Source organism: Diospyros lotus, chromosome 7 (assembly GCF_014633365.1).
Source record: "Diospyros lotus cultivar Yz01 chromosome 7, ASM1463336v1, whole genome shotgun sequence".
NCBI lineage: Eukaryota > Viridiplantae > Streptophyta > Magnoliopsida > Ericales > Ebenaceae > Diospyros > Diospyros lotus.
The window spans coordinates 35,896,174-36,180,419 of record NC_068344.1 but is presented as its reverse complement, the minus strand read 5'-3'; the positions used below and the strand labels follow the sequence as shown (position 1 = coordinate 36,180,419).

The 284,246-nt window shown below is 34.0% G+C and overlaps 19 protein-coding genes and 1 pseudogene across 33 annotated transcripts; 11 read left to right on the top strand and 9 right to left on the bottom strand.

The window, feature by feature from the left end:
* Positions 1 to 7,481: 7,481 nt before the first annotated feature.
* Positions 7,482 to 33,767, bottom strand: LOC127806162 (uncharacterized). The gene is made up of 11 exons (XM_052343255.1): positions 32,912 to 33,767; positions 15,852 to 15,930; positions 15,304 to 15,745; positions 14,463 to 14,581; positions 13,088 to 13,291; positions 12,852 to 13,007; positions 12,189 to 12,593; positions 10,926 to 11,005; positions 10,303 to 10,663; positions 9,517 to 9,729; positions 7,482 to 8,170 (listed from the first exon to the last, which is right to left on the bottom strand). The coding sequence occupies exons 2-11, from the start codon at positions 15,894 to 15,896 to the stop codon at positions 7,841 to 7,843; spliced, it is 2,355 nt and encodes a 784-aa protein (XP_052199215.1). The 5' UTR covers positions 15,897 to 15,930; positions 32,912 to 33,767; the 3' UTR covers positions 7,482 to 7,840.
* Positions 33,768 to 49,446: 15,679 nt separating this feature from the next.
* LOC127807002 (transcription factor bHLH68-like) lies at positions 49,447 to 53,620 on the top strand. Of its 2 annotated transcripts, XM_052344657.1 has the most exons (9): positions 49,448 to 49,934; positions 50,504 to 50,813; positions 51,092 to 51,169; positions 51,572 to 51,637; positions 51,927 to 51,992; positions 52,224 to 52,280; positions 52,584 to 52,628; positions 52,898 to 52,945; positions 53,077 to 53,620. In XM_052344657.1, exons 1-9 carry the CDS (start codon positions 49,702 to 49,704, stop codon positions 53,212 to 53,214), a joined length of 1,041 nt encoding a protein of 346 aa, XP_052200617.1. In that variant the 5' UTR covers positions 49,448 to 49,701; the 3' UTR covers positions 53,215 to 53,620. The 2 variants fall into 2 exon arrangements, with proteins under 2 accessions (XP_052200619.1, XP_052200617.1); XM_052344659.1 differs by lacking the exon at positions 52,584 to 52,628 and having other exon boundaries at positions 49,447 to 49,934.
* A 9,940-nt stretch (positions 53,621 to 63,560) lies between these two features.
* Positions 63,561 to 65,839, top strand: LOC127805857 (bark storage protein A). The gene is made up of 5 exons (XM_052342666.1): positions 63,561 to 64,045; positions 64,268 to 64,335; positions 64,428 to 64,583; positions 64,673 to 64,927; positions 65,481 to 65,839. Exons 1-5 carry the CDS (start codon positions 63,817 to 63,819, stop codon positions 65,814 to 65,816), a joined length of 1,044 nt encoding a protein of 347 aa, XP_052198626.1. The 5' UTR covers positions 63,561 to 63,816; the 3' UTR covers positions 65,817 to 65,839.
* A 5,874-nt stretch (positions 65,840 to 71,713) lies between these two features.
* On the top strand, positions 71,714 to 80,879 carry LOC127806851 (putative E3 ubiquitin-protein ligase LIN-1). 3 transcript variants are annotated; one of them, XM_052344392.1, is made up of 15 exons: positions 71,714 to 72,600; positions 73,762 to 73,995; positions 74,083 to 74,159; positions 74,239 to 75,390; positions 75,492 to 75,633; positions 75,742 to 75,999; positions 76,211 to 76,523; positions 77,739 to 77,863; positions 77,945 to 78,061; positions 78,554 to 78,685; positions 78,764 to 78,886; positions 79,226 to 79,336; positions 79,466 to 79,612; positions 79,738 to 79,983; positions 80,619 to 80,879. In XM_052344392.1, exons 1-15 carry the CDS (start codon positions 71,749 to 71,751, stop codon positions 80,634 to 80,636), a joined length of 4,047 nt encoding a protein of 1,348 aa, XP_052200352.1. In that variant the 5' UTR covers positions 71,714 to 71,748; the 3' UTR covers positions 80,637 to 80,879. The 3 variants fall into 3 exon arrangements, with proteins under 3 accessions (XP_052200352.1, XP_052200353.1, XP_052200351.1); XM_052344393.1 differs by having other exon boundaries at positions 75,489 to 75,633; positions 76,217 to 76,523; XM_052344391.1 differs by having other exon boundaries at positions 75,489 to 75,633.
* Positions 80,880 to 85,189: 4,310 nt separating this feature from the next.
* On the top strand, positions 85,190 to 88,332 carry LOC127806852 (protein NRT1/ PTR FAMILY 1.2-like). Its single transcript, XM_052344394.1, has 5 exons — positions 85,190 to 85,554; positions 85,731 to 85,948; positions 86,154 to 86,707; positions 86,907 to 87,324; positions 87,524 to 88,332. The coding sequence occupies exons 1-5, from the start codon at positions 85,464 to 85,466 to the stop codon at positions 87,983 to 87,985; spliced, it is 1,743 nt and encodes a 580-aa protein (XP_052200354.1). The 5' UTR covers positions 85,190 to 85,463; the 3' UTR covers positions 87,986 to 88,332.
* A 9,578-nt stretch (positions 88,333 to 97,910) lies between these two features.
* LOC127805797 (rac-like GTP-binding protein ARAC7) lies at positions 97,911 to 101,314 on the top strand. The gene is made up of 8 exons (XM_052342581.1): positions 97,911 to 98,341; positions 98,796 to 98,883; positions 99,018 to 99,127; positions 99,368 to 99,431; positions 99,557 to 99,621; positions 99,730 to 99,795; positions 99,929 to 100,035; positions 100,984 to 101,314. The coding sequence occupies exons 1-8, from the start codon at positions 98,243 to 98,245 to the stop codon at positions 101,015 to 101,017; spliced, it is 633 nt and encodes a 210-aa protein (XP_052198541.1). The 5' UTR covers positions 97,911 to 98,242; the 3' UTR covers positions 101,018 to 101,314.
* A 1,048-nt stretch (positions 101,315 to 102,362) lies between these two features.
* On the top strand, positions 102,363 to 105,434 carry LOC127805775 (cyclin-dependent kinase F-1). Its single transcript, XM_052342545.1, has 2 exons — positions 102,363 to 102,942; positions 104,262 to 105,434. Exons 1-2 carry the CDS (start codon positions 102,451 to 102,453, stop codon positions 105,192 to 105,194), a joined length of 1,425 nt encoding a protein of 474 aa, XP_052198505.1. The 5' UTR covers positions 102,363 to 102,450; the 3' UTR covers positions 105,195 to 105,434.
* Positions 105,435 to 106,521: 1,087 nt separating this feature from the next.
* On the bottom strand, positions 106,522 to 117,279 carry LOC127806678 (probable plastidic glucose transporter 2). Of its 7 annotated transcripts, none has more exons than XM_052344110.1 (16): positions 117,172 to 117,279; positions 116,058 to 116,125; positions 115,477 to 115,536; positions 113,387 to 113,493; positions 112,662 to 112,773; positions 112,434 to 112,501; positions 112,126 to 112,258; positions 111,623 to 111,722; positions 111,402 to 111,514; positions 111,201 to 111,294; positions 110,579 to 110,732; positions 110,260 to 110,403; positions 110,089 to 110,162; positions 108,168 to 108,256; positions 107,367 to 107,481; positions 106,522 to 107,099 (listed from the first exon to the last, which is right to left on the bottom strand). In XM_052344110.1, the coding sequence occupies exons 4-16, from the start codon at positions 113,475 to 113,477 to the stop codon at positions 106,917 to 106,919; spliced, it is 1,470 nt and encodes a 489-aa protein (XP_052200070.1). In that variant the 5' UTR covers positions 113,478 to 113,493; positions 115,477 to 115,536; positions 116,058 to 116,125; positions 117,172 to 117,279; the 3' UTR covers positions 106,522 to 106,916. The 7 variants fall into 7 exon arrangements, with proteins under 7 accessions (XP_052200070.1, XP_052200073.1, XP_052200069.1 ...); XM_052344113.1 differs by having other exon boundaries at positions 112,662 to 112,762; XM_052344109.1 differs by lacking the exon at positions 115,477 to 115,536.
* A 1,446-nt stretch (positions 117,280 to 118,725) lies between these two features.
* Positions 118,726 to 131,403, top strand: LOC127806867 (protein tesmin/TSO1-like CXC 5). Of its 2 annotated transcripts, XM_052344423.1 has the most exons (9): positions 118,726 to 119,456; positions 120,773 to 120,880; positions 121,623 to 121,682; positions 125,218 to 125,395; positions 127,141 to 127,500; positions 127,805 to 127,908; positions 127,984 to 128,078; positions 129,573 to 129,989; positions 130,966 to 131,403. In XM_052344423.1, the coding sequence occupies exons 1-9, from the start codon at positions 119,152 to 119,154 to the stop codon at positions 131,211 to 131,213; spliced, it is 1,875 nt and encodes a 624-aa protein (XP_052200383.1). In that variant the 5' UTR covers positions 118,726 to 119,151; the 3' UTR covers positions 131,214 to 131,403. The 2 variants fall into 2 exon arrangements, with proteins under 2 accessions (XP_052200383.1, XP_052200384.1); XM_052344424.1 differs by lacking the exon at positions 121,623 to 121,682 and having other exon boundaries at positions 118,728 to 119,456.
* Positions 131,404 to 134,677: 3,274 nt separating this feature from the next.
* LOC127806503 (peroxisomal fatty acid beta-oxidation multifunctional protein AIM1) lies at positions 134,678 to 144,976 on the bottom strand. The gene is made up of 18 exons (XM_052343852.1): positions 144,768 to 144,976; positions 144,588 to 144,659; positions 142,641 to 142,703; positions 142,484 to 142,540; positions 142,248 to 142,315; positions 142,075 to 142,156; positions 141,898 to 141,953; positions 140,469 to 140,771; positions 140,135 to 140,221; positions 139,472 to 139,646; positions 138,597 to 138,718; positions 138,246 to 138,409; positions 137,406 to 137,660; positions 136,553 to 136,674; positions 136,339 to 136,460; positions 136,012 to 136,160; positions 135,263 to 135,401; positions 134,678 to 134,963 (listed from the first exon to the last, which is right to left on the bottom strand). Exons 1-18 carry the CDS (start codon positions 144,862 to 144,864, stop codon positions 134,919 to 134,921), a joined length of 2,178 nt encoding a protein of 725 aa, XP_052199812.1. The 5' UTR covers positions 144,865 to 144,976; the 3' UTR covers positions 134,678 to 134,918.
* Positions 144,977 to 146,448: 1,472 nt separating this feature from the next.
* Positions 146,449 to 146,961, top strand: LOC127805719 (LOB domain-containing protein 29-like). Its single transcript, XM_052342471.1, has one exon. The coding sequence runs from the start codon at positions 146,449 to 146,451 to the stop codon at positions 146,959 to 146,961; it is 513 nt and encodes a 170-aa protein (XP_052198431.1).
* Positions 146,962 to 150,063: 3,102 nt separating this feature from the next.
* Positions 150,064 to 154,177, top strand: LOC127805845 (protein NUCLEAR FUSION DEFECTIVE 6, mitochondrial). The gene is made up of 3 exons (XM_052342648.1): positions 150,064 to 150,249; positions 150,354 to 150,472; positions 153,759 to 154,177. The coding sequence occupies exons 1-3, from the start codon at positions 150,110 to 150,112 to the stop codon at positions 153,776 to 153,778; spliced, it is 279 nt and encodes a 92-aa protein (XP_052198608.1). The 5' UTR covers positions 150,064 to 150,109; the 3' UTR covers positions 153,779 to 154,177.
* Positions 154,178 to 156,656: 2,479 nt separating this feature from the next.
* On the top strand, positions 156,657 to 261,469 carry LOC127805906 (protein SRG1-like). 3 transcript variants are annotated; one of them, XM_052342752.1, is made up of 5 exons: positions 156,657 to 157,449; positions 157,548 to 157,703; positions 234,511 to 234,602; positions 234,898 to 235,069; positions 260,112 to 260,378. In XM_052342752.1, the coding sequence occupies exons 1-5, from the start codon at positions 157,192 to 157,194 to the stop codon at positions 260,361 to 260,363; spliced, it is 930 nt and encodes a 309-aa protein (XP_052198712.1). In that variant the 5' UTR covers positions 156,657 to 157,191; the 3' UTR covers positions 260,364 to 260,378. The 3 variants fall into 3 exon arrangements, with proteins under 3 accessions (XP_052198712.1, XP_052198711.1, XP_052198710.1); XM_052342751.1 differs by lacking the exon at positions 234,898 to 235,069 and adding an exon at positions 261,052 to 261,469 and having other exon boundaries at positions 156,660 to 157,449; positions 259,940 to 260,267; XM_052342750.1 differs by lacking the exons at positions 234,511 to 234,602; positions 234,898 to 235,069; positions 260,112 to 260,378 and adding exons at positions 158,085 to 158,412; positions 159,195 to 159,678 and having other exon boundaries at positions 156,683 to 157,449; positions 157,548 to 157,795.
* On the bottom strand, positions 161,735 to 243,712 carry LOC127805901 (receptor-like protein 56). 3 transcript variants are annotated; one of them, XM_052342744.1, is made up of 3 exons: positions 181,166 to 181,493; positions 164,085 to 164,234; positions 161,735 to 163,966 (listed from the first exon to the last, which is right to left on the bottom strand). In XM_052342744.1, the coding sequence occupies exons 1-3, from the start codon at positions 181,188 to 181,190 to the stop codon at positions 161,829 to 161,831; spliced, it is 2,313 nt and encodes a 770-aa protein (XP_052198704.1). In that variant the 5' UTR covers positions 181,191 to 181,493; the 3' UTR covers positions 161,735 to 161,828. The 3 variants fall into 3 exon arrangements, with proteins under 3 accessions (XP_052198704.1, XP_052198703.1, XP_052198705.1); XM_052342743.1 differs by lacking the exon at positions 181,166 to 181,493 and adding an exon at positions 164,617 to 164,751; XM_052342745.1 differs by lacking the exons at positions 164,085 to 164,234; positions 181,166 to 181,493 and adding an exon at positions 243,485 to 243,712.
* Positions 165,522 to 171,763, bottom strand: LOC127805910 (putative receptor-like protein 8). The gene is made up of 5 exons (XM_052342754.1): positions 171,356 to 171,763; positions 170,357 to 170,515; positions 169,388 to 169,546; positions 167,601 to 167,753; positions 165,522 to 165,727 (listed from the first exon to the last, which is right to left on the bottom strand). The coding sequence occupies exons 1-5, from the start codon at positions 171,732 to 171,734 to the stop codon at positions 165,555 to 165,557; spliced, it is 1,023 nt and encodes a 340-aa protein (XP_052198714.1). The 5' UTR covers positions 171,735 to 171,763; the 3' UTR covers positions 165,522 to 165,554.
* LOC127805908 (protein SRG1-like) lies at positions 197,558 to 200,057 on the top strand (annotated as a pseudogene).
* Positions 198,713 to 205,964, bottom strand: LOC127805913 (receptor-like protein 56). The gene is made up of 2 exons (XM_052342757.1): positions 205,280 to 205,964; positions 198,713 to 198,844 (listed from the first exon to the last, which is right to left on the bottom strand). Exons 1-2 carry the CDS (start codon positions 205,832 to 205,834, stop codon positions 198,776 to 198,778), a joined length of 624 nt encoding a protein of 207 aa, XP_052198717.1. The 5' UTR covers positions 205,835 to 205,964; the 3' UTR covers positions 198,713 to 198,775.
* On the bottom strand, positions 202,980 to 205,238 carry LOC127805902 (receptor-like protein 56). Its single transcript, XM_052342746.1, has one exon. It carries the CDS (start codon positions 204,982 to 204,984, stop codon positions 203,422 to 203,424), a length of 1,563 nt encoding a protein of 520 aa, XP_052198706.1. The 5' UTR covers positions 204,985 to 205,238; the 3' UTR covers positions 202,980 to 203,421.
* LOC127805912 (putative receptor-like protein 8) lies at positions 224,994 to 227,755 on the bottom strand. The gene is made up of 3 exons (XM_052342756.1): positions 227,344 to 227,755; positions 226,347 to 226,505; positions 224,994 to 225,585 (listed from the first exon to the last, which is right to left on the bottom strand). Exons 1-3 carry the CDS (start codon positions 227,720 to 227,722, stop codon positions 225,398 to 225,400), a joined length of 726 nt encoding a protein of 241 aa, XP_052198716.1. The 5' UTR covers positions 227,723 to 227,755; the 3' UTR covers positions 224,994 to 225,397.
* Positions 261,470 to 263,829: 2,360 nt separating the features above from the next.
* Positions 263,830 to 278,862, bottom strand: LOC127805718 (receptor-like protein 13). The gene is made up of 8 exons (XM_052342469.1): positions 278,653 to 278,862; positions 276,182 to 276,464; positions 275,208 to 275,366; positions 273,504 to 273,656; positions 268,837 to 268,995; positions 267,730 to 267,888; positions 266,776 to 266,931; positions 263,830 to 266,091 (listed from the first exon to the last, which is right to left on the bottom strand). The coding sequence occupies exons 1-8, from the start codon at positions 278,860 to 278,862 to the stop codon at positions 266,012 to 266,014; spliced, it is 1,359 nt and encodes a 452-aa protein (XP_052198429.1). The 3' UTR covers positions 263,830 to 266,011.
* Positions 278,863 to 284,246: the final 5,384 nt, after the last annotated feature.

Below are 284,246 nucleotides of genomic sequence, written 5' to 3'. Positions count from 1 at the left end.
AATACTCACCCTTAATTAAGAATCAAGTAATCGTATCTATATACACAAGTATTTTATTTTATTTTATTTTATTTTATTTTTTAAAATACTATTCGTAAAAGTAGTACCAGCAGCCCTACAGTTCCCAATGTTGAATTTAATAAAAAAGGTTGTTTTTTTATCTTGACCAAACTACTGAATTAGGACCCAACACAACACTGATTTGACTCGAGGGGCTCTTTCGTAATTTCGTATTTTCCGGCAACCCCACCGCCGACAAGATATAAAATAAAGAAATTCAGAGACGATAACGATCATGTCACCTTGTCATGGCTGCATGATTTTCCCAACTCCCATAATTTCCTCTCTCTCTCTCTCTCTCTGTTTATGTTTACTGTAATCTGTTTTTATTTAATTTAATGTTAAGTAAACTAAAATTAGTCAAATGAAAGCATGTCAAATTGCACTAAACATCGACAACGACACAGATAAACCCATGCCCACGAGTGGGCAGCTTGAAGAATAAGCAACCACACGCGTGACAGGAACCCAAATGCTCGTGACATGGCAGCCCTCACACGTGTGGATATGGCCTGTTTTGTAAGTAATGGTACATTTATTAGGGTACTTCCTGACTTTCTTAATCTAATCTTTGAAAATAAATAGTCTTGAAAGGTTCGTGAGGAGGCAAAATTCTTGTTCATGGTAGGTCCCCTGCATCCCATCGTCATGGACCCCTGTGTTTCACAATAATAATCCTCTAATTAAAATTTTTAAGGGACAACATTAATTCAATTCGATTATTGAATTGATTAAATTATTTAAATTAAACATGTGTCAAAAATTAAATTAAATAGATTTTCAAATCAAAAAAATAAAAAAATTGATAAAAATAACATCATTATTTCAATTTTTTTTTAATACGAAGATAAAATTGAATTGGAATAACTAAAAGAATTGATCTACAAATTAAATCAAAATATTGCTCACATCTAATTATAATATTTATAAAATCTAAATTTTTATAAAAATTTATTAAAATAATGAACACATTTCTCAATGATAGGAAGAAGTGTTTGTAATATTACATATCTAATAAATATCGTTATGAGAAATTTTGTGTTTTCTTTTTAGCAATGTGGGGTATTTGGACCTTCGACTATGTAAGTTGCCATATCCACACGAGACATGCAAAACTTCACTAACATGGTGGATGGAGCCTTGTAACAATCACAAAGGGTACATAATGTTTGCACATATCCCCATCACATAACTTGATAGATAGAACACTATATTAATCGTACACAACATGTAATATCGCACAAATTCCATCACATATCATGATAAAGGTAAGAAAATCTAGTTAAAAAATGTATTTTCACATGTTGAGAAGATTCAAACTTATATCAAACAACCCTAATATCAATACAATAATTGATTTAAACAATTCTGAAAAGGTGAGATTTTGTTTATTACATTTAGGTAGATTTTGGTAAGTTAAAAGACAGTCTAAGTAAGTTTCTATAATGTACAAATTAAATAGAAATATTGCTCACATCTAATTATAATATTTATAAAATCTAAATTTTTATAAAGATTTATTAAAATAATAAACACATTTCTCATTGGCAAGAAGAAGTGTTTGTAATATTACACATCTACCAAATATCGTTTTAAGAGATTTGGTGTTTTCTTTTTAGCAATGTGGGGCATTTGAACCTTCGGCCATGTAAATTGCTATATCCACACGAGACATACAAAGTTTCACTGACATGGTAGATGGAGCTTTGTAGCAGTCACAAAGAGTATGTAATATTTGCACATACCCCCACCACATAACATGATAGATAGGGCACCGTATCAACCGTACACGACATGTAATATCACACAAATTCCACCACATATCATGATAAACTTAAGAAAATCTAGTTAAAAAATGTCTTTTCACATGTTGTCGAAAAGTTTCAAACTTATACCAAACAACCCTATTATCAATACAAGAACTTATTTAAACAATTATGAAATGTGAGATTTTGTTTATTACATTTAGGTAGATTTTGGTAAGTTAAAAGACAGTCTAAGTAAGTTTCTATAATGTAACAATAAACTTGTAAAAAAAATATAAGGTTATTTATTTTGTTTTGTTAATAACAATACTCTCACTTTATTAAAAAAATAGAAAAACTAAAAAGGACCAAATTCATTATGAGAGGGAAAATAAAAGGGTTCAAACCTCTCATGATGTTTGTTACTCCCAACAAATTATAGAGGCCATGTGCCATTGCTATAGAAAAATGACAAAAAATTTAAAAGGTTGCCCCCAAATCTTGCTTTGGCAATTAGCCAAAACAAAGGGCTGCATTTACAAGGTATGGCCCAAAACAATTTTGTTGGGAAAATTATTTAAAAACTTATAAAATAAGGTCTTTCATTTGTTGAATCGATACTCTATTAAGACTTTTTTAGTTGTATCGTTAATCGCTCTCTTAAATTTATGAATCGTGTGTGATACGAAGAGATCATATTAATAATAATATATTAAGCCTTTTATCATATGATAGTAAATGGATGAGCTGCTTGCCAGGTGGAAGGGGGGGGGGACCATTGTGAACAAAGCGAGACTCAGCACACCTCAAATATGATGTCAATTAAATCAAGCAAGCAAGGAATTATTGGAACCAAACAAGGCCTTAAATTATGTCCACCATGTGGATATGTGGATGTCATTATCATGGCAAGGGCTTTGCATGATAGGGGGAGACAACATGAATCTTCAAACAGCATGGGCTGACCCCATTCAAGGATATTGATAAAACAAATAGGGAATCAAAGGCCCTTTAATTAGGCCAATTTGACAATCATGGCCTTATGTGGATAATCCCATGGATGCACATCAGACACACATGATGATACAATATTGCCATGGACCCCCACTACATGGGTTAGCAGCCAGTATAATAGAATTAGATGTTGTCATATTGTGAATATACGAAGTTGGGTATAAATACATGAAATATCTGTATATTTATACAGATTTCTTAGCATCCTCCTAATAAATAATGGAATTATCAATATGATTGTGAGCATCATGGTGGATCAAAATGCATAAAAAGGAATTGCAATCTTTACAGATGTCCCAAGTTTAAAGATAAAGATGAAAGTGAGGACTGTGGAAACATCCAATCAAATGATCAAATCCAAGCAAAAGCATAGCATGCTCCTCTAGTGGCTGTGACACAGAGCCATACATAAAGCAATTCACTGCAGCATTTCATCAAACACTTGATAGGCAGCCCCTAACCTTACTGTTACCCATGTGTTTTGTCAATTATTCTACAGGAGCTTGTCCATGTTTACTATCAAACTGACTTGACATAGTGAAACAAGAACTTGGTTATGTTATTATCCATAAGATTGAAACTTCAAACTTGGGCTGTAGAGGAGTTGAGTAATTTGTCACCAACAAAAGTCCACAAGGAATTCAGCAAATTGGTCAGTGAAAAGCCTTATCAAAACCTAATACAGTCTTAAAACAGCACCAAAATCTCCACACATTGATTAAGAAAATGAAGAAAATAAGCAAAAGTCAATCACTGAGAAGAGGAGGAAATATAAATATAAAAAGTCTCACCAACTGCCGCTTTTCTTTCCTTGTTATTTATATTTTTCTCTGTCTGACAATGAGAATCAGTGTGAGATAATGCAGACATCACCTTGAAGATTTTGCAGGTCCTTGCCTCACCCACACAACCTGATTTGCAGTTTTTTGTAGGATCTTGACAACCCATAATATATATATCTGAAAAATAAAGGAAAGTGATTTGGTTTTAGTACCTTACATCTATATAAATAGAATAAATTCTCCTTTTCTTCACAACTCTCACTTTTATATAACATTAGTTTTTGAATCGTGGTTACATGTTTTATAGACACACAATTCCAATAATTTGCTTATATTATTTTTTAAATTAATAAGGGGTGATTCAGTTGAAAACTTAGGTTATAAGAAAAAAAAAAAACGGATACAATGTAAAATGGATAAATAAGAAAATATAAGAATTTTTGTAAATACAATTTTAATATAAAAATTATAAAAATCTTTATTTAATCAAGAAATAAATATAAATTATATGATGCTTCAAACAAATATAAACAAGTTCTATCTGATTAAAGATAAATAAAGAATTTTTAAAAAATAATAAAACATAATATAATTAATAAATTTAAATTTTTATTTATTTTTAAAAATAAACAATAAATTTAAAATTTTCAAAGATGGAATTTTTTTTCCTTGTCTTGACCTCATTGTGAACGGAAAACATGTTTTTTTATATTTTTTTAATATTACAAAGTGGGCCCAAAATGTTTTTGAGATTACAAAAATTATCCAAAAATATTTTTTTGTGTTTCTTGTCGGTATAGAAAACATTTTGTAAACACCAAAACAACACTTTCAAGACGTTTTTGTGGATCATAGTTGAAAACTATACTAACTAGAAGGTTTATTTATACACAATTATTCTCATAAATTTTTTAATTCACACTTGAATAAATTTCTTATACATGCCTAAATTTGGTTTTTTTCAAAAATCCTAATCTTATCTAATTTGAGATATGAAAAACTATATATTAATACAAGTATTAACAAGGATAAATATGACTTAAAACTTATATAATATTAGACTCACAAAAAATAATATATATATATTACACTTAAAAGGTAATCGATTAACTGAATTAATCAAATCAGGAGATAAAATCGAATTGACCGATTAATTAAATTAAATAACCAAACTAATCGATAATCGAAAATAAATCGTATAAATCAAAAATCGAACTAATACAAAAAACTAAAAAAAAAAACCAAACTTTCTGATAAATCAATCACAGAGTTATAAATTTTAAGCACCAACTTAAGAAAATATTTAAAAAAAAAATAATATTATTTTATAGTTTGATTATTCTGAGAAGGAAAATCGAACTTCCTAAAAATAATATAACCAAACCAAATGATTAAAAAAAATAATTAAATCAAATCGATAAATTCAATTCAAAAGTTTAATTAAATCAAATTTCTCGTCTCTCCCGACACCCACTGCTAAACTAAGACCACACAAACATAAATATTGTAATGGATCTTGTTGTTCAAGTTTATGGATTTTGATCGCATGCATATATATGTGTGTATATATTTATATATAACTATATGATTTGGGTAAAAGGGAAAAGGATTTTGTGCACAGAGTAAGTGGCTTTCTGACACCAATTGAATGTATCATTGGGGATCCTCAAAGATTGAGTGGCTGCTTGTGAAGAAGACAAGGATTCCATCTCCTCCATTACAGTAGTGGCAGTTCTGAAACCCAACCAAAAAGAATATCGATAAATGAACCATAAAGTTCAGCCCAAATTATAATAACTTTTTGATATTTTACCCTTTCGTCCAACATTTTGGCTAAACTATCATTATCTAAAAAAAAAGAAACAAATGTCTTATCATCCCAACCCAATGTACTACCCTTCCATTAGATTTAAAGAAGCCTATATATATATATATATTATACATATATATATACGCAAATTAATTTTTTCAGGTCACAAAGTTGCATCTAACCTGACAAGTGTGAAAACCAGTGATTGTACATTACAGAGTTAAAAAGTTAAAGATGATTGTACCATAAAATATACCCTAAAAAAGTTATATTTGCCCAGAAAAAAAATTATATGTGTATATATATATATTTGATGAGCATTGCCTAGAAATATATATATATAATGTCATAGTTCTACATATATAGGGTTTTCTTCTATATATTTACAAAGCATCCAACTGGATCACACCACATTTCTTGTTAGTTACAACCAATCTGAGGTCTAACATCTTACATACAGATTAACAAAAAAAGAAAAAGACAATTAAAGTGAAGAAAAAACAGTAAAGTTGAGCGCTTGATGGTGCCATATGGGTTCATGAACAATTCCAAGGAGACAGTGGGATTGAGATCTGAAAGGACATATCCAGCACATCTTGCCACGAAGAAAACACTGTGACTTAACAGATGATCACATGAGAGGAACACAAGGTGCACCTCACATATATATATAAATGCACTGATGAAATGATGGGCGGCGATTGGTATATATGAAAAGCCCAAAACAGCTTACAGCTGCAAATTAGGAAAAGAAGCTTTAAGAATGGAGACATTTATGAGGGCCAGATTAAAATGCCATTTTAACTGATCAGTGAGGAGTTCTTCTCTGTGGTGGCATCTGCAGGTGGGTCCGAAAGAGACGGTGAATGTCTTTTCAATCATCTCCTCTCTTCTCTTCTCTGTTGATTGCTTGAGATCGGTACAAAAGTTGAAGAGACCGCAATGGTTTCATGATAATGTTATCATCAATCACAGAGGAAACAGTTTTGAGTCTCTTTATTTTATTTTTATATCTTTTACATTGGTGTTTGTTTTCTAGAACACTGCTATTTTTGTAAAGTTCGGACAGGGGCAATAAGGGGAATTCACCCAGTTAAATAAAATTACAAATTTGTTCATGATTATTGTATTATGTCTTATGTATATATCACTATTGTATGTTTAGTGAATCATATAATAAGATATAAATAATCTATTTAACAACTATAGAAAATACTATACATACACCCAAAGCAACAGTATTCCACATTTGGAGGCCAAAACTGATGAAGATTCCTTTCAGATGGGTCTTTCTCAAACCATCTCCTTGGCATCTCAGAAATAAGCCAGATATACATCAAAGAAGCCCTTTTCCTACAATTAGCTAAAAGGAACTCTGAGAGGCATATCAAACGAAACTTGGCAACCTTGGTGGAGGCCATTTGTTGGCATCTTTTGGCACCAAAAGTGAGATAGTGATGTGATTATTGCAGCCCCAATATTCAATCTCTCCATGATGTGCTTCTCAATAAGTCCACACATATTGCAAGCAAGTTGATCCATCTTCAAGATATCAGCTTCTTTGCAAAGTGCCTTGGTCATATTACTTCTCTCCACGTTTGTATAATATCTTTTTTCTTTATCAACGAGAGATTAGGATATTACTCTCTCAAATGTATGTTATTTGAACCCATCATATATATACAAAATCCCACATTATGCATGTGAAATAAATATATAAAAATTTAAATATAAACTCACAATAATGAAATTTAAACCTTAAGTGTAAAGAAAGTTGTCATAATCTCTTACGACAAGGTCGAGTCTTTTGAGTGTATTCAACTTATCTTTAGCTTACGAAGTTTAATATGATTAAACGAACCAACAAATGAAGTAAGATGGTATGGTGGCAATAAAAAAAAAAAAAAACAACACTTTACACGGTTACATACATGTGTGTGAATCATCAAAATAATGTATCAATGATATTTTTGTCCTTAGCAGCTACTTTAATCCATATCCCTAAAAGATGATAAAAACAGAGGCAAATATGATGAATATGCGACTGCAAAGCTGAGTTCTACAAAAAGCTTGGCACAAAAAGGGTAACATTTCCTTCCCAATTCTCTCTTTTATAACAAAGATTGTATTTTGCAACACGACAATCAATCACTTGATGATCCACCAATTTAATTTGTTCAGGTACAAGCAAAGAAATGGATCTTAGGCAGATAAAAACATAGCAATATACAACAAACACATTCTATCTCTAGCCATTGCAAAGAGTTGCCCGAGCTATCTTGGCAATTAGAACACCTATCCCTAACTATACAGCATTGTTTCAAGCCCGACTATATTCCAAACTTTTGTCAACAACTATATGAGGAGCTGATCTAAGTAATGCATGGGAACACCACCAATTTTGTGTCAATGTTATACGAATCAGATGTTCAATCAAGTTGTTTTGTCCAGTCAAACGGTTCCCAGTCTCGGGCAAAACTCGACACAGCTTGCTTCTGTGTCTCCAGTGAATCGCGTTTCCTACGGCTGAACATGTCCTCCTCTGGCAGGCGCAGCATGCCCCTTATAACATTGAGCCCAAAGTTGCTTTGGAACTGCTTTTCATCATCAATAACATGAACAAAACCCTTGTCCAGTCCAAATTCAACATGGAAATACGGAAAGTCCTTAGGAATGGAACCACGCAGCCCCTTTTCACTTGTGTTGATAAGTTTTTTCGCATTATGCTGGCTCCACTCATCTTCAGCTTCATCAATCGCCTGAGGCACGAGTCATTTAATTTTGAAGCATGTAAATAGGAAAATAATCAAACATAAAAGAATAACAAATATAGAGCTGAAATAGTATGCAAATTAAAGCTCATCAACACTTTGAGTTTTAAACTTATCGCTGACTTCAGCTAGCAGTAGTAACAATGCATTTTTTTCTCTAATATTTTTTCTCAAAACCAAAAACATAGCAAAATCAGGCATGTATAGTCGGGCCCCTAATGCACCACAATACAAGTTCACAGTTGCATTATACACAATTGATGGTAAAGTTATAAATATTAAAACCACATGCAATACTAAAACCGCAAAAAATGGAAAATTTGTTTGCTTTCAGAAAATGGAGGACGAGGGACTTTCACTTAGTCTACTCATATCTGAAGTCAGAATCAATCCCACTTGCACTGGAAGATGCGAAGGGTGCATCAGATGGAACCGTGGCCCAAAAAAATTGATTCAAGACCAATGCTAGGTACAATGAAACATTGCAAAAAAACAAATGTTTTCTCCCCCCCCAAACCCAAGCGGCAACTATCTTCTAAAGGCTTCTCAAGAACTTTCAAAAGCTCAAGGATCTCAAAACAAAGTGTTTTTGTGTTGCAGCAAGAAATGGTATGATATAAATAAAAGGCTCATGCAGGAATTGCAGAGTAAACTTTGGCGCAACCTTTTTCGTTATCATCTGACAGAATTGAAACAATCAATGTTTTGATTTTCTTCTTCACAATCACTTGAAAATGCATTCAACAAAAGTGCAGCTATTGCAACTGTAATAGACACACTGTTCTATATTCACCCAAGTGGGTGCTTGCCAGTTCTTAAAAATTATTAAAACTAAAAACTTTTTACTATATTACAAAATAGGACATAAAGGTAAACATTGACCTGTCCGGTGTCCCCCAAAAGACCTCTAATTTTATTTATTTATTTTGGGAGACACCGCCAATCCTTACTTGGTTAGGATAAGGTACAGTTAATGATACATATATATATATGTATATATTTGACAGAGAGAGGCAGTGCCATTTTTTTGGGTATCTAGGGAGCATACCCAATTAGTTATGTACAACTAAAGATTGCACAGCAGATAAATCGTGCTTCTAAGAGGGAATGGCCTTATGCTATTTACCCTAATGGCATCTTATTTTTTTTTTTTTTTTTCCATAAGAACAATGCGAGGAGAGAGGATTTACCAAACGCCCATGGAGTGCTCATGCTCATCATTGAAAAATCTTTTTAGTAGGAGATATACAGGACGTCCAAGGAATGTAAATCAATATCACCAAGCAATCAGAATATTAGCAAATAAATAGAAAATTGAATATAGAAATCTGAACCTTTTTGAAATATAGAGGTGCCTGTTTTGCAATGTCTTGAGGTAAAGGAATGCACTCAACCAAGCAATGTCGCCTTTGCTGCGCCAATCCCATCACTGTTTCAAGGAACACTAGATCTTTCTCTTGCTTTGCAAACATCATGATGAGGCATTTCTTGAAGTTGCGAATCTCATCCCACACATTATTGTCAACAGACCTTGTGGCTGATTCATGCTGTTTAGGCCCAAAAAAAAGAAAGAAAGAAAGCATTTAGCTTAAAACCTCTAATTCAGAAAACAACCATATAAACATTTAAGAAAGAGAGAGTAAATGGGCATCCTAGCAGAATGAAATAAGTTAATCTATTGCTCATAAAGCAACGAATTCAAACTAGTAAACACAAGTGAGAGGCCGTGACAAAACATCCTATGAGAATGAAAGTCATCCCTCAACAACTTTGATGGCAAAAAATCTCATTCAAGTAGTTAAATAGTTGGTACTTACCACTACTAGTACATGGCCCTATAGGACCCTTAAGTTTTAGGTACCATTGCCATTCTTCCTGTATCAATTGGAATGTGCAGAATTTTCTGCGGGGTCTGGTATTTAAAAAATCAACTGCTATGAAATGTTATTTAAAAAATCAACTCCCATGAAATGCAAACATACAAATCAATAAATAAAATTCTCTATCTAAAAGATGGGAAATGTTCATCAACAGATTATGGATCTAATGCCCAGCCCAAGACATCGTGGCCCTGTGACAGTAAAAGACAAGCATATACACGTTAACAAATTACAGCTCACCTGCAATGTCAAGATGCAGCAGTGACCCGGCACAATGCACTGCCAGTGTGGTAAACTGAGGTAGGTGAAATTACCTATAGCAACCACAAGATGGCTCGGTCTATTGGGATTCTCAAAGCAGAATTGACACCGCTCTTGCTGAGTCATGATGCGTTTTGGAAAATTAGTCTTCTCAGTTAACTTGTGGTCATTGCCTCCTTTCTTCCGAGTCTTTCTACTAGGACCATCATCAAAATCATATTCATCATCTGCCTGACCAGATATACTGAACTGTTTGTTTTGCACTATCTTCCGCACGAGTTGCATGTCAGTGTCATCCTCTTTTGTCCTCTGCCGTATAGATGTCTCATGTGATATATATCTTCAAAAGAGAGAAATAATTAGAGACAAGGTTTCCTCACAAAGAAATAGTAATAAGAGCACAGAGAAGACAGCAAATGTATACAGTCGTCAGTTAAGAGTAAAAAATTCACCAAAATCCATTTAGGCAAAACTGTAAAGCAAAATAAATCAAATCAGCACAGAAAATCATTTTATAATACATGATAATAAATAAGAACAAAATTGTCCCAACTCAGTGTCAACACCTGAATTGAATTAATAATTGTAAAATAAAAACTTACTTTCCTGGATTCCTCTCCTTCTGTGGTTTACTAGATTCATTTACCGCAACTTGCTTTTGTTTCATGTTCTCTGCTTCCTTCTGGCAAGAACAAAGAAAACACAGATTCACTGAATAATCCAAGTAAAAGAATGGCCTACCATACAATCATCCACCCACAATTGGTATTATAAATTTTTCCCTGGTTCCATTTCATGTTCTCCACTCCTCCAAGTCTCTGTTGCACTGAATTTCATTTTGTTTCTCCAAAAAACTTAGCCAGATATACATGTTTGTACGAACTCATGGCCTATTCCTTTTTCTAATTCCAGTCAAGAAAAGGAAACCGTTTCCTTGTCCATTTTTATCAATTCATACATCCAAGTTTAGATAGGTTTTGGGTTGTATTATTATTCTTTAAATCCTATTCCTATCTAAATTGGCAAACTTGTTTAGATGTCAAACTACCCAAATTGTGTTGGATTCTGGATCGTATAATTGCTTCTAAATTTGTAAGTGATTAATTATTGTTATTATTACTTTTTTTTGGGTGTGGTCTTTACAGATCTACTCATGGACAGGTAGAGACAATAGAAAACAAAGCCTTTTAGGTTTCATAGACCATATGACAGCTTCTAGATATTAAGATACAGTTCTTTTACAGGATCTCTTCCACTACAATCATATGACAGCTTCCTGATAATGATTCATCATCATCATTAACAATGCCTTATCCTAACTATGTTAGCATCAATGGCATGGTTCATAATGTCAATGCCTTCTAAAAGTCACATTGACAATACAAATACATGCAAAAAAACAATGTGGCAAAATTTTATACCATATGCCTTTTCTAATGCAACCTTTTAGCAAGGGAATGATGAGATAAAGTTCCAACACCATCTTTATATGAAAAAGTTTCATGAGATGGTGGTGAATGAAAATAATTGATATGTTCATGTTCTATCACATGGGTGATATCTTGAAATCAACATGTGCAACATGGAAACACCACACAGTCAGACCTGGCATTTAAATTTATCAATGATATGCATGTGAGACATAGAAGCAACCGTGTTAATAACCAACATTAGACAATCACACGGAGGTCTTGCTTTTGTACATCTAACCAAGACTCTATTAATTACATCCCCACTGGCCCAAAATCTATAAAATAAAACATATAGTGAATAAAAATTCCCTTGAGAAAACTGAAAGACAATGACACAAAAAACCTAAGACCAGGAGAATGAAAATAGTTAAAAAGATTAAAGATTCGTCTCACCATTAATTTTTCAGCTTCTTCATGCCTTCCTTTCAGACGAAGTTGCATGGCTTTGGCTGCCAACTGGTTTGCACTCAAACCCTGATTAACAAGTTCACCGGAGTCACTAGGTCTCTTCTCTTGTTCTATTGAACCCAAATCTGACTCTAATTTTCTCCCAAGTGTGTATTGAGATCCAACAGAACCACCATGACCATCATTCTGCCGATTACAAACTTCTTGCATAAAGCTTCCATCATTTGCAAACTTATTTAAGCTTGAAATTGCAGCAGAGATAAGGCCAGAATCTTTTGATGACGGGATTTGACTTTTCTGCTTGCCCCAAGACAAAGAATCATCAAGTTTAGGCACTTTCATCTCTGGATGATGGCGGGATACATCTCGCTGGGCTTCTCGGCCAATATTCTGATAAACAAAATTATAACATGCATGTGGTGTTATAAAGTAGTGTTTGTACGAAAAGTGCCAATTACTTTCAATTGAAGTTCAGATTAGATAGAATCTTTATTTCCTCATAATTCAAATAAAAGTTCAGAAGAATATAAATCCTAGAGTTTAACCACAAAGTTCAAAATAAACTTAAACAAAATGAGACATGTATTATGCAACTACTGCCATAGTTTAAAAATAACATTACTATTAACTAATTTCCATTTAAATCACCTTTTCTTTTTTATCAGCCCCCTGCGTTGGTTGTTCTTCTGTTAGCCCCTTCTGTCTGTGTTTAATGGCATGGAGGTGAGCACGAGATGGAGCCGCTCTCCGGGATGCCACAGAAACTGCCAGCTGACCCATGGATCCCCACCGGTCTTCAACAACCTATACATTTCCAGTACACTGCATCAAAATTAATAGTGGTGGAAGTTTCCCTATCTTTCATAAAAAAAAAAAGATATTACCTCGTCAAGTTTCCGTCCTTCACGAACTGCCTGCTCCTGAGCACGCTTCAGGGCTTTCATTCTCCAGCTTGCACCTCCATCTCCAACAACAGCAGAAGATTGGTGTTGGTTTCCTCCAGTCTTTGTCCCACCTGCAACTTCTGGATATCCAGTTCCATCGTTCCTCATATAGGGATTTAATTCTCTCGGATTTTCTTTCTTCATCTGACAAAACATTGCAAAAATTATTCAAGCCAAAAGAATAAACATGTACTCCTGAAGAAAACAGCAAAATGCATAAAAGATGACTAAACCATGAAACCAAAGGTGTTATGTTTCTCATTAACAAGAAAGAAACAGAAGAGTATACACAATCGTGAACAAAGCAACATCAGGTGATATTCTCCTACAAAATATAAACTTAATCTAGATCCAAAAGTTTTGCACTTCCTAAGAAAGGGGATTATGCTCCACAAAAGGTAAATAGTGCAATTATTCATATATAACAACAAACCTCTAGTAAAGGTGCATAATTTCCAAACTCACAAGACACAAACATAGAACCTCAATTCAAGCTTTTCATATCAATTTTTTAGATTGTTTTAACCATAGGAAGCAGCAGAATCCAGACAGCCAGAAAGGAAAGCTACAAGCAAAGTTCCATTTCAGTAGGTAGAAAGATCTCATAAAGCATAAACAAAATCCCTTGAGCAACTTTCTAAATTGGTCTCAAGAGTCCAGAGCTTTAAATTGCCAATTCTTGTAGACGTGACTAGGGTCACCCCATCCAAGCCAACACTTGGAAGTTCACTGATGTGTATAGGTTTAGCAACTTCCAAATTACCCTTAAACCCAAAGTAATTCAAATCTAAATAGGAAAGACAGTGTCTTATTTTTCTAAAAGTATCACACCCCACTTCAGGATCAGACTGGCCATGAGCTTCTAGCCTTGAACCAAGGATCACAAAAGCCTAATTCAATCCACAATGTAAACTACTCAATTTCAATTACTATTTAGATATGTATTTATGCATCCTAGGTTCTCCCAAATTAATCTACATAGAACAGAATCTACACTTTCTTGTTAAAATACTCAAATGTTTTTAATGAAATCTTAATCAGATAATAATAAATTTTTAAAATGGAAGTTGTTCTAGAACTCACACCCCACTTAGAGATCAGACTGGCCGTGGGCCTCGAGTCAATCCACAATGTAAGCTACTCAATTTCAATTACTATGAAGATATGAATTTATATATCCTAGGCTCTCCAAAATCCATCTACATTAATCAGAAGTGTATCAACAATGATCCCAGTTGCAGTACACAGCCCTCATATAGGTAAATTCAAAATTGAACAATTAGCTTTTTATACCAGGTTTACAGAGTGGACCTACCTCCTCAGCCCGAGGTTCCTCTAGCTGATCAGAAGTAGTTGCAGGATTTCTCTCCATGTTGTCTTTAGGTCTAAGCATCCACTCCAATCCTATTTCCTTTCTTGCCGTGCTGTTATTATCTAGAGAACAGGGATCCTTCGTCATCAACCACATAGTAATATCAAAACAACATATTTAAAGTAAGAAATAAGAAACAAGAATTCTACATGTGTTAAAAGTTGTCTTGAGTATGGGATAAGAAGATCAGTGAAAGTAGTGTATTTTGAGGGCCAATGAAGTATAAAATAGAAGTTTATTTCCCAATCATGTAGTTAGTAATAGTTGGGGAGTTATAAATAGAAGGCAAGGGGGTAGCCGAGAGAGGCAGATTTTCTCATTCTATTGTATCGAGTAGACATTCACAAGAGAGAAAGGCTAGTGAGCAAGACAACTTTGTACTCTTGGGAATGAGTGTTGGATGTACTCGGGAATAGGAGAAATTACTCAAGCTATTGTACTGATCATTCTTGGTAATAAAGAAGGCTGCACTTGGTGGGTGTTTGAAGGCTGGATATAGGGTTGCAATTACTGCAATCCAGACCAGGATAATCTGTTTGTTCTTCTTGTTGGTTTGTGTTTCTGTCCTGTTTTTCAATTCCGTTTTTCTAGTTTCTGTTTTATATAATTTTCTGTTGTGTGATTGGAAAATAAATCCGAGAGGGATTGTGAGGGTGAGAGAGGATTGTTCTTGCCTAAATATTCTCATCTAAATGTGACTTGATCAGTTTTCTTGTGGGATCTAGTGACTGCCAGTGTCCCTAGGTATAACAACATGTTTCATGAAAACAACTAAAATAAGTACCAGGCAAGTCATTTCCTACGTATTCCTTCTCAGCCCCTCTGTTACCCTTCTTCCGTTCATGCTTTCTACTTGCTCTTTGAAGTGTATCTTCTCCACTGGAGTAGCTGCCCTCATCTTCATACTCTTTATCAGACACAGAATGGCCTTGAGATGAATTATGTTTTCTCCCCCTTCCTGACTTCTTATATTTGGATTTACCTTTTTTTTTTTCCTTATTCCTATATTTCTTCACATCTTGGTCAGAACCGCTCTCACTAGTAGATGAAGACTCATCTGAAGAATACCACTTCTTTTTCTTTCTAGAAACATTTGTTATTCTTTGAAGGTCATCCTCATCTGAACTTTGATGTTGAGAGCTTCTCTTTTTTTTTCTGTCTCTGCCCTTCCTATTACTTGATTTCTTTCTCTCTCTTTTAGAGTCATCCAAGTCTTCTTCTTGCGCCTAAAGCAAATTCAGAAATTAACACAAAAGAAGTGGCCATGAATATATAACATTAAATTAGCTTGAAACTCAACAAGCGAAGGAACAAACTGAAGCAAGGCTTTACCTTGTCAATTTGGTCACGTGGTATGAACTTCAATCCTGAAAGCATCTTTGCTTATATTTTGACACAATATTTATGGGTCCTGAAGATCAAAATCAAAAACAACAAAACAAATATATAAAACAGTAAGTCCACACCGCCAGATACTGACATTTCTGCATTACAAAATACATAACCTTCCTGCATTACGTTAACAGGCAACCAGTCCATTGTAAATTCCTAGGTAACAGATTTCAAGAACTGGGGGCCTCTTCAGTGGACAAAATAACACTTCTAGTCATTAGAGGAACAGTGTTAAAGGTTGTCTCGAGTATATGGTATTAGAAGAAGATGATGACAGTAGCAGTGAATGATGTCAGTTTGCTAGAGTTCCTTTTGAAGATTTTAGATAGAAGTTGTAACCTAAATTGTAATTAGTTATAGTTTGGAGGTTAAACTGTAAATATCTATAATATTCATTGGGACATCCACCCACTATTATAAATAGAGGGCAAGGGGTAGCAAATGGAGAAAGTTCTCATTTTTTCTGTTTGTAACGAGTGCTGATTGTTTCTAAGAGAAAGGCTAAGGCTGTTAGCTTTGTAATCTTGGAGGAAAACAATTGGGGCGCTCGGGAATAGAAGGGAGAGAAGGGCCGCTACTGTACTGATCATTTTCTGGAAATAAAGAAATAAAGACTGCTCTCAGGAGGATCTTAGAGGCTGAATGTAGTACCATTCACATGGCATGAACCAGAATAATCTTGATGTTCTTGTGGATGTGTGGTTTGTGTTTCTTGTTTGGTTTAATTTTGTTTTCTATTTTATTTTCTGTTGATTCTATTAAATCTGTTCCTTAGATCAAATCCGTGAGTGTGTGAGAGTAAGTGTGGTAGAATTTCTATCCAAGAAATTAGTTCCAGCAACCCTAGATATAACAAATTGGTATCAGAGCCTATTTCTAGTATCAAGATTCATCAAGATTTCTTCTGTTTTGATTCTCGGTCATAGAATAGTGTCAAATAATGGCTGCCACAAGGTATGACACAGAGAAGTTTGATGGCCAGAATGATTTCGGCCTTTGGAAGATGAAGATGAGGGCTTTACTAGGAAATTTAGGGCTGGAAGAGGCCTTAGGCAGTGAGGAAAAACCACCAGAATCCCTTACAGATGTACAGAAAAAGGAAATCTGTGATAAGAGAAAAGAAATCAACAAGAAAGTGATTAAATGCTTTCATTGCCATGAAGAAGGGCATATGAAGAAGAATTGCCCAAATAGGAAGAAAGAATCCCAAGAAAGAACCAACCCCAAATGTTCAAACACCATGTGTGGTTTTGGCTATGAGAGTGCGGATGTCCTATAGTCTTTCTAGGTATGTAGTAAAAATAGCATAGGTCCTAGGGTTAGGGTGTAATTCTCATAGGAAAAGGGTATTTACCCATAGAGTCATGGTGGAGGGGGGAATGGTTTGTCTAGGCATCAAAGTAAGATTAGGGGAGTTGGAGATGGGAGAATAGGATGCATGGTGGAGCTATTCCAGATTATTAAGAAGCTGTAATATATATCCCTGTTGTTATAGAAAGCCTAATGTCCTTAGAAATAATTAGATAGTGAGAATTGAAGTCCTAAGAGTTGCTAGGATCTCTTAGAGAGATGGAAGCAACCCTCAAGAATAGAGGTTATGTGGTGCATGCTTGCAGGTTCTGTGGATAAGCTCCAGCCACTAAAGATAGCCTATGATAACTTAGGTTAGAGCATTGCTTGAGGATGGCTCACAATGGTGAGCAAGGACTAGGAAAGGTATCTAAGGCTAGGGATATTAGGAGAGGGGAAAATTTGCAGGTGTATAGGAATAGAAACCAGGTAGTTTGACTAGGTCTCCAAATGTAGAAGTCTCCAAAATCAGTAAATCCCATTAGAAATCAGTTTCTAAGATGTTTTGGGAACCTATCTAGGCCTTGTCTCATGGTGGAGCTAGGTGAGGTGAACCTAGTGGAGATGGTATGTCCCTAAGGAATTCCCAAGCGTATATGAGCTTGCTGGAATTAAAAATAAGCTTGCTGGAAATTGCTTCTGGTATGAAAGTTTAGGTGGAGAGTTGTGGAATAGGTATGCCTAGGTCTTCTAAAGCTAGGGTTCGTACCTATATGGGAAAACTCTACCAATAGGACATGAAATTAGCTGATGCTAAGGGCAAGGGATGAAATCTGGGATGCTGTGTAAAGAAAACAGCAAGGAGAAACCTTTGGGAATGTCCTAAACTAACCTATGAACCAAGGTATAGCAATAGAGAAATCTGAAAATTTTTTGGTCATATTCATTGTGTAATGTTACTGTTTTGCCTAAAGTAAAGCTGGATTTATTGAAGAAACCAGAAAGAATTGAAGATGATGTGGCAGCAGTTAGTTAATAGGACTTAAGTGTATCTAATTGCTTTAGTAAGGGTAGTTTAGACTTTATGTAAAGTTAGTTGTCTCCCTTAAATATTTCCGCCTCCCTTAGTCTATATATAGAAGGGTGTGGAGGCCGGTTTTCATCATCAATCAGTCATATTCTTTATTCATTGGGTTCGGGTACAGTGAGAGGCGTGAGAGAGAGCTGGTTGTTTCAAGTTCTTGTTAGCTTCGGTTGAGTATTGTATCCGAGAGTAAAGGAAGAGGGAAGAGGGGAATTCTTGTACTGGTTTCAGACTTGTTTCTAGTGGATTGTTTGCTTCTTGGATTGCTGGATGTAGTGCCATGTAAATGGCATGAACCAGGGTAAATTGTGTGTGCTGCAATCTGGTTTGATTTCTCCTTTTTACATTCTGTTTTTATGTTCTACTTTCAGTATTCATTGTTGTTATTGAATCGGTGAGTTTCTAGAGTGATTCTTGAGTGATTATAGTCTCGGTTTTTACAATTTGGTATCAGAGCTTTAGGTCTTTTAAATCAAGAAACATCAAGAAACCTTTAAAATCCTTAGAAACCTATAGAAGAGTTGTCTTCCATGGCTTCCGCAACCCCAACCGCTCGGTATGATATTGAAAAATTTGATGGCACAAATGATTTTGGACTTTGGAGGATTAAGATGAAAGCTTTGATGGGAAACTTAGGGTTAAAGGAAGCTTTAGTACCCCAAAAGCCTTTTCCAGAAACTGCTACTGCCGAACAAAGATTAGAAGCTAATAATCGTAGGCAAGAAATCAGTGAAAGAGCTTTCAACACCCTAATCTTGAGTTTAGGAGATAAAGTCCTAAGAGAAGTGTCTAAAATGGAAACTGCCGAGGATTTGTGGGCCAAGTTAGAAAGTCTATATATGACTAAATCCCTTTCAAGTAGGCTGTATCTGAAAGCAAAATTTTTTACTTTCAAAATGCAAGAAGGGCAGAAACTTCAAAATCATATTGATGAATTTAACAAATTGTGTCTTGATTTGGAAAACTTAAGTATATCATATGAAGAAGAAGATAAAGCCCTAATTCTGTTGCATTCATTGCCTAAGTCATATGAGCATTTTGTAGACATTCTAAAACATGGAAGAGATACCATATCTTTAGAAGATGTTATAGGTGCCCTAAACTCTAAAGATTTACAACAGAAAGTAGAATCCAAGAAAATAGTTGCCGATGCCCTGTCATCTAGGTATAGATCTGAAAAGAAAGACTTTAAGGCTAAAGGAAAATCAAGATCAAAATCCAGAAATGGCAAGAAAACATTTAAATGTTTTCATTGTCATGAGGAAGGACATATAAAGAAAAATTGTCCTAAAAGGAAGCAAGAATTTTCTGATAAAGGTAAATCTGAGTTTTCTAACTCAACTTGTGAATTAGGCTATGACAGTTCGGATGTTCTTGTAGTCTCAAAACATTCGGATGAAGTGGTATGGGTTTTAGATTCCGGATGCTCCTTCCATATGTCACCTCACATAGAATGGTTTCTGAATTATAGAGACAGGAGTGGAGGGAAGGTTCTTCTTGGTAATGATCAAGAATGTGGAATAAAGGGGATTAAGGATATTAAGCTAAAAATGTTTGATGGATCTATCAGAACTTTGGAAGCTGTTAGGTATGTCCCAGAACTTAAAAGAAATCTGATTTCCTTAGGAGAATTAGCTAAGAATGGCTACAGTTATAGTGGCTGTGGGGATATTCTTAAAGTAGCCAAAGGATCTCTTATATGTATAAAAGCAGTCCTTAAAAATGGGATATTTGTAATGATAGCCTCCACAGTATGTGGAGATGCAGCCATAGGGGAAGCCATTTTAGGGTGTTGAAAATCTGTGGCATTTTAGGATGGCTCATATAAGTTTCCAAGGGCTTAAGGAATTAGCTAATTAAGGGATCTTAGGTTCTAAAAAACTGACAGATTTAGATACTTGTGAAACTTGCATCTATGGAAAATCTGTGAAAACTAAATCCCCTAAGAAAGCATTGCATATCACTAAAGGTCCTTTAGAATATGTCCATTCGGATTTATGGGGCCCTAGTCAAACTCCAACTCATGGTGGAGCTAGGTATTTTCTTTCAATTATAGATGATTTTTCAAGAATGGTTTGGGTTTCTGTTTTAAAAACAAAAGATAACACTTTTGATGCTTTTAAAACTTGGAAAATCATGATTGAAAATCAAAAGGGTGAGAAATTAAAAGTCATTAGAACTGATAATGGCTTAGAATTTTGTAATAAAGACTTCACCCAATTGTGTAATGAAAATGGCATTTTAAGACATCTCACTGCCCCTGGAAATCCTAAGCAAAATGGCCTGGCCGAGCGCATGAATAGGACCCTCCTTGAGAGGGTAAGATGTATGTTATTTCATGCTAGGCTTTCAAAAGCATTTTGGGGAGAGGCTGTTGTTTCAGCAGCCTATTTAATAAACAGATCACCTTCTTCAGCTTTAGATTTTAAAACTCCTTATGAAATGTGGTATAATCATAAGCCAAACCTAGATCACCTTAGGGTTTTTGGGTGTATAGCTTATGCACATTTAAAACAAGGAAAATTAGAATCTAGGGAAAAGAAGTGTGTGTTTATTGGTTATCCTTCAGAAGTTAAGGGGTATAAGTTGTGGAATTTAGAAAAAGATATGCCTAGAACCATGATAAGTAGAGATGTAACCTTTAAAGAAAATTCATTTATTGATCTAAGAAGTGAAAATGAGGATAGGGAAGGAAAAGATAAAGCTGTAAATTTTGAACAGCAACAACAGAATGATATTGCTACTCAAAATGCCTCCCTAGAACCCTTCCAGGATCAGCAAAGTGCTGGTGAAGAATCCTCAAGCCAAAACAGTCTTGATAGATCTATAGAAGTTAGGGATTCATCAAGCTATGATGAAGAACAGCACATGGACAGTGCTGGTTCCTCTAGTACAATAGGAGAGCCTATTGGAGATAGATACAATGTAGGCAGGGATAGACAAAGGAGAATAAGTAGGCCACCAGTGAGATATGGATACTCAGATCTGGTAGCATATGCACTTCTAAGTGCAGAAGAGATTGCAGGAGAAGAACCACAAACCTATGAAGAAGCTGTAAGTTCTAAGGAAGCTCAGAAATGGCAGGAAGCCATGGAAGCTGAGATGGAATCCTTAAGAAAGAATGAAACATGGGTGTTAGTGGATAGACCTTTGGGAAAAAGAATTGTAGGCTGCAGGTGTCTGTTTAAGGTAAAAGAAGGAGCTGAAAATAGTCTTAAACCTAGGTATAAAGCTAGGTTAGTAGCTAGAGGCTTTACTCAAGTAGCAGGAATTGACTTTAATGAAGTGTTCTCACCAGTTGTTAGACACACTTTCATAAGAATACTGCTTGCAATAACAGCCCATCTTGACCTATATCTAAAGCAGTTGGATGTCACCACAGCATTCCTTCATGGTGAATTAGAGGAAGAAATTCTAATGGATCAGCCTAGAGGGTTTAAAGTTGGGGGAAAAGAAGACAAGGTCTGCTTGTTGAAGAAGTCCTTATATGGACTAAAGCAGTCCCCTAGGCAGTGGTACAAGAAATTAGATTCTTTTATGATAAGCCAAGGGTTTACAAGAAGTTCTTTTGATTGCTGTGTCTACCTTAAACATATTTCCACTAAAATAGCTATTTATCTCTTGCTTTATGTTGATGACATGCTCATAGCAAGCCAATCAACAGCTGAAATCCAAAGTTTAAAACTTAAACTCAAATCTGTTTTTGAGATGAAAGAACTTGGTGAAGCTAAGAGGATTTTAGGAATGGAAATATGTAGAGATAGGAAGAACAAAACTCTTCAGCTATCCCAGAAAAACTACATACAGAAAATTATGAGAAAATTTCATATGTTAGATGCAAAGGTAGTAAATATACCATTTGCTCAACATTTTAAACTTTCTCATGATCAGTCCCCAACCAATGAAAATGATTTATCAGAAATGAAGAGAATTCCCTACTCTAATGCTGTTGGCAGCATTATGTATGCAATGGTGTGTTCTAGGCCTGATTTAGCCCATGCCATGAGTGTAATAAGTAGATTTATGGCCAACCCAGGAAAAGAACACTGGACAGCAGTTAAATGGGTGTTTAGATATCTAAAAGGATCAATAGATAAAGTTTTGATTTATGGTGGAGCTGATGATTTTAAAATTTCAGACATTATAGGATACTCTGATGCTGATTATGCTTCAGACTTAGATAGGAGAAGATCTACAACCGGCTATGTATTTAAATTGTGGAAGTCTACAATTAGTTGGAAATCTAACCTTCAATCAGTTGTAGCTCTATCAACAACCGAATCAGAATATATAGCTGTAACAGAGGCTGTTAAGGAGTCTTTGTGGCTGAAAGGCTTGATTAGTGAACTCCTAGGATATAATGTGAGGATTATTTTAAAGTGTGATAGTCAAAGTGCCATACATTTGGCCAAAAATCAGAGTCATCATGAAAGAACAAAACATATTGATATTAGATATCATTTTATAAGAGAAGTCCTTGAGAAGAAGGAGGTAGAGCTTATAAAAGTTGCTGGAAGTGAAAATGCTGCAGATATTTTCACTAAGGCAGTCCCATTGTCCAAATTACTTCATTGCTTAATGTTGTTACAGTTTGATGTGTTTTGATTGATGTGTTTTCAGGATATCCAAGAAGTAAGCAGGGCTAGAAGGCTGAAATTCCAGGATTACTTAAAGCAAAATGGTGGAGAATTGTTACTGTTTTGCCTAAAGTAAAGCTGGATTTATTGAAGAAACCAGAAAGAATTGAAGATGATGTGGCAGCAGTTAGTTAATAGGACTTAAGTGTATCTAATTGCTTTAGTAAGGGTAGTTTAGACTTTATGTAAAGTTAGTTATCTCCTTTAAATATTTCCGCCTCCCTTAGTCTATATATAGAAGGGTGTGGAGGCCGGTTTTCATCATCAATCAGTCATATTCTTTATTCCTTGGGTTCGGGTACAGTGAGAGGCGTGAGAGAGAGCTGGTTGTTTCAAGTTCTTGTTAGCTTCGGTTGAGTATTGTATCCGAGAGTAAAGGAAGAGGGAAGAGGGGAATTCTTGTACTAGTTTCAGACATGTTTCTAGTGGATTGTTTGCTTCTTGGATTGCTGGATGTAGTGCCATGTAAATGGCATGAACCAGGGTAAATTGTGTGTGCTGCAATCTGGTTTGATTTCTCCTTTTTACATTCTGTTTTTATGTTCTACTTTCAGTATTCATTGTTGTTATTGAATCGGTGAGTTTCTAGAGTGATTCTTGAGTGATTATAGTCTCGGTTTTTACATGTAAGCTTGGGCTAGATTGTGAGAGGGAGGAAGCTAGTATAGCTTTGGCTCCTGCATTGAGGATCCTTGTGAACAGTGAGGGGAAAAGGGTGTGTGCAAGGGTTGTCTTGTATGGTGAAGCCCATGGTTGATCGAAATCTGGATTAAGCAATGAAAGGGAAGGAGAATCATCTTGTAGGTAATGAGCAAGGGAATAGAAGGTCTAGTGTTGCCTAGGATGGGTAAAAGATAGAACCTCAAGTAATCTACCAGTGAGGTATGGAATGTTGGGTTTGAAGGATGCTTAGGCTCAGGTTTTGAGTGCCAAGGAGCAGGCTGGTAAAATAGAACCTTTTGTATAAGAAGGGGTAATGCACTCTTGTCCAAATGAATGGCATGGAGCCATGTAAATTTGGGGAGAATGTTGGACTTAGATGAAAGACCCCTTAGGTTAAAGGGGTGGAGTGGAGTGAAGTGTCTATTTGAGAATTAAGAAAGGTGCTGGAAATGGGGAAAAGTCTGGGAAAAATTCTAGACAAATGGCCATTGATTAAAGCAGCACATGAAGGCTTAATTTGGATCAAATAGGTATCACTAACAGCCATTATCCATGTGGAAACTAAGAGAAAAGTGATCTTATAGTATAGCCAAGGAATAAGAGGCTAGAGAGAAAGGTAAGCAAGGATTGGTTGCTTAGAAGGTCTCTCTAGGTATGAGATATGATAGTAGTTCCTTAGGTAAGATATAAGATTGGAAGAGTCCAAAAGGGTTAAAATTGAGTGCATAGGGAAGCTGTGAATATTCCAGTGGTATGCTTAGTATATTGATGGGCAGCTTTATTGGTATTTTCTCCAAAATAGAACTCTCAAGGTGTAGCTGAGTGTTTAGATCAATGTTTAAGAGTGTGGGAGGAAGGATAAGTTGGGAAAGACTAAGGCATAGAGATTGGAATAGGGTTTGGACAGCTTAAGGCAGCCTAGGTTACCCTAATTGTAAGCATATCTTAGTAGACTGGTAGGTAGAGATGAGCAGTCCTGTTTGTTTGAAGCAAACATTAGAGAAAGGCAGTGATAAAGCCTAAAGGCCGATTTTGGGAGCTAGGAGGAAGTCTAGTAAAGTTAAGGCCAATCCAGGTGAGGTTCACTGTGTTGTGATGCTGTGTAAAAAGTTTGGACACTTTTGGATTAACGAGTATCATTGAGTATGGATTTGGTTTATGGTGGAGTGTACTTAGACACTATGGATAAACCAATCATATTGGTGTTAGGAATGTATCCATTAGGAAAATCCCTTGAGGAGGATAATATCTAATGAGAGTTGCAGGTTTAGTTATTGCAGCTAGAACTTTATCCAAAGGTGGTCCATTGTGTTTGAGTGATCAGGTGCAGCATGAAGAACCTATGAGAGCAGGTTCATTTCATCTATTGGAAGGCCAAAGCTTGGATGGATGAAGGTTGAAATATACTCAAGACAATGATGGAGAATTGTTAAAGGTTGTCTCGAGTGTATGGTATAAGAAGAAGATGATGGCAGTAGCAGTGAATGATGTCAGTTTGCTAGAGTTTCTTTTGAAGATTTTAGATAGAAGTTGTAACCTAAATTGTAATTAGTTATAATTTGGGGGTTAAACTGTAAATATCTATAATATTCATTGGGACATCCACCCACTATTATAAATAGAGGGCAAGGGGTAGCAAATGGAGAGAGAGTTCTCATTTTTTCTGTTTGTAACGAGTGCTGATTGTTTCTGAGAGAAAGGCTAGGGCTGTTAGCTTTGCAATCTTAGGGGAAAACAATTGGGGCGCTCGGGAATAGAAGGGAGAGAAGGGCCGCTACTGTACTGATCATTTTCTGGAAATAAAGAAATAAAGACTGCTCTCAGGAGGATCTTAGAGGCTGGATGTAGTGCCATTCACATGGCATGAACCAAGATAATCTTGATGTTCTTGTGGATGTGTGGTTTGTGTTTCTTGTTTGGTTTAATTCTGTTTTCTATTTTATTTTCTGTTGATTCTATTAAATCTGTTCCTTAGATCAAATCCGTGAGTGTGTGAGAGTAAGTGTGGTAGAATTTCTATCCAAGAAATTAGTTCCAGCAACCCTAAATATAACAAACAGGAATAGGAGACTTCAGTAGAGCATGAATTGAATTAAAAGGAGCATCAGGAAAAAACTTCCTGGATTCAATGGCTTAGAAGGAGACTCTAACCGAAGGAAAGCAACAACAGAAGACCCACAATGTATCATCAATAGTATGGGGACAAATGTGAATGTAGTCCTACCATCCTATATAGACAAATGATATATGAATCCATCTGATACTGGAAAATTTGTGTGAAAAACTTGGCCTTTGACACTGAAAAGTCTGTAATATGTAAATCTCAAATTGTAAGATGTAACAAGGGAGATTCAGAGAGCATTCAGACTGAGAAGCATAAAAAAAAATTAAGGGTCCATTCTCTTTGCATTTCAATTTTCAGTTTTGAGTTTTGAATTTAGTTTCAGTTTTTGATTTTGGTAGTTTGTTTTTAAAAAATTGAAAACACATTTGGTTTGTCATTTTGAAAAACTGTTTCTCAAAACAGAAAACTAAAAAACGCGTTCTATTTGAAATTTTGAGAATAATTTTTTTATGACATTTTATTCAATGAATTTGACTATTCAATAAATTAGAACTATTTAATGCTAATATATTATTAAGAAATATATACGTTTTAAACTTGGTGAATCTTGTAACATTTTTTTCCATTACCAGCGTTGTCCCAACCTTCTGCCTTAATCAAATACTCTACCCTCGAGAGAATCGGAATTACCCACACACCCAAAAGAAATAAGAAAACAGAATATGGAAACCAAAAATTAGAAGAACTGAAGAACATACACACGCAAAGACTCAAGATTTATCTTGGTTCAGTTTCCCTTATAAGAAACCTACATCTAGACTGTCTTTTGCGTTTTCTTCACTATCTTGAATCACATTAATGATTACATGTACTGAAACCAAATGATCTCTCTCTCTCAACCCAATACCCAAGCTATATAGAGATTAGAATAGATTACAAAGCTCTCAATTGCTTTCCTCTTACAAAGCACATACTCGCACAGAATTCCCAAGATAGCACAATAAAACTCGGTGATAACTAAAGGCCTCCAACCCCTTATTTATAGAACATAAGGGCAGACTACACAAGGCTTAATAAAATAATAGCTTGGACAGATATAAACTAACCAACTAACAACTAAATGAAATACCAAATACATCCTTGACATTAGTTGCTCACCTGAGACAATCAACTAATCTAATACAAATGATTTAACAAATTCTCCACCCATTTGAGTTTGATTAGGCTTCCTCTAGATTGCAACTTACACCCATCCTTACTACACTGTTTTTCCTTCTTGATTAGCATTTGGAATAACTTGCAGTATCTTCATGCAATGCTTTAGCTTTGCAAGAGGTACAACTTTAGTAAACATGTCAGTTGCATTCTCTTCACCTGAAACTTTGGTTAGAATAACATCTTGATTTTCAATTTTTTTCCCTGATGAAGTGGTGCCTAACATCTATATGCTTAGTTCTTTCATGATGTGTTTGATTTTTAGACAAATGAATGGCACTTTGACTGTCACACATCAAAGTTGCCTTGACATCTATCCATAGGAGCTCGCTAACTAGACCCTTAAGCCACAGAGCTTCCTTGATAGCTTTCGATACAGCTATGTATTCAACTTCTGTGATGTGGATAATGCTATCACATGTTGGAGGCTAGACTTCCAACTGATTGTAGAGTTCCACAACTTAAACACATAACCTGATATGGATCTCCTTCTATCTAAATCAATGGCATAATCTGCATCCGAGAACCCTAGGACACTAGCTTGATCTCCTATATTAGCTCCACCATAAGACCAAATATTCTTAGATGATCCCTTTAGGTATCTATATACCCACTTCACTACATTCCAGTGGGATTTTCCTAGATTTGCCATAAACCGACTTACTACACTCATTGCATGAGCTAAGTCGGGTCAAGTGCATACCGTGCTATACATTAAACTACCTATAGCACTCGAGTATGGAATATTTTCCATTTTTTTTCTACTTTCCTCATCCTTTGGAGATTGATCTGAGGACAACTTAAAATGAGAGGCAAATGGCACATTTACTACCTTAGAATTTGCTATTCCAAACCTAGATAACAGCTTTTCTAGATAGGATTTTTGTGATAGGCATATTTTTCTTTGCTGTTTACTTCTAGAGATTTCTATCCCTAGAATTTTCTTTGCTTCACCTAGATCCTTCATCTCAAATTCAGATTTTAGCTTCATCTTTAGTTGCTGAATCTCTTGATCGGATTGACTTGCTATGAGCATGTCATCCACATAGAGCAACAAGTAAATTGAGATGTTAAGTGAAATATGTTTAAAATAAACACAACAATCATAGGAACTTCTAAGATACCCTTGCTTTAACATAACAATATCAAATTTCTCATACCATTGTCTTAGAGACTGCTTAAGCCCATAGAGGGATTTCTTAAGCAGACACACCTTCTCTTTCTCTCCTCTAGACTCAAAGCCTTTAGGTTGATCCATTAAAATTCTCTTATCTAAGTCTCCATGAAGGAAATTTGTTGTGACATCCAATTGCTCTAATTTTAAGGTTTAAATGAGCAGTGATGGCCAGTAGCACTCTTATTGAGGTATGTCTCACTACATGTTAGAAAACCTCATTGAAATTGCTAAAGATTGTCTCGAGTTAGTGATAGGATTATGTGCGGTGTTTTGTATGCGGTTATGGGGTAGTTGACAGGCGGGTGGCACTCTTGTAATATTAGTTATTAGTGGAGGGCAAATCTGGTAATATCATAACCAACCCTAGGAAATATCACCCTATTTTCTATAAATAGGGCAGGGGGGCTGAGGGTCTAAGAATCGCATGTTCTCTTTCTGTTTTCACGAGAGTCAAGAGAGTGAGAAAACTATGAGTCAGAATAATATTGTACATTCTTGAGAAAACTTGTACCGTGGAAGAGAGAAAGAGGGAAAGTCCTGTACTGTTATCCATCAATAAAGAATGTTGTTTGGTGGTGGTTTCAAGGCTAGATGTAGTGTCATTCACATGGTATGAATCAGGATAAAATTTTGTCTCCTCATGTGGTTTGCGTGTTTCATTTCTTGTCATGTTCTTTATTATGTGTTTGTGTTGTGGTGTGTTGGCCGATGTGTGTTGAGTGGTGTTTGATTGGTTTCTTGGGTGTGTTTAAAGGTTGCTAATGGTCCCAATTTATAACAAAAATATATTCCTGATATTTGGGTAAAACCCTTTGCAACTAACCTAATCTTGTACCTAGGTTTAGGGTTGATTCCAGCACCTTCCTAGATTTTATATAGCCATTTACAGCCCACTATGCACTGTCTTTTAGGTTTTTCAACCAGATCCCACATATGGTTCTTCTTAAGGGATGCTATTTCTGACTTCATGGCTTCTATCCATTTTTCAGTCTCTAGAGGCCACTGTCTCTTCATAGGTGAGGGGTTCTTCTCCTACACTTTCTGATGCACTAATAAGGGCATATGCTACTAAGTCTCAGTAGCCAAATCGTTATGGAGGCCTTCAAGTCCCAGGTTGCCTATCCCTTGCTACACTATATCTAGTGTAGTCTGCATCACTTCCTCCTTCACTCTCCTTATATTGAGTGGAGTCCTGGTCCTGATCTCCTTCCAAGACCTGTTCATTCAAGTCCTGATCATTTCCAGATAGTTCTATGGAATTTTCAGTCCCTATTCCAGGGATTTCCACATCTATGGTCTATATCTTTTTTTCTAAATCATGCTGGGTTTTCTTAGTTCCTTGTTTCATGGTAGAAGATTCATCAAATATCACATCTCTACTAACTATGGTTCTAGGCCCTTCAGATTCAAGGTTCCATAGTTTATAGCCTTTTACACCAGTGGGATAAACAATAAACAAGCATTTCTTGGCTCCAGGTTCACGTTTGCCTTGCTTCACGTGAGCATAGGCTAAGCACCCAAACACTCTAGGGTGGTTTAGACTTGGTTTATGACCTGTCCACCTTTCATATGGAGTTTTAAAGTCAATGGTTTTTGATGGAGACCTATTTATCACATGGGCAGCCGTTGAGACTCCCTCTCCCCAAAAGGATTTTGGAAGATTTGCATGAAACAACATGCACCTAACCCTCTCTAATAGGGTCCTATTCATTCTTCATTCTTTTGACTAACCCATCTTTGTTTAGGGTTTCCAGGGGCAGTTAAGTGTCTTATAATCCCACTGTCCTTGCACATTTGGTTAAACTCCCTATTACAAAATTCGAGCCCATTATCAATTCTTATTGCCTTAATAGATATGCTCTTTTGGTTTTCTATCACTATTTTCCATGTCCTAAAGGCTTCAAAGGTATTATCTTTAGATTTTAGGACATAAACCCACAACATTATTGAGAAACCATCAATAATTGACAGGAAGTACCAAGAGTCTCCATGGGTTAGGGTTTGGGCTGGCCCCCACAAATTTGAGTGTATATAATCTAGGGGTGATTTAGATGAGTGTATAACTGTTTTATTAAACTTTATTTTGGCAGCTTTGCCATAAATACAGGATTCACACTTACTTAATTCAGTGACCTATCCTTGACCCAAAATTCCTTGTTTAGCAAGTTTTTTTTAACCCTTGCTTACTTATATGTGACATTCTTAAATGCCACAGCCTTGCCTGATTTTGGATGTTGTTGCTTACTATTACAGCTCCACCACTTAAGGTGGTTGCTTGCAGAAGGTATATACCATTCTGCAGCACAACCTTCATGCATACTAAAGATCCTTTGGATATTTTTAAGACTCCACCCTCACCCTTAAATTTCAGGTTGTTCCTATCCAACTCACCAAGGGAAATCAAATTTCTCGAGTTCCAGAACATACCTAACTTCAAAAAGGGTTCTATATGATCCATCATGCAATTTTAACCTTACATCACCCACTCCTAGAATTTTACACTCATGGTCATTGCCTAGAAAGACATTTCCCCCATTTATTACTTGATAATTTTGCAGCCAATACTTCTTAGGTGTCATATGGAATGAGCAGCCAGAATCCATGACACATTCATTACTGTCTACTCTTTCAGAAACTACCAATGCATCAGCATTGTCATACCCTAGTTCACATACATTTACACCCCCGTTAGCCTTCTCCTTATCAAGAACATCCTTCTTTTTGTTGGGGCAATTTCTCTTAATGTGGCCTTCTTCATGACAGAGGTAACATCTTATAGGATTCTTTCTTGTCATAGATTTTCCCTTACCTTTGGAATCTCTCTTAAGACTTCTAGATCTTACAGTTAAGGCATCTCCAAATGAAGATTTGCCATCCAATTTAAACCTCAATTCCTTTGAGTTGAGGCACCAATAACATCATCTAAGGACAACTTATCCCTACCATGTTGCAGAATATCTACAAAAGTCTCATAAGACCTAGGTAATGAGTGAAGTAAAACTAGGGCCTTACCCTCATCATCGTATTTTACATCTATATTCTCAAGATCTAGGCATAGTTTATTAAATTCATCTATGCGATCTTGAAGTTTATGATGATCTTGCATTTTAAATGTAAAGAACCTAGCTTGAAGGTAGAGACAGCCGAACAGAGTCTTCTTTAGGTATAGGTTGTCTAATTTCTTCCATATTTCTTCTATCGTCTTCATCTTAGATACTTCTGGAAAACTTTATCACCAAGACTCAATATTAGAGTATTGAAGGCCTTCTTAGTGATCTCCTAATTATGTTCTGTCGTGAGGGTCTTTGACATTTTTCCTTCTCTTCCTTCTCGAGGCCAAGATTGCCGAGGAGGGCTTCCATCTTAATTTTTTAGAGAGAGAGGTCATTGTTACCGTCAAATTTCTCTACATCGTACCTTGATGATGTTGACACCATTTCTTTCTTTTTGGGACTCGATTCCTCCTCTTGAGTTTCTTGATCGGCAGAGACACCCAGGCTTTGATACCAAGTTGTTGTCCTAACCTTTCGCCTTACTTAATCAGATACTCTACCCTCAAGATAATCGGAATTACCCACACATCGGAAAGAAATAAGAGAACAGAATATGAAAACAAAAAATTAGAAGAACATACACACAACAACTCGAAATTTATCCTAGTTCAATTTCCCTTGTAGGAAACCTACATCCAGACTGCCTTTAGCATTTTTTTCACTATCTTGAATCACATAAACAATTCCATGTACTAAAACCAAACGATCTCTCTCTCACAACCCAACACCCAGGCTACATAGAGATTAGAACATATTACAAAGCTCTCAATTGCTTTCCTCTTACACAGCACATACTTGCACGAAATCCCCAAGATAGCACAATAAAACCCGGTGATAACTAAATGCCTCCAACCCCTTATTTATAGAACATAAAGGTGGACTACACAAGGCTTAATAAAATAACAGCTTGAGCTGATATAAACTAACCAACTAACAACTAAATGAAATACCGAATACTTCCTTGACATTAACTGCTCACCCGAGACAATCACCTAATCTAATACAAATGATTTAACAACAGAATAAAATATGAATAAATAAATAAATTGACTTGGCAAAAAAATAGGAAGCACAAAAATAAAATTAAAGACTTGGAGTGATAATTACATAATGTGATTGTGAATGATAAGATTGCATCAAACAATTCAATAGCAAGTGGGAAATGATTACAAGCTTCAATACAAATACCAAAATTAAACATAGTTCAAAAATTAAAATAATAAAATAAATTTGTAGACTCATGTACAAGTCCTTGGGTATTCAAATACGATTACCGTTGTTTAGATGCAACAGTAAACTAAACAGTGTTTAGCTTACAGAGGGATTTTATTGATAGAATGATAAAAATAAAGTAGTTTTATAGAACATAAAAAAAATTACACTGAAGAACAGTGATGAAATTACAATAAGTATTCGTCCAATTTACATAGACCGATACAATCCCATCGTAACCCACAAACAGGGGCATACCTGAGATTTTGAGGCCCTAAGTATAAATGTAAAAATAGGCCCTAAATCGTAATGAACATTTAAATTTTATTTTTTATAATAAAACATCAAAAAATAAATAAATATTCATATCATATCAAAAAATAAAATAAAATAAAAAATTTAACAATTTTAGCATGGACAATTCAAATATTCAATCACAATTAACACATCTCAGCCACAGCAATTCCTAACTAAATGAAGTAGTCAAATAACAATTAGCAAAAAACCTAAATTCATAATTCCTAAACTCGTTGTAGGTGTTAAATTGGCCAAAATAAAATAGAAATACACATTAAATAGAACATAATCAAATAAATTAACTTACCTCTAGTCTTTTGGTCTCTAGAGTATGAAGGGATGCCCACTGGCCAGTGGTCACTGCCTGCCTGCCAAGAACAAGAACACAACACCAAAGATTGAACGAACAGATTTTTTTGTCACTGGTATTGAATTTGAACCCGAACAGAACACAACACCAAAGATAGAACCAAAGTGTCCCAATGGCAATGCAGAGAGGCGAGCGACCCAGTCACCCAGCGAGAGCAAGAGATAGAGAGCCAGATCCAGTAGCCACAGATGCGACCTCCCCAGCTACCGACCGAGAGGCGAGGTCGAGGCAGCGAGCGAGGGCGAGAGAGTCAGAGAGAGAGAGAAGGGTTTGCAGAAGGCACTGATTGGGGGTGAGCTTGGAAAAAATTGATGGCCACCCAAAATGACAAAATTTATGGGCCTGAGACAACCGCCTCATATATGTCCGGCCCTGCCCACAAACCAAAACTCAGTAATATTATAATTTTGAAAAAAAAAAAATTGGCTAAGAAGAAGAAAACGTCAACGCCGGCTGCGAGTGATGGCGCAGCAGTCGCGCTGGTAGGGGTTCGCGAGGCGGCCGCCAGAGCTGAAGATGCAGCGACGAGAGAGGCGAGAGATGCGAGGCGGCGGCAGAGATGGAGGATGCAAAGGCGGTCGTCGGCGAGAGGCGAGTCGACGGCCAGAGCGGTGAGAGAGGCGAGGCGACGCGTCGACGGAAGGCCTGGAAGCTGGAGAAGCGAGCTCTGAGAGAAGGACGATGAGCAGAGCGAATCGCACACGGGAATCGAGAGGGTCGCGCAGAGGAGAAGAGGATTTATTTACAGAAAAAAAAGAAAAAGAAATTGATTGATTGATTTTTCGATTCGGAACCTTAGGGTTTTTCTCTCTGCATTTCGGAAGGGTTTGATTCTATTAGATTTTTTTAATAATAATAATATTATTATTAAAAATTAATTAATTTCTAATAATATAAATATTAATATTCAATCCAAATCGGACGGAAGTCATTAATCTTTTTAATTTTGATAATTAAGTTTCAATTAATTTAATTTAATGTATTTTATTCATCGAATTACATGAAATGTATTCACGTTGACCTAATATGTTAAATAGTATATAATAATAATATTTATTAAATTATATATATATAAGAAAAAAATTATAACTTATTATACATAATTTATTTATTTTTATATATATATATTATTTACTTATGTGTACACGTGAATTTTACAAATATTATTATTATATGATACATAACATACTAAATCAATATAAACACACTCTCTTTAAAATAGAGTTTGTTAAAATGAATAAGATAACGTTGTATCAAAATAAAATTATCAAATTTTTTGTTAAATTATTTGGAATGTCTTGAAGGATATATGCGTTATTTTTTTCATATATAACGTCTAATATATGCTTATCTTTATGGTGGAAGAGATAAATATATTTAAAAAATGATAAATAATAAGTTATAGGACTATTTTTTTTTAATAGTTGTCATATAAGTTTAATAAACATATTGAAAATAATCAAATTTTTAAATACTTTTCATATTTTATATTTTTCAGTTTATATATTGATTAACAAACACTACTTAAATTGATTTTACATATTAGATAAAATTACACACAATTGAACTAAATTATACCTAATTGTTAAGATTAAAATGATTAGATAAAATTATAAATTCGCTAAAAAAATTAAATTATTTTTATGATTTAACTCTAAAAATAAAGGGAGAAGTTGGAAAATTTGATATCACAATATTCTAAATAGTCATATATATATATAACCCTATACATATTCAAGAGATTCTCACTATTTGAGTCAATCTATATTTACACTTTCTTTTTTTTAAATTTTCACGACTCATACTTCATTCATATCTTATCTCACTTAAGTAATAGAAGTAACGAAAAATTAGAGATGCCCTTAATAGTTCACTATATTCTATGTCTGTAAGTTAATTCTAATAAATGCAACAAAATTACAAAAGGTAAATATCGAGATTAAGTTAGTTACAATTTAAATTTAATAAATTTTATTAACTCGTATTCGCTAGTGACATCAAGTATTTAACAAGAGAAACTCATTCTTACGGGGAGTTTTTAATTTTTAATTTTTGATGATAGTAAATATGTTTTTATCATAGGGATTTATTTTGGAATATCTCAATAGGGCTTTATTTTTAACATGTTATTTACTTTGATACATAACATGTTAAATCAATATGAAAATACTCTCTCTAAAGTAGCATTTGTTAAAATGAGTAAAATAATATTGTATCAAGATAAAATTAAAATATTTTTTAGATCAAAATATGAAATGGTTAAAATAATGTTATGAAGTATTCTAATATTTTTATCAAATTTTTTGTTAAAATTATTTAAAATATACTGAAAGACACATACGTCATTTTTTTTCATATGTAAAGTCAAAGATATGTTTATCTTTATGGGGAGAAAAGATAAACATATTTGAAAAACAGGGGCGGATGCATGCGTGAGCTGCCCTCGACTTTAGCCAAGGGCAGCTCACAATTAAAAATATTTTACTAATGTAAGAAATAATAAATTTTATTAATAATTTAGTTAAAAAAAATTTCAGCCCACCCCAAAATTTATGATGTGTAATTTTATACCTCAAAACAAATTTAGCCTCCCTCTATATAGATTTTTGGATCCGCTCCTATTGAAAAGACAATCGCAGCCTCATTATAGGTCCGCCCTTCCCATAAACCAAAACTTAGTAATCTAATAATTCTAAAAAAAAAAAAAAGTTGGATAAGAAAAAAAAAAAACTCGACAACGAGTGATGGCGTTGCAGCCGTGCTGGTAGGGGTTCGCGAGGCAGCAATCAAAGTGGTGGATGCAACCGCAAGGGATATGAGGCGACGACAAAGATGGAGAATGCAATATATACAAGGAAACCCTACACATGTTCAAGAGATTCTTGTCTATATTTGACTTGATCTACATTTACACTTTCTTTTTCTAATTTTTCATGGCTCATAATTCATTGATATCTTGTCTCGCTTAAGATTAGGTAAGCTAGAGATGTCCTTAATAGTTCCCTCTATTCTATATCTCAAGCTAATTGAAACAAATTCAACAAAATTATTAAACGTATTTATTGAGATTAAGCTAGTTATAATTTAAATTCGATAAATTTTATTAACGTAAATCCGAGAGCGACGTCAAATATTTAAGAAGAGAAACTCATTCTTATGAGGGGTTTTTAATTTTTGATGGTAGTAAATAAGTTATTATTGTAGGGATTTATTTTGGAATACCTTAATGCTCAACTCAATGTTTCCACTAAAATATGAGTGGCAATCACCTGACTTTAATTAATAATAATTGTAAGATGAAAACTTAGGACATGGGCTGGGCCAGTCCACGGCCGAATGGCCCTATTTGTTTTGGCAAAAAAGTTTGATCTTGGGCCAAATGGGTTGGGCCCATCCCAAATGAAAATCAGTTTTCTTCCCTCCTTTATATATATATATATATATATAAAACAATTTTTCATCTTTTACACTTAAAATAAAGGGACATTTCCGCTCTACAAATATAAAAACATTTTTTAAAAAATAAACTATCTAAACAAGTGTTATTGCTAAAATACAACAATCTATTTTTAATTGAGGAGAGACGCAAGAGCCTTGGGGGTTGTGCCTTCACTGATGAGAATTTTGACAAGTAACTGGATCTGATAGAGGTCCAAATCTGGTGATCTTACAGAGTGGAGGGTTTGATAGATCTGATGGTCTGGTCGATCTGGTAGATTTGGTGGGCTGATGATCAGGTAGCTCAAGATGAACGAGTGATCTGAGGATGACGAGTGACCTGAGGGCGACGAGTGGACGTGACCGAGTGACCTGAGGGCGATGATTGGCTTTGATGACGAGTGCCCTTGATGATCGAGTGGCCTTGATGACCGAGTGGCCTGAGGGCGACGAGTGGTCGTGACCGAGTGACCTGAGGGCGACGAGTGGCCTTACTGACCGAGTGGCCTACAAAACGAGAGCACCGTTAGGACGCGGGTGGGGATCTCCGCGCAAACCCTCCGATGTTTGAATCAGATTTCGAGAGAAAATGAGAAAAGTATGCTTCGATTACTCAAAATTGCGTACCTTGAAATGAAGGTGATGTCTCATATTTATAGTGGAGGAGAGAGAGAAGCCTCGCGGTTTTCTCGGCGGAAATCTCGTGGCCCATTACGAAAATTTCGCAATGCTGATCGATTGGCGAGAGGGGGGGATTCGACTGGATTGACAATCCCGAAAGGTCACTCGGTCATGCCGAGTGACCTCCACTCAGTTAGCCGAGTTTGGGGGAAGGACTACTCGGCATGACCGAGTGACACTCCACTCGGTTGGGCCGAGTAGGGGGGGAAAACCACTCGGCCCAACCGAGTGGTCTTAGCCACTCGGTTGTGCCGAGTGGGTCTTCTTTGACCCTCGACTTTGATTCATCTCCTATTGAGGCCCACACTTGATCATAGATCAATTTCACCTTCCCGGGTACATCAACAAGAATACAAAACTCAACTTGTACCTCTAAAAAATTAATTTTATACTTAATAAATTCAATCCTTCATCCAAAACTATCTAAGCATGGAATATAAAAGGGGTTTTTCGTCCAAACTCACACTCATATTATATAGTCGACTCATCAATTAATTATATATTAATTATACTATTATTGCATCATTCTAATGACTCACTTAAAGAGTTAGAGAGTTCATCCATAGATCAAACATTACCTTTATTTTATAAGCAATGAAGTCAATATAAGTTTTAAGATGAAGAATTATTTGAAGTATCTCGAAATTAAAAAAAATATCGTTATAAATAAATAAAACAAAATGAAAAGAGCGATGGGTAGATGTCACGTGTCAATTTGCAAAGGACAGCCCATTATCGAGGGGGGACAAAAGGGGGGCCCACCGCCCCAGCCCACTACCATTAGCGTCCAAATTTTATTGTTCCTTTCACAATCCCACAAAATGCTGAAAATACTTTTTTTTAAAAGAAAAATATTAAATACTTTTGTACTCGTCAAAAAAGTGTCAGCCGACTTTTGTTTGATAGCAATAGACACGAGCAGTATTTTGATTAAGTCAAAATAATTAAATTAGACGATCAAATTATCGGTTCGATTTAATTAATAAGTTGATTTAGTTTTATTTTTTTTAAGTAAAATCACAGCATTCTCTCAAAAATTTTTCAACCCAATAACTTCCATAAATCACTCAAAACCTCCCAAAACACAATCGAGAAAAGAGAATGAACTAGAATAAAAAAATAATGAAAAACATAGGTGATTTATCCTGATTCAATCTCAAATTATGAGATCTACATTCGGACTACTATAGTCTCTCCCAATCCACTATCTTGAAAACAATTTTTAAGATAATTACAGAGATAATCTCGAATCCTCACTCAACCCATATACCCTGAAAGCTAATCGGATTCCTTTGAAATTACAAAAACTTATCTCTAACCTTACTTTCCGTCAGTCACTCAATCAATTCCAACCCACAAAATAGAAACAGAAAACTTCTTGAAATGAAACTATTTTCCTGCCTACCCACACGACTCCTAATTATAGACTATAGAAATATGAGTTACAACTGCTTAACCGGAAGTAACAAACAATTAACTCGATCAGTCGCCCTTCTGAAAACATACATGTTAGAAAAATACTTATTCTAACCTTAAAGTAGAAAAACATATAAATGCAGTAATACAAAATAACCGTCTACAAATAAAGTCATAATCTAATAAAAATGATATAACATTTTTTAAGTTTAACAAATTTAGTTATCTTAGTTTAGATTAGTTTTTATATTGAAAAAAATCGAAATAAGTGAACCAACCAAAATGTCAAAAAAAATGTTGTTATGCACTTTGTTATTTTTGATTATTTTAATTATTTTTTTCATATTTTCAATTTAAAAATCTATTTGATTGGTTCGGTTCAATTTTTGACAGATGACCTATTCAGTTTAAGGAATTCGATCTATTTGGTAATTAAATCGGACTAAATGCTCACCTCTGCATACAATATATTTTTTTTAGTTATTTTATAGTGTCTAAAGGAATAACATTTAGTTTTACGTCAAAATATAACAAATAAATTATTTTAAGACTTTGGACACGTCATTTATTAATTTGAGACCAATTTTTTTTTTTTAAAATAAAATGTTACTATTTTGATGAGAAATAGCATGCATACATATAAAACAATATTGAGTATTTTAGTATTTATTTTTTTTTTAAATGAATCGGTGCATCTAATGCCTTTTATTTTTAGCACAAAATACTTTTATTTTTTTATTTATCAAAATATATTAAATACACTTTAACGAATGCTTTATAGCACTCGTTAGTAAAACTCGTAAAAGATTATACAATAATAAAAAAGAAAAGGCCATAAAAAATAATAATGAAATATAATAAATTAAAAGAAAAGGGCCGGCCCAATGTGACCGGCCCATCTCATTTCAAATTCACTAGGATTTGTATGGGATTGTGGAAGAAGGCCCGTACCCGAATATGATCCCATCCCGATAATCTATTTAAGCGGGTCCTAATGTCATTATAGATATAATTAATAAATGATCTAAATATGAATATGTCAACACTTTAATAAAAGAAAACCTAAAAGGGTGAAATTATCAAATTATCCTTGAAAACAATGAATGACAACATGTCACATATGTCTCTATCCTAAATAATAGGCCTCGTCATGTATCTTTTTATTTAAATAGAATTTAAAAGAATAGTCAATAAAATTCAACTCTCGAGTCTTAATGTTAGAGACATGGCCAACCCATGAGAGTTGGGAGTCCTAGGCCATTTAAAATTTGGAGTCCTTTTAAAAAATAATGAAAAATTTGAAAATTTTATTTGGGCCCTTTTTAATACTAAAATATTTATTATTAGAAATTTATTGGGCCCTTTTGGATAAAAATATATTTTAAATATTAAAATATTAAAATATTTTTACCGTTGATCTTGGCAAAAAAAATTATTGGGGCTCCCCTTTTAAGGGGGCCCTAGGCATAGGCCTCACTGGCCTCTTTCTTAAGTCGGCATTACTTAAAGAATCCAACACTTATTTAAGAGATCTATTGTTATTTCATTTCAGTTTAACAAATTTTTCATTAGCCCAAAATAATAAAGTCTAAAAATCTAAGAAAAAACTTTGAATATCCCCTTTTGTTTCACTAAAACATCTAAGTCATTTTACGTATTACATATTTATTACTCAAATTCTCCACTAATTGGAGTGTCAAATATGAGAGGCCAAAGCAGAGAACAAGTTGAAGGAAATATCAGACAATATAATGTTGAGTGTGACAACGAACTGTGTTTGGATAAGATTGAGAGGATAAGGTGGACTTATGGTACTGTGGCCAAAGGCTTCATTAATTTTGTCGATGAATCCACAGGAAGTGTGATTAATTAAGCACTTGGATGATCAGATTATCAAGTTTGGAGATTGATTAATTAATGGATGCTTCCTAGACCAAACTAATTAAGGTTTAATTCGTGTCTGTAACAACTAGCTAGAAAGGTGATGGTCCAAATAGGTAATGATGGATTATAAAATTCAGTATATTATGGTGGAAGTTGGTTGTTAAAAGAGTTTTAATGCGTTCTTTAGGTATACATCAAAATAAACCAATGAATGTAGACAGTGCCTGACGCTATGCATTATATATGGTGGGGTTTGGATGATGAGATCTTTCTAATAGTAACTATATATGGTTCAAATCGTGCATTTCTTCATCTTTCATCGTCATATTTAGAGAGGATTATTATGTTGGTCGCACGCCTTTTCCTTTTCCTTTTACTTTTACTTAACCAAAGAATGAAATTTTAAGGTTAGATGTGAAAATTTTAGGTTGTCATTTTCAGTATTTTATGTGAGTTAATGGTGCCGCAATCATATGATAAATGAGTTTAACAAGGTAAAAACATACGATGTTAATTACTAATGAGCTCACCCATAACATGAGATTTTACCAATAGACGATCAGGTGAATGCTAATTACTAAAGAACCCATCTAAAAAAAACTTTTTTTTTATAATATAAAAAACTCGACAGATTCTTCAATCATAAACAATTTTCGGATTAGATCTATCTCATCATCTCGAAAATCTATGATTTGCTAATCCCACAACCCTAGTTGAATGGACAGGGTTATCACGAGTCAAAGCCCAACAACTTGACTATTCGAATAGACACAGACAATTACATAATCTCGCACGAAAATAAATTCGAACTCACAAATTTACAATATCTCAAACTCTCAATGTGTCTCAATGCGTGTGATGGACCGTTTGTGCTACCCGAAGTGGAAAAACAACTTGATTGCATATACATCTTCAAGTGATGGATATAATTTAATTTCTAGCTCCAATAATTAATTTGGGTACTCTTATGGGTTGCATCCATCACTCATCCTGATCAATGTTCAAAGTGGTAATCAAATCTGGCAGGATCAGTAACTTATAATAATCAACCATCAACTTGTAATTGTAATGATTTTTAATGTGAATATGGTTTTAGGGTTTCCATGCCAACCATGATTGCTTCTTACATATACTTGTGTTGTAAGCCCACCAAGTTTGTGAAGCTGAGGCATTCAATATAAATACCAAATCCCTTGAATAGAGCACATATGCATCATGTTAATGGACACTACTGTTACTGGCCATTCAATAAAATGTTGGTAATATTAAGTTGAAATTCATAAAATTATAAGAACCTTTTTTTACAAATGATCTATTTTTGAAAAATTATAAATATTATAAAAAAATATAAATGTTTTTTTTTTTTACTTTTTAAAAATTATAAACACTTTTTACATGTAGCAAAAAATAATTATAATTTTTGAAATGTAGTTAATAATTTAAAAAGAGGAGTTGTTAATATCTTGAAGAAGTATCGTGAATTCTTTGAATGTCAATTATAAACACGTTTAAGTGTTAGTTTGGTATTTTTATTTTTAATTATTGGATTGTCCGGGCTTAATTTCGGCCCTCTCCTTAGCTCCAATCTTGGTCCTCCCTCTGAACCCAGCCTTAGCCCAATGTCAGTCTGCCACGAAATCATTGCAATTCTTACTGGGTATCCGCACAACCGCCTTAGATCTTGTTCTCATTAATGGCAAATCCCATCCACATTAATAAGCGTCTCGTCGCCACCATGCTACCACTTGGGAACTTCCACCGGCGCTGGATAGTCTCATCACCTGCAAACGCATGACGCATGCATACAGAAAGATATCTCATTCTCTTATATTAACCATCTTTCTTCAAAGTCAATGTATGTTATAATCTCTAACTTACTGATACACTATTTCTCTTTACTCTTTTACTTATTGGAGCATCAGAGTACTTGCAGGTGCTAGCCGCCCCCTAGATGGATCTGTCGTCGGAGCCCGCACCCTGCTGCCGCAATCCTGCCTTCGATCATCTTCTTTGATCAAGAAGGTACAATTATAATTTTGAATTATAGAAAATGAGTTGATCTAATAGGTAAAATGCATTTAAAATGATTTAATTAAGTTTTTAGTCTAAACCCATCTTAACATTTAATTATGTATGATATGGAAATATATAAAAATCCCATAAACTATTGGGACGTTTAATGATTGCCCTGTTGATAACTTTCATATAGTTATTGGAGAAAAAAACGGAACATTTAGCCATGACACATGAATTTTTTCATATTAATTCAATCTATCGGTGGCTACCAACAATTAGCCTAAAGAAAATGTTCAGATGGCTACAGTCGGGTATTTTCTATAACCCTTTTTAATCATGTGTTACATTTTTAATATTAAATAATAAATTATATTTAACAAAAATTAACTAAGAAAAAATGTAAAAGAATTTATGCGTGTCACGTGACACACATAAATTCATAATCATTGATGGGTAATAATTAATGTTTGTAACCTATGCCTATTGCACTAGACATAAATTAAAAATTAAGATTATCAATTAGCAGAATGTTCATGCATGACATTGATACTCATAATTTAATAATCATATATATCATGTGGATCCAAACCAGTAGCCTTCACCATCGATTTCATAGGCCGGGAATTTTCTACTCTAAAGAAAACAAAACCTAAGATTCCCATGCTGATGACACTGCCATCACGACTGTGATTAATTTGCTAATTAAGCTGCCTTGAATATAATTAATTAACGTTCATCGTTCGGGACCCCTAAATTAACGAGAAGTTTACAGGACAAGCTCTAGAATTTTGGGGTACCCATTAGGGTGTCCCTTAATTCCGGTCTCCTAGTGTTTCCAACATCATTGCTGTCTTTTGATTTTTCAATTTATTTAGAAAATTAAGTTGCGTTCTTTTTGTTATTTTCAAATCATTTTTAGTTTTCAGTTTTTTAAAATAAAAACAACTCGTTCTCTTTATTATTTTTAAAAATACATTTTTAAAAACAAAAAAAAATTACAAAGAAAACTCAAAACAACAAAAAGTTGTTTTGAGTGTTTTCATCCAAAACAAACTCAAAACTCAAAATACATTTATTTATTTATATTTTATTATTATAATAGAAAAAAATATTATAAAATTCATTAACTTTAAAATGTATATATTTTTTAATAATATATTAACATTGAATATTTTTAATTTATTGAATAATTAAATTTATTAAATAAAATATTATTAAAAAAATATTTTCAAAAGTTTAAAGAGAACGCGTTTTCTAATTTTCTATTTTGAGAAATAGTTTTTCAAAATAACAAATAGAACGCGTTTTCAATTTTCTAAAAATAGACTATCAAAACAGAAAACTGAAAATAAATTCAAAACTCAAAATTGAAAATTGAAAAGCAAAGAGAACGTAACCTTATATTTTTAAATTAAATAATTATTTTAAAATTTTGAATATGACACGTCACATATACAAATAACAAGAAATTATTTCACGACTACAAATAACTAGTCACACATTTTATGAGAATTTTATTAATAATTTAGTTGTGACACACTTTAGACATATAATCATATGATCTAGTTAAATCATTTCATAGGTTAATATTGTTACGTCAATTAATAATTGAATTAAGAATATTTTTTTTAGTGTAATAATTTAGACTATACACAACCAAAATGACTTTTATTAGAGAAATTAAATTGAATTGGAAGAATTATCAAACATGAAAGGCATGTTCAGTTGTGGAAATATTTTTTAATTTTTAACTCTAATGTTATGATTAAAGATGCTCTATTATTTTAGAAGAAAGTCGGTAGGTATTCTTTAATTCTTTTTTTGCAAAAGAGTCCTTACTCTTTATCTATCTTTGCCAATTCTCCCCCTTTCTTTCACAAGTTGTTTGGCATTACTTTACCTCCTTTCCCTGCAATTTTTTAAGCTTTTCTTGAAAAATGAAAAAAATAATCAACATGAGTACTAATATCACTATAGACATGCTTGGAAGTTGTTAACTAATTTAAGTTGGACTTCACCAGAAATTTTTAAAATTGAACACTTATTATTATATCAAAAACTATAACGGTTAGTAGAGATGTACGTAACTCATTATCTTTATTCATATTGTGGCTTTACAATCTCATCCTCAAGTCTCAATAATCAGTCTCATGAAGTTGTTAGGTTATGACTATAGACCAATAGTCTCCCAACGTATCGAAAAAGACTCGAACCTATAACATTCTTTGACACTAGTTGAACCTTACCAGAAATTTTCAAGACTAAGTGTTTATACCACCGTGCCAAAAACTATAATTATTAGCAGAGACACAACTCATTATCTTTATCCATACTATGAGTTTGCAATACCATCTTTAAATCTAATCAGGCAATCTCACAGAACCGTTGAGACTATGGCTATGGACCACCAATTCATCCCCTAAATAATAACTTGAAAATTTAAAAATATCTCAACGTATGGTTTAAATCATTCACCAAATCATTTTAGACCCTAGATTTAATTTTTCAGAATAAATTGATATTTTTGAAACCCTAATCGTCTCATTCTAGTAGTCTCTTTCCTTTTCCATGTCACACACAACACGACTTCTTAAACTTAAAATTCCACACTTCTTAAACACGCCACTAATATATACCCTGTCCTTCAATAATTAATTATGGGATTAATTTAGAGAATCTCACACAACTTTTGTTAATGTAAGATTAAATATAAACCCCACATCTAATATGCATATTGTATATAACATATAATAAGGTGGAGGGGAATATGAAGGGAAGATGAGGACAAGGGGAAAGAGTTAGGCTCTTGGCATGAGATCGGGAAGAGAGACAAGAGAATAAAAATAAAGTAAAATATGCAAATAATTATTAAGGAGAATAAAACTAGGGTTTGGAGCAAGAACAAACAATGGCCACCCGACAAAGATTTGGCACTGGCAGTACAAACCAGACATCGCATTCCCAGCCTCAAAATCTCAGTCTCCCACCTCAAATCTAGTTTTTAATTAATTAATTAATCAACCACATCAGCTCGAGATTTAAGGGTTTCTTTGGTTGTTTCTTCCTACAAACATTTCTTTTTTTAAGGGAATTAGTGTGGAAGTTTTACACTAAACGAGGGGAATAATTCAATCATGTCATTCTATATTCAACAAGTAGCTAGGTTGTATTATATTTAGCTGGTAATTAATTAATTAAGTCCCGAGAAATCTGTATTTGTTGTGAAAAGACTAAAATACCCTCGTGAGCTTTATTTATTCAAGCAATTATAGAAATTTATTTGGGATTAAGTTATTCTTTTTTTCGTTTGTAAATAATAAGTGTATAAAATAAAAATCACAAAACTTCTACAGATTAGTAGGGCATATCCCGAGCCTCATGAAAAAATAAAAAGGCAAAACTAGCAAACAACAAAAATAAATCTAAATATTGAAAAGAGAGTAAATTAATTTTCAAAACCAGAGATTCACACTTATCATACAAAGAGGCTAGGCGATGAGAAAGGGGTTGGCGATTTGGCAACATCATTCTTTTTCGGCTGTTTCATATGATCTCGGGCATAATTGGCATCGACGAGATCGTCTCCAAAGGGTTATTTGCAATCTCAGGAAGTCTTTGTTGGCGTGTTTAAGTGCAAATCGAGGTCAAAATTGCAAAGTTCCAATCTTGGTTTGATTTTAATTGAGGTTTAACTAGATTGTTTCTTTTATTTTCGATCTAACTAATGCAGAGTACTCATATAAAATCTTAACTAGTTTTGTGAAAACAATTGATCATTTTCCAAAGATAGACAAAATTGTCGACAAAGATGAGTCTAAAAAATAAAATAAATTGTTCGTGGAGTTTTAAGTATTAAAAAATTAATTATGAAAGATGGTTTAATTAATTATGTGCTTAAACTTCATAATTAAATGATTGTAAATTTAATAAAAAGCAAATTAATAATGTAATGATCTCTTTATGCGCCATTTGGTCTTTACAGTTAGCACATTTCTAAGAGTATGAATTAAATTAATCAATTTATAAACCCCCTTGGTAATCGTAATCATTCTATTAATTAGGGGGGGTTAGGGTTTTCGAAACCCCAAAAATGTTCTTTCTTTCTTTCTCTTGCCTCTTCAACCGTGCCAGTACTGTCGGTCGACTTTTCTGTACCCCCACGGGTTAATCTCGCACGCATAACGTGACATTTAATCTGTTAATTAAGAGAAGATTACAAAAAGTTGATGCAGCAGCATTTGCTTTACATACACACAGTCAAATTAAAACCCTTTGTTTTATATGGATGCTGAAGATCGATTGCTAATCAGAGTAGAGACAATTAGTAAATAATTGTCTTAATCCTCATGATGTGATCATGATAGACATCACATGCGCATCATTAGTTTGATTTGTAAGCCTGTGTTTGTGCCTTTATCCATCGTTTTAATCTGGAGAATTATATCTCAATTAGTTTAATTAAAAGTAATTTTATTTAATATCTAAAATCAATTTATAAGGCTTGTGTTGTTGTTGACTTAATACATCACATATAAAAAATAAATAATAATATAAAAAATAAAATAATTAACTTAAAAGAGAGATCCCAATAACTCATTATCTCAAGTTAGTAATTTTATTTTTATATTATTTTTTATGTATATATGCGGATCCCACCCAATGACACGTAGCGTGTCACGTTAGTCATTAGCAATGACTCGCCATTTCATTTATTGGATAAAAATTGAACCCATTAAATTAATTAGAATATAATTGATAAAATCAAAATAATTAGATAAAGTTGTAGATTTGCGAAAAGATTTGAATTTTTTATTATTTGTCCTAATATATATGGGATTTTTTAGCAGGTGGGTCTGTAAAAATTATAATTATTAGTTTCTGAATTTTTTATTTTATAATAAATTAATTATTATGTTTTAATTTTTATCCTTATAGTTATTAATCTTAATTTTTGTTGGAATACAATCTTTGTTTTAATTTTTTAGCAAATTGTGTTAATGAAACTAATACAATATTGATATAAATCAATTTATTATGAATTTATGTTAACTTATATAACGCATTGATGATTGATCATAATTTACTAAGTTGGAAATGAAATATCTAACTCGATTATTGAAATTATGTGTCTAGAGTGTATATTGTCGCTAGATATGTAAGGTATGCGTGTGACTAGTTAATTGAAGTAGTGAGAATTGAAATAATTTTAATTGGTTTTGATTTAACAAAAATTATGTCTCGGAGAAGGTCTTCTATAGAATCGTGGACGTAGATAGAAGAATCAAAGTCACGTTAAGACTATGTCTAGTGCGGTCAAACAAAAAAAAAAGGAAGAACAATTTAATCATTTCTTCCTTTGAATGGTAGGAAGCCATTCCATTCGTGAGTGACCATTCCATCAAAAAGATTGAAAAATTTCCATCAAAAAATGAATAGAAAGCTAACATATTCCATGGAATGGGTAATGCAGTTACTTTTTTACCCTTAAAATTCTTTTAATTACAAAATATCACGTAATAAATCTCATAATATCAATTTTGAATATCTTATGTCACAATCCCTATGAAGAGTTTCTCCTTGCCACTGCCACCTACCTCCATCCGTTGCTGCCGTCCACCGCCGCTGCGAGGTCACCGAAAACCACCCACCCCGCAACCCAACCCCTTTGTCTTTTGTTGCCGACCACCTCGATTGTCCACTTCTTCCATGGCTGATGACAACACCGCAAGCCAGCCTTCTCTTTAATTTCCTCTGCCAAACAAAGGTCACTGGAAACCACCTAGCTATTTTACGACCTTTCATCTCCTCCGGCCATATATATGTTAGAAACCGACAGCTCCCAGCCCCTTGTCTTCCATCATCGGCCACTGCGACCGTCCGTCTCCTCCACTGCCACCAACACTGCAACCTAGCTAGCCTCTCTTCCTCCTCTGACCGTCCTCCTCTGTAGTTAATTATCCGGCCCTCCCCTACAGTCGACACCACCGCGAGCCGCCACCCTCTTCTCTTCCGTCAGCAACAAACGACACAAATCGTCCCTCCCTCTCTTCCATTGTCAAAGCCAGTTGTGGGGTTTCAATCCTCTTTACGTAATAATTTTTAAATAAAAAATGATAAAAATAATTATTTTTTATATATTCAATAATTATATGATTACTTAAAATTAAATAAACTTTTTTGGAATTTAAATAACTTTTTACTTAATTTTTATTGATTATTTATACATAAGGAAGTCTAGATATAGTTGTTTTCACATATATTTAATAATATATATGATTAATTATGTGAAATTAAATATAGTTTTTATAGGAATTTTTTACTTTTATAATATGAAAAGACATTTTTGTCGACGGATCATTGATTTATATCATTATATTCCATCAAAATGAATATAATAATAATAATAATAATAATAATAATAATAATAATAATAATAATAATAATAATAATAAGGATAGAATAAAGTTGTCGTTCTTCTATTCCTTTTCCTTTTTTGTTTTTTTTAGAATAAAAATAGTCTAAGTTTTTATGTTTTGTTTTTTCTTAATTAAGTGCGTCATATACACAATTTAATTAATTAAAGGGATAGAAAAATTCTATGGAAATGATCAAAACAATGTGACCATTCTTAATTATTCTATTACTTTAAAATAAATGAGTTATTAAAATGTTAATGCTTATGGTATAACTTAGATATAATATATAATTAGAAGAGGACATATTCCAAGTGAATTTTATCATGAAAAGCAAAGACTCATGCATACACGTGTTCGGTAAGATGGAACAATGGTGCACTGATTGATGACTCTAGTGGGATCTTTTATTTATCTATCTATTTATTTATTTAATTTTGTCTTTTATTAGTTGAGAGTTGCTACCTCCTTTCTTCTGCCCTACTTTGGAAAAAAGCAAAAGCTGAGAAGAGAAAAGGAAAGAAAGAAAAAGAAAATATAAAAAGCTATGGAGGAAGGAAGAACAAAGCTAAAATAATAAGTAAAGAAGAGAAATTAATTACTTAAGAAAGGAAACAGTGACAAAAGGCTCTCTCAAAGCCCCTATGATTCAAAACCTCTCTCTGTCTCTGTCTGTCTGTCTCTCTCTCTCTCTCTAAGACGGGTCTTTTTGAGAGCTTCTTCTACTTAATCCAGAGGGGTTAGACCTGCCAAGGTTTCTACAAGGACCCGTTTGGGAGCTTCATCAAGAGAGAAAAGTAAAAGAGAGAGAGAGAGCAAAGTCAGAGAGAGAGAGAAAGTGAATAGGAAAGCAAGGGAAAATTTGATATTCTTTGGGAGATGAATCGAGGTGTGTTGCAGAGCTCACCGCTGCAGCAAATGATGGCAGGAAGCCCGAACTGGTGGAGTCTCAACAGCATGAAGCAGCCGCCATCTCCACAACCTATTTCTCCTCTGTTGGCAGCTCCTCCAGTTCAGTTCTCACAGATACCACCCTCTTCTTCTTCACTTCCCCTTTCGTCCTCTTGGCATGGAAACCAGGACCTTCAAGAGTCATGGAGTCACCTACTCCTGTAACTCTCTCTCTCTCTCTCTCTATATATATATATATGTATATATATGTGTGTGTGTGTGTATTTTACATATTCAACATGTTCTCTTTCTTTCTCATACCTATATCTATTGAATAAGTATAATAATTTACAAATTACAAATATCGAAAAATACACAAATTTATGTATAAAGTTATTCTTTAAGAGATTTAAGTACCATTCTAGAGAAGATTGATATAGCTTCTTATCGCCAAACACTTACTTGATGGATTGATGCCCTTTCATAACTTTAACAGTTATGCCATGAGATCTAAAAATTTAAAAACTTTTAAAAGCATCTCTCTCTCCTTCTCAAGGACAAAGGGAAAGTTAAGCTTTTGATTTACAAGCTGGATTCACATGCTTATCTTTTTGGTTTTCACATCAAGAAATTATATATATATATATATTATATGTATAGATATATGTGTGCGTGCCAATTAATCACATCTACACGTATGTATAAGTTCATAATACAGTTGTATTAATTATTTCAGTTGATGAATAGAAAAGAACTGAGATGGGATTGTTTATAATGGATTTGTACGTAGGGGAGGACTGGCGACTGAGGAATATAATAAGTCAGGTCCAGGCCACCATAGTATTGAAACTGCTAAGAAGCTGGAGAATTGGGAAGAACAACTCCTGCACCAAAACCCACATCCTGCAGCTGCTGTGGATTATATAAAGCAGGAGAACTCTTCAAACAGCTATGTATACAATGCAGACTACCAACCATCAGCAAAACGTTCCTGGTCCCAGATGATGCCTGCTTCTTCTCCAACCTCTTGTGTCACTAGCTTAAACAATAACATGCTGGATTTCTCAAGCACCAAGGCAGCACCAGATTCTTCCTCAGAGGTATATTATATATATGTATGTATGACAAACATAGATAGATTGAATTCAGAGAGAGAGAGAGAGAGTTGCATTACATGAAGTTTAATTAAACTTAAAGGTCTTGATGAGGTTAATTAGACACAATGTTTATTAGTTGTTTTTTTTTTATGTCGGTTTGAGGCCATGAATCTTACTCATATGGAGATTATGATGTATCAGCTGATAGATTTAAGTATCTAAGGTGCATGGTGAATGGAGATGTCATGTTCTTCCTTTTTTCTTGTTTTTTCTTTCTGTAGTGCAATAGCACAGCTGCTGGTGGGGCAATCAAGAAAGCTAGGATTCATCCTCCTCCAACCCAACAGCCTACCTTCAAGGTACGTAACGATATATATGTTTAATTAACACCACCCAGTACACAGCTTTCCCTTCTATATCTACATCTATCCCTTTGTGTTTCATCTTGGATGATTGCTGTTGTCTTTCTTGATTGTCTACTTGCATAAGAATTATGATTCTTTAGCTAGCTAGCTCTTTCGTTTGTCGATAACATATGTTCGTTTCATCAAACGAGTCTTACGCTTGACTCAGCCACCTACCACGAACTTTCTCCTTTATACGGGCTTTGGAACAGACAGCCAATAGGACTTGACAGGTAAAATCAGAAAAGTAAAAGGAGAAGTAAAAAAAAAAAAAAAAGGTAAATGGATAGGGTACACAGCTATATAAGCTATTGAAGGCCGCAGAACTGATCTAATTCTTCACTCTTTGTAACACAGGTGAGGAAGGAGAAATTAGGAGATAGAATAACGGCCCTTCACCAGCTAGTCTCCCCATTCGGGAAGGTATGGTATTTTAAATTAATTCAAACAATACAATTAATAATTCAAGTAATAATAATATACATAAAGAAAATTCATAATTTCCATTTTTCTGTTAACTAATAACAGAAATTTCTAATTTTCAAATGCTAGCTAATACATCCCCGGGAGGGAAAATATCTTTTTATTTTTAATTAAATTCCCTAGCTACTAGCTGGGTAGACTTTGTCATAAAGCTATATATAAGAGAACAATTTTAAAGATGACTTTGGAGGGTCATTGTGTGTTTAATTTGATTATTCGTTTTTCGCAGACTGACACAGCTTCGGTCTTGTTAGAAGCAATTGGGTACATAAGATTCCTTCAGAGTCAAATTGAGGTGATGTTTCTTTCTTTCTTTCTATTCTTTTGGTTATACGAACTAGGTACCATGAATGAAGTGATGGCAATGCCCAGCCTTAGCTAGTATACTGTTAAAATCTCATTCTTTCAGTTATTGAAGTTTGTGTTTTTAGAACTATATATATATATATATATATTCCATGTCCTTTAGCTAATTATCTCCACCTCCCCCCCCCCCCCCCCAAAAAAAAAAAAAAAAAAAATGCAGGCCCTTAGCTTGCCGTACTTGGGCAGTGGATCAGGAAACACCAGGCAACAACAGTCTGTAAGATGCTATCTTATTTCACTTCCCAAATCAACACTGAATTAACGGGGTTTGCCTTCTTTTAAGTTAAAATTGGATCAAATTGAAACTAGCTTGAAAATAATACGATATAATTAAATGGGTTGATCATATCACTAATATAAATTTAACTCGCCTACACTATTGGTTCTGTCTAAGCCATGTATATAATTTTTCTTTTTACATAGCTCCTACTAAAAACAAAAAGAAAAGAGAAAAAACCCTAAATCTAAATAGTAAGATGACTTGCAGGATAAGCACTAATTGATTATTGATTCTTTTTAGGCTCAAGGGGAGAGAAATTGTTTATTTCCTGAAGACCCTGGTCAGGTATATATATATATATGTGTGTGTTTTTTATTGGGATCCCCATTACCTCCACAATGACATTCATTTTGAGGACATATATAGAGCCACCCATTAATTAATAGGTCTAGTTAGAAGCACAAGGTTGCCAGCTTTATACACTTTTAAGATTGATCACAAACTGATATTATAACAGGCAATTACCATTTTTAGTTGCATCTGTATTAATTACACATAATTAATTGCGCATACCCAGCCTAACGAAATGTCTTATTAATTAATGTCTTGAATAGCTGTTGAATGACATCGGCTTGAAGAGATCAAAAGGAGCTTCTCAGCAGGTACTTCTTACCCAATATATAGATATATATACACTTTATTTATAATTAATCACCAAATTAATTAATCTCTAGCTCTTGACAAAGTAATTGAAATAACCTAATCCTTTTCTGTTTTGGGAATATATTGTCAGGATTCTCAAGAGGAACCAAAAAACGACCTGAGGAGTAGAGGGCTGTGCTTAGTTCCGATATCCTGCACGCTGCAAGTAGGGAGCGTCAACGGCGCCGATTATTGGGCTCCGGCTGCCCTTGGCGGAGGCTTCCGATAGATCAAATTTTGGCCACGGCGGCGGCAGTACACTTTGAGTTGAGTTCACAAAATGCTATAACATCATGAGCAGTCACTCTGCTAATTAAACATTCAAGGCTGATTGCTCATGATGCTATACGTTTTGGGCTGGGACTATCAACTGAGCTGGCTGTGGCATAATTATATATATGATGATTAAGGCTTCCAAATCTAACTTGAGGTCATTAGCTCTTAATTAAGCATAATTATCGTCACCTTTCTTTGTTCTATCGGCTAGTACAATGGTTTCATGTATATGCCGTTTCATGTATTTGGTTCTTGATTAATGCAACATCAGGGCTTGAGAAGCTCCATAACCGAAATGTTTCAGATCTTAATTACTTATTAATTAGTAAAAAAACCCCTTCAATTCTTCTTGTTCTCAATCTGTGTTGACCATCTGAGTCGTTGTCCGTGAATTAAGGATATTTCTGTTAACTTTTTTTTATCAAGGATATTTGTCGTATCCTGGACAAAGTTCTCCCGGACTAGTATGGTCACTATGCCATTCAATGGGCTAATAAACTTGACTTGGAGGCTCGTAAGACTTGTCCGGCACAAGGTTCTAACACCTCGTGTGGGACAACGCCTTGTGCGAGGTAAGGGCCTTGTGGTCCGACACAAACATAGCCTTGTTGGTCCAGCACCAAGTGCAGAACCAAGACCTTCTTGGCCGGAACAAAGTGCCGGGTTGTGGTGCCATATTCTATTATAATGCCCTTAACAGGCAACTTCGCTTAACTTGGACTTATTCAAGTAGGCTGAATCCTAGCCACCTATTTTTTATCCCCTTTAGCTTGCGGTATAAATAGGAACCAACCCAGCCCAGCCCCCCCCCCCCCCCCCCCCCCCCACACACACACACACACATAATTCGAGACACAATTACCTCTTATATTTACCTCCTTAATTTTAATATGCTGGCTAACTTAAACACAGAAAGATCCATGTGAAACAACTCCTTACGTGCCTTTCTTATTGAGCTTTCGTCTTATAGAGCATTTGTTTGTTTAAATCCTTTCTCTCGAACATAGAAATTATTAGCTAGTCTGTCTTGAACAAAAATTAGTAATCTGCACAAAAAAATGAAGGGATATATCGCAACCGAGTCAGACGATCACACAAAAAACCAAGAAAAATAAGAGAGACACACGAGATTACCCAGGTTCATCCCAAGTTAGGGCTACGTCCTGCTAAGAGTTTTTTACTATATTTTTCGGTTACAGCAGATTCAACAACTTACAATTGAACAAAAGAAGCAAAAATATATATGCCTCAAAAAATGGGCCTAAAACCTAAAACAATATAAAAAACTCTTAAGTCCAACCATACGGGACAGCTTACGTAAAAGCCCAAACCCGTCAAGGGCGCTGCCCCCGAACCCCCGTATCCCGCGCGTAGGGGTCACATTTAGTTGGATAACACTTCAGTTCCCCTAAGCTCACGTGGGCGAACCCGGTGTGAGAAACAAGGGTCCCTGAAGTATTCGCCAACTCCAACAAAAAAGATGCTTCTTCGCACAAGAATGAGCCTGTTTGTTGCAGCTTAAAAGCTATAACTTTTAGCTTCTAACTTTAAAAAAGTGGGAATGTTGTTCTAATTTGTAGAATTCTAACTTATAACTTCTACTATCTTTTAGAAGGGGTAGAAGGTGGTTTTTTCAAAGCTGGGGTACCCTAACTTCTACAACTTCTGATTAAACGGTCACATTTTAATGACATTTTTGTGATAATTTTGCCTCTATTTTTAACAAAGAATTACTCTCCTGTCCACGCAATCAAGTGTCTCTCTTCTCCACCGCCATCTCTATTTTCAAATCTCTTATTCTCTCTCTCCATCCTGTACACTAATTACTCTCATGTACACTAATTAATTTTTAAATTATCATTCTATAACTACTGTATCAAACACCACAACTGCTTAATCATAACTGCTGAACTACAACTTTTGAGAAGTTGTAGCAAACATATTCACAACTTATTCTAAGTTTTAGAAACTATAATCTGAGAAGCTAGAAACTATAATTTCTCTAATTAAACTGCAACAAACAGGGCCAATATCAAGTGTCCCAACGAGTTGTGCCTCTTCAAGGTCTTGGGAGCCTATTATTTGAAGTCTCTATTCCTATTACACCTTTCAACAATTTTTTTTTTGAAGGTTATCACTCTTTTCTCTCGCACAATGTTGATCTTCTCGTAGTGCAACCATGCTTTATCTACCTCCACAAACTCTCGATTCCTCGAATATAAATTTAATTATTATATTTCAACAATAATAATATTAAAATTTAATCAATCATGAATTAATTAGTTAATTACTATAATCAATCACAAAAGCTCACACTACTCTACCATTCTAAATAAACAAAAAGTAGCTTATAAGTAACCACGAAAATTCTATTATTATGTTTTTTTTTTTTAATTTATTGCCAAGTCAAAGAGAGTAAATTATAAGAATATATATTTAATCTAGTGAAATTTTTTGTTGTTACAAGAAAAAGTAGGTCATCAAATGATCACGGGGTTTGTTCATATGTCTATTTATATGAAAATTTAATTTAAGTACATAATCGTCTATTTTTTTTAAGTAATATTTTTTAATAGTAGTATCGTAAATTTCTATCTAACCGTTTAACCCCATAATTACTTATGATTAGAACACTATTTGAACACAAAAACTAATAAAAAGTGGTATCCCAAACACTCAGGCCTTGAAAACTTAATCTACAAATGAAATCCCATGATTGCATTTGAAAGATTGGGTATATTTTGCTTCACATAATCTACAAAAATTGTTCATCTTCATATATATGTTTTATTTGTTCATCTTCATATCTATTGATATAAATATATAAGATATTAATGTAAAGAATGTGACGTCGCGAGAAATTCACTGAATTTTATCATTTAGAGAAAGGAGAAGTCGTAACAAGATTTCCGTAAATGAATCTGTAAAAGGATCATTGCCGAGTCCCGCAAAAGTAGAACGACCCGCGAACCAATTTAATCTCACGCCAGGAGGGGGCGGGCCTCCGTGGTGCCCCGCCCCTTCCCGTTGCTCGGGGGGCGTTTATAAATATTAAATTTAAATATTTAAATAATAATTTTGATAACTTTTCTTATTATATAACTTTGCTTTGCTATAAAGCCTCTGGGTGCCCCTTTTTCTTGAGAAGAATGCACCAAGGAACATGTTGATAGGACACATTGTTCGCATTCTATACAGATTCCAAGTATGGCATAAGGTAACTTTTGATTTTTGCATAAAAGCAAATTCAGGAATCATCATTAGGGCTAGGGGCTACCCTAACTTAGAGACCCCATTCTATTAGTCCACCCTAAAAATCATTTCTTTGTACCTTTTGGCAAAGAAAAAATCCTGATAAATGTTTCTGGGTAATTTATTCAACATGCTTAATAATTCACCTATTAAACGTTTTAATTAAATTTATAAAATTTTGGGATAAATAAAATATTGTTGGTCTTATTTTTTAATAAATTAGCTTTTATTTTAAATTATTTTATAATAACTATTAAAATTTTAATTCTCTTATAATTTAATATTTTTTATTAAAAATATTGTCAAAAAATTATAATGTGATAGATATATAAAATAAAAAAATTAAAAAAAAAAACTCAAAAGTAACAGTTAGAAGTGACCGGTGCTTCAGACCCAGTGGTGGAAGAACTTATGGTGGGTCAAAATTTTAATTTCTTGGAAAATTTTGGTCATTTTTTTTATTTTATATATCTACGAGGTGATAATTTTTGACAAAGTCTAATAAAATTTTTGAAGAGTGATTAAATTGTAACAAAACTAAAGTTTAATAATTATTATAAAACAAATTGAAGTACAATAATTGTTCTGTTATAGAACATAAAATCAAGAGACTAACTGTGTAATTTATCCTAAAAATTTATATATAAATTTGTTTTGAAGGAGGTTTAGACCTTAATTGTAAAGTAGATCACTACTTAAATATAATCTCTTATCACTAGACCTTAATTTTGATGCTCAAGGTATGTCTTAGTATTAGATATACATGTTTTGTATTTTTTTCTTTAATGAAATTTTTATTTATAGATCTTTTGTCTTTTATTTTTGTTTAAGTAAAATAGGAGAACGTCAATTTCAAATGATACTTTTGTTGATAGATCGAGCTAATTCTAAGTCAAGTGTGGGAGAGTGACTTATAAAACACACTAATTCTCCTTTGGCTAACTAACCTACCATAGAAGATTCATCTAAGAGATAAACAAATTCCATGTTAGACTTTGATAGGAGCAATTGTTCACTCATATTATGATGGTTATATCAATTAATTAAGCATTTGACATTAGTTACCCACTCATTAATCATTTCTTAAATCTTGCCATCGATTAAATCTTTAGAACAAGAAGCTAGGGCACAAGAATATTTGAGCATTAGCATGATGGCTAATTAAATAAATTGGTTATTTATTATTATCGCTCAAATGCAATAATAAATTTATTGATTGAAAACGTCATTGCTAAATTAGTTAGACTCTACAAAAAAATAACAATATAAGATATAGGAAAATTTTTACACAAACATTTTGATGCTTAATCAAATACTGAAAATCGTACTGAAACTAGTGTCAGAGACATATCTTTTTTGAAATGAAGATTTATTTATTTATAGAGAAGTATGAGGTTTTTCAAGATTTACTACAATTATGATTTTTATAAATAATATTTATTTTGACATTTTGATATCTATTAGAATTCTTATGAATAATGTCTATTCATTTCGCAAAACTCTTGAAGAGATTTTTAGATGTTGAAGACTCGAGATTATATTTTTTGCTCCTTGTGCTGGATCACCCTTCCTCAATTAAGGCCTAAATTGAGCCATGGATACAATCCCCGAGAGACCATTCTTTGGTTGCTAGGAGACCACAAGGTATCCTGGTTTACGTTTTTCAGGAGACCTTGGTCTCCCCATTTAGGACTTCTAGGAGACTGTTTTAAGGCTTTGGGGAGACCACAAGGTCTCTCTACTTATTTTTAAATTTTTTAGGAGATCGCAAGGCTATGGTCTCCCGGCATTCGATTTTTCGGACTTGGCCTTTTCTCATGATTTTTCAAGAAAGCTCAAGAATTGTTTTTGGGCCTTTTTGGGCTTTTTTTGTTCTTTTTGGTGGGAGCTGGGTTCTCAGCATCAAGAGGCCCAATCCACTTCTCTCTTTGGAGAATTGAGAGAAATAAAGGGCTGGGCCTTTGTACTTGGGCCGGCCCAATTGGTCCAATAATCTTCATAGTAGCTGATGGTTAGAACATAGAAATGATCACTATCTTTAAAAATTAAATATTTTTTCATAAAAAAATAATTAAAATTATAACTTCATGTTTTTTTTTTATAATTAATTATTTATTAAAAGAAAGTCTTAAGATGGGAGGCTGGGCACATCTCTGCATGCTCCTGACTCCTAAGCTATGAAGTTCCCATGTATGCTAATTGATAGATGGAAGGAAGCTGGATTTACATTGACTTTGGACCCATTCAAAATAAATCAATATGGTCCACAGATTTGATCTCAATTAATGTGGTTAAAGTTGTATTTAAAATCTTAGAACGTTGTACCGGTGATTGAGCACTTTAATTTTATGATAAAAAATACGAAAATACCTTTTCATCTAAAACTCTTTATGCACGAGATATTTTAGATTTAAGGCAAAATCAATGGATACCACGAATTCTAGGTCAAAAACTAAGATTTAACTTGCGGCATATCGGGCCATATAAAAGATTTGCCCCAAATGTCTATGCTGTGCAATGAAAAATAGGTTGAGAAAAAATAAAAATTTTTAAAGAAAAAATAAAAAAGTTTGCGACAGTGTGTCGCGAACCCTTTTTGCGGCAACGGCCTTGCGACAAGCCTTGTGGCAAGGCCTTGCAGTAATGTGCTGCGAGCCCCTTTTGCGGCAGCGACCTTGCAGTAGGGTGCCGTGAGCCCTCCTTTGCGGACTTAAAGTCTTGCAGCGAGACTTTGTGGAGAAGTTAAAACCTTGCGACAAGACTTTGTGGTAGAGGAAAAATCTTGCGGCTGGATCTTGTGGCGAAGGTAAAATCTTTATGGCGAGATCTTGTGGCGGAAGTAAAACCTTACAGCGAGACCCTGTGGCGAAGCAAAACCTTGCAGCGAGATCTTGTGACAGAGTGAAACCTTGCTGCGAGACTTTGTGGCAAAGACAAAACCTTGCGGCGAAGACAAATCATTGCGGCAGAGTTAAAGCCTTGCAGCAATTGTAACGCCCCGACCCCACTAACGGGTGCCACCATAACCTACATTACAACCCCAGCCTGCTCGAAGGACTATTATGCCCCTGTCAATATAAATCTTTAAAATAATATGGGCGCCCTGGGTGAGGTCCAGGCTTAGCCGTCTTCTACCGAACGAGAGCTCGGGAGTTAATTGCGAGGACAGCGGAAACTCACCCGAGCCTCGTACCTGATTAGACCCTTGGAGCATAAATCTAATTTCAAACAAATTATATCGACAAGCCCAATAAATTACTTCAACAATCAAACATAATTAAACATATCTCAATTTTTGGCTGTAGCCGACAGGTACAAGTTCCCTATCTTACTGGGTTTACTCATAGTGGGAGCCTTAACTTGGTTCCGATTTACTTCAGGTTAAGCCATATCCGACATTCATAGTTATCACACAGTAGTTATATTACATTATTAACATTTAGAATTAACTCACACCCCCACGATTAACAGTTGCTGCCAACTGACAGCTCATCTATCAGCACCAGCTTTCCTTTCTCGGATCCCGAGCCACCTGTTGGGTTAGTGAGAAAATACAGGGGTGAATCCCGGGGACTCAGTAAGGGTAATATGAGTTGCAGTAAATTAAAATGCATGACAATTATAGAATAATGTGAAGTGCATCATGCATGCAGGCCTGTCCACCTCACCCTAATTCGAATTTTGGTGGCCCCATTAATTTCATTTAGGACCCCATCTCGAGACTCACACGGCCCAAATCTACAGTCCCATGCCTAAACACTTCTCCCACAATCTAATAAAAGCCATGCCAAAATAAATTTACACGCAAACCATATTAAACCTTACCGCGCATTAATCTCGAGCTGCGCGTCGGTTACACGTTCCAATTTCCTATACAATTATAAATAAAATAATTCAGTTAAACGTGTAGTCAATTTTAATTATTGCTGATACATCGCTAATTAATTTAGCTAAACATGCGAGTGATTCATAAATAACACTATTAAATAAATTTAAAATATTTTTATACCTCGCGTACGCACACGGGTAGAGTTTTGGGGCGCTAAAAATTACAAAGCGTTCACAGCGGTGCAACACCACTATTTATAGGCGAAGAAGAGAACAATTCGGCCAGATGGGGAGGAAAAATTCGACAGATGAAGATGGGTTGGGCCCTAAGAAGGCCCCAGAAACTGCCACGTGGTAGCAAGGGAAGTGGGGTGGCTGGCACATGGCCACCCATGCGGCCCGCAGCTGGCTCACATGGGTGCCTCCTGGCGCCCAATTGTTACAGTCTCCACTCCTTATGAAATTTCGTTCTCGAAATTTTGTACACTTTATTTCATTAAACACATATCCTTAACATTAATTGTGATTATCAAATAGGTAAGGATATTTCTCATGCATTTCTTTTTCCATTTCTCAAGTCGTCTCCCGTTTCGAGTGTTGACACCACTGCACTTTTACCATTGACAGAGTTCTACGTCTCAATTGGCGGTCCTGGCGTTCCAGCACTCGTACAGGTTGCACCTTGAATGTCATATCAAGTAGAACTTCAACATCCTCAGCACGCACTTCCATATCTGGATTGTATATATGCTTTCGTAACTGGGAAACATGAAATACATCATGCAATCCGGTCAATGTCTTTGACAACTCCAGACAGTAGGCAAACGGTCCAACTCGACCCTTGATTCGGTATGGTCCCAAATACCGAGGTCCTAATTTTCCCTTTCGTTGATGTCTAAATGCTGGGCGTATTGGAGTAGCTCGAAGGTACACCAGATCTCCTTCCTCAAATTCCAAAGGTCGGGTTCGGCGATCTGCGTATTTTTTCTATCGATCTTGAGCCGCTTTCATGTTCTTACAAACTATCTCTATCTGCTGCGTTGTTTTCTCCATAAGATCCGTTTGGACAAGCTGTTTTTCCCCTACCTCAAGCCAGCACACCGGTGATCGACACTGTCATCCATACAACGCCTCATGGGAAGCCCATAAATAAAAAAAAAATATATGAGCATTTTTGTAAATAAAATTTTTAATATAAAAAATTATAAAAATAGTTATTCAATTTAAAAATAAACATAAATTTCATAATGCATTCAAACAAATTATAGAAACAAATTTAAAAAAAATAAAAATTTTGAGTTAGAAGCATAAATTTTTTTATCTCTATTCGTGGATGGAAATGCATGTCTACGTCAAAAAATTGAAAATGCATTTTTGATATTTTTCTAATATTGCAAAATAACAACAAAAAAATTCTAAAATTGAAAAAGTAGTTCAGAAACATTTCTTAACGTTTTAAAAATGTTAGCAGAAATGTTTCAAAACTGTTAAAACGACCATGTCAAGAAGTTTATGTGCATCATAACATGCCATGATCATAGTTATCTATTAGGCCTACACTTAATTATTCCCGTGACACAATCATGGTTGCTTATACTTTATAGGTTGAGTTCTTCTACATGACCAGATAAATTGACAAACAGGTTTACAGAATGGGGGATAAAAAACTAAAATGCCCTCGTGCCATATTGTATTGGAAAAAGTATAATATAATATGGACGAGGGTATTTTAGTCTTTTAATTTCTATTTTATAAGCTTGTCTGTCAATCTATCTGGCTCTTAAGAATTTTTCGTGTTTATATAAGGGCACAAATTTTAATAAAAGTTAAATATTTAATTAATTATATTATAATTAAATTATTATTATTATGCCACACTTTACTTGTGACTGATTTGATTTTGAAAGATATAATAAAAAATAATTTTTTTTTTTTGAATCATGCTAGATGTACATCTATTTTGTACATCTTGGACTACATAAGGGGGTATTATGACCAAAATACCTTGCGCCTTACATGCGCCTCACGCGCTTCTATGCATCTCATGTGGGGCTTTTTTGTCATAATACCCCCTATGTAGTTCAAGAAGTACAAAATAGATGTACCAATAGTATTTTTTTTTTTTTTTAATCTTATTAGTCAACGAGAGATGATTTATTAACTCTGTCAACGCGGGCTATGAGGGGGTGGGGGAAATTTACCAGCGTCTTGCAATATTAAGAGTTTCGATTATCCAATTGCCCTTGGCATGTGAGGCACGTGCTAATTTGCGTGAAGATCCTTCCTTCTGTCTAGACTATTATTTGCTCGTGAACCTGAGACTGACTGCCACTTGTCCGCTGACCACTGCCCCTTTGAATCATATCAATTTTTTATATTAATTCTTGGTGTTTTCAAAATTTATATTTTAATTTTAAGACTTTCCTAATAAATTACTAAAAAAATTTATAACAACTTAAATAAATTTATATTTTTATTCTTATACTCTCATTTTTTTATTTAATTATTTAATTTTTTATTATTTTAACTACATTTCTAAACTTACATCTTTAAGTCAATTTAACTCTTTATTTTAATTTTTTTATATGATAAGTTAATTTTTTTTATTATTTTACATGCTTATATATATTTTTAAGTTAATTTAATTTTTATATTTTAATATAAATAAAGTGTGTTGAATATTTTATTATTTTTTACATAAAAATATAAAAATTAAATTAACTTAAAAATACAAATTTAGGAGGATAATTAGAATAATAAAAGTTTAAATTATCATATAAAAAATAAAATAAAAGGGTTAAATTAACTTAAAAATTAAATTTTAAAATATAATTAAAATAAAAAAAATAATAAACATGAAGTTTTCCTAACAACTTATAAACTCTCAATAATTGTACCAATTTTATCACATTTTTTATATTGTATTTAAAAATTTTAAATTTTAAATATTAAATTTTCATTTTCTCTCCCCAACGAAATATCTCAATCATTATTATTAATGAGTGGTGGATATTAGCACAAGTCATAATCATTGTATGTCTTTGTTTATGTATTTTCTTCCACAAACCCCCCCGCCCCCCACACAGTCCATTATTGTACGTCTTTAGTTTGTCTTTGACTATCTCTTTTCTTCCCCCCTCCCCCACAAAAAAAAAAAAAAAAAATATTATTTAGACCTTAAAATTTAATATTTCCAGTAATATTCTAAAACATAAGTAACCCATTTTGCCATTTGTTCATAGTGGTAGCTTTGAGATCTAAGAATATAATTATCTTTGAAAAGCGGTGCATGCTTTTTTATTTGATCTACAAGTCGTTGTTAAGAATTAAAATCGATCCTTGAAGCAAATAATTCTAACTAAATTTCCCTCTAAAAGAGAAATTACGATCACATATATATATATATATATTTATATACGGTTTTCAATTCTTCACCAGTATGAGCGAGAGGTTTTGTGTTGATAGGTAGAGAGAGATGGGGATGATAATGTTTGTGGGATTTGTGGCTTTATTAATGGGTTTTGGTTGCAGATCATCATCAGCACATGGTGGAGTTTCTGAGAGTGAGATGAGAAAAATCATTGGGATAAACAGTGAGGGTCCATACTTGGGCATTGTGGCGCCTAATGCCTTTGAGTTGAACCCACTTCTCCAATCTCCAAGCTTTGTGCCCGATTCCCACCTTCCCTATTTGGATTTCGCAGGTATATATCTTCATCAATCATCATATATGTATAATATATATATATATGTGTGTGTGTGTGTGCGTGTGTGTGTGTCTGGTGTATGGTTTGCCCATCAAACTTCAACGGTTTTGTCTTGTGTTTAACTAACACTTCCGTGCAAGGCCACATATATAGTATTATAATGATTTGTCATAACCCAATATCATGTCGGCAGTTTACCCAACTTTTCTGAGCTTACAGGGAGGAGGTTCCGGCTGGGCCAGGTTGGAGAACAGAAGGTGATCGTAGTCATGACGGGACTGGGCATGGTTTGTCCGGCGACTCAACCTCCCCGTTAATTACCTTACTCTCTGAGATCTGCGAGTTTCCGTGATGGAAGAACAAAGCCCTGGTTTTGCAGGTTAATGCAGGCATAGCGACACAGTTGCTGATAAGCCTCTTCCAATTGAAAGCAGTTCTGCACTATGGAATCTCAGGAAACGCAAACCCAAATCTACAAATCGGCGACGTGACGATCGCCCGGTCCTGGGCTCACGCTGGCCTTTGGAACTGGCAGGTAGTTCTCTCAATTCTTTCCGATTGTTTTCATTTTGCTGCGACAATGGAGGAATACGATTATGGATTCTTCTTCTTCTTCTTCTTCAGAGATTTGGGGACGGGCCTAACGATGAACTGGCATTGGAATCGAGTGGAGACTACACGAGGAAGATTGGTTACCTTAAATTCTCCGACTACAACAATGGAACGGGAAAAGAGCAAGAGGATGTGGACAACCTTCTGAACAGTGTTTGGTTTCAGCCGGAAGAGATATTTCCGGTGAACGGAACCCCAGAAGTCAGGCAGCATGCCTTCTGGGTTCCTGCAGACCAGCATTACTTTTCACTTGCACAAGCACTCAAGGTGACCCTGTTAGATCTTTGATCAACACATTCAAGTCAAATCAATGAGATTTTAGATTTTTAAAACAATAGTAAAAGTTATATTCTTCAACCAACCAAAAAGTAAGTGAAAAATTCTCACAAAATAATGAAGTCATCTAGTAATTAGTTCAATATTATTTAGCAAGAGACTTAATTTTTTATAATTGTCACCCATAAATAGATCATATTTAGTGTAGTTGTTAAAAGATTACATTTCAAAAAAATAAGAAATTTCAAGTTATTCAAGTTGTGCATTAAGAGTATATATCACGACTCAATAATTAAAGTCATGCAAGGCTAACGGTTCATATGGAATTGTAAGAGTTATATTTTATCCTAGTAAAAATTGTCATGTGAGATTGTAAGATTTCCATTTAAAAACTACATCCTTATTATTCCATTATTGTGGGGGTACTTGTGTGGATGGTGGTCCAATGAGTTCAAACCGCGATAAGTTCTTGTGTTTTCTTGCTTTTGATTTCTATATGCAATGCATGCTCTCCAATCTTAACACTTGTTTCCTCTTTGTACAGGGCTTGGAATTGGAAAGTTGTGTCAACTCTACTTGCTTACCTAGAAAACCTATTGTAGAGAGGGTGAAGAGGGCAATGAGTGCTAATATCTTTGTTGACAATCAATCGTATCGAGATTTTTTGTACTCCAAATTCAACACCACTTCTGTCGACATGGAAAGCGCAGCCGTGGCTCTCATCTGTCGACAACAAGAGACACCTTTTCTCATAATCAGGGCTTTGTCTGATTTAGCTGGTGGTGGTTCTTCTGTGTCCAATGAAGCTTCCACTTTCACCACACTTGCATCTCAAAATTCAGTCACTGTTCTAATTAAGTTCATCAACTTATTGTCTTAATAAAGTCATGATTGTATGATCAAGGACATTATAGATTCAGATTAGTTTTCTGTTAAAAGAATACAAAGTTTTACTTTAAAAACTCTTTCACCTGAAGAGAAAAATTACATAGGATCTTTGGACAAAATATGTATTATAAATAGGGGTAGATATAAGTAATTTAGTCCTCACAAATGGTTTTATCAACAACTAATTTGATTCTGATGTACAAGCTTACCATATAAGATCTAGAACGATGAAATTAATTAAATTGAAATAATCTCATGTAGAATGGTCAAAAAACTAATGTATTGAGAAATCTTACGTGGAAACCTCTTATGTATAAATTCATTGTATCCATATAGGGATAATATAGATAATATATAGAAACAAAATATTATTTGGACCTTAAAATTTAATGGTTATAGTAATATTCCAAAACATAAGTATTCCTAGTTTGGTACATCTTTCATTAAATTTGAACCCAATTGGCCATTAATTTGTCAAGAGTGGTTGCTTTGAGATCTAAGAATATAATCATCTTTGAAATTAAGGAGATGTATGTTTTTTTATTTGATCTACAAGTCGTTGTTAAGAATTGAAATGCTCAAAGTAGAGAATTCTAACTAAATCTCCCTCTAAAACAGGATCAAGTTTCGTATACGTATATTTATATGTGGTTTTCAATTCTTCACCAGTATCTTCTGAGTGAGAGGTTTTGTGTTGATGGGTAGAGGGAGATGGAGAGGCAAATCGAGATGATAATGTCTGTGGGATTTGTGGCATTACTAATGGGTTTTTTGGGTTGCAAATCACCATTAGCATGGTGGAGTTTCTGAGACTGTGATGAGAAGAATCTTTGGGATAAACAGTCCATACTTGGGCATTGTGGTGCCTAATGCCACTGAGATCAACCCACTTCTCCAATCTTCAAGCTTTGTGCCTTATTCCAAGCTTCCTCAGGTATATATCAACATCATCATATCATCATCATTGTTATTTTCTATGAAGCATCAAATGATACCAAACGGTTGGGGTCACTTGGCAACCATGGGCTGTGATTTGGGTTCTCACTGAAGGGCCACTTTGGCAGCCACCTTTGGCCCAAGCCCAAGCCCTTTAACTTTGTCTGTTAATCTGCTATAGATCGTGTTGCACGATGGCATCTCAGCTGTTGCTATTGTCTTTACTCTTTGCCATCGCAGCCGTCCAGTTGTCTTATTTATTGCACGGCCTCGAGATTGGTGAAGGCAATTGAGAGACAAAGAAAAAGAGAGGGTGGGCGAGAGTTGTTCAGTTGTTAGGGTTTTATTCTCTCTCTCTGTAAATTTTTTGTACAGTCTTTGTCCCTCGTTTTCATTCTTATGTGTTTTCTGGTTTATTTAAGGTAAGCTCATAATTTGTATTAAGTGGTTTTAAGCGTTTTTAGATAACAAGGGTTGTTCCGTTTGATCTTGTTTGTATGGGTGTAATCGGATTTATTTATATAGTGGAACAAGCTCTTTTCACTGGAGTCCAAGTGAATGTAGCCTCTATTTGGGGTGAACCACTATAAATCTCGTGCCTCTTAATTGTTACGTTTGTTTTTTATATCTGTTGTGTTTGAGTTGTTTGGATTATACTCTCAGCTATATATGTTTATTCAGCGGTGTGTGATTTTGGCTTAGAAAAGGGTTTGCTATTTTTGTTTTATTTGTAACAATCATCATCATCGTTATATATATATATATATATATACACGCGTACGTATGTATCATCACCCATCAAACTTCAATGGTTTATTGGTTTTGTCTTGTGTTGGCAGTTACACCCTGCATTCACTTAATTGCATCAAGTCTTTCCAGTTTTGTTAAATTTCGATTCATTAATTAACAAGAGTAATCTTATCATTATTAATTCTTCTAAAAGTATTTTTCTATTGGTTTCTTTTAGAGGAATGCCATTTTCCATCAATACAGGCATGAATACAGTAAACTAAACTAAATGGAACCATGTTTATGCTTTAATATATATATATATATATCTAAATTAATATTAACAACCCTTCTTCTACTGCAAAGTTTCTTGATTATAAAGGACTTTTGGATATCTAAAATATAGTCACCGTTAACTAACACGTCCATGCAAGGCCACATATATATATATAGTTATATATATATATAGTATTATAATGATTTGTGATCATATATAACCCAATATCATGTCGGCAGTTTACCCAACTTTTCTGAGCTTACAGGGAGGAGGTTCCGCCTGGGCCAGGTTGGAGAACAGAAGGTGATCGTAGTCATGACGGGATTGGGCATGGTTTGTCCGGCGACTCAAACTCCCCGTTAATTACCTTACTCTCTGAGATCTGCGAGTTTCAGTGATGGAAGATCAAAGCGCTGTTTTTGCAGGTTAATGCAGGCATAACGATACAGTTCCTGATAAGCCTCTTCCGATTGAAAGCAATTCTGTACTCTGGAATCTCAGGAAACGCAAACCCAAATCTACAAATCGGCGGCTTGACGATCGCCCAATCCTGGGCTCACGCAGGCCTTTGGAACTGGCAGGTAGTTCTCTCAATTAATTCTTCGATCGTTTTCATTTTAATGCGACAATGGAGGAATACGATTATGGATCCTTCTTCTTCTTGTTCAGAGATTTGGGGACGGGCCCAACGATGAACTGGCATTGGAATCGAGTGGAGACTACACGAGGAAGCTTGGTTAATTACCTTAAATTCTCTGACTACAACAATGGAACGGGAAAAGCGCAAGAGGATGTGGACAACCTCCTGAACACTGCTTGGTTTCAGCCGGAAGAGATATTTCCGGTGAACGGAACCCCAGAAGTCCGGCAGCTTGCCTTCTGGGTTCCTGCAGACCAGCATTACTTTTCCCTTGCACAAGCACTCAAGGTAACCCTTTTGATCTTTGATCAACACATTCAAGTCAAATCTAGTCAAATCTATGATATTTTAGAGTTTTAAAACAGTAGTTAAAGTTATATTCTTCAACCAACCAAAAAGTAAGTGAAAAATTCTCACAAAATGATGAAGTCTTCTAGTAAGTTCAATATTAATTATTTGGTATGAGACTTTAATTTTTAGAAGTGAATAGATATTTAGCATAGTTGATAAGTGATCATATTTCAATAATATATGAGATTTCAAGTTATTTGTGTGTTAAGATCAAGTATATGTTACTACTTAATTAATAAGTATAATTATATAAAGTTGACCACTTATATGGAATTGTAAAAGTTATATTTTATCCTATTGAAAATTGTCATGTGAGGGTTTCTAGGATTTCCATTCTACATCTTTTTTGTTCTATTATGGTGGGGTATTTGTGGATAGTGGTCCAATCAGTCTGAACCACATTAAGTTCTTGTGTTTTTTTTGCTTTTGATTTCTATGTGTGGTGCATGTTTTTCCATCTTTAACACTTGTTTCCTCTTTCTATATGGCGTAGAATTAGAATGTTGTGTCAACTCCAGTTGTTTATTAAAAGGGTGTTTGTTAATCAAGATAAGAAGAAGAAAATATCGGATATGAGAAGCATTTTTGGTGTTTGGTCTTTCCAACGTATTTGTTAAACTTATTTGACCATTTTCGAAAAAGTTCTTACGTGACCTCTTATTTTCTCCTTTCAAGATAAGATTCAATTACTTATATGCCCCTTATAAGATAGTTAATGTCATTTAATGCATTTTAAAGATTTAAATTTATTAAAAAAATTATTTATTTAAATTTTATAATTAATATTATTTAATACATTTTTAAATTATTATATGTTTTGACAATTTTTAAATTTTAAATAACATTATTCATTTCATTGATTTTTAAAATTTAAATTTCTCTCTCTCTATATATATTTTATTAACTAATATAATTCCTTTCACCAATTTTTAAATTATTTTATTTAATTTTATATTTTATTACCTATTATGAAAATATGTTTTGGCCATTTTTAATTATCTAGGTGGAATTATTGTAATTCTAACAATAATTATTTCTACTTTTCAATTCTTTTTAAATTTATTTTTGAATATGAATTTAGAAAATAAAATATTATTTTTTATTTTAATTTTAATTTAAATTTTTTTGACAATTCATATTAATCATAAAATACTATTTTAATCATAAATTTGGTAATAAGGATATTTTGGTAAAAAAACTCTTATCTTGGTGTTTATCATATGCATTAACAAACATATAAAATGAAAAAATACAATTATCAGTGGATTTCAAAAAATTTAATAAACACTTTGATAGAAATCTTGAAATATTTTTCAGCCTTATCTTAATTATTTCATATCTTGATTCGGAATGTATTCTAAACTTATCTTGATATGTTTTATCTTACTTATTTTAACAAATGCCCCAAGAAAATCTATTATAAAGAGGGTGAAGAGGGCAATGAGTGCTAATGTCTTCGTTAGCAATCAATTATATATCGAGACGTTTTACATTTCAAATTCAACACCACTTTCGTCAACATAGAAAGTGCAACCGTGGCCCTCGTTTGTTAGCAACAAGCGACACCTTTTATCATAATCAGGGTTTAATTTGTTTAATTTAGCTAGTAGTGGTTATTCTTTGTCCAATAAAACTTCCATTTTCACATAAATTGCATCTCAAAATGTAGTCATTGTCGCAATTAACTTTCATCAACTTATTGTCTTAATAAAGTCATGATAGTAAGAGTAAGGACATTCTAGATTCAGATTGATTTTTTTTTGTTAATGTATAGTATTTGTTAATCAAAATATATGTTGAAAAAAGTGAAATATGGAAAGTATTACAAATAAAAGTATTTTTAATTTATCCTGTTCATTAAATTCTGCTAACTCTTGAAAAAAAAGTTACGTAATTTTTTATCTAAAATTATTTAAATAAATTAATCTTTCCTCCTTCTAAATAAATTTATCTTGAACCTTATAAATAAGAAAAAATGACTCATATGTTATTCAATGAATTTTAAAAAATTTAACAGACAGTCTGATAAAAATTTTACAATACTTATTAGTCTTATCTTAATCTTTTCATATCTTGTAGTTTAAAAAGTATTCCAACCTATCATAAGAATGCCAAATGAGTATATAAAATTGCAGCAAAAACATTGTGTTTCATTATTTGACACATTAATTATCTCAATATGCCAAAAGAAATAATCATTATAATCTTTAAAGAAATAATATATATATATATATATATAAACCGTCACAAACAAGATTAATCAATGTACGTGAAAACCCAAGTTAGAAAACAAATATGAATGCTAATTTTGGTGGAAATCAAGGATGACTAATTAAGAGGCTGCAACGTCCAATTGACAAAAGGAAGAAGCTGAGAAGGTTCACAAAGCTGTAACTCACAGCCTTTTGGAAGCAAGCAAGGTGTTTGTAGAAATTTCTGAATGAAGGATCCAGCCGGCTCTGGGCGGCAATGAGGCCCGGTTTACCTGTCTTCCACACCACTGAGTTTCAAATCCCTAAATTACATTTATAGCCCGCCCTTGTTGATTGAGAAAGGCGGGGAAATTAAGCCATGCTCGTCCAACTTTAAATTACTCAAATACCCTCGGCAAGACAACATTTGATAATGTTTTTATTAAATTCACGTATTAAATCTTACTCTCATTAATGTATAATAGAGGAAGAACATGCAATATGCAAATATTATATAATTAATGTATTTTTCTTATACAATTTTAGTATAAAAAATACCAATTAAAAGTTGTGTATTACAATATTATGACTCCTTTTATCTTTAAGTATATGGACGTTTTAGTAGACACCCACTTCACAAATAGAGAGACGAGAAAATATCATAAATAATGAATGGAATTTTACATGTAAATTAATATCATGAAAGGACAAAAATATATTGAAATACTAAAGGGGGGCTAAATCTGTCATTTGACAAGGCCGCCCGGTACGTTTGGCGCCAGCAGAAGGGGAACGGGTAATGCCGTTATTATCATCTCTTCGTGACCCATCGCTTGCCATTCTGGACCGAGCGGCGAGCGCCACCATGTCCACCGCCGCCACCTCCGCCCATATCATCCACCATGCCACCGCCCGCATCTCTGAAATTCTCTCCCAACCCGACCTCCGCCGCCGCCTCTTCTCCGCCTTCTGCAGCAAACTCCCTTCCTCTGATCAAATCATTCTCAAACCCCTCAAGCTCGCAGCTGAAACTGTCGAAAATGCAATGTCCATCTCTAACCCGTCCGTCCAATCCTCCTCCCTTCGCCTCGCAGAAAAGCTTCTCGTGTCTTTCCCCGAAAACCCTTTTTCTTCGTTCCTCCTCTCGTTGATTTACTCTCTCTGCCACTGCCCTGTTGATGCTGCAATTAGCCTCCTTGACTTGTTCTGCATTGACCCTCTTTTGGCACGATCAGAAATTGCACCCTCGGTGTTTGAAGAATTGTTTCTGATACATCTTCTTCCTGTTCTTCAGTGGTTCAATGACCATAGGTCAAAAATTTTGTCACCAAATACTGGCTATGATTTTGATGATAGGTCTATTTGTGATGACTCGGTGGTTATCTCGAGCACACGGTTGTTGTCACAGATGAGTGGCGATCAGGCTTCAGAGTTAACCGAGTTGGAGAGAGCGTATGAAGAGGTCCTTGATGCGAATTGCAGAGTTTTTGCTGAGTACTTCCAAGAGGTTTTGGCAAACACAGATGGAAAGTGTGTGATCTGCCTGCCACCTGTCATATTGGAAAAAATTGAAAGGGTTGATAAATTTGAAAATAGCCAAGATGAGAAGATCAAATCCGGAGAACCGGGATTTGAAAACGGACGGTATAATGTAATGCTTTTGTCTCTTTATTTTCAAATTTTATGTTTCTACATTACAAAGCCTCTCTCAGTGACCCAGTTTGTAATTTCAAATTTTTGCAAATATTATGGTGGATCACCATTAGTGATTTGTGGTCATTACTACTAGCATAATTGGAAATTTTAAACGAAAAAGATGGGATTTTCTGAAATGACATTATGGGTTTCTTCTTTAACTGATGATGAGGTTTGTTAATGTTGATTTTTAAATTAATGTTAGGTGGAAATGTTCTTTGTCCTCATTATGTGAGTTTCTTCCTCATTTTTCTTTAGACTATAAGGGTACGTAGAAACCGTGTTTTCTTTAAGAAAATGGGAACTTTACATTGTTTGCATGTGCCTAGCTCATTGAGAAATTCTCATTTGACTCTGTCAAGCATAAAAAAATATTTGAGAATGTCACTCACATTGTTAGTCTATTGGCAATGAAGACTATGAGTTCGACATAATTGCAATTCTTTTGGACTATTCCATAGGTGCAAGTCTTCATTGGGCCTACAGACAAATATTAATTGGTATAGGGTATTATGATTGCACAGAAAAGGTAGCTGAGACAAATGTCACATAAACTGCAATATATTGGGTCCATGCAGTTGTTGGGAAACATATGCAAGTGGTCCACTTGATGACCAAAAAAAATAAAGAAGAGGAAAACAATGGATTTGAATTTGTCCTCATTGCTGCAGCAAGCACAATCATCAAAATATATAAATTTTATTAATCCTTAGTTTCTTGTTTATAAAACACATTTCCTTTTTTTTATTTCCTAAGTATTTTACAGATAAAGAAAGTGAAGCAACTTTAAACATTCCTTATAATTGTTTAATCATCTATCCTTCTGTAAACCAAGATACTACTGTATTTACAGATTTCACTCAATTAAATAAAATTCCTTCTTGCTGGCAGGTTAATTACTTAATCTTCTATTTGGTTTTTCTTATCCTTGATATTTTTCTTTTTGAATTCTCTCTTTCATCCTCTCAAATCCAACATTGTACTGGTTGGCTTATCTAACATGTCTTGTGTATGCTAGAAACTGCGGCTTCCAGACTCAACCAACTTATTCGGTTTGAAAATTTCAGGCTTAATCTTGTGTGACATGAAATGTTGTTTTTCTTTCAATTTCCTGCAGCCAATGTGGGGTGAAGGAGAAAAGTCAGTTGAATTACAGAGTAGAAGTGGCAAAAGCTTGTCCAAGTTTCCATCCTTTTGTCCTGAAAGAGTCTCTCCAAAAGTCCTTATAAGCCAAAGATCGTTGGGGAAATCGAAAACATCACAAAGAAATGATTTTGATTCTGAACTCGACCCTTCTTCGGCTGACAATATGAGTGATCTGTCTTCATCAGATTCTGAAGCTGAAATAGAGGTAATAGATACTTACTAGGAACAGATAACTTCTATGGACTGGAAAACCCGAGCACATGGTTAAGTAAATTTCGCGTGTGGCTTATAGGTAAAGAACAAAACGCTGGCGTTGTTTGACTTTAGCCAGGCCCAAAGGCAAAAGCAGACTATTTCTGCGGAAACAAGGTAAGATAGATGATCCAAATTCAATAACAGTAATCTATCTCCTGCTCTATCTAATACCTGGATTTTTTATGTTCATCAGTTCTCCAGATCTTCTCATGGCCGAGATTGATAACCCACCTGGTGGAGGGAAACACACACCACCTAAGGACTTTGTCTGTCCTATAACTACTCACATATTTAATGATCCAGTGACTCTTGAGACAGGTCAGACTTACGAACGTAAAGCAATCCAAGAATGGCTAGGGAGGGGAAACTGCACATGTCCAATTACACGCCAAAAGCTGCAGAGTACTCAACTGCCTAAAACAAATTATGTACTTAAACGGCTCATAGCAAATTGGCGAGAACAGAACCCTAGTTCAAGTCCCAGCCAATCTGAGAACTCATTTCCAGAAAGTGATCCAGTTTTCAACTCAATGGTGCGGTCAACTTCTCCAAACAGTGTTATTGGTCAAGCTATCTTTGATGGCAATATTAGTGAGCTGCGACTAGCAATTACTAACCTTTGTATGTCAGAAATTTTAGAGGAGTCTGAAGTGGCAGTCATCCAAATTGAAAAGTTCTGGAGAGCCAATGTGGAACTTGAGATGCAAACTATGCTCTCAAAACCTGCAGTTGTTAACGGGTTTGTGGAGATCCTTTTCAACTCTGTTGATCCCAGAGTGTTGACTGCAACAGTTTTTCTCCTGTCTGAGCTGGGATCAAGAGACAGTGCTGTGATCCAGACGCTAACCAGAGTTGATTCTGATGTGGAGTGTATTGTTGCTCTCTTCAAGAAGGGATTGCTGGAAGCTGTGGTGTTGATTTACCTTTTAAGACCCTCTGCATTGAGCCTGATTGAGATGGATATTGTTGATACACTTTTAACAGTTACTAAAAAAAGACAGGATGAAATGTTTAAAATGTGTATGAAACCAAAGACAGCAGCATTGATCTTGATGGGGCAAATAATCGGAAGTTCTGAGGAGACTAGCATATTTGAAATCGTTACGAGGATGATTTCAGAAAAAGCAATTGAAGTTATTGTCACCAGCATGCAAGCTGATTTGGCAGAGGAAAGGATAGCAGCTGTTGGGATCTTGCGAAGATCCATGCAGTTGGAAGGCAAGTGTAGGAACATCATTGCTGAAAAGGCTGAATTGGCCCCTCTTTTGGAGAGTTTGATGGGGGCTAAGGATGGAGAGTGGTTTGAGATAGTTCACTTCCTCTCTGAATTAGTTAAGCTGAAAAGGTACTTCAATCTCCAGCATTTCCTTCTGTTCTTATTTGTACTGCTATCAATTTTACAGAATTAAAGGATTATGAATCTCCTATTGTGGCATTCTCCAGTAGGACATTTAATGAGCAAGTCCTCCATATTATAAAGGATGAGGGTACTTCTAGTACAATGCACACTCTCCTGGTATATCTACAGACAGCCCTGCAAGATCAATCTCCTATTGTAGCTGGTCTCCTTCTCCAGCTTGACCTTCTGGTATGAAATTTCCTCTCTCTCTCTCTCTCTCTCTCTCACACACACACACACACACACACACAACCGTGTATTTAGCAGTAATTTGATCAGTACCCTTTTATTTTGTAGGCAGAGCCAAGAAAGATGAGCATATACCGAGAAGAGGCAATAGATACTCTTATTGCATGTCTAAGAAATTCAGACTTCCCTGCTGTTCAAATAACAGCTTCTGAGACCATTTTGGCCCTTCAGGGGAGGTTCTCTTCTTCTGGAAAATCCCTTGCCCGGGCTTATCTTCTTAAACGGGCAGGACTAGACAAAAGATATAAAGCTCTAATGAAAAAGGAGCAGCTTAGCATCACATCTGGAGAGGTTCAAGAAAATTTGGTTTGTCTCAACTACATCTTTGCATTTGTTTACTTCTTGAAATCTCTGGATTTTTTTAGATATCAAAGTTATTACTTAGATTTCCTCATTTATTTTCCCCCTCGTTCCCTTATTCATTGCAGTTGTAACCTTATTGTTTATGTTTCCCAATTTAAGATGGGAAAGTTTGTCATCTTATTATCTTCTGTATAGTTACACCTTCAAGTTCCAGTTACAGGAGGAAGAGAAAGCTGCTGAGGATTGGGAAAGAAAAATGGCGTACGTTCTTGTTAGCCATGAATTTGGTTTACTGTTTGAGGCTTTAGCAGAAGGCTTAAAGAGTAGATATGAAGAGTTATGTTCAGCATGCTTTGTGTCAGCCACGTGGCTTGTACACATGCTCAATGTTCTTCCAGACACTGGTATACGAGGAGCTGCTCGTGTCTGCTTGTTGAAGCGCTTTGTTTCAATATTCAAGTCTGCAAAGGATACTGAAGATAGAGTTCTTTCCATGCTTGCTCTGAACAGCTTCATCTCTGATGCTGGTAAGTATCAATTTATGAAGTTAAAAATTCCTTCAAAATTATAGTCTGAGAATCATGAGATGCTTGAATATGTTCATCTAGAAGAATGAGGGGCACTTTATTAGAACTTTTCTGTCCTTCCTTTCAGTGGGGTGCATTGGGAATGATATGAATTTTGACCATATTTTTTGGTTGTCATGCCAAGCAACAGCTTAATAGAGTCGTTAGAGGAAATAGTTATTCAAAAATGTTAGTTATCACCTAAAATTCTGAGAAGAAACTTTGGAAGGTTCATTTGTAGAAAGGAAAAAAGCAGAAAAGATAAGAGGCCATGGTATAGGTGTAAAAAGGGCTGGCCCGGTCCGGCCCGAGTCGGCCCACGGGCTTTTTAAAAGGGCCGGGCCGGGCCCAGGCCCTTTTGCCATGGATAGGGCCCGGCCCACGGCCCCCCTACAAAGGGGCCAGGCGGGGCCGGGCCAGGCCAGCCCGTGGGCTAGAGGGCCGGGCCGGGCCCTTAGCCCACAAGGCCTAGCGGGCCGGGCCCAGTGGGCCCAGCCTTTTTTTTTCTTCTTTTTTTAAATAATTTTTTTAAAAATAATACATATAATATATACATATATAAATATCAAAATAATACATATATAAAAATTAATTTTTTTATTTTTAAAATATTTTCTATCTTAATTCTTAAGTTTTAAATATTATTTTATTATTTTATATTTCAAAATTCTATATGCCTTATAATTTTTTTTGTGAATTGATATGAAAAATAATGTACATATAAAAAGGATAATGTTTATTTATAATTTAAATATATAAAAAATTTAACTTAAAAATTTTAAATATGATGGTTATTATTTATATATATTGTGAAATTAAATTTTTTAGTATCCAATATCAATAATTACTAAAAAATAAAAAAATTAAAAAAAAAAATGAGTAAGGGCCTTACTGGCCCATAAGGGCCCAACGGGCCCCAGGCTGGGCAGTGGGCCTAATTTCTTTGGCCCAGCCCGTTTGAACAGTAACGGGCCGGGCGGCCCTTTTGACACCTCTAGGCCATGGTAATCATTGTTTTAGACTATCAAGGTTACATCTTCCTAATGTATGTATATATATATTTTTTGTGATAGGGTTTATCTGAGTTTGTGGAGATATTACATCTCGAACATTTTTTATTTGGAATTTCTATTTCAGCAAAAACAACACAGTTCTCACAATTTATATAACTTCCAGATGGGATGCGTGATGTAACTCCTTACATTAAGGATATCCTAAAAGGTCTGAGAGAGCTCAGGAAATCATCCACCCTGGCATTTGATATGCTGAAAGTTTTCTCAGAGGGGCATGACTCCAGTGCTGTAAGTTTCTTCTTCCTCATATCCTATTTCAAAATTGAAGAAATTATTTTGAGTGAATCCTCTGTTCTTCTTTGAAAGCAGGACCTGTGGAATCATAAAGAATTAGTTCAAGAAGATTGCAGTTCAAATGGAGAAGTGTTGTCAATATTTTGCTTCAAAGATAAGATATTTTCTGGTCATTCAGATGGAACCATAAAGGTAAATGAGCTAGCCTGCTGGCATTTCAAGGATCCGACCATCCACATTTTCAGCTTTTCTGTACTGTGCTTGTATCCATCATCCTAGAATCCTGGACAGATTGGATAACATTACTTCCCACCATAAAGAGAAACTATTTTATATCCTTCAGGTTAAAGGCACTGAATTAGAGTACATCAATATATAATGTGAATGAAAAAAAGAGAATGTGTATATATGAAATGAATTTCTTCTGGAAGACAGACTATTCAGGCAGCAATGTTTTTGCATCTGCTAATAGCTGAGCTGCACTTCTGGCATAGTTGTCTCGACAAATATATGTAACCTTCTGCTGATATATATTAACAAATAAGGTGTATTTTGACCTACATGTGCCTCTTTTTTATGTAGGATGATTTCTATTATTCTGATTAATTAGGAAAATTTGCATGAAGTGAAATAAATAGCAAGCCGGTGATTTGATCTGATAGCAACTTTTCCTAAATACTACAGGTGTGGACTGGCAGAGGTAGCATTCTGCATCTTGCCCAAGAAACACGAGAGCATACCAAAGCGGTTACTAGCTTGGCAATTCTGCACTCTGGAGATAAACTTTACAGCGGTTCACTTGATAGGACTGTGAGGGTAAACTGCAATCTTCTCTGTATCTCAGATTGCTTTTGTTCACAAGATCTAATGTTGTTTCCTATCTGCTGTTACTAGGTTTGGTCCATCAGCAGTGAAGTAATGAATTGCACACAAGTTCATGATATGAAGGATCCCATTAACAGTCTAGTAGTTTCCAATAGCATTTCCTGCTTCATTCCACAAGGGGCTGGCATTAAGGTATGGTTTACCGGCATCCATCCATTTGCTAACAAACATTTTATTTCTATTTATAAGCCTATTAATAAAAGTACAAGGATGTAATGGCATCATTTTCATAAATTTAAGGCAACTTTACTAGCTTCTGACCTTCTCAATCCTCAAATGTTGACTAAATCCTGATTATACCCAAGAAACCTCTGAAATTTATTCTTCTTATGAGCTTCTTGAAGTAGTGAAGTGCTAATGCTCTACACTGTTCCAAACTTGCACATGGTCTTCAAAAAATTCAACAAACATAGATCCTTGAGCTAAGGTGTATTTTCCAACTGAATTTTTTTCATTTGGTTCTCTTATCAGATGCACTCATGGGGTGGGGGATCGAAGTTGTTAAATCCAAATAAATACACAAAGTGCCTGGCCCTTTTTCATGGGAAATTATACTGTGGGTGCCAGGATAATAGTATTCAGGTAACAGAGCAGAGCTTCCTTGTATATGTATATATATCTTGGTTCATTATCTCCAACATTTACTTTCCTTCTTTTCTTCTCTTTTCTCACTGCTGTTCTTTCTTCCATTCAACTTCCTTGGTATTTCAGGAAGTTGATTTAGCAACTGGAACACTTGGTACAATTCAATCCGGCTCCAGGAAGTTACTCGGGAAGGCCAACCCCATCCACGCATTGCATGTTCACGATGGGCTAATATATGCAGCTAGCTCTCCCTTAGATGGGGCAGCAGTGAAGGTATGTATTGCTTATAATGGAACAGAAAATGCAGAGTAGAATTTGCTTATAAAACATCAAAGTGATCTGTTGATCAGTTTCTTGCTTGGATGATGAATAAAATTTGGCTTCTTTATGTGGCAAAGATATGGAGAGCTTCAAATTACAGCATGGTTGGATCATTACCATCAACATTGGAGGTGAGGGCCATGGCTGTAAGCTCTGACCTGATATATTTGGGCTGCAAGGGTGGGGCTGTTGAAGTTTGGTGCAGAAAGAAGTATAATAGAGTTGAAACAATACAAACAGGTTCAAATGCTAAAATTCTTTGCATGGCTCTTGATGCTGATGAAGATGTTCTCATCATTGGAAAATCTGATGGTAGAATTCAGGTAAATATCCATCTCATTTCAAAAAGCATTTAGTATTGCCTTAACCGTATTTCAATCTGACCCAAATAATCTTAAAATACTTTTCTAACCCGCCCTCACTTGATAGTGGTCTTAAATTAGCTTGACTACTTGCAACGTCACAAGTCATCGCATTAGCATGATAGCAAGAAGTGATTAGGTTCACGGGATTAAATAACATACTCAAGACCCTTTTGAATAAATTACTGATGATATGGAAATTGAGTTGTGACAATCAATATTTTGTTTCATTCTATATATCAGTTCATATTATCATATAAAAAAAGTGTTAACAATGATAATTAAATGGGTAATGCTAACCATTGCCCAAAGCCTCAATAACTATACTTTGTTTTTAGGTCAAATGCATTTTTTGCACCTTGTTTTCGGTTTCTAAATAATCTTATTAGTTAACTAAATATTTAAAACATGATAATTTATTATCAACTAATAAAATTATATAAAAACTAAAAATAATATATAATAAATGCACTTTATTTAAAAATAATATAGACTTGTTATAATTTAACCATTGCTCTAAACCCAATGATTAGCATTGCCCTTATTAAATTTCTCTTGGTAGAACTAACAAAACAAGCATTGTTCTTTGTGTCCAGGCATGGGGGCTGAGCTGAATGAGGATGACAATTACATTTCAAAAAGCATATTTGCCAGCTTTTAAACCATTGATTCATATTCTTTAGGTTTTAAATAAGCTTCTCAATTGAAGGGGCATTCTAAAGCAGTGTATAGTCCAAAGTGTGACAAAATTATCCTTCTTGTCAAACTAATATGCCTCTTTGTGTCATTGTACAGATGTTCTATATGCAATAAAAAGAAAGATCTTGGATCTATCTTCCATGATCTATCTTCCATCCCATGTTCCGTGTTAATTAAGGAAAATTACATTCTTTCTTGTCAATGAGGAGGTTCCACCAAAATTCTCCTCTTCCTCCATGTTCTTATTTATTTTCCTTTATTTAATCTAATTAAGTTTACTAAATTATAAAGAGCAGAGATTAAGGATGTACAATGGTTGATTTAGATGGTTTAAAAATCGTTTTTCAAACTAAACCATTAATAGCAATTTGACTACTTCTTAAATTATAACCAAATTATTATGTATTTCAAATCACCCAAATCATAACTTAGCGATTTAGACGATTTGAGGAATATCAGAAACATAGTTACTAAAATTCAAGAATTAGTGCACACCTAACAAGATTAAAGTAACCTCATGAAATACTAAAGACCACAAAAAACAAAGTTCAAAATTAAAAAAAATATGTCAATGCGTCCAACACACTTCATTTCAGAGATCCAAATTAAAACGTTATCCATGTTTTTTTCTTTTTTTGTTAAATATGGTGTTGGACTATACTGGTTACAGAGAGATTTTTTGAAATTCAATTAAAGAGTGGGCAGTCAATTTTACATACTGAGTTTGTCGAACTATAAAATCGAAATCAACCGCTCTTGATTTTTCTTAAAGTCCAAACCACCACCGACTACCTAAATCAAAAACTGCAATTTGACAATTTAGGTCAATTCGATTTGGACAATTTAAATTCTTTCTGCACACCCCTGCCATAAACCCTTGTGACACCTAGAATTTCAGAAGGTGAGAAAATGAAAAGAAGGAATTTAATTAGACAACTCACTTCATGCTTGTGAAGACCCTAAAACAAGATTTTGAAGAAAAAAGTTGTAAATTATATATATATATATATAGGTGTTAATGCTATTGAGATCATAAGTTAGAATGCGATTCAATCTAAACTTAAAATAACTCACTGTATTTCAAAACCAACAACATATCATTATCCATCTCTCAATTTCAAGTTAATATATGTTGCTTGAAAGAAATGGTTTTATGTCTTATTGCCACGCAAAATTCATACCAAAAGATACCAAGTTAATATGAAAAAATAATAAAAGAACACCTTGCTTTGTTATCATCTCATGGATACCCATGATATTATATACTATATATATATATATATGTAGGTATGTATCAAGAATGTTATATTATAATACTACTCAATCTAGCATGATTAACTTCTTCTAATTTTGATCATTGAAAACTATATAAGAAATATAGAATAACATGTTTCATCTAATTATGTTGTTCGATATTGATGTTGTACTGCCACATTAGGGCAACAAAAAAGAGGGGGTGGTGGGTGAAATTGGGGGGATTGGACAACAGTTATGTTGTCTGAGGCAGCCAACAGACCAAATTCGTTAAAATGAAAATAGAGAATATTAAAAATAATTGTTGTGTCTCATCCACTAAAAATAAATTATCTTAGAATGTGACGTGTACTAATCACTTAGCTTATGATTTTTTTATAATTAGAAAGAAAATATAACATTAGAATAAGAATAACTAACAACTCAAAACAAGTTAAAATTGCTAGGTGGTCAAGAACACATACCCAAAATTACAATTTATTTTTGGGCATGTATAATTGTTTAATTGAAGTAATAAAGGGGCAAACATTATTACTGTGCAAAATAGAAGAAGTTATTGTTCCAAGGGCATAGATTAAGTGGTTGGATCATGATAAGCTGAAATTCACATTAATAAGTCGTGGATTCAATTCTTTGTCTTGCACAGTGAGTGAAAGCATCCACTTGCGATTTATCTCTTCCGCTAAAATCAAGGATACGAGCGACGAGAGACCATATATACAAGAACGATAATCTTAAAATAGAATAGAACAAGCCATGTTACAAGAAAAATAATTAGAAGGCATAAATTGATATTTTCCCATCTTTGGCTTGCTCCCTGGGAACTTTGATTAGGTGACATCGGCAACGGAACTTTGCCCACAAAACTAGCAACCATTGGAGATCACGTAAAATTTTGTCGCATCTCTAGGAATCGAATGGGATATGATGAGTTTGCATGTCTCTCTAGCAACCAACCAAATGAAACTTGACAAGCATGAAATATCTCTCATCACAAAGAGAGAGAGAGAGAGCCATGACATGAAGTGACAAAATAAATACCACAAATGCACATGAAGTAGTAATAATTGAATGATAACCCGAGAGGAGGAAGCGGTAACGCAAAACGACCAAATTAATGCCAGGACGTACGTACGTACGTGGGACATTGGGTTGGGTTGACCTTATCTAACGAGCTGCTGCTGCTGCTGGACGTAAAATAAAAAGCTGGGGAACTCTGATCTGAAGCACCTCCCCAAGCCTCTTCGATCGCCTAGCCAACCTTCATTCACTTTTCATTTTCTCTCCTTCTCCAGCCAACTGCCAGCCAGATTTCTGGCGATTCAATGTCTGGACTGATGATCTGACAATCATTATTGGAGAACTCCCATGGCAAGGTACGTAAGCTGTTTTTGACCATTTTTTTTTTTTTTGGTGGTTTACAGCGGTTTTCATATGATATATATGTAAAATTTTGTTAGCTTTAAGAGAGGTGATGAATTAAGCTTTCACGCTTTAAAAAAAATTGAGAGAAACTTAAAGCTGAAAGCAAAAGACAAACTGAAAGATGCAGCACGTACATGATATATATTTTAGTGATAAAGTACAATAAAATTAATTAATGCTTTTGGGATCTTAATTAATTAGGCAGGTGACATCGGCAACGCAACTTTGCCCGTCGCTAAACGCCATCACCAATGAATTTTCAATATTTTTCCATCGCTAAACTCCATTTTTGCCGGTAGTACTGACTTTCCTTTTTCTTTTTCTTATCCTTTCTTTCTTCAATCTAATGGAACAACTAATTAAAGAAAAGCCAAGCCAAATTGATGTTCTCTTTTTTTTTATATATAATAATAATAATAATAATAATAATAATAATAATAATAATAATAGCGATTGTGCAATAATGATACAACTGTTATATGCGATTGTCACTTTAGAATAAAAAAAAAATCAAATCAAATCCTCTAATGGTATGCACTTAATAATGTGATTAATTACCCTTTTGTTCAGAAATTGCATGCATAAAGTCGTGGGAGAATAACAATTTTCAATTTGATGTTGCTGCAATATGTCATGATACATGATACCTAATACTGCAAGTCCGATACTTATATAAAGTGGCATCATATTGACAAACTCTAACTATGTTTTCAGGATATAGCTTAAATTGTTGGGTCATAATAAATTGAGATTTGTATCAGTAGATCATGAGTTCGACTCCTTATCTTGTGCAATGAAACAAATTCTCCACCTGTGATTTATCTCTTTTATCGAAATCGAAGACACGAGTAACGGGAGACCGCGCAAGAACAATAATCTCAAGAGGCATCATTGAAGAAAATTATCCAGTGAAACTTATGTTATTTTCACTATATTTTCATATTTTTTTTATATAGTTATTTAAATTTCTTATTATTTATATTATATATTTATATTTATATTTTAAAGTCAATTTAACTTTTATACTTTGATTTTTTTTATGTAATAAATCAAACTTTTTGTTATTTCGATTGCACTCTTGAACCTATATTTTTAAGTCCCAATTTAATTCCTAGATTAAATTGCCTCAAAACAACAAAAATGCATGAACACTTAATCCGATTCTAAGCCCTAATTGCAAGTAAAGTATATGAATTAAATTAACTTAAAAATATAAATACGGAAGCATAATTAAAATAATAAAAAGTTAAAATTGGCACACCATAAAAAGGTCAAAGTATAGATATATTAAATTAAGTTTAAAATATCAATATAATAGTATAATTGAAATAATAAATATTTTTAAATAATTACAAAAAAAATACAAGGCCAAATTCCATGTAAGCATATGTTTTTCTATTACTATTAGTTGTCCTCCACTCATCTTATAAAATGCTCTATAATTATCTTTGTAACCAAAAATGCAAAGCCCACTTTTATCCTTGCTTTAACGAAAGTTTAAGTGGGCCCACCCTTGTAAAAAGAAGGGCAAAATTGGGCTTTTGCTTAATTATTCCACATATATATTTCCTTAAGATTCTTTGTAAACATAACGTATACACATGATTTATGATAGTTAGTATATACATTTTTAGCCATATACGTACACTAATAAAGTCACCTTTTGAGCCATACAAGATGCTGATTGAGGTATGGGTACAAACACCAGAATTTAGTAGAATATAAGACAAAGGGAGCCTGAAATTCCCAGGGTGAGTGAAAGATCCAAGTGTATGTATACTAGTTGTTGAAGCCTCATATTGATCCTAGTTTTGAAGCTTTTTGCAAGTATTGGTGATGGTGATTTTTATATTTTCCGGGGAATATACTTGGCCTGCTGAGAAGTGACACTTTTTGCCGATATAATTACTGAAAAAAGCCACAACAAATATGCATCAGGAAAGCCGTATAAAATGAGCTGTTTGGCAACCTAGAGGCCAAACCAAACCCACATTCATGCCTTGATTAAAGTTGAAACATTGAGCTTACATCTCTCTCTCTCTCTCTCTCTGTGTTAGGCGATAATGGAGGTTTCTTCAGATGCAGTGAAGAAGACAACAGAAGAAGAGGTCCCAAAAACAAAAGGAGGCCTAAGGACCATGCCTTTTGTCATAGGTGAGATCATACACACACAAACACACACACACACACCGATATTCATGCCATGTTTGGTTACCTTTCGGCCTTTCCAAAGTATTCAAAGTTGGAATGGTAACGGTTTCGATCATGCAACTGCCGTTTCTGATCAGTTTTTGGTCTGCTTTCTAAATAATTAATTAACTTTGAGCCAGCAAACGAGGCATTGGAGAAGGTCGCTGCTGTGGGGCTCTTTGCAAACATGATTTTGTACCTGAGAAATGAGTATCACTTGAGCACCGTAACATCCATCAATATTTTGTTCGTCTGGAATGCTGTCTCGAGTTTCCTCCCAATCTTTGGGGCTTTCTTTTCTGATTCCTACTTGGGTCGGTTTAAGGTGATCGGGATCGGAACCATTATCACTCTGCTTGTAAGAACTCACAACCCGTACGTCGTCTGATTTTAATGCGATTCGCTCTCAACTATATCATGTTAATTATCAAAGATGATGATACAAAATTGAAACCCTGCTATATATGGATTACTCTCTCTCTCTCTCTCTCAGTGAGTGCTAGTTATCGTGTCTGGCACACGTACGGTATATATATGGATTACCGGTGTGGCCTGAACTGCAGGGATTGATCGTGTTGTTCCTGACGGCCATCCTGAAGTCAGCAAGGCCTCCGCACTGCGACAACATATTCCTGGACAAATGCGTGGTCGCAAATTCCAGCCATCTCGCCTTCCTCTTCTCAGCATTCGTGCTCATGTCCATCGGAGCCGGCGGCATAAGGCCGTGCTCTCTGGCGTTCGGCGCCGACCAGTTCGACAGGCCGGAAAACCCTAAGAACGAGAGGGTGTTGCAGAGCTTCTTCAACTGGTACTACGCTTCGGTGGGGATCTCGGTGATGATCTCGATCACAGTCATCATCTACATCCAGAACCAGTTCGGCTGGGTGGTCGGTTTCGGCGTTCCGGTGGGGCTCATGCTCTTCTCCACGGCTATGTTCTTCTTGGGATCTCCACTTTACTTTAAGGTCAAGGCCAAGAAGAGCCTGGTCACTGGCTTGGCCCAAGCTGCATGTGCGGCTGTGAAGAAGAGACGGCAGGCCTTGCAGGAAAAGGTTTCCGATGGAAGGTATCATCACGAGAAGGGGTCCAAGCTTGTAGAGCCGTCGGAGAAACTGAGGTAGAGTAGTAATATAATATTAAACATTCCTAATTAAGAAAGGAAATAAATCAAGGTTAATAATCAGAGACAATAACTTTCTGTACTTCGAATATGAAAAGAAAGACAAATGAAAGTCTTCAAGGATGAAGCCTGTGCTTTTGATTAGAAGGGTCTAATGAAAGTCTCTAAGGAAACCTTTGGCTTTGATGATGATCAGATGTTTGAACAAAGCTTGCATGATCGTGAGCCCAGAGAAAGACCTAAAACCAAACGGCAGAGCCATGGATCCATGGAGCCTCTGCACAGTAGAGCAAGTAGAAGAGCTGAAAGCATTGATCAGAGTGGTGCCCATATGGTCCACCGGAATCATGAACGCCGTCACCATCAGCCAGCAGTCCTTCCCGGTGCTCCAGGCCCTCAGCATGGACCGCCGCTTCATCAAGAACTTCAAGATCCCGCCGGGTTCCTTCGCCGTCTTCAGCCTCCTCACTCTCACCATCTGGGTCGCCATCTACGACACCCTCATCGTCCCATGGATCTCCGGGTACACCAAGAGGCCCAGGGGCCTCAGCCTCAAACAGCGCATGGGCATCGGCCTCTTCTTCTCCTGCATAGCCATGGCACTGTCCGCCGAGGTACTTACGTATCTTGATGCTAATTAATCCAAATTAATTAGTATTAATCTATCAAATGAATTGTTATTACGTACCCTAATTGATTAGATTTACCCGCCTAGTTTTGTCATTTCAATCTGTAGTAGCAATATTTATTTGTTTATGATGTTTGATGGGTTGGTAAATATGTATATTTTTTCGTACATTTTGTTGCTACAAGGTGGAGAGGATCCGGAGAGGTCGGGCGATCAGCGACGGCCTGGCGGCGCAGCCGTTGGCAGTGGTGAACATGTCGGCGATGTGGTTAGTGCCGCAGTACTGCGTGGGCGGGCTGGCGGAGGCCTTCAACATCATCGGGCAGATAGAGTTCTACTATTCCCAGTTCCCCAAGAAAATGGCCAGCGTCGGAGTGGCCCTCTTCTCGCTCGGAATGGGCGCCGGAAACTTAGTCGGAAGCCTCATCCTCACCGTCATCCACCGCGCTTCCAAACGCAATGGCGCCGTCAGTTGGGTTTCCAGCAACATCAACATGGGCCACTATGACTACTACTACTGGGTTCTGGCCACTCTGAGCGTCGCCAATCTCTTGTACTTTTTCTTCTGTTGCTGGCTTTATGGCTCTGAGGATCAAAGGTCTTGGGTCGATGATAAAATTAGTGAAGAAGGCGAGCAAGGTGCATGATCATGATGATGGTGGTGATCAGAAGGGGTCTTCTTTCTGATTAATTTGGATGAAATTGGAGTTTGCTTGAATCAATCAGTTTGCTTCGCACAAAAAGTGTCCTTGAGAAGGTTTAAGCGTCTCATAAACAACCAGAAGAGTTGCTCAAAGCCTGAGATTAGGCCAAATTCGAGAGAAGAATTCTAAATGAATTCGAAGTCTACTTTTGAGTTTTAGGGTAATTACAAGTGTTACTCCATAATTTAAAGTAATTACAATAACTATTCTTGATGTTTAGAAAAATATGATAGGTACTCTTTACGTTTAATATTATATTGTATTTTTTGAATTATCGTTAAACATTTAAAATTAACTAAAATACCTTTATATTTAGATATTATTTCTCATTTATCATTGTAATTTTTTTCTCTTTCGTTTTTCTCTTTCTTGGCCGACAATGATGATATTGACAATGACAATATAGCGATAACAATAACAATAATAATAATGATAAGTCTCTTCTTGTGTGAAACTTAACAATTTCACCAAATTAAGATATAGATTCATTTCAACCTTCAATCTAAGTTTGAGCAGCAGATGACCATTACATTTTTTAGTGAATGGGGCTGTTTGGACCCATAAAAGTTTGCATTTCTTTTTAATTTTTACTAATTATACAGTTTTCCTTTTTTAATTACCAATAATATATTAAATAACAAACAACCAGAATTTTATTCCTAAAATTCTAAAACCAATATTTATCTTTAATCTAAAAATAAAACTTAATTTTGGAAGGAATTTATCATAAGAAATAAAATTTAACTTAGAATGGAATTCTTAAAAAAAAATCAAATCAAAGATATCATATATATATTTTTTTATTTTAGGATTTATCTTTCGTAAACAACATTGTTGAGCCTTAAGCTTTAAACTTTGTACCAAATTTGTCCTTGTACTTTAATTTATTTCATAGCAACCATTAAACTTTTATTCTTGTTATAATTTAATTTCTTCATAAGTTCATCTTTATTTGATAAAATCTTTTAACTAGTAAAATAAATAATTTTTTAAATCAATATCATACCTTTACTTATATTCTTTCTGGCCCAAAATTTTTATCTTTCTTCTTTACTTTAAAAATAAAGATTAACTCATAGAATTTGAGATAATATCTTTTTAAAATATTATTTAAGTTAAGAAAAATTTTATATCTTTGAATGGGAAAATTTGTAACATACAACTCTTCCGAATACGTTATCGTCCTAAATTTTTTATTAAAAAAATAGATATTTAAATAAATTAGTTTTGAACTAATTAATGTTATACCGGAAAAAGGATCTAGCAATAATTTAGAAAATTATCTGGTCACAAGAGGAATTTGTGAGAACCAAATAGGAATTTCAAGAATTGGGCTTATGTGAAATTAATTAATAGAAAAGTTTAAACTTTGTTTATTAACACTTTTACCCCTAAAGTTTTGGATTATTGCACATAGGCTTGTTATTTTTAGTTTATTATACATATGTCCTTTAATTTTGCTCAAATTGAACCATCACCTTGAAATTTATGTTTTATTGTGCATGGGTCTATTTAATTGGCATAAATTACACTACATCATTGAAATTTATGCAATATGAAGTTTATGTTTATTGTATTAAAACTTTTTTTTTTTACAACCATGCATATATAGTCATATCATTGACTATCATGATTTGACAGATAAATAAAGGAATACATTGTTATGAAGAAGATGATTAGCATTTCTTTCCAAACCAAACGACATATGTTTTCTTAATAAACAACAAATGATAAATACCACAATATTTGTCATAATTGGATATTAATAATGTACACGTATCATGTAATTAATCATGTGCATGAAAATTGTGTCATTAAGTAGTTATCAATTAATTCGACATATTCAAATGAGTCAACAAAGTAAACTAAGCACAATTGACTAGACCCAACTTAAATATGTAATAATGTTACTTTAGTTATTACATGTCAATTAAATTCGATTTAAATTGTGCTCCATGCAAGATTCTGATTAGTTGTCTTAATTATAGTTAAAATAGTAAAAAAAAAAAATTCATGAAATAATATGGGTGATAAACTTCTTTGTTTGGTAATTATTTTAAAAATAGTTAAATAATTCAATAATTGAAATACGAAATATTGATATTTTTATACATTAAGGATCAGACACTATATGCTTTAATTATTAAGAGAGTACAACAAATCAGTGAATCTATTTAAATATTTATTGCAAATTGATTATTCACATAACGTGTCACTCGTGAAAACAAGTATGTTCATATACACGCTAACATTTTATCACACTCACAGTAAGGATTTAAAATAATAATTTTTAATAATTGAGATATCAAAATTTTGATGTTTTGCACATCAAAAACTAAACACTATTTGTTAATTATGGAGGAAATGCTATATGTATTAAGCCTCTTTAAAAATGTATCTTGTATTTAATAGACTAGCAAGTCATGTTTGTCACTACAAAAAAATTGATTTTTAGCGGCGGTTTTTTTGCAGCTATTTTTAAAACCGCCACAAAAAATGAAATTTTGCAGCGATTAGTAAACAGCCCCAAAATATTATTTTAGCGGCGGTTTTGAAAAATCGTCGCAAAATTCATTAAAACATTTAATTTTGCGACGGTTTTTAAAAAATCGTCGCTAAATTTAGAAAATAATTAAATAATTAAAAAATTAAATTAAATTTAGCAGCAGTTTTTTAAAAACTGCCGCTAAATTTAAAATAATTAAATAATTTAAAATTTAAAATTAAATTAATATTTGCGACGGTTTTCGAAACAGCCGCAAAATTCATTAAAAAATTTAATTTAGCGGCGGTTTCTGAAAAACCGCCGCTAAATTCAAAAATAATTAAATAATTTATAATTAAAATTAAATTAATATTTGCGGCGATTTTTGAAACCACCGCAAAATTCATTAAAAAATTTAATTTAGCGGCGGTTTTTAAAAATCGTCGCTAAATTAAAAATAATTAAATAATTTAAAATTTAAAATTAAATTAATATTTGCGGCGATTTTCGAAACCGTTGCAAAATTCATTAATTATTTTTAATTTAACGGCAGTTTTTCAGAAACTGCCACTAAATTCAAAAATAATTAAATAATTTATAATTAAAATTAAATTAATATTTGCGGCGGCTTTCGAAACAGCCGCAAAATTCATTAAAAAATTTAATTTAACGGTGGTTTTTGAAAAATCGCCGCTAAATTAAAAATAATTAAATAATTTAAAATTTAAAATTAAATTAATATTTGCGGCAATTTTCGAAACAACCGCAAAATTCATTAAAAAATTTAATTTAAATTATAAATAATTAAATAATTTATAATTAAAATTAAATTGAATTAAATTAATAAAAAGAAATTAAAAATCTTAAAAAGAAATTAAAATTTTAATTTAAATTAATTACACAATCTTTATATATATAAAAGTATGATAGTCTTGAAAAAAGAAATTTCCTCCTAAAACTTGCATTAATTAATGATTTGCAATTAATACTTATTGTATTAATAATTTATATTTTTATAATTTGTATTAATAATTTAAAATTTTCAATTGCTTTGAAGTAATAAGTAGTAATAAAATTTTCTCCCAAAACTTGCATTAATGATTTGCATTTAGTACTTATTGCATTAATAATTTATATTTTGTAATTTGCATCTTTATATATATAAAAGTAGGATACTCTTGAAAAGAGAAATTTCCTCCTAAAACTTGCATTAATTAATGATTTGCAATTAATACTTATTGTATTAATAATTTATATTTTATAATTTGCATTAATAATTTAAAATTTTCAATTGCTTTGAAGTAATAAGTAGTAATAAAATTTTCTCCCAAAACTTGCATTAATGATTTACATTTAGTACTTATTGCATTAATAATTTATATTTTGTAATTTGTATCTTTATATATATAAAAGTAGGATAGTCTTGAAAAAAGAAATTTCCTCCTAAAACTTGCATTAATTAATGATTTGCAATTAATACTTATTGTATTAATAATTTACATTTTGTAATTTGCATTAATAATTTAAAATTTTCAATTGCTTTGAAGTAATAAGTAATAATAAAATTTTCTCTCAAAACTTGCATTAATGATTTACATTTAGTACTTGTTGCATTAATAATTTACATTTTGTAATTTGCATCTTTATATATATAAAAGTAGGATAGTCTTGAAAAAAGAAATTTCCTCCAAAAACTTGCATTAATCAATGATTTGCAATTAATACTTATTTTTTTAATAATTTATATTTTGTAATTTGCATTAATAATTTAAAATTTTCAATTGTTTTGAAATAATAAGTAGTAATAAAATTTTCCCCCAAAACTTGCATTAATGATTTGTGTTTACTACTTATCGCATTAATAATTTATATTTTGTAATTTGCATTAATAATTTAAATCTTTCAATTGTTTTGAAATAATACGTACTAATTATTGTAAAATTAATAATAAATTTTAAATATACGAGTTTTTCAATGCTAATTGTTTTGTATTAAATTTGCATGAGTTTTATGAGAAATATTAATAGACAACTTAAACTATTAATTAAGTTATAGAAAATTATTTATTTATTTAAAATATTATTTTTATATCTTTATTCTATGTATATTTATATAATATTAAAATATGATAGTCAAATAAAGTATTTTGCCAAGTGTCAATCAATGATGAATTTTTTCCCTAAAAAACTTGCATTAAATCAAATGTAGTGATTAATTAATTATTAATTACTTTAATAATTATATCATAGTTTTGAAAATGTAATATCTTAACAAATTCATAAAAAATTATTTAAGGTTGTCAAATGCTACGATTTTTCAATGCTAATTAATATTTAAGGTATCATATTTTTAAGACTACGAAAGAAATCAAAATTAGTTTTTTTTTTTAATTTTGTTATTATTGAAAAAACTTATTCTTACTCATATTTAAGAGTTTTAATTTATATTTATAATTATCATATAATTAAAATTAAATAAAAATCTTAAATATTAAAATTCATTATTTTCATTAAAAAATTAAATTTAGCTTAAGAAAATAATTAAAAATTAAATTAATAAAATTAAATATAAAATCTTAAAAATAAATTTAAAATTTCATTTAAATTAATAGCAAAATTCATTAAAAATCTAATTTAAAAAAATCTAATTTAATATTTTTTCGATAATTTATTTAATTTAACTCAATTAATTTATTTTTAATTTATTCTATTATTCTTCTAAAAAATAATCAATTAATAAATGTTTTTAATATATATTAAAAAATATAAAATATAATTCTGAAATTTTAATAAATATAATTCTGAAATTTATTTATAAATAAACTTATTAAATGTTAAAAATCTATTTATAAATATAATTTTAAAATATAATTCTGAAATTTAAATAAACTTATTTTAATAAATATAAAATTAGTTGTTAGAAACTTATTTTCAGAATTATGAAATTTTAATATAGAGTTTTAATAAATTAAAAATCTATTTTTAATTTATTCTATTATTCTTTTATATATTTGTTTTTAAAATATATAATATATAATTTTGCTAATGTATATAATATATATATGTCCACATATGGCAAGGGGTGTTTAGTTGATCAAGTGGTTCGTGCGCGCATGTGCACAGTAAAGGTTCTGGGTTCAAAACTTGGGAGGGGGAAGGTGCTGGATTTAATTTCCTGCATCGCCACGTGGCGTGCAAGGGTTGGGCAAGCGACCGGGCGGGGGCTGAGCTGGCCCGCGTAGGTTTTTAAAATATTAAATTTTTTATTTTAGCGGCGATTTAGAAACCGCCGCTAAAATTAAAAAATTAATTTTTTTTATTAATTTTAGTGGCGGTTTCATAACCGTCGCTAAAATTAAAAAAAATAATTTTTTTATTAATTTTCGCGACGGTTTTGAAATCGCCGCTAAAATTAAATATATATTTTTTAATTTTTAAAAATAAAATTTTTAAAAAAATTAAAAAAATAAAATTTTAATTTTAGCGACGGTTTTGAAACCGCCGCTAAATATTATAGAAACCGCCGCTAAATCACTTATTTAGCGACGGTTTTTAAAACCGCCGCAAAATTTAAAATTAGTGGCGGTTATTCCAGCAGTTGCAAAAAATCGTCGCTAAACGCTCCACGACGGCTGACTTAGCGGCAGTTAAAAATCGCCACTCATTCTGATTTTTTTGTAGTGTGTTGTCGATGCCCTTGAATTCCTTAATAAAACAATTGAGATCGATTGTCTATATAAATTATGTGTTAATATCCTGTGAAGTGAACGGAATTCTATCCCTAAGGAATCTTGCAATTAAAACAAGAGACGATAACAACAAGGGAAGACCAACAGAGAATATACAACTAAAATGGATCAGGAAAAAATTCCAACCAAAACAGTAACAGTAAACAACAATAAGAAAGATAATCCAATTCTGAAGCTATAGAACAATAGTTATTTGTCCAAATCTTATCTTGATTTCAATTTTAAACAACTCACGAACACAGTGAGGATTAGGGAAAAACAAATATACTCATTATAACTCTAACTTGAATTCAAGAATAGCAAAAAATCAAAATCGGCCAACAGGGAATAAATCCCAAAAATGTATAGAACGTTCGATGCACGAATACAAAATCAATCTTACCACTCGAATACAAATCAACCCTCAAAACAACTTAACTTACAACACTTTTTACAAAAATTAGAGAAAAGTAAACAAGGGTTCGCAAGAGATGAGCCTTTCGCACAAATCATATAAATGAATAGAAATGAATTAGGGCAAAAGAAAAAACAAAGGATACCAAATACTTACAGAATTGGAGGCCGATTGCAACCTCAAATCTTCCTCGACTTTTCGGACTTTACCGATCGCCTTCAAGATCGAGTTTTCGAATCTAATCACCTTCGATTCGCTTTCACACGTTCTTGACTGTTCTTGACTTTCCGATCTCGGCTCCTCTAATCTCGAAGCCAACTCTAACTCTAATACCATTTGTTAATATTTGCGATTCACAATGATCTGGGTTGGGCTTGCTTATTTAAAGCCCAAGCCCATGTCTTGTTTCCTTTTTTGTTATTTCCATTCATGTTTCTTGGTTCATGTATATAAAGGCTAGCATTTGGGGGAAATTAGTCTGCAACAGTTAGAAAAGAAGCCCTAATTAGGCAACAAGAACGCGCACAGAGAGAAAGGGCAGAACGAAGAAGCTCACGAAGAGCTCGAAGGCGCTCAATGATCGAAAAATGAAGAAGAAGACGCAAGGTATTTCTGATCTCGAATCTCGGTAAGTGTATAATCGCTTGGATGGTTTGAGGGAGAGATTGATGAGGTTTGAGTGCATGGGTTGCTTGGGTTTTGAGCATTGTACTCTGTATATTTTGCCTTATTTGTTTTGGTTTCTGATTTGCGATGGTCGTAATGTTCTTGCGCATGTATTTTGTAAATCCCTTGATTATTATTTTAGTGAATTAATTAGAGGCGAAGCCTCTACCGTAAGTAGAATTCTTTCGAATCCAAACATGTATATGCGCTGTTTATTTTTTATTCTTGCGTGTGCGCGTTGTGTTCTTCATTTTCTTTCATTTAGTTCGATTATTTGTGGATTTTGGTATTTCTCTTGGTCTTAGCTTTGTGACTCTGTGATTGTTTTCATAGACATTATGTCTCAATAATTATTTTTATCTACATTTATATTTTCATAAGATCATAGTAATTGGTATCTAAAATTCTCTCATACCATTTAATTAACTCCAAAAAAATAAAATTATGTTATTTAGTAACTAATTAACTCAGGCACATGGGAAGGACATAATTAACCACCTTAATTAAGATGCCTTTTGTCTGTGCAATCTTGAAACTTTCAATTTGATTTAAACAAACATAAACACTTTGGAAGCACTCAAATCAAATTAAAAAATTGTTTATTTATTTGTCTCATTAAGCCGTGGTGATCTAAATAAATGGATCCAATCAAATGCATCAAAGTGATTCAAATATAGCTAGCTATTTAATGAAGTTGATTTAACCTTAGCTTCCTCGCGCGCGTTTGTATGCATAAACGACGAAATGAATTACAGAGGTCCACGTGTCCGTATGTATGGAGGGACGAGGACATTATTGGACAAATAAAATCCAACGGTAGCATTTGAAACTTTCAATTTAGGTCAAAGTTGGAAGCATTAACTGAACCCAATGACATCCAACCAACAACACAGTCGGCTGCATATCTCACAGACATTAACGAAATCTTTATGGAGCTTTGCGCAACGCATGTCTTACAGTAGTCGACGCCTTTCCATCTTCACCATTCGACGGCCTTTGCATCCTCTACCATACTCACCGGCCTGTACTTATCTCATGATCGGCTATTAAAGAAAAAAATTATGGCAGAGATGGTGATTGCACCAGAGAAAATTTGGACATCTCAACGCTGCTTGTGTGTTGCACCATCTAATTAATGTGTGTAATAATTGAATTAAAAATATAATTAAAATAATAAAAAAATTATGTGATTAAATAAAAAAATATAAAAATATGTATCAGACGTAATGTTAAACGGGCTTTATTTAGCTCCTTTTCTAATGTACTAAGAGTGTGTTTGATAGCATTTAGTTAAAAAAAAATATTTTTTAATTTGCATGAAAAATAAAAATCACCCCTTTCACTAGGTGAATTTTTTTTATAAAAAAGAGGTCAAATGATACTTTAATAGTTGTATTATAAAATTTAATTTCATAAAAAATATAATGTGTCAAATAATAAATATGAAATTTAATTTCTTGGATGAGACATTTTTTATGCTATTGCCATAAGATTCAAATTTTTTAGGGGTCATTTATGGAATGAAATAACAAAGTTAGACATACATTTTGTATCCTTATCAACCTTGAGTTAAATAATTTATGGGGCATTAAAATTTTTAATTTACTTTTATATTAATCTAATATATTTCTTGGAATTATTGTTCTTGTGAGATTCTTCACCTCTCGTGCCTTTGATTTTGACATAGGAAGTAAATCACATGTGGAGTCTTTACCTCATTGTGCAGGACAAAGAATCAAACGTACAAATCACAACTTATCATAGTCTAATTATTTGACCTTTGTCCTAGAAAATAATAATCTATTTCTATCATATGAGAATTGGAGTTGGATCACGAGCAAAACCAAAAACAGTTAGATATAGAATTTTTATTTTTATTTAAGGTACAAATTGTATAAGCTAAGAGCATCTCCAATGGAGAGTGGTATCCGAGGTGTCATTTTGATTAAAAATCAACCACTCCAATTGGGGGTGGGATATGAGATTGTAAAATGACAACAATTCTCTTGGAGTGCCATTTTTGTAACTTCTAAAAAGAGAAAAAAAAGAAATGTAAACTTTAACTATCATTTTCAATTGATCTATTTTAATTTTTATTATAAAATATTAATTATTTGAATTTAAAATTTAATACAAAATATTAAAATATTAAATGATACCTTTATTTTGTCACGTGTTATTGAAACATATTTATTTTTTAAAAATATTATAACACTATTTAAAATTATAAATAAATAATTCAATACTCTAAAATTACACTCATAATGAGTGATGATATATGGGAAGGAATAAAGGAAAGGGAAGTGGAGTAGGGATATAAATACAAGGGCGGGTGAGGGGCAATGTGAAATTTAGGAAGAAAAGGAGTTGATGTAACAGTACAGGAGATGGATCCCAGCTATCAAAGTGGGGAAGCTTAAAATATACTGATACTAATGGCAGCAGGCTAGCAGCTGCCGGTGGGCAAGGGGCCGTTTGTGAAGAGGGCCCCATCTAGCCCTCGCATTTCAAAAAAATTTCTGTTGGATTTGAAATTTATGGAGAGGGATGAAAGTGAAAGAAAGTTGGACCTTTTTAGACTCTCTCTCTCTCTCTCTCTCTCTATATCTATTTTAATGGTTTTCCTTGAGACTTGAGAGTCCAAGCTGGTGCTCTATTATATCTGCACCGGCTATTTGTCCTCGTCTCATCAAACATTGCCAGATACTGTGCTGCGTCTTCTTCCTCTTCCATCTTTTCAGCTTCTCTTATTGTGGAAGCCTCCTTCCTGTTTTAAGCTTAACTCAAAAAGAAAAAAATTGGGCTTTTGATATATATATATATATATATAGAGTGAGAGACAGACAGACAGAGAGGGGGGAGAGTAACTAGTCCTGTAGCTGAGGAGCTTTAGTGTGGAAGAAGAAGATGAGTGCTTCAAAGTTCATCAAATGTGTCACAGTTGGCGATGGAGCTGTTGGCAAGACCTGCATGCTCATTTGCTACACTAGCAACAAGTTTCCCACTGTGAGTAATTGTTCCTCCCAAAAAATGAAAATAAAAACCATTTAAGCTCATGGAAACCCCTTAATTTGTTCTGCTATGGTGGCCCTTTGTTTGTTTGTTTGTTTTTTTTTTTTTTTTCTGTTTTTGGGCTTTTACATGCTATTGATGTATGTATCTGGATTTGTCTTGTGATTTGTTGATTGGTTTCTGTAAACCAAAAGGGTTAGGTCTTTAACGGGTAACAACTGTTGTGGGTTGGATTTGGACTGACACTTTCCCTGTTCCAGGGTGTCCCTTTTTAAGATAAATCTGTGCTTAAGGACCATTTTCTCTTCATTTTATCTGTGAGTCTATTATTTGGGTTTTGGGCTTGTGGGTACTGGGTACTGTTTTTTCTTCTTTTTGTCTATGAATCTGTTGTGTGGCACTGGTAACAAGATCTCTCTCTCTCTCTCTCTCTCTCTCTCTCTCTCAGGATTACATTCCAACAGTATTTGACAATTTCAGTGCTAATGTGGCTGTCGATGGTAGTATTGTGAACTTGGGATTATGGGACACTGCGGGTATCTTCTTCTAACTGTGTATTAAGCTCTTTAACTTCCTTCAAGTGCTATTTTTGGCTTAATGTCTGTTTATTACTGGGTTGGGATTTAGGGTTTGTTCTAGGGTTTCAATTCTTTATGATTCTAATTCACAGGTCAGGAAGATTACAGCAGGCTGAGGCCTCTGAGCTATAGAGGTGCTGATATATTTGTTTTAGCCTTCTCTTTAATCAGCAGAGCCAGCTATGAAAATGTCCTCAAGAAGGTACTCTCCCAGTGCCAATTTCTTTACTCTCCTTTGCTTTTCTGTGCATTTTAGTAGATAACATTATATATATATATATATTTCCTCTTTGATCTTCAGCTTTATGGTTTATGGGATTTCAAAAAATTACAAGCAGAAAGAAAGAATTTCAAAATAATGGGTCACTAACACCAATTAGAGAGATTTTATTTGTTAGTATGGTTGGATGTACTGAGTTTTTCCTTTCGAATTCTTATTCAGTGGATGCCAGAACTTCGGCGGTTTGCACCCAATGTTCCAATTGTTCTTGTTGGAACAAAGTTAGGTATGCGAAAAGATGATCCATTTACTATTTCACTCTGCATAGCAATGTGTCCTGAACTTCAGAGAATCGGGCTCATAGAGTTTGATGATAAGTAGTGTCTGATTAGTTGTGCGTTCTGTTTCCAGATCTCCGCGAAGACAGAGGGTATCTGGCTGATCATATGGGATCTAATATTATAACATCTGTACAAGTATGTATTGGTTGATGATTTATATATTTTGTTTTCTTACTTTTTATGAAAGGAACCAAACCATTTTGTATGTTGTAAAAATTGCTCAAGTGAGATCAAATATTTTAGGGGGAGGAACTGAGGAAACAAATTGGTGCAGCAGCTTATATAGAATGCAGCTCCAAGACTCAACAGGTTGATTTATGAGACTATGATTTTGAGGATGTCTACCCGACTCCATAATCTTTCTGAATTGTGATACAAATAGTTTTAATTGAGAATAGTTACTATCAACAGAATTCTAACGAGACTTCTCGTTGTTCAATAGAATGTGAAAGCTGTTTTTGATACTGCAATCAAGGTTGTGCTTCAACCACCCAGGAGGAAGGAAGTAGCAAGGAAGAAAAGGCGAAGAAGCTCTGGCTGCTCGATTATGTGAGTACTTGACCTCTGAACTGGACGGATTATACGTCAATAGTAAATTGATAGCTTACATCACAGTCAAGTGGTTGTCTATTTGAAAGCTTTATTTGAAGTTGCCCTAGAGTGAAATTCAAACCCAAATTCCAGCCTTGATTCTGAGATTGTACACATGGCTTATTTGTCAGTAATATTTTGAAGATGCCTTAGAACACCAAGCTGAATGGCACTCAATCAGAGTCAAATGTTTTGGTTTCAATGATCAACTCCCCTGTAGGGAAGAGGGTCATGGCTTTGAGTTGTGGAAACATCCTCTTTTACAAAATGAGGGTAAGGCTGTGACAGAAACGACCCACTCCCTACCCTTGTAAGTGGGGAGTCCTCATGCGCCAACACCCTTTTTTACCTACTCCACGTGGGATGCCTAACCATACTAGAAGTAATAACTCCTCTTGTGATGAAAAACATAAAACTAATTAGTATTTTGTCCCCAAATCCAGTCTTTGAAGTATATTGTGCATGAATCGGGTCAGCCTAGATAAACCTTAATAGAAATAAATCATCCCACATTTATGCGTCATTTTCACCCAATGGACTTGAGATGAATATGGAGGCCACCATTGAAATTCGAGGTGAAAGGAGGAAACCTGGAAACATTTAGGCTTCATAAAAGCAGGAACGATACTGAACTGAAAAAGTTCAGCCTCTTGAATAGCTTCTGTGCTGCTCTTTCTGTCAAAGGATCCAAGTCTCTCCAACTTTGGATCATTTCCAGAACCTAAACTAGTTGAAGTTTGCTTAAAACTCTCTTGCCTGTTAAATACATCACCGGACACTTGTCTATTTGCTCATATGATGTACATAGAAAGAAGCTTTATGAACTATACTGTCTACACATTGTTATTTTCTCTTCCAAACAAATTTAACAATTTCAAGCCCTGTACTAACTATGGTTTTCAACAGGCGGGGTATGGTTTGTGGGGGCTGCGTCGCTTAGGACTCATTCGAGCCATGGGCAGCAGCCAGAATGATTCGCCCTTGATGTTGAAATGTTGGTTTTTTTTTGCTTCTTTTGCTGTCTAAAGATGCCGGATGCCCGATATATAGCCAGTTGTGTATCTTAGATGCTGCTGTGACATTGTGTGGTTAGTAGAAGGAAATGGTTGTGTTAGGCTGCAAACTGAGCAGAAGGCAAGCAGAGGGAATTGTTCATTCTCTCATGCAGTGTGGATGACATATGTCTTAGAATGTTCACCTGTTTTGGTATATGTTAACATAATAGATTATTACTAAATTCCTCTTCCTGTTACATAAATTTTGTGCCATGATTTTGCCATTTCTTAGTCACTGATTCAGGTCTTCCATGCTCGCTTTTCTCATCTGGGAGATGATGAAAAACAGTAGAATTGAGTTAGCACCACATCACTAACACATATCAAGTTTTGGGATGCCCTCCTTTGCGTGGGTCCCGCTCGGTCCCACAATTTTCAATAGAAGAATTAACATATCGAGTTTTTATCTCATATGTTGCCAACTTGACACGAAACATTTAAAAATGGGTGTTGGACAAGTGATGTTGATGAATTTATGTGGGTATTTTTCATGTTGCTGCTTGCTATTAATGATTGGAAATGAATTGCATTTGGACCCTATCCAAATTTATATTTTTGTTTGATCATTTGAAATTTTTTTTATTTTGATTATATTTTTAAATTTATATTTTAAAGTTAATTTAATTTTATATTTTAATTTTTTTTCTTCTGACAATTTAAATTATTTTATTATTTTAATTATACCTGTGACTTTATATAAAAATCTATAAATTAAATTGACTCAAAATATAAATTTAAAAATATAATTAAAATAATAAAAAATTTAAATTATTATATAAAAAATATTAAAATATAAATATTAAATTGACTTAAAAATTAAGTTTAAAACTGTAATTGAAATAATGAAAAATTAAAATAATTACATAAAAAATATAAAATATATAAATAAATATATAAATTTAGCCTAAAAATTTTGAAGAATTAAAAAATACTTTGTTCTTAACATACTTTATTAAGACTTCTATAGATTGAGGATTAAAAAGCTCCTTTTGATTCATAAAACCCTTTATTTTAGTGTCTCATATGCAAGAAAAATTTAAACTTACTAAATATTAAAAAATCATTTTTATTTTATTTTTAAATAATGTATATTTATTGTATTTTATTTTTTATTATAAATTATTTTTATTAATTAATTAAGTATTATAAAATAGGATATTAATATGCTTTTAAAAAATAGCTTAATAATATTTAATGTTTTTGAAATATCCGACAATTTTTCTGGTTGACACGTGGGGTTGTCCATCATCTTCTTCACAAAGAACTCCAAAAGCAATCCCCCGAACCAGAAAACCCTAGCCCACCCAAAGCAATCGCCATGGAACCACAATCGCCGACTCCGCCGAAGAGCTGGAGCATCCACACGCGGAAGGAGATCATCACCAATTACGAGATCCTCGAGCGAGTGGGCTCCGGCGCCTACGCCGACGTCTACAGAGCCCGCCGGCGATCCGATTCGGTGATCGTCGCTCTCAAGGAGGTCCACGACTACCAATCGGCATTCCGCGAGATCGACGCCCTCCAAGCCCTCAAAAACTCCCCCAACGTCATCGTCCTGCACGAGTACTTCTGGCGGGAGGACGAGGACGCCGTGCTGGTGCTCGAGTTCCTCCCCACCGACCTCGCCTCCGTTGTCAGCGAGGCCAAGAAGGACGGCGGCATCTCCGCCGGCGAGATCAAGCGGTGGATCATCCAGATTCTCTCCGGAGTCGACGCCTGCCATCGCAATTCCATCGTCCATCGCGATTTGAAGCCCTCCAATTTGCTCATCTCCGCCGATGGTGTTCTCAAGCTCGCCGATTTCGGTCAGGTGCCCTCACTGTCCCAGTTCTCTCAGTCTTGGCATTGCTACATTCACGTGTCTGTGTATAAAGATCATGTGCATTCACTCATATATGTCTAAATGATAATGAGTGTTGTATTTTTCTCGGATTGATAGGGAGTTGCATGGAAATATGTTATTTGTTTGCTGCTGATTGATTTGATCTGAGCAATAGGAAGCTGCAATCCTCCATATCGTTTCTATCAATGTGAACTACAGGGTAGAAGAATAAGGAAAGAACAGGGCTTCTGAATCTGCGTTTGTATAACTAGTTATCGTACATAGGATAGTGTACATATATTTTGTATCTAGAAATCAACACTTTTTCTTGAAGAATGCATTTTCAATATGTTTGCTCTATGGGCTTCTCTGCTGATGAAATGTGTCTCTCAGCAATGGCAGTAGAGATGTTTCTGGTCACCTGTTGATATTGGTCGGGCTCCTTTTTTAATCAATTAACATTTGACTCAAATGTAGTTTCCTCGAGCTGAATAGAAATAGATAACTAGTGTCTGATGGTAATGCGTATTAGTTGTGTTAAGGAGAGTCAAATTTTCTTCTATGGTTTTAGGTTCTCATACGGCGACCCTGCATAGTGGGATTAGTGCTTGATATGTTGTTGGTTCTAGATTCTCATAGGAGGAAGCTGCCCGTTAAAATTTCTGATCCTAAAATCAATAACTTAATTGATGGATGATATTATTCTTGGATGCAGTTACTGAAAGATTTATATGGATGTTAGATGCTTCATCATAGTTGGCTTTGGCTTCAAAGCATTTGTTGTTTGCTGTTGGTAAGCCTTCATCATTAAGACATTGCTTAGTTGTATGAACTTTTGAAGGCATCCTCCTTTGTTATCAGTGCCTTAAACCATTACCATACAACAATGATGATGACACACCTAAACCATTTAAAAATTTAAGCTTAGATCTTTAGTTTGATTGTGAAAATGAATGGCATGTTACTGTTTTCACTTGTTATATTTCCACTTGCTGGCATGTGTAGGGAGTTTAACAAGCCGATGGGGTAAAAATGTTTGCAATATTTTTGGATGCGTATTGATCTTGACTTGGATTAAGCTCAAGTAGACAAAATCCTTTCTTCAACCATTTGGAAATGGCAATGCTATTCTTTTCTAAAACAAAACAAGAACTCTTCCTAAGCTTGCTGATATTTGTCTGCTGCTGGCCTAGGCAATATTTTCTAAGCACTATGAAGTACAGCATTTCATTATTATTTTACATCAAACAAATGTATAAACTGTATGGTCTGAAATTCTGATCCATTGGCATTGATGGTTCTCTCAGGCTAGGATACTTCTGGAGCCTGGTTTTGTTAGCTTTGAGGAAAACCTACAGCCGCATGAGCAGAATGATCCGGATCCAAATGTTGTTCAACCACTGCATGGTATTCTAGAAAGAGAGGTTCCATGCAATGTTGCTTCTGGGAATGAGGAACATGGATCTTCTGGAAAAGATGGGTGTTTTGAGCAGTTGGATGAGCTCAAGACTAAAGATGCCATGAGTGAAATTGATTATGAAACTCATGATGGAGATACATCCTGTCTTGCTACATGCACGACAAGTGACATAGAAGACGATCCTTTCCATGGTTCTTATTCATACGAGGCTCAGGAGGGTGGAGATGGCAGGGATGGTCCACTGACGTCCTGTGTTGGGACTCGGTGGTTCAGGGCGCCAGAGTTACTCTATGGATCCACAAAATATGGGGCTGAGATTGACCTATGGTCATTGGGCTGCATTTTCGCCGAACTTTTCAGTTTAGAACCGCTTTTCCCAGGCACTTCAGATATCGATCAGCTGAGCAGGATTTTCAGCGTCTTGGGCACCTTGTCAGAGGAGATCTGGCCTGGTTGTGTGGAACTTCCTGACTACAAAATAATTTCATTTTCCAAAGTAGAAAATCCACTTGGCTTAGAAGCATGCCTTCCCAACCGGTCCCCTGATGAGATCAACCTAGTCAAGAAACTTCTCTGTTTCGACCCAGCAGGCAGAGCTACTGCAATGGAACTGCTCCAGGACAAGTATCTAACCGAACCACCTCTACCGGTCCCAGTATCCGAGCTACGAGTTCCTTCTTCGCGCACAGCTCGAGATGATGAGGATTCGCCAGGTGAGTGGTGTGATTACAGGCACATGGATTCAGATTCTGATTTTGAGGATTTTGGCTCTGTGAATGTTACAGCTACTGATTCTGGCTTTTCAATCCGGTTCCCTTGAATGTTCAGTTGTTCAGTTTTGCCTGGCTGGCCTGTTTCTTAGTAGGCTTCAGTCATTTTCTTGTATGGTAATGGTGAAGTTTTGCATGCAAGAACCCTTGTTTGATTTGTAAACCCCCCCGGTTTGAGCCGGGTTTTTATAGTTAATTGAGATCTTCTCTTAAATACTATATATTGGATTATGAAAGCTTTCTTGGTAAGTTAATTGAAATAAAGTATGATTGTTGGATGATTTGTATTATATAGTGCTGTAATGTCACTTTGTCCCTTGCTAATTTAAAAGAAGAAAGAAAAATAAAATTGGAAACATCAGTTTGGCATGGGAGCCCCAAATGCACTTGTTGGGTAGGCAGCATAAGAAGACCTTACTCTGAAAAATCCTCATTCCTGGGATCATTTTGGTACAACCTTTTAGAGATGTACCCAATTCTTAGTTTTAAATAGCCTTTAATGATTTGGGGATTTGAATTTTTTAGGTCTTTTGATATAAATATTTATAATTATTTTTTATGTATTAAAAAAACTCAAGACATTCTTAAAAATGACTGATAAAAGATAGTCACTTCAATAAATTAAATTTTCTAATTTTTGTGTTTGATTTTGCTTTTTATGACTATCAAGATACGAGTGAGTAATTTGGTTGATTCGATTTGTTCAAATTAAATAGACTCAAATATTCTCAAAAAACTAATCTGAATAAACCAAATAGTTGGTCCAATTGAAAAAAATAAAAAATAACAAAATGCAAACATGTAGGAGTAATTAGAGATGAACAAAATTTCGGTTAAACTAAAATAATTAAATTGAATTGTCAATTTTGATATAAAAAAAAGACATTTTTAATATTTCAGTCAATTTGATTATTTTAATTTTTTCAATAAAAAAACTGAATCAGATCGAAATAACTAAAAAATTTAAATTTGAAAATCAAACCAAATTGGTCTACAAATTGGCCGGTTCAGTTCGATTATTCCCTTTAACCAAAATTTTTGTTCACCCCTAATTCAGATCTAAATGATTTTATTTTGTTTTTTTATAAATTATGTATATATTGACCATGGAATTTTTTAAAAAAATTCAAGAATAGTTTAGAGTCACTTTAGACTTCCAACCAGTGAATTTTAGTTTATACACTTCCTAAGGAAATTGTAAAATAGTTTTAACAATATTAGAACTATCAAGTTTGAACTACTTTTGGCAATATTTAGGATAAATAAGGTTTTGATAATTTTGTTTTGATTGGAATCTAAGAGTCGGGCTGAATTGAGATTTTGAAGGTGAGATTGCAGGAAGAGAGAACAAGAAGAAAACCAGATACAACTTGTGACTTATGACTGGAGACAGCAGCATTATGTTCTTTTCTTTAGATAATATGCATTGGAGTGGCCAAAACTACAGACGAAAGGTCTTAAATCCATCAACAGTTGCAAAAAGGATGAACCTCAATCCATTCTCCTGCCCAGCACTTAGATCTACTAATACAAGAGATGACAGCACCATAAGAACACGAACCGTATTAAACCCCTCTATGTCGGAACGGGACCCCAAAAAGCATAACGCTTGCACCGGAGTTAGGGGGGCCCGTGGCAAATGAAGGTATGGCTGCCAAATCAGGAGACACCCAATGCTTCAGTCTTTCTAATCTTGTTCTTTTGTGATCCGTGTTGGGATGGTTGCAGCAGCACATTTGTGGACATCAGCTAGAAACACAAACCTGCAACTTTCAATCTTGTGGAAGAAGAGCTATCTCAATTTCCTGGAGGGACTTTCCTTTGGTTTCCATCACGTTCCTCTTCACGAAAACCAGTGCGATCAAGCAGAAAGTGGTGAAAATAGAGTACAAGAGCTGCTGCCCAAGTTGCTTAAGCAAAGGCAAGAACAGCAAGCCCACCAAGAAATTAAACACCTGAAGGAAAATGCAAAGCTCCAACAGTCAAAAGAAGCAAAAGAGCCCCCAAGACCCCACCTAATTTTGCAATTTTTTTCCTAAGTGAATTCATAACTAGGTAAAAACAGAGGTCCCTAACATCTAAAAATTTCTAAGTTTCCTTCTTTTTCTTTTGGATAATTCGCAGATCGCAAGTCCAGCACGTAGCTACAAGAGGAATCTAACACTTGTGACAGGGAACGAACAACTGAAAAAGAAAAAGAAAAAGAAACTGAAGTGTCTTACCCAATGGACAGACAAACAAACCGCCATAGCCTTGGCCCTAATCCGGCCGGGGAAAATCTCTGATAGGAGGAGACCAGGTACTGGACCAGCTCCAGTGGCAAATGTGAAGACAAACCTGCAAGTAGAAGTTCAATATACTCCATCCAATCAGTGTACAAGCATTCTTTCAACCTTTCCTGCTATTTGCTAATCATAGATGCAGCAGACATGGTATAGGAACAATTACCATGTTTCAATAAGGAATGGCTACTTTTAACTGTTGGATTTTTACCCACAATTTTTGACAGAAGTACAGGAATATAACTCGGTCTTTGATTCTTTCTTTTTGCCCATTATTAGGTTCTTTTAATTTTTCTTTGCCAATACCCGGAGATTTACTAAAACATACCCACTTCAGTCAGATGAAAGGCTATTTAATCAAATAGGCCAGGTTAGAGTACAAAAACCATAAAGATTTTAAATCATTTTCGAGGTCTCAAATTTTAAATTATAGGTAGTACTTCTATTCTAGTTTCAGATTAACAACAAGAAGAAGATATCCAGCCTTTATTCCACTATATGGGGATTCTAGTTTCAGATTATACCCAAAAAACAGATTTAAAATAAAAGGATAATAATCATCATAATAATCTTGCAGATTTAATCCTTCCCCTGAAGGTACGTTAGAAGGAAATGACTGCATTGCCATATGGTTAACTTTACAAGATGATGCTTCTCAGAGCCTGATTTACATATATCTTTATCCATAGATGGAAACACATGCATCTCGTTATATGAAATGCTTGCCAAAATGATACTCACAGGAGCATGCCACCAACAGACATGTATAAAGTTACTGAGCCTGATGCAGAGAGGCCGGCTGCAGTCACTTGCAGGGCCATCGATGTTGCCTGAAAAAACATAAAAATCCTAGGTTTGAGGAATCAATTAATTTTCTTGAAAAAAAATATGAATGAGAAAATTAGGTACCCGTAACAATTCTGAAAAGCTTGTAACACAAATGATGTAACATGTAATGGAAGCAAGCCATAAGACATCATAACATCTAAATTAAGAAGTGTACACAAATAATACATATTTTACCTCCTATAGTTAGCATGAAAACTACAAAACTTCATATGCATCTTAACATCTAAAAATCACGCATAATCATTAAGTAATTTGAATTAAAGTGCAACGTGAACAGAATCTGTCAGTTTCAATGTCCATGTGCTTCAACAACAAAATAACGAAGCCTTAATCGCACAATGTGGGGTTGGCTACATACATAACTCTAAGGCCCTTCACTTACTAGTACTTTTGGTTTGTCTTTAATGCACTTCACTTGGCTCAAATCCCTTGTGTTTCTTTCTCTTGCCTTAGTTTGTGTATATATATATATATATATATATTTCTTTCCCTATCTTTTGTGTCAAGTTGTTGGTATAAATTTTCATAAGCTTTTGATTTTGCTTCACTAACTGCCTCCTTTGGCTCTTTTTCAGCCAAAATATACCTTCTTAGGTTTCTTTCATCATGGTATTCATGCAAAGTCCTATAGCAAGCTCTTTTAGTTTTGATTTTTTTTCCTTGTACCTCTTCATTCTACCACCAAGAGTCTTCTTGATTGAGACTTTTCTCTTTAGCTCTTGTAGAACCATTTTTGCCGTATTTTGAATAGCAATAGTCATATCAATCCACATTTGATTAGTCTCTCCTTTTACAGCCCAATATGTTCCACCACACGCTTTTTTCCTTGAAAATAGCTCGTTTTTCATCTTTTGAATTCCACCATCTGATTCTTGGGCTTATTTTGTATAACTTTTATCCATTTTTACACCTTAAAAATTCCACACGTGCTTCATGCTAAAAAAGAAAGGCATATCAGCCACAAGAACATTATGTGTTTGTGTTGAAAAATATTATGGCATCATACACCAACTTTTTCCAGTCTTTTAATCAGAATCCATTACATGACCCCCTGGGGAAACAAATCATATGGGTAAAATTGCAATTTCAAAAGTAAAAAATTGGCTAATAAAAAGGCAGTGCCCATTCATTACAAGTGCAGATTCAATAATTTATATGTTAAGGGTTGTAAGAAATCTATCATGCATAGAGATTTTAAGCACAATGTGATTCAGCCATGTACATGTTAGAGAGTGCGATGTGCCTCTTAAGCTAGGTGTAAGGAAATTTAGTGATGGGGCCTAAATTTTCTTCACCTTCATCTTGGTTCTTTTCCTGTCTTATTGTGCAATTTTTAGCCTGTAAAAGCCCCAGACCTTTACTTACCCCTTAACTCTTCATAGATCAAGGGGCAATTCACAATGGAAGAATAAGCATATGGGAAGTTTCCATTCTCCAGTATTACACAGCAACCTGATACCTATAACCCTTAGAAAGCCAGAAAGCCAAAATTTTGTAGTGAACCCTAAAGAGTCCAGCTATAGCTACATTGGTTTTGGTATCATTGGCTACTCTTATTGCCGGAGATGTCACATGCACACATCCTATATCCCAAGACAGTTTAAAACATAAGGCTGACAGACTCCACAAAATCAATCCCAATAAAAACTAGTAATTTTTACTCACTTCGGATAATTTCAACTCTATAAACTTTTTTGCAAGATTCACAGGTCTGTTTAATTGGTAGTAGCATTAAAAGTTGAGCTTTGAAGCATGTAATACAAAGCATAATAACAAGCAAGTTTGCTCATAAACTAAAAGTAGGAAACTTTACCATGCCAAAGAAGCTCCATATGAGAAGAGCCCTTCTCCCCAGTTTATCCATCAAAATCATCGCAATAATAGATCCTGAAGAAAATTATAGTTGTTAAAAGAAAGTGTCAATAAAGTTCCATTTGCAGAGCTGGAGGGGGCCGGGGGGAGCTATTGAGAAACAAAAATATACCTAATATATTTGCAACTCCTATGAATATGTTTGCAAGGTTTGATGGCACTCCAGCACTTCTAAATACAGTTGAAGAGAAATAAAATACAGCATTTATTCCAGATAGCTGTTGTAAAGCAAATAGGGTTGACCCAATAAAAACAACTGCAAAAGGAAGGAGTGAATACAAAAGCATTTTGGAGAGAGAGAGATAGAAAAAGAGAGAGGGAACATATAAGCAGGTATTTGCATTGTCATGTGACCCTCAATAGTACACAGAAAGGACTAATGAAATAACTCAGCATTCCCAAAAAGAAATGTCAGAGAAGTGTCAGGCTACCTCTGAAATGACGACCATGAAATAATTCTGAAAATTTTACGCCATCTGTCTCATCTCCTCTGTCCATCCTAGACAATTCTGACATTGCAGATTTGATATGCAGCCCTCCTAAAAGCCTTGCATATTCAGCTTCAGCTTCAGCACTTCGTCCTTGCTATTTCACAATGATACCCTTTTAGCACTTTCCACATAGCATATTTACATAATTCAACAAACAGCAATTGGTATAGTTCATATATTTGTTCAAAATTTGAAATCACTTCATATTAAATATCCAGGAAGAAAAAATAAGTAATAAGATAATTTTAATGGATGAAAAACCAAATGTAAATTAAAGTAATCGACAAAATAAAATCTAATGTTGATCAAGATAAGTTTCTGTGCAATTGTGATGAAATAACAGAGTGATTCCAACCCAAGATAGGAAGAGAGGATGTTATCTCAACTTCAGGAATATCCACTTTAGAATATTAACAGTACTTCCATCAAAGCATTTCAATTCTTTGTTTCATACATCAAGAGACATCACCATCATTGGCAGCTCATCCATTCAAAACAATGGGCATTGGTCACCATACAAAAGACAATTGCAGAACAATGATACATGTACAAGACAGCAAACCTTGTACAGCCAATGAGGACTCTCAGCACAGAATGCCATGGCAAGAGCAAGTATTGCAGCTGGAACTGCAGATAGCAAAAAACATACACGCCACCTGACCAAAAAGTAAATTGAAATTCTTAAGCCATAACTGTGTTGACAGAAAGAAATAAATATAGTGAAATCAAAGGCATTCAACAATACATTCCTTCTATTACTTACCAGCCATCTATGCTCTTCGCAGGAATCCCAATGAACAAAGCCCCCATTAGTCCAAGACACGTTGCAATTTGAATAAGGCTTCCATAGGTACCCCTAACAAAAGAAGGAGAAACCTGCTTGAACAAATAAGCAAACATAATAAGAAACATCAACTGCTATAACAACCAATATAGGTTACCAAAAGGTAAATAAATACTTAGAAACATGTAAGTAGTTCTTACCTCTGTGACATATAGAGATGCAACAGGGGGCCCCACACCCAGTCCAGTCCCAACCAAAAACCTCCCAAAAAGCATACCTTCCAAATTGTTGGTCATTGCACTGGAAGAGAATGTATTATTATTTTCTTAACTAGAAGAGGATAAGAAAGGAACACAAACAAACATCCAAAAAGTTTTAAGTAGAATGTAATACCAAGAAAAAAATCTCTTTTTCATAGGTAAAATGTGAAGATTTTCCCAGGTATTGGTACCAAGAAGATAAGACTATGTGGAGCTTTTCTACTATTAATATCCTCCAACAAGAGAGAAAATACATGTCCACTCCACAAGTACAAGGATAGGAGGATAATGAACATTATCCTCATCATCATGAAATACATGGATAATGCCCACTCGAGAACAGGCATAGAATATTACATCATTATCAAGTATAGAATCTATAAATTCAGTCAATAAAGAGGCAATAATAGGATGGTGTTAACTATATGGTCGGGACATATTACCTGATAGAAGCACCAACAATCATAGGCAAAGCACACAACTGAAAAGCTTTACGGCGCCCAAACTCATCAGCAACCCAACCACTGAGTAGAGATCCAATAAAGGCACCAGCCAGACATGTACTGACTACAAGACCTTCAGTGACATAAATTGGCAATTAAAATAGAACCCATATCAAGGGAACAAAAAATATAATGAAATAAAATAAGAACCTTTCATTTTTCTTCATGTGGATTACAGAGACAAATAACAGAAGACAAATAGTTCAAGTGAAAAGAGAAAAAAATGAAATATCTAGCTTGTGTGCTACCTTCTGCCAAGGTATTCCCAGTGAAACCAAGATCATTGGAAATGCTTTCAAGTGGCTCATTAACTACTCTGTGTAGACAAAAGAACAAACATGGCATTTCAGAAATTTTAGTTATTGCTTATTCCTTTTTAACAAGAAATAATAAAAACTGATATGGCAGAGAAAAGATACAAAAGATAAGGATAAGAAGAAACTGCAGGACAGAGAAAGTTCATATCAAAGACTAACCCAAGATGGTAGCCAAATAAGAATGAAACTATAGTTGCCACAATTACGTGTGGGAAAGAAGGCTTCCAAGAAGGATTCATGGTCTCTTGCCCCATACCACTCTGTAAATGAGCTAAAACACAGACAAGAATTCAGACCAACAGCTTGGAATCAATTATAAAATTAGACAGAGAGAGAGAGAGAAAGCATTCACTCCATCAAAATAGACATTATCAGGAAGTCTGTACTCCAATTTAACAGTCCACGTGTCAATAAAATTTATGTTTATCCAAAACATGTCTCGTGACTGTAAATGTATCTTTTTTCAAATCTATGAGAGTCATATCTTGCAAGGAGATCACAGAGATTAACAAAATCCATTTATTGACTTGCAGACCTGTAACGATATAAATTATAATTGCAAATTTTAGTTGAACTCCATAACTATAGTGGAAACTTCAAAATATCCAAGTTTGAAGTACCATTTGTACAAATAAGAATCCCTTTCTTCACATGATTTCTTCTTCATACAGATAGACATAGGATCTATGGCGCAATTACTTAGAAGTACATTTTGTGCAACAGACCTTTCTATTTTTCCGATTAGAAGAAATTATTGGACATGCAAATCCATGTTAAGGAAATTGACTAAGCCTCTCAACTCAACAATTGAGCCCACAGGGCCCACAAGAACATAACTGGTACCTAAGCACAACATTCAATTACCTCAGAAATGAACACATTACCTGAATTTTCTTCTTCGTCTATAAAGTAAGCATGCTCCCTGGATGGCACACGCTTGTAGACGGTGTAAGCATCACGCAGATGGCCCCACATGCCACAACTTAATTATCTGTACACCCAGGTCACGTAAGATGTGAAAAAGATTAAATTCCATAGAAGTGAGCTCGGTTTCACAAAATTTAGACAGTCGTATTGTGTTTGCTCAACATTGACATGGACAATTAACCACGTGGGTCATCATGAAATTTTAGGAAATAAAATAGAAAGAAGCATTGTATTGGAAGGATTACTTGCTCGACATTGATATGGACAATCAACCAAAAAATACTAGTGATTGAGACACGATAAAGGAGAGATGGAAGGAGTATTTCTCAAATTCATTCAATGAAGGTAGTAACTTCAAAGAATATAGGACTTACATGTTCTATAGGTAACAAATAGTACACCAGTTGGACTTACATGTATATGTCCAAACAAAATAAAGCATGCATTGAAAAAGATAAAGACTAGTACATTGGTTGGACCAAATAACATCTATGTGGAAGCATGAGAGAAGAGGGCATTTTAATGCGATCCTTAAATCAAAAAGGATGTCGGAGGAGTGGAGGAAGAGCACTTTAGTCCCTATTTATAAGAATAAAGGAGGTCGTCAAATTGTGAAAATCATAGAGAAATCAAGCCAATTAGCCACACTAAGAAACTTTGGGAGAGAGTGGTCAAGCAAAGGCTAGGAAAATAAACCTTCAATTTGGTTTCATGCCTAGTAGGTCAACAACGGAAACTATATAGTTACTAAGATGCCTAATGGAAAGTATAGAGATAAATAAAAGGATTTATATGTTGCATTTATAAAAAAAATGTCCCTATAGAAGGTTTATGGAGGGTCTTAGAGAAAAAAGAAGTCTAAATTGCTTATATACAAGTTATAAAGAAATTAATCGTGGAACAGAAACTAGTGTCAGAACATGTGAAGAACATACTGCTTTTCCAGTTACACTTGAATTACATCAAGGGTCAGCATTAAGCCCTCATCTCTTTGCCCTAGTAATTTATGAACTCAAAAACATATTCATGGAAAGGTACCTTGGTGTATGCTATTTGCTGATGGCATTGTATTGGTGGATAAGACAAAACGAGGAGTGAATATTAAGATTGAGTTGTGGTGGAATACTTTAGAGCATTTAAGTAAAGCATATTGAAAACTGAATATATAAGGTTGGATGATGTTGTCGTACAACTTGAAAATCAAGTCATTCCAAGAAAAGAACAATTCAGATATCTTGGATCAATCTAAAAAATGAAGAGATTAATAAAGGATGTTACCCATGGACTTAAAGCATGCTGGTTAAAATGAAAAAGTGTGTTTGGTGTTTTATTTGATGATAAAATTCTGTTAAAGCTAAAAGGAAAATTTTATAAAATGGATATAAGACCAACTTTGTTGTGTAGCACAAAATGTTGGGCAGTAAAACACCTACATGTGCAATAAATGAGCATAACAAGTATGAAAAAGTTAACATGAATGCGTAGCCAAACAAGAAAAGAAAAAAAAATTAGAAATAAGTTTATTCGTAATAAAGTTGGAATGGCTTTTATTGGAGATGAGATGCCTGAAACTCAATTAAAATGGTTTGATTATGTGAGAATAAGATTAATAGAGACATATGAGAATGGAATTGAATAATTCTTTAATAAAAGAGGCAGAGGAAGACTAAGAAAAATTGGTGGAGACTTTTAACTAGTATATAAGTTATATGGGTCTTTCGGAAGATATGACCATAGATTGAAATGAGCAACAACCTATAATTCATTTAGTCGACCCACCTAGTAGGACTAAGGTTTTCCGTGCAATTTTTGTTGTTCTAAAGCAGAATGAAGCATTGGTTCATTATTGCCACTCATGTTCCATCCGAAAAGGAAAGAGGAAGGAGGGCATGGGTTGGAACAAGAGAAAAAGAAAGCATAACAACCAAAATGATTATGTAATGTTAAAACACGTGAATCTTCTAAGCAACAACTTTTTAGTTGAGTAAAGGTTTTCAGTGTTCATTTTATGGGAAATTTGGGAACAATAATGAAAGTTTCCACTTACCCTTAATTTGTCTTGTCTCTGCTTCTCTCAGCAACCAAACAATTTAATCTAATAGGTTAGCTGATGCCCAAGCAAAGCAAAAATTAGCTCTAGAAGGCAAATTTTAGATCTTATAAACGAAACACCATTACAAATACATGCAATGTGGTATAACAAGGGAGACCAGACTCAATCATACACAAATATGTACATCCAATCATCTCCAAAATTTTTTATCATGATTGTAAGAAGAAGAGTTTACAGGTTATATACATGCCTATCACATCTGTATGCTTCTCCTCCATGTTTTTATAAAGTGTCTACACATTGAAGGAAGAAATAACAACCATGAGATCAAGATACCTTTACAAGTCTATCTACCAACAAGGAAGAAGGTACTTTAACTCACATCTCTTTGCATATAGAGAGACAGAGCATTATAGCTTTGTGTATCATTAAGAAAGGAGTGATAAGATAGTGATTTCCTACATTATTTTCTACCTTTGGTTCTCTATGCATACACATAATTCTATATACCTGCAAGGAAATGTAGAGCATAAATTTTGCAATCAGGGTACTGATAAATGTATAAATATACTTACAAGGTAAATTTTTACTTCCGTTGATTTGAGTTTTTATACTTTCTGGTTTTCGAAATCACATCTATTACCTGGGAAACCACAAATATGAGAAGAAAAACAATGAAGTGATAGTAGATAATATAGAGAGTCTAAGACAAGGACAGAGGGCAAGTAAATGGCGCTGTGGAAAGATGACCTAGAAGAACCCAAGGAATTAGCTCTCTAAATCTATGCAACAACACTAAAATTTCTAAATAGCTTGAAAGATATTGTAGATGATATTCCACTTACATTTATATCAACTGTGAACTGTCTACACAAACAACACCATCAAGAGCTTAAACATTACTTGATGTAGCATGGTTGACAATTAGCTTATTCTCTCCTCTGATACTTAACCGTCCTCCAGCAATTACAAATCCCTTTCCCTCTATTTCTATGTCTTGGATCTACAGAATCTTAAATCACTTTGTTGGCCTCACCCCTCAACAACAGCAATGGTGTCTAAAAAACCAAGCTTTCTGGTAATATATATGTACATATATTAGGACTTCAGAAGCATTAAAATTCTATGTCACGGTTAGCCGAGCCAAAAAAAAAAAGGGGAAGGATCGTCTTCACTTGTTTGACAATCAAGTATTCTACATGTATTTGAAAGTTGATTGCAGAACAAAATATCCTGCAAAAATCGTGCGCACATAAAGCATGACATGTAGAAAATGATCTACTGGTCAAGCCGCTGCTGCTCCGTACATCTACAAGGAGATGGTCCGGGTACCCTTTTTTTTTTGCAACAGTACGGAAATTGTTAATTCGACGTATAGCATGCGCCCGTATTTGTTGTTTCAGTGATCTTTGGTTCTTCGACGAGAACAAGGCCGATGCAACGCTGCATGGCATTCACCGCTACAACATCTCGTCTCAACTCAGGAGATCACGACAATATCTTTGGGGGACAATTGGACGGGTTGAATGGCAGATCTCTGATAGAGCAATCTCAGAGATCTTTTGCAGCATAACATAACAAATTCGAAACATGACTAACATGGATAATAACAGTTCGATCCAAGGATCAACGAAGCTCATAGCCATTAGCACCGATCGAACTTGAATGCGATTACACGAAGCTCATTACCTTTAGCACGAAACGATCAACGAAGAGAGATCGCCAAGACAACAGAAATTCGAGCAAAATCTTGCGCTTAGATTCGTGTCCTCGGACCAACACTCAAACCAAATGAAATTCTACCGACCACCGATGGATTCGCCGCTTCTTATAAATGAATCGTAGACACCGTAAATTACCCTCGGTACCCTTCAACTATTCTTAAACTACAATGACGTCCCTTCTGTTTCTAAATTACACTGAATTGCCCTTTTTATTGAGTTTTTGTTAAATCTACTTATCTCCAGGAATTATTTCAAAAACTACTTGTGTGGGAAACAATCTATCAAGATTTTATCTTTATTTAATATTTATTTATAAAAATAAAAAATTATATTGTAATTATTAAATACCACTATTTAAAAAGTATATTTTCACTTAAAATCTTTTAATTTTTTACTTATAATTTATAGTGTTCTTTATTTATTATTTCCTAAATTTAATGAAAACTGATAAGACTAAAAGTATTGTACAATAAATGATAATTAATATTCTCTTAATGCAAATGTAGATATTGGTTAGTAACATTTTGGTTAAACTAAAATAATTAAATCAAACTAATTAAAATTATTATTTTTAATTTAGTTTGAATTATTTAAAATTTAAAAAATTAATTGACAATTTTCTCAAATTTAAAAATCAGTTAACTATTTAATCTTAAAACATTTGATTTAGAATGTATGTAACAAAATCAATAGATTTATTTTTAAGAAGTAGTCGATAATTTATCTTAACCATTCGACAATCTCGAAAAGAAAATTGAGAGTTACCGATCAACAATTATAGAAAGTAGGTTGAGAGTTTTGTCACTAGATTCAATAAAATTAAATAAATAATTTATTTTATAATTTCGAGGGGAAGTTAATAAAAAAATTCCTAATATATTGAAAAGCATAGTTTATTTCATTTACGTGTATTGTTTGGGACAAACGCACGACCGTGTGAATGCATGAGCTGCTGATTAATATAAATTTAATAATTCTAGCCTACGTTCCTTTGCCAACGTTATACCCTCCAGACCAAATCCTGTCCGTTCATTCATTCCCTCGAATACACAATACAAAATCTGGGCCGTTCATCCAACAACCTGCTTTTTCCTCTCAAGTCAACAACTCGGTAGACTCATTAGCGCGAATGTGATTTTAGTAATTTTTTTTAACGTAGAAGAATCTTATGAAAACGCCCTCGTCCCGAGATTTTACACGGTGCTCCAGAGTCCACCGTAACTTAATTTTTTAATCCTCTTTGGTGACGCCACGTGGGAGACATGTGAGTTTCATCGGCGTGGCACTTTTTGATGCGTGGTGTAGATGGCGCTTAATGGTTAGGATAACACGTGATGACGGTGCACCGCAGTATGGATTTCCCGGAAGATAGAGAGGTCTTCACATCGGACGGCTGATCGATGAGGTTCGAGCCTTCTATGAATTGCAGCCGTTGATAGTAGATTTCAACAGGAACCGTACGATGATGCCACCACGCGATCATGAGCGTCCAATATTTACAAAATTGAATTTCAAAAGCTCGAGAGGGAGGAGCAAAGAGAAGCCTATTTCTTCCTCTCTTTCTTTCTCTCGTACCCTTCCTCTCGATTTCTCTCACTACATCTGACCAAACGCTGTCTCCCTCTCCTCTCTCTCTCTCTCTCTCTCTCTGCAACAGATACGCATAAGTATATGCGGGTGAGGATTGAGGTTTCGTTGATTCTGCTGAATTCGCGTCTGTTCTGGGCCAACATTAGTCAATTTTCAGTCTGAATCCGAGATAAATCTCAGCTGCGAATTGGCAGAGCTTCCGATTTCTTATTGTGTTTCAAGCGATACTCGATTCGAAAGGTGTTGAATTGGAGGGGATGCGTGGAATTGGTGCGGTTTTGGAGAGGAATCAGTGAATTTGAGCGAAATTTGGGAGTGATTGTTCTGATTTTTTTGGGTGTGAATTTGAAAGTTTATGGAGAAAGTGGAAGGAGGGGGAGTCCCTCCGAACAAGGCTCAATCAGATACGCCGGTGTCGGCGTCGGATTTCCCCGCGAAGAAGCTAGCGAGGCAGCTGGATTTCACGGGATTAGGCGGTGCTTCGGCGGCCGTGGTTTTGCCGGAGCACCCTCAGCAGCCGGCGGCTCGCCCGATGTTACTGCCGCGTTCGCAGGTCCAGACGGTTACGCAGATGCAGCCCCCGCCACAACCACAGTCGCAGCAACAGCCACTGTTGGTGCCTAAACAATCTCAGTCGCCTATTCCCTCAATACGGCCCGTGTAAGTCTGCAATTTTTCATTCTGTTACTCTTTTATTGATGGGATTCAAACTTTGCCTGAAAAGTTTCGATTTGGAAATTGATGCTTTTGAGTTTGTTTCAAGGGTTTTGATGTTCTATTTCCCTCCCTGGAAAATTTGGTTAGATGTTATCATTTTGTCATATGAATAATCCGGTTTTTAGATGCTCATAGAGGTTTAAAATAAAATATATCTTTTTTTATATGAAAAGTTTCGACTTGGAAATTGATTCTTTTGAATTTGTTTCGAGGGTTTTGATGATCTATTTCCCTCCATGGAAAATTTGGTTTCATTTTGTTATATGAATGATCCAGTTTTTAAGATGCTCAGAGAGGTTTAGATTAATATTTTAATTCTTTTTCTCAATGTATGGCACAATCATGCGATGCTTAGTACACTCTTCCTGTCAACCTTCTTATTAATTTTGTTCATATGAAATGGCCTTTCAAAAATGAACCGTTAAATTTATCTGAACGAATTGTATGCCTTTTATGTTTAGACTAGGAGGTTTCTTATCATGAAGCTGAAGTTGGTTTCTTTGGGTGGAGGGAGGGTGTGAAATCAATGTGGAGTTGGCTTTCTGCTAACCAAATTTGTTCAATATCTTATAATATGGTTAAACCAGAAAATGATTTTTTGTTTTGAAACTTGGAGAAATTTTACAGATGTCGGTGTATAGGGATGCATTTTCTTTTCCAGGTTCCATTTTTGTATTTGGCTTTTCAGTGCCATTTGTTCTACTTTGGATAGAAGTATTGATTTTTGACACCACTTGAATTTTTTCTGCATGGAAGAACCAGCCTTAGCAATGATGGAGGGTGACACTTATTAAGTCATCCTCAGCTGCCATAGTGAGATGCTTTACATCTGGAAATTTCCTTATTTGTTTTGACGTAATTTAGTTGCACACAAGCACTCTAGACTCTGTCCACTGTATATAACCTGCTCTGCAAGCCTCGTCTTCCTAAAAAAGGAACACTTGTCACTGGCTAGGAATTCTTTTAGCCGTCTCTTTGTCTAATAGCATTATGACTCAGCACTGGGTTTTTCAACCATTTATTTATGTTCCTTTCAAGAAAATCTGAAACAAGAAGAGAATTACAATATCCATGCAACTGATATCCTATGGGTTTTGATACTAATTTTGTCTTTGTTTCTTAATGCATTAAGATACTTTGGGAGAAACTTGATATATAAGTGCTCGTACATATGTAGTTCAAGGAATGTAATTTGTGCCCAAACCTTGATATTGCTCAACATATAAATTTTACTAACTATATATTGTTTCTTTCTTCAGAAAGTCAGAATCCCCTAGAGTTCGGGCAAGAACAAATGTTGAAGTAAAAGATAATACTCCAAAGAAGCAAAAACAGTGCAACTGTAAACACTCACGATGCTTGAAGTTGTAAGTACATGCTACTCCTTTTTATAATTTTTTTAATGTGGTGAAAGAGTCCATCAAAGATCTAATATTTTCTCTCTTATTCTGTAATAATTGTGCATTTCTGGTCTCACATAGCTGTTAACATGGGGTTACAGTTGACATTCTTCTTTTTTCAACTTAAATTTGGAGCTGCTGTTATTATTTTCCATATATCTGTTATTTTGATGAAAATTCATTGCATACAACTATGGCCTTTTCCTTCTAAAATAAGGAGTGACAAGTTTTTTTATATTGCTGGCTTGAATTAACAAATAATTTGAGCCAGGAGTTAGACACTTTGGTGACGGTTTTAACACTTTGGAAGTACGGTACTTACAGTATCCAAATATGGCAACCCAGTCTTTTCTCTTATTCTCTTCTATGTGTTTGTGTGTTCCATTCCCTGTCGAGACATATTTCTTTATTGAACAAATTGTTGACCAGCAACTAAATAAGGAAGTTGGTTACTTGGGGTAGGCTTGGTAACTGAGAAAGTCAAATGAAGTGGTGGAATCGTGAAGCTTAACCAAGCACATGTCCTTTCTGCCTAGTCAAGCATGTAACAACTAGTTTCGATGGCAAAAAATAAATGCACTTTTAGATTTTGCTGATAATAGTGCTTATTCATAACTGTTGAAGAATTCAAATTAATTGGAATATCGAGAATAAAGAGATAAGGGTTCAAAATCTAAATTCTGATCACTTCTCTTGTGGCCAAGACTAGGTATAAGGTTGGTTGGAGATTAGAATCAAGAGATAAGAAGTCCGAAGAAAAAGGAGGCAGGTATTTTCAAGGGATAAGACCTGCTTTAACTGATGTACTTTATCTTCTAATGGTTTTTAAATTCTTTCCTATTTTTGAGGAGATGTTTTAGGATATTTCTTGTATAAATTCCCCATTCATGAGATCAATAAGTGAACAAGCTTCCTGTCAATCAAGTAAGCGTCCTCTTAATCAAGTAAACTGTTTCTAAGTTACTTGAGTGAGGGTTCTGTTCAGCTTATTTCTCTGTTTGTTCAATACCCTTTGTGAAACCTGCTGGAGAATGTTTAAAGTTGCTAAGTAAACATGGAAAATTGCCTCTTGAGAGGTAACAGGAAAAAACTTGCAAACAGAAGATATATAAATAACTTGCAGTCTGCCAGTGGTAAATAACATATTCAAATTCATAGATGAGGACCTGAGGTAGATGTGTGGTAAAACTTTGAGAGATAGGATTAGGAATGAACAAATCCATGAGAAATAGGGGTAGCGCCTCTTGAAGATAAAATGAGAGAAAAATAGTCAAGATTTTTGGGGCTAGGAGAATGGAGACTAATAGAACTCATGGTTATGAAAAAATAATAATCATACCAGCTACATTTACATACTGCAGCACAATGAGGATGACAAGAATAAACTTGGGAGGAGATAATTGTTAACCACCAGCTCATCTAAAAGTTTAAACTGTTAAACAGAAGATTAATTTTATCATTCATATTGTTATTTTTCACTCTCAGCACGCCTCCTCATGTGTGGCTAGACTTCACTGTGTAACTAGTTCAAGCACGTGCAACTATTTAAATATTGGATAGAAGTGAGGTTTGAACTCATGAATGTTTGCCTGCTTTGATATCATGTTAATTTGTTAATCGCTATCTCATCTGAAAACTTAAGTTGTTAAATAGAGGGTTATTTATTATTTTTACTCTCAACAATAAAAGAAAACGATGACACATTGTCGTTGAAGTGAAGTTATGGCCTTCTCTAAAGCTGAATGGGGAAAGAGGAATCATAATCTCAAGTAGTTGGAGAAAAGTTTAATTGATTTAAGGTTAACCTTTCATGTTTTTAGTATAATTTTTTAGTAAAATGTAGGTAATGAATTCTAGAGGGTGTTCCAAATGCATAAAACTTCCCACTAGAACTAAAAACTTTAGTGTTTTTGGTTGATGATATGGTTAGGTTAATGGTTCTACTCATATATATGTAAGGGACCATAAGAACTAGTTATGGGAATCTATGATATGGTTATCCATCTCAATTTGCACCCATCCCAGTTACAAACCATAACAAATGTTACCATCTTCTAAAATTTTTGTATCCAACAGCCCACTTTCCTGATTATAATCGTGTAGCCTTATTTTCCTCTATTCCAGTTTATGTAATCTTCAGCAGTGTTTTTAAAGGCTCTAAGTGCACTCAAGTGCAACGGCCTTCTAGAGCTTAAGCGCAAGCCCATGCTCAATCAAAAGAAAGCGCAAATGTTAGAAAAAGTAAAGAGAAAATATAATATTTGTAACTAAATTACTAGATAATACTGTCAAGACAAAAGTTCAAGCTAAAAGAGGAAAAAAAAAAAGAGGGTCTTTTAATTCATTTTCAATTATTTAGTCTAGATTAAGAAAGTCATCTTCATCATTGGAGTTATAGTTCTCATCATCTTTTCATCAGTGCCATCTGGCAGCTAACTAGAAGTTGAAGCTGGTTGAATCATTCTCTTCTACCACTCTGCAAGAAATTTATATAATAGATGGGTGGATTTTGGTGTATTAGGGTACACAGTAACAACTCTTTTTTTTAAACTGTAAAACTGTAAATAGGCATGCTTAAGTGTGCCTTGCACTTAACAAAAAAGCAAGTGCTTTTAGCGCTTAAGCTGGGCTTTCTCATTTGTGCTTTGCTTTGACAAGAAAAAGCCCTAGAACTGCACTTTGCACTTTATTGTTGCCTAAACTTACTTTAACAACACTGGTAGTGAATGTTTCTCCATGGATTTGATTTCTCACAAATTCAATGCCTGTATGGTTAATTGCCTTATTTAGTTCCATCATTCTATGATATCCAAATCATACTCAGCAAAGTTCCTGGGAACAATTGATATTTTCAGAAATTGGTGATTTCATACTAGGTTTGCATGGGTTAGTCAATTCCTCCATGTTCCGACCTTCTGCCTAAGCAAATTTTGCATGCATGACCAGGTGATTGGTGGGAACTAGAATTATTTTATGGCTTACTACTACTTTTGGATTTGAAAAGGCACAGAAAGGGTTTGAATAATGTGATGCCTGGAGCTCTTTTCAGCAAAAATTCTAGAATAAAGGAAAATAGTCCTGATTCCCTACCCATATTTTTGCATAGGTGTTCATATGGAGTTTGCTTTCTGATATTTTAATGACCATTATGGTTTACCTTGATTATAGAGTCAACCTGCTGTATATGCTGAAATGCCTTTGAAATATAGAGATGATTGCATACTTGTATGGCATGTCCTTGTTTCCATTTTGTTTACTCACTGAACCATAATATACATGCCTCACCCAGATTTTAGTCACTTTATGAATCTTGACAAGCTCATTTTTATGAACTTGTGTATATGTTGCATCTACTAAGCTTTAGGCCCCGTTTGTTGCAACTTAATTAGAGAGATTATAACTTCTAGCTTATCAGATTATAGCTTTTAAAACTTAATAAGTTGTGAACCTGTTTGCTGCAGCTTTTCAGAAGTTGTAGTTAAGTAGTTGTGGTATTTGATATCATAAGCTGTAAAATAACTTATTTTTGTATAATTGTCCATAATACCCTTAGTAGTTATAGAATTATAATTTAAAAATTAATTAGTGTATATGTATAAGTTTCAAGTGTTATAAAAAAATTAATTAGAGTATAGAGAGAGAGGGAGATGGCGAGAGAGAGGAAGAGATATGAAAATGGAGTGGAGGTGGAGAAGAGAGACCCTTGATTACGTGGACAGGAGGGTAATTATTTGTTAAAAATAGGGGCAAAATTGTCACAAAAATGTCATTAAAATGTAAAAGTTTAAGCAGAAGTTGTAGAAGTTGAGGTACCTCAGTTTTGAAAAAGCTAGCTTCTACTCCTTCTAAAAGCTAGTAGAAGTTATAAGCTAAAATTCTATAAGCTAAAACAAACACTACATTCCCACTTTTTTGAAGCTAGAAGCTAAAAATTGCAGCTTTTAAGCTGCAACAAACAGGCCCTTAATCTCTTTATGCTTGATTAATTTATGCATTTGTGTCTTGTTTGCACAAGTAATTTTTCCAGACTAAATACTTATGTGTGCAGGAACAATTATTTTTGTTATCATGGAAAGTTACTAACATGGAAATTAACACTATTAGATACACCATGAATAATTTGTGCATTATTGAAATATTAGGTGCTAAGGTAGTCCATTAGGGAATCAAGAGGGCTAGGCTTATGCTCTTGAGTAATTAGAAAACATAACTGATTTGGAATTCTTCTCTTGCTCTTTTGTCTTTCTTTAAATTTTATTAAGTGTCTGGAGCATGATTTCAAAATCTGGCTATACTGTGGTCAGGTACTGTGAGTGCTTTGCATCTGGAGTATATTGTGATGGCTGCAACTGTGTAAATTGTCACAACAATGTTGAAAATGACACTGCCAGGCGAGAGGCAGTTGAAGCTACCCTGGAGCGTAATCCAAATGCCTTCAGGCCAAAAATTGCTAGCAGTCCACATGGAAGCAGGGATAATAGGGTATGCATATATGTTATTTATTTGGATTACATGAAAATTTATTTATGAAGTTTTTTAGGTATAAATACATAGATCACCTTGTGCTTGCATATGACATGGATTTGACGTAATTAAATATTAGTAATTGAGCTACTTTCACTGTCAATGCTGTTAGTAATCCATAAGGGGAGGATAGTGGTCCATAATTGAAACTAAATAAAAGTAAGATGCTACTATTGAAAAAATTAAAGTTAGGTCTAAAATTGAAAACTCACTCTTTTTTGGGGGGTAATTACACATAAATAAAAGATAAAAATTTCCATTACTTTTTTTGAGTAGTAAAACAGGAATATCAGCACATGTATCCATTGGTTTTTACAATAACAAAGTAACAAGATAATGATAAGCCATTCTGTGGCCTGTAATGTGAGTAGGAAATAATAAAAATTAACAAGATAATGACAACCTGTGAGGAGAGTGGATGGAACGGGAGAAGTTTGTAGCAAGTGAGGTAGAAGAAGATTAAAAGGAAATTTGATGAGAAACTCTTAGGCATGACATGGGAAATAATGGTGTTACAAAAGATATGTTCATAGATAGAGATGATTAGTGAGTTAAAATTCATGTAGTTGATCCTCTAATTTATATGAAGAATATGTGTATATATATGTAACTGTATTCTGATTAATGTACCATGTCATAAATAATTTCTGTTACATTTTTATAAAACTAAGATTCATATTCACTTCAGTTATGTAATTGTTATATATGTACAACATATGTGTAGCACCATTTTAAAAATTATTTTGTATAAGATCATGGATTTAAAATATATAGATGTTTATGTATATGGATGGCCAATGAAATAAATAGTTACACTGTTAGTTTAGATAAATTGGAATATGAAATAGAATTATCATGGAATATTAAATCTGTAATATAGGAAAATATACTAGATGAAGTGAGTCTGTGTCACTATTTGAGGGAAAGTTGGTTTGTTTCCATTTTTATTGCGTGGCTAACACATCCACTGTTTTTTATCCCACCACCCTATCAGGCTCTCTGTATTTTCTATGGAATCTGAGGCTTGACTGGGATTCCCACAGTGCGAGAGTGTAGAAATGGTATCTCTCAGTTTGTCCCATCCTTATCCCATGAACCATATGTGCCCTTTAATTTTGGTATGTTTCCAATGTAAAAACTCTGAGAAAAAGGAAAATGTAATAGTTTACATTGACACTCATGGTGTCTTCACTTATTATAATGGATTGTGGGCTGAAACTGATTATCAGATTTAGAAGCTCATCTCTTGTGAAGTTCCAGCCTGTTTAAGTCTTGGATTAGCTGACTGATTGAAAAGATGAGCAAATGCATACCGATCAACACCGGTTGCTTGTCTCCAACTTACAGACTAATTATTATGTAAGATTGCTACTGTTTCAGAATAAAATATGCTTCTCATCAAGTAAGATATTTGAGAAAGATGATAAAGTGTAATGTTAGCTATTCACTTTTTTTTTTTCAGAATAAAATATGCTTCTCATCAACTTTTTTTTTTTTTTTTTCTCTTTAAGATTTGCTTTTATAATCTTTTCTTGTTAATGAGTGCTTCATGCATAAACTAATGGAATAGAAATATTAATGAATAAGCTATTAGAACAAGTTTCATCATATATGTAATTATTGCTGTTAATAAATAGCTAGAGATGGTTTGCTCCTTGGACTATTGTTGACAAGTATTCGAACTGACTTCAAAATATATGTAGGAGGAAGCTGGGGAAGTCCTGGTATTGGGGAAGCACAACAAGGGATGTCATTGCAAGAAATCAGGCTGCCTGAAAAAGTACTGTGAATGCTTCCAGGCTAATATTCTCTGCTCTGAAAATTGTAAATGCATGGACTGTAAAAATTATGAAGGTAGTGAAGAGAGGCAAGCTCTTTTCCATGGAGACCATGCCAATAACATGGCATATATCCAACAGGCAGCAAATGCTGCCATCACTGGTGCTATTGGTTCTTCAGGCTATGGTTCTCCCCCATTGTCCAAGAAAAGAAAAGGTCAAGAGCTCTTTTTTCCACCAACTGCCAGAGATCCATGTGTTCACAGGCTTGCACAATACCAGCAGGTACAATTAATGGCTGCATCCTCCATTAAGGCTATCTCTGCATTGGTTAGCCAATGAGAGGCTGATTAATGATAATTGTTATTTGATTTCCCTTTCACATTAATCTGCTGAGATCAGCTGTTTATATGTTTTCACATATTACTATTGATTTATTTTACTGGGAAGAACTGTATTTAGTCAGTGTGGGGAATGTTTTTCTGTTTAAATGGGCCTTGTATTGTTACATGTTTTTGTGGACCATTACATTATGCATCCAAGCCATCATAATATGATCATTTAGCTGTATCTTTTCTATGTTCAACAGACTAACCACATAAAAGCTTCTGCTCACTGTCCTTCCATGACCTCCATCCCTGTTCCACGGGTCAGCAACAATGCAACACTGGGCCTATCAAAACTTACATACAGGTATATGTTATAGTCTTCATGTAAATTTCAATCAAATTCTTGCTTCCTGAACTAATTGGTGTAAGATGATTGAAGGTCACTCTTAGCAGACATCATTCAACATCAGGACTTAAAGGAGCTCTGCTCAGTTTTGGTCGTGTTTTCAGCTGAAGCTGCCAAGACTCTTGCAGGTATAAGTGGAATTTGTATTAGGAATTGATATTACCTGATTTTTCAATATTTCTTTTTGTATGTATGCAACTATTGTTTTAGAGTATTTTATTTGTTTTATAGATCTTTTAATGGTTTTGAAAGTAACATACAATAAGCATTACCTGGTACCCCCTTTCCTAACAGAACACTGACTGAATCCTCTTGGAGGTGTTATCCTTTAAGGGTTTCATTCTAGTAAGCATCCACGTGAATAATTGTGTATATATTTGTAATGTGGCCTCTTCCTCTAAATCATTCTATGAAATAACTTCCTCAAGCGGTTTCTCCGAGCTATACTTCCCATTTTCCTATGAATGATCTGTGATGAAGTATTTATTACTTAGCCTTTGAAGGTTCTTGTTTTTTACTTCAGTTAACATTACCCTCTTCAAAATATTCTTTTAGAGGCCTTACTAGAACATCTCAGGGACACTGAATCCTACCTACATCCCAAAAAATTTTGTGATATACTAAAAAGAGAAGAAAAGTGGCACTTCAAATTGAAATTTTTACTTACCTAACTTGAAGACACATCTCGACTTTTCATAGACAACTAACTCAGATAATTTTTTCTCAATATCATTTGTAGAAGCCTTTCATCTCTTCTGTAACAACCATAACTGCAGAGACTAAAATATTATTTTTTACATTACATTCATAGTTATGGAATATGAACTCTTCATTGATCACATTGCATGACTTTAATAAAGCTAAAGCTTTAATAATACTAGTTTTGTGATCCAAATGGAAAATATAGAAAGCAATAGACTGCATTGAATTTGGTTTGTTCAAGCTTTCAGTTAAATTACAAGGAGGCTAATGTTTGGAACAAGAATTTTTCAATGAAAAGAAAATGACATTATTCATTTTACAGTTACATAAGAATATTCATTTTCCTTTCCTTCTACACATCCTAGTTTTGGAGATATTTTTCTAGACACATTTTATCTGTCTTATTTTGCTCATCGGCCTAAATCTTTTTCCTTTTCTTTTTGCTAAAGCCTATGTTTTCTTTTAAAGTGCAACATGAGGATAAACCTTGTGTAGAGATATGAACTTGAGTATGAGCAGTGTGGATATGCAAACTTGTCTAGCTGATGATTTTCTTTCTAAGTAGGTTATTGACCTAAAGCTAAAAACTTCATTTATAATATCTGACTAATATATGCATCTTTATCCCACATAATAATTGCTGAAGTCAGCCCCCCCGCCTGCCCCCCCCCCCCAACCTAACCTGTGGACGCAGGGCAAGAGATTCTTGTCACTGCACCTCACCTCTCCCAAGTCATCCAAAAAGCACTATTCAGCCGTAGAGCCGTACAGAGAAGGTTGTTACTGTTACTGGATATTTTAACTTATTTTTTCTTTTAGGAAAGAGGGGGGAGGGGTTAACCGTGCCTCTGCACTTGTTTCAATAAAAAATGCATCCTTGTACCTGAATGTTTCTTAGTGCTGTATTCTGATATCTTCAGACCAAAAAAAAGCAATGGAGATTCAGGCAGATGATCGGATGGAAAGTTCCCTTGGTGGAGCTGAAGCTCAGGTACAGAGCCAGAAGGAATCTGATATTGAAAAAACTGTAGTTAACGATTGCTCAAGCGCAAACCAGGCTGAGAAAATCAGCCCTGATGAATCAAGTTCAGATGGTATGGATACATCAAAAGGCCGGCCAATGTCTCCTGGAACTCTGGCATTGATGTGTGATGAACAGGATACAATGTTCATGGCTGCTGCTTCTCCTAAAGTTTTGCTAGGCCATGGTAGTAACCCATCTTCACAGTTGCCTCCTGGGCAAGGCATGACAGAGGTTTATGCAGAGCAAGAAAGGATTGTATTGACAAAGTTTCGAGATTGTCTCAACAGGCTTATCACCTTAGGAGAAATAAAAGGTAATTGTCTAGCTTTACTCTGTCATCCTCATTCTAAATTTAAAATGCTATTTATGCAACAAGAGAATGCAAAGTTACATAGCTTCCTTTGGTTATAAAATCTATTTGTTGTGAGCAAGAATTATATGGAAATTTTCTCTTAATGACACTCTGGAAAGCTGATAATATCTGTCTTAACAGTTTAATTTTCTTTTGTGCCCATGATCATTATACATTTTTGGTTGTTAAAACAGGTAGATAGGGCTGAGCTCAGATATGTTGGGCCTTAGAAATATGGGCACAAACACAAATACAGACATGGGATATGCTGATATGATAAAATTGAGACAGCAGAGATGTGATAAAAATTATGGCATATATCTTATCCATAATTAGATATGATAGGCAAAGACAATCCAAAATATTAAAAAAATAGAAATATTTATTCGATATGAAGATACTATCCTATTAAAAAATGAACATCATTATGTATATGAGAAATGGTATTTTGTTAATCATATACAAAGCACATCCATATGAAAGACATTTAAATTAGATACACATGGATCATGCATCAACTAAAAGGAATATCGTGGTTCAAGATGTTTTAAAATCTTAGAAATATCTCCAGCATATGATGTTTACTAAATAAAGCACATTCATGAAACCCCCAGGGTTGGCTTTGTGGCAAGGGCTATAGCCTATAGTAGCCTCCTCTGCCACAAGGGTTCAAACCTTTTTGGAGGCGAGCTGATTTCCAGTGCTCTAAAATGGTTACATCCAACAAAATTTGGCATTGGCAGGAGAATGTCATGGTTTTGTGGGGAGAACGGCACTAAAATTTTGCTTGTGATATTCAAAGTGATATATGTAATGTAATTGTGATGCTTTCTTCCGTGATGTAGGTTGTTTTAGACTTTCCTATAAAACCAGCTACTTGCATTATTGTTTCTGTTTTGTATTCCTAGAACTAATTAGCTTCCCATGGACATTACAGAAACAAAGTGTTCATCAATGGTAGAGTCAGGAGGTCTAACAGACCCCGAAAGCAATGATGTTGAACATACCAGGACCGAAACAAGGCATCAACAGGAACCATATGGGAATGGTATTGCAAAATTTACTGCTCCACCTGCAACACCTCAAATGGTTACTGCTGCAACCACTGCTTCAAGTAAACATCTGCTCTCCAAGATTCCATCCCCTGCAGAGAATGGGGATGCAAAGTCCAAGACTGAGAAATAGATGTAAAGGAATTAGCAATAAGGTTCACCAACAGGTACTGTACTGCATCTCTGTAACATTAAGCCATTATTGGCTTGTCTTTGATGCAGCAGCAGGATCATATTTATCCCTCTCATTAGAACCAGCCATTGTCTAATCATTTCTTACGCTATTCATTAACACCTATTCTATTTCACTTTTTCAGCCTCAACGTACAGTTCTTTAACAGTTCGTGTAGTAATGTAGAGTTAGATAAATCCTCAAGGCATATTTAGATGTCAATAACCATTTTAACTTGTACTTCCAGATTCTAGGGCTATCATTAATCCACTCACATCGCTGACAGACTGAACAATTATGAAACAGCTCTTTAACAGTTATGTCTTGAATGCACCAGTGATCATGTACTGCTCAAGATATTGCTGGATGCCAATGACCATCTCAGCTTGTACTAACGAATTCCTAGGGTACCGATAACTCATTTCCAACCATTACTGATAAACAAAGAACAGTGTCTTTGTTTTGATCATTTTATAACTTAAGAATTTCTCATAAGATTTGTTGTCCTGTTTTACATTGGATCCTGATGATATTTACACCCCAGAAGACAAATTTTTCTGTCTTACCTCTGGGTGCTCATTGTACTCTGTAAGCAGCATAAAATATGCTCATCTCCACTTCTGCAACTGGATGCAGGAGAATGTGATGAGAAATTCGAATCATTAAATTTTGGTGTTTGATATTAGGATTTAGGTGTTATTTAGATTTTTATGAGTTTTATTGCTTTGTTCAGATAATTATAGTTAGGGTAAGTTTGATAGGACAGTTAGTTATTTTATCTTATTTTATTTTGGATTTTAGAATTTATTTTTGTTTACTTTAGGAAGATAAATTATAGTTTGGTTAATTATCTTTTTAGTCAGGATTTCAGGATTCCAGCCTATAAATAGGCTTATGATGTAATCAGATATTTACCTTTTGAGAATATTGAAAGAAGATTTTGTTAATTTTTTTTTTCTCCCTGAAGATTCTTTATTTTCTCTCCCTCATTTTCTTTCTCTCTTTCATAAGCTTTTCTCTTCTTCCCCTAATTCCTCTCTTTCGTCTCCAGTATTTCTCAATCTCTGGGGGTTACGTTTCAGAATGTTCTTGTCATTTATATGTTCTCTTCCAAACCTGTAAGTTCTCATGTATTAAGTTGAGTTTGTACTCTCTCTCTCTCTCTCTCTATATATATATATGTAAGGAAGATTATACTACTCAAATTTTCAGAACATAGGTTGAATGATCAATCAAGTGATATGTTGGGTTTGCATAAGTGGATCGTAAGTTCGATTCTCTTCTTGTGTAATGAGACAAATTTTTATATTTATGATTTATCTATTCTATAAAAAATTGAGAGTACAAGTGACGAAAGTGTGCATAACTGATCATCCTAAGATTATACTACTCAAAATTTAGTGAAGGGCAAAATTAAAATATTATGACCGTGAGAGATTGTTATTGAAATAATTTTTTAATATTAAATCAATGCAGTGAAAGTCGTAATAAAAGTTACTATAGAAGAGAAGAAGGGAAAAGAGAGTTTAGGATTAGAGAAAAAATCTTAAGTATTCATAGGCTCCAACTTAACTAAAGTTATGTAACTAAAATTTTGTATCTAAGAGGCACTTCTAATGGGTTAAAATTTAGCTTTAATATGGGCTCTCTTCCATGAGTCAATTTAAGTTTTATCATGGATTTTGCATTGGTTAGTGGGTCTGACTTGGGCTTTCTTTAATTAAAATTGATAAAATATATATTTTAATACCTATATTTATACATTTTTTTATTTAGACGAATTTTTTGTTATTTCAAAAATGCCTTTGAATTATATAATTTCAAATTAATTGTACTTTTGAGTTTTTTTATTATTTTAATTATATCATTAAATTTACTGTGTAATTAACTCGAAATTACAGTTTAGGAATATAATTGAAATGAAAAAAAAATTCAGATGTTCAATTGATTAAAAATTACATAATTTTGAGGTATTTTTGAAATAATAAAAAATTTAACTATAAAAGAAAAAAACATATAAGTATATGGACTAAAATATATATTTAACTAATTAAAATTATCACAACATTTGATGTGTATTTGAAAAATTATAATTTTAAAGTCTTTAAACAAAGAAAATGATATGAGAATGATGTAACAGTGACGTTTATGCAATTATGAGTAATTTTGGTGGATGGTTAAGTTGGAAAGGTTATTAACAAATCAAGCAATCCTATTTCTTCTTTTTGTTTTCTTTAGGTTAGGTCTTTCTAAGGCTAAAATCCAGTGGCAACATGATAAATTTTTAGGTTTTATATGCATAACATATACATTATGTTACCATATTATTTGAAAATTTTTCACATTATATTTTGTAAATTATAAGTTTATGTATACTTTGTAACTTTTCATTTTTTCAATTATTTGAATAATTTGAGATTTTAGTTAAATGTAAAATTGTATTATGTAATCTTATATATGATTTTGCTATAAAAAAATCGTATAATGATTTTTCAGTAAAAACATTTTTATTATATTAAAGAATATTTGTTAATTTTTTAAAACATATTCAAAGCAGTGGTGCCGGGGAAAGGGGGCGGTGGATTAGGCTAACATAATCTCTTTATCATGTGTTGGGGTTTGTTTGGAAGGGAATTGATTCATTTTTACTTTTTTTTTCTTTTTAGAAATCAACATTTAACAAATATCATTACCAAGGTTGCTTAAGAGTTGATGAAATTCTAGAGGCGAAGCCAAGCGTAGCCCTCTCTTTCTTTGTCCCACCATCGTACACGAGCATAGTAACGTCACTGTCGCCTCATCAACGATCATGCGTCTACTAACTTTTGCTCTTGGTCTCCTTCCTTTTGCTAATGATTGCATCTCTTGGTCTCTCGACTCACATCAGCGTCCACAATCTCCTTTCTCCAACGTCTTCTCATCTTCTCCGACATCTTTTGTTCTTCTCTAGGTGTGCCATTTTTTTTTTTGAAGCTTTCCCTTTTTGGGAGCCTTAGGCATAGTCTTTAATGGCCTATACCTTAAGTTATCACATATATATTTTTTAAATTTATTAATTTTATTTATTTATATTAACACTAATAGGGCAATAGCTTGAGAAATATGGTTTTCTTCGACCATCACATAACTGATATAACATCAAATTGTCTATTTCAAAACCCAAAATATAGAATAGTTATTAACAATGCAACTTCTCTATTAATTGCTAAATACTCATCCAAAGTTTTCAATTTGTCACTACAATACAGTCAATAAAAATATTAAAATGCCGGACAACTTTGTTTAAACCTAATTATGAAAACCTACATTTAATTGGCAAACCGAAGGACACACAAATTTAAGCCATATAAGCCCAAACTCATCCCACGAAGTGCAAGTGAATCCAAAATCCAAAACTCTAAAACCCCAAATGCATAAGACAAGAATTGAATTTGTGAACATAACACTGAAGATTTTCACAGATACGAGAAATGTACTATCTGTTTGTATTCCATAAAGTCAATAACCATTCTCATCTACTACCCTGCATTGAACTCAAAAACAACCTGGACTTGAAAAAGTTACCTTTACCTTACACAAATTGCATCTGTAAGTTAATCGAATTCCAACTATCAAAATGGGGACAAGCTTTATTTTCACCCAAAACCAACGCAGGATTACTACAGCCTAAAGCCGCGACCTTGAAGCTGCAGCCGGCGAAGCAGGCGCGCTCTGCATAAAAAGGAAATAATGTCAGAACCCGGAGCACACAGCAGGCGCGCTCTCAATGTGGTCGCGGAGAGAGGCAGGGAGAGAGAGGATAGAGCCAGAGTCAAAAGGAGGGTTCCTTGGCAGTAAATACACATTTGATGAACTAGCTTTCTTCCAAGGGATAAAAGTAAGAGCTATAAAGGAGCTCGGGAAAATTTGGGGTTACCACTATACTGCATGTATGCACTAAAGTTGTGATGCGTTTGAGCCAAACAAAAAGAGTCGAGGTTGTAAAGATATGAATGAAATAGGGATCTCACCAGAGGAATGCCTTTTGTTGCTCTTTCTTCCAAATACCTTGAAGGTCTGTAGAAGTTGCCATATAGTTGGGACCACTTTTTGAGACTTGTATATATATGTTTAGCCCCGACTGTATCAGCCCAAAACACAATACCACCTCTGCCAACGAAAGAGCACTTATTTAATATGAACATGCAGGCAAGAAAAAACAAACAATTGGTTCATGAGACATATATGGCAATCAGCATGATTTAAACAGTAATATTAACGGCCTACAACAGAATTGCCGTGCATGAGGGTATTAGGTAAGAGCTGAACTTGTTTATATTTAAATGACTTTTCTCCTACATTCAGAATTTATAAGCCAATCCCACCTAGTAGGATTAAGGTTTGTGATTGTTGTTTTTAATGAAGAACTCTTAACTTGAGATAAGCATGAGCTGTCAATTTTCTGAACCCAATAAAACAATCAATTTAAGTCACCACGTTACCTTACTCATCAATTAGGTTAAAAAATGCCAGAACAATCCAAGCTGGCAATGCCAGTTAATGTTTTGTGAATATCATGCTCTGTATGTGGCAACAGAAGAAGAACAAGTACAGAATGGGCCAGGACTACATTATGACACCATGACCATGGATGCAATACTAAGGTCTACTTCGCCCTCTCACATTTGCTCATCTGTAGGCATTTCTACTTTTATTTTCAGTAAACTTGCAAATTCCTAATGAGTCAACAGATCACATATAATTGTCTAAAAGCACTGACCGGTAGGAAGGGAAACTCATTCCAAGAACAGATGCAATGTCAAGGTCTGATGCTCGAACTACTACTTCATCATCCAGGACACGACAGGCCTCGTTCACAACTGGAAAGAGTACCATCTCCACGACTTCTTGGTCAGTAACAGATATAGGCTGTCAGTCAAATTTCAAGATGTCTCAGATACCCTTGAATCTAATGTACATGTACAAGTATGTGTTTGTTTCATTTTGAGCAAAGCCACAGGATGATTTAGAGAGAGTTGAGGAAAGTATCAAAGATCATTACAAACAAACAATAGAAAATTTTATTCTTCATTAAAAGTAGAGGCACCTTTCCACCAGGCAAAATATTGGTAATCCTTCTACACTCCTCAATAATTGGAAGCACCGACGGATCTGGTTTTGGCTTGCTTCCCTTTTCATAAATGTAGTATCCCTTTCCATTGTTTTTACCTGGAAAACAAGTGTCATATGAAAAATGAAGTGCCATATGATGCTTGAAGCAACAACCTAAAAGACAAGTAGGAACACAACCATACTCTTACCATTTCGTCCATTTTTCACTAGAAGCTCAACTAAAGGAGACTTGAATGTACGATCAGGAAATGCACTAGCAAATTCTTTACCAACAGCAAGGGCCACACCATATCCAGCTAAGTCCTGAAGCCTGTAAACACAATTCAAAAGAAAATATTTTAGCATTAACTGCCTAGAATCCTAGATATAGTATACAGGCAAGAATTCATTGACAAGGATATTGAAGACTTGGATATGATTACAGTCATAATCATCTAAAGGAGTTTGGAGCCAACCCCACCCAAGTGGGATTAAGGATAGAGATGGACTTTGAGCATCCACAACCAGCTAATCCAGAACTGTAAAAACATCGCACTGAAAGATTTCTAAGTCATTTACACAGAACCTTCTCCAAAATTCAATCATGCATGTATGCTCTAAAAGAATCAAATTGATGTACTGAGCTCTGACAGAGGGATCATCATTCTATAAGCTCTTTAGCTTCCTTTCAAAACATATAAGTGATGGCAAGGGCATAAGGGAAGTCAATAACTTGGTCTTGACACCCAGACATTTGAATCACCCATTAACATGCTCCTCAAATCTAAACTAATTAATTTGACGTGCAACCAAGCTAGATATTGAGGCTCAACTGAAACTTCTTTTCATAAAGCTTCTGATTATTTGTATTCTATTCTTTTCTTCAAAATCTGGTACTATTGAAACTAGTCTGAGATAATCTAATCTCCACACTTCTTGGTGCCAATGTCACAGAATTATGTAAAAATCATTAGTCCTGGCACAGTTGCACATGCTTTGCAATAAACTTTTAAGACATCAAGTCAATTCCATGGACACACAATGACAAGAGAAGAAGATTACTGGAATGGGCCCATAGGCAACCCAAAACTGCTGATGAGCCTGTCAATTCTGAAAACATCCACGCCTAGGTTGACCAGCATATGTGCACCATGTGTATAAGGGAAGAAGGTCCGGTTGACAGCAAAGCCCGTACAATTTCCCACCACAACAGGGACTTTCTTTATGATTTTGCCAACCGTCATGAGGTCAAGAATTACTTGGGCAGAGGTCTTCTCTGTCCTCACAATCTCCAGGAGAGGCATCACATGAGCAGGACTGTTACAGAAAATATATATACAAGTCAGAAATAAAAGGAAAAATTCCTCTCCATTCTTTTAAGTAGTATACATGCTATTTGATTTCACAAAATAAAAATTGCACATAAACTGATTTTTGTAACCCTTTCAGTCTATGGGAGGAGGTGAAGGTGGTGGGAATAACAAAAAGAATAATAACAACTTTCTACAGGTGAAAAGGAAAAGGTCTTGGAATTTGGAGTTTCAATTGTGAGTCTTTTGCCACCAGCAAACTAATTCCTTCCCACCTAGGGGAGATAATCCTAATTTCATTTTTTTACTCCTAATTTCAAATGTCATTTCCATGATTACAAATTCAAATTCAGTTCAGACATCGATTATTGACTACATTACTAGATAGACCAGATGGGCCACCTGATTTTAACCACTGATCCTCAAGGGTCATACTCCAGCAAATTTTAGTAGGCCAAAATAATTAAAATTTACTTACATCCTTTTTATTTTGACTATCAGTTTTTCCTTAAATCCTTTAACACTGAAGAAAAAGAAAAACCTTTACAGTTCTTAAATTGTTTTGAAGGTGAGGCAGTATGAAGCATAAAACCTGAAGAAATGTGCTCCAACAATGCGATCTTGGGAGGTGGTCCTTCCTCCTACTATATTGAGGTCAATAGTAGATGTATTTGTGGCCAAAATGCAATGTGGGGGGCAAGCCTTCTCAATTTCACAGAAAATTGCTTGCTTCAGGGGAACTTTTTCGATGACAGCCTGCAATAAGGACATTATTGATTTCAGCATATCAGATAAAATGGTCATTTCCCAGAATAATAGTGAGAGCTAAAGAACAAAAACGAAAATTGTGCATTGCAAAGTTGTCAAACTTCATGAGAAGGTAGAATTAATAGAACTTTCAAGGAAACTCCTCACAAAGAATTTGAAACATAAAAGGCCAAACCTCTATAACCATATCCACATCTCCAAATTCTGTATAGTCCAATACACCTTTTAGCATTGAAAGGGCTTTATCTGCTTTATCCTGTGCCAACTTCTTTCTTGCTACTAAGCCCCGAACATTTGCTGTAACATAATTTGGGCCAAGTCATTACTTTCTCATATGAAAACATTTAATGTTGATATGTAGGAAAACTTAAATATGAACCAATGCCATCTAACCTACCACGACTGTATTTGAATCCATCACAATACACATCACTACCTTTTTCAACCAACAATGAGAAACAAATGTAGGTATACTTCCTCCATCTTGATTTGGGGGAATTATTAACATGCACAAAGTTGAAGGAAGCATATTTGAAATAGATCATCAAAAATGTCTTTCTCCTCATTTCAATTACTTTTCACAAATTAGAGACAATCTTAAAGAAGAGGAATTTGGAAAAAGTGATGAATTATGACATATTAACATAAAAAATTAGGACTTCCAAAGAAGGCAAGTAAAATTATAAAATGGGATTGAGAGAGTAATGATTTATTCATGGAATCCTTTTCAGCAGCCATAACTAAAAACCGTGTATTACATTTTGGTATAAAAGGTGATTTGGTTTCTAAGAAACATAACTCTCAGAATAAAAGACATGCTAGGTAATACATACAACTGTAAGAGAGATAAAACACAATAGACATAATAATTTAGCACAATCCCAGAGGAATTCTCTATATCTTATATCAAAGTAAAATATTTTTCAACCAAAAGTTTTTCTAGCAGAATGCCAAGGATGCTACTGAAGAAATATGCCATTTGTGGGCCCGGGGGGGGGGGGGGGGGGGGGGGGGGGTGGTGTTGTTGGAGAGAGAGAGAAAGGTCACAACCTTCTATCATTCTTATTCCTCTCAGAAGATATTCGGAATTAACCTCCTTCAGCACAACATATATGTTGCCCAGGATTAGAGCTGTGGCAATACCAGAGCCCATTAAACCACCACCAATTACAGCAACTTTCTTTATAGGCCTTGGTTTGAGCCCAATATCAGAAACATTAGGTACCTGGCAAAGTTTCATAGATAATCGTTTAAGAATAAGATGAAGGAGCTACTGCACGTCAACAGATAACAACTAATGTTACTTCAGTGAATGTTTTAAGAAAAAAGCTCAAAAATCAAGATCCAGGTCATTGACAAGACAATGGTGGTGATGATGAGATGTGAGATATGTCATCATGTAACTTGAATATCTCTTACTTAGAGATTTGAAGCTGAGTTGATAACACTTTAATTTACCAACATTTGGGTTCAAAAAGGCGTGAGAAGAAAAATTCACTAAAAGAATAAGACATGATATACTCTAACATCTTTGCATCAAGAACACTGCACCACAGTGGAGTGAGGAAGTGAGGTCAGGACAACATGCATGTGTATATGCAGTAAGACTAAGGCAAAATTGAATGAATTTCTATAAACAGAAGACAGAAAAGAGTAGGATCAGAAAAAAGGCACGCTGAAATAGTTAGAACACCGTTACATCAACTATTTTACCTTAGATGTTGCACGTTGGGCAAAAAAAACATGAACGAGACCCTTTGAAGTGTCACCCAAGACTAGCTCTTTAAAAACTCTGGCCTCCTGCAAAGAGCAAACTGTAGCTTATTAGCTTGCAAGTTGAGGAGAAACAATAAGCTAATGTTGTTAAACCAAGCTGCTTTCCATTTTGGTGCCAAAAAATCAGTAACAACAATTGCTAAATACTGTACAGCAAGGAATTGACAAAGAATTGCAAGATGAAGAAAATCACAAGCACTAGGCCAGAGAAAAAACAATATTAACATTCCTTCTACAAGGAAACAGTTCACTCATCTAACAGCAAGGTTACCTCCAAAACCCCATTATACCCTCCACGAACAATGCCTTCCTCTATCACATTTAGGCATGCCAGATGCTGAGGCATATTTGGAGCAGTTCGTTTGGCCTGCTGTCTTGATACTTTCAATATCTCGCATGCTTCAGACAAGGAACCAAGCTTGTCTGTCCTGTGAAGGGAACGAATCCAAGGTTTCTGTCTATCTGCAATCTCTAGAGCCCACAGCCGAGAAACACTCAACAACTCATCAGAAGACACCAAAGCATCAATAAGACCTAGCTTCTTTCCTTCTTCAGACATGATAGGTTTAGATAACTGTAGACATTATTTGCAATGGTAGATTGGCATTAGTCCTGAACAAAATTGTTCATTTATATATAGAAACTGATAGAGGGGGAATATGAAACAAGTTAAGGGTCATATATATCAAATAAGCACATCACGAGCACATATACATACTAAAAAGGTAAATATGAAACAAGTTTCCAACAACATATATTGTAAGTTAGGATGTCAGGCTGTTGTCCTGAAAGATTGGTTCTTTTTAAGATTTGAAGCATAAGGGAATCTCATAGTGGATAATCCAGCAGAGGTCTAATTTAATACCAGGTGTGATATTGAGCCCACCTGTTCCAAATTTAAAAACATAAACAACTTCCAACTGCAATTTCAAAAACGCTCGTTCCTTTTTAAATTTGTACAATCACACAAAACCTTCAGAACAGTTAAGCATGTACTACTCCATGAAGCATCCACATAGACATGTTCTACTCTACAAGTATCTGTACAAGCATAAGATGTTTAGTTACAAGCTCTTCTCTTATAAACAAACTTTTCAAATTTGTATACCAAACAACAGAGGAAATACATTCAAATGAATTTTCCTGCAAGGGAAAGAAAAGGCTGCAGCACAGGAAATCAACTGTCTAGGTCAACGCTGAACCCACATGAGAAAAAGTTTCAAGATTAGGAAAACAAGAATGGTGCAATAGATACATGGGTAATATATGAGGCAAATTGTGCATGTGATCTGTTGGATTTACTCAACTGGAGTGGAGATTATACAACTTCATGTCATATGACAATTGACCTAGCAATTACAATGAAACATGTACAAATTTTATGTGTTCTTCGGAGTGCATAGAACAATATATAACTCACCAAAATATTGGCACCCATCATTTCACTGATTTATTTCTAATTATTCAAACCAAATGTCAACTTTCTTGGAATACAGTGCGTGCATAATATACTTGTCAAAAAAAAAAGGAATGCATGCATCAAGGATGCATGATGTTTAACAAGGTCATTCTGAATAATGAAAAGAAGAATTGCAAAGCCAATCTTCATGGAAGAGACTGCATGCCTAATTGAATATGTGAGTTCCATCAAACCATTTATAGGACTTTTAACTTAGCCGGTAGCAAGATGGAACACTTACCAGCATCATTTCAACTGCTTTCGACAAACCAACAAGCCTTGGAAGACGCTGCGTTCCTTATAAAGCAGTCATCATATAGTTAATAACTCAATCATCATATAATTAAAAACTCAATCCTATCATCTGTATCCAATTAAATGTGGAATTCATGAAATGCACATCAAAGAGTAGAAATACCTCCAAACCCAGGAATAACACCAAGGCTCAACTCTGGCAAGCCGAGTTGAGTTCTCGGTGCAGCAATACGTGCATGGCATCCCTGCATAAATTCGTCAAATGAAATATAAAACAAAGAAACTTGAGGGAAATGGCATTCAAAAAACTGCTATAGCTTGGAAGAAACTACAAACCATTGCTAACTCTAGGCCACCCCCAAGTGCAAGTCCTTCTACAGCAGCAACCACAGGCTTCTTGGCATCTAAGGAAAAGATGATAATGTGAATGGAGTTCAAAATAAAATTGGTGATCAAAAAATATAAAAAGAACAGTAGGTGCACAAAATGAGGAGGAGAGAGAAAAAAGAAAAATGTTAAAGAGGTATTGAATTCAAGCTTCAAAATATACTACTAGGAGATGCACTAAGGACCTTCAATTGTGTTCACGACAAGATCAACAGATACATCTGGTAGAACAGAAATATCCCCTGTCACAACAAACAAAGTAGTTCATTATCAGTTATTGGGACCAGATTAAAAACTTCTGCCAGCTCAGCTCCGCACAAAGTGAGGTCAATTAAACCATACCGGTCTTATGGATGCTTTGAAAAACATTGATGTCAAAACCAGCACAAAATTTCCCGCCTTTTCCTTGAGATTCAAATCAAGAAGCAATGAGTACAAGCAACATCCAAAATTCACACTCTTTAAACATTCAAATCCAAGTAACTGGTATATCCAGATAATCATATGACAGCAGTGAGAAACCAAATATCATCATCACTAGAGATTTTTCCTTTTGAAAAGTTGACTGAAACAATGACCATGTCATGTTTAGCATCCAAGAGAATTTTCGCACATTATGGTCACCACTTAAGATTTTCTTGGAGTAAATTACACCTAACCACCTTTGGCAATTTAATGAAAAAAAAGAGAGCTTTTTTGATACAACAACATACCAAGCCTTTATCTTATTATGTTGAGTTGGCTACAAGAATTCCAGCTTTCAGTTAATTTTTATCTATGGCCTTATCTTTCGTAAAGCCCATAAATTAATATTATACCGAAGTGTCTACCACCAAGTTTTTCTTGGTGTTCCTCTAACTCTTTTGCCATATACTTATTCCATCTCATTCACTCTCTTCATATGATCCTCTATTCTTAAGTACCTTTAGATAGTGGAAAATTAAACTGTATGCCTTGTCAGAGTTTATCTTTTAACAGAGTTGACCATGTTATTTTAAAGGCTGTTGCACCCTTTCTTTCTATTACCAATCAAAATATGCAATATGCCCCTTCATCACTACACATCATTGTCATCTCCTAGCCAATTACAATATGCCACTTGCCTCATCGTCAATAAGCAGCACAGAAATCCAAATCCAAATCCAGAATATGGTCCTCCTGCATCACCTGACAGCTGACAGCAAAAAACACCCTCCACCATTGTAGGCTAACTAGCATGACACCGTACCATGGCCGCTGCTGACCGACCAGCATGCCACTGCCTCTGCCAGCCAACCTCCATAGAGCAGCCCTCACCCCCAATTTCGGACCAATATCTGGTCCAGCCTGGCCCCTATCACCCATCACCTTCCGTCAATCTTGGATCAACACCGAATCTCTCCAACAAACCTTTTGCCATGAATCACCTACAAGCAAAATCAACTACCACAATCATAGAGCCTGGTCTTTCCATAGATAGTCTAAATTGTATATCTCCTGCTCCTCCTTCTATCAAATATAGCAACAGGTGATAAGGTTAAGTAAGAAACTAATAAAAGTCTCTCCGTCACTTTATGCTCATCACTAAGTCTGATCAACTGCTGAGTATCTAACATACTTATCCAATGGACCCAAAAAGGTAGCTACAAACCTTGATCACACCATGTAACCAAAATTTATAAAACCACGTAAAGCCCCATGAGGGAACACCTAATGATTTGTAGTCCCCCCCCCCCCAACAACTCAAAGAAAAAAAAATGTATATATACATATATATACACGCACACTTGCATCACTGGCTAAATGAAGTACAGTTAATGTGTATATGCTAGCAATGTGCATACAGATTCAAAGTAGGATAATTTTGTAAGACTTTTCCCACGGGGTTCAGCAAAATTACTCCACTTCAAGTTTCCACCAAATACACTAATCACCTAGCTGGCCAATTTTTTCGGCTCAGTTTCTCAATTATTATCATAGTAACATTCTTTACTTTTTTTTAAGTGGCAGGAATGTCACTTGATCTCTAATTGATCGCATAGACAAAAACAATTGGAGTCTCATTTCCTCCAAGTGAGTAGATCGTATCTTTTCAGTTAATCCAGGAATTGCAAGAAAAAACTAAACTCAGGGACTGGCAAGAAAATAAGTACAAGTGCCCGATTGACTGGAGAAGGTGTTGTGCCAAATTCAGCTTTTCTCACCACGATAAAGCAAACTTCATATAATTAATTGGTTAAACTTCCAACCACACACGACACATCCAACACCATAACTTGCTAGTTCAATCACGAAAGTGACGAGACTCACCGGTCACAACAACAGCTTTAACATCGCTCCTCCTCATCGCCTCGCTGAATTTCTTCTGCAAGCCTGCAATAACTGAACACAAAACGAAACAACCAGAACTCGATTAGCAAAATCACCATCACGCACATGCAGAAAATGTAAAACCTAGAGCGGAGACGTTTGATCCATGGGCGGCCTTACTCGGGATGGCCAAAGCATTGACAGGGGGATTACAGATGGTGATGACGGCGACGCCGTCGCTTCCGACCTCCATCGTCACCTGAACCAGCCCGGCCATCGAGCTTCGATCGATTGATACAAGAAGAAGAACGGACTATCTCCGGAGACACAAACCGCGAGAGAGAGAGCGAGAGAAGCAGATTCTTTATACAGCACGAGATGTGAAATGTGAAATTGACTGCAGATTCAACGTATCCGCTAACTCAGTGAGTGCGGTCGTTGGCTGCGAGTTCTCACGACTCACGTTTTTATTCCCCTTTCCTTCTTGAGGCAAAGCTGAGGGTCAGCATAGTAATAAACCTCACGTGTCTGCACTACAATTGTAATTTGGGAAATTCTATTTGCAACCATGCAATCAAAGTAAGTAAAATTTAATTCTTATTATTTGCAATCAGTGATTACTTTTTTGTAATTATTTATATTTTAAATATATTTTTCAAACATCTATCCCTCAAAAAACACCCCTCGCATAGTAAACCCTCTTCACATCACTCTTCACATCAAACTATCTTTAGACCACATGGCCAAAATTGAATCGAATCGGCGGTTCGAACCGGAACCGGACCGGCCGAAACCGGAACCGGACTGAACCGGCGAAATTCGGTCCGGTTCCGGTTCAAGGTTCCGGGGAACCGGAACCGCCGGTTCCGCGGAACCGGAACTGCCATTTCCTATTTTCTAGGGATTTTTTTTTTCATATATATATATTTTAAGGATTTTATGGTATATATATTATATATATATTTATATATATATATATTTTTACATATATATTATTATTATATATATATATTTTTTTATTTCTTCTTCCTTCTCATTCTTCTCCCGAATTCCCTTCTTCTTCCTTTTCTTCCTTCTTCTTTCCTCTTCTGCAACGCACAATTAGGGCAACAGCCACCGTGCACCGCCTCCATCGGCCGTCTCCACCATAGCCATCGCAGCACCTGCGTAACCAGCAGCCGCAAGCCACCGCGTGACTTCCGCATGCCCTAGCCGCCGATCACCATCTTTTTCTTCCTCTTCCTTTTCTCTGTAACTCACAAATCGGCTAATCAGCAACTGACCGCGAGCCTCGCCACCACCTCCGACGGCCGCCATCGCCGGCTAGGCAACCACCCCAGCGTTGCATCGCCATCAGCCGCAAGCCATCGCTTGGCTTCCTCACGCCTAGTCACTGATCACCAGCTCCTCCCAGCCATCACTGCCGGCACAATCGGCCGACACCTTGGCCAGATCCGGTCACGTAGTCACCGCTGCTTACTCCCTCGCACAGCCGTCGGCCCTTGCTCGGCTTCCCTCAGCCGCCACAGCGACCCTCGTCGCCTCTGCAACTGCTGCCATATTGGGGTCGATTCGACCCAATCAGTCTGACCCGACCCGACTCGGCACGACCCGACCCGATCTAACTCAGCCCGACCCGACCAGATCCGACTCGGCCTGACCCGACCCGATCCAACTTGGCCCGACCCGACCAGATCCGACTCGCTTCAGGTTTGATCCATTAGATCTGACCCCTATCTAATTTGACTTATCAGATTAGATCTAACTCATATCTGATTTGATCCATTCAATTAGATCTAACACATATCTGATTTGCTTAGATCTAACCAAATCCATATCTATCATGCCAAGGCACAACACAATGAACCCCCGGTCTCGATGTGGTGCCTGTGTAGTATTAAATAGAGGATGTCATCCACAGTGCATTTTTGCTCCTTATTTTCGTTGTGAGGGTGGTACTGCTCATTTTGCTACCGTTCGTGAAGTTTATACTATCAGAAATGTCGTCAACCTCTTGACTCCGCTTTCGGTAAATGACCAATTTTGGGCTTCCGATACACTTCTCTTTGAAGCTCAAGCCCGGCTTCAGGATCCTGTTTATGGGTGTGTATCTCACATTCTTGCTCTTCAGCAACAGGTTAGTGAGCTGCAAGCTTATCGAGCTTATTTGCAAGATTCACTATTCGCATATTATTCTTCGCATCCCCTACTTGTTCCTCCATTTGATCCAAATTTCAACTGGAGCTCTAGTCCTCCCACCATCCCAGAGGCTACTCTACTTCACCCTGGCGAAACGAGCAGCAGCCAGATGCCACTCTCGGATGACCTTGATGAGCTAGGTCCAGTCATCTTTGGCCACCGCCGACGTCCTTGAGCATTGGCACATTATCAGTTTTTATGGTTTGCCCCCCTCTTTTTTTTTTTTTTTTTTTGACTGTACGGCTTGATCTTTTGTATTATATTTGAACATATGGAATGAATGTTATGTTTTGAGTATTTAACATTTCATTTCCTTGTCCTTCCCTCAATAGCATATCAATTACAAATAAATTATCTCAACCTCTTACAATTACATTTAACAATTAAAAATCGAAACCAAACCGAACCGAACAACGGAACAAGGACCAAAATTGAATACAACAATATTTAAAAAAAATTAAAAAAATTCGGTTTGAACCGGAACCGGAACCGTTGACCGAACCGGTCCAAACCGTTGATCGAACTAGCACGAACCGGAACCGGAACCGAACCGTCCCAAACCGCCCTTGGGCGGTTCGGTTCAGGTTCAAAGATTTCTTGAACCGGAACCGGCGGTTCATGAACCGTGGCCATGTTTAGAATAAACCTCACGTGTCTGCACTACAATTGTAATTTGGGAAATTCTATTTGCAACCATGCAATCAAAGTAAGTAAAATTTAATTCTTATTATTTGCAATCAGTGATTACTTTTTTGTAATTATTTATATTTTAAATATATTTTTCAAACATCTATCCCTCAAAAAACACCCCTCGCATAGCAAACCCTCTTCACATCACTCTTCACATCAAACTATCTTTAGACCACTGCCATCTCGCCGTTGCCAGAATCGTTTGTCTCGCTTGCTTTTTTCACTGGAGTCCCTCACTTTCTCATTGGAATTACAAAAGTTAAGCAAGAAATATTTAGAAAAATTCTATTTGCAGCTGAGTGTTTTGCTATTCACAAGATAATATGGCTACCCATCATCGTACTCGAAGATTTGGAGGAAGCACCCGAATCCACATATATATGTATGTAATATAATATTGCTACATATATATATGACATATATGTATGTAATATGAAGTTATTCTCATAAAATATTGTTGCATTTGATTAAGTTTGATCATTTGCAATTCTCATATGATAAGATTCTTTCATCTGGAATAATTTATATATAAAATTATTATATATATTTATATAGTTATAATATATATATATATAATAGTTTCTCTCGAACTCATGGGTTCTGGAGAATTGATTTTTCTTGAATTTATGGATTTGGGGTGCTTTCAAAGTCCTCGAACCCTAGGGTTTGTGTTGGATCGCTGGCATTTAGAGATATCGAACAACTTTGGCAACAGTTAGAGAGAATACCTCTGAATCGCGACGTTCAAAGGCAATGATCGCCGTCGAACCCTGGGGTTCGGGGTTCCCTGAACACCCAAAACATTGGGGTTCTAGCGGTCAAAGGTTCCCAAAACCCCGGGGTTCGAGGTTTCAAGGCACCGAAGGTTTTTTTTTTTAATTTTTTAATTAATCTTATTTTTTTAATTCATCCATCGTATATGCATATGTAAATTATGTGATTGAATTAGTGATTGATATTGTAAATTGTGTTGTTTCTCGCCGAAACAGGAATACTGTTATCTTCTTCGTCAAACTCTAGCGTAAACATTTGCAGATAATAATCTTTCATCGCTGATAATAATTGATAATTAGCTATGGGGAGAAGAACTGAGCTGAGCAATGTTTGGTGTTGAATAATAGTGGTTGTGCGATGTTCAGTTGTGAATGAGTAAAGTGGCTGTGGCGATGTTGGTTGAGAAAGTGGGTGTACGCACTTGAAGAGCAATGATGGGTGGTTGAGTGTCAAATATTTAAATGAAAGGTAAATATGAATTTTCATCTCAGGATATTTTAGAAATATTAAAAATGGGTTACGAAGAGTAAAAAGTATGATTACAAATATAATTTTATTTGTAATTTTACTTCTTATAAATAAATTTTGTATTTAATATTTGATTGTCAAAAAAGACTGCCTTACTTTAAGTACTAGTATTTAATGACTTAAATTTAAAAATAATATTAAAATTTATAATTGATAAGAGTATTATTAGTCATGTGATGTCTTTTAAAAAGGTTAAGGAGATCATGTGTTATTATTTTTTTTTTTGTCTAATATCTCCTCAAATGCGATATATGATTAATGATAGGGTCAAGAATCATTAACTTATAACATTAATTTAAATTTAAATTTAATATTTAATGAATTTAAGAATCCATTAATTTCTCAATCACTATCCCTTCCGTTGACGTTGACGTTGACGTGTCAATGGCTTTGTGGGCAAAGCACAAAATGAGTTTTTACTAGTTCATTTGGGATGGTAGTTAGGGTGTGTTTTTCCAGGAAAATATTGTTGAATGGGAAAGTGTAGCATTTGAACTTTCCGGGAAAATATGGTTCGGCAACGTGGATTAGTTCCACTGCATTTTCACTTGCTCCTGTTTCTTTGAAATAATGATTTTTTTTTTTTTTTTAGTTATAGGTTGAATTCAAGTGAATATTAGATTTTTCTTTTAGTTTTTTTTTATTTTGTAATTATTGAATTTTAATGAATTATATATTAATGATTCAATTAATTATAATGTAAAAACTTAATTATGTTCATGAGAGTGAAAGGGAGCTAAATAGATGTAGTCGGTTAAAGAGATGGAGATAAGAGATTTCGTTAAATCTAAGATGACGTAGTTAGATAAAGAAAAGATATCGAAAAAAGAGAGAAAACGTTAGAAGAGATGTAATGAAAAAAAAACATAAAAGACATAGAAAAGAGAGAAGACATAGCGGGAGCGAAATAGAAAGTTGAGAAGAAGTTAAAGTAAGAGAGTACGTTAAGGAGATATTGTTGAAGAGAGAGAGAGAGAGTTGAGAAAATGTTAGAGAAAAAGAAAATAAATTGAAAAAATATTGAAAAACTATTATATTAGCATGTGTGCTATCAGTTGTTGTATTTAAATGAGTAACTTGACATGATTTAATAACATATTTAGAACCATAAAAACTTTAGAATTTTATAAAGGAAAAACTTAAAACTCTCGTGGGAAAAATATGATTTTGGCCAAAATTAAATTAGTTAGTGATGATGAAATAGCAACATGAGCATCCAACAGACGACGTCGGTTAACAACTGGATGAAAGGAATAAAAACGACATCGTTTGAACCAGCTGGTGCATCGATAAACCCTTGAGATCCCGAGACTTGGGCGAAGCAAGCTTCAATGGCGACTTCGACGGTGCTGTGTAGGTTATCGTCTCGCCTGCGACCTGTAGCCCTCAAAATCAACAAACCTTCACTCCCGAAATCGAGCCCTCTCCCTCAGACTCGTCCTTCCGCTGCTCGCATTTCTCGGTCCTCGAGGTAGCATTCTCATGTCACGAATTCTAAATCAATTTCCAATTTCCGCCTTGTCGTATTTATCTAAGAGTATTTTTTTTTTTTTTATGTATTTGGTGGGGAGTTAGGTTACCGGTGGAGCTGAGCTGCTTGGAGTCGATGATGCCGCTGCACAGTGCAATAGCTTCGGCTCGATTGAGGTCCAGCTTGTCCATTGAGACCAAGTGTTGGGGATTAGTTCCTCAAGGTGCTCTTTCATTCTAAAATCTTTTTAATTGATTAAGTTTGGACTGCTTCGACTTAGAGTAAATGGAGTTTCTATTGTTTTGGAATTGGCTAGTTCTATCCGCGTGAGAATTTTAAGTTCTCTTGTGGGAGACTTTTCCTTAGGAACAGTTGGATGAACTGTAAGACAGACTAGTTGGTTATATAACAAGAATTTTTCTCTAAATCTGAAGGTTGCCACAGAGGGATAAGTTGGAAAGGTTGTGTTTTGTTTATGAGGAGAGGATCCTGCTAAATTAGAGGTAGTAGATTAGATCCTACGTAAAACATTGTGAATGCATATTATGCAACAATGAAAGAGATCAGTGAGAGGTGATTATCAGTTTGCCGTGATTAAGACTGCTTTGACATGACTTAGTGCGGCTACATAGGAGATCATAGAATAACTACAGGATGTTGAAATTAAAAATAATCCAGCCGCATAGGAGACCATATAAGTTCTTTTATTTACCCTAGTTTTGGTTCTCTTTCTTTTCTCCACTGCATCAACTTATTGCTCCCATGTGAATGGATGGTCATGTGTTTGAGTTGTGGGAACAACCTCTTAACAAAGTAAGGGTAAAACTACCTACAAAAATGACCCTTTCCCGACCTTTGCAGAACATGGAGCCTCATGTATTAGAGACATCCTTTATTATCTTGTTGGCGCCCATGCATGAATGGAATTGAATCTTTCCTATTGTTTTTTTTTTTCCAATTTTGGTTTCTTTTGAGTGGATGGAGATGCTCATGATTTGCACAAACTATTTCATTCTTTTTTTAAGGTTTCAGTTTGTTTGTGCTGAACTTATTTGGCTTATTTTTAAACTATGTTGCACGGAAACGGAAATGGGAAACGTTTCCAATAGGAAACGGAAACGTGGAAATTGACGTTTTTCTAAAAAAATAGGCATAAATAGGGTTCGAAACGAGAATAAGAAACATTTCTGAATGGGGAAACGGCACCTATGAGGTGTTTCCGTGCAACATAGTTTTTAAATTTAGATGTAATATAGAAATATCCCGATATTTCATGGCTACCTGTTGGGATCTATTTTACTGCATTTGCTCCTATGCATGGAGTAAATGAGGCTTGAATTTCGGAATCATATATGAAGGTGATGAAACTTTGGTCTAGAGTTAGAACAATCTCTTATGCTTGTATTTGGTGTTGCATTGCATTGTAATGATGATGCACTTAGGATGAGATGATTGGTGCCCCATGCATGTATATTAGTGGGTTTTCATAATCAATCATTTGCCACTAGATCTTCTCCCATGCTTACACAAGGGAAAGTTGCCATTGTCTTGCCAAGCATGCCACACAGGCAGGTAGCTGCATTTCCATCCCCAGATACTATTGCTGCTGAAAATAATTTTTTTTAAAGATTTTTTCTTTTGATCTCATTTAATAGTCACTGAGGATTTCAATTATCATACATTTCTTTTGCTGTTCCCCTGCTTATGGAGTGTCTAATCCCAGTGTATTTGATGAATTTTATTTATTATCTTTCATTTGCTTATTTTTCCAACCACCCAAATGCAAAACAAATGATATCCTTGTGTGTTTATGTCCTTGTTTCACATAATGATCACATCATCCATGTTTCTGATTAAGCCTGGATTTTTATAGGGATGTAATGAGGCAAGTGGTTACACATCATTGTTAACATAATCTTTCTAATATGATCATTGTCCTGCTATTTTGAAATTCCCATTTTCTTCCATTTAATCTCTAATAATACCATGATCCTCAACGATCTGAGTGTTCCTCCTTTTCTTGCCATGGGTTCTTATAGAGCAGTAGTAAAAGAATTTAAATATGAGCACTTTCCCATCTTATAGGAGGCTTATACATGCCTGAATGTCCAGCCAAAATCCAATCAAACTCCAATTTCCTCCAGACCTACTGACACCAGTTTGGTGAATCCATACCTTTGCCAAACTCATTTGGGTATTTGATGTATTTCCATTTGGAGACCTCGACAAGGCCTGATTTGGTTAAATAAATGTTATGGAGAGCAAGACGTTGCAAAAAAGTGGGTTGTGTAGAAGGTACCTTGCAGTTTTTGCCATTGTTGACCTGCTTCAGGTGATGAAGGCATACACCATTATTCTTTTTGGAACAACATACAGAATTGCTGCCCATGTGGTTAGTTCTATTGCAATGTTCTCTTAATCTCTACTAGAATTTCCAATTATGTCTCTCCCTCCAGCACCGCAAAAGGATATTCTCCATCTGTGTAGTCTATGTGTGTGTGGGGATGTTGGAAGAAGCAAATCGAACCAATGTCACCCTACCGGAGGAGGACAGATGAGGGTTTTTGAAGATGACCTGTTCTTCAGTTTTATCAATAATGTACTGGTACATTGAATGATTAATCTTAGTGTGCCATGTAATTGGCTAATAGTTCTACTCATAAAGGATTCAACTATTGGGTCCTCAGAGATCTTGTCTCTGTAAATCCTGCTTTCTCACCAGTGTTGGATCAGAAGCTAGCAAGAAATGTTTTCACAATCTCTGTTTGGTGGAATGGTGTAATCTGCATGATGTCTTTCCTCATTTTCTTGACTTGTCATTGTTTTCATCCTAGTGATGAATTACTTGTAGGTGGACCACAATTTTACTTTGTGGTTATTCATTTCTCTAAACACACTCCTTCCTTTTACAACCTCTTCCTTTCTTTTTTTTTTTTTTAATTATTTGTGTGAAGGAGGATTGTGTTTTTTTGTTGCTATTGGGTTGTAAAAAACAACTGTGCCAAAAGTTTGTACGAAATGTAGTCAATCCACTAACTTATATGCAACAACACATCAAGCCATAATCCTACTAGGTTAGGGCTTCATTTTGTCTCCTCACAAGAGCTTCTATTGATTTTCTTCTCACATGATTAAATCATCTTAATTGCATTGTTCACATGTTATTCTCAATAGGAGCCACTGATTATATTTTTAGTTTTATCTTTTCTTATATAGATGCACCTGTTTAACATCCGAATCTCCATCATACTCATATTTTGCATATATTGGTGTTTTATTACTTAGCATTCTATGCCATACAATACAACAACATTGGCTTTATCAATGTCTTAATAAAATTTTCCTGTGCTTGAGAATTTATGTTTAAGTAAACAATTGGTCTTGTTATATTGCCACCCCCTAAAAGTGGAGGGGTGGGGATGGAATGGAGGATAAACACCCCGAACTCATTATCTGTCTCTTCGTTGCATAATACTTCTTTCTAATAATTCCTCTTCTTCATGTTACAGGGATCTCAATGCCTTTATGACAGCCAAATTCTAGCAAGTTGTCACTAGGGCCTACTATGTCCATGGCACCGTGAAGGAACAAAGATGTGTGTCGGTGTTAATTAGTTATCTTTTGCTCTTGAAAAGTTTGATCCACAATCTGCCATGGGAGATGGGTTATTTGGCTAATTCTTGTTTGCTCTTTGCTTATTTCATCCAGAATTTCATGTATTCCAGTTTCAAACATTGTTATGCAAGTGCATTGCATTCCCAGATTTTGCTCTTCATCTCGGCAGGCTGTTAGTGGAAAACTAGGATTGAGCCAATATAATGTTTTGACAGTGTTAGATTCTTGTTTATGTCTGTTCATCCAGTGGTTAAATGATGGTAATTGGCAATTTACACCTTAATCTGATTTAGATGGCCGGCCCATGCCTTCAGTTCTGTTCACTAAATGAATCTATTTTACCATGTGAATGGCATGTTTTAATGTTTTGCGAGAGTTATCAGAGGATTGTTTTGTACGATTTACTCTTATGTTATGTTGTGAAGAGACTATTTTTATAATTTTAATTTATAGCTTTTTTATATGGTGATTTAAATCTAATGAAACCAAAGTTTATGTACTTAATGAGCTTGGAATGTAACAAACCAATTAATTAATGGGGTGTGACTTGAAATATAGAATCTGTTTGCATATGAGGTGAGAAGCTAGAAATGTTTTTTTTTTCCCTACTTTGAAGTGTAAATACAAATTTGACAATTTTGTTATTAAGTAATAATAAAAGCATCAAATAAAATTATTTTTAGATAAAATATATCTAATTAATATTTAAAATTATAAATATTATACTTAGTAATAGTATTAAATACTTCTATTAACTGCTTTCATGTTAATTTTATTGTTAAAAAATATTTTTTTTCTTAGCAAGAAAAATACTTTTAAAATTATTAGGAAACCACGTAAAACTAAAAGTTTTTTTTGGAGTTGATCAAAGTAATTATTAAATTATTTTATTCATAAAAATGATTCATAATAAAAGTAATTTTATGTTAACCTTAATGGGTAGGATTAAAATTATTAGGCAACGACATAGGACTAAAAGTCGTTTACTTGATCTAAGATTCGAACCATGACAATAAGTGAAGGTAATTTCTTAGAACTATACAATGATCCTTTGAGTAGAAGGAACTAGTCGAATAAAAATATAAAAAAGTTCATCCATCATTAAATGAACACTTTGTTTTTATGGTAAATTACGTTTGGGTACCCATGAGGTTAGCTTAAAAGATAAGCGATACTTTTCTATTTTATATCTCTTTCTTATTTCTTTTCTTTCCTCACGAAACTTCTCTCATTCTTTGGCAACTAAGGCGGTGGTGCTAAGGCGGTGGGTTCCCTTCATTTTTCTCCCAAATCATGATCTCAAAGCTCTAATTTTTCTCACTTCATGATCTTTACGTATATCGATCATCAGATTTTGTAAGTAGTTCATTATCTCTAATAACACCAACTCAATTTCTTCTTATTTTCTCTCTTTCTTTGGCGATGATGACAAAATGGTGGGTTTCCTTCCTTTTTCTTCCCAATCATAATTCTCACACACATCGATCATCAGATCAGGTAAATAATTCATTATCTCTAACAACACAAACTCGATTTCTTCTTATTTCCTTTTCTCCTTTGATAGCCATGGCGGTGGGGGACCAGATGGTTGATTTCTTCCTTTTTTTCTCTTTAATTGTAATTCCTGCATATATCAATCACTAGATCAGATAAATAGTTGATTATCTCTAGTAACAACAACTTGATTTCTTCTTGTTCTCTCTCATTTTTTGGAAGCTATGGCAGTGGTGACAAAATGGTGGATTTTCTTCTTTTTCCTCCTCGATCGTAATTCCTACACATATTGATCATCAAATCTTGTAAATAGTTCATGATCTCTAATAGCATCAATTCGATTTCTTCTTATTTTCTCTTCTTCTTTGGCAGCCATGGTAATGGTGTCGGGATGGTGGGTTTCCTTCATTTTTGTACCCGATCATAATTTTCACACATATCGATCATCAGATCTGGTAAATAATTTATTATCTCTAACAACACCAACTTCTTTTCTTCTTGTTTTTTCTCTTCCTTTGACAACCATAGCGGTGGTGATGGGACTATGGGTTTCTTTCTATTTTCTTCCTAATCATATAATTCCAACAAATATCGATCATTAATTTAGGTGAATTATTCATTATCTCAAATAACACCATTTGATTTGTTTTCAAAAATCAAATTTGTTTTCCAACATATCTCATGTATGTCGATCTACAAATTTTACTATCGTTCACAAATGAATTTTCTTCCACTAATCCATTAGGTTTTCTAGGTTACAAAATGAATTTAAATGTAGATAATACCTAGTTCATTCAATTGGGAATTTGGTCAGCGTGTAAATAATTTGAGTCATTTGTTCATCATTTGCTACCTTTAAAAGGTTTTAAATAACATAGTTACCGCACATGTCCATCTTCAATTTAGGTAAATGGTTCATTATCTCCGACAACATCAACTCGATTTCTTCTTATTTCTGGCAATCCATTTGATTGTTGGATTGCAAGACAAATTTGATTGCCAGAACTAGAAAGAAAACGAGTTGGGTTTGTCGGAGATAATGAACTATTTACCTAAATCGAAGATGGACATGTGTGGCAACTATGTTATTTAGACGCTTGTAAATGTAACAAATGAGAACAAATGACTCGAATTATTCACACACTCACCAACCGAGTTCTCTTTCTAATTATGAATTAGGTATTTCGTATTTAAATTTATTTCTTAACCCTCAAAAACTTGATGGAACTATGGAATAATAAGATTCATTTGTGAAACATAGTAAAATTGGCGGATCATTTTTGTGAACGTGTCTTGCCACACATTCATCTTTCATATTCTCCGACAAGAGAGAAAGCTTACTCCAAATGGCCAGATATGGCCGCCTTCACCACAGCCCCTTCACAGCCGAAGCAACTCTACTCAATCCCTCTCTGTAAGTTCCTTTCCGCTCTCAATTCTTTCAAATTCCACTCTTCATTTCATCTCCTCACTTTCCCACCATCCGATCGAACAAACGGTCCAGATCCCGACCAAGACGATATAAAAGATATTTAATTTTGGTATATGTTGGCATTACCTACGGCAGCTCCCGACCAAGACGATAGCATGTCAACTACTGTAATGGCAGCTCATCGACACCGCGCCCTTAAACCCGTGCCATTAACCCCAACGACAAGCAATAGGTTCGACAAGGAAAAGGAAAATGTTCACACATATCAAGAATCATTGCCCAATTCAACGCTCCAGATCGATTTCTTCTAAGAAATTCGATGCTACTTAAGGCCAAAGCAACTAAAACAGATTGAAAAAACAAAATTATGCATCGTCTTCTTTCAAGTGACAAGCAGCAGCATGGACGGCAATGGAGTTCCTGGCGACAATCGGGAGACGGAGCCCGCCCCTCCGAAGAGTGTTCAAGAGATGTCCGCAGCCGGAGTTGAACCGCCCAAGGAATACATTTGTAGAGACAACAAGTTTGGCCAATTGGACACTTCCCCGCCTTTGGCCCCAATTCCTGTGATTGATCTCAGTCTCTTCTCATCTGGAGGGGAAGAAGAAGGTGAGTTGGAAAAGCTGAGGTCGGCTCTGAGCTCTTGGGGCTGCTTCCAGGTTCGGATGATTGATTAATTGCTTTCTTCATCTGGTCTTCTGTACTTCTTTTCCTTTTTTTCTCATTAGCTAGGGTTTACAATTGCTTTGAATCACAGGCGGCGGGTCACGGCATGCCTTCACAATTTCTGGACGAGGTGAGGGAAGTCATCCAAGAATTCTTCAAGCTGCCAGGGGAAGAGAAGAGCAAGTACTCTCGGGCCGCCGGCGAGTCTGAAGGCTATGGACAGGACAAAGTCGTCTCGGAGAAGCAGGTTCTCGACTGGTGTGACCGGTTATCCCTCAGGATCTATCCGGAAGATCAGAGGAAACCAAAGCTCTGGCCGGAAAAACCAGAAGATTTTAGGTACTTCTATCTTCAATCGCATTTGATGTCTCTTTCGTGTGAAGGTCAAGATTTTTGACAGCCACATAACAGTCTTAGAAGCGTGGGCCGGTTATACGGAGTAGTGTTAGTTTCTCTTTCGTCTGATGTGTGCGATCCAAGTCCCAGATCAGATGCATGTATAATCAGTCATCTAAAGTAGTGAAGTGATGGATAATTTCAAATTTTTGTGCCTGGAACAGCTGTGTTGTGGGAGTCTTTGTAGTTTCTCCATGAAAGTACAAATTTAGCGGGTTTTACTGTTTTGCAGAGAGAAAATTGTGGAATTCGCAGCAAATATCAAGTCTGTAATGGTTATTATATTCAAAGCCATGGCAAGGTCACTGAAATTGGAGGTGGATAGCTTCTCAAAGCAGTTTGGGGAAAGAGCAATCATGCAAGGAAGGTTTATCCTCTACCCACCATGTCCAACACCGGACCAAGTATTTGGGCTTAAAGCTCATTCGGACAGATCAGGGATGACCATTCTGTTGCAAGACAGGCAAGTTCAAGGCCTGCAAGTTCTGAAAGATGATAAATGGCTCACTGTCCCCATAATTCCTTATGCCCTTTTCGTCAACCTTGGTGATCAAATGCAGGTACTCTCTTGCCCTCTGTTTGGTGAAGATTTTTGTGTTTTCAAGTGCTTCTCTGTTCTGCAGAATTATCAATCAGAATGTGAAATTGTTATGAGCCAATCCCTTGTGGGTAGTCTAGAGGAGAGGTGTTAGTTATATGAATTGATCTATGAACCCCATATAGTTAACTATAGCTTAGTTCTTTTGGGTGAGTATTCATCATGTTATAAGTGGTATTAGAGTTCCCCAGGATTGCTACCAAGTGTGAGCCATGAAATTGTGTTTAACACTGATTTGGGTTGCATTGAGATACAGATTTATAGCCTAACATGGATATTGGTGGAATTAAAATGAAAGAGATTGCTACTACTCAATCCCACATTAGCAATCTATTCTAAAAATCTTAGGACATTATTTTCCATGAATCCATAATTTGCCTTCAACACACACTTAGATATTAAACAAGGTATTATAAGTAATATCAGAGCTAACCTAGTCTACTAAAAGGACACCATGAATTATGAGAAGGGGAGTTTATCATGACCAAATTCTATATGTATAGTCTAGAGGGCATGCCTTGAGTATGTTATTTGATCCTATGAATCTAATAGTTACCAACAATAATATTTTTGGGTAAAAACTATGGTGGTATAATATGCTACTGACAAGAAAGGGGAAATGTATTTCAATAATCCATGTTTAGGGATCATTAAGATCTCTTTCAATTTGAACAAAACAAGATGTTGCATTTGGTGGTTAAGAATGTATTTTTACTATTAAAATTGTTTGTTGAATGTATGCAGATAATGAGTAATGGAATATTCAAGAGCCCAATGCACAGAGTGGTGACAAATCCTGAAAGGGGGAAGATAACAGTTGCTATTTTCAATGAGCCAGAGCCAGAAAATGAGATTGGACCTGTTGAAAGTTTGGTGGATGAGAAAAGACCAAGATTATACAAATCAGTCAAGAATTATGCTAATTTTAATTATGAATGCTTCCAAAAAGGCCTGGTAGCTCTTGATGCGGCCAAAATTTAATCACTGAAATACTGTAAGTTATGGTTACTTGGGTGCATGTCAAAAATAAAAAATGCAATTATACAATGTTATCTATTCTCAACTATAAGAGCTACGCATATATATGTTAAAAAAAAAGATTAGTTGAGTTTTGAATTAGCCAAATAGACTATTGTAGAATGTTACTAATGATCATAAATGAGAGTCTTGTGGTATACAAAGACAGTTATGAAGAGAGGTCAATGGACGTTTTGACAAACTTAAAAATAATTCATTTTTCTGTTATCCTAATTTTCTTGAAGTTGTTCTGATGACTTTGTTGTTGGGTCTTCTATGGCCCGTTAATGCATCTTTTATGCTTACTTAAAGCTACATAAAGAAGTTTTAAGTTGCACACATAGTTTAGATGTATTGAATCAACAAGTTTACTACAAGTTTATTTTTACTAGTTTTAATTTTACTACAAGTTTATTTTTATGAGGTAAAATTAATAAATTTTATTTTTAATTTTGTATATTGTTAATTTTTTTATTATATCAAATTAAATTTTTTATGATAAAATAATTTAACTAATTATAATTTTAATACTAACTATAAGGTTTATATAAATAATTAAGTGATAGTTTCTTAATCTTATTTAATTATAAACTAAAAAAATAATTCTTTAACAAGTTATACTTGTGAACAAGATTTTTAGATAGAAACAATATTATATCAATAATCATAAATTTTAAAATTTAGTAGTCAAAACTCAAAATAAAGAAAATAATGTTCAATGATTTGTTGAATTAAAAGATAAATTTAAGACTTTTTACAAATTTGCTTAACAAGACTGATCAAATATCTATACATATAGGTCTTTCGAATGATCGATCTCTCTCTCTATCTTTATAATTTTTTTTTGGTTTTTCACTGGTAAATATGCTACTACGCATTTTCCAGCAGCCTCGCACGTTCAAACCTACGCAAAAGTAATTTTCAATTTCTCGTCTTCATCTCCTTTATAGAAAGCCTTTGCAGATTCTTCTTATCTTCGTCGTGTTTATCTCTTCTCGGTGTTGGCCTCTCCTTTTCTCAGTATCGTCGATAAGTTTTGTCTTTTCTTATCTTGTCTCCCTAATTTATCTTCTTCTTGATGTATTCAATTGTGCGTTTTTGTGTAGAAGTTGTATTTTTTGATTTGTCTTCTCTCCTCTTCAATTGGGGTTTTTTTTTTGTGAGAATTGTATTTTACTGTTAGATGAATTTTTTATGTACAAAAGTAAAGATCTTAGAGACAAACAATGGAAAGAAAATAAGACCCAATCTAACCTTTTGACTCTAACCTTTAGCAACAAGACGATAAACCCATTTATTTCAAACAAGATTGCATTTAGTAGGCAGAGGGACAAGGGACCATGTTTGATTGATATGCAAGGCATGCTGCCATTCCTCATAAGGACATGCTTGTTGATATGTTGTTGGTTTGGTTTCAAGATAATTAAGAGAACAAGTAGGTAAAGGATATTTTGATGCAGTGTTGATTTCATAGGATGTGTGCGTTGTGAAGAGTTTTTACTATATTTAGGTGGTTGGAAAGTGGTTATATCCACAACTAAATTAAGACTTGGTTGATTAGAGAAAATAGGGATAAATTAAGATGGTTATGATAATTTTACAATTCTTAATTACCTTATGATTAGTGACAAATTCAAGCTGTAAAAATATCTTAAGATGGATTAAAATTTTATATACCTTACCCTTGTGTTGACTTCATCCGATTAGGGCATAACAGTAGTCTTGACCAGAATATAGTATTGGTATTTGAAGTAATTTGAAAGTTGCTCTCAACCAAGGATTATATAATTTTTTTATCAATTTTTATTTTTAACTTTAATATTTTGGTTAATGAAATTGAAGGCTGCACAGGTGGTGCAAAATGAATATCAACCCATCAAGCATTTGATATTCTAATAAAAACTCTAATTACTTCATCATTTTTATCATATTTTCTTCATAATAATTTTGACAAAATAATATTTATTATAAAAAGAAGTATTTTTTTTAAAAGTATGTGTAGATTAAATTCGAATATGAATGGAAATCGAGCAGGACAAGAGCAAGCACTACAAGAACATCTAGGACTTCTTTGATTTTGAAAGCTCCAAATTTGGCTCCAATATTGTTCTTTGTCATCAGCAATCACACTGTATATCCTAAAACGTGTAATAGTATGGCAACAACAAACCAATAGTTCTTCAATTTTGATAATTTTGTTAGGGCCTATTTCATACTAATGCAAAACAACTAAGTGCATTGATAACATTATTATAATAACAAACTACTTAACAAAGAAGTCCAGGAGGATATACATACAACAACAATATTACTTGACCAGGGTGATTATTAGTATCTACGAAGGAAACCAACTTTGATTCTCTACATATGATCCACAACAAAGTAGTAGCTAGAGATGATGAAAACCTCAATAACATGGAACCATGCCCGTCTCCAATGTGGATTTATATACAAAATTACCGCAATAGCTAGTAAAATAGCTATGTAAGACCCTACAAAGCTTGTATAAAAAGTGTTCATATCGATAAAGTTTGATACCACATGACTTGCATTATTATTGGCTGAAGGAACTAATGGAGGTGAATCAATGCAATTATTTGGTAATGGTTCTCCACAAAGAAATGGATTCTCAATATAGCTAGTTGAGTCGAAAGTTCCAAATTGGTTTGTTGCTTGAGGTATCATTCCACTAAAGTTGTTGTACGACACATTGAACGTCACCAGTGAGTATAGATCAGTAAGCTGAAAGGGGATATTCCCATTTAAGTTATTGTGAGAAAGATCCAAACTCTCTATATTCTGTAACTTGGAAAATGTTGTGGGGATTCCTCCAATCAGGTTGTTGTAGGAAAGGTTCAGTGCTTTGATTTTGCCAAGGTTGCCAATTTCAAGTGGTATGTGGCCAACTAATTTGTTGTTGGATAGATCAATTGCTGAAAAAAGTAACAAAGGCTCTCCTGTGAAGAGCAAGGCCATTCCTTTGGTTGTGAACTCCACTTGTAATGAGAAAAATGTTTGATTTGCGGGAAAGATGTCGTCTGTGATACCAAGCATTGAGTAGCCACGATGACTATAAATCTTTAGGTTAGACTTCAAGGGTGCTTCCACAATTAGAATAATTGAAGGAGTCAACACTTCTAATTCATTTTCTGTATCAAATGGGATATTATTGAAGCAACTAGGAATGTTGCCCGAAAACTTATTGGAAGAAAGATCAATCAAGGTTAATCTAGACAAGTGACAAATTTGATATGGGATATTATTTTCAAAGTGGTTATTTTTCAAGATAAGAATTCTTAACCATGAAAGACTGTTGATCCAATTTGGAATGCTGCCATTAAAATGGTTATTTGAAAGTTCTATTATTTTTAAGTTGTTTATTAATCGATGAAACACCTCAGGAAATGGTCCATTTAGCATATTATTGGATAGATGAATTTGCTCTAGGTTTTCCACATTGAAGCAAGATGGTATTGTCCCAGTGAAATTGTTGTCAGAAAGATCCAATAGTTGTAGTCCATCAAATTGACAAAACTCAACAGGAAACATACCTCCAAGATGATTATGGCTAAGATTCAACATTTGCAAGCCACTACTGTTGGATAAGTAGTGTGGGATTTCTGTGAACTTATTATCATCCAAAAGTAACAACCATAAGTTTGGCAAGTTATTTTGAGGGGGTAGTATAGGGCCTGTCAAGTTGTTGCTTGATAGTTTTAGCACTTCCAAAAAGCTACAACCCATTACCAAATGTACAGGAATTTTACTGAATAATTGATTATTTGACAAGTCTAGAATAGATAGAGAGGTTATGTCACCTAATGAAGATGGAATCATGCCTTCAAAGTTATTTCTAGACATGTTTAGCAATTTTAACTTGGGGAAAGAACTACCAATCTTGTATGGGATGGCACCACAAAAATTATTGTTGGAGATATCTAATGTTACAAGTTCTGTCATTGGAGATGAGGGCAATTGGAAAGGTTTAGAAATTAAATTCTTTGTTAGGGTAAGTGTTAGTAGTCTAGTATTATTCTCCAACAACCACCTTGGGAATGTTCCTCCAAAATCAAATCCAGAGAGCTTAACCATTTTGAGTTGATTTTGATAGTAGAAAAATTTGGGCAGAGACATCAAAGTGTTTCTCCCATGTTGAGAACTAGAAAGATGGATTCGAACCAATTGGAAACTTGGGGCTGAGCCAAGAATGTCCTCTTCTTTCAAAAGAATGTTGTTGACACTTTCCAGGACCATAAGTTTGGAGAGGTTGTAATATGACTTGAATGAGATTGGGACTAGAAATTTGTTATTTGAAAGTATAAGATATTCTAAGGATATGATACTGGTAAGAGGAGACATCGTAATGTTCCCAATAAACTGGTTGTTAGAGATATCCAGAAATCTAAGAGATGTCAAGTTTCTCAAGCACGAAGGCAATTGACCCACTAGTCCATTAGAGCTCAAGTCAATCTCTTGAAGAGTCTTCAATTCACACAAACCTTGAGAAAAAGAAAAGTGAGTTAGACACTTATCAAGAACAACATGTAAACATCTCTCAATTTATGTCAGATTACTAATTTGTTAAATAAAAAAAAAATTATCTTTTGTTTTCTTTACCTTGATGAGAGGGCAGGGTCCCAATAAGTCCTGACCAAGTCAATGACAAAACTTGAAGTGATGTCAGGGCACCAATATTTGAAAGAAAATCATTAGGTAGGGTAGCACCCTCCAAGTATAATTCTTCCAAGTGGCTCACGTTTGCTAAGTCTATATAATGAGAAAAACATTGAACAAATGCGCGATAAGAAAGATTTATGTTTAAGCTAAAGATCTAAAACATGAGGAAAACACTATTCAAAATTTCTAGTAATTAAAATTTTTGATTATTTTTATTAATATATCAAATGCATGCTCATTTGTATTGATCCATGTAATTGTGCCAGGCAATTGTTAAAGGATAGTTTAACTCAAGATATGAGTTGGAAAATATTTTTATTACAAGCTCATTAAGTAATGAAATTGGGAATAATATACATTAGGTTTGGAACATAGCACATTGGAGAATGTAATTGCATTTTTATTATTTTAGCCACATGATATACAATGATAATAATTTTATTGCTAAATTTTAATAGAAAGTGTTACATACCTTGAGTAGAAATACTTTCATTCATGTAGTTCCAAGACAAATCCAATACTTTCAATGAAGAAAATCCTTTTAAAGAAGACCATATAATGTTGGTTATGAAATTATGAGATAAATCAAGAACTTCTAGATTCGTCAATTTTGATTCCTGGTTCCAACCTGTTCAATTAATGATCAAATTTGAAGTTAAAGTATCAAAATAACCTTGAAATCTTCAATTAATAGGAAAGATGAAAATATAGCTTTTAACAATATTAATTTCAAATAAATATATATATGTTCCTAGGTGCACGTGCGCACATGGATTCTTTTATATTTTTGAATGATGGCATTAAAAGTGGTAGATTCAGAAATTTTGTACAGTGGAGGCATAATTTATAAATTTAAAATTATTATGCACCAAAATTATAATTTGCAAAGCCTCATTTCACAAAAATATATATATATATTTTCATGATATAATAATTAAATACAACAAAATATCTCTCTTTGTACAGTACACACATATGCACAGTGATACCTTAAAGAAAGGTCTATATGCCCAGGAGAGGTTATATAGTGAAAAAATAGTTGTTATATATACATTTTACTCAATATTTTATATTTATAACTCACAATATTTATCCTACTATATATGTATTACAAACATTTACATTTATTTTAAAATTAAATTATATTTTATCTCAAAACTCAATGCTATGGATGAAACTTCAAAATCTTAATAATTAAGCATTAAAGAAAAATAATAAACATATTAATCATGAAACTTTTATTCTTAACTCAACCCACTTGTGAGTTATAATTAATGTCGAAAAGTCTCGTTCAAGAGAAAAAACAAAGAAACATTAAAATACAAATATACAAAGAAGCATTAGAACAAAAGAAACATTAGAGCTCATAGCTCTCTTTTTCATTGAAAAAATATTTAATATTACAAAAAATTACTTTAACTTACTTGTCAAATCAACTGAGCTTCCCAAGCTATTACCTCTAAGATTTAGAGACTTTAAAGATGAAATTCCATTAATAAATTCTAGAATCTTAGAGTTATTGATGTTGTTGGAACCTAAATCAAGAACTTCAAGATTGGTCAACGTAGAAAATTTTTTGAAACCTGTAAAAGAGATAGAATTAGTAAATAATTTTGTCTAAACTCCAAGAGTAAGAAATGAAAACAAATAATGAAAAATACAAAAGATTATTGAATAAAAATATTAACTACAACTCTCCTCAAAAAAGCAAAAGAGTATCGAAGTTATTAATTGAAAAGTATTTTTTTTACATGCTCATTAATAATGAAATTGGGAATAGTATACATTAGGTCCGGAGCATAACACATTGGAGAATGTAATTGCATTATCATTATTTTTGCCACATGATATATAATGATAACAATTTTATTGTTAAATTCTAATAGAAAGTATTACATACCTTGAGTAAAAATACTTTCACTCTTGTAGTTTTAAGACAAATCCAATATTTTTAACGAATAAAATCTTTTTAAAAAAGACCATGTGATGTTGGTTATCATATTATGAGATAAATCAACAACTTATAGGTTCATTAATTTTGATTACTGGTTCAAACTTATTCAGTTAATTATTAATTTTAAAATTAAAGTATAAAAAATAATTAACCTTTAAATCTTCACCTAAGAGGAAAGATGAAAATATAGTTTTGACCGATGCCAATTTCAAATAAACATATATATCTTCCCTAAGTGCACATACGTGCATGGATTCTTTTATATTTTTGAATGATAGCATTGAAAGCGATGGATTCAGAAATTTTGTATTTGCACAATTTATAAATTTAAAATTATTATGCACAAAAATTATAATTTGTAAAGTCTCATCTCACCAATATATATATATATATATATTCATGATATATTAATTAAATACAACAAAATATCTCTCTTGGCACAGTACACACACATATACACACAACAATACCTAGAAAAAGGTATATATGCCCAACAGAATGGTTATACAGTAAAAAAATAGCTATGTTATATACATTTTACTCATCATTTTATATTTATAACTCAAAATATTTATCCCATTATATATATATATTACAAAAGATTTATATTTATTTCAAAAACTAAATTATATTTTATCTCAAAACTCAATGCTACGGATGAATGTATCTTCTCTATACTCTTGTATATTTTTGCACAAGATGAACTTTTCAAAAACACTAGAAAAAGACAAAAAAATGTATAGGAATTGTTTGGTTATAATTTAAAAAAAATTGGCCGTGCATGCTAAGTGAATTTACTAGTCCCGTCAAAGTATCCTTGTATGTCATTTTCTTGAAGGCATAGAATTTTCAAAGATGAAATTCTAGTTGATGATATTGTAACTCAAATCAAGAACTTTAAGATATATTAGTTGGATTATCTTTTCCTAATTTATAGTTGTCAGGCCCACCATTTGGCAATGGAGTCCAACTCGTAGTTGTCTCCAATTAATGTACTTGTTTAAGAACAATTCAACAACCAAAATAATTTGTGGAAGGGTATATATGACTAGGATATTAAAATATTAGGATGGTGATTATTGAATTGTTTGTCTTATAAATTTCAAGATATTAACATATAATAACTTGTAGTTTTCCACAACAAAATCTTTATATTATTTATTTTTTAATTTTTTATTAGTCTGATTTTTGTTTACTTTTGTTTGTATTGTAGGGATTTAAAATTTTTCCTAACAGTCAATAGGCCAAGAATTGTAGTATAATATTAGTAGGAGGACAGTGGAGTGCTTATAAAGAGTAATGGCATGTTTAATATTTTTAGTAAAAATGATGTTTTTATGTTATTATTAAAGTTAATGGACTCCCTAAATTCTATCATTGCAATTAGTTTTTGGTCAATTTAATAATTAAATCAGAGCTCACAACTCTCTTTCTCGTTGAAGGGATATCTAATATTGCAAAAAATTGTTTTAATTAGGATGTGATCATAAAAGGAAACTTACTTGTGAAATTAACCGAGCTTAAGCAACCTCCAAGATTTAGAGACTTTAAAGAGGAAATTCCACTAATAAATTCTAAAATTTCGGAATTATCAATCAAATTGAAACTCAAATCGAGAACTTCAAGATTGGTCAATGTAGAAAATTTTTTGAAACCTGTAAAAGAGATAGAATTAGTAAATAATCTTGTCCAGACATCAAAGAATAAGAAATAAAAATAATAATAAAAAATATAAAAGATAATTAAATACAAATGTCAATTACAACTGCCCTCAAGAGAGCAAAAGAGTAGGGTAGTTATTAGTTTTCAGTAACAACAACCTCATACAAGTAGAAAATCAAAAACAAAATATATACACACCATCGAAAGCACTCAGCTAAACAAATTAAAGCAATTACATCAAAGAAGTTGCTGCCTTGCTTTACACAATTTTAAATTTTCAATATCCTATTTTATGTAAACTCTCTTGAGCAGTGCTTGTGTGTACAGTAGCGTGCATCACCAGCTTATTTTTTTGTTAATTCAATCCGTTATAAGCTAATTTGTCAACTTAATGGATTGAATCAAAGCTATAAAACATCCATTTAATAATCCACTTCAGTTTTCTATTAAAAAATACCAATATAATCAAATTTGTTTATTTCTCATATTATTTATTTTTTACAGCATATGGGTAAAAGGAGTTAACAAGGGGACTTTTGATTCCATCAGTCTAAACTTTAAGTAGAGTCTATATAAAATTTTTAGTTCACTTAAGAAGTATTAATATTCAACAACTTATGAAGAAAGGCTTAAAAAATGTGACTTTTGATCATTCAACTAAAATTTTGACATATTTTCTCCCTCAATCATTTTTTTTTTTTTTTTGTTACCTTAAGTTCTTGGCATTAGTTTCCATTAAAGCGTGAATTTCACGCTTGTTACAAAGCATGTGATGGGGAAGGAGAATAGATAGAGAAGCCAATTTTAGGGGCTTAATATATAAGGAGGTTTTTGGATTATTAACATATATGGTCTTTAATCCCTCACCTAAAATTTTAACATATATATATTAGCTCATTCATTTATTTATTTTTTTGTCACCTTAAGTCGTTAACTGAAAATTAATGATTCAATTAATGGTAACAAGTAAAACTAAACCTATCTAATAAGGTTAATAAATTTCTTCATTTATTATTTCTAAATTTTTTGCTTTCATATTTTTGTTATTTTATTATTTACAATTTTAGACTAATTAACAGAAAATAGAAGTTCCTTCAATTCATATCAATATATCCAATAAGTTTGGCATGTGATTGTGAAGTGAGCTTACCATTGAAATCAGCTATCCAACACAAGTCGTTGGACCCAAGATTTAGAGTGGAATTTTAATTATGAAAACGGATATATGAAGGGAACATTTCACGTGATTTTGGCAGCAATTCTTTTCAAAAAGTGTTCATAAATTTGAGTACAATATGAGAGAAAGCTAGCCAAGCAATGGGCGAACTTGAATCATTATATATGGCTCTATCGGCCTTTTCTAAAGTTTTTGTATTTTTGTCTCGCTCTTTTGAACATATAGGCCTATAATGGATGATTAGTAGTACTCTTCTAGAAAAAATTATAACTTTTTTTTTGTTGTTTAACTAAGGTGCACCTAGAACAAAGAAGCATTAAAATACCAATATACAAAAAAACATTAGAACAAATAAGCATTAGAGCTCATAACTCTCTTTCTCATTGAAGCAATATTTAATATTGCCAAAAAATTACTTTAATTAAGATATGATTATATAATTTAACTTACTTGTCAAATCAACCGAGCTTCCCAATCTATTTCCTCCAAGATTTAGAAACTTTAAAAATGGAATTCCACTAATAAATTCTAGAATTTTGGAGTTATTGATCCAATTATAACTCAAATCAAGAATTTCAAGATTGGTCAATATAGAAAGTTTTTCGAAACCTGTAAAAAAAGATAGAATTAGCAAATAGTCTTGTGTAAACTTCAAAAAATAAGAACTGAAAAAACATGAAAAATAAAAGATATTATTGAATACAAATGTTAATTATAACTCCTCTCAAAAAAGAAAAAGAGTACCGAAGTTATTAGTTTTCAACAACAACAACCTCATACAAGTAAAACTAAACTTGTCTAATAAAGTTAATAAATTTCTTCATTTATTATTTCTAAATTTTTTGCTTTCATAGTTTTATTATTTACAATTTTAGACTAATTAACAGAAAATAGAAGTTCCTTTAATTTATATCAATATATCCAATAGGCTTGGCATGTGATTGTGAAGTGAGCTTACTATTGAAATCAGCCATCCAACCCAAGTTGTTGGACCCAAGATTTATAGATGAATTTTAATTATTAGAACGGATATGTGAAGGAACATTTCACGTAATTTTTGCAGCAATTCTTTTCAAACAGTATTCATAAATTTGAGTACAATATGAGAGAAAGGTAGCTAAGCAATGGGCGAACTTGAATCATTATATAGAGGACTCTATCAGCCTTTTCTAAAGTTTGCGCATTTTCATCTCGCTCTTTCGAACATACAGGCCCATAATGGATGACTAGTAGTACTCTTTTAGAAAAAATGATAACTTTTTTTTGTTGTTTAACTAACATGCACCTAGAGCAAAGAAGCATTAAAATATCAATTTACAAAGAAGCATTAGAGTTCATAACTCTCTTTTTCATTGAAGGAATATTTAATATTGTAAAAAAATTACTTTAACTAGGATATGCTCATATAATTTAACTTACTTGTCAAGTCAACCGAGCTTCCCAAGCTATTATCTCCAAGATTTAGAGACTTTAAAGATGAAATTTCACCAATAAATTCTAGAATTTTGGAATTATTGATCCAGTTGAAACTTAAATCAAGAACTTCAAGATTCGTCAACGTAGAAAGTTTCTCAAAACCTGTAAAAAAGATGGAATTAGCAAATAGTCTTGTGTAAACTTCAAAAAATAAGAATTGAAAAAAGATGAAAAATAAAAAAGATTATTGAATACAAATGTTGATTATAACTCCTCTCAAGAAAGTAAAAGAATGCCAAAATTATTAGTTTTTAACAAGAGCAATCTCATACAAACAGAAAATCAAAGACAAAATATAAGCACTCAGCTGAACAAATTCAAGCAACATCAAAGAAGTTGCTGCTTTGCGTTACACAATTTGAATTTTCGATATCTTATTTTATGTAGATCCTCTTGGCAGTGCTTGCATGTACAGTAAGCATGCATCACCAGCTCCCCTTTTTAGTTAATTCAATTCTTTATAAACTAATTTGTCAACTTAATCACATTTATACCTAATAAGATTGGATTCAACCAAAGTTCTATATAAAACATCCATTTAATAATCCACCTCAACATTTTTGACATCATAAAGTTCTTCGGTTAACTGAAAGTTAATGGCTTAATTAATGGTGGCAAGTAAAACTAAACTTTTCTAATACTTCAGATCAATTTATACATATCAAATTAGACCTTTACACACCATCTCTTATAACAACCATACAAATAAAAATAAAAAACCACAAATATTCTCAAATCCCTAACAAATTATAGAATAATAGTATTATTGGAATTGCTCGAACTCAAATCAAGAACTTCAAGATTTATCAATTCAAAAAGTCTTTCAAAACCTATAAAAGAAGTAAAATTAATAAATGCTTTCTTCTAAAATTCAAGATAGAGAAATTAAAAAGAAAAAATCATAAGATACGTTTATGAGAGATTGCATGTGAATCCACAAACCTTCATTCTCAGCCCAATTGACTAATGCATTTCTACTTAATTCAAGAGTCTTGATCTCTTTAAAGGGAAGAAACAGAGAAGCATTGAAATACCAATCTTTTCTAGATTCCCAATCTCTTGTTCGATTAAGAGAGAGTTGAATGACTCGACTTGAAGTGTTGCTGCATTCAACTCTTTCCCATTGACAACAATTGGATGATTTATTATCCACCCAAGAAGGCAAAGAGTTGCCATTGGGGTAGTTGATGGAAGCTTTGAGATGCAGCAAAGCTATCCTCTCTTGCTCCCAACACCCACGACAACACATTTCATTCATCAACACTGACATTACCACCGTCATCATCCACACCCAAATAGAATGAGGTGTAGTACTTATCATATTTTTCACCAAAATATATATCTCTTTGCTTGCTTTTGTTCTTTTTTTTTTTCCTTGTTTTAAGAATCATGCTACCTCTATTTATATATCTCTACTCTGAAGCATTATGAAGTGGTCTTTTCCCTTGATCTAATTATAAAGAGACAAGTGGAGACAAATTGACTTTGACTTGTAAGAGTAGACTATGAAATGGTGGTGAAGACTTGGAAATATAACAGTCTTTACAACTTAATTCATACGTTGGAGTACATGCAAGTAGATAAACTCATCATGGATCCTAATATAAACTAGACAAGTGGAGACAAATTGACTTGGTCTTGTAGGAAAAGACTTGGAAATGGTGGTGAAGACTTGGAAACACTAGAAGACTTGGAAATATAGAAATCTTTACAGCTTAATTCATACGTTAGAGTACATGGAAGCAGATAAACTCATCATGGGTCCTAATACAAACTAATTTAGTTATTGATTAATATGTAATAGCTAATCCAGTAATGTCTAGTAGACTTATGATAGTAATCTATCATTTGGGAGAGATAAGATACAAATCAAAGTATGAGTATCCATATTCATTGGTCCAAAATAACACCATCCATTTATCAAAACTAACACGGAATATTATAGTATTCTTCATTGTTGTGACCAAATGACTGATATTGCTATTCACATACAATTTTACACCTGTTTAATTTGGACCAAATTAAAGACGTGCATTTAAGTGGGTGTTTGTGTTCGAATTAATCATTTGATTATACCTAAATACTAGTCATTATACCTAAATTTCTTTTCTCTTTTTCCTCTCTTAATTTGATGTTATTCATGGACCATCTTGTCAATTAAGAAATGGGGCTTTGAATTAAATGTCCGAGAAGATGCATCAAGAAAAGAAGAATGAAGTAGGATGGAGAAGGGGCCACTCTTGTTGGGAGTGGAGATATTTCCTTTGAGTTGATATAAAGAAAAATTTGCATCATATATACGAATAAGATACGTAAAATCTTTGACACATAAAATGGATGGATGGATGGAATTAAATGCAACTGAGAAACTCTTATTAAGTTTTAACATTCTGACAATATAAAAAATCTTTATCTCCACATAATTTTAACTTAGGATGGGCCAATTTCTCACTTGTGCTCAAAATAAAAGTCCTTAGATCAATTTTAATACTATTTCTCATGAAACTAAGGGCCTCAACTTAAGAATATACACTAATTTAAAATTGGTTGATTTTTAAATTCATGAAATTAAGTGATACATCTAAACCATCCTTTACAAATTACTAAGATACTAATAGTGACTATGCTTGCCGGCCAAAGATTTTTATACTAATGTGCTAATAGGGAGTGTCAAATATGTCTAATTAATATTTCTAATTTCTCTTTTATATGTTCCCAATTTCACTGTTAGATATATATTAGAATTAGGCTAACTTGAACATCTATATTGATAGAATTGTTTTTTTTTGTATTTTTTAAAGTAGCAATTGATTCCATACCAAATAAGCCTAATTTATGGGAAGAAATTAATAAGCCTAATTAAGGGGGAGGAGAATGCTAACTAAAATGACCCAATAATTTTCTAAACTGTTAATATGAAACCATTTTCATAAAAATTGTATAAAGATATCATTATTTAATACAATTAATCGTATCAAGGATCTGGAAGTAATATATATATTGTATATACATACTGTATGGCAGGCTGTTTTGACTTGAGGGAGAGATGCATACCGGTCCAAACCAAGTTTTAAATGAGTAATGCAACGACCAAGTCTCCAGCGGCATCAAAACGACTGAATCAAATGAGTAATGGACTTAAGAGATGAAAGATGGGCTTTCTAATGGGTTAGACATATGTAAGGAGAATAATGGGTTGTCTAATGGGCTTGAGATAGGCAGCAAGTAAATGGGTTGGGTTTGGTTCTTGTTTTGAGCAATTGAGCCAAGCTCGTTTTTTTAAAAAAATCAGATAAACTTACTTGAGCCATCTTCTTATCGGGTTTCCTATAAGTGGGTTTGAACCTTTAAATCTATCAATTCCGGACCTAAACCTATAATAGTTTTATACTTGCTCGATCCTACCATCATCGCCTTGAACTCGTTGGGTATCACATTCCAACAGTGCCAATGGGTGTTATCTTTCAGGAAGATTCTTCCATGGGGGCCAAGTCCAATTAGAACCCACTTCACCAGAGGTAGTTCCAATTCCCAGTCGACCCTCAGATTTCTCCAATTCATCGACCCGCAACCGGGGAACAACTGGCCTGGCGTCTCGATCCCTTTCTGCAACATTCTCCTTCTGTTTGATGCTGCTAGAAACCACGAATTTCAGACGTGAACTCGAAGGGAACGCGTGTAAGCAACGACATTTGAGCAAAGAGTTGAAATTTTAGCTTTTAGAAGGCGAGTCCTGTGAAAGACAGTAGAAGTTGAGATCAGCTCGGAATGTGAATTTGGCCATTCTATTCTTGCACTGGTTTGCGCAATTGTTGGGTTGAAGAAGAGAAACGAGAAAACTGTCAGTGATCAATTGCGGCTGTGTTTGTGTTTGCTTTCGACAGCTTCCGTGCGAGAGAAGAGATGAAGAAGCAACGAGCAGAGACGAGTGATAAAAATTGAGCCTTTTACGAGATGATGACAATAAAATATTGAAAAAATTCGTTAGAAATAGGGTAAATTATGAAAATAATCTAATTTTTTATATGAATTTGTAATTTGATTCAATTTTTTTTAATCTTGGCAATTATGTTCAAATTGACTCAATTAGGTATAATGTAAATTCGATTTAGAAATAGTGTATTCAACTTGACTTGGCATGTCATCTGTTATAAAATAATAATATATGTGAAACTTATATATACACATAAGTAGAAAAAAAAGAACGACAAAAATGAACTAGTCAATGGCTATGGCAGACAGCATTGATGGTAGTTTAACAAGGGTTGGAGTGGAAAAAAAACTTTTACTTGATCCAAGGTTTGAACCATGTCAATAAGTAATGCTCGGGTACCCTTGAGGTTAGCTTAAAAGACAAGCGGTAGTCTTCAATTTTATATATCTCTTTCTCATTTTCTTTCTTTCCTCACGATACTTCTCTCCTTCTTTGGCAACCAAGGCGGTGGTGCTGGGGCAGTGGGTTTCCTTCCTCTTCCTCCCAAATCATGATCTCAAAGCCCTTTTTTGTCCCAAATCCTAATCTTTATGTATATCGATCATTAGATCTCATAACTAGTTCATGATCTCTAATAGCATCAACTTGACTTCTTCTTGTTTTCTCTCTTTCTTTGACGATGATGACAAAACTATGGGTTTCCTTCATTTTTCTTCCCAATCATAGTTCCCACACACATTAATCATCAGATCAAGTAAATAATTCATTATGTTTGATAGATCTAACTCGATTTCTTCTTGTTTTCTCTTCTTCTTTGACAGCCATTACGGTGGTGACCAGATGGTTGATTTTTTTCTTTTTTCTCTCAGATTGTAATTCTCACATATATCGATCATCAAATTAGATAAATAGTTCATTATCTCTAGTAGTAGCAACTTGATTTCGTCTTGTTCTCTCTCCTTTTTGGGCAGCCATGGCGGTGGCGGCAAGACGATGGATTTCTTTCTTTTTCCTCCCCGATCATAATTTCCACAAATATTAATCATCAGATCTGGTAAATAGTTCATGATCTCTAATAGCACCAACACAATTCCTTTTTGTTTTCTCTTCTTCTTAGGCAGCCATGGCAGTGGCAATATGACGATGAATTTCTTTCCTTTTTCTCCCTGATCATAATTTTCACATATTTCAATAATTTGATCAAGTAAATAATTCATTATCTCTAGTAGCACCAACTTGATTTCTTTTTGATCTCTCTTTCTTCTTCTATGACAGCCATGGCGGTAGCGTTGGGATGGTGGGTTTCCCTCATTTTCTTGTCCGACCATAATTTCCACACATCGATCACCGAATCCTGTAAATAGTTTATTATCTTTGACAACACCAACTTAATTTCTTCTTGTTTTTTCTCTTCCTTTAGCAACCATGGCTATGGTGATGGGACTATAGGTTTCTTGCCATTTTCTTCCTAATCATATAATTCCCACAAATATCGATCATCCATTCAGATGAATAATTCATGATCTCAAATAGCACCACTTGATTTCTTCTTGTTTTCAAAAATCAAATTTGTTTTCCAACATACTTCACGTATGTCGAAAATAAAAAATGCAATTATACAATGTTATCTATTCTCAACTATAAGAGCTACGCATATATATGTTAAAAAAAAAGATTAGTTGAGTTTTGAATTAGCCAAAAAAAAGATTAGTTGAGTTACTGATGATCATAAATGGCAGTCTTGTGGTATTCGCTTTGTACTTTCAATTGACAAAGACAGAGTTATGAAGAGAGGTCAATGGACGTTTTGACGAACTTAAAAATGATTCATTTTTCTGTTATCCTAATTTTCTTGAAGTTGTTGTGATGACTCTGTTGTTGGGTCTTCTATGGCCCGTTAATGCATCTTTTATGCTTACTTAAAGCTACATAAAGAAGTTTTAATTTGCACACATAGTTTAGATGTATTGAATCAACAAGTTTACTACAAGTTTATTTTTACTAGTTTTAATTTTACTACAAGTTTATTTTTATGAGGTAAAATTAATAAATTTTATTTTTAATTTTGTATATTGTTAATTTTTTTATTATATCAAATTAAATTTTTTATGATAAAATAATTTAACTAATTATAATTTTAATACTAACTATAAGGTTTATATAAATAATTAAGTGATAGTTTCTTAATCTTATTTAATTATAAACTAAAAAAATAATTCTTTAACAAGTTATACTTGTGAACAAGATTTTTAGATAGAAACAATATTATATCAATAATCATAAATTTTAAAATTTAGTAGTCAAAACTCAAAATAAAGAAAATAATGTTCAATGATTTGTTGAGTTAAAAGATAAATTTAAGACTTTTTACATATTTGCTTAACAAGACTGATCAAATATCTATACATATAGGTCATTCGAATGATTGATCTCTCTCTCTCTCTCTCTCTCTCTCTCTCTCTCTTTATAATTTTTTTTTGATTTTTCACTGATAAATATGCTACTACGCATTCTCCAGCAGCCTCGCATATTCAAACCTACGCAAAAGTAATTTTCAATTTCTCGTCTTCATCTCCTTCATAGAAAGTCTTTGCAGATTCTTCTCATTTTCGTCATGTTTATCTCTTCTCAGTGTTGGCCTCTCCTTTTCTCAGTATCGTCGATAAGTTTTGTCTTCTCTTATCTTGTCTCTCTAATTTATCTTCTTCTTGGTGTATTCAATTGTGCGTCTCTGTGTAGAAGTTGTATTTTTTGATTTGTCTTCTCTCCTCTTCAATTGGGGGTTTTTTATGTGAGAATTGTATTTTACTGTTAGATGAATTTTTTATGTACAAAAGTAAAGATCTTAGAGACAAACAATGGAAAGAAAATAAGACCCAATCTAACCTTTTGACTCTAACCTTTAGCAACAAGACGATAAACCCATTTATTTCAAACAAGATTGCATTTAGTAGGCAGAGGGACAAGGGACCATGTTTGATTGATATGCAAGGCATGCTGCCATTCCTCATAAGGACATGCTTGTTGATATGTTGTTGGTTTGGTTTCAAGATAATTAAGAGAACAAGTAGGTAAAGGATATTTTGATGCAGTGTTGATTTCATAGGATGTGTACGTTGTGAAGAGTTTTTACTATATTTAGGTGGTTGGAAAGTGGTTAAATCGGCAACTACATTAAGATTTGGTTGATTAGAGAAAATATCGATAAATTAATATGGTTATGATAATTTTACAATTCTTAATTACCTTATGATTAGTGACAAATTCAAGCTGTAAAAATATCTTAAGATGGATTAAAATTTTATATATCCTACCCTTGTGTTGACTTCATCCACTTATTAGGGCATAACAGTACTCTTGACCAGAATATAGTATTGGTATTTGAAGTAATTTGAAAGTTGCTCTCAAACAAGGATTATATAATTTTTTATCAATTTTTATTTTTAACTTTAATATTTTGGTTTATGAAATTGAAGGCTGTACAAGTAATGGGTGCAAAATGAATATCAACCCATCAAGCATTTGATATTCTAATAAAAACTCTAATTACTCCATCATTTTTATCATATTTTCTTCATAATAATTTTGACAAAATAATATTTATTATAAAAAGAAGTATTTTTTTTAAAAGTATGTGTAGATTAAATTCGAATATGAATGGAAATCGAGCAGGACAAGAGCAAGCACTACAAGAAAATCTGGGACTTCTTTGATTTTGAAGCTCCAAATTTGGCTCCAATATTATTCTTTGTCATCAACAATCACATTGTACATCCTAAACGTGTAATAGTATGGCAACAACAAACCAATACTTCTTTAATTTTGATTATTTTATCAGGGCCTATTTCATACTAATGCAAAACAACTAAGTGCATTGATAACATTATTATAACAACAAACTACTTAACAAAGAAGTTCAGTAGGATATACATACAACAACAATATTACTTGACCAGGGTGATTATCAATATCTACTAAGGAAACCAACTTTGATTCTCCACATATGATCCACAACAAAGTAGTAGCTAGAGATGATGAAAACCTCAATAACATGGAACCATGCCCGTCTCCAATGTGGATTTATATACAAAATTACCGCAATAGCTAGTAAAATAACTATGTAAGACCCTACAAAGCTTGTATAAAAAGTGTTCATATCGATAAAGTTTGAAACCACATGACTTGCATTATTATTGGCTGATGGAACTAATGGAGGTGAATCAATGCAACTATTTGGTAATGGTTCTCCACAAAGAAATGGATTCTCAATATAGCTAGTTGAGTCGAAAGTTCCAAATTGGTTTGTTGCTTGAGGTATCCTTCCACTAAAGTTGTTGTAAGACACATTGAACGTCACCAGTGAGTATAGATCAGTAAGCTGAGAGGGGATATTCCCATTTAAGTTATTGTGAGAAAGATCCAAACTCTCTATATTCTGTAACTTGGAAAATGTTGTGGGGATTCCTCCAATCAGGTTGTTGTAGGAAAGGTTCAGTGCTTTGATTTTACCAAGGTTGCCAATTTCAAGTGGTATGTGGCCAACTAATTTGTTGTTGGATAGATCAATTGCTGAAAAAAGTAACAAAGGCTTTCCTGTGAAAAGCAAGGCCATTCCTTTGGTTGTGAACTTCACTTGTAATAAGAAAAATGTTTGATTTGTGGGAAAGATGTTGTCTTTGATACCAAGCATTGAGTAACCACGATGACTATAAATCTTTAGGTTAGACTTCAAGGGTGCTTCCACAATTAGAATAATTGAAGGAGTGAACACTTCTAATTCATTTTCTATATCAAATGGGATATTATTGAAGCAACTAGGAATGTTGCCCGAAAACTTATTGGAAGAAAGATCAATCAAGGTTAATCTAGACAAGTGGCAAATTTGATATGGGATATTATTTTCAAAGTGGTTATTTTTCAAGATAAGAATTCTTAACCATGAAAGACTGTCGATCCAATTTGGAATGCTGCCATTAAAATGGTTATTTGAAAGTTCTATTATTTTTAAGTTGTTTATTAATTGATGAAACACCTCAGGAAATGGTCCATTTAGCATATTATTGGATAGATGAATTTGCTCTAGGTTTTCCACATTGAAGCAAGATGGTATTGTCCCAGTGAAATTGTTGTCAGAAAGATCCAATAGTTGTAGTCCATCAAATTGACAAAACTCAACAGGAAACATACCTCCAAGATGATTATGGCTAAGATTCAACATTTGCAAGCCACTACTATTGGATAAGTAGTGTGGGATTTCTGTGAACTTATTATCATCCAAAAGTAACAGCCATAAGTATGGCAAGTTATTTTGAGGGGGTAGTATAGGGCCTGTCAAGTTGTTGCTTGATAGTTTTAGCACTTCCAAGAAGCTACAACCCATTACCAAATGTATAGGAATTTTACTGAATAATTGGTTATTTGACAAGTCTAGAATAGATAGAGAGGTTATGTCACCTAATGAAGATGGAATCATGCCTTCAAAGTTATTTCTAGACATGTTTAGCAATTTTAACTTGGGGAAAGAACTACCAATCTTGTATGGGATGGCACCACAAAAATTATTGTTGGAGATATCTAATGTTACAAGTTCTGTCATTGGAGATGAGGGCAATTGGAAAGGTTTAGAAATTAAATTCTTTGTTAGGGTAAGTGTTAGTAGTCTAGTATTATTCTCCAACAACCACCTTGGGAATGTTCCTCCAAAATCAAATCCAGAGAGCTTAACCATTTTGAGTTGATTTTGATAGTAGAAAAATTTGGGCAGAGACATCGAAGTGTTTCTCCCATGTTCAGAACTAGAAAGATGGATTCGAACCAATTGGAAACTTGGGGCTGAGCCAAGAATGTCCTCTTCTTTCAAAAGAATGTTGTTGACACTTTCCAGGACCATAAGTTTGGAGAGGTTGTAATATGACTTGAATGAGATTGGGACTAGAAATTTGTTATTTGAAAGCATAAGATATTCTAAGGATATGATATTGGCAAGAGGAGACAATGCAATGTTCCCAGTTAACTGGTTGCCAGAGATATCTAGAAACCTAAGAGATGTTAAGTTTCCCAAGCACCAAGGCAATTGACCCCTTAATCCATTAGAGTTCAAGCCAATCTCTTGAAGAGTCTTCAATTCACACAAACCTTGGAAAAAAGAAAAGTGAGTTAGACAGTTATAAAGAACAACATATAAACATATCTCAAAATATTTGAACGAAAATATAAAATTATATATTTATGTTAAATTACTGATTTGTTAAGTAAAAAAAAAAATTATCTTTTATTTTCTTTACCTTGATGAGAGGGGAGGGTGCCAATGAGTCCTGACGAAGTCAATGACAAAACTTGAAGTGAAGTCATGGCACCAATGTTTGAAAGAAAATCATTAGGTAGGGTAGCATCGTCCAAGTACAATTCTTCCAAGTGGCTCATGTTTTCTAAGTCTATACAATGAGAAAAACATTGAACAAATGCACGATAAGAAAGATTTATGTTTTAGCTAAAGATCTAAAACATGAGAAAAACACTATTCAAAATTTCTAGTAATTAAAATTTTTGATTATTTTTACTAATATATCAAATGCATTCTCATTTGTATTGATCCCTATAATTGTGCCAAGTAATTGTTAAAGGATAGTTTAACTCGAGATGAATTGAAAAGTATTTTTATTACAAGCTCATTAAATAATGAAATTGGAAATAGTATACATTAGGTTTGAAGCATAGCACATTAATTGGAGAATGTAATTGCATTTTCATTATTTTAGCCACATGATATACAATGATAATGATTTTATTGATAAATTCTAATAGAAAGTGTTACATACCTTGAATAGAAATACTTTCATTCATGTAGTTCCAAGACAAATCCAATACTTTCAATGAAGAAAATTCTTTTAGAGAAGACCATATGATGTTGGTTATGAAATTATCAGATAAATCAAGAACTTGTAGATTCGTCAATTTTGATTCCTGGTTTCGACCTGTTCAATTAGTAATCAAATTTGAAATTAAAGTACGAAAATAACCTTAAAATCTTCAATTAAGAGGAAAGATGAAATTATAGCTTTCAACAATACTAATTTCAAATAAATATATATATGTTCCTAGGTGCACGTGCGCACATGGATTCTTTTATATTTTTGAATGATGGCATTAAAAGTGGTAGATTCAAAAATTTTGTACAGTGGAGGCATAATTTATAAATTTAAAATTATTATGCACAAAAGTTATAATTTGTAAAGCCTCATTTCACAAAAAATATATATATTTTTTCAAGATATATTAATTAAATACAACAAAATATCTCTCTTTGTACAGTACACACATGCACAGTGATACCTAAAAAAAAGGTCTATATGCCCAGGAGAGGTTATGTAGTGAAACTTTTATTCTTATATTGAAAATATAAAAGGTCAATATTTTATATTTATAACTCATAATATTTATCCTATTATATATGTCTTACAAACATTTACATTTATTTTAAAATTAAATTATATTTTATCTCAAAACTCAATGCTACCGATGAAACTTCAAAATCTCAACAATTAAGTATTAAAGAAAAATAATAAACATATTAATCATGAAATTTTTATTCTTAACTCAACCCCCTTGTGAGTTATAATTAATGTCGAAAAGTCTCGGGCAAGAGAAAAAACAAAGAAACATTAAAATACAAATATACAAAGAAGCATTAGAATAAAGAAATATTAGAGCTCATAACTCTCTTTCTCATTAAAGGAATATTTAATTTTGTAAAAAATTACTTTAACTTACTTGTCAAATCAACCGAGCTTCCCAAGCTATTATTTTGAAGATTTAGAGACTTTAAAGATGAAATTCCACTAATAAATTCTAGAATTTTGGAGTTATTGATGCTGTTAGAACTCAAATCAAGAACTTCAAGATTGGTCAATATAGAAAGTTTTTTAAAACTTGTAAAAGAGATAGAATTAGTCAATAGTTTTGTCCAAATTTCAAGGAGTAAGAAATGAAAACAAATAATGAAAAATACAAAAGATTATTGAATATAAATATTAACTACAACTCCCCTCAAAACAGAAAAAGAGTATCGAAGTTATTAATTTCCAATAACAATAGCCTTATATAAGTAGAAAATCAAATTAATTGAAAAGTATTTTTTTTACATGCTCATTAATAATGAAATTGGGAATAGTATACATTAGGTCCGGAGCATAGCACATTCAAGAATGTAATTGCATTATCATTATTTTAGCCACATGATATACAATGATAACGGTTTTATTGTTAAATTCTAGTAGACAATATTACGTACCTTGAGTAGAAATACTTTTACTCATGTAGTTCTAAGACAAATTCAATATTTTTAACAAAGAAAATCATTTTAAAGAAGACCATGTGATGTTGGTTATCATATTATGAGATAAATTAAGAATTTCTAGATTCGTCAATTTTGATTACTGGTTCAAACTTGTTCAGTTAATTATCAATTTTGAAATTAAAGTATAAAAAATAATTAACCTTTAAATCTTCAACTAAGAGTAAAGATGAAACTATAGTTTTGACCGATGCCAATTTCAAATAAACATATATATCTCCCCTAAGTGCACATACGTGCATGGATTCTTTTATATTTTTGAATGATGGCATTGAAATTGATGGATTTAGAAATTTTGTATAAGCACAATTTATAAATTTAAAATTATTATGCACAAAAATTATAATTTGTAAAGCCTCGTTTCACAAAAATATATATATATATTTTCTTGATATATTAATTAAATACAACAAAATATCTGTCTTGGCACAGTACACAAACATATATATGCAACAATACCTAGAAAAAGGTATATATGCCTAACAGAATGGTTATATAGTAAAAAAATAGCTATTTTATATACATTTTACTCATCATTTTATATTCATAACTCAAAATATTTATCCCATTATATATGTATTACAAAATATTTATATTTATTTCAAAAACTAAATTATATTTTATCTCAAAACTCAATGCTAAGGATGAATGTATGTTCTCTATACTTTTGTATATTTTTGCACGAGATGAACTTCTTAAAAACACTAGAAAAAGACAAAAAATGTATAGGAATTGTTTGGTTATAATTTAAAAAAAATTGGTTGAGCATGCTAAGTGAATTTACTAGTCCAGTCAAAGTATCCTTGTATGTCATTTTCTTGAAGGCATAGAATTTTCAAAGATGAAATTCTAGCAATATATTTTAGCATAGTAGAATTATTGACGACATTGTAACTCAAATCAAGAACTTTAAAATTAACTAGCATAGATTATCTTTTCCTAATTTATAATTGTCAGGCCCACCATTTGAATTATTTTTCTTATAAATTTGAAGATATTAACATATAATAACTTGTAGTTTTCCACAACAAAATCTTTATATTATTTATTTTTTAATTTTTTATTAGTCTGATTTTTGTTTACTTTTGTTTGTATTGTAGGGATTTAATATTTTTCCTAACAGTCAATAGGCCAAGAATTGTCATATAATATGGGTAAATGGAGTTAACAAGGAGACTTTTGATTCCATCAGTCTAAACTTTAAGTAGAGTCTATATAAAATTTTTAGTTCACCTAATAAGTATTAATATTCAACAACTTATGAAGAAAGGCTTAAAAAATTGTGACTTTTGATCATTCAACTAAAATTTTGATATATTTTCTCCCTCAATCATTTTTTTTTTTCAGCACCTTAAGTTCTTGGCAAATTTTAGGGACTTAATATATAAGGGGTTTTTTGGATTATTAAGATATGTGGTCTTTAACCCCTCACCTAAAATTTTAACATATATATATTAGCTCATTCATTTTTTTTTTTTGTCACCTTAAGTCGTTAACTGAAAATTAATGATTCAATTAATGGTAACAATTAAAACTAAACTTGTCTAATAAGGTTAATAAATTTCTTCATTTATTATTTCTAAATTTTTTGCTTTCATATTTTTGTTATTTTTATTATTTACAATTTTAGACTAATTAACAGAAAATAGAAGTTCTTTCAATTTATATCAATATATCCAATAGCTTGGCATGTGATTGTAAAGTGAGCTTACCATTGAAATCAGCCATCCAACCCAAGTTGTTGGACCCAAAATTTAGAGATGAATTTTAATTATGAGAACGGATATATGAAGGGAATATTTCACGTAATTTTGGCAGCAATTCTTTTCAAACAGTGTTCATAAATTTGAGTACAATATAAGAGAAATGATGGGCAGCACAGGTCTTCAAGATTCTTGGCACCATCTTTCAAGAAAACAATCTGAGTGCTGAATAAACAAAGGGGGAAAGACAGAGAAAGAGGCATCGAAATGGGAATAGAAAATTTGGGGAATACCATGATTCTGTCGGAAAAGAACCATTCTTTCCTTCACCACTCAATGCTTCCTAAGCTTCTAATATTACTTTGTTCTTTTCAATTCATCTTTTTTTGTTTATTTTTTCTTTATCCTGGTCTTTCATCTTCGCTGTACCACTTAACAACAACATCGATAATAATACTTTTCACTTGTACGAATGTCTTTAATTTATTCACTTTTTGAATTAAAATCAACATAATAAAAAACCACATCAAAATCAAATAAATCGCAAAACTCAAATTCATATTTCTGAATTCCCAAAATTAGATTATCATTTTAACTTTGATAAGGGTGACAAAAGGGTTTGTTAAAGATGGGGGCACTTTTGTCATTGTACAAGGAGAGGTTTGGGGTGGGGGGGTTCCATTCCATTTGCTAGAAAATGAAGGACCAGGAGAAGGATGTGCACAGATTACGGAGAGAGTGAGCTGTCCCACAAGCAGTCAATGCGTACGTTAAACAAATAGGTTGGTGTTGGGCCCAATATGTACCCACCCACTCGGCCTATTCATCGTAGACTACCCACATCACATGCCCACTCCTGTAATGCAAACTTACTTATTTCCTCTATTTGGATGAGTATTATATTAATTATTATAATGCTTTTATTCATTTTATAATAATAATAATAATGGAAGAATAACTCGACATTGACATTATAACTGCCCACTTTAGTAGATGTTTTCTTACTCAGTGTACGAACGTGAATTATTATATATGACTATATTGGCCTTTTCTAAAATTTTTGCATTTTCATCTCGCTCTTTTGAACATACAGGCCCATAATGGATGACTAATAGTACTCTTCTAAAAAAAATGATAACTTTTTTTTGTTGTTTAACTAACGTGCACCTAGAGCAAAGAAGCATTAAAATACCAATTTACAAAGAAGCATTAGAGTTCATAACTCTCTTTCTCATTGAAGGAATACTTAATATTGTAAAAAAATTACTTTAACTAGGATATGATCATATAATTTAACTTACTTGTCAAGTCAACCGAGCTTCCCAAGCTATTATCTCCAAGATTTAGAGACTTTAAAGATGGAATTCCACCAATAAATTCTATAATTTTAGAATTATTGATCCAGTTTAAACTTAAATCAAGAACTTCAAGATTGGTTAACGTAGAAAGTTTCTCAAAACTTGTAAAAAAGATGGAATTAGCAAATAGTCTTATGTAAACTTCAAAAAATAAGATTGAAAAAACATGAAAAATAAAAGAGATTATTGAACACAAATGTTGATTATAACTACTCTCAAGAAAGTAAAAGAATGCCGAAATTATTAGTTTTTAACAAGAGCAATCTCATACAAACAGAAAATCAAAGACAAAATATAAGCACTCAGCTGAACAAATTCAAGCAACATCAAAGAAGTTGCTGCTTTGCGTTACACAATTTGAATTTTCGATATCTTATTTTATGTAGATCCTCTTGGCAGTGCTTGCATGTACAGTAAGCATGCATCACCAGCTCCCCTTTTTAGTTAATTCAATTCTTTATAAACTAATTTGTCAACTTAATCACATTTATACCTAATAAGATTGGATTCAACCAAAGTTCTATATAAAACATCCATTTAATAATCCACCTCAACATTTTTGACATCATAAAGTTCTTCGGTTAACTGAAAGTTAATGGCTTAATTAATGGTGGCAAGTAAAACTAAACTTTTCTAATACTTCAGATCAATTTATACATATCAAATTAGACCTTTACACACCATCTCTTATAACAACCATACAAATAAAAATAAAAAACCACAAATATTCTCAAATCCCTAACAAATTATAGAATAATAGTATTATTGGAATTGCTCGAACTCAAATCAAGAACTTCAAGATTTATCAATTCAAAAAGTCTTTCAAAACCTATAAAAGAAGTAAAATTAATAAATGCTTTCTTCTAAAATTCAAGATAGAGAAATTAAAAAGAAAAAATCATGAGATACGTTTATGAGAGATTGCATGTGAATCCACAAACCTTCATTCTCAGCCCAATCGACTAATGCATTTTCACTTAATTCAAGAGTCTTGATCTCTTTAAAGGGAAGAAACAGAGAAGCATTGAAATACCAATCTTTACTAGATTCCCAATCTCTTGTTCGATTAAGAGAGAGTTGAATGACTCGGCTTGAAGTGTTGCTGCATTCAACCCTTTCCCATTGACAACAATTTGATGATTTATTATCCACCCAAGAAGGCAAAGAGTTGCCATTGGGGTAGTTGATGGAAGCTTTGAGATGCAACAGAGCTATCCTCTCTTGCTCCCAACACCCACGACAACACATTTCATTCATCAACACTGACATTACCATCATCATCATCCATACCCAAATAGAATGAGGTGTAGTACTTATCATATTTTTCACCAAGATATATATATCTCCTTACTTGCTTTTGTACTATTTTTTTTTTCTTATTTTAAGAATCACGCTACCTCTATTTATATATCTCTACTCTAAAGCATTATGAAGTGGTCTTTTCCCTTGATCTAATTATAGAGAGACAAGTGGAGACAAATTGACTTGGACTTGTAAGAGAAGACTTGGAAATGGTGGTAAAGACTTGGAAATATAGCAATCTTTACAACTTAATTCATACGTTGGAGTACATGCAAGTAGATAAACTCATCATGGATGCTAATATAAACTAGACAAGTGGAGACAAATTGACTTGGTCTTGTAGGAAAAGACTTGGAAATTGTGGTGAAGACTTGGGAACACTAGAAGACTTGGAAATATAGAAATCTTTACAACTTAATTCATACGTTAGAGTACATGCAAGCAGATAAACTCATCATGGGTCCCAATACAAACTAATTTAGTTATTAATTAATATGTAATAGCTAATCCAATAATGTCTAGTAGACTTATGATAGTAATCTATCATTTGGGAGAGATAAGATACAAATCAAAGTATGAGTATCCAAATTCATAGGTCCAAAATAACACCATCCATTTATCAAAACTAACATGGAACATTATAGTATTTTTCATTGTTGTGACCAAATGACTGTTATTGCTATAATTTTGCACCTGTTTAATTTGGTCTAAATTAAAGACGTGCATTTAAATGGGTGTTTGTGTTTGAATTAATCATTTGATTATACCTAAATACTAGTCATTATACCTAAATTTCTTTTCTCTTTTTCCTCTCTTAATTTGATGTTATTCATGGACCATCTTGTCAATTAAGAAATGGGGCTTTGAATTAAATGGCCGAGAAGATGCATCAAGAAAATAAGAATGAAGTAGGATGGAGAAGGGGCCACTCTTGTTGGGAGTGGAGATATTTCCTTTGAGTTGATATAAAGAAAAAATTGCATCATATATACGAATAAGATACTTAAAATCTTTGACACATAAAATGGATGGATGGATGGAATTAAATGCAATTGATAAACTCTTATTAAGTTTTAATTAATATTCTGACAATACAAAAAATCTTTATCTCCACATAATTTTAACTTAGGATGGGCCAATTTCTCGCTTGTGCTCAAAAGAAAAGTCCTTAGATCAATTTTAATACTGTTGCTCATGAATCTAAGGGCCTCAACTTAAGAATATACACTAATTTATGTTGCGCAAACAGAGAGCAACCCATAGACATACACACACTTTGAATCACTGAAAAAACCTTTTATAACATTCAACAGACCCGAAATCGGAAAGACAACATACACAGCAAACAAACACAAAATAAAGTGATGGAAAGCAAAAATAACATGAGAGATTTATCGTGGTTCACCCGAAAGGGCTACGTCCACGTTGAGCTCCGGCAAAGGAGAGCTCACTGCACTATCGAAGATAAAAAAATAGGGTTTACAATACTCATCGAATACAAGCCTCACGATCACTCTTATTTACAAGAACCGGTTCTCTATCAAAATCGCCTCAAAACCATAAAAGAGAAAGATCAAAGGCTTACCTTATTCGAACTAGAGAGAAGACCGAGAAGGAGCCAGAGAGTCTGAAATTAAAAATGAGAAAGAGCCCTCAAGCCCTAATCGTCTGCTCACTCTCTCTCCCTTATCTCTCAATTACACATCCCGATGCACAGTAAATAAATAGGGGTCACACGATGCATTTGAAAGGCTTGGATTGCACTAGATAAAAAGCGACATCGACAGTCCAAATTATACAAGGACGAGACAATTTGCACTATCGAGATAAAGGACGCCTGAGCGGTTGCCATGCTGCCCTCCACTGCCACGTGGCAGTGGTTGCAACTAACCCTCCTGCCCGGGTCCTTAAGAGAAAAACGGTATCGTTGTGTGCTTCACAGCCAACAATTTAAAATTGATTGATTTTTAAATTCATGAAATTAAGTGATACATCTAAACCATCCTTAACAAATTACTAATATACTAATAGTGATACTATGCTTGCCGGCCAAAGATTTTTATACTAATGTGCTAATAGGGAGTGTCAAATATGTCTAATTAATATTTCTAATTTCTCTTTTATATGTTCCCAATTTCACTGTTAGATATATATTAGAATTAGGCTAACTTGAACATCTATATTGATAGAATTCTTTTTTTTTTGTATTTTTTAAAGTAGCAATTGATTCCATACCAAATAAGCCTAATTTATGGGAAGAAATTAATAAGCCTAATTAAGGGGGAGGAGAATGCTAACTAAAATGACCCAATAATTTTCTAAACTGTTAATATGAAACCATTTTCATAAAAATTGTATAAAGATATCATTATTTAATACAATTAATCGTATCAAGGATCTGGAAGTAATATATATACTGTATATACATATTGTATGGCAGGCTGTTTTGACTTGAGCTGGAGAGATGCATACCAGTCCAAACCAAGTTTCAAATGAGTAATGCAACGACCAAGTCTCCAGCACTATCAAAACAACTGAATCAAATGAGTAATGGACTTACAGAGATGAGAGATGGGCTTTCTAATGGGTTAGACATACGTAAGGAGAATAATGGGTTGTCTAATGGGCTTCAGATAAGGCAGCAAGTAAAATGGGTTGGGTTTGGTTCTTGTTTTCAGCAATTGAGTCAAGCTCGTTTTTCTAAAAAAATCAGATAAATTTATGTGAGCCATCTTCTTACGGGGCTTCCTATAAATGGGTTTGAACATTTAAATCTATCAATCCCGGGCCTAAACCTATAATAGTTTTATACTTGCTTGATCTTACCATCATCGCCTTGAACTCGTTGGGTATATCACATTCCAACCATGCCAATGGGTTTTATCTTTCAGGAAGATTCTTCCATGGGGGCCAAGTCAAATTAGAACCCACTTCACTAGAGGTAGTTCCAATTCCTAGTTGACCTTCGGATTTCTCCAATTCACCGACTCGCAGCCGGGGAACAACTGGCCAGGTGTCTCGATCCCTTTCTTCAACATTCTCCTTCTGTTTGATGCTGCTAGAAACCATGAATTTCAGACGTGAACTTGAAGGGAACGCGGGTAAGCAACGGCGTTTGAGCAAAGAGTTGAAATTTGAGCTTTTAGAAGGCGGGTCCTGTGAAAGATAGTAGAAGTTGAGATAAGCTCGGAATGTGAATTTGGCCATTCTATTCTTGCATTGGTTTGCGCAATTGTTGGGTTGAAGAAGAGAAACGAGAAAACTGTCAGTGATCAATTGCGGCCGTGTTTGTGTTTGGTTTCGGCAGTTTTTGTGCGAGAGAAGAGATGAAGAAGCAACGAGCAGAGACGAGTGATAAAAATTGAGTCTTTTACGAGATGATGTGTAAAGATCCCAAAAAAAAAAAAAACTAAATTAATTAATTTAATTAAATTATATATATAATAACTAATTAAAAAAAAGAAAATATAAAAAGAAAAGGGGGAGGCGCTCGGCAGCCCCCCCTCCAAAATCAGAATCTCTCTCTCTCTCTCTCTCTCTCTCTCTCTTTTATTCTCTCTTGCTCCCTCTCGAATTTCCTTCGATTTCAAACGATCGAACCGTTCGATCATCGATCCGACTTCGTTTTCACCGTTAAAGTGCCCCCGATCTACAAGGAGGTAAGTGCTTTGTCTTCATCTTTTCTGTTTTGCTTGTTGTTTTCGTGGAATATGGGTTGAGGCGCGATGGGGCTTGTTGGCCGAATGTTTGAGGTTAGATCTACGAAGATCCAACCGTTGGATTTTTGTGATTCTTGGATATGATGGTCGGTTTGCTTAAGAGGGTTGGGTGGAGGTCTTGGATTGCCGAAAATCGCCAGCCACGGTGGCCGGTGACGTTGGCAGTATTTTGTCCCATTTTAGCCGAGACTTTGACTCTAGATCTACAAAGATCTAGTCGTCCGATCTTTCTCATTTTTGGGTATGTTACTCTCCTTGGTGTTGCGCACCTCGAGGTAGTCTCCGATCGTCGAAAAAAATGGCCGGCGGCCGGCAAACGGCAACGGCCAAGTTCGCCCCTATTTTCTGCCGAAAATAAATTCTCAGATCTATTAAGATTTGACCGTCCGATGGGTTTCATTTTAATATATGTTGTTATTGTGGCGAGGGCTTCGTATTGGTATATTGGTCGGCCGTTTTTGGCCGGCCGACGGCGGCAATTTGATGGTAAAGAAAAAAGAAAAGAAAAAGAAAGAAAAGAAAAGAAAAGAAAATAAAAATAAAAATAAAAATAAATAAAATATAAGGAAAAAGGAAATGAGGGCTTTTGGGGTTGGGTATGTCGGGTTAGGTTTTAGCCTAGGATGGCGGGGCCTGATTGGGTTTTAGGATGGCCCAATGTGTTGGGCATGACTGACCCAGTTGTGGTAGCCCTTGGGCTAGCCCACTCGGCTTGTTCTCCCTTGTCGCTTGTCCGTGGATCTAGGATGACTCGGTTAGGTTGGTCTTACTCAGGATATCGAGGTTGGTCTAATTTGGGTTCTTTTTAGGTCTCTTAGAATTGGCGATATGATTGGCTATATGATTGGCGAGTCATTTTGTTGGTCGGAGTCATAAGGATGAAGCCCTATTAGATAACTCGAGACTGAGTAAGACTGACCCCGAGTGCGTTCTAGGCTAGCCTATGATGATGACGTGGGTTTATTTCGAATCCTGATTTCTGATGGATTCCTTTTATTCTGAGGCTAGAATATTGCAATTTATTCCTTTTAAATCATTTATTAAATTATTAATTAATTATTAAGTTTTTAAGAAAATTTATCAATTTAGTTATAAATATATATATGTATGTATTTTTGATAAAGGAGGAATTTAGATAAAAAAAATATATTATCTATATTAAAAGAAAACTAGTTTATGGGTAAATATATATATATATTATGTTATTGCAGCCTATAAGTGGGTGTGTAGTTCCACTATACACTTACGCGTAGCATGCAAGGCGAGGCATGATGACGTAGTCGATGGCTTAGCTCGATGAATTCCATGACGCCAGATTTGAATATTGCGCGGGCCAAGGTATTAAATAATCAATTCAGGGTGTTAGGTAATGGTTAGGGTTTTTGGTAATTCCATTTCATCGTTACTCTTGTTACCTAAATGTGACCACCCCATTCTATTTATTGTAGGCTCAGATTCTCAGGATTTTGTTCGGTCTTCTCCCTAGACTCGGACTTGAGTCATCGTTTCCCAAGCGAGTAGACAGGATATGTTATGTTTACCTTATATTATGCACGTATATACTGTTTCATTCATAAATATTATAAACTTGTACAAATTTTTATATGCATAACTCGTACATGATTTTTATATGCGGATCATAGAAAAATACCCTTAAATGTTTCTAACTTGCATAAAATATTTTCATCCTACTGGGAGAGACATAAACTGAAAGATACCCTAATTGATTTCTTGTTTTGAGAATGTGAAATATTGAATGATATGGTGTATTTTAGGCACCACATGAAATGATAAATGATTATGACTTGTGCATAAATTAGTGTATTATTTGCATTATTATTAGAGGACTATCTAGTAGATTCCCTGGTGACTCACAGCAAGAAAAGATTATGGTATTGTGAGGCTTGGCATGCCAAGGCCATGAGAGACACGGATAGTATGTTTCAGCACTGCTATCACGTGGGCCTTTATGATGATATTGTGTGATGATGATGTATGTGCCGATATATATATTTGTGTGCATGTGTATATAGGCGTTAGGTCAGTTTCTACTAGTGTGTCCTTAGAAATCAGTGCATGCATCTCATATAAAAGTATATGGGACTTAGGTGGTTAGAGAACAACTTATGGGGGTTGTCTTTAGACACCTATTTTTCCTACACTATATTTTTCTTTGAAATCTCAAATTATTTAAACTTATGGTTCATATTTTCACTGTTTATACCGTTATTATGTTATTGTACTCATAATGATCATCTTAGTATTTTTATTGTATACTCTCCTAGTAGGCATGACATACCTTATACTCGCGAGTCCACAAGAATCACCTCGTTTTATTAAAAATATTTTCAGGGAATTCTCTTTTCTGATTATTGGTCCAGCAAATCTTCTGGTATGATATCAGACCCCTTTAAATTCCGGATGTAAAATAGGATGCTCTGTGGAGACATACACGTATTGTAGAGTCTGATGTTTTATCCTTTATTTTTGTTGGCACATAGTTGTGCCAAGGGCCCGAGATACGGGATCGGATATGTAATTATGACAGCAGTATGATGGATATTCTTATTTTGTTCAGCTGCTATATATGGAATATTGAGGTATTATTTTAGAAGGTGAATTGGTATTTTATTCATGTTCTATATCTTGTTAGTAGTATCATTTTATTCAAATCAAGTTAGAGAAGAGGCTTACTAGTCCATTGTGGGGCTGCTGGGCCTAGGGATTAGTGCCGGTCATGACATATCAGATTTTGGGTTGTGACATGATGACAATAAAATATTGAAAAAAATTGTTAGAAATAGGGTAAATTATGAAAAAAATCTAATTTTTTTTTACCAATTTGTAATTTGATTCAATTTTTTTTAATCTGTGCAATTATGTTCAAATTGACTCAATTAGGTGTAATGTAAATTCGATTTAGAGAGAGTATTCAAGTTGACTTGACATGTCATCTGTTATAAAATAATAATATATGTGGGACTTATATATACACATAAATAAAAAAAAAGAATGACAAAAATGAACTAGTCAATGGCTATGGCAGACAGCATTGATGGTAAAAAAGCGTCGATGGTGGCGGAAGGTGTAGAGGCCATTGTCGACAGTGGTGGAAGGCAAAAAGGTGAAGGAGCCGTCGGTCGGGGAAGATGAATCAGTTAAACAAACGATCAACTGTTGCGACTGAAGAAGAAGACAGATGATTAGAGAGACCACCAATTTGGAAGACTATTATCGGAGAAGATGATGCAAGAAGTGTCGTCGATAAGAGAAGACTGACAATCGATCGTGATAATCGAAAAAGGCATGGGAATAGTGGCAATGATCGGAAACGACAATTGATGCAGTCAACAGTAATTGTGCTGCACAACTTATGTTGAATCTTGGTCGAGCTAAGATCATAGACCAAAATTTTGGTTAACTTCAATCGACTTAATGCAAAATCAAACACCTACTTACTGCCTTACTTTAGTCAATTTAAAGTTAAATATCAGTTGACTTAAGTTATTCAGCCATGATTTTCATTTCTTCTTCACATTAAGCTGATTGAAATTCTTTAATTTTATTTTAATAAAATAATTTTTATTATCATCAAAATTATATCATTCTACCTTTGAGCTTAAATAATAAGATATGAACCCTTATTTTTCCATTTTATGCAATTAATATAATTAAGATGAGATTGACAATATAATTAAGCAAGTTGCAAAATAAAAAAGAAAAAGTAAATGTAAGCTTCAAAAAGGACCATAACCCATAGTGATATAATAGATCAATCCTCCTAATGGTTAGTTGCTTGAGAAGCTCAAATGGTTAAGCTCAATGATTATATCAAACACCTGGCTCCATTTACTCTTCGGGTTTTAAACCATTGTAATTGGCAATTTACACCTCAGTCTATCCGGTTTAGATGGTTGATGGCGGATGCCTTCACTTCTTTTCATCAAATGAATCTACTTTACCATGTGAACGTACGGCATGTTTTAATGTACAATACCCTTTGTTTTATGAGAGTTATGAGAAGATTGTTTTGTAGCATTTACTCTTATGTCATGTTGTGAAGAGACTATTTTTATAATTTTAATTTATAACTTTTTTCATAAGGTGATTTAAATCTAATTAAACCAAAATTTATGTACTTAATGAGCTTTGAATGTAACAAACCAATTATTTAAATAATGGGGTGTAACAAACCAAAATTTATGTACTTGATTAAACCAATTATTTAAAATTTATGTACTTAATTTTAATTTATGTATTTAAAATCTTTTTTGGGATGATAAGAGTAAATATTAATTTTTTTCATAAAATTGATTTATAATAAAATTATTTTTATATTAACCCTAATGGGTAGTTTAACAAGGGTTGGAGTGGAAAAAAAACTTTTACTTGATCCAAGGTTTGAACCATGTCAATAAGTAACGCTCGGGTACCCTTGAGGTTAGCTTAAAAGACAAGCGGTAGTTTTCAATTTTATATATCTCTTTCTCATTTTCTTTCTTTCCTCACGAAACTTCTCTCCTTCTTTGGCAACCAAGGCGGTGGTGCTGGGGCAGTGGGTTCCCTTTCTCTTCCTCCCAAATCATGATCTCAAAGCCCTTTTTTGTCCCAAATCCTGATCTTTATGTATATCGATCATTAGATCTCATAACTAGTTCATGATCTCTAATAGCATCAACTCGACTTCTTCTTGTTTTCTCTCTTTCTTTCACGATGATGACAAAACTATGGGTTTCCTTTCTTTTTCTTCCCAATCGTAGTTCCCACACACATCGATCATCAGATCAGGTAAATAATTCATTATGTCTAATAGATCTAGCTCGATTTCTTCTTGTTTTCTCTTCTTCTTTGACAGCCATTATGGTGGTGACCAGATGGTTGATTTTTTTTTCTTTTTTCTCTCAAATTGTAATTCTCACATATATCGATCATCAAATTAGATAAATAGTTCATTATCTCTAGTAGTAGCAACTTGATTTCGTCTTGTTCTCTCTCCTTTTTTGGCAGCCATGGCGATGGCGACAAGACGATGGATTTCTTTCTTTTTCCTCCCCGATCATAATTTCCACAAATATTAATCATCAGATCTGGTAAATAGCTCATGATCTCTAATAGCACCAACTCAATTCCTTCTTGTTTTCTCTTCTTCTTAGGCAACCATGGCAGTGGCAATATGACGGTGAATTTCTTTCCTTTTTCTCCCTGATCATAATTTTCACATATATCAATAATTTGATCAAGTAAATAATTCATTATCTCTAGTAGCACCAACTTGATTTCTTTTTTATCTCTCTTTCTTCTTCTTTGGCAGCCATGGCAGTAGGGTTGGGATGGTGGGTTTCCTTCATTTTCCTGTCCAACCATAATTTCCACACATCGATCACCGGATCCTGTAAATAGTTTATTATCTTTGACAACACCAACTTAAATTCTTCTTGTTTTTTCTCTTCCTTTAGCAACCATGGTTGTGGTGATGGGACTATGGGTTTCTTGCCATTTTCTTCTTGATCATATAATTCCCACAAATATCGATCATCCATTCAGATGAATAATTCATGATCTCAAATAGCACCACTTGATTTCTTCTTGTTTTCAAAAATCAAATTTGTTTTCCAACATACCTCACGTATGTCGATCTACAAATTTTACTATCGTTCACAAATGATTTTTCTTCCACTAATCCATTAGGTTTTTCATGGTCACAAAATGAATTTAAATGTAGATAATACCTAGTTCATTCAATTGGGAATTTGGTCAGTGTGTAAATAATTTGAGTCATTGTTCATCATTTGCTACCTTTAAAAGGTTCTAAATAACATAGTTACCGCACATATCCATCTTCGATTTAGGTAAATATGGTTCATTATCTCTGACAACACCAACTCGATTTCTTCCTATTTCTGGCAATCTATTTGATTGTTGGATTGCAAGACAAATTTGATTGCCAGAACTAGGATGAAAACGAGTTGGGTTTGTCGAATATAATGAACTATTCATCTAAATCGATGATTGGCATGTGTGGCAACTATATTATTTAGAAGCTTGTAAAGGTAACGAATGAGAACAAATGACTCGAATTATTCACACACTCACCAACCGAGTTCTCTTTCCAATTATGAATTAGGTATTTCGTATTTAAATTTATTTCTTAACCCTCAAAAACTTGATGGAACTGTGGAATAATAAGATTCATTTGTGAATCATAGTAAAATTTTGTGAACGTGTCTTGCCACACGTTCATCTTTCATATTCTCCGACAAGAGAGAAAGCTTACTCCAAATGGCCAGATATGGCCGCCTTCACCACAGCCCCTTCACAGCCGAAGCAACTCTACTCAATCCCTCTCTGTAAGTTCCTTTCCGCTCTCAATTCTTTCAAATTCCACTCTTCATTTCATCTCCTCACTTTCCCACCATCCGATCGAACGAACGGTCCAGATCCCGACCAAGACGGTATAAAAGATATAAAACATATTTAATTTTGGTATATGTTGGCATTACCTACGGCAGCTCCCGACCAAGACGATAGCATATCGACTATTGTAATGGCAGCTCATCGACACCGCGCCCTTAAACTCGTGCCATTAACCACAACGACAAGCAATAGGTTCTACAAGGAAAAGGAAAATGTTCACACATATCAAGAATCATTGCCCAATTCAACGCTCCAGATCGATTTCTTCTAAGAAATTCGATGCTACTTATGGCCAAAGCAGCTAAAACAGATTGAAAAAACAAAATTGTGCATCGTCTTCTTTCAAGTGACAAGCAGCAGCATGGACGGCAATGGAGTTCCTGGCGACAATCGGGAGACGGAGCCCGCCCCTCCGAAGAGTGTTCAAGAGATGTCCGCAGCCGGAGTTGAACCGCCCAAGGAATACATTTGTAGAGACAACAAGTTTGGCCAATTGGACACTTCACCGCCTTTGGCCCCAATTCCTGTGATTGATCTCAGTCTCTTCTCATCTGGAGGGGAAGAAGAAGGTGAGTTGGAAAAGCTGAGGTCAGCTCTGAGCTCTTGGGGCTGCTTCCAGGTTCGGATGATTGATTAATTGCTTTCTTCATCTGGTCTTCGGTACTTCTTTTCCTTTTTTTTTCATTAGCTAGGGTTTACAATTGCTTTGAATCACAGGCGGCGGGCCACGGCATGCCTTCACAATTTCTGGACGAGGTGAGGGAAGTCATCCAAGAATTCTTCAAGTACTCTCGGGGAAGAGAAGAGCAAGTACTCTCGGGCCGCCGGCGAGTCTGAAGGCTATGGATAGGACAAAGTCGTCTCGGAGAAGCAGGTTCTCGACTGGTGTGACCGGTTATCCCTCAGGATCTATCCGGAGGATCAGAGGAAACCAAAGCTCTGGCCGGAAAAACCAGAAGATTTTAGGTACTTCTATCTTCAATCGCATTTGATTTCTCTTTCGTATAAAGGTCAAAAATGTGTTTTTGACAGCCAGATAACAGTCTTAGAAGCGTGGGCCGGTTATACGGAGTAGTGTTAGTTTCTCTTTCGTCTGATGTGTGCGATCCAAGTCCCAGATTAGATGTATGTATAATCAGTCATCTAAAGCAGTGAAGTGATGGATGATTTCAAATTTTTGTGCCTGGAACAACTGTGTTGTGGGAGTCTTCTGTAGTTTCTCCATGAAAGTACAAATTTAGCGGGTTTTACTGTTTTGCAGAGAGAAAATTGTGGAATTCGCAACAAATATCAAGTCTGTAATGGGTATTATATTCAAAGCCATGGCAAGGTCACTGAAATTGGAGGTGGATAGCTTCTCAAAGCAGTTTGGGGAAAGAGCAATCATGCAAGGAAGGTTTATCCTCTACCCACCATGTCCAACACCGAACCAAGTATTTGGGCTTAAAGCTCATTCGGACAGATCAGGGATGACCATTCTGTTGCAAGACAGGGAAGTTCAAGGCCTGCAAGTTCTGAAAGATGATAAATGGCTCACTGTCTCCATAATTCCTTATGCCCTTTTCGTCAACCTTGGTGATCAAATGCAGGTACTCTCTTGCCCTCTGCTTGGTGAAGATTTTTGTGTTTTCAAGTGCTTTTCTCTATTCTGCAGAATTATCAATCAGAATGTGAAATTGTTATCAGCCAATCCCTCGTGAGCAGTCTAGAGGAGAGGTGTTAGTTATATGAATTAATCTATGAACCCCATATAGTTAACTATAGCTTAGTTCTTTTGGGTGAGTATTCATCATGTTATAAGTGGTATTAGAGTTCCCCAGGGATTGCTACCAAGTGTGAGCCATGAAATTGTGTTTAAAACTGATTTGGGTTGCATTGAGATGTAGATTTATAGCCTAACATGGATGTTGGTGGAATTTAAATGAAAGAGTTTGCTACTACCCAATCCCACATTAGTAATCTATTCTAAAAATCTTAGGACATATTATTTTTCCATGAATCCATAATTTGCCTTCAACTAACACTTAGGATATTAAACACGGTATTATAAGTAATATCAAAGCTAACCTAGTCTACTAAAAGGACACCATGAATTATGAAAAAGGGAGTTTGTCATGACCAAATTCTATATGAATAGTCTAGAGGGCATGCCTTAAGTATATTATTTGATTCTATGAATCTAATAGTTACCGACAATAATATTTTTGGGTAAAAACAATAGTGGTATAATATGCCGCTAACAAGAATGAGGAAATGCATTTCAATAAACCATGTTTAGGGATCATTGAGATCTCTTTCAATTTGAACAAAACAAGATGTTGCATTTGGTGGTTAAGAATGCATTTTTACTATTAAAATTGTTTGCTAAATGTATGCAGATAATGAGTAATGGAATATTCAAAAGCCCAATGCATAGGGTGGTGACAAACCCTGAAAGGGGGAAGATAACAGTTGCTATTTTCAATGAGCTAGAGCCAGAAAATGAGATCGGACCTGTTGAAAGTTTGGTGGATAAGAAAAGGCCAAAATTATACAAATCAGTCAAGAATTATGCTAATTTTAATTATGAATGCTTCCAGAAAGGCCTGGTAGCTCTTGATGCTGCCAAAGTTTAATCACTGAAATACTGTAAGTTATGGTTGCTTTGGTGAATGTCAAAAATAAAAAATGCAATTTTGCAATGTTATCTATTTTCTTTTTTTAAGATTACGTGCTATCACTCACGCCCTCGCTGCTCGGCCCCACGGTTCCAACATAAGAGGTAAATCAGGGGATTCAGTAGGCATGATGTTATCTATTCTCAACTATAAGAACTATGCTTATATATGTTAAAAAAAATAAAATAGTTGAGTTTTGAATTAGCCAAATAGACTATTGTAGAATGTTACTGATGATCATAAATGGCAGTCTTGTCATATTCGCTTTGTACTTTCAATTGACAATGACAGAGTTATGAAGAGAGGTCAATGGACGTTTGACGAACTTAAAAATGATTCATCTTTCTGTTATCCTAATTTTCTTGAAGTTGTTCTGATGACTCTGTTGTTGGGTCTTCTATGGCCCGTTAATGCATCTTTTATGCTTACCTAAAGCTACACAAAGAAGTTTTAATTTGCACACATAGTTTAGATGTATTGAATCAACAAGTTGTGCCATGTAAATGCCCTCATTTAGTGACCCACAAAGAAATACATTTCACACATCAAGCTAACAAAGGCTCCACTGATAATACACGCAGGCAAGACAAGTATACAGCGAATTGTTGTACTTTTAATAACAGGACTGAAAGTTTCATAAAAGTCAATTCTAGTCTTTTGACTATAATATTTAGTAACAAGACGAGAGGTATATATCGATCAATTAATCCATCAAGCTTTTGTTTAATCCGATATACCCATTTATTTCCAACAAGATTGCACTTAATTAGTTGGCAGAGGGACAAGGGACCATGTTTGATTGATATGCAAGGCATGAATTTCATCGCGCATAGCATGCTGCCATTCCTCGTAAGGACATGCTTGCTGATACGTTTTTGGTTTGGTTTCAAGATAATTAAGAGAACAAGTAGCCAGGTAAAGGATATTTTGATGCAGTGTTGGCATCATGGCGTTTAAAAGTAGAGGAGCGTAGAATCATAGGTGTACGTTGTAGTTAAATCCACAACTAAATTAAGACTTGGTTGATTAGACAAAATATCGATAAATTAAGTGGTTCATCTCCACTCAGATGTTGGCTTCTTCTGCACAAAAACTAGTAAGATTGCGTTCTCTATAGTTTTTAATTTTGAATTTTAAATTTTGAATTCATTTTTAGTTTTATTTTAGTAGTCTATTTTTAGAAAATTAAAAAGGCATTCTTTTTCAAATTTTAAAAATAATTTTTAATAATATTTTATTTAATAAATTTTATTATTCAGTAAATTAGAAATATTTAATGTTAATATATTATTAAAAAATATATACATTTTAAAGTTAATGAATTTTGTAATATTTTTTCATTATAATAATAAAATATAAATAAATAAATGTGTTTTGAGTTTAGATTTTGTTTTGGATAAAAACATTCAAAACAACTTTTTGTTATTTTGAATTTTTTTTATAATTTTTTTTATTTTCAAAAATATATTTTTAAAAATAACAAAGAGAATGCGTTTTCATTATTTTAGAAAATCAAAAACTAAAAATAACTTAAAAACAACAAAGAAAACACAACCTAATACTCTGGACCTCATCAAGGATGTTTCATTATTTTTCAACAAATTTGTTACCTTCCTTCACTTCATGGTTACGTGATTGCGTTCAATTCTTCATTCTCTGCCTATACATATATATGAACTGATTTTTCAACCAAATGGTTTGTTTTGTTTCGTTCGGTTAGCAAACTAACAGCGTAGATCTAGGAATTTAGAATATATGAGTTAAAAATTAAAAAAGTCAATGTATTGAATTTATATATAACAAAAGTAATTTTTATTTAATTTGAAGTTGTTCTCGACAAAATTTTGAAATATAAAATTTATCTACAATAGAAACTATATCTATTTTCTCAACAAGTTCTCGTTTGATGTTGAGTATTATACAATTAACAAGAAACTCATATGATATGTGTGAACGTAAATGGAGAGAGAGAGAATAGAAAGGATCTAATGGGTTTGAGTATTGGGTCAATTCAAAAAAATTTGATTTGGATCAGATTATGAATATAGTTTGAGACAATATATTTGAATTGGAACTTGAGGAATAAGGGCTAGTTAAAAGAATATGACCTGGTAATTCAAAAATAAAAAATTTAACTAGTCTCAAGTTAACATAAAACCATTAACTTGAATAATTACTAAAATTAAGTTAATTTTAGTAATTATGCAGAGGGTTTTTTTTTTTTAACAATAAGAATAAGCAATCATCTTCTATAAACACGAAGATAATAAACATATTTTTAATATTCAAAAACACACATAAAAATTTACACTAGAAAGATTTTAATTTTATCTAAAAAAGGCAACTATAAACTAAGAGGATGGGTTATGGTAATTTTATAATTCTTAATTACCTTATGATTAGTGACAAATTCAAGCTGTAAAAATATCTTAAGATGGATTAAAATTTTATATACCTTACCCTTGTGTTGACTTCATCCACTTAGGGCATAACAGTAGTCTTGACCAGAACATAGTATTGGTATTTGAAGTAATTTGAAAGTTGCTCTCAACCAAGGATTATATAATTTTTTTATCAATTTTTATTTTTAACTTTAATATTTTGGTTAATCAAATTGAAGGCTGCACAGGTGGTGCAAAATGAATATAAACCATCAAGCATTTGATATTCTAATAAAAACTCTAATTACTTCATCATTTTTATCATATTTTCTTTATAAAATTTTTGACAAAATAATATTTATTATAAAAAGAAGTAATTTTTTTTTAAAAAAGTATGTGTAGATTAAATTCAAATATGAGTGGAAATCGAGCAGGACAAGAGCAGGTACTACAAGAAAATCTGGGACTTCTTTGATTTTGAAGCTCCACATTTGACTCCAATATTGTTCTTTGTCATCAGCAATCACACTGTACATCCTAAACGTGTAATAGTATGGCAACAACAAACTAAGATTTCTTGAATTTCGATAATTTTATTAGGGCCTATTTCGTACTAATGCAAAACAACTAAGTGCTTGATAACATTATTATAACAACAAACTACTTAAGAAAAAAGTTTAGTAGGATATACATACAACAACATTATTACTTCACTGGGGTGATTATCAATATTTATGAAGGAAACCAATTTTGATTCTCTAGATATTATCCACAACTAAGTAATAGCTAGAGGTGATGAAAACCTCAATAACATGGAACCATACTCGTCTCTAATGGGGATTTATATACAAAATTCCCGCAATAGCTTGTAAAATAGCTATGTAAGACCCTACAAAGCTGGTATAAAGTGTCCATGTCGATAAAATTTGATACCGCATGACTTGCATTATTATTGGCTGATGGAACTGATGGAGGTGAATCTGTGCAATTATTTGGTAATGGTTCTCCAAAAAGAAATGGATTCTCAATATAGCTACTTGAGTCGAAAGTTCCAAATTGGTTCGTTGCCTGAGGTATCATTCCATTAAAGTTGTTGTAAGACACATTGAACGTCCCCAGTGAGTATAGATCAGTAAGCTGAGAAGGGATATTCCCATTGAAGTTGTTGTGAGAAAGATCCAAGCTCTCTATATCTGTAACTTGGAAAATGTTGTTGGGATTCCTCCAATTAAGTTGTTGTAGGAGAGGTTCAATGCTTTGATTTTGCTAAGGTTGCCAATTTCAGGTGGTATGCGACCAGCTAATTTGTTGTTAGAGAGATCAATTGCTGAAAAAAGTAATAGAGGCTCTCTTGTGAAGAGCAAGGCTATTCCTTTGGTTGTGAACTCCACATGTGATGAGAAAAATGTTTCATTTGCGAGCAAGATGTATATGTTGATACCAAGCATTGAGTAACCACGACGACTATAAATCATTAGGTTATTCTTTAAGGGTGCTTCCACAATTTGACTGGTTGGACGTAACAACAATCCTAATTCATTTTCTTTATCAAATGTGATATTATTCAAGTAACTAGGAATGTTGCTCGAAAACTTATTGGAAGAAAGATCAATCAACATTAATCTAGACAAGTGGCAAATTTGATATGGGATATTACTTTCAAAGTGGTTATTTTTCAATATAAGAATGCTTAACCAGGAAAGACTATCGATCCAATTTGGAATGCTACCATTAAAATGGTTATTTGAAAGTTCTATTATTATTAAGTTGTTCATTAATTGATGGAACACCTCCGAAAATGGTCCATTTAGCCTATTATTGGACAATTGAATTTGCTTTAGGTCTTCCACATTGAAGTAAGACGGTATTGTCCCAGTGAAATTGTTGTCAGAAAGATCCAATAGTTGTAGTCCATCAAATTGACAAAACTCAACAAGAAACACACCTTTAAGATGATTATGGCTAAGATTCAACATTTTCAAGCCACTACTATTGGATAAGTAGCGTGGGATTTCTGTGAACTTATTATCATCCAAAAGCAACAACCATAAGTTTGGTAAGTTATTTTGAAAGGGTAGCATAGGGCCTGTCAAGTTGTTGCTTGATAGCTTCAGCACTTCCAAGAAGCTACAACCCATTACCAAATGTATAGGAATTTTACTAGATAATTGGTTATTTGACAAGTCTAGAATAGATAGAGAGGTCATGTTACCTAATGAAGATAGAATCACGCCTTCAAATTTATTTCTAGACATGTTTAGTAATTTTAACATAGGGAAAGAATTACCAATCTTGTATGGGATGACACCATAGAAATCATTGTTGGAGATATCTAATGTTACAAGTTCTGTCATTGGAGATGAGGGCAATCGAAAAGGTTTAGAAATTGAATTCTTTGTCAAGGTAAGCGTTAGTAGTCCAGTATTATTCTCCAACAACCACCTTGGTAATATTCCTCCAAACTTAAATCCAGAGAGCTCAACCATTTTGAGTTGATTTTGATAGTAGAAAATTTTGGGTAGAGAAATGGGAGTGTTTCTCCCATGTTCAGAACTAGAAAGATGGATTTGAAGCAATTGAAAACTTGGGGCTGAACTAAGAATGTCCTGTTCTTCCAAAAGTATGTTGTTGACACTTTCCAGGACTATAAGTTTGGAGAGGTTGTAATATGACTTGAATGAGATTGGGACTAGAAATTTGTTCTTTGATTTTGAAGCTCCAAATTTGTCTCCAATATTGTTCTTTGTCATCAACAATCACACTTACATCCTAAACGTGTAATAGTATGGCAACAACAAACCAAGACTTCTTTAATTTTGATAATTTATGAGGGCCTATTTCATACTAACAACAAGTGCATTGATAACATTATTATAACAACAAACTACCTAAGAAAGAAGTTTAGTAGGATATACATACAACACTATTACTTCATTGGGGTGATTATTAATATCTACGAAGGAAACCAAGTTTGATTCTCCACATATTATCCACAACAAAATAGTAGATAGAGGTGATGAAAACCTCAACAACATGGAACCATACCTGTCTCCAATGTGGATTTATATACAAAATTCCCACAGTTGCTAGTAAAATAACTATGTAAGACCCTGCAAAGCTCATATAATAAGTGTCTGCATCGATAAAGTCGGATACCATTCTTGCATTATTATTGACTGATGGAGCTGATGGAACTGATAGAGATGAATCTATGCAATTATTTGGTAATGGTTCTCCACAAAGAAATGGATTCTCAATATAGCTACTTGAGTTGAAAGTTCCAAATTGGTTCGTTGCTTGAGGTATCCTTCCACTGAAGTTGTTGTAAGACACATTGAACATCCCCAGTGAGTGTAGATCAGTAAGCTGAGAAGGGATATTCCCATCCAAGTTGTTGTGAGAAAGATCCAAGCTCTCTATATTCTGTAACTTGGAAAATGTTGTTGGGATTCCTCCAATCAAATTGTTGTGGGAAAGGTTTAGTGCTTTGATTGTGCTAAGGTGGCCAATTTCAGGTGGTATGTGGCCAACTAATTTGTTTTTGGAGAGATCAATTGCTGAAAAATGGGATAGAGTCTCTCCTGTGAAGTGCAAGGCCATTCCTTTGGTTGTGAACTCCACTTGTAATAAGAAAAGTGCTCAATTTGAGAACAAGATGTTACCTATGCTGATACCAAGCATTGAGTAACCACGACGACTATAAATCATTAGGTTAAGCTTTAAGGGTGCTTCCACAATTTAACTGGTTGGACGTATCAACAATCCTAATTCCTTTTCTTTATCAAATGTGATATTATTCAAGCAACTAGGAATGTTGCCCGAAAACTTATTGGAAGAAAGATCAATCAACATTAATCTAGACAAATGACAAATCTGATCTGGGATATTACTTTCAAAGTGGTTATTTTTCAAGATAAGAATGCTTAACCAGGAAAAACTGTCAATCCAATTTGGAATGCTGCCATTAAAATGGTTATTTGAAAGTTCTATTATTTTTAAGTTGTTTATTAATCGATGAAACACCTCAGGAAATGGTCCATTTAGCATATTATTGGATAGATGAATTTGCTCTAGGTTTTCCACATTGAAGCAAGATGGTATTGTCCCAGTGAAATTGTTGTCAGAAAGATCCAATAGTTGTAGTCCATCAAATTGACAAAACTCAACAGGAAACATACCTCCAAGATGATTATGGCTAAGATTCAACATTTGCAAGCCACTACTGTTGGATAAGTAGTGTGGGATTTCTGTGAACTTATTATCATCCAAAAGTAACAGCCATAAGTTTGGCAAGTTATTTTGAGGGGGTAGTATAGGGCCTGTCAAGTTGTTGCTTGATAGTTTTAGCACTTCCAAAAAGCTACAACCCATTACCAAATGTACAGGAATTTTACTGAATAATTGATTATTTGACAAGTCTAGAATAGATAGAGAGGTTATGTCACCTAATGAAGATGGAATCATGCCTTCAAAGTTATTTCTAGACATGTTTAGCAATTTTAACTTGGGGAAAGAACTACCAATCTTGTATGGGATGGCACCACAAAAATTGTTGTTGGAGATATCTAATGTTACAAGTTCTGTCATTGGAGATGAGGGCAATTGGAAAGGTTTAGAAATTAAATTCTTTGTTAGGGTAAGTGTTAGTAGTCTAGTATTATTCTCCAACAACCACCTTGGGAATGTTCCTCCAAAATCAAATCCAGAGAGCTTAACCATTTTGAGTTGATTTTGATAGTAGAAAAATTTGGGCAGAGACATCGAAGTGTTTCTCCCATGTTCAGAACTAGAAAGATGGATTCGAACCAATTGGAAACTTGGGGCTGAGCCAAGAATGTCCTCTTCTTTCAAAAGAATGTTGTTGACACTTTCCAGGACCATAAGTTTGGAGAGGTTGTAATATGACTTGAATGAGATTGGGACTAGAAATTTGTTATTTGAAAGCCTAAGATATTCTAAGGATATGATATTGGCAAGAGGAGACAATGCAATGTTCCCCTTAAATTGGTTGTGAGAGATATCTAGAAACCTAAGAGATGTCAAGTTTCCCAAGCACCAAGGCAACTGACCCCCTAGTCCATTAGAGCTCAAGTCAATCTCTTGAAGAGTCTTCAATTCACACAAACCTTGAGAAAAATAAAAGTGAGTTAGACACTTATCAAGAACAACATGTAAACATCTCTCAATTTATGTCAGATTACTAATTTGTTAAATAAAAAAAAATATCTTTTGTTTTCTTTACCTTGATGAGAGGGCAGGGTCCCAATAAGTCCTGACCAAGTCAATGACAAAACTTGAAGTGATGTCAGGGCACCAATATTTGAAAGAAAATCATTAGGTAGGGTAGCACCCTCCAAGTATAATTCTTCCAAGTGGCTCACGTTTGCTAAGTCTATATAACGAGAAAAACATTGAACAAATGCGCGATAAGAAAGATTTATGTTTAAGCTAAAGATCTAAAACACGAGGAAAACACTATTCAAAATTTCTAGTAATTAAAATTTTTGATTATTTTTACTAATATATCAAATGCATGCTCATTTGTATTGATCCCTATAATTGTGCCAAGTAATTGTTAAAGGATAGTTTAACTCGAGATGAATTGAAAAGTATTTTTATTACAAGCTCATTAAATAATGAAATTGGAAATAGTATACATTAGGTTTGAAGCATAGCACATTAATTGGAGAATGTAATTGCATTTTCATTATTTTAGCCACATGATATACAATGATAATGATTTTATTGATAAATTCTAATAGAAAGTGTTACATACCTTGAATAGAAATACTTTCATTCATGTAGTTCCAAGACAAATCCAATACTTTCAATGAAGAAAATTCTTTTAGAGAAGACCATATGATATTGGTTATGAAATTATCAGATAAATCAAGAACTTGTAGATTCGTCAATTTTGATTCCTGGTTCCGACCTGTTCAATTAGTAATCAAATTTGAAATTAAAGTACGAAAATAACCTTAAAATCTTCAATTAAGAGGAAAGATGAAATTATAGCTTTCAACAATACTAATTTCAAATAAATATATATATGTTCCTAGGTGCACGTGCGCACATGGATTCTTTTATATTTTTGAATGATGGCATTAAAAGTGGTAGATTCAAAAATTTTGTACAGTAGAGGCATAATTTATAAATTTAAAATTATTATGCACAAAAGTTATAATTTGTAAAGCCTCATTTCACAAAAAATATATATATTTTTTCAAGATATATTAATTAAATACAACAAAAATATCTCTCTTTGTACAATACACACATATGCACAGTGATACCTAAAAAAAAGGTCTATATGCCCAGGAGAGGTTATGTAGTGAAACTTTTATTCTTATATTGAAAATATAAAAGGTCAATATTTTATATTTATAACTCATAATATTTATCCTATTATATATGTCTTACAAACATTTACATTTATTTTAAAATTAAATTATATTTTATCTCAAAACTCAATGCTACCGATGAAACTTCAAAATCTCAACAATTATGTATTAAAGAAAAATAATAAACATATTAATCATGAAACTTTTATTCTTAACTCAACCCCCTTGTGAGTTATAATTAATGTCGAAAAATCTCGTGCAAGAGAAAAAACAAAGAAACATTAAAATACAAATATACAAAGAAGCATTAGAATAAAGAAATATTAGAGCTCATAACTCTCTTTCTCATTAAAGGGATATTTAATTTTGTAAAAAATTATTTTAACTTACTTGTCAAATCAACTGAGCTTCCCAATCTATTATCTCTAAGATTTAGAGACTTTAAAGATGAAATTCCACCAATAAATTCTAGAATTTTGGAGTTATTGATGTTGTTATAACTTAAATCAAGAACTTCAAGATTGGTCAATATAGAAAGTTTTTTGAAACCTGTAAAAGAGAAGAATTAGTAAATAGTTTTATCTAAACTTCAAGGAGTAAGAAATGAAAATGAATAATAAAAAATACAAAAGATTATTGAATACAAATGTTAATTACAACTCCCCTCCAAAGAGCAAAAGAGTATCGAAATTATTAGTTTCTAGTAACAATAACCTCATACAAGCAGAAAATCAAAGACAAAATATATGTAGCCAATTAAACAAATTAAAGCAACAATTAAAGAAGTTGCTGCCTTGCTTACACAATTTTAAATTTTTGATATCCTATTTTATGTAAATTCTCTTGGGCAGTGAATTCAGTCTGTTATAAATAAACTAACTTGTCAACATTTTATATCCATAACTCAGAATATTTATCTTATTATATATGTATTACAAATATTTATATTTATTTTAAAATTAAATTATATTTTATCTCAAAACTTAATCCTATAGACCAATGTATGTTCTCTAATATGCTTGGACTTTTTAAAAACACAAGAAAAAAAATAAAAAATGTACAAGAATTGCTTGGTTATAATTTAAAAAAATTGGTTTGACAAACACTTAATTGCATATATAAGTGAATTTACTAGTCCAATCAAAGGATCTTGTATATCATTTTCTCCAAGGCATAAAATCTTCAAAGATGAAATTCCAGCAATAAATTTTAGAATAATAGAGTTATTGAAGGCATTCCAACTCAAATCAAGAATTTTAAGATTGAATAGCATGGAATATCTTTTCCAACCTAAAAAAAAAATTAAGTGATTATTCTTATCAAAATCTCAATAATTAAGTATAAAAGAAAGATAATAAATATATTAATCATGAAGTTTCTATTCTTAACTCAACCCACTTGTGAGTTATAATTAACATCAAAAAATCTCATCCAAGAGAAGAAACAAAGAACAATTAAAATACCAATATAAAAAGAAGCATTGAAACAAAGAAGCATTAGAGTTCATAACTCTCTTTCTCATTGAAAGAATATTTAATATTGTAAAAAATTACTTTAACTTGGATATGATCATATAATTTAACTTACTTGTCAAATCAACCGAGCTTCCCAAGCTATTATCTTAAAGATTTAGAGACTTTAAAGATGAAATTTCACTAATAAATTCTAGAATTTTGGAGTTATTGATGTTGTTAGAACTCAAATCAAGAACTTCAAGATTGGTCAACATAGAAAGTTTTTTAAAACCTGTAAAAGAGATAGAATTAGTCAATAGTTTTGTCCAAACTTCAAGGAGTAAGAAATGAAAACAAATAATGAAAAATACAAAAGATTATTGAATATAAATATTAACTACAACTCCCCTCAAAAAAGAAAAAGAGTATCGAAGTTATTAATTTCCAATAACAATAGCTTTATATAAGTAGAAAATCAAATTAATTGAAAAATATTTTTTTTACATGCTCATTAATAATGAAATTGGGAATAGTATACATTATGTTCGGAACATAGCACATTGGAGAATGTAATTACATTATCATTATTTTAGCCACATGATTGTCACGACCCGAAATCTGGTATGTCATGACCGGCACTAATCCCTAGGCCCAGCGGCCCCAAAATGGACTAGTAAGCCTCTTCTCTAGCTCGATTTGAATAAAACAATATTACTGACAAGATATAGAACATGAATAAAATACCAATTCACCTTCTAACATAATATCTCAATATTTCATATACAGCAGCTGTACAAAATAAGAATATCTATCACACTGCTGTCAATAATACATACCCGATCCCGTATCTCGGGCCCTTGGCACAATTATGTGCCAACAAAAATAAAGACAAAACATCAGACTCTACAATATGGGTATGTCTCCACAGAGCATCCTATAATACATCCGAAATCAAAAGAGGGTATGACATCATACCAGAAGATCTGCTGGACCAATAATCAAAAGGAGAATTCCCTGAAAATATTTTTAATAAAACGAGGTGAGTCTTGTGGACTCGCGAGTATAAGGTATGTCATGCCCACTAGGAGAGTATACAATAAAATGCTAGGATGATCATCATGAGTATAATAACGTAATAACAGTATAAACAGTGGAATTATAAACCATAAGTTAAATAATTTGAGATTTCAAAGAAAAACATAGTGTAGGAAAAATAGGTGCTTAAAGACAACCCCCATAAGTTGTTCCCTAACCACCCAAGTCCCCTATACTTTTGTATGAGATGCATGCACTGATTCTGAGGACACACTAGTAGAAACTGGCCTAACGCCTATATACACATGCACACAAGTATATATATCGGCACATACATCATCATCACACAATATCATCATAAAGGCCCACGTGATAGCAGTGCTGAAACATACTATCCGTGTCTCTCATGGCCTTGGCATGCCAAGCCTCACAGTACCATGATCTTTTCCTGCTGTGAGTCACCAGGGAATCTACTAGATAGTCCTCTAATAATAATGCAAATAATACCCTAATTTATGCACAAGTCATAATCATTTATCATTTCATGTGGTGCCTAAAATACACCATATCATTCAATAATTCACATTCTCAAAACAAGAAATCAATTAGGGTATCTTTCAGTTTATGTCTCTCCCAGTAGGATGAAAATATTTCATGCAAATTAGAAACATTTAAGAGTATTTTTCTATGATCCGCATATAAAAATCATGTACGAGTTATGCATATAAAAATTTATACAAGGTTATAATATTTATGAATAAAACAGTATATACGTGCATAATATAAGGTAATCATAACATATCCTGTCTACTCGCCTGGGAAATGATGACTCAAGTCCGAGTCTGGGGAGAAGATCGAACAAAATCCTGAGAATCTGAGCCTACAATAAATAGAATGGGGTGTCACATTTAGGTAACAAGAATAACGACGTAAAGAAATTACCGAAAATCCTAACCATTGCCTAACACCCTAAATCGATTATTTGGTACCTTGGCCCGCGCAATATTCAAATCTGGCGTCATGGAATTCGTCGAGCTAAGCCATCGACTACGTCATCATGTCTCGCTTTGCTTGCTACGCGTAAGTGTATAGTGGAACTACACACCCACTTATAGGCTGCAATATCATAATATATATATATATATATTTACCCATAAACTAGTTTTCTTTTAATATAGATAATATATTTTTTTATCTAAATTCCTCCTTTATCAAAAATACATACATATATATATTTATAACTAAATTGATAAATTTTCTTGAAAACTTAATAATTAATTAATAATTTAATAAATGGTTTAAAAGGAATAAATTGCAATATTCTAGCCTCAGATAAAAGGAATCCATCAGAAATCAGGATTCGAAATAAACCCACGTCATCATCATAGGCTAGCCTAGAACGCACTCAGGGTCAGTCTTACTCGGCCTCGGGTCGTCTAATAGGGCTTCATCCTTAGGACTCCGATCAACAAAATGACTCGCCAATCATATCGCCAATTCTAGGAGACCTAAAGAGAACCCAAATTAAACTGACATCGATATCCCGAGTAGGACCAACCTAACCAAGTCATCCTAGGTTCCCGGACAAGCGACAAGGGAGAACAAGCCGAGTGGGCCAGCCCAAGGGCTGCCACAACTGGGTCAGTCATGCCCAACACATTGGGCCATCCTAAAACCCAATCGGGCCCCGCCATCCTAGGCTAAAACCTATCCCGACATGCCCAACCCCAAAAGCCCTCATTTCCTTTTTCCTTATATTTTTTTTTTTTTTTTTATTTCCTTTTATTCTTTTTCCTTTCTTTTCTTTTCTTTTCTTTTCTTTCTTTTTCTTTTCCTTTTTTTTTTTCTTTTCTTTCCAACACACTGCCACCGCCGGCGACCGCCGCCGGCCGGCCAAAAATGGCCGACCAATATACCGATACGAAGCCCTCGCCACGAATATCAACATATATTAAAATGAAACCCATCGGACGGTCAGATCTTACTAGATCTGAGATTTAATTTTCGGCCGAAAATAGGGGCGAATCTGGCCGTCGCCGTTCGCCGGCCGCCGGCCATTTTTTCGACGATCAGAAACTACCCCGAGGTGCGCAACACTAAGGAGAGCAACATATCCAAAAATGAGAAAGATCGGACGGCTAGATCTTCGTAGATCTAGAGTCGAAGTTTCGGCCAAAAAGAGAAAAAATACTGCCAACGTCGCCGGCCATCGTGGCCGGCGATTTCCAGCGATCCAAGACCGCCACCCAACCCTCTTAAGCAAACCGACCATCATATCCAAGAATCACAAAAATCCAACGGTTGGATCTTCGTAGATCTAACCTCAAACATTCGGCCAACAAGCCCCATCGCGCCTCAAGCCTCATTTCACGAAAACAACAAGCAAAACAGAGAGGATGAAGCCAAAATACTTACCTCCTTGTAGATCGGGGGCACTTTAACGGTGAAAGCGAAGTCGGATCAACGATCGAACGGCCGGATCGCTTGGAATCGAAGAAAATCCGAGAGGAAATCAAGAGAAAATAAAAGAGAGAGAGAGAGAGAGATTTTCTGATTTGGGGGGGGGCTGCCGAGCGCCTCCCCCTTTTCTTTTTATATTTTTGTTTTTTTTTTTTAATTATTATATATATAATTTAATTAATTTAATTAATTTAATTAATTTTTTTGGATCTTTACATTCTCCCCCCCTTATAAAAATTCGTCCTCGAATTTCACGGAAACAAATAAGGATATTTCTCTTTCATAGCATCTTCCATCTCCCAAGTGGCCTCACCCTCACTATGGTGGCTCCATTGAACTTTAACAGAAGCTATTTCTTTAGATCTAAGCTTTCTGACCTGCCTATCTAAGATCTTAACAGGTTGTTCTTCATATTGCAAGCTTGGTTGGATCATAGTGGGTGCTGTCGGGGGCAAAACATGAGAGGGGTCTCCAATAACCCCGCGTAGCATCGACACATGAAATACAGGGTGCACTCCAACCATCGACGGTGGTAGTGCCAACTCATAAGCTACATTCCCAATCCGCCTAAGGACTCGAAAAGGTCCAACATACCGGGGACTGAGCTTACCTCTCCTCCCAAACCTCACTACCCCCTTCATAGGCGATACTCTAAGGTACACCAAATCATCAACTGCAAACTCTAAGGGTCGACGCCTACGATCTGCATACGACTTCTGACGACTCTGAGCTGTCAAAAGCCTATCACGAATTACTTGGACGATCTCCATGCTTTGGCCAACCAGATCTGGGCCAATAAGTCGTCTCTCACCAACCTCAAACCAACCTAAGGGTGACCTACATCGTCGACCATATAGCGCCTCGTAAGGTGCCATTTGAATGCTAGATTGATAGCTATTGTTATATGCAAATTCGACATACGGCAAATTCTTCTCCCAACTACCCTTGAAATCAAGGGCACATGCTCTAAGCATGTCCTCAAGTATCTGGATAGTCCTCTCCGATTGGCCATCCGTCTGGGGGTGAAACGCAGTACTCAATGCTAACTGCGTACCCAAAGCCTCGTGAAATGAGCCCCAATACCGAGAGGTAAATATGGACCCTCGATCAGAAATAATAGAAATGGGTACTCCGTGATACCGTACAATCTCATGAATGAACTTCTGAGCTAACTGAGAGGCAGTAAATGACGTACGTACAGCAATAAAACGAGCTGTCTTCGTTAGGCGATCTACCACTACCCATACTGAATCATGTCCCGCAGGGGACCTCGGTAATCCTGTAACCATATCCATGGTAATATGTTCCCATTTCCATTCTGGAATTGGGATGCTCTCCAACAAACCTCCTGGCCTCTTATGCTCTGCCTTCACTTGCTGACAGACTTGGCAAGTTAGACACGTACGAGCAACATCTTCCTTAAGGCGTGGCCACCAAAACAATTGCTTTAGGTCCTGGTACATCTTGGTAGTCCCTGGGTGAATGGAAAATCGAGAGTGATGAGCCTCCCTAAGGATCCTACTCCTCAACTCGTCCACCTCGGGGACACAAAGCCGAGTCCTGAATCTCAACACTCCAGAAGAGTCCATAGAAAAATCCAACGCCTTACCTTCTCCGACATCTTTAATGATCTTGGCTAAACTAGGGTCCTTAACTTGAACCGCCTTAATCTCCTCCATCAAAGCAGACCTAAGCTCGATGTGCGCCAAAAATCCCCAAGATTCAGATATCTCTAAACGTGCACCACTCCGCTCTAAACTATGTAACTGCTCTACTAACGGTCTCCTCCAACTAGAAATATGAGCAAGGCTACCCATAGACTTTCTACTCAAGGCATCTGCTACTACGTTAGCCTTTCCTGGGTGGTACAAAATATGGATATCATAGTCCTTAAGGAGTTCCATCCACCTACGCTGTCTCAAATTCAGGTCCCGCTGGTCAAAAATGTACTTAAGACTCTTATGATCTGTGAACACCTCACAAGTCTCGCCGTACAAGTAATGCCGCCATATCTTGAGAGCAAATACTACGGCAGCCATCTCGAGGTCATGAGTAGGATAGTTCTGCTCATGTTTCTTCAACTGCCTAGAAGCATAAGCAATAACTCTCCCACACTGCATCAACACACATCCTAATCCAACCCTTGACGCATCACAGTACACAGCATAACCCCCATTCCCTGATGGTAGGGTCAACACTGGCGCTGTAGTCAAACGTCGCTTCAACTCATTGAAGCTTTGCTCACATGCATCTAACCACTCAAACTTTACATTCTTTTGGGTGAGACGCGTCATCGGCGCTGCAATCTTAGAAAAATCCTTCACAAAGCGACGGTAGTATCCTGCTAAACCTAGGAAACTACGTATCTCGGTGACTGTAGTGGGTCTAGGCCACTGAGCCACAGCCTCTATCTTCTTTTGGTCCACCTGGATCCCTTGACTAGACACAACATGCCCCAAAAAGCCAACACTCTCTAGCCAGAACTCACACTTTGAAAACTTGGCATACAACTCATTCTCACGAAGGGCTTGTAAAACCGTCCTAAGATGGTGCTCATGCTCAACATCACTCCTCGAGTACACCAATATGTCATCTATGAATACAATGACAAATCTATCCAAGAAAGGTCGAAATACTCTATTCATCAAATCCATGAATGCTGCCGGGGCATTGGTCAACCCGAAGGACATCACCAAAAACTCGTAATGCCCATACCGAGTGCGAAAGGCAGTCTTGGGAACATCCTGATTCCTGATCCTCAATTGATGGTATCCTGATCTTAAATCAATTTTAGAAAATCGCCTCGCGCCTTGCAATTGATCAAATAGGTCATCAATGCGTGGCAACGGGTATTGGTTACGGATAGTGACTTTGTTTAGTTGACGATAGTCGATACAAAGTCTCAAACTCCCATCCTTCTTCTTCACAAATAGCACTGGCGCACCCCATGGCGACGTGCTAGGCCTAATAAAGCCCTTATCTAAGAGTTCTTGTAATTGATCCTTTAACTCCTTCAATTCCGCTGGGGCCATTCTATACGGGGGTATTGAAATAGGTCGAGCCTCCGGTATTAGGTCGATACAAAACTCAATCTCCCGATCGGGTGGTAATCCCGGAAGCTCCTCGGGAAAAACGTCTGGAAACTCACACACTACCGGGACTCCACTAACCTCCCCAACTGATCGATCACACTCTCTCACGACTGCCAAGAACCCCTCACAACCTCTGCCCAACATACGTTGCGCCTTTATAGCTGATATCAACATGCTAGCCCCTCGAGTCCTATCCCCTTGGATATAAAACGAATCCTCACCGGGAATATTAAAGTAAACGCGTTTCTGACGACAATCTAGGCTAGCGTGGCATGAAGCTAACCAATCCATACCTAAAATGACATCAAACTCCATAGGACCGAGTAAAATAAGATCTGCTAACGTATCCCTACCCACGAGAGAAACAACACAAGCCCGATACTCTCGCTCTACCTGTAGGGCATCACCCACAGGAGTTCCCACTAACATGGGCTCGCCTAGAGGAGTGGCACTTACTCCCAGACAGGGAGCAAATTGCCGCGATACAAACGAATGCGTCGCCCCGGGATCAAATAGCACGTGTGCACTGTGACCACAGATATGAACCGTACCTGTCACCACCTGATTGGATGCCTGGGCATCCTGAGTAGTCATATGATAGACCCTCGGCTGACCCTGTGGGCCATGTCCCCCTCGAGGCTGGGGAGCGCTGCTCTGAGCTCTAGATGTCGGCTGCTGAGCTGGAGCCTGTCGTCCTGGAGGGCCTCGCCCTAGCTGTGAACAATCCCTCTGGATGTGACCTGACTGTCCACACCTAAAGCATGTAATCGGGGCCTTCGCATACCTGCACACCCCTGAGTGTCTCTTCTTACATGTCGGACATAGGGGCCTCTCTTCCTGTCTCTGCTGCCACTGCCGCTGCTGCTGCTGTCTCTGGGAAGGGGGTGCAGGCAATGAAGGAAATGGTGGCGCTACTGCCAACGGCTGTAAACTCGTCGTGCCCTTCCCCTTCTTCCCAGAAGAGAAGGAAGTACCAGCGTCGCCTCTAACCCTCTTCAAGTCTCTAGCTGCCCTCTCCTCTGCTGCTCGTGCCTCAAGGGCTAAGGCACTATCAACTGCCTCCTCATACGTGCCAAAACGAGTGGCGTGCAAACTCCTGAACCACGGCTCGATCAATCGAGATATAAAGCGTGTAATCCTGTCCTGCTCCGTAGGAACCAAAGCAGGTGCAAACTGTGAGAGCTCAGTGAATAACGCATCATAACGCTCAACGCTCATATCTGGGGTCTGTCTTAGGGCCTCAAACTGCTGGGCCCTCTGGAATCTCATAGTGCTAGAGACATATTTTGCCAAAAATAGTCTCTTGAACTCAGCCCACCCTAACGGGGCATCACCCCGCCGTCTCCTCAATACATCATACCACACGCTCGCCTCACCATGAAGACAAAAAGAGGTGAGCTCCACCATCCGGTAGCCATGTATGCGAGAACCTCTCTTCAGTTTGTCCAACTGATCCAAAAACTCTTCAGCCTTATCTCTCGCACCTCTGAACTGGGGCGGCTTCAGACCCATAAACCGCTCAAACTCATAATCTATCCCAACGGCCTCAGGGTCCACTGGAAGGTCCACTGGAGGCTGTCCCCTAGTCTCGCCTGCATCACCAGTGCCGACGGCAACACCTGCAGCGCCACCGCTAACGGCGCCCCTGGCGCCACCAGCCACAGCACCGTCGCCAGTGCCGCCACTAGTGCCACCTCTAGTGCCATCCTCGGTGCCATCTCCAGTGCCGCCACCAACCCTAGTATCAGGGCTCACACCCCCTGGCGCCTCTGGCTGTCTCTGAGAATTAACTATATTTGTCAACAGCACCGTGATGTTTGCCAAGGAGTCAATAATCAGCTGGTCCCTATCTCTCGCCGGAGTACTACCATCAAAGTCAACTCCACTGCGACCCGAACCACGGCCCCGGCCTCTACCTCGGCCTCGGCCTCGGCCACGTCGTTCGCCACGACCTCGTCCACGGCCTCTGACCGTGTAACCGCTGGTAGGTGAGGGCTGAGGAGCCTGATCACCCCCTAAAGAATCTGTCTGCCTGGATGCTGTCCGAGAACGAGTAGGTATCATCCCTGTCATCGTACTGATAGGTCAATAAAAGTAGCAATAGAATCTGAAAGCAAAAGATCAAATGATACTAGACTCTAACACCCTTAGCAAAAGCTAGATCAATAATGTGCCATGGCTCACACCACGATCTAAAACCCAGCTAAGAATGGCTCTGTGGGACTCAATGAGACAAGACCTTAGACAAGGCTAGAGAATCGAATAGAATCAAAAGACACAAGCCTAACTCAAGAGTAACCTAGGCTCTGATACCAATCTGTCACGACCCGAAATCTGGTATGTCATGACCGGCACTAATCCCTAGGCCCAGCGGCCCCAAAATGGACTAGTAAGCCTCTTCTCTAGCTCGATTTGAATAAAACAATATTACTGACAAGATATAGAACATGAATAAAATACCAATTCACCTTCTAACATAATATCTCAATATTTCATATACAGCAGCTGTACAAAATAAGAATATCTATCACACTGCTGTCAATAATACATACCCGATCCCGTATCTCGGGCCCTTGGCACAATTATGTGCCAACAAAAATAAAGACAAAACATCAGACTCTACAATATGGGTATGTCTCCACAGAGCATCCTATAATACATCCGAAATCAAAAGAGGGTATGACATCATACCAGAAGATCTGCTGGACCAATAATCAAAAGGAGAATTCCCTGAAAATATTTTTAATAAAACGAGGTGAGTCTTGTGGACTCGCGAGTATAAGGTATGTCATGCCCACTAGGAGAGTATACAATAAAATGCTAGGATGATCATCATGAGTATAATAACGTAATAACAGTATAAACAGTGGAATTATAAACCATAAGTTAAATAATTTGAGATTTCAAAGAAAAACATAGTGTAGGAAAAATAGGTGCTTAAAGACAACCCCCATAAGTTGTTCCCTAACCACCCAAGTCCCCTATACTTTTGTATGAGATGCATGCACTGATTCTGAGGACACACTAGTAGAAACTGGCCTAACGCCTATATACACATGCACACAAGTATATATATCGGCACATACATCATCATCACACAATATCATCATAAAGGCCCACGTGATAGCAGTGCTGAAACATACTATCCGTGTCTCTCATGGCCTTGGCATGCCAAGCCTCACAGTACCATGATCTTTTCCTGCTGTGAGTCACCAGGGAATCTACTAGATAGTCCTCTAATAATAATGCAAATAATACCCTAATTTATGCACAAGTCATAATCATTTATCATTTCATGTGGTGCCTAAAATACACCATATCATTCAATAATTCACATTCTCAAAACAAGAAATCAATTAGGGTATCTTTCAGTTTATGTCTCTCCCAGTAGGATGAAAATATTTCATGCAAATTAGAAACATTTAAGAGTATTTTTCTATGATCCGCATATAAAAATCATGTACGAGTTATGCATATAAAAATTTATACAAGGTTATAATATTTATGAATAAAACAGTATATACGTGCATAATATAAGGTAATCATAACATATCCTGTCTACTCGCCTGGGAAATGATGACTCAAGTCCGAGTCTGGGGAGAAGATCGAACAAAATCCTGAGAATCTGAGCCTACAATAAATAGAATGGGGTGTCACATTTAGGTAACAAGAATAACGACGTAAAGAAATTACCGAAAATCCTAACCATTGCCTAACACCCTAAATCGATTATTTGGTACCTTGGCCCGCGCAATATTCAAATCTGGCGTCATGGAATTCGTCGAGCTAAGCCATCGACTACGTCATCATGTCTCGCTTTGCTTGCTACGCGTAAGTGTATAGTGGAACTACACACCCACTTATAGGCTGCAATATCATAATATATATATATATATATATTTACCCATAAACTAGTTTTCTTTTAATATAGATAATATATTTTTTTATCTAAATTCCTCCTTTATCAAAAATACATACATATATATATTTATAACTAAATTGATAAATTTTCTTGAAAACTTAATAATTAATTAATAATTTAATAAATGGTTTAAAAGGAATAAATTGCAATATTCTAGCCTCAGATAAAAGGAATCCATCAGAAATCAGGATTCGAAATAAACCCACGTCATCATCATAGGCTAGCCTAGAACGCACTCAGGGTCAGTCTTACTCGGCCTCGGGTCGTCTAATAGGGCTTCATCCTTAGGACTCCGATCAACAAAATGACTCGCCAATCATATCGCCAATTCTAGGAGACCTAAAGAGAACCCAAATTAAACTGACATCGATATCCCGAGTAGGACCAACCTAACCAAGTCATCCTAGGTTCCCGGACAAGCGACAAGGGAGAACAAGCCGAGTGGGCCAGCCCAAGGGCTGCCACAACTGGGTCAGTCATGCCCAACACATTGGGCCATCCTAAAACCCAATCGGGCCCCGCCATCCTAGGCTAAAACCTATCCCGACATGCCCAACCCCAAAAGCCCTCATTTCCTTTTTCCTTATATTTTTTTTTTTTTTTTTATTTCCTTTTATTCTTTTTCCTTTCTTTTCTTTTCTTTTCTTTTCTTTCTTTTTCTTTTCCTTTTTTTTTTTCTTTTCTTTCCAACACACTGCCACCGCCGGCGACCGCCGCCGGCCGGCCAAAAATGGCCGACCAATATACCGATACGAAGCCCTCGCCACGAATATCAACATATATTAAAATGAAACCCATCGGACGGTCAGATCTTACTAGATCTGAGATTTAATTTTCGGCCGAAAATAGGGGCGAATCTGGCCGTCGCCGTTCGCCGGCCGCCGGCCATTTTTTCGACGATCAGAAACTACCCCGAGGTGCGCAACACTAAGGAGAGCAACATATCCAAAAATGAGAAAGATCGGACGGCTAGATCTTCGTAGATCTAGAGTCGAAGTTTCGGCCAAAAAGAGAAAAAATACTGCCAACGTCGCCGGCCATCGTGGCCGGCGATTTCCAGCGATCCAAGACCGCCACCCAACCCTCTTAAGCAAACCGACCATCATATCCAAGAATCACAAAAATCCAACGGTTGGATCTTCGTAGATCTAACCTCAAACATTCGGCCAACAAGCCCCATCGCGCCTCAAGCCTCATTTCACGAAAACAACAAGCAAAACAGAGAGGATGAAGCCAAAATACTTACCTCCTTGTAGATCGGGGGCACTTTAACGGTGAAAGCGAAGTCGGATCAACGATCGAACGGCCGGATCGCTTGGAATCGAAGAAAATCCGAGAGGAAATCAAGAGAAAATAAAAGAGAGAGAGAGAGAGAGATTTTCTGATTTGGGGGGGGGCTGCCGAGCGCCTCCCCCTTTTCTTTTTATATTTTTGTTTTTTTTTTTTAATTATTATATATATAATTTAATTAATTTAATTAATTTAATTAATTTTTTTGGATCTTTACAATGATATACAATGATAATGGTTTTATTTGTTAAATTCTAGTAGACAATATTACGTACCTTGAGTAGAAATACTTTTACTCATGTAGTTCTAAGACAAATTCAATATTTTTAATGAAGAAAATTATTTTAAAGAAGACCATGTGATGTTGGTTATCATATTATAAGATAAATCAAGAATTTCTAGATTCGTCAATTTTGATTACTGGTTCAAACTTGTTCAGTTAATTATCAATTTTGAAATTAAAGTATAAAAAATAATTAACCTTTAAATCTTCAACTAAGAGGAAAGATGAAAATATAGTTTTGACCAATGCCAATTTCAAATAAACATATATATCTTCCCTAAGTGCACATACGTGCATGGATTCTTTTATATTTTTGAATGATGGCATTGAAAGCGATGGATTTAGAAATTTTGTATAGGCACAATTTATAAATTTAAAATTATTATGCACAAAAATTATAATTTGTAAAGTCTCATTTCACCAAAAAACGTATATATATATTTTCATGATATATTAATTAAATAAAATAAAATATCTCTCTTGGCATAGTACACACACATATACACATAACAATACCTAGAAAAAGGTATATATGCCCAACAGAATGGTTATACAGTAAAAAAATAGCTATTTTATATACATTTTACTCATCATTTTATATTTATAACTCAAAATATTTATCCCATTATATATGTATTACAAAAGATTTATATTTATTTCAAAAACTAAATTATATTTTATCTCAAAACTCAATGCTACGGATGAACGTATGTTCTCTATACCCTTGTATATTTTTGCACGAGATGAACTTTTTAAAAACACTAGAAAAAGACAAAAAAATGTATAGGAATTGTTTGGTTATAATTTAAAAAAAATTGGTCGTGCATGCTAAGTGAATTTACTAGTCCAGTCAAAGTATCCTTGTATGTCATTTTTTTGAAGGCATAGAATTTTCAAAGATGAAATTCTAGCAATTTATTTTAGAATAGTAGAGTTATTGACATTATTGTTACTCAAATCAAGAAATTTAAGATATACTGGTTGGATTATCTTTTCCTAATTTATAGTTGTCAGGCCCAGCATTTGGCAATGGAGTTCAACTTGTAGTTGTCTCCAATTAATGTACTTGTTTAAGAACAATTCAACAACCAAAATAATTTGTGGAAGGGTATGACTAGGATATTAAAATATTAGGATGGTGATTAAATTGAATTATTTGTCTTATAAATTTGAAGATATTAACATATAATAACTTGTAGTTTTCCACAACAAAATCTTTATATTATTTATTTTTTAATTTTTTATTAGTCAGATTTTTGTTTACTTTTGTTTGTATTGTAGGGATTTAAAAGTTTTCCTAACAATCAATAGGCCAAGAATTGTAGTATAATATTAGTAACAATCAACAGTGGAGTGCTTATAAAAGATAATGGCATGTTTAATATTTTTAGTAAAAATGATGTTTTTATGTTATTATTAAAGTTAATGGGCTCCCTAAATTCTATCACTGCAATTAGTTTTTGGTCAATTTAATAATTAAATCAGAGCTCACAACTCTCTTTCTCGTTGAAGGGATATCTAATATTGCAAAAAATTGTTTTAATTAGGATGTGATCATAAAAGGAAACTTACTTGTGAAATTAACCGAGCTTAAGCAACCTCCAAGATTTAGAGACTTTAAAGAGGAAATTCCATTAATAAATTCTAAAATTTCGGAATTATCAATCAAATTGAAACTCAAATCGAGAACTTCAAGATTGGTCAACGTAGAAAATTTTTTGAAATCTGTAAAAGAGATAGAATTAGTAAATAATCTTGTCCAGACATCAAAGAATAAGAAATAAAAATAATAATAAAAAATATAAAAAATAATTAAATACAAATGTCAATTACAACTGCCCTCAAGAGAGCAAAAGAGTAGGGTAGTTATTAGTTTTCAGTAACAACAACCTCATACAAGTAGAAAATCAAAAACAAAATATATACTCAATTTTAAAACAAATTAAAACAATTACATCAAAGAAGTTGTTGTCTTGCTTTACACAATTTTAAATGTTCAATATCCTATTTTATGTAAATTCTCTTGGGCAGTGTTTGTGTGTACAGTAGTGTGCATCACCAGCTCATTTTTTTGTTAATTCAGTCCGTTATAAGCTAATTTGTCAATTTAATGGATTGAATCAAAGCTATAAAACATCCATTTAATAATCCACTTCAGTTTTCTATTAAAAAACACCAATATAATCAAATTTGTTTATTTCTCATATTATTTATTTTTTACAGCATATGGGTAAAAGGAGTAACAAGGGGACTTTTGATTCCATCAGTCTAAACTTTAAGTAGAGTCTATATAAAATTTTTAGTTCACCTAAGAAGTATTAATATTCAACAACTTACGAAGAAAGGCTTAAAAAATGTGATTTTTGATCATTCAACTAAAATTTTGACATATTTTCCCCCTCAATTATTATTATTATTATTTTTTTTTGTCACCTTAAGTTCTTGGCATTAGTTTCCATTAAAGCGTGAATTTCACGCTTGTTACAAAGCATGTGATGGGGAAGGAGAATAGATAGAGAAGCCAATTTTTAAGATATGTGGTTTTTAATCCCTCACCTAAAATTTTAACATATATATTAGCTCATTCATTTTTTATTTTTTTTTTGTCACTTTAAGTCGTTAACTGAAAATTAATGATTCAATTAATGGTAACAAATAAAACTAAACCTGTCTAATAAGATTAATAAATTTCTTCATTTATTATTTCTAAATTTTTTGCTTTCATATTTTTGTTATTTTTATTATTTACAATTTTAGACTAATTAACAGAAAATAGAAGTTCCTTCAATTCATATCAATATATCCAATAGGTTTGGCATGTGATTGTGAAGTGAGCTTACCATTGAAATCAGCTATCCAACACAAGTCGTTGGACCCAAGATTTAGAGAGGAATTTTAATTATGAAAACGGATATATGAAGGGAACATTTCACGTAATTTTGGCAGCAATTCTTTTCAAAAAGTGTTCATAAATTTGAGTACAATATGAGAGAAATCTAGCTAAGCAATGGACAAACTTGAATCATTATATATGACTCTATCGACTTTTCTAAAGTTTTTGTATTTTCGTCTCGCTCTTTTGAACATATAAGCCTATAATGGATGATTAGTAGTACTCTTCTAGAAAAAATTATAACTTTTTTTTGTTGTTTAACTAAGGTGCACCTAGAACAAAGAAGCATTAAAATACCAATATACAAAAAAACATTAGAACAAATAAGCATTAGAGCTCATAACTCTCTTTCTCATTGAAGCAATATTTAATATTGCCAAAAAATTACTTTAATTAAGATATGATTATATAATTTAACTTACTTGTCAAATCAATCGAGCTTCCCAATCTATTTCCTCCAAGATTTAGAGACTTTAAAGATAGAATTCCACCAATAAATTCTAGAATTTTGGATCTATTGATCATGTTATAACTCAAATCAAGAACTTCAAGATTGGTCAACGTAGAAAATTTTTCAAAACCTATAAAAAAGATGGAATGAGCAAATAGTCTTGTGTAAACTTCAAAAAATAAGAACTGAAAAAACATGAAAAATAAAAGATATTATTGAATACAAATGTTAATTATAACTCCTCTCAAAAAAGCAAGAGTACTAAAGTTATTAGTTTTCAACAACAACAACCTCATACAAGTAAAACTAAACCTGTCTAATAAAGTTAATAAATTTCTTCATTTATTATTTCTAAATTTTTTGCTTTCATATTTTTGTTATTTTTATTATGTACAATTTTAAACTAATTAATAGAAAATAGAAGTTTTTGTAAAGTGAGCTTACCATTCAAATCAGTCATCCAACCCAAGATTTAGAGAAGAATTTTAATTATGAGAACGGATATATGAAGGGAACATTTCACGTAATTTTGCAGCAATTCTTTTCAAACAGTATTCATAAATTTGAATACAATATGAGAGAAAGCTAGCTAAGCAATGGGCGAACTTGAATCATTATGTATGTGACTCTATCGGGCTTTTCTAAAGTTTCTGCATTTTCATCTCGCTCTTTTGAACATACAGGCCCATAATGGATGACTAGTAGTACTCTTTTAGCAAAAATAATAACTTTTTTTTGTTGTCTAACTAACATGCACCTAGAACAAAAAAGCATTAAAATACCAATATACAAATAAGCATTAGAGCTCATAACTCTCTTTTTCATTGAAGAAATATTTAATATTGTAAAAAAATTACTTCAACTAGGATATGATCATATAATTTAACTTACTTGTCAAATCAACCGAGCTTCCCAAGCTATTATCTCCAAGATTTAGAGACTTTAAAGATGGAATTTCACCAATAAATTTTAGAATTTTGGAGTTATTGATCATATTATAACTCAAATCAAGAACTTCAAGATTGGTCAACGTAGAAAGTTTGTCAAATCCTGTAAAAAGATGGAATTAGCAAATAGTCTTGTGTAAACTTCAAAAAATAAGAATTGAAAAAACATGAAAAATAAAAGAGATTATTGAATACAAATGTTGATTATAACTCCTCTCAAGAAAGTAAAAGAATGCCGAAATTATTAGTTTTTAACAAGAGCAATCTCATACAAACAGAAAATCAAAGACAAAATATAAGCACTCAGCTGAACAAATTCAAGCAACATCAAAGAAGTTGCTGCTTTGCGTTACACAATTTGAATTTTCGATATCTTATTGTATGTAGATCCTCTTGGCAGTGCTTGCATGTACAGTAAGCATGCATCACCAGCTCCCCTTTTAGTTAATTCAATTCTTTATAAACTAATTTGTCAACTTAATCACATTTATACCTAATAAGATTGGATTCAACCAAAGTTCTATATAAAACATCCATTTAATAATCCACCTCAACATTTTTGACATCATAAAGTTCTTCGGTTAACTGAAAGTTAATGGCTTAATTAATGGTGACAAGTAAAACTAAACTTTTCTAATACTTCAGATCAATTTATACATATCAAATTAGACCTTTACACACCATCTCTTATAACAACCATACAAATAAAAATAAAAAACCACAAATATTCTCAAATCCCTAACAAATTATAGAATAATAGTATTATTGGAATTGCTCGAACTCAAATCAAGAACTTCAAGATTTATCAATTCAAAAAGTCTTTCAAAACCTATAAAAGAAGTAAAATTAATAAATGCTTTCTTCTAAAATTCAAGATAGAGAAATTAAAAAGAAAAAATCATGAGATACGTTTATGAGAGATTGCATGTGAATCCACAAACCTTCATTCTCAGCCCAATCGACTAATGCATTTTCACTTAATTCAAGAGTCTTGATCTCTTTAAAGGGAAGAAACAGAGAAGCATTGAAATACCAATCTTTACTAGATTCCCAATCTCTTGTTCGATTAAGAGAGAGTTGAATGACTCGGCTTGAAGTGTTGCTGCATTCAACTCTTTCCCATTGACAACAATTGGATGATTTATTATCCACCCAAGAAGGCAAAGAGTTGCCATTGGGGTAGTTGATGGAAGCTTTGAGATGCAGCAAAGCTATCCTCTCTTGCTCCCAACACCCACGACAACACATTTCATTCATCAACACTGACATTACCACCGTCATCATCCACACCCAAATAGAATGAGGTGTAGTACTTATCATATTTTTCACCAAGATATATATCTCCTTGCTTGCTTTTGTTCTCTTTTTTTTTCTTGTTTTAAGAATCATGCTACCTCTATTTATATATCTCTACTCTGAAGCATTATGAAGTGGTCTTTTCCCTTGATCTAATTATAAAGAGACAAGTGGAGACAAATTGACTTTGACTTGTAAGAGTAGACTATGAAATGGTGGTGAAGACTTGGAAATATAACAGTCTTTACAACTTAATTCATACGTTGAAGTACATGCAAGTAGATAAACTCATCATGGATCCTAATATAAACTAGACAAGTGGAGACAAATTGACTTGGTCTTGTAGGAAAAGACTTGGAAATGGTGGTGAAGACTTGGAAACACGAGAAGACTTGGAAATATAGAAATCTTTACAACTTAATTCATACGTTAGAGTACATGGAAGCAAATAAACTCATCATGGGTCCTAATACAAACTAATTTAGTTATTGATTAATATGTAATAGCTAATCCAATAATGTCTAGTAGACTTATGATAGTAATCTATCATTTGGGAGAGATAAGATACAAATCAAAGTATGAGTATCCAAATTCATTGGTCCAAAATAACACCATCCATTTATCAAAACTAACACGGAATATTATAGTATTTTTCATTGTTGTGACCAAATGACTGATATTAATGCTATTCACATACAATTTTACACCTGTTTAATTTGGACCAAATTAAAGACGTGCATTTAAGTGGGTGTTTGTGTTTGAATTAATCATTTGATTATACCTAAATACTAGTCATTATACCTAAATTTCTTTTCTCTTTTTCCTCTTTTAATTTGATGTTATTCATGGACCATCTTGTCAATTAAGAAATGGGACTTTAAATTAAATGTCCGAGAAGATGCATCAAGAAAAGAAGAATGAAGTAGGATGGAGAAGGGGCCACTCTTGTTGGGTGTGGAGATATTTCCTTTGAGTTGATATAAAGAAAAAATTGCATCATATATGCGAATAAGATACTTAAAATCTTTGACACATAAAATGGATGGATGGATGGAATTAAATGCAACTGATAAACTCTTATTAAGTTTTAACATTCTAACAATACAAAAAATCTTTATCTCCACATAATTTTAACTTAGCATGGGCCAATTTCTCGCTTGTGCTCAAAAGAAAAGTCCTTAGATCAATTTTAATACCATTGCTCATGAAACTAAGGGCCTCAACTTAAGAATATACACTAATTTAAAATTAATTGATTTTTAAATTCATGAAATTAAGTGATACATCTAAACCATCCTTAACAAATTACTAATATACTAATAGTGATACTATGCTTGCCGGCCAAAGATTTTTATACTAATGTGCTAATAGGGAGTGTCAAATATGTCTAATTAATATTTCTAATTTCTCTTTTATATATTCCCAATTTCACTGTTAGATATATATTAGAATTAGGCTAACTTGAACATCTATATTGATAGAATTCTTTTTTTTGTATTTTTTAAAGTAGCAATTGATTCCATACCAAATAAGCCTAATTTATGGGAAGAAATTAATAAGCCTAATTAAGGGGGAGGAGAATGCTAACTAAAATGACCCAATAATTTTCTAAACTGTTAATATGAAACCATTTTCATAAAAATTGTATAAAGATATCATTATTTAATACAATTAATCGTATCAAGGATCTGGAAGTAATATATATACTGTATATACATACTGTATGGCAGGCTGTTTTGACTTGAGCTGGAGAGATGCATACCAGTCCAAACCAAGTTTCAAAAGAGTAATGCAACGACCAAGTCTCCAGCACCATCAAAACAACTGAATCAAATGAGTAATGGACTTACAGAGATGAGAGATGGGCTTTCTAATGGGTTAGACATATGTAAGGAGAATAATGGGTTGTCTAATGGGCATAAGGCAGCAAGTAAAATGGGTTGGGTTTGGTTCTTGTTTTGAGCAATTGAGTCAAGCTCGTTTTTTTAAAAAAATCAGATAAATTTACGTGAGCCATCTTCTTACCGGGCTTCCTATAAATGGGTTAAAACCTTTAAATCTATCAATCCCGGGCCTAAACCTATAATAGTTTTATACTTGCTCGATCTTACCATCATCGCCTTGAACTCGTTGGGTATCACATTCCAACCGTGCCAATGGGTGTTATCTTTCAGGAAGATTCTTCCATGGGGGCCAAGTCCAATTAGAACCCACTTCACCAGAGGTAGTTCCAATTCCCAGTTGACCCTCGGATTTCTCCAATTCACCGACCCGCAGCCGGGGAACAACTAGCCTGGCGTCTCAATCCCTTTCTGGAACATTCTCCTTCTGTTTGATGCTGCTAGAAACCACGAATTTCAGACGTGAACTCGAAGGGAACACGGGTAAGCAACGGCGTTTGAGCAAAGAGTTGAAATTTGAGCTTTTAGAAGGCGGGTCCTGTGAAAGACAGTAGAAGTTGAGATCAGCTCGGAATGTGAATTTGGCCATTCTATTCTTGCATTGGTTTGCGCAATTGTTGGGTTGAAGAAGAGAAACGAGAAAACTGTCAGTGATCAATTGCGGCCGTGTTTGTGTTTGGTTTCGGCAATTTTTGTGGGAGAGAAGAGATGAAGAAGCAACGAGCAGAGACGAGTGATAAAAATTGAGTCTTTTACGAGATGATGACAATAAAATATTGAAAAAATTTGTTAGAAATAGGGTAAATTATGAAAAAAATCTAATTTTTTTTACCAATTTGTAATTTGATTCAATTTTTTTTAATCTTGGCAATTATGTTCAAATTGACTCAATTAGGAGTAATGTAAATTCGATTTAGAGAGAGTATTCAAGTTGACTTGACATGTCATCTATTATAAAATAATAATATATGTGGGACTTATATATACACATAAATAAATAAAAAAAAGAATGACAAAAATGAACTAGTCAGTGGCTATGGCAGACAACATTGATGGTAAAAAGGCGTCGATAGTGGCGGAAGGTGTAGAGGCCATTGTCGACAGTGGTGGAAGGCAAAAAGGTGAAGGAGCCGTCGGTCGGGAAAGATGAATCAGTCAAACAAACGATCAACTGTTGCGACTGAAGAAGAAGACAAATGATTAGAGAGACCACCAATTTGGAAGACTATTATCGGAGAAGATGATGCAAGAAGTGTCGTCGATAAGAGAAGACCGACTATCGATCGCGATAATCGAAAAAGGCATGGGAATAGTGGCAATGATCGGAAACGACAATTGATGCAGTCAACAGTAATTGTGCCGCACAACTTATGTTGAATTTTGGTCGACCTAAGATCATAGACCAAAATTTTGGTTAACTTCAATCGACTTAATGCAAAATCAAACACCTACTTACTGCCTTACTTTAGTCAATTTAAAGTTAAATATCAGTTGACTTAAGTTATTCAGCCATGATTTTCATTTCTTCTTCACATTAAGCTGATTGAAATTCTTTAATTTTATTTTAATAAAATAATTTTTATTATCATCAAAATTATATCATTCTACCTTTGAGCTTAAATAATAAGATATGAACCCCTATTTTTCCATTTTATGCAATTAATATAATTAAGATGAGATTGACAATATAATTAAGCAAGTTGCAAAATAAAAAAGAAAAAGTAAATGTAAGCTTCAAAAAGGACCATAACTCATAGTGATATAATAGATCAATCCTCCTAATGGTTAGTTGCTTGAGAAGCTCAAGTGGTTAAGCTCGATGATTATATCAAACACCTGGCTCCATTTACTCTTCGGGTTTTAAACCATTGTAATTGGCAATTTACACCTCAATCTATCCGGTTTAGATGGTTGATGGCGGATGATTATATTAATTTTTTTTCATAAAATTGATTTATAATAAAAGTATTTTTATATTAACCCTAATGGGTAGTTCAACTAGGGTTGGAGCGGAAAAAAAAACTTTTACTTGATCCAAGGTTTGAACCATGTCAATAAATAACGCTCGGGTACTCTTGAGGTTAGCTTAAAAGACAAATGGTACTCTTCAATTTTATATATCTCTTTCTCATTTCCTTTCTTTCCTCACGAAACTTCTCTCCTTCTTTGGCAACCAAGGCGGTGGTGCTGGGGCGGTGGGTTTCCTTCCTCTTCCTCCCAAATCATGATCTCAAAAGCCCCTTTTTGTCCCAAGTCATGATCTTTATGTGTATCGATCATTTGATCTCATAACTAGTTCATGATCTCTAATAGCACTAACTCGACTTGTTCTTGTTTTCTCTCTTTCTTTGACGGTGATGACAAAACTATGGGTTTCCTTCCTTTTTCTTCCCGATCATAGTTTCCACACACATAGATCATCAGATCAGGTAAATAATTCATTATGTCTAATAGATCTAACTCGATTTCTTCTTGTTTTCTTTTCTTCTTTGACAGCCATTGCGGTGGTGACCAGATGGTTGATTTTTTTCTTTTTTTTCTCTCAGATTGTAATTCTCACATTTATCGATCCTCAAATTAGATAAATAGTTCATTATCTCAAGTAGTAGCAACTTGATTTCGTCATGTTCTCTTTCTTTTTTTGGCGGCCATGGCGGTGGCGACAAGACGATGGATTTCTTTCTTTTTTCTCCACGATCATAATTTCCACAAATATTAATCATCAGATCTGGTAAATAGTTCATGATCTCTAATAGCACCAACTCAATTCCTTCTTGTTTTCTCTTCTTCTTAGGCAGCCATGGGAGTGGCGATGTGACGGTGAATTTCTTTCCTTTTTCTCCCTGATCATAATTTTCACATATATCAATAATTTGATCGAGTAAATAATTTATTATCTCTAGTAGCACCAACTTGATTTCTTCTTGATCTCTCTTTCTTCTTCTTTGGCAGCCATGGCAGTAGCGTTGGGATGGTGGGTTTCCTTCATTTTCCTGTCCGACCATAATTTCCACACATCAATCACCGGATCCTGTAAATAGTTTATTATCTCTAACAACACCAACTTAATTTCATCTTGTTTTTTCTCTTCCTTTAGCAACCATGGTTGTGGTGATGGGACTATGGGTTTCTTCCCATTTTCTTCCATCATATAATTCCCACAAATATCGATCATCCATGTAGATGAATAATTCATGATCTCAAATAGCACCACTTGATTTCTTTTTGTTTTTCAAAAATCAAATTTGTTTTCCAACATACCTCACACGTATGTCGATCTACAAATTTTACTATCGTTCACAAATGAATTTTCTTCCACTAATCCATTAGGTTTTTCTAGGTTACAAAATGAATTTAAATGTAGATAATACCTAGTTCATTCAATTGGGAATTTGGTCAGCGTGTAAATAATTTGAGTCATTTGTTCATCATTTGCTACCTTTAAAATGTTCTAAATAACATAGTTACCGCACATGTCCATCTTCGATTTAGGTAAATGGTTCATTATTTCTGATAACACCAACTCGATTTCTTCTTATTTCTGGCAATCCATTTGATTGTTGGATTGCAAGACAAATTTGATTGCCAGAACTAGGAAGAAAACGAGTTGGGTTTGTCGAATATAATGAACTATTCATCTAAATCGATGATTGGCATGTGTGGCAACTATGTTATTTAGAAGCTTGTAAAGGTAACAAATGAGAACAAATGACTCGAATTATTCACACACTCACCAACCGAGTTCTCTTTCCAATTATGAATTAGGTATTTCGTATATAAATTTATTTCTTAACCCTCAAAAACTTGATGGAACTGTGGAATAATAAGATTCATTTGTGAATCATAGTAAAATTAGTGGATCATTTTTGTGAATGTGTCTTGCCACACGTTCATCTTTTATATTCTCCGACAAGAGAGAAAGCTTACTCCAAATGGCCAGATATGGCCGCCTTCACCACAGCCCCTTCACAGCCGAAGCAACTCTACTCAATCCCTTTCTGTAAGTTCCTTTCCGCTCTCAATTCTTTCAAATTCCACTATTCATTTCATCTCCTCACTTTCCAACCATCCGATAAAACGAACGGTCCAGATCCCGACCAAGACGATATAAAAGATATAAAACATATTTAATTTTGGTATATGTTGGCATTACCTACGGCAGCTCCCGACCAAGACGATAGCATGTCGACTACTGTAATGGCAGCTCATCGACACCGTGCCCTAAACCCGTGCCATTAAGCCCAACGACAAGCAATAGGTTCTACAAGGAAAAGGAAAATGTTCACACGTTTCAAGAATCATTGCCCAATTCAACGCTCCAGATCATTTCTTCTGAGAAATTCAATGCTACTTAAGGCCAAAATTGTGCATCGTCTTCTTTCAAGTGACGAGCAGCAGCATGGACGGCAATGGAGTTCCCGGCGACAATCGGGAGACGGAGCCCTCCCCTCCGAAGAGTGTTCAAGAGAAGTCCGCAGCCGGGGTTGAACCGCCCAAGGAATACATTGTTAGAGACAACAAGTTTGGCCAATTAGACACTTCCCCGCCTTTGGCCCCAATTCCTGTGATTGATCTCAGTCTCTTCTCATCTGGAGGAGAAGAAGAAGGTGAGTTGGAAAAGCTGAGGTCGGCTCTGAGCTCTTGGGGCAACGTCCAGGTTCGGATAATTGATTAATTGCTTTCTTCATCTGGTCTTCGGTACTTATTTTCCTTTTTTTCTCATTAGCTAGGGTTTACAATTGCTTTGAATCACAGGCGGCGGGCCACGGCATGCCTTCACAATTTCTGGACGAGGTGAGGGAAGTCATCCAAGAATTCTTCAAGCTGCCAGGGGAAGAGAAGAGCAACTACTCTCGGGCCGCCGGCGAGTCTGAAGGCTATGGACAGGACAAAGTCGTCTCCGAGAAGCAGGTTCTCGACTGGTGTGACCGGTTATCCCTCAGGATCTATCCGGAAGATCAGAGGAAACCAAAGCTCTGGCCAGAAAAACCAGAAGATTTTAGGTACTTCTATCTTCAATCGCATTTGATGTCTCTTTCGTATGAAGGTCAAGAATGTGTTTTTGATAGCCACATAACAGTCTTAGAAGCGTGGGCCGGTTATACGGAGTTGTGTTAGTTTCTCTTTCGTCTGATGTGTGCGATCCAAGTCCCAGATCAGATGTATGTATAATCAGTCATCTAAAGTAGTGAAGTGATGGATAATTTCAAATTTTTGTGCCTGGAACAACTGTGTTGTGGGAGTCTTTTGTAGTTTCTCCATGAAAGTACAAATTTAGCGGGTTTTACTGTTTTGCAGAGAGAAAATTGTGGAATTCGTAGCAAATATCAAGTCTGTAATGGGTATTATATTCATAGCCATGGCAAGGTCACTGAAATTGGAGGTGGATAGCTTCTCAAAGCAGTTTGGGGAAAGAGCAATCATGCAAGGAAGGTTTATCCTCTACCCACCATGTCCAACACCGGACCAAGTATTTGGGCTTAAAGCTCATTCGGACAGATTAGGGATGACCATTCTGTTGCAAGACAAGGAAGTTCAAGGCCTGCAAGTTCTGAAAAATGATAAATGGCTCACCGTCCCCATAATTCCTTATGCTCTTTTCGTCAACCTTGGTGATCAAATGCAGGTACTCTCTTGGCCTCCGTTTGGTGAAGATTTTTGTGTTTTCAAGTGCTTCTCTGTTCTGCAGAATTATCAATCAGAATGTGAAATTGTTATGAGCCAATCCCTCGTGGGTAGTCTAGAGGAGAGGTGTTACTTATATGAATTGATCTATGAACCCGATATAGTTAACTATAACTTAGTTCTTTTAGGGGAGTATTCATCATGTTATAAGTGGCATTAGAGTTCCCCAGGATTGCTACAAAGTGTGAGCCTTGAAATTGTGTTTAAAACTGATTTGGGTTGCATTGAGATATAGATTTATAGCCTAACATGGATGTTGGTGGAATTTAAATGAAAGAGTTAGCTACTACTCAGTCCCACATTAGTAATCTATTCTAAAAATCTTAGGACATATTATTTTTCCATGAATCCATAATTTGTCTTCAGCACACACTTAGATATTAAACAAGCACTACAAAAAATTAGGTATTTAGCGACGATTTTTTTTGCATTTAGCGGTGGTTTTTTAGCGGAAAAATGTCGCTTAGTCAGCCGTCCCGGAGCGTTTAGCGGTGGTTTTCAGCAATCGCTGGAATAATCGCCACTAATTATATTTTTTGCGGCGGTTTTAAAAATCGCTGCAAAATAAGTGATTTAGCAGCGGTTTCTATAATATTTAGCGACGATTTTGAAACCGTTGCAAAAAATTTAAAAAAAAATTAAATTTTTAATTTTAGCAGCGGTTTCAAAACCGTCGCAAAAATTAATAAAAAAAATTAATGTTTTAATTTTAGCTGTGGTTTCAAAATCGTAGCAAAAATTAATAAAAAAATTAAAATTTTAATTTTAGTGGCGGTTTCAAAACCGCCGCTAAAAATAAAAAATTTATTTTTTAATTACCCGCGCAGGCCAGCCCAGCCCAAGCTCGGTTGCCCTGCCCCCGCCCAACCCTGCGCGCCATGTGGCCGTTTGTGCATGCGCCACGTGGCGTTGCTGGAAATTAAATCCCAGCACCTTCCCCCTCCCCAAGTTTCGAACGTGCGCGTGCACGCGAACCACTTGATCTGCGAAACACCCCTTGACATATATGGACATATATATATTATATACTAATCTAACAACTAATTTTCAGAATTATATTTTATATTTTTTAATATATATTAAAAATATTTATTAATTGATTATTTTTGGAAAGAATAATAGAATAAATTAAAAATAAATTAATTGATTAAAAATATAAAAGAAGATTTTATATATTTTTTAAAAATTATTAAAATTTTATATATTAAAATTTTGTTAAATTTATTTTTATTTTTTTAAATTAGATTTTTAATGAATTTTGCTATTAATTTAAATGCAATTTTAAATTTATTTTTAAGATTTTATATTTATTTTTATTAATTTAATTTTTAATTATTTTCTTAAGCAAAATATAATTTTTTTAATGAAAATAATGAATTTTAATATTTAATATTTTTATTTAATTTTAATTTTGAATTATTTAATTTTTTAATTTAGGGGCGATTTTTGAAAAACCGCCGCTAAATTTAATTTCTTTTTGAGTTTTGCGGCGCCGCAAATGTTAATTTAATTTTAATTTTGAAATTTTTTTTTGAATTTAGTGGCGATTTTCGAAAACTGGCGCTAAATTTGATTTTTTAATGAATTTTGCGGTAATTTTTGAAAATTGCCGCAAATATTAATTTATTTTTAATTTTAAATTATTTAATTTTTAAATTTAGCGGCGATTTCTCAAATATCGCCATGAAATTGAATTTAATTTTTTAATTATTTAATTATTTTTTAAATTTAGCAACGATTTTCACAAAATTAAATGTTTTACTAAATTTTGCAGCAATTTTATGAAACCGTCGCAAAATTTTAAAAAAATCACTCAAAAATCATATTTTGTGGCGGTTTCAAAACCGCCGCAAAATACCATGTTTTGCAGCGGTTTATAAAACCGCCGCAAAGAATTAATTTTTTTGTAGTGGAGGTATTATAAGTAATATAGAGCTAACCTAGTCTACTAAAAGGACACCATGAATTATGAAAAGGGGAGTTTGTCATGACCAAATTCTACATGGATAGTCTAGAGGGCATGCCTTGAGTATGTTATTTGATCCTATGAATCTAATATTTACCAACAATAATATTTTTGGGTAAAAACTATGGTGGTATAATATGCCACTGACAAGAAAGGGGAAATGCATTTCAATAACCCATGTTTAGGGATCATTAAGATCTCTTTCAATTTGAACAAAACAAGATGTTGCATTTGGTGGTTAAGAATGCATTTTTACTATTAAAATTGTTTGTTGAATGTATGCAAATAATGAGTAATGGAATATTCAAGAGCCCAATGCACGGGCTGGTGACAAACCCTGAAAGGGGGAAGATAACAGTTGCTATTTTCAATGAGCCAGAGCCAGAAAATGAGATTGGACCTGTTGAAAGTTTGGTGGATGAGAAAAGGCCAAGATTATACAAATCAGTCAAGAATTATGCTAATTTTAATTATGAATGCTTCCAGAAGGGCCTGGTAGCTCTTGATGCTGCCAAAGTTTAATCACTGAAATACTGTAAGTTATGGTTGCTAATTTTATGATGTTATCTATTCTCAACTATAAGAACTATGCTTGTATATGTTAAAAAAAAAAAAATTAGTTGAGTTCTCAATTAGCCTAATAGACTATTGTAGAATGTTACTAATGATCATAAATGGCAGTCTTGTGGTATTCGCTTTGTGCTTTCAATTGACAAAGACAGTTAAGAAGAGAGGTCAATGGATGTTTTGACAAACTTAAAAATGATGCATCTTTTTGTTATCCTAATTTTCTTGAAGTTGTTCTGATGACTCTGTTGTTGGGTCTATGGCCCGTTAATGCACTAGTTTTAATTTTATCTACATTTTACTACAAGTTTATTTTTACGAGGTAAAATTAATAAATTTTATTTTTAATTTTTTATATTGTTAATTTTTTTTATTATATCAAATTAATTTTTTTATGATAAAATACTTTAACTAATTATAATTTTAATACAAACTATATGGATTATAGAAATAATTAACTGAAGTCTTAATCTTATTTAATTATAAACTAAAAAACTCTTTAACAAGTTATACTTGTGAACAGGATTTTAAGATAGAAACAATATTAGATCAATAATCAGAAATTTTAAAATTTAGGAGTCAAAATTCAAAATAAAGAAAATAATATTCAATAATTTGTTGAGTTAAAAGATAAATTTAAAATACTTTTTACATATATGCTTAATAAGATTGATCCAATATTTATACATATAGGTATTTCCAATGAGCTCTTTGTCTTATAAACTTTTTCATGTTTTTTATTGAAAAACATGCTACTACACATTTTCCAGCACCTTTGTAGGTTCAAATCTATGCAAAACTAATTTTCAATTTCTCTTTTTCATCTCCTTCATAGATTCATCTTATCTTTCGTCGTGTTCATCTCTTCTCAATGTTGGCCTATCCTCTTCTCAGTATCGCCGGTAAGTTTTGTCTTCTTGATAAGGGAAAATGCTATCGGATTCATAATTACTTCTATATCCCGAGAATATAGCCAGTAATAGCAAAGACATATGTTCGTCGGGGAGCCAATCTAAGGTTACTATCCAGCCTAGGTTTGGGAGAGACATGTGGCAGATACGTCTCACCAAACCGACTAGCCTTTTGCTCAACGAAGCTTTCTCGAATTCCTCGACCTCAATCATCATTTCGAAGATCATGGAGATGGGGATTATCCCAAACTCTTCGGAAACAATTACCATATCCATATTACCAATATCATGGCTCCGTAAAAAATGGGATCCGGATCCTGGAGATTCAAAAAGGGAATTCTTATCTTAACAAAAGGATAAAAAGGAAGCAACCAAGACGAGTAAGGGATTCCTCTCTTCCTTAAGTTTTTAACTACATACTTTAGCTTGAATAACTCTGTGAACTGACTTAAACGTCAAAGTGATCACGGGGGAACGAGTCCCCTACTCCGTTTTGCAAGTACTTGACCCGAGATAGGAGAGGGTGATCGGCTCTACATCATCACTTCTCTTATCTTGTCCCCCTGATTTATCTTCTTCTTAGTGTATCTGATTAGGCATCTTTATGTGGGAATTATATTTTTTGATTTGTCTTTTCTCCTATTTGATTGGGGGTTTTTTACCATTAAATGAATTTTTTTATGTACAAAAGAAAAGATCTTAGAGACAAGCAATAGAAAGAAAATAAGACCCAACTAACTTTGTCCATCCGGGGATTGTTTGGTAGCCTCCCGTCATTATTGCTGATTTTATATGAGAAGGCTATTAGATTGTGTGCTGATGATCACATAATTTCATTTGGTTGCAAGGGTTATTTTAATGCTAATTAAGTTCCAGAGGGATTATTACCTCAAAAAGTGATACAATAATTTTTTTACATCGGCTAAAAACACATCCTCCAATTTTTCAAGTTCTTTTTCCTCCTTTTCTGGTTCTTGGTAGGTGAAAATATGATGTATAACAAATAATTATGACTTGCTACATCCCTTAAATCTTTTTTTTTTTTTTTTGGATGTCTAATTTATATTACCGTGCTACATCCCTTTTCTAGTTCTTTTTGGTGCTTGCTTAAGTCCACATAAAGAACGTTTTAATTTACACACATAGTTTAGATGTATTGAATCAACAAAATCAGCCAGTGCCTTAGTGACCCACAAAGAAATACATTTAACACATCAACGTAACGAAGGCTCCACTGATGATGCACAGCTAAGGCAAGTATACTGTGAATTGTTGTAGCTTTAATAACAGAATTGAAAGTTTCATAAAAGTCAATCCTAAGCCTTTTGACTGTAACTTTTAGCAATAAGACGAGCCTTAAAATTTAATCCTATGTACCCATTTATTTCCAACAAGATTGCATTTAGTTGGCAGAGGGACAAGGGACCATGTTTGATTGATATGCAAGTCATGCTGCCATTCCTCATAAAGACATGCATGTTGATATGTTGTTGGTTTGGTTTCAAGATAATTAAGAGAACAAGCAGGTAAAGGATATTTCGATGCAGTGTTGATTTCGGGGCGTTTTAAGAGTAGAGGAGCTTAGAATCATAGGATGTGTACGTTGTGAAGAGTTTTTACTATATTTAGGTGGTTGGAAAGTGGTTAAATCTACAACTAAATTAAGACTTGATTGATTAGAGAAAATATCCATAAATTAAGATGGTTATGATAATTTTATAATTCTTAATTACCTTATGATTAGTGACAAATTCAAGCTGTAAAAATATCTTAAGATGGATTAAAATTTTATATACCCTACCCTTGTGTTGACTTCATCCACTTAGGGTATAACAGTAGTCTTGACCAGAATATAGTATTGGTATTTGAAGTAATTTGAAAGTTGCTCTCAACCAAGGATAATATAATATTTTTATCAATTTTTATTTTTAACTTTAATATTTTGGTTAATCAAATTGAAGGCTGTACAAGTACTGGGTGCAAAATAAATATAACCCATCAAGCATTTGTTATTCTAATAAAAACTCTAATTACTTCATCATTTTTAGCATATTTTATTCATAAAATTAAATTTTAGCAAAATAATAGTTATCATAAAAAGAAGTAATTTTTTTTAAAAGTATGTGTAGGTTAAATTCGAATATGAATGGAAATCGAGCAGGGCATGCACTACAAGAAAATCTGGGACTTCTTTGATTTTGAAGCTCCAAATTTGGCTCCGATATTGTTTTTTGTTATCAACAATCACACTGTACATCTTAAACATGCAATAGTATGGCAACAACAAACCAAGACTTCTTTAATTTTGATAATTTATGACACCTATTTCATACTAACAATAAGTGCATTGATAACATTATTATAACAATAAACTACTTAAGAAAGAAGTTTAGTAGGATATACATACAACAACACTATTATTTCACTGGGGTGATTATCAATATCTACGAAGGAAACCAACTTTGATTCTCCACATATTATCCACAACAAAATAGTAGATAGAGGTGATGAAAACCTCAACAACATGGAACCATACCCGTCTCCAATGTGGATTTATATACAAAATTCCCACAATAGCTAGTAAAATAGCTATGTACGACCCTGCAAAGCTCATATAAAAAGTGTCCACATCGATAAAGTCGGATGCCACACTTGCATTATTATTGGCTGATGGAACTGATGGAGATGAATCTATGCAATTATTTGGTAATGGTTTTCCACAAAGAAATGGATTCTCAGTATAGCTACTTGAGTCGAAAGTTCCAAATTGGTTTGTTGCTTGAGGTATCCTTCCACTGAAGTTGTTGTAAGACACATTGAACGTCCCCAGTGAGTATAGACCAGTAAGCTGAGAAGGGATATTCCCATCCAAGTTGTTGTGAGAAAGATCCAAGCTCTCTATATTCTGTAACTTAGAAAATGTTGTTGGGATTCCTCCAATCAAGTTATTATGGGAAAGGTTTAGTGCTTTGATTTTGCTAAGGTTGCCAATTTCAGGTGGTATGTGGCCAACTAATTTGTTTTTGGAGAGATCAATTGCCGAAAAAAGGGATAGAGGCTTTCCCATGAAGTGCAAGGCCATTCCTTTGGTTGTGAACTCCACTTGTGATAAGAAAAGTGCTCGATTTGCAAACAAGATGTTACCTATGCTGATAACAAACATTGACTGACCATAACGACTACAAATCTTTAGGTTAGGCATCAAGGGTTCTTCCATAATTTGACCAGTTAAAGATATCGATGGTCCTAATTCCTTTTCTATATCAAATGAGATATTATTCAAGCAACTAGGAATGTTGCCCGAAAACTTATTGGAAGAAAGATCAATCAAGGTTAATCTAGACAAATGACAAATCTGATATGGGATATTACTTTCAAAGTGGTTATTTTTCAAGATAAAAACGCTTAACCATGAAAGATTATCGATCCAATTTGGAATGCTGCCATTAAAACGGTTATTTGAAAGTTCTATCATTTGTATGTTGTTTATTAATTGATGGAACACCTCCGGAAATGGTCCATTTAGCCTATTATTGGATAGGTGAATTTGCCTTAGGTTTTCCACATTGAAGCAAGACGGTATTGTCCCAATGAAATTGTTGTCAGAAAGATCCAATCGTTGTAGTCCAACAAATTGACAAAACTCAACAGGAAACACACCTCCAAGATGATTATGGCTAAGATTCAACATTTGCAACCCACTACTAGTGGATAAGTAGTGTGGGATTTCTGTGAACTTATTATCATCCAAATACAACAGCTGTAAGTTTGGCAAGTTATTTTGAGGGGGTAGTATAGGGCCTGTCAAGGTGTTGCTTGATAGTTTTAGCACTTTCAATAAGCTACAACCCATCGCCAAATGTACGGGAATTTTACTGGATAATTGGTTATTTGACAAGTCTAGAAAAAATAGAGAGGTTATGTCACCTAATGAAGATGGAATCACGCCTTCAAAGTTATTTCTAGACATGTCTAGCAATTTTAACTTAGGGAAAGAACTACCAATCTTGTATGGGATGACACCATAGAAATTATTGTTGGAGATATCTAATGTTACAAGTTTTGTCATTGGAGATGAGGGCAATTGAAAAGGTTCAGAAATTGAATTCTTTGTCAAGGTAAGCATTAGTAATCCAGTATTATTCTCCAATAACCACCTTGGGAATATTTCTCCAAAATCAAATCCAGAGAGTTTAACCATTTTGAGTTGATTTTGATAGTAGAAAAATTTGGGTAGAGAAATGGGAGTGTTTCTCCCATGTTCAGAACTAGAAAGATGAATTTGAAGCAATTGGAAACTTGGGGCTGAGCCAAGAATGTCCTTTTCTTCCAAAAGTATGTTGTTGACACTTTCCAAGGCCGTAAGTTTGGAGAGGTTGTAATATGACTTGAATGAGATTGGGACTAGAAATTTGTTATTTGAAAGCTTAAGATATTCTAAGGATATGATATTGGCAAGAGGAGACAATGCAATGTTTCCAGTAAATTGATTGTCAGAAATATCTAGAAACTTAAGAGATGTCAAGTTTCCCAAGCACCAAGGCAATTGACCTACTAGTCCATTAGAGGTCAAGTCAATCTCTTGAAGAGTCTTCAATTCACACAAACCTTGGGAAAAGAAAAGTGAGTTAGACAGTTATCAAAAACAATATATAAACATCTTTCTCTATTTTTGAACGAAAATATAAAATTATATATTTATGTCAAATTACTGATTTGTTAAGTAAAAAAGAAAATTATCTTTTATTTTCTTTACCTTGATGAGAGGGGAGGGTCCCAATGAGTCCTGACGAAGTCAATGACAAAACTTGAAGTGAAGTCATGGCACCAATGTTTGAAAGAAAATCACTAGGTAGGGTAGCACCGTCCAAGTACAATTCTTCCAAGTGGCTCACGTTTTCTAAATCTGTACAATAAGAAAAACATTGAACAAATGTGCAATAAAAAAGATTTATGTTTTAGCTAAAGATCTAAAACATGAGAAAAACACTATTCAAAATTTCTACTAATTAAAATTTTTGATTATTTTTATTAATATATCAAATGCATGCTCATTTGTATTGATCCCTGTAATTGAGCCAAGCAATTGTTAAAAGGATAGTTTAACTCAAGAGATGAATTGGAAAGTATTTTTATTACAAGCTCATTAAATAATGAAATTGGGAATAGTATACATTAGGTTCTAGCATAGCACATTGGATAATGTAATTGTATTTTCATTATTTTAGCCACATGAGATACAATGATAATAATTTTATTGCTAAATTCTAATAGAAAGTGTTACATACCTTGAGTAGAAATACTCTCATTCATGTAGTTTCCAGACAAATCCAATATTTTCAACGAAGAAAATTCTTTTAAAGAAGACCATATAATGTTGGTTATGAAATTATAAGATAAATCAAGAACTTCTAGATTCGTCAATTTTGATTTCTGGTTCCGACCTATTCAATTGATGATCAATTTTGAAATTAAAATATGAAAATAATCTTGAAATCTTCAATTAAGAGGAAAGATGAAAATATAGTTTTAATCAAATAAACATATATATATTCCCTAGGTGCACGTGCATACATGGATTCTTTTATATTTTTGAATGATGGCATTAAAAGTGGTAGATTCAGAAATTTTGTACAGTGGAGGCATAATTTATAAATTTAAAATTATTATGCACAAAAATTATAATTTGTAAAGCCTCATTTCACAAAAAATATATATTTTTTCAAGATATATTAATTAAATACAACAAAATATCTCTCTTTGTACAGTACACACATATGCACAGTGATACCTAAAAAAAGGGTCTATATGCCCAGGAGAGGTTATATAGTGAAAAAATAGTTGTTTTATATACATTTTACTCAATATTTTATATTTATAACTTAGAATATTTATTCTACTATATATGTATTACAAACATTTACATTTATTTTAAAATTAAATTATATTTTATCTCAAAACTCAATGCTACGGATGAAACTTCAAAATCTCAATAATTAAGCATTAAAGAAAAATAATAAACATATTAATCATGAAACTTTTATTCTTAACTCAACCCACTTGTGAGTTATAATTAATGTCGAAAAGTCTCGTGCAAGAGAAAAAATAAAGAAACATTAAAACACAAATATACAAAGAAGCATTAGAATAAAGAAACATTAAAACACAAATATACAAAGAAGCATTAGAATAAAGAAACATTAGAGCTCATAACTCTCTTTCTCATTGAAGGAATATTTAATATTGCAAAAAATTACTTTAACTTACTTGTCAAATCAACTGAGCTTTCCAAGCTATTATCTCTAAGATTTAAAGATTTTAAAGATGAAATTCTACCAATAAATTTTAGAATTTTACAGTTATTGATACTGTTAAAATTCAAATCAAGAACTTCAAAATTGGTCAACATACAAATTTTTTTGAAACTGGTAAAAGAGATAGAATTAATAAATAGTTTTATCTAAACTTTAAGGAGTAAGAAATGAAAATGAATAATGAAAATTGCAAAAGATTATTGAATTAAAATGTTAACTACAACTCCCCCTCAAAATAGTATTGAAATTATTAGTTTCCAGTAACAGTAACCTCATACAAGTAGAAAATCAAAGACAAAATATAAGCAGCCAACTAAACAAATTAAAGCAACATCAAAAAAGTTGCTGCCATGCATTACACAATTTTAATTTTTTTAATATCTTATTTTATGTAAATCCTCTTGAGCAGTGAATTCAGTCTGTTATAAATAAACTAACTTGGTAACATTTTATATCCGTAACTCAGAATATTTATCCTATTATATATGTATTACAAACATTTATATTTATTTTAAAATTAAATTACATCTTATCTCAAAACTTAATGCTAAAGATTATTGTATGCTCTCTATATGCTTGGACTTTTTAAAAACACAAGAAAAAAATAAAAAATGTACAGGAATTGCTTGGTTATAATTTAAAAAAATTGGTTTGGCAAACACTTAATGGCATATATAAGTGAATTTACTAGTCCAGTCAAAGGATCTTGTACATCATTTTCTCCAAGACATAAAATCTTCAAAGATGAAATTCCAGCAATAAATTTTAGAATAATAGAGTTATTGAAGGCATTCCAATTCAAATCAAGAATTTTAAGATTGAATAGCATGGAATATCTTTTCCAAGAAAAAAAATTAAGTGATTATTCTTATCAAAATTTCAATAATTAAGGATAAAAGAAAGATAATAAATATATTAATCATGAAGTTTCTATTCTTAACTCAACTTGTGAGTTATAATTAACGTCGAAGAAACAAAGAACAATTAAAATATCAATATAAAAAGAAGCATTAGAGCTCATAACTCTCTTTCTCATTGAAAGAATATTTAATATTGTAAAAAATTACTTTAAACTATGATATGATCATATAATTTAACTTACTTGTCAAATCAACCGAGCTTCCCAAGCTATTTCCTCCAAGATTTAGAGACTTTAAAGATGAAATTCCACCAATAAATTCTAGAATTTTGGAGTTATTGATTCTGTTAGAACTCAAATCAAGAACTTCAAGATTGGTCAACATAGAAAGTTTTTTAAAATCTGTAAAAGAGATAGAATTAGTCAATAGTTTTGTCCAAACTTCAAGGAGTAAGAAATGAAAACAAATAATGAAAAATACAAAAGATTATTGAATATAAATATTAACTACAACTCCCCTCAAAAAAGGAAAAGAGTATCAAAGTTATTAATTTCAATAACAATAGCCTTATATAAGTAGAAAATCAAATTAATTGAAAAGTATTTTTTTTACATGCTCATTAATAATGAAATTGGGAATAGTATACATTAGGTCCGGAGCATAGCACATTGGAGAATGTAATTGCATTATCATTATTTTAGCCACATGATATACAATGATAACGATTTTATTTATTAAATTCTAGTAGACAATATTATGTACCTTGAGTAGAAATACTTTCACTCATGTAGTTCTAAGACAAATTCAATATTTTTAACGAAGAAAATCCTTTTAAAGAAGACCATGTGATGTTGGTTATCATATTATGAGATAAATCAAGAATTTCTAGATTCGTCAATTTTGATTACTGGTTCAAACTTGTTTAGTTAATTATTAATTTTGAAATTAAAGTATAAAAAATAATTAACCTTTAAATCTTCAACTAAGAGGAAAGATAAAAATATAGTTTTGACCGATGCCAATTTCAAATAAACAAATATATCTTCCCTAAGTGCACATACCTGCATGGATTCTTTTATATTTTTGAATGATGGCATTGAAAGCGACGGATTTAGAAATTTTGTATAGGCACAATTTATAAATTTAAAATTATTATGCACAAAAATTATAATTTGTAAAGTCTCATTTCCCCAAAAAATCATGATATATTAGTTAAATACAACAAAATATCTCTCTTGGCACAGTACACACACATATACACACAACAATACCTAGAAAAAGGTATATATGCCCAACAGAATGGTTATACAGTAAAAATAATAGCTATTTTATATACATTTTACTCATCACTTTATATTTATAAGTCAAAATATTTATCCCATTATATATGTATTACAAAAGATTTATATTTATTTCAAAAACTAAATTATATTTTATCTCAAAACTCAATGCTACATATGAACGTATGTTCTCTATACTCTTGTATATTTTTGCACGAGATGAACTTTCTAAAAATACTAGAAAAAGACAAAAAAATGTATAGGAATTGTTTGGTTATAATTTAAAAAAAATTGGTCACATATACACTTAATTGCATATATAAGTGAATTTACTAGTCCAGTCAAAGTATCCTTGTATGTCATTTTCTTGAAGGCATAGAATTTTCAAAGATGAAATTCTAGCAATTTATTTTAGAATCATAGAGTTATTGACGGTATTGTAACTCAAATCAAGAAATTTAAGATATACTAGTTGGATTATCTTTTCCTAATTTATAGTTGTCAGGCCCATCATTTGGCAATGGAGTCCAACTCGTTGTTGTCTCCAATTAATGTACTTGTTTAAGAACAATTCAACAACCAAAAAAATTTGTGGAAGGGTATATATGACTAAGATATTAAAATATTAGGATGGTGATTATTGAATTGTTTGTCTTATAAATTTGAAGATATTAACATATAATAACTTGTAGTTTTCCACAACAAAATCTTTATATTATTTATTTTTTAATTTTTTATTAGTCTGATTTTTTTTACTTTTGTTTGTATTGTAGGGATTTAAAATTTTTCCTAACAGTCAATAGGCCAAGAATTGTAGTATAATATTAGTACGAGGACAGTGGAGTACTTATTAAGGGTAACCACATGTTTAATATTTTTAGTAAAAATGACTTTTTTATGTTATTATTAAAGTCAATGGTTCCCTAAATTCTGTCATTGCAATTAGTTTTTGATTAATTTAATAATTAAACCAGAGCTCACAACTCTCCTTCTCATTGAAGAAATATCTAATATTGTAAAAAATTGCTTTAACTAGTAAAAACTTACTTGTGAAATTAACCCAGCTTAAGCTATAACCTCTAAGATTTAGAGATTTTAAAGATGAAATTTCACCAATAAATTCTAGAATTTCGGAATTATCAATCCAATTGAAACTCAAATCGAGAACTTCAAGATTGGTCAACGTATAAATTTTTTTAAAACCTGTAAAAGAGATAAAATTAGTAAATAATCTTATTCAGACATCAAAGAATAAGAAATAAAAAAAATAATAAAAAATACAAAAGATAATTAAATACAAATGTCAGTTACAACTCCCCTCAAGAGAGCAAAAGAGTAGGGTAGTTATTAGTTTTCAGTAACAACAGCACAAAATATATGCACACCATCGAAAGCATTCAGCTAAACAAATTAAAGCAATTACATCAAAGAATTTTTTGTAAATTCTTTGAATTTTCAATATCCTATTTTAAATTTTAAATTTTCAATATCCTATTTTATGTAAATTTTAAATTTTCATTTTTTTGTTAATTCAATCCGTTATAAGCTAATTTGTCAACTTAATGGATTGAATCAAAGCTATAAAAGATCCATTTAATAATCCACTTCAGTTTTCTATTAAAAAACACCAATATAATCAAATTTGTTTATTTCTCATATTATTTATTTTTTACAGGATATGGGTAAAAGGAGTTAACAAAGGGACTTTTGATTCCATCAGTCTAAACTTTAAGTAGAGTCTATATAAAATTTTTAGTTCACCTAAGAAGTATTAATATTCAACAACTTATGAAGAAAGGCTTAAAAAATGTGACTTTTGATCATTCAACTAAAATTTTGACATATTTTCTCCCTCAATCATTTTTTTTTTTTTTTGGTTACCTTAAGTTCTTGGCATTAGTGTCCATTAAAGCGTGAATTTCACTCTTGTTACAAAGCATGTGATGGGGAAGGAGAATAGATAGAGAAGCCAATTTTAGGGGCTTAATATATAAGGGGGTTTTTGGATTATTAACATATATGGTCTTTAATCCCTCACCTAAAATTTTAACATAAATATATTAGCTCATTCATTTATTTATTTTTTTGTCACATTAAGTCGTTAACAGAAAATTAATGATTCAATTAATACCAACAAGTAAAACTAAACCTATCTAATAAGGTTAATAAATTTCTTCATTTATTATTTCTAAATTTTTTGCTTTCATATTTTTGTTATTTTTATTATTTACAATTTTAGACTAATTAACCGAAAATAGAAGTTCTTTCAATTTATATCAATATATCCAATAGGCTTGGCATGTGATTATGAAGTGAGCTTACCACTGAAATCAACCACCCAACCCAAATCGTTAGACTCAAGATTTAGAGATGAATTTTAATTATGAGAATGGATATATGAAGGGAACATTTCACGTAATTTTGGCAACAATTCTTTTCAAATAGTGTTCCTAATTTGAGTACAATATGAGAGAAAGCTAGCTAAACAATGGACAAACTTGAATTATTATATATGACTCTATCGACCTTTTCTAAAGTATTTGCATTTTCATCTCGCTCTTTTGAACATACAAGTTCATAATGGATGACTAGTAGTACTCTTCTAGAAAAAATGATAACTTTATTTGTATGTTTAACTAACGTGCACTTAGAACAAAGAAGCATTAAAATACCAATATACAAAGAAGCATTAGAACTCATAACTCTCTTTCTCATTGAAGGAATGTTTAATATTGCAAAAAAATTACTTTAACTAGGATATGATCATATAATTTAACTTACTTGTCAAATCAATCGAGCTTCCCAATCTATTTTCTCCAAGATTTAGAGACTTTAAAGATGGAATTTCACCAATAAATTTTAGAATTTTGGAGTTATTGATCATATTATAACTCAAATCAAGAACTTCAAGGTTGGTCAACGTAGAAAGTTTTTCAAAACCAGTAAAAAGATGGAATTAGCAAATTTCTCTCAAAAAAGCAAAAGAGTATTGAAGTTATTGAATACAAATGAAAAATGAAAAATAAAAGATATTATTGAATACAAATGTTAATTTAACTCCTCTCAAAAAAGCAAAAGAGTATTGAAGTTATTAGTTTTCAATAACAACAACCTCATACAAGAAAACTAAACCTGTCTAATAAGGTTAATAAATTTCTTCATTTATTATTTCTAAATTTTTTGCTTTCATATTTTTGTTATTTTTATTATTTACAATTTTAGACTAAATAACAGAAAATAGAAGTTCCTTCAATTTATATTGATATATCCAATAGGCTTGGCATGTGATTGTAAAGTGAGCTTACCATTGAAATCAGCCACCCAACCCAAGTCGTTGGACCCAAGATTTAGAGATGAATTTTAATTATGAGAATGGATATACGAAGGGAACATTTCAAGTAATTTTGGCAGCAATTTTTTTCAAATAATATTCATAAATTTGAGTACAATATGAGAGAAAGCTAGCTAAGCAATGGGCGAACTTGAATCCTTATATATATATATATGACTCTATCAGCCTTTTCTAAAGTTTCTGCATTTTCGTCTCACTCTTTTGAACATACAGGCCCATAATGGATGACTAGTAGTACTCTTTTAGCAAAAATAATAACTTTTTTTTGTTGTCTAACTAACATGCACCTAGAACAAAGAAGCATTAAAATACCAATATACAAAGAAGCATTAGAGCTCATAACTCTCTTTCTCATTGAAAGAATATTTAATATTGCAAAAAAATTACTTTAACTAGGATATGATCATATAATTTAACTTACATGTCAATTCAACCGAGCTTCCCAAGTTATTATTTCCAAGATTTAGAGACTTTAAAGATGTAATTCCACCAATAAATTCTAGAATTTTAGAATTATTGATCCAGTTTAAACTTAAATCAAGAACTTCAAGATTAGTCAACGTAGAAAATTTCTCAAAACCTGTAAAAAAGATAGAATTAGCAAATAGTCTTGTGTAAACTTCAAAAAATAAGAATTGAAAAAATATGAAAAATAAAAGAGATTATTGAATACAAATGTTAATTATAACTCCTCTCAAAAAAGTAAAAGAATACCAAAGTTATTAATTTTAACAAGAGCAGTCTCATATAAACAGAAAATCAAAGACAAAATATAAGCCATCAGTTGAACAAATTCAAGCAACATCAAAGAAGTTGTTGCCTTGCGTTACACAATTTTGAATTTTTGATATTTTATTTTATGTAGACCCTCTTGGGCAGTAAGCATGCATCACTAGCTCCCTTTTTTAGTTAATTCAGTCTTTTATAAACTAATTTGTCAACTTAATCACGTTTATACCTAATAAGATTGGATTCAACCAAAGTTCTATACAAAACATCCATTTAATAATCCACACCTCAGCTTTTTTGACATCTTAAAGTTCTTCTGTTAACTGAAAGTTAATCGCTTAATTAATGGTGGCAAGTAAAACTAAACTTTTCTAGTACTTCAAATCAATTTATACATATCAAATTAGATCTTTACACACCATCTCTTATAACAACCATACAAATAAAAATAAAAAACCACAAATATTATCAAATCCCTAACAAATTATAGAATAATAGTATTATTGGAATTGCTCAAACTCAAATCAAGAACTTCAAAATTTATCAATTCAAAAAGTCTTTCAAAACCTATAAAAGAAGTAAAATTAATAAATGTTTTTTTTCTAAAATTCAAGATAGAAAAATTAAACAGAAAAAAATCATGAGATATGTTTATGAGAGATTGCATGTGAATCCACAAACCTTCATTCTCATCCCAATCGACTAATGTATTTCCACTTAATTCAAGAGTCTTGATCTCTTTAAAGGGAAGAAACAGAGAAGCATTGAAATACCAATTTTTTCTAGATTCCCAATCTCTTGTTCGATTAAGAGAGAGTTGAATGACTCGGCTTGAAGTGTTACTACATTCAACCCTTTCCCATTGACAACAATTGGATGATTTATTATCCACCCAAGAAGGCAAAGAGTTGCCATTGGGGTAGTTGATGGAAGCTTTGAGATGCAACAGAGCTATTCTCTCTTGCTCCCAACACCCACGACAACACATTTCATTCATCAACACTGACATTACCATCATCATCATCCATACCCAAATAGAATGAGGTGTAGTACTTATCATATTTTTCACTAAGATATATATCTCCTTACTTGCTTTTGTACTCTTTTTTTTTTTTCTTATTTTAAGAATCATGCTACCTCTATTTATATATCTCTACTCTAAAGCATTATGAAGTGGTCTTTTCCCTTGATCTAATTATAGAGAGACAAGTGGAGACAAATTGACTTGGACTTGTAAGAGAAGACTTGGAAATGGTGGTGAAGACTTGGAAATATAGCAATCTTTACAACTTAATTCATACGTTGGAATACATGCAAGTAGATAAACTCATCATGGATTCTAATATAAACTAGACAAGTGGAGACAAATTGACTTGGTCTTGTAGGAAAAGACTTGGAAATTGTGGTGAAGACTTGGGAACACTAGAAGACTTGGAAATATAGAAATATTTACAACTTAATTCATACGTTAGAGTACATGCAAGCAGATAAACTCATCATGGGTCCCAATACAAACTAATTTAGTTATTAATTAATATGTAATAGCTAATCCAATAATGTCTAGTAGACTTATGATAGTAATCTATCATTTGGGAGAGATAAGATACAAATCAAAGTATGAGTATCCAAATTCATAGGTCCAAAATAACACCATCCATTTATCAAAACTAACATGGAACATTATAGTATTTTTCATTGTTGTGACCAAATGATTGTTATTGCTATTCACATACAATTTTGCACCTGTTTAATTTGGTCTAAATTAAAGATTTGCATTTAAATGGGTGTTTGTGTTTGAACTAATCATTTGATTATACCTAAATACTAGTCATTATACCTAAATTTCTTTTCTCTTTTTCCTCTCTTAATTTGATGTAATTCATGGACCATATTGTCAATTAAGAAATGGGGCTTTGAATTAAATGGCCGAGAAGATGCATCAAGAAAATAAGAATGAAGTAGGATGGAGAAGGGGCCACTCTTGTTGGGAGTGGAGATATTTCCTTTGAGTTGATATAAAGAAAAAATTGCATCATATATACGAATAAGATACTTAAAATCTTTGACACATAAAATGGATGGATGGATGGAATTAAATGCAACTGATAAACTCTTATTAAGTTTTAATTAATATTCTGACAATACAAAAAATCTTTATCTCCGCATAATTTTAACTTAGGATGGGCCAATTTCTCACTTGTGCTCAAAAGAAAAGTCCTTAGATCAATTTTAATACTGTTGCTCATGAATCTAAGGGCCTCAACTTAAGAATATACACTAATTTATGTTGCGCAAACAGAAAGCAACCCATAGACATACACACATTTTGAATCACTGAAAAAACCTTTTATAACATTCAACAGACCTGAAATCGGAAAGACAACATACACAGCAAACAAACACAAAATAAAGTGATGGAAAGCAAAAATAACATGAGAGATTTATCGTGGTTCACCCGAAAGGGCTACGTCCACGTTGAGCTCCGGCAAAGGAGAGCTCACTACACTATCGAAGATAAAAAAAATAGGGTTTACAATACTCATCGAATACAAGCCTCACGATCACTCTTATTTACAAGAATCGGTTCTCTATCAAAATCGCCTCAAAACCATAAAAGAGAAAGATCAAAGGCTTACCCTATTCGAACTAGAGAGAAGACCGAGAAGGAGCCAGAGAGTCTAAAATTAAAAATGAGAAAGACCCCTCAAGCCCTAATCGTCTGCTCACTCTCTCTCCCTTATCTCTCAATTACACATCCCGATGCACAATAAATAAATAGGGGTCACAGGATGCATTTGAAAGGCTTGGATTGCACTAGATAAAAAGCAGCATCGACGGTCCAAATTATACAAGGACGAGACAATTTGCACTATTGAGATAAAGGACGCCTGAGCGGTTGCCATGCTGCCCTCCACTGCCACGTGGCAGTGGTTGCAACTGACCCTCCTGCCCGGGTCCTTAAGAGAAAAACGGTGTCGTTGTGTGTTTCACAGCCAACAATTTAAAATTGATTGATTTTTAAATTCATGAAATTAAGTGATACATCTAAACCATCCTTAACAAATTACTAATATACTAATAGTGATACTATGCTTGCCGGCCAAAGATTTTTATACTAATGTGCTAATAGGGGGTGTCAAATATGTCTAATTAATATTTCTAATTTCTCTTTTATATGTTCCCAATTTCACTGTTAGATATATATTAGAATTAGGCTAACTTGAACATCTATATTGATAGAATTCTTTTTTTTTTGTATTTTTTAAAGTAGCAATGGATTCCATACCAAATAAGCCTAATTTATGGGAAGAAATTAATAAGCCTAATTAAGGGGGGAGGAGAATGCTAACTAAAATGACCCAATAATTTTCTAAACTGTTAATATGAAACCATTTTCATAAAAATTGTATAAAGATATCATTATTTAATACAATTAATCGTATCAAGGATCTGGAAGTAATATATATACTGTATATACATACTGTATGGCAGGCTGTTTTGACTTGAGGGAGAGATGCATACCAGTCTAAACCAAGTTTCAAATGAGTAATGCAACGACCAAGTCTCCAGCACTATCAAAACAACTAAATCAAATGAGTAATGGACTTACAGAGATGAGAGATGGGCTTTCTAATGGGTTAGACATATGTAAGGAGAATAATGGGTTGTCTAATGGGCTTCAGATAAGGCATCAAGTAAAATGGGTTGGGTTTAGTTCTTGTTTTGAGCAATTGAGTCAAGCTCATTTTTCTAAAAAAATCAGATAAATTTACGTGAGCCATCTTCTTATCGGGCTTCCTATAAATGGGTTTGAACTTTTAAATCTATCAATCCCGGGCCTAAATCTATAATAGTTTTATACTTGCTCGATCTTACCATTATCGCCTTGAACTCGTTGGGTATCACATTCCAACCGTGCCAATGGGTGTTATCTTTCAGGAAGATTCTTCCATGGGGGCCAAGTCCAATTAGAACCCACTTCACTAGAGGTAGTTCCAATTCCCAGTCGACCCTTGGATTTCTCCAATTCACTGACCTGCAGCCGGGGAACAACTGGCCTGGCATCTCGATCCCTTTCTGCAACATTCTCCTTCTTTTTGATGCTGCTAGAAACCACGAATTTCAGACGTGAAATTGAAGGGAATGCGGGTAAGCAACGACGTTTGAGCAAAGAGTTGAAATTTGAGCTTTTAGAAGGTGGGTCCTGTGAAAGACAGTAGAAGATGAGATCAGCTCGGAATGTGAATTTGGCCATTCTATTCTTGCATTGGTTTGCGCAATTGTTGGGTTGAAGAAGAGAAACCAGAAAACTGTCAGTGATCAATTGCGGCCGTGTTTGTGTTTGGTTTCGACAGTTTTCGTGCGAGAGAAGAGATGAAGAAGCAACGAGCAGAGACGAGTGATAAAAATTGAGTCTTTTACGAGATGATGACAATAAAATTTTGAAAAAATTTGTTAGAAATAGGGTAATTTATGAAAAAAATCTAATTTTTTTTACCAATTTGTAGTTTGATTCAATTTTTTTTAATCTTGAAAATTATGTTCAAATTGACTCAATTAGGTGTAATGTAAATTCGATTTAGAGAGAGTATTCAAGTTGACTTGACATGTCATCTGTTATAAAATAATAATATATGTGGGACTTGTATATATACATAAATAAAAAAAAAAGAATGACAAAAATGAACTAGTCAGTGGCTATGGCCGATAGCATTGATGGTAAAAAGGCGTCGATGGTGGTGGAAGGTGTAGAGGCCATTGTCGATAGTGGTGGAAGGCAAAAAGGTGAAGGAGCTGTCAGTCGGGGAAGATGAATCAGTCAAACAAACGATCAACTGTTGCGATTGATGAAGAAGACAAATGATTAGAGAGACCACCAATTTGGAAGACTATTATCGAAGAAGATGATGCAAGAAGTGTCGTCGATAAGAGAAGACCGACAATTGATCGCGATAATCGAAAAAGGCATGGGAATAGTGGCAATGATCGGAAACAACAATTGATGCAATCAAGAGTAATTGTGCTGCACAACTTATGTTGAATCTTGGCCGACCTAAGATCATAGACCAAAATTTTGGTTAACTTCAATCGACTTAATGCAAAATCAAACACCTACTTACTGCCTTACTTTAGTCAATTTAAAGTTAAATATCAGTTGACTTAAGTTATTTAGCCATGATTTTCATTTCTTCTTCACATTAAGCTGATTGAAATTCTTTAATTTTATTTTAATAAAAGAATTTTTATTATCATCAAAATTATATCATTCTACCTTTGAGCTTAAATAATAAGATATGAACCCCTATTTTTCCATTTTATGCAATTAATATAATTAAGATGAGATTGACAATATAATTAAGCAAGTTGCAAAATAAAAAAGAAAAAGTAAATGTAAGCTTCAAAAAGGACCATAACTCATAGTGATATAATAGATCAATCCTCCTAATGGTTAGTTGCTTGAGAAGCTCAAGTGGTTAAGCTCGATGATTATATCAAACACCTGGCTCCATTTACTCTTCGGGTTTTAAACCATTGTAATTGGCAATTTACACCTCAATCTATCCGGTTTAGATGGTTGATGGCGGATGCCTTCACTTCTTTTCTTCGAATGAATCTACTTTACCATGTGAACGTACGGCATGTTTTAATGTAGAATACCCTTTGTTTTATGAGAGTTATCAGAAGATTGTTTTGTAGCATTTACTCTTATGTCATGTTGTGGAGAGATTATTTTTATAATTTTAATTTATAACTTTTTTCATAAGGTGATTTAAATCTAATTAAACCAATATTTATGTACTTAATGAGCTTGGAATGTAACAAACCAATTATTTAAATAATGGGGTGTAACAAACCAAAATTTATGTACTTAATTTTAATTTATGTATTTAAAAGCTTTTTTGAGATGATTAGAGTAAATATAATTTTTTTTTCATAAAATTGATTTATAATAAAAGTATTTTTATATTAACCCTAATGGGTAGTTCAACTAGGGTTGGAGAGGAAAAAAAAACTTTTACTTGATCCAAGGTTTGAACCATGTCAATAAGTAACGCTCGGGTACTCTTGAGGTTAGCTTAAAAGACAAATGGTACTCTTCAATTTTATATATCTCTTTCTCATTTCCTTTCTTTCCTCACGAAACTTCTCTCCTTCTTTGGCAACCAAGGCGGTGGTGCTGGGGCGGTGGGTTTCCTTCCTCTTCCTCCCAAATCATGATCTCAAAGCCCCTTTTTGTCCCAAATCATGATCTTTATGTGTATCGATCATTAGATCTCATAACTAGTTCATGATCTCTAATAGCACTAACTCGACTTCTTCTTGTTTTCTCTCTTTCTTTGACAGTGATGACAAAACTATGGGTTTCCTTCCTTTTTCTTCCTGATCATAGTTTCCACACACATCGATCATCAGATCAAGTAAATAATTCATTATGTCTAATAGATCTAACTCGATTTCTTCTTGCTTTCTCTTCTTCTTTGACAGCCATTGCGGTGGTGACCAGATGGTTGATTTTTTTCTTTTTTTCTCTCAGATTGTAATTCTCACATATATCGATCATCAAATTAGATAAATAGTTCATTATCTCAAGTAGTAGCAACTTGATTTTGTCTTGTTCTCCTTCTTTTTTTGGCAGCCATGGCGGTGGCGACAAGACGATGGATTTCTTTCTTTTTTCTCCACGATCATAATTTCCACAAATATTAATCATCAGATCTGGTAAATAGTTCATGATCTCTAATAGCACCAACTCAATTCCTTCTTGTTTTCTCTTCTTCTTAGGCAGCCATGGGAGTGGCGATGTGACGGTGAATTTCTTTCTTTTTTCTCCCCGATCATAATTTTCACATATATCAATAATTTGATCGAGTAAATAATTTATTATCTCTAGTAGCACCAACTTGATTTCTTCTTGATCTCTCTTTCTTCTTCTTTGGCAGCCATGGCAGTAGCGTTGGGATGGTAGGTTTCCTTCATTTTCCTGTCCGACCATAATTTCCACACATCAATCACCGGATCTTGTAAATAGTTTATTATCTCTAACAACACCAACTTAATTTCTTATTGTTTTTTCTCTTCCTTTAGCAACCATGGCTGTGGTGATGGGACTATGGGTTTCTTGCCATTTTCTTCCATCATATAATTCCCATAAATATCAATCATCCATTCAGATGAATAATTCATGATCTCAAATAGCACCACTTGATTTCTTTTTGTTTTTCAAAAATCAAATTTGTTTTCCAACATACCTCACGTATGTCGATCTACAAATTTTACTATCGTTCACAAATGAATTTTCTTCCACTAATCCATTAGGTTTTTCTAGGTTACAAAATGAATTTAAATGTAGATAATACCTAGTTCATTCAATTGGGAATTTGGTCAGCGTGTAAATAATTTGAGTCATTTGTTCATCATTTGCTACCTTTAAAATGTTCTAAATAACATAGTTACCGCTCATGTCCATCTTCGATTTAGGTAAAAGGTTCATTATTTTCGATAACACCAACTCGATTTCTTCTTATATATTTCTGGCAATCCATTTGATTGTTGGATTGCAAGACAAATTTGATTGCCAGAACTAGGAAGAAAACGAGTTGGGTTTGTCGAACATAATGAACTATTCATCTAAATCGATGATTGACATGTGTGGCAACTATGTTATTTAGAAGCTTGTAAAGGTAACAAATGAGAACAAGTGACTCAAATTATTCACACACTCACCAACTGAGTTCTCTTTCCAATTATGAATTAGGTATTTCGTATTTAAATTTATTTCTTAACCCTCAAAAACTTGATGGAACTGTGGAATAATAAGATTCATTTGTGAATCATAGTAGAATTAGTGGATCATTTTTGTGAATGTGTCTTGCCACACGTTCATCTTTTATATTCTCCGACAAGAGAGAAAGCTTACTCCAAATGGCCAGATATGGCCGCCTTCACCACAGCCCCTTCACAGCCGAAGCAACTCTACTCAATCCCTTTCTGTAAGTTCCTTTCTGCTCTCAATTCTTTCAAATTCCACTATTCATTTCATCTCCTCACTTTCCCACCATCCGATCGAACGAACGGTCCAGATCCTGACCAAGACGATATAAAAGATATAAAACATATTTAATTTTGGTATATGTTGGCATTACCTACGGCAGCTCCCGACCAAGACGATAGCATGTCGACTACTGTAATGGCAGTTCATCGACACCGCGCCCTAAACCCGTGCCATTAAGCCCAACGACAAGCAATAGGTTCGACAAGGAAAAGGAAAATGTTCACACGTATCAAGAATCATTGCCCAATTCAACGCTCCAGATCATTTCTTCTGAGAAATTCAATGCTACTTAAGGCCAAAATTGTGCATCGTCTTCTTTCAAGTGACGAGCAGCAGCATGGAAGGCAATGGAGTTCCTGGCGACAATCCGAATCACTGTTATGTGTTTTGACAGCCACATAACAGTCTTAGAATCGTGGGCCGGTTATACGGAGTTGTGTTAGTTTCTCTTTCGTCTGATGTGTGCGATCCAAGTCCCAGATCAGATGTATGCATAATCAGTCATCTAAAGTAGTGAAGTGATGGATAATTTCAAATTTTTGTGCTTGGAACAACTGGGTTGTGGGAGTCTTTTGTAGTTTCTCCATGAAAGTACAAATTTAGCGGGTTTTACTGTTTTGCAGAGAGAAAATTGTGGAATTCGCAGCAAATAACAAGTCTGTAATGGGTATTATATTCAAAGCCATGGCAAGGTCACTGAAATTGGAGGTGGATAGCTTCTCAAAGCAGTTTGGGGAAAGAGCAATCATGCAAGGAAGGTTTATCCTCTACCCACCATGTCCAACACCGGACCAGGTATTTGGGCTTAAAGCTCATTCGGACAGATCAGGGATGACCATTCTGTTGCAAGACAGGCAAGTTCAAGGCCTGCAAGTTCTGAAAGATGATAAATGGCTCACTGTCCCCATAATTCCTTATGCCCTTTTCGTCAACCTTGGTGATCAAATGCAGGTACTCTCTTGCCCTCTGTTTGGTGAAGATTTTTGTGTTTTCAAGTGCTTTTCTCTGTTCTGCAGAATTATCAATCAGAATGTGAAATTGTTATGAGCCAATCCCTTGTGGGTAGTCTAGAGGAGAGGTGTTAGTTATATGAATTGATCTATGAATCCCATATAGTTAACTATAGCTTAGTTCTTTTGGGTGAGTATTCATCATGTTATAAGTGGTATCAGAGTTCCCCAGGATTGCTACCAAGTGTGAGCCATGAAATTGTGTTTAAAACTGATTTGGGTTGCATTGAGATATAGATTTATAGCCTAACATGGATGTTGGTGGAATATAAATGAAGGAGATTGCTACTACTCAATCCCACATTAGTAATCTATTCTAAAAATCTTTGGACATTATTTTCCATGAATCCATAATTTGCCTTCAACACACACTTAGATATTAAACAAGGTATTATAAGTAATATCAGAGCTAACCTAGTCTACTAAAAGGACACCATGAATTATGAAAAGGGGAGTTTGTCATGACCAAATTCTATATGGATAGTCTAGAGGGCATGCCTTGAGTATGTTATTTGATCCTATGAATCTAATATTTACCAACAATAATATTTTTGGGTAAAAAATATGGTGGTATAATATGCCACTAACAAGAAAGGGGAAATGCATTTCAATAACCCATGTTTAGGGATCATTAAGATCTCTTTCAATTTGAACAAAACAAGATGTTGCATTTGGTGGTTAAGAATGTATTTTTACTATTAAAATTGTTTGTTGAATGTATGCAGATAATGAGTAATGGAATATTCAAGAGCCCAATGCACAGGGTGGTGATAAACCCTGAAAGGGGGAAGATAACAGTTGCTATTTTCAATGAGCCAGAGCCAGAAAATGAGATTGGACCTGTTGAAAGTTTGGTGGATGAGAAAAGACCAAGATTATACAAATCAGTCAAGAATTATGCTAATTTTAATTATGAATGCTTCCAAAAAGGCCTGGTAGCTCTTGAAGCGGCCAAAATTTAATCACTGAAATACTGTAAGTTATGGTTACTTGGGTGCATGTCAAAAATAAAAAATGCAATTATACGATGTTATCTATTCTCAAGTATAAGAGCTACGCTTATATATGTTAAAAAAAAGATTAATTGAGTTTTGAATTAGCCAAATAGACTATTGTAGAATGTTACTAATGATCATAAATGATTCATTTTTCTGTTATCCTAATTTTCTTGAAGTTGTTCTGATGACTCTGTTGTTGGGTCTTCTATGGCCCGTTAATGCATCTTTTATGCTCACTTAAAGCTACATAAAGAAATTTTAATTTGCACACATAGTTTAGATGTATTGAATCAACAAGTTCACTACAAGTTTATTTTTACTAGTTTTAATTTTAAATTTTAATTTTACTACAAGTTTATTTTTACGAGGTAAAATTAATAAATTTTATTTTTAATTTTTTATATTGTTAATTTTTTTATTATATCAAATTAAAATTTTTATGATAAAATAATTTAACTAATTATAATTTTAATACTAACTATAAGGATTATATAAATAATTAACTGATAGTTTCTTAATCTTATTTAATTATAAACTAAAAAAATAATTCTTTAACAAGTTATACTTGTGAACAAGATTTTTAGATAGAAACATTATTAGATCAATAATCATAAATTTTAATATTTAGTAGTCAAAACTCAAAATAAAGAAAATAATGTTCGACGTCTTATTGAGTTAAAAGATAAATTTAAAAGACTTTTTACATATATGCTTAGCAAAACTGATCCAATATCTATACATATAGGTATTTCGAATAATCTCTCTCTCTCTCTCTCTATAAAATTTTTCTTGTTTTTCACTGAAAACATGCTACTATGCATTCTCCAACAGCCTGCAAGTTCAAACCTATGCAAAAGCAATTTTCGATTTTTCATCTTCATCTCCTTCACAGAAAGCCTTTGCAAATTCATCTCATCTTCGTTGTGTTTATCTCTTTTCATTGTTGGCCTCTCCTTTTCTCAATATCATCAATAAGTTTTGTTTTCTCTTGTCTTGTCTTCTTGATTTATCTTTTTCTTGGTGTATTCGATTAGGCATCTTTATGTAGGAGTTGTATTTTTTTATCTGTCTTTTCTCCTTTTCAATTGGGGGGTTTTTATGTGGGAATTATATTTTATTGTTAGATGAATTTTGTATGTACAAAAATAAAGATTTTAGAGACAAACAATGGAAAGAAAATAAGACCCAACCTAACTTTGTCGATCTGTGGATTGTTTGGTAGCCTCCCGTCATTATTGCTGATTTTGTATGAGAAGGCTATTAGATTGTGTGCAGATGATCACACAGTTTTATTTGGTTGCAAGGGTTATTTTAATGCTAAGTTCCAGAGGAATTATTACATCCTCCAGTTTTTCAAGTTCTTTTTTCCCTTTTCTGGTTATTGGTAGATGGAAATATGATGTAAAACAAATAATTATGATTTGTTACATCCCTTAGATTTTTTTTTTTTTTTGGATGTTTAGTTTATATTATCTTTCTACATCCCTTTTCTGGTTCTTTTTGGTGCTTACTTAAGGCAACATAAAGAATGTTTTAATTTACTTAAGCCTCCACGCTAATGCAAGACGATATACCCATTTATTTCCAACAAGATTGGATTTAGTTGGCAGAGGGACAAGGGACCATGTTTGATTGATACGCAAGGCATGAATTTCATCACGCATGGCATGCTGCCATTCCTCATAAGGACATGCTTGTTGATATGTTGTTGGTTTGGTTTCAAGATAATTAAGAGAACAAGTAGGTAAAGGATATTTTGATGCAGTGTTGATTTCGTGGCGTTTTAAGAGTAGAGGAGCTTAGAATCATAGGATGTGTACGTTGTGAAGAGTTTTTACTATATTTAGGTGGTTGGAAAGTGGTTAAATCCGCAACTACATTAAGATTTGGTTGATTAGAGAAAATATCGATAAATTAATATGGTTATGATAATTTTACAATTCTTAATTACCTTATGATTAGTGACAAATTCAAGCTGTAAAAATATCTTAAGATGGATTAAAATTTTATATACCCTACCCTTGACCAGAATATAGTATTGGTATTTGAAGTCATTTGAAAGTTGCTCCCAACCAGTGATTATATAATTTTTATTTTTAACTTTAATATCTTGGTTAATGAAATTGAAGGCTGTACAAGTGCTGGGTGCAAAATGAATATCAACCCATCAAGCATTTGATATTCTAATAAAAACTCTAATTACTTCATCCATTTTATCATATTTTCTTTATAAAAATTTTGACAAAATAATATTTATTATAGAAAGAAGTTTTTTTTTTTTTTTCTTAAAAAGTATGTGCAGATTAAATTCGAATATGAATGGAAATCTGGGACTTCTTTGATTTTGAAGCTCCAAATTTGGCTCCAATATTATTCTTTGTCATCAACAATCACATTGTACATCCTAAACGTGTAATAGTATGGCAACAACAAACCAATACTTCTTTAATTTTGATTATTTTATCAGGGCCTATTTCATACTAATGCAAAACAATTAAGTGCATTGATAACATTATTATAACAACAAACTACTTAACAAAGAAGTTCAGTAGGATATACATACAACAACAATATTACTTGACCAGGGTGATTATCAGTATCTACGAAGAAAACCAACTTTGATTCTCTACATATGATCCACAACAAAGTAGTAGCTAGAGATGATGAAAACCTCAATAACATGGAACCATGCTCGTCTCCAATGTGGATTTATATACAAAATTACTGCAATAGCTAGTAAAATAGCTATGTAAGACCCTACAAAGCTTGTATAAAAAGTGTTCATATCGATAAAGTTTGATACCACATGACTTGCATTATTATTGGCTGATGGAGCTAATGGAGGTGAATCAATGCAATTATTTGGTAATGGTTCTCCACAGAGAAATGGATTCTCAATATAACTACTTGAGTCGAAAGTTCCAAATTGGTTTGTTGCTTGAGGTATCCTTCCACTAAAGTTGTTGTAAGACACATTGAACGTCACCAATGAGTATAGATCAGTAAGCTGAGAGGGGATATTCCCATTTAAGTTGTTGTGAGAAAGATCCAAACTCTCTATATTCTGTAACTTGGAAAATGTTGTTGGGATTCCTCCAATCAAGTTGTTGTGGGAAAGGTTCAATGCTTTGGTTTTGCCAAGGTTGCCAATTTCAAGTGGTATGTGGCTAGCTAATTTGTTGTTGGATAGATCAATTGCTGAAAAAAGTAACAAAGGCTCTCCTGTGAAGAGCAAGGTCATTCCTTTGGTTGTGAACTCCACTTGTAATGAGAAAAATGTTTGATTTGCGGGAAAGATGTCGTCTATGATACCAAGCATTGAGTAACCATGATGACTATAAATCTTTAGGTTAGACTTCAAGGGTGCTTCCACAATTTGAATAATTGAAGGAGTGAACAACACTTTTAATTCCTTTTCTATATCAAATGGGATATTTTTCAAGCAACTAGGAATGTTGCCTGAAAACTTATTGGAAGAAAGATCAATCAAGGTTAATCTAGACAAGTGGCAAATTTGATATGGGATATTACTTTCAAAGTGGTTATTTTTTAAGATAAGAATTCTTAACCATGGAAGACCGTCGATCCAATTTGGAATGCTGCCATTAAAATGGTTATTTGAAAGTTCTATCATTTTTATGTTGTTCATTAATCGATGAAACACCTCAGGAAATGGTCCATTTAGCATATTATTGGATAGATGAATTTGGTCTAGGTTTTTCACATTGAAGCAAGATGGTATTGTCCCAATGAAATTGTTGTTAGAAAGATCCAATAGTTGTAGTCCATCAAATTGACAAAACTCAACAGGAAACACACCTCCAAGATGATTATGGCTAAGATTCAACATTTGCAAGCCACTACTATTGGATAAGTAGTGTGGGATTTCTGTGAACTTATTATCATCGAAAAGTAACAACAATAAGTTTGGCAAGTTATTTTGAGGGAGTAGTATAGGGCCTGTCAAGTTGTTGCTTGATAGTTTCAGCACTTTCAAGAAGCTACAACCCATTACCAAATGTACAGGAATTTTATTGAATAATTGGTTATTTGACAAGTCTAGAATAGATAAAGAGGTTATGTCACCTAATGAAGATGGAATCACGCCTTCAAAGTTATTTCTAGACATGTTTAGCAATTTTAACTTGGGGAAAGAACTACCAATCTTGTATGGGATGGCACCATAGAAATTATTGTTGGAGATATCTAATGTTACAAGTTCTGTCATCGGAGATGAGGGCAATTGGAAAGGTTTAGAAATTAAATTCTTTGTTAGGGTAAGTGTTAGTAGTCTAGTATTGTTCTCCAACAACCACCTTGGGAATGTTCCTCCAAAATCAAATCCAGAGAGCTTAACCATTTTGAGTTGATTTTGATAGTAGAAAAATTTGGGCACAGACATCGAAGTGTTTCTCCCATGTTCAGAACTAGAAAGATGGATTCGAAACAATTGGAAACTTGGGGTTGAGCCAAGAATGTCCTCTTCTTTCAAAAGTATGTTGTTGACACTTTCCAGAACCATAAGTTTGGAGAGGTTGTAATATGACTTGAATGAGATTGGGACTAGAAATTTGTTATTTGAAAGCATAAGATATTCTAAGGATATGATATTGGCAAGAGGAGACAATGCAATGTTCCCAGTTAACTGGTTGCCAGAGATTTCTAGAAACCTAAGAGATGTCAAGTTTCACAAGCACCAAGGCAACTGACCCTTTAATCCATTAGAGTTCAAGCCAATCTCTTGAAGAGTCTTCAATTCACACAAACCTTGGGAAAAAGAAAAGTGAGTTAGACAGTTATAAAGAACAACATATAAACATCTCTCAAAATATTTGAACGAAAATATAAAATTATATATTTATGTCAGATTACTGATTTGTTAAGTAAAAAAAAAATTATCTTTTATTTTCTTTACTTTGATGAGAGGGAAGGGTCCCAATGAGTCCTGACGAAGTCAATGATAAAACTTGAAGTGAAGTCATGGCACCAATGTTTGAAAGAAAATCATTAGGTAGGGTAGCACCGTCCAAGTACAATTCTTTCAAGTGGCTCACATTTTCTAAGTCTATACAATGAGAAAAACATTGAACAAATGCGTGATAAGAAAGATTTATGTTTTAGCTAAAGATCTAAAACATGAGAAAAATACTATTCAAAATTTCTAGTAATTAAAATTTTTGATTATTTTTACTAATATATCAAATGCATTCTCATTTGTATTGATCCCTGTAATTGTGCCAAGTAATTGTTAAAGGATAGTTTAACTCAAGAGATGAATTGGAAAGTATTTTTATTACAAGCTCATTAAATAATGAAATTGGAAATAGTATACATTAGGTTTGAAGCATAGCACATTAATTGGAGAATGTAATTGCATTTTCATTATTTTAGCCACATGATATACAATGATAATGATTTTATTGCTAAATTCTAATAGAAAGTGTTACATACCTTGAATAGAAATACTTTCATTCATGTAGTTCCAAGACAAATCCAATACTTTCAATGAAGAAAATTCTTTTAGAGAAGACCATATGATGTTGGTTATGAAATTATCAGATAAATCAAGAACTTGTAGATTCGTCAATTTTGATTCCTGGTTTCGACCTGTTCAATTAATAATCAAATTTGAAATTAAAGTACGAAAATAACCTTAAAATCTTCAATTAAGAGGAAAGATGAAAATATAGCTTTCAACAATACTAATTTCAAATAAATATATATATGTTCCTAGGTGCACGTACGCACATGGATTCTTTTATATTTTTGAATGATGGCATTAAAAGTGGTAGATTCAAAAATTTTGTACAGTGGAGGCATAATTTATAAATTTAAAATTATTATGCACAAAAATTATAATTTGTAAAGCCTCATTTCACAAAAAATATATATATTTTTTCAAGATATATTAATTAAATACAACAAAATATCTCTCTTTGTACAGTACGCACATATGCACAGTGATACCTAAAAAAAAGGTCTATATGCCCAGGAGAGGTTATGTAGTGAAACTTTTATTCTTATATTGAAAATATAAAAGGTCAATATTTTATATTTATAACTCATAATATTTATCCTATTATATATGTCTTACAAACATTTACATTTATTTTAAAATTAAATTATATTTTATCTCAAAACTCAATGCTACGGATGAAACTTCAAAATCTCAACAATTAAGTATTAAAGAAAAATAATAAACATATTAATCATGAAACTTTTATTCTTAACTCAACCCCCTTGTGAGTTATAATTAATGTCGAAAAGTCTCGTGCAAGAAAAAAAACAAAGAAACATTAAAATACAAATATACAAAGAAGCATTAGAATAAAGAAATATTAGAGCTCATAACTCTCTTTCTCATTAAAGGAATATTTAATTTTGTAAAAAATTACTTTAACTTACTTGTCAAATCAACTGAGCTTCCCAATCTATTATCTCTAAGATTTAGAGACTTTAAAGATGAAATTCCACCAATAAATTCTAGAATTTTGGAGTTATTGATGCTGTTATAACTCAAATCAAGAACTTCAAGATTGATCAATATAGAAAGTTTTTCGAAACCTGTAAAAGAGATAAAATTAGTCAATAGTTTTGAATACAAAAGATTATTGAATACAAATGTTAACTATAACTCCTCTCAAAAAAGCAAAAAGTATAAAAATCATTAGTTTCTAGTAACAACAACCTCATACAAGCAGAAAATCAAAGACAAAATATAAGCAGTTAACTAAACAAATTAAATCAACATCAAAGAAGCTGTTGCCTTGTGTTACACAATTTTAAATTTTCAATATCTTATTTTATGTAAATATTCTTGGGTAGTGAATTCAGTCTGCCATAAATAAACTAACTTGTCAACATTTTATATCCATAACTCAAAATTAAATTATATTTTATCTCAAAACTTAATCCTATAGACCAATGTATGTTCTCTATATGCTTGGACTTTTTAAAAACACAAGAAAAAAAATAAAAAATGTACAGGAATTGCTTGGTTATAATTTAAAAAAATTGGTTTGACAAACACTTAATTGCATATATAAGTGAATTTACTAGTCCAATCAAAGGATCTTGTACATCATTTTCTCCAAGGCATAAAATCTTCAAAGATGAAATTTTAGCAATAAATTTTATAATAATAGAGTTATTGGAGGCATTCCAACTCAAATCAAGAATTTTAAGATTGAATAGTATGGAATATATTTTCCAACCTGAAAAAAAAAATTAAGTGATTATTCTTATCAAAATCTCAATAATTAAGTATAAAAGAAAGATAATAAATATATTAATCATGAAGCTTCTATTCTTAACTCAACCCACTTGTGAGTTATAATTAACATCGAAAAGTCTCGTGCAAGAGAAGAAACAAAGAACAATTAAAATACCAATATAAAAAGAAGCATTGAAACAAAGAAGCATTAGAGCTCATAACTCTCTTTCTCATTGAAAGAATATTTAATATTGCAAAAAATTACTTTAACTTGGATATGATCATATAATTTAACTTACTTGTCAAATTAGCCGAGCTTCCCAAACTATTATCTTGAAGATTTAGAGACTTTAAAGATGAAATTCCACCAATAAATTCTAGAATTTTGGAGTTATTGATACTATTGTAACTCAAATCAAGAACTTCAAGATTGATCAACATAGAAAGTTTTTCGAAACCTGTAAAAGAGATAAAATTAGTCAATAGTTTTGTCTAAACTTCAAGGAGTTAGAAATGAAAACGAATAATGAAAAATACAAAAGATTATTGAATATATATATTAGCTAAGACTCCCCTCAAAAGAGCAAAAGAGTATCGAAGTTATTAATTTCCAATAACAACAACCTTATATAAGTAGAAAATCAAATTAATTGAAAAGTATTTTTTTTACATGCTGATTAACAATGAAATTGGGAATAGTATACATTAGGTCTGGAGCATAGCACATTGGAGAATGTAATTGCATTATCATTATTTTAGCCACATGATATACAATGATAACGATTTTATTGTTAAATTCTAGTAGAAAGTATTACGTACCTTGAGTAGAAATACTTGCACTCATATAGTTCTAAGATAACCATGTGATGTTGGTTATCATATTATGAGATAAATCAATAACTTTTAGATTCGTCAATTTTGATTACTGATTCAAACTTGTTCTGTTAATTATCAATTTTAAAATTAAAGTATAAAAAATAATTAACCTTTAAATCTTCAACTAAGAGGAAAGATGAAAAATATAGTTTTGATTGATGCCAATTTCAAATAAACATATATATCTTCCCTAGGTGCACATACGTGCATGGATTCTTTTATATTTTTGAATGATAGCATTGAAAGCGACAGATTTAGAAATTTTGTATAGGCACAATTTATAAATTCAAAATTATTATGCACAAAAATTATAATTTGTAAAGCCTCGTTCCACAAAACTATATATATATTTTTTCATGATATATAATTAATTAAATACAACAAAATATCTCTCTTGGCACAATACACACATACACACAACGAGACCTAGAAAAAGGTATATATGCCCAATGGAATGGTTATATAGTAAAAAAAAATAGCTATTTTATATACATTTTACTCATCATTTTATATTCATAACTCAAAATATTTATCCCATTATATATGTATTACAAAAGATTTATATTTATTTCAAAAACTAAATTATATTTTATCTCAAAACTCAATGCTACGGATAAATGTATGTTCTCTATACTCTTGTATATTTTTGCACAAGATAAACTGCAACATTCCAAAATTAGGGAAATAAATAATGATTATTAACTTGGGTATTTGGAGTCACATTTTAATATTTAAGGAAAAATAATAGTTTATATTGTTTTGAGGAAGCATTTATTTATGTTATTTTGAGAACATATGAAATTAAGGTAATTAATAATTTTATTTGGGGTATTTACGGAAATAATAAAAGAAGGAAATAAACTAAATTAGTGGATTTTCAAAATTTTCAAGATGTAAGTGAAGTAAGGAAAAAATGAGTTGTGAGGGTGTGTGTGTGTATTTTAGGAATTCTGGGGGCGCTAGTATAAATTCCGAAAATGGGTTTAGGATCACCTTAAAATTAATTAGGTGTGCTTATATGTTGAAGGAGACGACTAGCCCGGCTGGTTGCGCGCGCGCATGGGATGGCCGAAGTCGCGGGTTCGAGGGAGGAGGGGAGGCGCATGCGGGAAGAGAAAAAGGTTGATCTTATTTAGTCGGGGGGGCGAAACGACGTCGTTCCGGCCCAAAGGCGGTGGCTCCCAGCAGCTGTCACGTGGCTCTCCCCCAGCCACTCATTTTGCACCTTTTTAAGCCCAATTCGGGCGTCTCTAAACCAGGAAGAATAGAAAGAAAAGTGGGAAAAAAGGGGAGGCTCGGCCAATAGCGCTCAAGGGAGAAAATTGAAGGAAAAGTGGGGAAAAATCTTGTTAATCCGCATTTTAAGTAGCCAGGTAAGTTAAATAAATTATTAGAATATTATACACATAGAGATATTAATTTTATACGGTCGAAATTAATTAATTGGGGCCCGGGAACTCATTATTTATTTTAACCATATTACTTCGCAGCGGGAGTGCGAGAGAAGCTAGGATCGGTTATTTGCAGGCAAGCTCCTAACCCTTTCCTCATGTTCTTAATTTCTTATGAGAGTCTTCACAGTTTTTCGTATTTTAAACTCTTCCTCATCGTGACTCGGTTCCACGCATTAATAATAATAATCCACGTGGTAACCACCCTATGACTTATATTTTATTAATGGACTTACTGTTAATGGAATGAGCTAAGCAATGATGTCTTGGTGTCTTTCATTTCGACCGTCACGGAGCTTTATATCGCTTCGCTTTCCTTGGGAATGATGCCGAACCCATTGGGGATAAGTTCTTAGAAAATGGTTGTGGTCAAGATTATGAGGTTATGCTAATAATTTATTATGAATGTGGAGATGGTTTCCTGTGTATGAGAGGAGATGAGAACGTGATCGACATAATGGGGTCTGTTATCATGGGTAAAGTGTGCGAAATGATGAGCTTAAGTGTATAAGTTTGATGTTGTCAGTAAGTGTGTCTAAGGGTATGGGGTACAAAGCCACTGTCTGTCGACCGTGGGTAATGGCAATTGATGGCTGGATGTATGGGTGTCAATCATCGGCTGTTACTATAAGCGTTAAACGGGCCAGAAGAGCTAGTACTGCCAGATTCCCGTCTTAGTTTGTGTATGTCATGATGTGCGTGTTGCATAAGGACTGGATTGCATTCATTTGGGGAACATGCTTTGTATGTGATGGGATATGTGAGCATTTGCATGACCCGATTGGTCTAAGAGCCAATTGGGTACTCTAAGTGAGCCAGTGCATTTAGAGCACATTACATGTGTGAATTCTTATGTGGGCGTAGCATGGCTTGATGCTTGGTTTATGGGGGCCTTGTCATCACGTTTATATTGCAAAAGCCGTTGCATTTCCTAATTGTTGCATTGCATGGTAAGAATATGTGGCTATAGGTGATGGGTGGCGCCCACCACAGAATGTAGGTTGTGGAAGTGGGCCACGGTAAGACCTTGGGGTGAGACCCACGGCAACAGAAAGACTTTGGGAGTGAGATTTATGACAACAGAAAGACATTGGGGTGAGACCCACGGCAATAGTAAGACCTTGGGGTGAGACCCACAGCAACAGATTATGTTGTGAGTGACAGGAAGGGACGTGTAAGGGAAATGGTATGGTAGCATATAAAATGCTGCTAACAGGTTTCTATGTTGGACTTGGGCGTCGGTGTGTATTTTATGTGGGCCCCAAGAACCGTTATGTGAAATTTATTTTATGTTTATGCATCTAGAAATAAGACAGGTGTTGGGCATAGCATGGTATGACGTTGCATTGGCATGAATTGCATGGGATGTTATGGGGAGAGTTTTATCTTTAACCGACAGCCTTCCTTTCATGAGCTTGCTGAGTCTTGTGACTCATGTATGTTTTCCATCATTCCAGGTAAGAGAATTGTCCGAGGTATCAGGTTTGTTCGACGAAGTTGGGTCCAAATCGTCGGGTCATGATAGCACGTGCAGAGCTCTCCCGAACCTAGATCCTATGTGTCACTGTGTAATGTTTTATAATTTTGAGTTAGATATATGTTATGTAAACCAGGTGGGCTCACGATCAAAATGTTTATGCAAGAACATCTATGGAATGCTATGTGATTAAAAATATATGATTTTAATAAGGACGGTGTCTGAGTTTTTAGGTTATGTTATTGTTTTATATCATTCAAGTAATGACCCTCTTACGAATCCTTTATGCTAGTGGAGGCTCCGGGAGGCGGACCGTTATATGAACTTTTTAAAAACACTAGAAAAAGACAAAAAAATGTGTAGGAATTGTTTGATTATAATTTAAAAAAAATTGGTCGCGCATGCTAAGTGAATTTACTAGTCCAATCAAAGTATCCTTGCATGTTATTTTCTTGAAGGCATAGAATTTTGAAAGATGAAATTCTAGCAATATAATTTAGAATAGTAGAGTTATTGACGGCATTGTAACTCAAATCAAGACGTTTAAGATTAACTAGCATGGATTATCTTTTCCTATTTTATCCATCTTTTCCTAATTTATAGTTGTCAGCCCCACCATTTGGCAATGGAGTTCAACTTGTAGTTGTCTCCAATTAATGTACTTGTTTAAGAACAATTCAACAACCAAAATAATTTGTGGAAGGGTATGACTAGGATATTAAAATATTAGGATGGTGATTATTGAATTATTTGTCTTATAAATTTGAAGATATTAACATATAATAACTTGTAGTTTTCCACAACAAAATCTTTATATTATTTATTTTTAAATTTTTTATTAGTCTGATTTTTTTTACTTTTGTTTGTATTGTAGGGATTTAAAATTTTTCCTAACAGTCAATAGGCCAAAAATTGTAGTATAATATTAGTACGAGGACAGTGGAGTGCTTACAAAGGGTAATGGCATGTTTAATATTTTTAGTAAAAATGATGTTTTTATGTTATTATTAAAGTTAATGGGTTCCTAAATTCTATCACTGCAATTAGTTTTTGGTTAATTTAATAATTAAATCAGAGCTCACAACTCTCGTTCTCGTTGGAGGAATATCTAATATTGCAAAAAATTGCTTTAACTAAGATGTGATCATAAAAGGAAACTTACTTGTGAAATTAACCGAGCTTAAGCAACCTCCAAGATTTAGAGACTTTAAAGAGGAAATTCCACTAATAAATTCTAGAATTTCGGAATTATCAATCCAATTGAAACTCAAATCGAGAACTTCAAGATTGGTCAATGTAGAAAATTTTTTAAAACCTGTAAAAGAGATAGAATTAGTAAATAATCTTGTCCAGACATCAAAGAATAAGAAATAAAAATAATAATAAAAAATACAAAAGATAATTAAATACAAATGTCAATTACAACTCCCCTCAAGAGAGCAAAAGAGTAGGGTAGTTATTAGTTTTCAGTAACAACAACCTCATACAAGCAGAAAATCAAAAACAAAATATATACACAATTTTAAAACAAATTAAAACAATTACATGAAAGAAGTTGTTGTCTTGCTTTACACAATTTTAAATGTTCAATATCCTATTTTATGTAAATTCTCTTGGGCAGTGCTTGTGTGTACAGTAGCGTGCATTACAAGCTCATTTTTTTTGTTAATTCAATCCGTTATAAGCTAATTATATGTTAATAATCCACTTCAGTTTTCTATTAGAAAACACCAATATAATCAATTTTGTTTATTTCTCATATTATTTATTTTTTACAGGATATGGGTAAAAGGAGTTAACAAGGGGACTTTTGATTCCATCAGTCTAAACTTTAAGTAGAGTCTATATAAAATTTTTAGTTCACCTAAGAAGTATTAATATTCAACAACTTATGAAGAAAGGCTTAAAAAATGTGACTTTTGATCATTCAATTAAAATTTTGACATTTTCGCCCTCAATCAATTTTTTTTTTGGTCAGCTTAAGTTCTTGGCATTAGTTTCCTTTAAAGCATGAATTTCACGCTTGTTACAAAGCATGTGATGGGGAAGGAGAATAGATAGAGAAGCCAATTTTAGGGGCTTAATATATAAGGGGTTTTTTTGGATTATTAAGATATGTGGTTTTTAATCCCTCACCTAAAATTTTAACATATATATTAGCTCATTCATTATTATTTCTAAATTTTAATCCCTCACCTAAAATTTTAAAATTTTAACAAGTAAAACTAAACCTATCTAATAAGGTTAATAAATTTCTTCATTTATTATTTCTAAATTTTTTGCTTTCATATTTTTGTTATTTTTATTATTTACAATTTTAGACTAATTAACAGAAAATAGAAGCTCCTTCAATTTATATCAATATATCCAATGGGCTTGGCATGTGATTGTGAAGTGAGCTTACTATTAAAATCAGCCATCCAACCCAAGTCGTTGGACCCAAGATTTAGAGATGAATTTTAATTATTAGAACGGATATGTGAAGGGAACATTTCACGTAATTTTGGCAGCAATTCTTTTCAAACAATGTTCATAAATTTGAGTACAATATGAGAGAAAGCTAGCTAAGCAATGGGCGAACTTGAATCATTATATATAGGACTCTATCGGCCTTTTCTAAAGTTTTTGCAATTTTGTTTTGCTCTTTTGAACATACAGGCCCATAATGGATTACTAGTAGTACTCTTTTAGCAAAAATAATAACTTTTTTTTGTTGTCTAACTAATATGCACCTAGAACAAAGAAGCATTAAAATACCAATATACAAAGAAACATTAGAGCTCATAACTCTCTTTCTCATTGAAGGAATATTTAATATTGTAAAAAATTTACTTTAACTAGGATATGATCATGTAATTTAACTTACTTGTCAAATCAACCGAGCTTCCAAAGCTATTATATTCAAGATTTAGAGACTTTAAAGATGGAATTCCACCAATAAATTCTAAAATTTTAGAATTATTGATCCAGTTTGAACTTAAATCAAGAACTTCAAGATTAGTCAACGTAGAAAGTTTCTCAAAACCTGTAAAAAAGATAGAATTAACTAATAGTTTTGTGTAAACTTCAAAAAATAAGAACTGAAAAAATATGAAAAATAAAAGAGATTATTGAATACAAATGTTAATTACAACTCCTCTCAAAAAAAGTAAAAGAATACCGAAGTTATTAGTTTTTAACAAGAGTAGTCTCATACAAATAGAAAATCAAAGACAAAATATAAGCAGTCAGCTGAACAAATTCAAGCAACATCAAAGAAGTTGTTGTCTTGCGTTACACAATTTTGAATTTTCGATATCTTATTTTATGCAGTAAGCATGCATTTGCCAGCTCCCTTTTTTAGTTAATTCAGTCCTTATAAACTAATTTGTCAACTTAATCACATTTATACCTAATAAGATTGGATTCAACCAAAGTTCTATATAAAACATCCATTTAATAATCCACCTAAGCTTTTTTGACATCTTAAAGTTCTTCGGTTAACTGAAAGTTAATGGCTTAATTAATGGTGGCAAGTAAAACTAAACATTTCTAATACTTCAAATCAATTTATACATATCAAATTAGATCTTTACACACCATCTCTTATAACAACCATACAAATAAAAATAAAAAACCCACAAATATTCTCAATTCCTTAACAAATTATAGAATAATAGTATTATTGGAATTGCTCGAACTCAAATCAAGAACTTCAAGATTTATCAATTCAAAAAGTCTTTCAAAATCTATAAAAGAAGTAAAATTAATAAATGCTTTCTTCTAAAATTCAAGATAGAAAAATTAAAACAAAAAAATCATGAGATACATTTATGAGAGATTGCATGTGAATCCACAAACCTTCATTCTCAACCCAATCGACTAATGCATTTCCACTTAATTCAAGAGTCTTGATCTCTTTAAAGGGAAGAAATAGAGAAGCATTGAAATACCATTCTTTTCTAGATTCCCAATCTCTTGTTTGATTAAGAGAGAGTTGAATGACTCGGCTTGAAGTGTTGTTGCATTCAACCCTTTCCCATTGACAACAATTGGATGATTTATTATCCACCCAAGAAGGCAAAGAGTTGCCATTGGGGTAGTTGATGGAAGCTTTGAGATGCAGTAGAGCTATCCTCTCTTGCTGCCAACACCCACGACAATACATTTCATTCATCAACACTGACATTACCATTGTCATCATCCACACCCAAATAGAATGAGGTGTAGTACTTATCATATTTTTCATCAAGATATATATCTCCTTACTTGCTTTTGTTTTCTTTTTTTTTTCTTGTTTTAAGAATCACGCTACCTCTATTTATATATCTCTACTCTAAAGCATTATGAAGTGGTCTTTTCACTTGATCTAATTATAGAGAGACAAGTGGAGACAAATTGACTTGGACTTGTAAGAGAAGACTTGGAAATGGTGGTGAAGACTTGGAAATATAGCAGTCTTTAATTACAACTTAATTCATACGTTGGAGTACATGCACATGGATAAACTCATCATGGATCCTAATATAAACTAGACAAGTGGAGACAAATTGACTTGGTCTTGTAGGAAAAGACTTGGAAATGGTGGTGAAGACTTAGGAACACTAGAAGACTTGGAAATATAGAAATCTTTACAACTTAATTCATACGTTAGAGTATGTGCAAGCAGATAAACTCATCATGGGTCCCAATACAAACTGATTTAGTTATTGATTAATATGTAATAGCTAATCCAATAATGTTTAGTAGACTTATGATAGTAATCCATCATTTGGGAGAGATAAGATGCAAATCAAAGTATGAGTATCCAAATTCATAGGTCCAAGATAACACCATCCATTTATCAAAACTAACACGGAATATTATAGTATTTTTCATTGTTGTGACCAAATGACTGATATTAATGCTATTCACATACAATTTTACACCTGTTTAATTTGGACCAAATTAAAGTCGTGCATTTAAGTGGGTGTTTGTGTTTGAATTAATCATTTGATTATACCTAAATACTAGTCATTATACCTAAATTTCTTTTCTCTTTTTCCTCTCTTAATTTGATGTTATTCATGGACCATCTTGTCAATTAAGAAATGGGGCTTTGAATTAAATGTCCGAGAAGATGCATCAAGAAAAGAAGAATGAAGTAGGATGGAGAAGGGGCCACTCTTGTTGGGAGTGGAGATATTTCCTTTGAGTTGATATAAAGAAAAAATTGCATCATATATGCGAATAAGATACTTAAAATCTTTGACACATAAAATGGATGGATGGATGGAATTAAATGCAACTGAGAAACTCTTATTAAGTTTTAACATTCTGACAATATAAAAAATCTTTATCTCCACATAATTTTAACTTAGGATGGGCCAATTTCTCACTTGTGCTCAAAATAAAAGTCCTAAGATCAATTTTAATACTATTTCTCATGAAACTAAGGGCCTCAACTTAAGAATATACACTAATTTAAAATTGATTGATTTTTAAATTCATGAAATTAAGTGATACATCTAAACCATCCTTTACAAATTACTAAGATACTAATAGTGACTATGCTTGCCGGCCAAAGATTTTTATACTAATGTGCTAATAGGGAGTGTCAAATATGTCTAATTAATATTTCTAATTTCTCTTTTATATGTTCCCAATTTCACTGTTAGATATATATTAGAATTAGGCTAACTTGAACATCTATATTGATAGAATTGTTTTTTTTTGTATTTTTTAAAGTAGCAATTGATTCCATACCAAATAAGCCTAATTTATGGGAAGAAATTAATAAGCCTAATTAAGGGGGAGGAGAATGCTAACTAAAATGACCCAATAATTTTCTAAACTGTTAATATGAAACCATTTTCATAAAAATTGTATAAAGATATCATTATTTAATACAATTAATCGTATCAAGGATCTGGAAGTAATATATATATTGTATATACATACTGTATGGCAGGCTGTTTTGACTTGAGGGAGAGATGCATACCAGTCCAAACCAAGTTTTAAATGAGTAATGCAACGACCAAGTCTCCAGCACTATCAAAACAACTGAATCAAATGAGTAATGGACTTAAGAGATGAAAGATGGGCTTTCTAATGGGTTAGACATATGTAAGGAGAATAATGGGTTGTCTAATGGGCTTGAGATAGGGCAGCAAGTAAATGGGTTGGGTTTGGTTCTTGTTTTGAGCAATTGAGCCAAGTTCGTTTTTTTAAAAAAATCAGATAAACTTACTTGAGCCATCTTCTTATCGGGTTTCCTATAAGTGGGTTTGAACCTTTAAATCTATCGATTCCGGACCTAAACCTATAATAGTTTTATACTTGCTCGATCTTACCATCATCGCCTTGAACTCGTTGGGTATCACATTCCAACAGTGCCAATGGGTGTTATCTTTCAGGAAGATTCTTCCATTGGGGCCAAGTCCAATTAGAACCCACTTCACCAGAGGTAGTTCCAATTCCCAGTCGACCCTCAGATTTCTCCAATTCATCGACCCGCAACCGGGGAACAACTGGCCTGGCGTCTCGATCCCTTTCTGCAACATTCTCCTTCTGTTTGATGCTGCTAGAAACCACAAATTTCAGACGTGAACTCGAAGGGAACGCGTGTAAGCAACGGCATTTGAGCAAAGAGTTGAAATTTTAGCTTTTAGAAGGCGAGTCCTGTGAAAGACAGTAGAAGTTGAGATCAGTTCGGAATGTGAATTTGGCCATTCTATTCTTGCACTGGTTTGCGCAATTGTTGGGTTGAAGAAGAGAAACGAGAAAACTGTCAGTGATCAATTGCGGCCGTGTTTGTGTTTGGTTTCGACAGTTTTCGTGCGAGAGAAGAGATGAAGAAGCAACGAGCAGAGACGAGTGATAAAAATTGAGCCTTTTACGAGATGATGACAATAAAATATTGAAAAAATTCGTTAGAAATAGGGTAAATTATGAAAATAATCTAATTTTTTTTATGAATTTGTAATTTGATTCAATTTTTTTTAATCTTGGCAATTATGTTCAAATTGACTCAATTAGGTATAGTGTAAATTCGATTTAGAAATAGTGTATTCAACTTGACTTGGCATGTCATCTGTTATAAAATAATAATATATGTGAAACTTATATATACACATAAGTAGGAAAAAAAGAACGACAAAAATGAACTAGTCAGTGGCTATGACAGACAGCACTGATGGTAGTTTAACAAGGGTTGGAGTGGAAAAAAAACTTTTACTTGATCCAAGGTTTGAACCATGTCAATAAGTAACGCTCGGGTACCCTTGAGGTTAGCTTAAAAGACAAGCGATAGTCTTCAATTTTATATATCTCTTTCTCATTTTCTTTCTTTCCTCACGATACTTCTCTCCTTCTTTGGCAACCAAGGCGGTGGTGCTGGGGCAGTGGGTTTCCTTCCTCTTCCTCCCAAATCATGATCTCAAAGCCCTTTTTTGTCCCAAATCCTAATCTTTATGTATATCGATCATTAGATCTCATAACTAGTTCATGATCTCTAATAGCATCAACTTGACTTCTTCTTGTTTTCTCTCTTTCTTTGACGATGATGACAAAACTATGGGTTTCCTTCATTTTTCTTCCCAATCATAGTTCCCACACACATTAATCATCAGATCAAGTAAATAATTCATTATGTTTGATAGATCTAACTCGATTTCTTCTTGTTTTCTCTTCTTCTTTGACAGCCATTACGGTGGTGACCAGATGGTTGATTTTTTTCTTTTTTCTCTTAGATTGTAATTCTCACATATATCGATCATCAAATTAGATAAATAGTTCATTATCTCTAGTAGTAGCAACTTGATTTCGTCTTGTTCTCTCTCCTTTTTGGGCAGCCATGGCGGTGGCGGCAAGACGATGGATTTCTTTCTTTTTCCTCCCCGATCATAATTTCCACAAATATTAATCATCAGATTTGGTAAATAGTTCATGATCTCTAATAGCACCAACTCAATTCCTTTTTGTTTTCTCTTCTTCTTAGGCAGCCATGGCAGTGGCAATATGACGATGAATTTCTTTCCTTTTTCTCCCTGATCATAATTTTCACATATTTCAATAATTTGATCAAGTAAATAATTCATTATCTCTAGTAGGACCAACTTGATTTCTTTTTGATCTCTCTTTCTTCTTCTATGACAGCCATGGCGGTAGCGTTGGGATGGTGGGTTTCCCTCATTTTCTTGTCCGACCATAATTTCCACACATCGATCACCGAATCCTGTAAATAGTTTATTATCTTTGACAACACCAACTTAATTTCTTCTTGTTTTTTCTCTTCCTTTAGCAACCATGGCTATGGTGATGGGACTATAGGTTTCTTGCCATTTTCCTCCTGATCATATAATTCCCACAAATATCGATCATCCATTCAGATGAATAATTCATGATCTCAAATAGCACCACTTGATTTCTTCTTGTTTTCAAAAATCAAATTTGTTTTCCAACATACTTCGATCTACAAATTTTACTATTGTTCACAAATGATTTTTCTTCCACTAATCCATTAGGTTTTTCAAGGTTACAAAATGAATTTAATTGTAGATAATACCTAGTTCATTCAATTGGGAATTTAGTCAACGTGTAAATAATTTGAGTCATTTGTTCATCATTTGCTACCTTTAAAAGATTATAAATAACATAGTTACCGCACATGTCCATATTCGATTTAGGTAAATGGTTCAATATCTCCGACAACACCAACTCGATTTCTTCCTATTTTTGGCAATCCATTTGATTGTTGGATTGCAAGACAAATTTGATTGCCAGAACTAGAAAGAAAACGAGTTCGGTTTGTCGAATATAATGAACTATTCATCTAAATCGATAATTGGCATGTGTGGCAACTATGTTATTTAGACGCTTATAAAGGTAACAAATGAGAACAAATGACTCGAATTATTCACACACTCACCAACCGAGTTCTCTTTCTAATTATGAATTAGGTATTTCGTTTTTAAATTTATTTCTTAACCCTCAAAAACTTTATGGAACTGTGGAATAATAAGATTCATTTGGTATATGTTGGCATTACCTACGGCAGCTCCCGACCAAGACGATAGCATGTCGACTACTGTAATGGCAGCTCATCGACACCGCGCCCTTAAACCCGTGCCATTAACCCCAACGACAAGCAATAGGTTCGACAAGGATAAGGAAAATGTTCACACATATCAAGAATCATTGCCCAATTCAACGCTCCAGATCGATTTCTTCTAAGAAATTCGATGCTACTTAAGGCCAAAGCAACTAAAACAGATTGAAAAAACAAAATTGTGCATCGTCTTCTTTCAAGTGACAAGCAGCAGCATGGACGGCAATGGAGTTCCTGGCGACAATCGGGAGACGGAGCCCGCCCCTCCGAAGAGTGTTCAAGAGATGTCCGCAGCCGGAGTTGAACCGCCCAAGGAATACATTTGTAGAGACAACAAGTTTGGCCAATTGGACACTTCCCCGCCTTTGGCCCCAATTCCTGTGATTGATCTCAGTCTCTTCTCATCTGGAGGGGAAGAAGAAGGTGAGTTGGAAAAGCTGAGGTCGGCTCTGAGCTCTTGGGGCTGCTTCCAGGTTCGGATGATTGATTAATTGCTTTCTTCATCTGGTCTTCGGTACTTCTTTTCCTTTTTTTCTCATTAGCTAGGGTTTACAATTGCTTTGAATCACAGGCGGCGGGTCACGGCATGTAACACCCCAATTCTCGGGAGCGTTAACGTAACGTAAGATTCCGGGGATAGATTTTTTTCAAACAAAAATCCAACACAAAAACCATTCCCCGAAGATCCCGTTACACCTTCTCAGTATATCAACTATGAACCATTAATAAACCAAGACAGGTTCACCAACACAAATGCGGAAGCTAGATCGAAACCTCAACAGGTCATAACCAAAACCACTTTATTTATATATAAAGTTGCACTAACGTTTACATGACGTTTTCAAAAGTAAATAACATAACTGAAAAGACATAATGTAAACTATCCGCTAATCGCCGTCACTCCTCGACGATTCCTTTCCCTTTTGCACCGCTGCCTTCACCTGGAACGTTTGAATATTCCAGGGACAAAGTCCAAATTAGATGATGAATCATCTAAGTGAGAGTTCAAAACACATTTTTCATGAATAATGCAAGACATGAAATAAACCAATATACCCGGTAAGCCCTAGCTCAAGAGAATTCCCACGCGCTTAACCCTACCATGGGGAAAGAGCAATCTCTCTAAAAGCTATGCCACCACACCGACTCGACGACACGACGACGCGACGCGATTCTAGCTTAAATGGGGCTGCCAACGCATCTCACCAGAATACGTTCCCACCTTAAGCATCCAGGAACCACCATACAATCCCAACTCCAAAATTTCACATGGACCACCTAGTCGTCCTAGTGCAACTTCCCTGGCCAAACGGCCTGGCACGGAAATCAAGGCGGCTATCCTGACATGCACACCCAGCATCAGATACCCCTATTATTCCGTCACGCCCTTGGAGAATTACGGCTACACTATCCAGACAACATCCTAGGCTGACATCCCACATGAACAACACAGTATGGATCACCTAGTCGTCCTAGTGCAACTTCCCTGACCAAACGGTCTGGCACGGAAACCAAGGCGGCTATCCTGACATGCACACTAGCATCAGATACCCCTATTATTCCGTCACGCCCTTGGAGAATTATGGCTACACTATCCAGACAACATCCGAGGCTGACATTCCATACGTACACATAAAACTCAAGACAATGCCACAATTCACAATTCAATGCATCGTATAAACAACATTTATAAAATGCAATGCACAGTTCAAAACGTTTAGGGACAAACCTCCCTCATAAATCCAACCGTCACCGGTTACCGTTTTAATGCACAAAACCATTTTGCATGAAATCACCATATGTTCAGATAGAACAAGCACAATAAATCAAGTTTTGGAGGAGAACCACTCATAAGAAAGCCAAATTTTGGTAGCGAACAACTCACCTTGAACGAAACTCAGAACACCTCGAATCTTGTGCCCAACCTCAATTTTCGTGCAACTTCTCAAGTCTTTTAACCAAACCACCTCCTTACAGGTCCTCACGCGCTGCCTAAGTGCTCTACGCGTGTGATGCCTCGCGTATGCTTTAAAAACCCTCTATCCACTAAACCCGAAGCACTCTCGTCTAGCACAAATGTATCACAACTTCGAATGAGAGAATCCTTAGCCTTGAGCCCCTATTTATATGTTTAGGAAACTTAGCCACCAAGAAATATATATTCTGCAATCATTTCAAATCTTTCAAAATCTTTTCCAATCATTCCAAATCTTCTAATATTTTCTATAATCATTCCAAATCTTTTGATATCTTTTGCAAATCATTCCAAAATCTTCTAAGATTCTCTACAATCATTGTAAATCTTCTATAATCATTCCAAATCTTCTAATATCTTTTGTAATCATTCCAAAATCTTCTAAGATTCTCTGCAATCATTGTAAATCTTCTATAATCATTCCAAATCTTCTAATATCTTTTGTAATCATTGTTATCTAAATCAAATCTTTTCTTATCCAATCAAATCTTATACAAATCTTATCCTTAAAGTCATCATGAGCCTTCATCTTATCTCTAACGTCATCATGAGACTTCATCCTTATCTCTAAAGTCATTTATGAAGCTTTTTCCTGAATCTCCCAAATGCCCCTAGTAAAAAGATTTCAAGAATTACACTTTGGCCCGAACTTTTGGATAATTGCACTTAGACCCTTTTCAACATGGTCCCCGGGCTAATTCTTAATTGCATTTTAGTCCCTGAAAAATGGACTAATTGCGCTAATGCCCCTAATTTTTTGGTAAATTACACTTTTACCCCCAACCTCAAAAATTACGATTTTGCCCCAGGCTCAAAAACTGAACTTCTCTTTAAAGACCTTTATAACCCTTTGAAATATCCCA

Bases quoted from the DNA above. Each gene is read 5' to 3' on its own strand.
- LOC127806162 (XM_052343255.1), bottom strand. From the start codon at position 15,896: ATGCTTTCAGGATTGAAGTTCATACCACGTGACCAAATTGACAAG. The intron at 13,008-13,087 runs GTAATATCTTTT...GGAAATGTATAG, and splicing joins AAGGACGGAAACTTGACGAG to GTTGTTGAAGACCGGTGGGG. The intron at 11,006-12,188 runs GTGAGACGAATC...TGTTCTTGCCAG, and splicing joins AAGAAGCTGAAAAATTAATG to AAGGAAGCAGAGAACATGAA.
- LOC127807002 (XM_052344657.1), top strand. From the start codon at position 49,702: ATGAATCGAGGTGTGTTGCAGAGCTCACCGCTGCAGCAAATGATGGCA. The intron at 49,935-50,503 runs GTAACTCTCTCT...ATTTGTACGTAG, and splicing joins TCATGGAGTCACCTACTCCT to GGGAGGACTGGCGACTGAGG. The intron at 51,993-52,223 runs GTGATGTTTCTT...AAAAAAATGCAG, and splicing joins TCCTTCAGAGTCAAATTGAG to GCCCTTAGCTTGCCGTACTT.
- LOC127805857 (XM_052342666.1), top strand. From the start codon at position 63,817: ATGGGGATGATAATGTTTGTGGGATTTGTGGCTTTATTAATGGGTTTT. The intron at 64,046-64,267 runs GTATATATCTTC...CTGAGCTTACAG, and splicing joins TCCCTATTTGGATTTCGCAG to GGAGGAGGTTCCGGCTGGGC. The intron at 64,928-65,480 runs GTGACCCTGTTA...CTCTTTGTACAG, and splicing joins CACTTGCACAAGCACTCAAG to GGCTTGGAATTGGAAAGTTG.
- LOC127806851 (XM_052344391.1), top strand. From the start codon at position 71,749: ATGCCGTTATTATCATCTCTTCGTGACCCATCGCTTGCCATTCTGGAC. The intron at 73,996-74,082 runs GTAATAGATACT...TGTGGCTTATAG, and splicing joins ATTCTGAAGCTGAAATAGAG to GTAAAGAACAAAACGCTGGC. The intron at 78,887-79,225 runs GTATGGTTTACC...TTCTCTTATCAG, and splicing joins CACAAGGGGCTGGCATTAAG to ATGCACTCATGGGGTGGGGG.
- LOC127806852 (XM_052344394.1), top strand. From the start codon at position 85,464: ATGGAGGTTTCTTCAGATGCAGTGAAGAAGACAACAGAAGAAGAGGTC. The intron at 85,555-85,730 runs GTGAGATCATAC...ACTTTGAGCCAG, and splicing joins GACCATGCCTTTTGTCATAG to CAAACGAGGCATTGGAGAAG. The intron at 86,708-86,906 runs GTAGAGTAGTAA...GATGATGATCAG, and splicing joins GAGCCGTCGGAGAAACTGAG to ATGTTTGAACAAAGCTTGCA.
- LOC127805797 (XM_052342581.1), top strand. From the start codon at position 98,243: ATGAGTGCTTCAAAGTTCATCAAATGTGTCACAGTTGGCGATGGAGCT. The intron at 98,342-98,795 runs GTGAGTAATTGT...TCTCTCTCTCAG, and splicing joins CTAGCAACAAGTTTCCCACT to GATTACATTCCAACAGTATT. The intron at 100,036-100,983 runs GTGAGTACTTGA...GGTTTTCAACAG, and splicing joins AGCTCTGGCTGCTCGATTAT to GCGGGGTATGGTTTGTGGGG.
- LOC127805775 (XM_052342545.1), top strand. From the start codon at position 102,451: ATGGAACCACAATCGCCGACTCCGCCGAAGAGCTGGAGCATCCACACG. The intron at 102,943-104,261 runs GTGCCCTCACTG...TGGTTCTCTCAG, and splicing joins AGCTCGCCGATTTCGGTCAG to GCTAGGATACTTCTGGAGCC.
- LOC127806678 (XM_052344110.1), bottom strand. From the start codon at position 113,477: ATGTGGGGCCATCTGCGTGATGCTTACACCGTCTACAAGCGTGTGCCA. The intron at 108,257-110,088 runs GTAAAGTTTCCT...ATGTTTTTTCAG, and splicing joins TATGGAGCTTCTTTGGCATG to GCAACATCGATGGCCCTGCA. The intron at 107,100-107,366 runs GTAAGACACTTC...ATTTTCCTTCAG, and splicing joins TTTGTTTGTCTGTCCATTGG to GTGTTTAATTTCTTGGTGGG.
- LOC127806867 (XM_052344423.1), top strand. From the start codon at position 119,152: ATGGAGAAAGTGGAAGGAGGGGGAGTCCCTCCGAACAAGGCTCAATCA. The intron at 119,457-120,772 runs GTAAGTCTGCAA...TTCTTTCTTCAG, and splicing joins ATTCCCTCAATACGGCCCGT to AAAGTCAGAATCCCCTAGAG. The intron at 127,909-127,983 runs GTATATGTTATA...AGATGATTGAAG, and splicing joins CTATCAAAACTTACATACAG to GTCACTCTTAGCAGACATCA.
- LOC127806503 (XM_052343852.1), bottom strand. From the start codon at position 144,864: ATGGCCGGGCTGGTTCAGGTGACGATGGAGGTCGGAAGCGACGGCGTC. The intron at 141,954-142,074 runs GTATTTCTACTC...CTGCTTTATAAG, and splicing joins TGTTATTCCTGGGTTTGGAG to GAACGCAGCGTCTTCCAAGG. The intron at 136,675-137,405 runs GTAATCTTCTTC...TTGTGTTTACAG, and splicing joins TTGCCTATGGGCCCATTCCA to GCTTCAGGACTTAGCTGGAT.
- LOC127805719 (XM_052342471.1), top strand. From the start codon at position 146,449: ATGAACCCCCGGTCTCGATGTGGTGCCTGTGTAGTATTAAATAGAGGA.
- LOC127805845 (XM_052342648.1), top strand. From the start codon at position 150,110: ATGGCGACTTCGACGGTGCTGTGTAGGTTATCGTCTCGCCTGCGACCT. The intron at 150,250-150,353 runs GTAGCATTCTCA...GTGGGGAGTTAG, and splicing joins CGCATTTCTCGGTCCTCGAG to GTTACCGGTGGAGCTGAGCT. The intron at 150,473-153,758 runs GTGCTCTTTCAT...TTCATGTTACAG, and splicing joins TTGGGGATTAGTTCCTCAAG to GGATCTCAATGCCTTTATGA.
- LOC127805906 (XM_052342751.1), top strand. From the start codon at position 157,192: ATGGACGGCAATGGAGTTCCTGGCGACAATCGGGAGACGGAGCCCGCC. The intron at 157,704-234,510 runs GTTCTCGACTGG...TCCGAGAAGCAG, and splicing joins AAGTCGTCTCGGAGAAGCAG to GTTCTCGACTGGTGTGACCG. The intron at 260,268-261,051 runs GTACTCTCTTGC...GAATGTATGCAG, and splicing joins ACCTTGGTGATCAAATGCAG to ATAATGAGTAATGGAATATT.
- LOC127805910 (XM_052342754.1), bottom strand. From the start codon at position 171,734: ATGATAAGTACTACACCTCATTCTATTTGGGTGTGGATGATGACGGTG. The intron at 167,754-169,387 runs GTAAGTTAAATT...TCTCTTTTACAG, and splicing joins AAGCTCGGTTGATTTGACAA to GTTTCAAAAAATTTTCTACA. The intron at 165,728-167,600 runs GTAAGTTTCCTT...TCTCTTTTACAG, and splicing joins AAGCTCGGTTAATTTCACAA to GTTTCAAAAAATTTTCTACG.
- LOC127805901 (XM_052342744.1), bottom strand. From the start codon at position 181,190: ATGAATGAAAGTATTTCTATTCAAG. The intron at 164,235-181,165 runs GTATGTAACACT...CTCATTATATAG, and splicing joins TGAAAGTATTTCTATTCAAG to ACTTAGCAAACGTGAGCCAC. The intron at 163,967-164,084 runs GTAAAGAAAACA...CTTTTTCTCAAG, and splicing joins GACCCTGCCCTCTCATCAAG to GTTTGTGTGAATTGAAGACT.
- LOC127805902 (XM_052342746.1), bottom strand. From the start codon at position 204,984: ATGACAAAGAACAATATTGGAGACAAATTTGGAGCTTCAAAATCAAAG.
- LOC127805913 (XM_052342757.1), bottom strand. From the start codon at position 205,834: ATGGCCTTGCACTTCACAGGAGAGACTCTATCCCATTTTTCAGCAATT. The intron at 198,845-205,279 runs GTATGGTTCCAT...ATAATTCTGCAG, and splicing joins TAAATCCACATTGGAGACAG to AATAGAGAAAAGCACTTGAA.
- LOC127805912 (XM_052342756.1), bottom strand. From the start codon at position 227,722: ATGATAAGTACTACACCTCATTCTATTTGGGTGTGGATGATGACGGTG. The intron at 226,506-227,343 runs GTTTGTGGATTC...ATCTTTTTACAG, and splicing joins CGATTGGGCTGAGAATGAAG to GATTTGACAAACTTTCTACG. The intron at 225,586-226,346 runs GTAAGTTAAATT...TCTTTTTTATAG, and splicing joins AAGCTCGGTTGATTTGACAA to GTTTTGAAAAATTTTCTACG.
- LOC127805718 (XM_052342469.1), bottom strand. From the start codon at position 278,862: ATGTTGCAGAAAGGGATCGAGACGCCAGGCCAGTTGTTCCCCGGTTGC. The intron at 268,996-273,503 runs GTAAGTTTCCTT...TCTCTTTTACAG, and splicing joins AAGCTCGGTTAATTTCACAA to GTTTCGAAAAACTTTCTATG. The intron at 266,092-266,775 runs GTATGTAACACT...CTTTTTCCCAAG, and splicing joins TGAAAGTATTTCTATTCAAG to GTTTGTGTGAATTGAAGACT.